The following is a 288,358-nucleotide window of genomic DNA, read 5'->3' as shown; positions in this document are numbered from 1 at the left end:
TATAGCATTTTCTTTACAATACCATGGTTCGTGAACCATGGGTGGGTCTCAAAAAAACTCTGTCACCTACCCAACTAGGGGACTAAAGACCCTTTGACATCTACTAGCTTCACGCTTTTATTTTCCACATTTAGTGGGGACTTTACATTCGTTACAAAAGGTAATATAAAATCGACTAAAAAATTAACAAAATTGACCCCAGGGACCCAATCCCAACAAAAACTATAAGTATCCAATAGAGAGAGAGAGAGAGAGACAATAAAGAGAGAACTCTAAAAATGAACTGACAAAAGGTTACCAATTGATCCTCATAAACCTTTTTATGAATGAGGCATCTATTTTCTTCATTTTCCATTATTTTACTTCATTTTCCTCCTCACATGCAACTTGTGACCTTTCACCACCCTATTCTAGTAATTTACATTATTTTCGTAAATAAATGTGCAACCTGTGACACTATCATCGATTAGATCAGAGAAAATCCCTAATATTTTCCTCTGGAAGGTAGGAGGCGCATTACAAAGACCAAATGGGAGGACCCGGTATGCGAAATTCCCCCAAGGGCATGTCAAAGTGGTTTTATCCTAATCCTCAGGAGGTATTCAGGTTTGGTTATACCCACTAAACCCATCCAAGAAGGAAAAAAACTTCTTTCGAGCTAAGACATCAAGGACTTGGTTAATGAAGGGTAAGCGAAAATGACCCTTCAAGGTTTCTTTTTTCAACTTCCTATAGTCCACACAAATCCACCACTTACCGTTCTTTTTATGAACAATAAATAGCGGAGACATCCATTGACTATCCAAGATAGGGTAAATAAATCCTACATCTAGTTACTTCTGAAGTTCATCTTTGACAATGTTTTTCAGGGCGGGGTTCATTCTTCTCTGGGGTTGTCTCACAGGCCGACAATCTTCTTTAATGTATATATGATGAGTGCATAAATCAGTAGGGATACCCTTCATATCTGTATAATCCCATGCGAATGCTTCCTTATGTTCACAAAGGACTTTCAGGAGCTGTTCATTATGGGATGATAAAAGATTCAAGTTAATATTCAATGTCTTCCCTGGCTCAATTTCTATAGGAATACTGTCATAGGGTGCAATTACAGGAATATCTTCATCTTCAATTCTTGATTCAATAGTTTCATGCATTTCACAGCTCAAAACAAATTCTAGAAATTGACAAGTTGTATTAGAAACAACATGGGGGCTACTGATAAAATTATTAATAGTATCATCTTCCATTTCATTTAAAAGAAAGGGATTGACCAATAGTAAGGACCAGTCTAGTTTCCTCACTTTCAACTTCAAGCCCTTCCAAAGGTAGGGAATTTTGTTTTAATGTTGTTTTATTTGATGAACTTGGTTCTATAAGGGGGTAAAGAATAAGGTTCTTTGTATTTTTCCCATTAGATATCACAATATTTCCTGACCAGCATCCAATATAGGCATCTACAATTGCTAGCCAAGGCCTTCCTAAAATCAAAGGGTGACCACCAGCTGAGGATTGTGTATGTAATACTAGAAGATCAATGGGATAACACCATGAGTCTACTGGAATGGTTATGTCTTCCAATTTTCCTATCGTCCTTACTGTAGATCTATCTGCTAATTCCAAGACAGTAGGAGTTGTTTTTAGATTTCAAGACCTAATGTGAGCATAGTTTCATATGTGATAACATTAATTGTAGCCCCGAAATCTACCAGTACATTCGGGATGTCAACCCCATTAATTTGCACTTTCAAAATTGGGCTCCCTATATCTCCATATTTCACAAGTACAAATTTTGCCAGCATAATGTCTGATAGCTTCCCCATAACATGAATGGTTAGTGGATACTTTGTTTTCTTTCCAGGTTTCCTGGAACATTATTCTCTAATTGTCTTAACATAAATAAGCACGTCCTTCGTAGGTTGGAGTAAGGGAATTTTTACAAACGGGTTTTGCAGTTCCCCTAAGAGGTCAAATTATGGTTACTAAAGGCTAATATCTCAAGATAAAGCGGATCAGTTGGGAAGCCCTGAGTAACACTCGAATGTGTAGGGGGTGTTTGAAAGAATTCTGATTTGACTCATTCTCGTATACTTGGGGTTCTCATTCCGGATCTTCATCACCAATATATTCAATGATAATTGGTGAAGTCTGAGCGTTAACCACCTGACCATATCACAAATTTATCTCATTACATTATGTAGTAGAAATGTTATATGAAGGAATCTTGAGAGTGTCAATCTATTGAACACTCTTATTATTAGGGTTTGGATTAGGTTGGATAGGAAACTTAGGATGAGGAGGAGTACTGGAGGGAATGTTTGAATTAGGAAGTTGTAATCACTATTGTTGCATAGGTTGAGGAAATTGACCAAGAGAAGGGGAAGCCCCTTGCCAATTCTGAGACCATGAAGGATTTGAACTAGATTGAGGGAACCAAGACTGCCAAGGTGGATATTGATAAAATTGAGGCCATGATTGTTGAAAAGGTACTGACTAAGGGCCCATATTTAAATTTGTAAAATACTGAGAAAGGTCCTGAGATATACCTTGATTTGATATTTGTGGCGATGGCTTCCATGGTTTCTTGGAACCCATAAAGCATAGTTTCTCTACTCCACTTTTTCCCTGGAATACTACAATTAGCCCAGGAAGAGACATACATGAACTAGTGGAGTGGTCATGTTCACATGTTGCAAAAGTTTCCACAATATTTAATGCACGTTTCCTTAATGGAAGTTTCTTCCTGCAGTGAGGGCAGGAGATGGCTATGGTCCTTTCTAACTCCATTTGATTTTTTTTCCTGTAATGTGTCCATATGAGAGGAAAGGGTACTCAGGATGTTTGTTTCAAATTTATCCAACAAGTTCCCAATTTTTTCCTTTGTAAAACCTCCGCTAGATGTTTTGGAATTCTGAATCCCTTGGTTATTCCTTGCAGCCCCCCGTAAACACTAAATTCATAACTCACAAATAGAGTAAAAGTCCTCCTTAGATATATCACCCTTTCCTACTATATTCGAAAGCTCCACAGATTCCTCCCTTAGGGCCTAGAGAAAAAGAATTTTAAATATATCCTTATCTAGGTCGCTATGGCTCGAACTTTGTAGGTTATATTTGAAACATTTCAACAATACTCCATATTATCATCCTCCTTCTGCATAAATTTAAAAATTTATTCGTTTATACCTCGAGATTTACAATAATCCTAGTACTTCTCCAGAAAAGCTTTCTTCATCTCCTCCCATGAGGAGATAGATTTTACACACAGACCCATAAACCATCGTAGAGCTGTCATTTTTAAAGTAGAAGGGAATATTTTCAATTTTCAAGCATCAACCATGTAGTCATATCCGCTACAAACAATATCAAATTCGAACAGAAATGTATCTGGATCTTCTAAGGAAAGCCCATGGAAGTTAGTCAAAGCAGTCAGTTGAATGGACTTCATCGGCGCATCACCTCTAACGTCTCAAATTTGAAATTAAATCGAGGAGGATGGAAACAAAGATAAAAAAAGAAAAATTAATACAGCTTGGAACATCAAGCATAGTGTGAAAACTTATCTCCCTGGGACATGAGATTGATTCAGCGACCAACATCAATTGTTATCTTGTACTTTTGATATCCTCCCCGACAACAACGCCAAAACTTTGGTGTCCAATTGTGAATAAAACTACTCAACCCTTTGCCACATTAATTATGAATCTAGCATCTATTGGTTATTTCAAGGCGAACGCGTAAAATATATGCAAGTAACAATTGTACAACCCAGAAATGAGCAAGAATTCATCAGCAAATAATAAAAACCTGTAACACAAAATTGAAATGACATCAATAATTAAGTTGTAACAACAAATAGGAATGACAATAGTAATTAACTGTCACAACAATTCGATTCGCAACATTTACATCAAACCTGATCACTACCCCAACAACACTTGATCATGATAGTGGGCCCAACTCCTTGATCAGGGCTCTGATGAACTCACAAACTCAGAGAAAGATTAGAAAACTATAAATTTCATTAATGTAAAATTCTTTGTTACAAAGCTCAACTCTCTTGTCTCCAACCCCCTGTCTCAAACTCTCTATCCTTTATTATACAAAAATAGTTCCTGAGATTAAGTTAATTTTTGCCTGCAATTTACATAAAGGATATAATAAGGCAAAAACTAAGTAGAAAAGATAGAAAGAGTAATTCTAGATCATTTATGTCATTAGAGCTGTAGTTTGATAATAGCCCTACGAACTTAATGTTTAAACTTAGCCATTTGACTTGGAAATATGCACATAAGATGAAGTTTAGCAAGCACTTTGGTCATAATCCCCTAGAATATGCTTCAATGATTAATTAATTCATAAAGGAATGATTAGAGGTATACCTACATGATTTATGATACGCATTGACTTACTTAGAAGTGCAAATGTGAAGGCAAACAAGATAAAAAGGAAAGTAAAAACATGCAAGTTTAGCTCCCAACAGTTGCTTGAAGAGGATCCTAACAATATAGTGTATTCAAAGCATAATTCTCTATTCCTTCTGAAGGGTTTTCCACTTTGCGTAGTCCCAAACATCAAGGTAATGGCATAAACAATTTTTCACACAACAACATCTTAATCCAAGCTTTCAAAGATTTTAAATACATACCTCGTGGTCCCTTCAAGAGCATGTGCTTAGCTTCGCTATAGTTGATGGTCGTATCAATCACGATCTTAGTGATGAATCCTCCTATGATACAATAAATCCGATGATCAACATGCCACACGATGTTACTTCCTGAAGCTTCCAAGCACCTTACCAGCTCTAGAGTCCACACAATATGGCTGTCAAGTCTCCATTTACCCTGACTTTCCGCTAATCTAGGCAACCACTCATGCAGTTCATAGGGGAAGAAACAAAAGAAAGGTTTGATTTCGTCTATCTATAGGTATTTATTCAACCACTATTCCTTGGACAATCGTGAGTTTCTATTCTCCTGAGCTGTGAATGCATGCACCTTCTGGTCGAGCAAATTTTCTATTTATTTCTTCGTAGGGAACCACTTATTCGACATCACACATTCCTCTGATAGATCCCATTCTTGACAATGGAACCATTTGTTGGCTTGATGGGGCATGTCCCAGGTTTAGCTTTAACTGTGCCAACCAACAAAACCCTAATTGCTAGCCATTTTGGAAACAACATGCATAGCGCAAGTTGTAGTCTCACCCAAAGCAGTATTAGGGGATGTTAGAACCAGGTTTTTTTCATCCAAAGGCATGTGTGATGGTTTCCTGAAGTTCTTATGCCTTAGATCTACCTTTGTGTAGATCTAATTCTTTTGATAGGCAACTACAACAAATGTATCTAAATGACCTTCAGATCTTTGCGAAGGTACTTAATTGTGCTTATCATGCATAAATTTTACAGAACTACTAGTTTCACACAACAAATAAGAATTAATTCAAATAAAACATATCATAGAGCGAAGATACCTAAACTTTTCAAAAGTAAATAAAAGGACACAGATGCATCAATTTCAGCCCAAACTAGTCTTTATTAGATATAAATGTTCAAATATAGACTTCCTATCCCTGCACACTCAGCCGCAGGGATTCGTCTACTCAGTATACGGACTTACGAAGGTCTCTGCACACTTAGCTACAGAATCCTTCCCCTTTCGCTAACGTATAGGAAACAAAAATTTCCTTCCTTAGCAACTTTCCTTTACAATGATTCTTCAAGTTCAGATATCTCTCTAGATTCGCTATGACTCAACTTTATATTGAGTTTTCTTTACAATACCATCATTCACAAACCATGGGCGGGTCTCAAAAAAATTCTATCACCTACCTAACTAAGTACTAAATCCCCTTTGACTTATACTAGGTTCACGCTCTTCTTTTCCACATTTTGCAGAGACTTCACATTCACTACAAAAGATAATACAAAATTGAAACAAAACTTGACAAAATTGATCCCACGGACCCCATTTGAACAAAAACTCTAAGTGTTTAAGAGTGAGAGAGAGAGAGAGACAATAATGAGAGAAATCTAAAAATGAACTGACAAGTGGTTACCAATTGATCCTCATAAGCCTTTTTATGAATGGGGCATCTATTTTCTTAATTTTCCATTATCTTCTTTCATTTTCTTCCTCACATGCAACCTGTGACCTTTCACCACCCTATTCCCCTATTTACATTATTTTCATAAATAAATTTGCTATAAATGATATTTGTCCTTTCCAAAGCCTTAGCAATTGCCTTTTCCAATTTCCCTATCCACAATAAACCAAATGAACACCCCCTAATATGTCTTGCACAAGATTGAGCTTGGAATAAGTGTCCCATCAACCATGGCTATTATTTTAACTTTTATTACATGGAATTTTTAGCAAGGCTATTATAGAACTCTCCCCATTGGGGGACACTTTCCTCGATATTCAATCACACACATACCTCAACAAACTGCTAGAAAGAAAGAATATTTCTCATGGAGCTTTATAACATAGCTCGATGCAGTATTTGTAATGATCACCCTGCTAAATGCCAACCCACATGACATCATAACAACCAGATAACATAAGAATATGATAAAATAGTGACATGGTACCCATACCACTTATTGGAGTTTTATAACATAGCTCATGGTGGTATTTATATCCATATAGATATGTACATATAGAAATATCACCAACACATACCAAGACATATACCACAACACATATCAAAACACCACATCAAAAATTCTTTGCCTCAACCAACAAACAAGGAAGGATGCATAGCTTCCATTTGATCTGCCATCTCCCATGTAGCTTTATTGGGCCTAAATTGATTTGCCTACACTTTAACTTTCTCAATTTCTCTGTTCCAGAGCATGAGCACATTAAGGCTTGGATGGAATTCTCCATATGGTTCCACCTACAATACATAGCAGTCAATCACATGATCAACATCTTTAAGATATTTCTGAAGAAATGATAGATGGAAAACATCATGGAGTTTCACTATCTAAGGCAATGCATGTTGGTAGGAAGTTGGCCCAATCCTCTCCACAATACTGAACGGTCCATAAAAATGTGGTGCCCATTTGGTACATGATCCAATCCGCAAGGTGATTTTCTTTGGTCTGATGCACAAGTACACATGTTCCCCAACATGGAACTCCTTGAACAATATATTCCAATATGCATATTTTTTCTTCCTATCCTACGCAACCTTTATATTTTTCTTGATCACCTGCATTGCCTATTCCATGTCTCCCAACATATCTGGTCCAATAAGTAGCCAATTCACTAGATCACTCTAGATAATGGTAGTATTACAACTCCGTCCATAAAATTCCTCGAAATTAATCATCCTCAATGAATCCTAATAACCATTGTTTTATGCAAACTCTACCAAGTGAAGATAATCCCCTCGCTTTTGTTGCTTATGGATCACATACATCCTCAACATGTCCTCAAATATCTTGTTGACCCTCTTTGTCTGCCCATAGGTCTATAGATGATAAGCTATACTAAAGGTCAACTCTATGCCCAAACCTACAAACGACTCCTTCCAAAACATGCAAGTGAAGTTTGCATCCATGTCCAATAATACCTTCCTTGGAACACCATGCAATCTCACCACATCTATGATGAATACATGTGCTACATTTATAGCTGAGAATGTAGACTTCTTGATAGAGGAGGAATGACCTGTTATAGAGTTTTATGAACCCAACGTTTCGAACTACCAAGTGAGTCCATCATCATGGGATGCGTCAATAGATATTCTGAAGATATTATTGATGTATCGAGGAGCTGTATTACAGAGTATATATATCGGTTATGAAAAGAATAATATAGGAAATTTATTCGGCCATTATCTAATTAGTTTGTTAATATTTAGTTGGCCATTATTGTAAATGTTAACAAACTAATTAGATAATGGCCGACTAAATTTCCTATATTATTCTTTTCATAACCCATATGTATACTCTATAATACAGCTCTTGGATACATCATTAATATCTTTAGAATATCTATTGATGCATCCCATGAAGATGGACTCACTTGGTAGTCCGAAACGTTGGGTTCATAAAACTCTATAACAGGCCATTCCTCCTCTATCAAAAATTTTTCCTCACCTATGGGGATTCATTATTTAATAATGTAGACTTCACTGGAATGAAGTGTGCAACATTTTTCAACATGTCCACAACAACCATGATGGATTCATGACGTTTCACTGTCCTCAAAAACCCTATGATGAATTCCATGGAAATGACCTCCCATTTCCACTCTAGAATCGCAATAAACCTTAGTAATCAACATGGGTTCTTACACTTTTCCTTCACACATTGACAATTAAAACACCTAGCCATAAAATGTTCTAAATCCCTCTTCATGTATTGCCAATAATAAAATATCTTCACTGGTGTTAGTGTCTTCTGATCTCCTGGGTGACCGAAATAAGGTTTAGCATGAAACTCTCTCAAGATTACCTTCTTTATCTCACTTCTGTCTGGAATGTATATCCTATCTTTGAATTTGACTGATCCATTTGCTATAAATACAATAATCCACATCATGTGCACCTGCACCTATGTCTGTACATGTACTACCACATATACATGTACCTATACTATCACCTATACATGTACTTGTACTTGCTACAACCTATGCACAATCTTCGTATAACTGACATCCTGTTGGGTGTGGAGCCTGATTATATTCTGTAGTCAAAGGTTTCAGCTGGATGTATACCCCAGGAAGACTGTACACCCCTCCACGTGGGGGGGTGCGGGGGGGACTTTCTGGGGACCAACAGTCCCCCGGCGGGGGTTCAGGGGCAGTGCCCCTGAAGCTAAAAATAGATGTAAAATTTCCTTGTAAAAGTCTAGTAATTTCTAGTCAATCTGGGCCATTCATTAGGTGGATGATTTGACAGTATAAGTTATGTTTAATTTAGGGTTTTTTTGCCCTAGAAGGCAACCCCTCACTATATATGAGGGAATTGTATTGCGTTTATGTATATCTGTATTCTGAGTGAGGAAGAGAGAGGAGATTGAGAGCGAAGAGGGTGTTAGAGCGGATCTGCTGTAGGTTGTATCTCTTCAGTTTGTTGGATAATAGAATAAAAGAAGGACTGGCTGTTTCTCCGTGGACGTAGCCCAAACTAGGTGAACCACGTATATCTGTGTCTCTCTTGTTTTATGTGTTTTCTGTGTTTATATTTCTGAAATATCTTATGTGTTCCATTTCTTTGTAATATATAATTTTCTAACAACTGGTATCAGAGTCGAAGGTCTATTTGGCTGATAAACTCATAGGAGAGAAAGGTTCCTGGTTCGAGTGGGAGCAATGGCGTAAGATGGTAGGTTTAGGGTCAAAAAATTCAATGGCCAAAACTTCTCGCCATGGAAGATCCAGATGGAAGATTATTTGTATCAGAGAGATCTGTACGTACCATTGAGCAGAAAGACAAAGAAGTCGATGGGTATGACAGATGAAGAATGGAATCTTCTCGATAGAAAGGCACTCGGAACAATACGGTTGTGCCTAGCGGCGTCGATAGCATTTAATATTTCAAAGGAAACAACAACAGAGGGTTTAATGTCGACATTGGCCAAACTATATGAAAAACCCTCGGCCTCAAATAAGGTATTTCTTATGAAGCGTTTATTTAATATGAAGATGTCAGAAGGTGGATCTGTTGCAGACCATTTAAATGATTTTAATACAGTTACAAGTCAGTTAAGTTCTGTAGGGGTAAATTTTGATGATGAAGTTAGGGCTCTGTTATTTCTGTGCTCATTGCTAGAAAGTTGGAATGGTTTAGTTATGGCCATTAGTAACTCTGTCTCTGGATCTAGTACTTTAAAGTTTGATGATGTTGTCGGTGCAATCCTTAGCGAGGAAATGCGATGGAAAAGCTCCGGTGAGACATCAGGTAATGCTTTGACTGCAGAGACTAGGGGAAGAAAAATGGAAAGAGGAAAGAGCCCAGGATATCGCAGTAAGTCAAGAAAAGGCAGATCTAAGTCTAGATCGGGGATAGTGTGCTAGAACTGCGGGAAGAAAGGAAACTTGAAGAAAGGCTACAAGTCTCGGAAGGGAAAAGAAGGAGACGCGCAACAAGAAATTAATCATGAAGTGAATGTAACAGGTGATGTGTTGCAAGATGCTTTGACTCTTTCATTAGAAAATATTATTGATGCCTAGGTGGTAGATTCAGGGGCCTCATTCCATGCCACACCTGATAGTAAACATTTTCATGATTATGTTCAAGGAGATTTTGGACAGGTTCGATTGGGTGATGATAAACCCTGTAAAATCATTGGAATGGGTACAGTTTTCATAAAACAGCAGAATGGAAATCAATGGCTATTGAAGGAGGTAAGGCATGTTCCAGATCTGAAGAAAAATCTGATTTCAACAGGGTAGTTGGGAGGTGAAGGTTGCGTAACTACTTTCACAGATAAAACCTGGAAGGTCACTAAAGGATCCCTGGTAATAGCAAAAGGAGAAAAGGTTGGTACATTGTACTTATGCAATGGTATTTCTAATTCTCTTAATGCTTTAACCTCTACAGGAGAAGATACAACATTGTTGCATCATAGGCTCAGGCACATGAGTGAGAAGGGGATGCAGATTCTTCACTCAAGAAATTTGTTGCCAGGTTTGAAGCATGTTGATTTAAAATTCTGTGAGAATTGTGTTTATGGAAAACAGAAGAGAGTCAAATTCCTTAGAGTTGGGAAAGAAAAGAAGAGCGAAAAATTAGAGCTTGTTCATATAGATGTATGGGGACCTGCTCAGGTATCATCTCTTGGTGGCTCTCATTATTATGTTACTTTTATTGATGATGCAACCAGAAAAACCTGGATTTATTGTATTCAAAATAAATCTGATGTATTTGATACTTTCAAGAAATGGAAAGCTTTAGTTGAAAATGAGACAGGAAAAAGGTTGAAGTGTCTTAGATCAGATAATGGAGGTGAATATTGTAGCAAAGAGCTTGATAGGTACTCTTCAAAGAATGGAATTTATAGAGAGAAGATAGTTCCAGGAACACCACAAGAAAATAGTGTGTTAGAAAGGATGAACAGGACAATCATGGAGCGTGCAAGGTACATGAGATTGCATGCAGAATTGCCTTTACAATTTTGGGTAGATGTTGTAGATACTGTTGTTTATCTAATAAATAGAGGGCCTTCAAGTTCCTTGGATGGTGGTATTCCAGAGGACGCATGGACAGGTAAAAAGGTAAACTACTCTTTTTTAAAGACTTTTGGTTGTGAAGTCTTTGTTCACATTAACAAAGAAAATAGAACAAAGCTTGAGGCGAAATCAAAGAAATGTACCTTTATTGGATATGGTGTTAATAATTTTGGTTATCGCTTATATGATTATGAAAATCACAAAATCATTAGGAGCAGAGATGTAATATTCAATGAAAAGGTCTTGTATAAGAATCAGCTGCAGGAAAAGAGACATGAAAAAGAAAACAGACAATACACAGTGCTTGATGATATCACAGGAAAAGTGATGGTGCCTGAAAATCATAATGATCAACAACCATAACAACAACCACAACAGCAACAAGCACCCAAAACACCTGAAAGTGGTGTTAGAAGATCTACCAGGATAAGTAGACACCCTGAATGATACTCTCCTTCATTATATTATGTATTGTTGACTGATTCTGGTGAACCAGAATGTTATGAAGAAGCAGTGCAGGTAGAAACCAGGAAGAAGTGGGAGCAAGCCATGAATGAAGAGATGGACTCCTTAGCACATAGCCAGACTTGGGACTTAGTCAGGTTACCTGCAGGTAAAACAAAATTGCAGAATAAATGGGTTTACAGGATGAAGGAAGAAGATCGAGGAAAACAAAGGTATAAAGCTAGACTTGTGGTGAAGGGGTTTGCACAGAATAAAGGTATTTATTTTGATGAAATATTTTCTCCTGTTGTGAAAATGACTTCAATCAGAACTATTCTAAGTCTAGTAGTTGCTGAAGATCTACATCTTGAGCAGTTAGATGTAAAGACAACCTTTCTCCATGGGGATTTGGAGGAAGAGATATATATGCAGCAACCACAAGGATATGAGGTAAAAGGAAAGGATAAACTAGTGTGCAGGTTGAAGAAGAGCTTGTATGGCTTAAAACAGGCTCCAAGGCAGTGGTATCTAAAATTTGACAGATTTATGTCTAAACAAGGTTATACTAGATGTCACTCTGATCATTGTGTTTATCTCAAAAGGAAAAATGATGGCAGCTATATTATATTGTTATTGTATGTAGATGACATGCTTGTTGCAGGTTCTAACATGCGGGAAATAAATGTGCTCAAAAGGAAATTGGCAAACTCATTTGCAATGAAGGATTTGGGTGCTGCAAAACAAATCCTTCGTATGAGAATAACTAGAGACAGGAAGAATCACAAATTAACATTGTCTCAAAGTGAGTACATAGAAAAGGTGTTGAAAAGGTTTAATATGCAGAATGCAAAACCAGTTAGTATACCTTTGGCTAGCCATTTCAAATTAAGTAAGGAGGCGTGTCCCAAGACTCAGGAAGAAATGGCTCATATGTCTAAAGTTCCATATGCATCAGCAGTTGGAAGCTTAATGTATGCAATGGTCTACACAAGGCTTGATATTGCACATGCAGTGGGAGTTGTAAGAAGATACATGAACAATCCAGGAAAAGAACATTGGATGGCGGTGAAGTAGATTCTCAGGTATTTGAGAGGTACCACAAATCAAACATTATGTTTTAGTGGTTCAAACATTGCTCTACAGGGTTATGTTGATGCAGATATGGAAGGTGACAGAGATAACAGGAGGAGCACTACAGGATATGTGTTTACTGTAGGTGGAACAACTGTTAGTTGGGTTTCAAAAATCCAAAGTGTTGTTGCACTTTCAACAACAGAAGCAGAGTATGTTGCTGCTACAGATAGCTAGTAAAGAAATGATTTGGTTACAAAGGTTTCTGGATGAATTGGGTAAGAAGCAGGAGTTGGGCAGGTTACACAGTGACAGCTAGAGTGCCATACATCTTGCAAAGAACTCTGCATTTCATTCTAAGACTAAACACATACAGCTCAAGTACCATTTCATACGATCAGCGTTGGAAGATGGACAGTTGAAGCTGGAAAAGATACACACTAGCCAGAATCCTACAGATATGTTAACAAAAGTTGTAACCAGGGAGAAACTGAGAATCTACTCAGCTTCAATTGGTCTTCAAGTATGATGAAGAAGATGAGAAACAACCAGGTCCAAAGTGGAGTCATTGTCGAGCAAATGAAGCAGCGGTGGAGTTGTTATGATCAGTCTCCAAGCGGGAGATTGTTGGGTGTGGAGCCTGATTATCTTCTGTATTCATAGGTTTCAGTTGGATGTATGCCCCAGGAAGACTTTACACCCCTCCACGCCGGGGGGTGCGGGGGCAGCGCCCCCAAAGCTAAAAATAGATGTAAAATTGCCTTGTAAAAGTCTAGTAATTTCTAGTCAATCTGGGCCGTTCATTAGGCGGATGATCTGACGGTAGAAGTTATGTTTAATTTACGTTTTTTTTCCCTAGAAGGCAACCCCTCACTATATATGAGGGAATTGTATTGCGTTTATGTATATCTGTATTCTGAGTGAGGAAGAGAGAGGAGATTGAGAGCGAAGAGGGTGTTACAGCGGATCAGATGTAGGTTGTATCTATTCAGTTTGCTGGATAATATAATAAAAGAAGGACTGGCTATTTCTCCGTGGACGTAGCCCAAACTGGGTGAACCACGTATATCTGTGTCTCTCTTGTTTTATGCGTTTTCTGTGTTTATATTTCTGTAATATCTTATGTGTTCCATTGCTCTGTAATATATAATTTTCTAACACATCCTACTGACCCAGATGCAAGATCCTATCTTCTATATCATTCCCATAGGAGCTTATAGTTGCTAAGTGATTTACCTATACCCACCTGCTAAGAGAATTTGCCACCTTATTCTCTATTCCCTTGATGTGCCTGATCTCCAAATCAAACTCAATGATTGTGTCCAACCAACTAGCCGACCTGGCATTCACGTTCAACTAGTCAAGCAAATTCCTCAACCAAATATGATCAATCATCAATAAAAACATCCTACCAAGAAGATAATTCCTCCACACCTTCAATGCATGTATAATCGCTGCTAACTAAAGATCATGTGCCGAGTATTTTTCTCGTGTTAATTTAGATTTCATGACTCGTAGCAGACCACCTATCAATCCTACATAAGAACCCCACCAAATCCTCTCTTATATTCATATGTGCATACTACAAACTCTTTTTTTGAATTTGTAATATGTAGCACTAGTGCATGTGTCAACAATTGCTTAAGCTACTCAAAACTAGCCTCACCATCCTTTGTCCATTCAAACTTCTTACCTTTCCTTTGCAATGATGTTAATGGATGAGAAACCTGAGAGAAGTTCTTGATGAAACTCCTGTAATATCCTGTTAACCCCATGAAAGATATCATGTCATGCACACTCTTGGGTGCCACCCACTCCATGATGGCCATTATCTTCTCTGGATCTAGTGCAACACCTTCTTGGAGACAAAATGCCCCAAGTAGTGTACCTCAGATTAAAAGAAACTACACTTGTTGAACTTAGCATACAACTAACGCTCCCTCAACAACCTGAACACCGTTTCTAAATGTTTGACATGATCTTCGTCATTTTTTAAATAGAACAATATGTCATCAAGGAACACAGTAAAAAACGTATCCAAATAGGCACAGAACACACTATTCATTAGGCACATAAATGTAGCTGAAGCACTAGTTAAGCCAAATGGAACTACAACAAACTCATAATGTGCATACCTGGTCTGGAAAGTTGTCTTCTAAATGTCCTCCTCTTTGATGTGTACATGATGGTATCTAGATATCAAGTTGATCTTAGAGAATAATGCTACTCATTTCAACTGATCGAACAAATCATAAATCCTCTGTAATGGGTACCTGTTCTTGATAGTCACCTTGTTTAACTTCCTGTAATCAATGCATAATTTGAGAGTTCCATTTTTCTTCTTGAAAAACAATACCAATGTTCCCCATGGTGATAGACTTGACCTAATGTATCCCTTGTCCAAAATTTCCTTCAACTACAGCTTTAACTCTACCAACTCAGGTGTGTTCATCCTGTCAGGTTCATTTTATGTTGGAATTGCCCCTGGAACTAACTCAATAGAAAAGTATACCTCCTTGTGAGGTGGAAACTATGTAATGTCCTCAGGAAATAAATATTGAAACTTTTGCAGAATTGGGTACCTTCTCAAAACATCCACATCCTTGGGTTCCTTACCTTATCACTAGAGATGTGCACTGCGAACAACTTATAGCATTTCCCACGACAACACTTTTCATGCATCACTGTTACCATCCTAATCGATGTGGCTTTCTTATTACCCTACAAGACTCTTGGTTCCCCGTTGTCATCATCACACTCAATGGATTTTTCATAACAATCTACCTTGGCTCTATGAAGATAAAACCAATGCATTCCCAACAACATATTGTCTCGTCCCAATGGTAATACATTAAGATTTGATGGGGTAGGCACACCATTTAAATAAAATGCACAAGCTCTTTACCAATGATGAACTCACTTCTTTATACCTGTATCCAACTTCAGTAACCAAGATCCTGGATGCAATTCCTTACTCAAACCACACTTATCCACCATGTGAGGACTAACATCATTATAATTAGATCAAAGGTCAATCAAAATAGAAATAACTTGATCACAAATCTTACCATCCATCCCAATGATAGATTCTTGGTTCTTTGCCTGTTTGTTGTCCATGGATGCATAAACACAAGGAATACTCGGCCCCAAATCCCCAAGAGTCTCTGCCTCATGTGCATTGTATAACTTAGGCCTACCACCCTGATTCTATGGACAATGTCTCCTTAGATATTCCTCACCACATGTCCAACACTCCAACTAACAAGTGCGCTCACCTATATGCTATTGCTATGACCCATGTCCCTTTATAGATGCATTAAACTAATTTTTTTGTGGCATATTTTTTTTCTCCCCTACATTTTCAAGCCTTTCTCTCTTAGGATACTATTTACCTTTACCTTTATCTTTTCCTTTCCATCCTTGCTAAGACTCATTCTTACACTTTAAATATTCATAGCAATGCTTCAATTTCCTAATGAATTCCTCAAGGGATCGAGGCTCATCATTCTCAATCCGATCTCTAAATTCTAATGGAAACCCATTGAAAAATTGCTAAAATTTAGCCTTCTCATCTTTAAGATACAATACATACCTCAGTAGCTCCAAAAAATTGGTCGCGTACTCTTCATCTATCATTTGACCCATATTTAGCTAATAGAATTCTTTTTCCTTGTTGTTGTAGTACCTTTCTGATAGGTACTTCTTCCTAAAAAGCCTCTTGAACTCACCCCAACTCAAGTCATCCATCTTGATGTCTTTGACCCACCTCACGTCTTCCTACAAAATGTATTCTTTACCTTTCAAGATGAAGATAACAATTCTGGTCTCCATGCTATCTATCTACTCATGCAAGTGAAATAATTTGTTCATCCCCAATATCCAAGCTTCTACATCTTCCGACTTCTTCACATCTCCATGAAAAGTAGGTGGCTTTTCTTTCATCTAGAAAATATCCCTGTCAATCCTCCTCTAAGGATGATAACAATGGTGATCATGTTGCTTGTAAGAACCAGAAATGGAATAGTACATGTACTCATCATCCCTCCTATCTAGAGTGTCCAACGAACTGCCATCTCTCACCATGTTAGCTCTATCTAACATGTTTTTACCAGGAGACCTACTACCATAAGATCCATTAGTCCTGTGCTCTAGTCCACGGATTATCTAAAGTGGCCCTTGTCACTGAAATTCTAAGAAACTATGAATAAGTATGGAATTATACTCCATTTTTTTCTCTTGTGCATGTATGATCCTATTGTTATCTACCTTACAACTCCTTATTTCTACCTTCAAGGTTCTCAAAGTGTCTTCCAAATCAAAAGAGTGCCCACCACACAACTCATCTGATAAATAGAGAGTCCTTGTACTCTACCATTTTGCTACTCATTTTGACATTTTTCCTACAAGGCATATTATATAAGATAAAATAAATCATAACAAAGAAATGCACCTTAGTAAAATTTTTGGAGCTTAACTCGTCTTCAATATCATCCAAGTTCGCGTGATACATGTATAAAATAATGATAACAACATATAGACATATAAAATAAGTGCATCAACACATAAACATCATTCTAGTTAGATTCTAGTCATCAATGCATGACCATATCGAATACACACCATGAACTCATGCATGACAACAAAAACTATTATGCCATTGTACACATGGTCACTTGCAACCATAAACATGCATAAGCAACCACACACATGTCTGGACACATGTAATCAAGCATAATCAAAAAATACTTGTAACAAAACATATTAGAATGATACATGTAATCAACAATACAATAACGTAACCAAACATATGAGAATGTAACCAAGAATAAAAAATGATACATGTAAGCAACATATAACATGTAACCCATCATACATTCACGATGATGCATTCCCCAATAACAACATCAACTCTACATGATGACATCACTACAACCACGATCAACATTATGAAAATGCAATAAGCACATCGAATGCAAGTGTAAGAGACACACATGAAACTGACTTGCACGCATGACCAACACACAACCCATCTAGTTCAGGGGGTGAACCATGCTCTGATACCACTCTGTAACACCCTTGTCCCACATCTACCTGAGTAACTATCCAACCAGTGTAAATATGCGATGAGAGGCTACTATTGTTTGATTGAACCTCCTATGTGACTTTAAGGAAATGGAGTCAACATCAACACAACATACAAAACTTCCACATCAGCTATAGGACCTTTGAGAAACATGCCAACAATTCAGACAACTTTTCCCTAGGTCCCATCGAATCTTTTGATCACTTTCCCTCTACACACTCTCATGATATGGGCATGCTAGCATCAAGGGACCTTTGGATGCTCTCACATGCCTACCAACCAACATCCAAGCAATATTTCGTCTTGTTCTGTGCTAGCATCCCCAGGATTTGAGGCACTTTTTTAGTCCAAGTGCAGAGGTCATTTCCCAGAACGGAATGACATCTTAAGAGCAGTAAAATAAAAGGGAAACAATGATGCAAAGGCAATTAGTTAAAAAATACCTTAACTAGACCCCTACAAGCCATGACAGGAATTTTGTCAAACATATTGCAAACATGCAATCTACAGGTGTAAACAACAAAATTAAGCATAGGAATCTCCTACTTATCTAAAAATAGTTGAGAACCATTTTTCCCTCATGTCATTTTGTACGTTATCACTATTAGATCATAGATACATTGTCCATTCATTTACAAGTAAAAAACATGGTGAGAGCCATACATAGTCACTGTCATAAAACAAATATATAACCATAATAGTAACAATAGAAATATCTGTTACAGGGAAAAGTGTCTATTTAGAACTGCTCTATCCCACTAAGGTGTGACAGCTGCATTAGAAACAAACAGAGAAAAGCTACTTTTGTTTTTCCTTTATGAATTATAGATATAGAGGAACAGAAAGACCAACCTCTGTCTTGCGCCAATCTCCTAATTTGATCCCTCTCTTCTTTGATAGTCCTCAACTACCTGCTGCCTTGCATGCCCAGCTTCACAAAGTACCTGTAAGATCACAGAAGCATAGCACTATACAAATACATGGATCTATAATCATAAACAATATAGGGTCAGATGTAAATTGACCATACAAATGTAACAAGCATCAATGACACAAAAGCATGGAGGAAAACTCAAATAGATTTTATTGATAAACAAGAAAAGAGCCAAGAGGAGTTACAACTGGTTGTTCTGACCCAGCATCAACCTCCTAGCAAAGAAGCCCCTCTTCACCTCAAACAAAGCTTAGATCACCCAACAATCTGATGTTCGTCTCAGAAAACCAACAACAATTCCTTACAATATGCAAAATTCCAGCCTCTGGATCTCTGGGATGAGGGATCCATATATAGATATCTGTAAGGGGGGTGAGTTAGCTTGTGATTTGATTAGTGTCTTCTCTCTGATAGTTCTTGCTTCCACTTGGAGACTGAGGGTCTCTTACTCATCCTTGGTCGAATTCAGTGAGGTAAGTGTCACAGGAGAAGATTCTGGAAGCTTCCATTGCCTCTCCACCTCGCGGAATGACAATGCCATTTGTCATTTCTCGCCCATCGCACCCCACAGAAGGGACTTTTGAAATGCAACGCACCCTCACAGTGTATTTGGGTGAGATGCAACGCACCTAGCGAGTGGAGCAACTGCAATGATCCTGTTTTGACCAATTCTGAGCAGTTTCTCATGGAGAACTTCTAGGAGAAGCTGTAATCTATTGACCTTGTTCCTTTAGGGGTTAGAACAACACTTTTAGGGACTTAGGAGCCCTTGGTTTATGGACATTTCATGCTTTGGGTTGTAGGGCCCAAAAATGTCTATAACAGTTGCCCCCTAAAGTATGAGGCCGTTAATCTTTTGGTGTCAGGTGAAAAGCTTTATTATGAGGATCTGAAGTTCTTTCAATGCTGGGAGGAGACCTGTAATAAGATACAATACAATACATTATCTTCATACTATTTTCATGATCTAGCTGAGGCAGGCATTCCCATGCTCAGCTTTATAAATTCATTTTCATGTACATAGGACAGACAATCGTCTGAGTGTAGACTGATGATTCTGATAGAGCCATCATCCTTTTGAGTGGATGATTATCTGTGTAGCAATGATGTACATTTAATGTCTTTATTTCCCTAAATATATATCGCAGCTCGGATGGATGAAACTATATCCGGGGTCTTCAATCTCTCCCGATCTTCACTCGAAGTACAAGTCGATCCATGTGAGAAATGTTCTGAAGCTGAACATGGAAAGGCATCGCTTGATTACCAGTCAATGATGTAAACTGTTAACAAGCGCGAGAGGAATCACCGATAATGATAATGACCCTCAAGGTAATGCAGTACAATTCACATGGTGTGAATAAAGGACTTGGCGTCGAACACCACGCAAAATCTTTCGATCGAAGGCCATTGATGTAAACCTATCGCCGGAAGTGAGAAACTTGCCATTGAGGCATGCAAGCTTCAAAGTACTAAATGGGGTGTTCCTAGATCAACTTCTTGGATAATGAGCTGATGTCGACAAGAAGTGATCCGTCACAGGAGGGCCTTAATGAATCCCACATCAATGACATGGAACGGAGCAAATGATTTTAATGGAGGTGAAAACGATCTGGTGATATAAGGTTCAGGGTGGCGGTCATGAAAGGATGGAGTATAATGTATGGTAGTGAGTGAGACATAGGTGGACTCTCTGAATAACTTCTCTTGAACATATCAGTGACACTAATGTGATGGATTGGTAGCATTAACCCCAAATGTGGATGGTATGGTGTGACCATGGTGATGTGACCGGTGAATGAAACAACCCAACCCGACTCGGACACGGAGTGGAAGTGTCATGTTCAAGAGCGACTTGCTACCAATGAAGTTTCTTTGAGTTTTCTTCCCAATTTTCCCCAGTCATTGCTGACCAGTACCTCTTTATTTTTGTCAAGCTTGAGGAGGATAACATATGATTGTTCTATAATTTGCCCTTTGGGCAAACCCATCGCTATGTTTTAACAAGCCTAGCGATAGTGAAACTCGTTCTTGTCTATAGACAAGTTTGTCGCTATTAATCTTTTTAACGAGTTTAACGACAAAGATAACTCGGTCCTTTTCAATTTTAGAGAGTCTGAAAAGGGACGTAAAGGTAACTCCAAAATTCCTTTTTCTTCATCTAATCCCTTAAGTCCAAAAAAGTATAAAACAATACAGAAGGGATGAATTTTCGATACTTTTAACGAGCCGAACAAAACAAGCGCTCGATCTTTTTGTGTAATAATCCCTCAGGTCCAAAAAGATTAAAATCTAGAGGAGGGATAGCACTTCTTGTCCCTTTAACGAGCTGGAGAGGCCAATGGCTCGGCAATCTTTTCATATTTTACGAGTCAGTTGAAAAGAGCTTAAAGGAGACTCGTCTTTTGAGGAACGAGTGATAAAATGGGTAGCAGCTGATTCCAGGTAAGGTTTGGAATTTTCCAATCACGGCAATGTCACAAGGATGGCTAGTGAAATCACTCTTCGCAGCTGTTCCTCAAAATGGGTAAACAATCAAATGGAGGTGAATGATCGGCCAATGAAAAAGTGGAGGTGACGGTGCAAACACGACCAAGGCTTTAACGGTTGAAGTACTACATTCACGATGGTTATTTACCGGGGAATAGTTCATTTTTTAACGAGCTTAAACGCGGGGGGAAACATTTGCTCATGTCTTATGTTTATTTTTTAACGAGCTTGAACTATGTGCTAAAACTGCTCGATTAAATGGTCCCTTTTTTATTTTACCATAAATAGCTTTGTTCTTTCACAGATTGTACTGTATTTTCAAATGCTTCATCAAACTAGTTAGAAATGAACAATAGATGCTTGAAAACGAGTTAGAACACTAATATTTTACTTTGAACTACGTAAAAAGTAATGAAAAAGTGTTTTTACCTCTCATTTTACCATTTCATTTGAACTTTGGTTTGTTGGAGCTTTGGAGGTGCTTTCCCCTTTTGATTTTCATCAGCTGATTTCAGGAGATTCTGTGGACGATTCTTGGCGCCGTCTGGACCAGGTAGGAGCTAAACCTGAGCTCTTCCATTTCATGGTTTCCATTTTACATTTTGAGCTTGATTCCTAGTTTTTCTGAGCCCCTGGGGTTTGAAAAACTCGTTCTGCTTTCAGCGCACCCTCTGTGTATCGAAAGGTGCGTTGAATGTTGGCATGTCTAAAGGATATCTGACATTCAACGCACCCAGAACACTGCTGTAGGTGCGTTGGGCGCAGAAAAGGAATTTAATGCACAATTTTTGATGGAAATTTTGCCTGTTTCTTACCAAAATCAGGATCTAACTCTTCTCTTGTTTGTTTTTCAGAGATCTTTGGAGTAAGATGACCATTACATGGCGAGAACGTGAGCATGAAGAAGAGGACATGCTTGCCCTACATGATCCGGTTACAGTAAATGCACTGCGGAACTGTGGCTTGCTGAAGTTCTTCCGCATTTCTAGCATGAGACAACAGATCAACTTACTGCAGTATTTGCTCGATGCTTGGGATCCTACCAACAAGGTTTTCCAGATCAGGGGAAAATCTATCCCCTTGACTGTAGTAGACATCTATTTCTTGACTCACTTGTCGAGGCGGGGTGCCCCCATCTCTTTATCAGGTTCGGCCCGAGGAGGCGACTCTGTGAGAGATTACGTTCGCCGGTACTGCAGAGAAGGATCTCAGCCGAGTAAAGATGGCAAGATCATCATCCGTGATGTTACTGACAGGTCCCTCAGGACTATTCTGTTTACTTTTGGTAGGATGGCCGGTGGTGCGGCTCTTCATGTAGCCAACCGATCTTATATGCAGTATGCCTTGGAATGCCTCCAACCGAAGGTGTTCAACTGGTGTGACGCAGTACTTCTTGTGATGAAAGAACAGTTGACCAAGATAAAGAGCGGGAGGTTGAAGAACTTTGGGTATGGTTCTATTTTGACCGCCTTTGCCTTGGACAAGATACCACTGATGCAGCCACAATATATTGCACTCGATTTACCTTCACCTACTGAACCACGTATGCAGAGATGGGTTGACCATATGTCTAGGCATGCTGGTCAGTCTCATATTTCATTTTCTGATACCTTTTTCAGGTGGTTTGATCGTCAGGAGATGGTTTATTCTGAGTATCCATATGCGGGTATGGACTTTCGGGGTGATCCAGATTTAGTACTTTCAGATGGCGAACAGTGGGGCGCCATTGGTAAAATCTTTGACCATATTGCTGTCTATCGTTTATAATGTCCTTGTGCTTTATTCTATCAAGACTCTAACCAAACTCATGTGTACATGCAGATGTTGGTCCTGTTCGTCCAGTAGTTCGCCTGAGAGTACCAGCTGCTGCCCCAGCAGGAGAGGCCGTCAGAAGGGCTATCCTTTGTGACCTTGATGTGGCCGAGACTCTCACAGCTTTACAGGAGCAGGTTGAGGGCCTCACTCTTGGTATTCCAGATGTGAGGACTGACGAGCTACCTTTGAGGTTACAGCGGCATACTACTGGTGTGCCAAGACGATGGACTCGTCTCTTACGCATGATCGCACAGGCTGTGACTTGCTATCACGAGCATCATTAGACTAGGGTGCCCCCTAGCATTTTGAGTTTTTTGGTCATTTGACCGATTTTGTCTTGGTTACAGAACATTATGTGTAAACCATAAACAGTTATATATATTTTTGATTTTCGGAGTTTTATTTTGGTTAAGTTACATGATCCACATGCAAACATTGATAGTATGTTTTCTTTTATAAATGTTGCAAATGTCTATCTAACACATAATTTGCTAATGAGTCAGTTAATGTGTTTAAGTTTCTGGAAATGTGTTGATATTGAATAAAATCAAATTGTCTTTCCAAAATCTTAACCCTTAGGAACATGCGATAAATAGCTGGGTTTCGGACGGAATATATACCCGTGAGTTGTAGTATTACGAGTTGTGAGTCTAGCCTGACAATTAGTCGGCGTATACCATGTGTGATGGCATCAGAGAGAAGTTCTATCAACGCGCTATATTCAGCAATGTTATTTGTTGATCGACCAATACACACCCCTCTGAAACTTACTAACTTGCCGCTTGGATCAAAAATAGCCCAGGCTGCGGAAGATATGTTTCGCGAACTACGACTCGCTCCGTCGGCATATCCAACACATGACTCCAATAGGTTTGACATCTGCTACAAATGTAAAAAGTGGATTACTTGACCAAAATAAACACTTTAGCGAAAACAAAAACATAACAAAAGCATACAGGTTACCATTACGCATAGTAACGCTTGAGGTACAACCCATTACGAGGTTGGGCCAGTGGAATTCCGTCATAATCCATTAACTCGTAGGCTCCTTTTTCTAACACTCGTTTAACAATATAGGGGCCTATCCATAAAGACTTAAATTTACCTGCTCCCAATTTATCGGATTCTTGGTCGTAAAGTAAGACCAAGTCACCTTCTCAGAAGACACGGGGTTTGACATTTTTGTCGAACTGCGCTTTGACTCGTTTCTTATGGGCTTTGTTAGCCAAAGCGGCATCACGACGGGTTTCATCCAATTGGATTAATTCTAAGAAACGAGCTTCTTCTTCTGAAGTTCCGGGGAGGAGATCAATTGCGAGTTTGAGAGACGAGATTTCGCACTGGATTGGTAAGACTGCTTCCAGGCCATATACCAATTGGAAAGGTGTAAACCCGGTTGCATTCCTTACCGATGTTCGGTAAGCCCACAAAGCTAAGTACAGGATTAGGTGCCATCTTCTTTTGTGAACTCCAATCATCCTTTGCAGGATGCGCGTTAAGACCTTGTTGATTGCTTCAACTTGTCCGTTGGCTTGCGGATAATATGGAGTAGAGCTGTCGTGAGACAACCCTAGTTTGGCAGCTAATTCGACCATCATGTGATTGCGAAAATGCGATCCATGATCTGTGACTATAGCCTGTGGTATGCCGAATATGGCGACTACATGATTGAAAAAGAAGAGGGCAGCTGTTTCACCAGTATTATCTAATGTAGGCATCGCCTCGGCCCATTTGGTAAAATAGTCAACTGCGACTATGATATACCCATGCCCCCCGGTCGAGGTGGGGTTACATGTCATGAAATCGATGCCCCATTTGGCGAATGGCCCAACAACCACTATTGGCTGCAGAGGTGCGGGTGGTCTTCTGGTTTTGCTATCGAAAATTTGACAAGCATGGCAACTTCTGACTGCGGTTATGCAATCTTTGAACATTGTTGGCCAGAAGTATCCTGCTCGTAAGATTTTTTGCACTGTAGCATATCCAGATTGATGCCCCCCACACGCGCTTGAATGACAATCATTCAGGACTTTTTCGGCCTCCTCATGGGTGAGGCACCTTCTCAGAACTGTATCGATACCACGACGGTAAAGCGTATCACCGACGATCATGTAGTCTTTTGCTTGGTATCGAATACGTTTTTGTTCGGAGTGGGAGGTGTTTGGCCTGTATTTTTGGGTTTGGAGATAAATTATTATATCTCCATACCACTCATTGCTTGAAGATATCAGAAACAAACTTTCGTCCACGATTGTTTCTTCGGATGTTTCATCGTTGGACGACGATGGGAGATCGCACAATAATTCTGCAAAAACTAGAGCTTTCTTCGACTTGGATTTTACAAATTCCAGATCAAACTCTTGTAGGATTGCTATCCATTTTGAATATTTTCCCCCCAGCGACTGTCGCGACAATATATAAGTCATGGGGTTGCAATCTGACAGAATGGTAGTTTTCCAAGAGAGGACATAGTGTCGAAATCTCTGTATCGCTTGAACAGCTGCAAGTGCTAGCTTTTCAACGTAAGAATATTTGCTTTCTGTATCATTTAAGTTTTTACTTAAATAATATATAGGATGTTCAATTCCATCGACTTCTTGAACTAAAACCATTGCGATGGTCGTATCCGCTGCAGCCAGATACAAGTTAAAATCTTTTTGATAATCAGGAGCGTACATTAATGATGCTTTCATTAGCGATTGTTTTAAAGCATCAAAGGAAGCTTTCGCAACCTGATCCCAGACAAAGGGCACTTCCTTTTTCAAAAGACGTGTATAACCTTTAGCAAGTTCGGCGTAATTTGGAATGAGCCTCCTCAGAAAGTTCGCTTTCCCTTGGAGTTTCTGAATCTGAAGCAAATTCGAAGGTGGAGGCAAATTTATGATTTCCTGGACCTTACATGGGTCGAGACGAATCCCGTCTTTTGAAACTACAAAGCCAAGTAAACGACCAAAACTGACGCAAAATACACATTTGTGTGGATTGAGTCGTATCTTGTAGTGTCGGCAACGTAGAAATATCACTCTTAAATGCTGCGGGTGATTAGTCCGCCTTCGCGAATGAGCCGGTAGGTCGTCGAGGTATGGTTGAATGATGTTTTTGATGTCATGGAAGGCATAATTCATTGCCCTCTGAAACATCGCCCCTGCGTTCTTCAAACCAAAGGGTAATTTTCGATATGCGAACGTGCCCCACGGACAAATAAATGCAGTCTTTGACTGGTCCTGTGGGCGGATATTTATTTGATTATACCCGGAGAATCCATCCATGAATGAAAAGATTTCGCATCCGGCGCATTCATCAATTATCTGGTCGGTGAAGGGTGTAGGGTAGTTGTCTTTTGGACAAGCTTGATTTACATCCCTATAATTGACACACACTCTAATTGTCCCTTGTTTTTTCATAACAGGGATAATATTCGATACCCAATCAGTTAGAGGAACCGGGTAGATGAAACCAGCATGGAGAAGTTTTTCAACTTCTGCCTTAATGGCAGCGGCTTTCTTGGGGTGCACCTGCCTTAGTCGTTGTCGTACTGGTTTGACATCTGGATACATCTTAATTTCGTGTTCGAGTCAATGCCTGGCATTTCACTGTATGACCAAGCAAAGACATCTCTGAATTCGCGAAAAAGAGCGTTATATATTTCCAGTTCTGAAGGAGAACAACATTTGCCAACATAAATATTCTCTACAACATTTGTTTTGGTCGATATATTTATGGCGATAGTCTCTTCAATGTTGGACAAGTTTCGCTCGGAATCCACCGTGTTTACAGTATTTGATAGGAAATCAAAGATTGAAGGATGATAAAGGTCATCTTGAGCATCTTCTCCACAATCCGGAAGAAGGGAACGATGGTGGGAATCATTCCATGGTGCCTCTTCAACTACCATTGATTAGACAATTCCTTCGTCGGTGACATGCACTCGCGACCAAGGATTTGAAGGGGTACCATATTCTTTAGACCTATCTATCCAAACGCTTGATGAGCGTTGATTTGGGTTTGCCTCCCATGCTAGGAACATTGATTGCTACAATATTTCTGTTGGGCTTGGGGGCAAAACCATTGCATGATCCATGTCGATATCGTTTTCTGAGATCTTTTTAGAAGATATCATATTGCAGGTTCCTATCGACGCTACTTCCGCCAGGTTGATTGGAGGTGGAAGGGCGAAAGTTCCCATTAGTATAGGATCTTTTAGTAGGCCTACTCCGATATTTTGAAGCGAATGGGGGCTTCCATGGATCATGGGAATGCTTCCTGTAACTTGAGAACCATTGGGGAGGAAGTTTTGTTGATCGATGATTGTAATCCCTCCTTGAAATGGAAATGCAATCTTCCTAAAATAGGTCGACACAACAGCCGCCATAGCATATATCCATGGTCTTCCTAGCAGGATGTTGTAATCAAGATTTCCATCGATGACTTCAACATCTATTTCTACCGTTTTCCCTCCTAGTTCAACTTTCAAGTTACTTAGGATACCATATGGGGTATATGTCCTTCCGTCGAATGCTTTTAATGTCGTCGAAGATCGCGACAAGGTTGGAGATCCTAAAGTTTTCCAGCAACTCATCGACATAATGCATGTAGATGCTCCCTCATCAATAATTGTTCGATGAACAGTTTTGTTGAGGGCTTTCACTTGAACAAGGAAAGCTAGTTGAGCTGGTAATTGAGGATTGTATCCTTTATGGTCGAAGGATACAAGATTGGAATCCTTTGGGTCTATCCCACCAATGGCTGATAATAAACCCTGCCTTTGGGATGGGCAATTCTGTAGTACTTCAAGAGTCGACATAGCAGATGGAGATTGGGCCAAATCTTCCACTATATTATAATGCTGTGCCGCTCTAGCGCGGGGATTAAATGTCAACTTGTGTACTACTCCCTTTGGCGGTTTTATCGTCAATTCAGGGATGGTGGGTGGTGTAACTTCTGTCGAAGTTGTTGTCGAACTACTAGGTTGATCTTTATCCTTGCTATTCGACAGCTGTGGATTCCCATAATCTTTGTTCCTTGTCGATATCAAAGCATCATTTTGCTGTTTTGAAATCGACAACATTAGCACTTGAGATGGGGAAGCATTTTCACTTTCAACTAGATTTGTTCCTGGATTTGGAAACGGATCAGTTAACACTGCGGAGGTTTTTGAATTCTTGAAGAATTTCTTAAGCTCAGCTCTGTGTGGACAATTTGCGGTCCAATGATCCTCATCACATATAAAGCATGGATTTTTTGGTTTCCTATCTCCAGGAGGGTTTGAAGAAGATCTTTCAGGTGATGATTCCTCCTGTTTCTTCTTCTTCCCTTTGCCTTTTTTCTTGCTCCTTGGTTGTTTGGTTTATTTGCCTTTATCTATTGATACAACATTTACTTCCGAAGCAAGAAGTTCATCTTTTGCATTTTGACTTGAAATCTTACGGGTCTTTTTGGATGTAGCCTTTGTCGATTTCGTGTCTGTTGTGCCAATCACGCCATCGCCGGCATGAGAGTCATTGTTCGATTTAGGAGGAGGAGGAATTGAGAATTCCGGTCTAGGGGCATCAGGTATTTTATCGTAGAGTGTGTCGGACTGAGTGTAAATCAAGTCCAGATATTGCGCATGAGCAATAACTTGCTCTTCTGTTACGACTCCCCCCTTTGCCACATCTTCCATGATGGAAGGTAGTAATGACTTGATAAACCATTCAGCTAGGAGCTGATCGGGAACATATGTTTTTACCATTCTACGATGACGTCGCCACTCATGTATATGATCAGATATGTGAGTGGCTGTTGTTTGTTTGAAATTGGTAAGAAGTTCTGTTCCCGTTTCGTACCTTATTGGTAACTGACAATGGGTTAAAAAGGTTGTGGCTAAGGTACTGAAGTTGTCGAATGAAGCTCTAGGCAATTCGATGTACCATTTCGCCGCCGGACCCGTTAACATCCTCTGAAAGAGGCGAAGTCTTATCGAGTCATCATTCAGGGTGTTTGATGAACACCATAGATGAAAGGTCATGACGTGATTCGACGGATCTTCACCCGGATTTCCATTAAATTTAGGAATATCTGATGGAAGTTTATGTGGAATCGCTGGCCACCAAGGGGCGTAAGCGATTGGATCGTTTGTTAACCTATTTAAATCAGGTAACTCTAAAGTTGCCACAAAGGGTAACTGCTGATTCAGGTTAGGAGAAGCATACCCAGGATAAGATGGGATTGCCTGAGCAGTTGGTCTTTGCATGCCGGCATAATGCATTTGATGCTGTTAACTTTGGTAAGGTTGGTGGGCATGACCATTGTAAAATGGTTGATTCTGACCGTTTTGAATGTACGGCTGTCCACTGTTAGCAAAGATTTGTTGCTCAGATCCTTGGTATACTTGTTGGAATTGCGGTTGTTGGTATTGCACTAGCCACGGTTGTGAAGCCATGTGCTGTTGCCCGATACTAACAGTTTGACCAAGATGAGGGGTAATTGTACCCGTCTGAACCTGTGTCATTCCACCAGTCGGCGATTGCGGTTGAGTCACAGGGTCAAGGGGCTGTTGCATTACAACCTGAGAAACCTGAGGTTGGCATACGACAGGCAGCGCTTGAACTTGCGACACCGTCACAATAGCTGGCGTAGTTGGTATATTTGACATAGGTAAGCATTGTTGCATCGAATATACAACTCTTGGTTGTTGAGGTAGTATAGGTACCCAACCACTTGAGGTAATTCCAGTATAACCTGAATGTTGTTGTGAACTCCCGTATGGATATCCTCCCAGAGGGGATAATGAAAGGGTGTACTACCCCCCATACGGTGGTAATCGAGAACTCAAGGGAATGGTTTGCCCTTGGGGGCCGGACTGCCCAAATTGACCTCCAAATGGATCAATTTGTTGAGACTCAACATAAGAGTTTCCGGATGTTATTCCGGATGAACAAACAGGAACAGACCATACTGTTGAAATGGCCCCTGAGTGGGCTCCTTCTAGCGGTTGAGAGCTAGTCGGGACAGATGGTATACCGACGAACATTGTCGGAGTGATAGCAGGGAGTTCTGCCGTCGCTGCGTCAGATGACACAGTCCTAGATGTCGACGGTTGTTCAGACATTTGTAGTCTATCGAAAAGATTACCTAGCGATTCTACAGGAGCTTTTGCTGGTGGTAGACTAACTTTTGATGAAGAAGGATATAGAGTGATCCCGACTCAAAATTGCGATGGAGTACTTGTTGGAGGGTCTTCTACAATTTCTTCTATGGCAATCAGACCAGGTGGAAGGGGAAGATCGTCAGGTCCGTAGAATATTTCTGGTGCCGAAGAAGGTATGGAATCGGCAGGGACAGATGTTTGAAGAGCAAGACTCTCCGAACTGGTTGTAGATAGAACTTGTTCGGTAACACAAGTGTTTACTCTTAGACTAGGATCAGTACCACTGTCCTTTTGTGGCTGCTGAACTTCTTCTGTAGAGGCAGGGATTCCAGAAATGTTTGGAGTAATCGGAGTCTCTGATGTTGTTGGAACACTTGTTCTAACTTTAACAGGAGATTTGGAACCGGTTAAACGAGTTCGCTTTGTCCGTACTGACTTCGATTCCAGAGACAAAGATGGTTGACTCGTAAGCCTCCGCGAACGACGGGGTTTCAATTGACTTTCTTCCACGATTGCGGATTACTCGATCAAATAAAATAAAGGGGAAGTATGTTTCCGAATTAAATGAATTTTAGACGCTTTGACACAACTTGTTTTTTCAATTTTTAAGAGTCGAGAAAAAACAAAATATGACTCTAGTCTCCTTTGATTTTTAATGAGCCTGAAGTGACAAGTGCTCAGATGGACCTTTTCCGTTAAGGAGTCTGAAAAGGAACGAAAGGGACTGCTCTGGAAATCTAGGTAGAGGGATTACCAAACCAATCGCAAAACTGCAGAATACTTTTTACGGTACGGCAGTCAATCTTCCCGAATGCTGTGTTCAGTGCATTGCGATCGATAGGGCGGCAGACACGACTTCCTATGGATAAAGGATTAAGCCTATTGGGGTCTCCCAAAATATACTCGATGGTACGTGGGAGCACAAGTCCGTACTGGCACTTATCATCTCAAAGTGGAGGAATCACCCAACCATCAGTGAGAACAACAGTTACCAGGTTTTACGACGCTGGAATACGTCTCTAGCCTAGACTTCTAAATGTTGTGCATTAAGTTCCAAAGCGTTGTTAGATTCATTGAATTTATTTTATGTTGATCTTGTTTATGAAGTTTTCCTTTTGGGTTCACCACGAGATGTAGATGTAATTCCTAAAATGCAATCTACGATGATAAACAAACTTTTTATCTTCTTTATGCAATGAAAACCCTAGCTACTAGGGAAAAGAAAGACAAAATCTTTTCACAAAGAGCAAAGAGCACACTCTAAATGCACTTTCCTAAATCAAGCCGATCAGACTGTCTATATGCAAATGCACATGCATGTATTTGTTTTTCGACTTTCTTAGTATATGGATGCTAAAAAGAAATTTGATGCACAAATCTGAATTTCTTTTCAAGCGACAAATATAAACAAGTTTCTTTTCGAAATAAAAAAATGGAGGCAATCACAACACCTTACGATTTTGAAATGAATACTAGTTCTCGACACTAGAAAATTACAAATTCAGACCAAAAGCAATAGTAACAGGATAATCGACCATCAACAACAATCAAACTCTTTCCTACGATTGAAATCGACACTTGCGACAGTTTCAAATCAAAGGACGATAGTACGATTACGCTACTTTTGTAAAGGAGAACTGTAAATGACTCAACAAAAACACAAAAACATCTACAATTCTTTTTTACAAAGGAGGTGGAATAACAGCAAGGAAAAGGGGTTTCAAATAGACATATACTGATCACAGGCAGCAAAATTCAGGAATAGAACTAGAAAGAATGATCCACAGAAGCCACAACTGCATAGAGCTAGTCTGATCAGCGCACCTGTAACACAGAGAATCTGAAATGCAGCGCAGGTTGTCCACTTGGGAAGTGCGCTGAAATTCAGAATCTCTGAACAATACCTGCACTGGGCCAGAAACGAGACTCTGTTCGGGTTCCGGGTCACAGTTTGCAGTTCAGTTCTTGGGTTTTGACAGAGTAAAAAGCAATCAGTAATGCAACAATCAGGGGTAGATCTAAGGAGGATCTAAGAGCTATCACAAGGGCAATCAGATAGTTTTTGAATCAGTTGTTTAAATCATAAACAGATCCAGTAGATGGATTGAAGTAGCAGTTGTCTACTTTGCATATGTTATGGCAAATGCAGTTCGAATGCTACTCGTAAGTTTACGAAACAAACAACAAAGAATGATAAACAAACAAACTAATTAGTTCCCCAGTGGAGTCGCCATTTTGTTACAGGGAAAAGTGTCTATTTAGAACTGCTCTATCCCACTAAAGTGTGACAGCTGCCTTAGAAACAAACAGAGAAAAGCTACTTTTGTTTTTCCTTTATGAATTATAGATAGAGAGGAACAGAAAGACCAACCTCTGTCTTGTGCCAATCTCCTGATTTGATCCCTCTCTTCTTTAATAGTCCTCAGCTACCTGCTCCCTTGCACGCCCAACTTCACAAAGTACCTGTAAGATCACAGAAGCATAGCACTATACAAAGACATGGATCTATAATCACAAACAATATAGGGTCAGATGTAAATTGACCATACAAATGTAACAAGCATCAATGACACAAAAGCATGGAGGAAAACTCAAATAGCTTTTATTGATAAACAAGAAAAGAGCCAAGAGGAGTTACAACCGGTTGTTTTGACCCAGCATCAACCTCCCAGCAAAGAAGCCCCTCTTCACCTCAAACAAAGCTTAGATCACCCAACAATCTGATGTTCGTCTCAGAAAACCAACAACAATTCCTTACAATATGCAAAATTCCAGCCTCTGGATCTCTGGGATGAGGGATCCATATATAGATATCTGTAAGGGGGATGAGTCAGCTTGTGATTTGATTAGTGTCTTCTCTCTGATAGTTCTTGCTTCCACTTGGATACTGAGGGTCTCTTACTCATCCTTGGTCGAATTTAGTGAGGCAAGTGTCACAGGAGAAGATTCTGGAAGCTTCAATTGCCTCTCCACCTCGCGGAATGACACTGCCATTTGTCATTTCTCACCCATCGCACCCCACAGAAGGGACTTTTGAAATGCAATGCACCCTCACAGTGTATTTGGGTGAGATGCAACGCACCTAGCCAGTGGAGCAACTGCAATGATCCTGTTTTGACCAATTCTGAGCAGTTTCTCATGGAGAACTTCTAGGAGAAGCTGTAATCTGTTGACCTTGTTCCTTTAGGGGTTAGAACAACACTTTTAGGGACTTAGGATCCCTTTGTTTATGGACATTTCATGCTTGGGGTTGTAGGGCCCAAAAATGTCTATAACAATATCGTATTTTCATCAGCCATAAAATCCACATATAAACCAATAAATTTGCACATTAAAATCAAGGGAATGAATTTCTCACTAATGAATGTTGAAACAAACCTGAGATGGGACTATCATGTTCTACCCAACTATATATTGGTTGAGCCAAGTCTCTCTTTAGCCAATCACCCCTGTGCCATATCGCATGCATGAATGTGGGACTCATAACCAACCGAAAATAAGCAAACAAGCAAGGATTCTACCTAAGTTCTCCACCTACAACATGAGGAATTTGAGTGCCTCCTAGTCTCTCAGTCTTTACTATAACCCAGAATTCGATCCAAGGATCACTAGGCCCTACAACAAGACCCACTCTAAAGGCTTTACCATACATCCCATCCTCGGACTACTATGCCCAATGGAGAGAAATCCACCTCTTGAATTTACTGTATATCCCACCATTCATCAACAAGGATTTCTAAGCCAATCGAGGAGCACAATCCTAGTTTTACCATAACCCATGGTCTGGCTTAGTGATTACTAGGCCAATGGATTTAGCATGATACACAATCCAATTCAAGGACCACTAGGCCATGTGTTTATCATTTTGAAGATCAACCCCACTCAACTCTGAATCCATACGATAGTCGAGTTGAACTGATGTATGGTAACCCATCTCATCAAGGCTATTAGGAAATGGCAAGGCTAGGCTGAAAACATTGTCACACCTAGGAAAACACATTCCATGACAAAAAAAACCACATGTGACACCTTGCATGTCAAATCTAGCAAAGGGAAATACACATGCAAATCGATACTTCCAAGGAATCTCATTTTAGATGTGTGATCCTACATTTCCCTTCTTGATCGTTACATCCTCTTGCATTCTTTGACTTTCATTCTCCAATTCCAAAGTGCTCCAAGAAAACTCTATGTGTCCAAGAGTGAGAGAGAGAGAGAATAACGAGAGACCTCCAAAACTGAACTAACAAAAGGTTCCCAGCTCATACTCAGAAGCCTTTTTATGAATGAGGCCTCTATTTTCTTCATTTTTAATTATTTTCCTTCATTTTCCTCCTCAGATGCAACCTGTGACCTTTCACCTCCTGTTTATCCTAAATTCTATTATTTTCATTAATAGGTGTGCCAAAAAATTCCATTTTGCCTTTCCAAATCCTTATCCACTGCCCTTGCTAATTTCCTTAGCCATAATAAACCAAATGAATATTTCGTAGGATTTCTTGCCCAACATTCAGCTTGGAATATGTGTGCCATCAACCATGGTTATTATTTTAACTTGTATTACATGGAATTTTCATGAGGGTTGTCACAGAAATCTGTAACACCCTCCATCGACATCTACCGAAGTAATGGACAAATGGGGTAAACATGTGATGAAAGGCTACTATTGTTGGATTTGACCTCCTATGTGACCTTAAGTAATTGCAATCAAAGGAAACACAACTTAGTAGCTATGAGATCCTATGGGAAATACTTATAGCATAGGATCTTCCAAGTAGGTTAGCAAGATGTCAGGTATATGGAGATTGTGCATAAGTTGTAGAAAAGTACAGGTACATGTATAAGTGACAGTACATGTACAGGTACAGGTAGTAGTACATGTATAAGTATAGGTGCAGGTGCATAGGATGTGGTTTACTATCTTACAATGTATGGATTGGTCATATTTAAAGATAGGATATACACGTCGAATTGTAGTGAGCTCAAGAAGGTGATCTTGAGAGAGTTTCATGGCAAAACCTTATTTAGTTCACATGGGTTATGAGAAGACACTAACAATAGTGAAGATATTTTATTATTGGCTGAAACTCAAGAGGGAGGTTTCATAGATTTTGGCTAGCTATTTTGAGGTGGACTACTATAGCCAATTGCAATTTGAGAGTCGAAATGGGAGGCCATTTCCATGGACTTCATCAGAGAGTTACCGAGGATAGTGAGACAACATTATTCTATCATCATTGTTGTGGACAAGTTGAAAAAGGTTGCGCACTTCATTGCAGTGAAGTCTACATTCTCATTTAGCAATGTAGCACAGATATTTATGAGAGATGTGGTTAGATTGCATGGTGTTCCAAGGAATATTGTGTCGAAAATGGATGCAAAGTTCATTTCCAAATTTTGGAAGGTTTCGTTTGTAGGTTTGGGCATAGATTTGGCATTCAATAGAACTTATCATTCGTAGACTGACGGACAAATAGAGAGAGTCAACATGATATTCTAGGAAATTTTGAGGATGTATGTGATGCATCAATAACAAAGGTGGGAGGATTATCTTCCCTCGGTAGAGTTTGCATAAAATAATGGTTATCAAAATTCATTGAGGATGAGTCCTTTTGAGGCATCATATTGATGGAGTTGTAATACTCCCATCAGTTGGAGCAATCCAATGAACAGGGTACATATTGGACGAGATATGTTGGTAGACATGGGACAAGAAATACCGGTGATCAAGAAAAATCTAAAGGAAACACATGATAGGAAGAAAATCTATGCAGATTGGAAAACGTTGTTTAAGGAGTTCCAGGTTAGGGAACAAGTGTACTTAGACATCAAATGAAAGAAGATATCCTTGTGAATTGGATCATGTGTCAAATTGGCTCCATTATTTGATGGACCCTCCAATACTGTTGAGAGGATTGGGGCAGTTTCCTATTGAATTTCACAACCTCTGATAGTGAAATTCCATGGTTTTTTCCATGTATCATTGCTTAAAAAGTATGTTCAAGATGTTGATCATGAGATTGAATCGTCTGGATTGCAAGTGGAACTAGATGGAGAATTCTAGATGGAGTCTTAGCATATATTACAGAAAAACATGCTCATGCTCTAGAACTAAGAAATTGAGCAAGTTAAAGTGTAGTGGAAGAACTTTGTTCTTGATTAAGCTATCTGGGAGATGGTGGATCAGATGTGGGCTATGTATCCTTCCTTATTTTTTGGTTGAGGAAAAGAAATTCTGATATGTGTTTTGGTATATGTTTTGGTGTTATTTCTATATGTACATATGTATATGGATGAAAATACCGCCATTAGCTATGTTATAAAGCTCCAATAAGCGGTATGGGTGTGATGTCAGTATGATTGTCATGTTGTTGTGTTGTCATGTCACTATGTTATCATGTTATTATGTTATCATGTTGTTATGATGTCATGTGGGTTGGCATTCTATAGGGTCATCATTATAAATATTATATCAAGCTATGTTATAAAGTTCCATGAGTAGTATGTTTTCATTCTAGTAGTTTGCTAAGGTATAAGTGTGATTGAACGCCAAGGACGGTGTCCCCCAAGGGGGAGGGTTTCGTAATAGCCCTTATGAAAATTCCATGTAATAAAAGTTAAAATAATAACCACGGTTCATGGGACACTTATACCAAGATGAATGTTTGGCAAGACATCCTAGGGGATTTTCATTTGGTTTATTATGGCTAAGGAAATTAGCAAAGGAAGTGGCTAAGGCTTTGGAAAGGAAAAATGGGATTTTTGGCACATTTATTTATCAAAATAATGGAAGTTAGGAGAAAAGGGAGGTGAAAGGTCAGAGGTTGCATGTGAGGAGGAAAATGAACGAAAATAATGGAAAATGAAGAAAACAAAGGCCTCATTCATAAAAAGTCTTACGAGGATCAGTTGGTAACCTTTTGTCAGTTCAATTTTGGATCTCTCTCATTATTCTCCCTGTCTCTCTTTCTCTCTCTCACTCTTGGGAACTTAGAGTTTTCTTAGAGAACTTTTGCCTTGGAACAAGAAAGGAAAAGAAGGGAAGATGAAGCAAAGTTCATGTAGAGAAAGGCAAGATCAAGCATCTACAACAGGATTCCTTGTAGGTATCAATTTTCATGTCTATATTCCTTGCTAATTTTGGCATGCATGGTGTTTCATGTGGTTTCTTTCTATCATGGCATGGTTTTTCTAGGTGTGACAATGTTTTAAGCCTAGCCTTACCATTTCCTAATAGCCTTGATGAGATGGGTTTTCATAATTTGATTGAGCTAGATTGTTGGATGGATTTGACGCTAAGTGGGGTGGATCTCCAAAATGATAAACACATGGCCTAGTGGTCCCTGAAATGGTTTTTATGTATCACGGTAAAGCCATTGGATTAGTAGCCCTTGAGCCAAACAGTGGGTTGCAATAAACCTAATAATTTGTGCTTATGTGGGCCTGAGAATCGTTGCAAGTGAATGGTGGGATATATAATAAAGCCAAGGGGTGGATTGATCTTTGTTGGTCCTAGTAGTCTCGAGATGGGATATATGGTAAAGCTAAAGAGTGGGTGTTGGCGTAGGGCCTATTGATCCCTAGATTGGACTATGGAATATGGTAAAACCTGAGAGACTATGAGGCACTCAAATAAAACATGGTGTAAGTGGAGAACTCCGGTAGAATCCATGCTTGTTTGGTTCTTTTCAGTTGATTATGAGTCCCACATTTATGCTTGGAATATGGTATGGGGGTGATTGGCTGAACAAAACTTTTCCTTAGCCAATATATGGTTAGGTGGAACGTGCCAGTCCCATCCCCTATTGGTTTATATATTCCTTAATGAAAAATTCATTCCCTTGGTTCTTCATGTGTAAATGTACTAGTTTATATGTGGATTCTATGGTTGTTATATTTACGGTATTTATGTCGTTACTATACTCATTACGTATGTTATCACCAGGTTAAAACAGGTTGGCTTGTGTTAACCTTCAACCCAACATAACTATTTCAAACCAACTTTTGACTGCATGTTAGCCCTTCTAATCTAAGAGGGCTCTCTCAATATCCAAAAAAATTGACTATGATAAGCTCAATAATTCAGATGGCTAACTTTGGTTTCCTTTTTTTTATGTGGTTTTACAGGTAAAAGAGAATTTGATGGCTGCCACCATTGGGAATGGAGTCAGACAAAGGAAAATAATTGACAAACAATAATTCTTAACTAAAATTGAGGCATATTTGGCTTTGAAACTGATATCAAATAAGCATTTACTATCATACACAAAAAATGAAGGAAGGTGGAGCACTTGTCGTGAATTCCAAGTAATCAGATTTCCATGAACACTGATAAAAACATAGAAACATAAATAACATGATGAGAAAACATAAAACATAAATCCAAAAAAATGCATCTCAGGTAGTAAAACATAGTTGCTGCAACACATGTATTAACTGAGGAGTTTTTTTTACAAAGAGTGGCCTCCTTCACATTGTCGACCCCCCTTCTAAAAGTGAAAAAGATATCTATTTATAGAGAAAACATATATTTACATCAACTTGTCAATTGGGCTAGATTCGATCCAATATCTAACGGACTTATTCCTATTTTTCTTCTAACTGACAAAGTCCTCGGATGGATTTTCTGTTTTACATAGTTTGAATTCAACTACGACTCTATCAGCTTTTAAGAGTTTAACCACATTTTGTTGATGAAAATAACCAAGCCCAATTGTTTGTTGAATGTGATAGAGCTGATGATGTGTCTCATGCCATGTGGATATTGACCTACTAACTTGGACCTCCACCAAGTCGAATTTCAAAATTTTTGGCTAAGAAAAATTCCGTAAAATAGGCCTTAAAGATAAGTGTATATCTTCCAAACCCTGATGTCTATGTAAAATACGAGAGAGGCTTTTGTTGATAAGCTTGTTCTGAATGAAAATTACTTCAAATTTTCAAAATTCCATTTCATTTGGTCAAAAGTGAGACCGAAGTTGACTACTAAAGCAGTCATTTCTAGAAATTTCATAGCAAAAAGAAAAATTGTAGCAAATTCAAAAGACACCTCTCTACGATCTCTTTGTAACTTTTGAAAGTTCTGAGGTCTTCCTTGATGTTTGTAAGCTAAATACATGACTTTATAACCTCCTTTGATGATTTTTAATCCTTCCTTAACCTTCATGAAAACCTACAACATTTTTTAGTAAAAAATTGGTTTTACTATGAGGAGTTGCTATGAAACTGTTAGGACTTCCATAGAAAATCCCTTATTTTTATAACTGGATTTGCTATGGAATTCTGTAAAATTATTCAAAATCCAATTATGGATGGATAAGCATGAGCCACATAAAAATTTGAAATTGAAGATTTATGACAAACTCCTTTTTAACTTATATGGACCCCACATCATGACATGATGACCAAAAACAAAATGATCATGAACCCTATGTTGAGAAACTTTGAAAACGCTAGCTAATTTTTACCAATGAATAAAATATTTTTTTTCCTAAGTCTTATGATGGATAACAATGTATATGTTTTATGAGAGCATCTATGTATGGATCTCATCATGTTTTTACTTATAAAAGAATGGAAAATGTATGTATGACCTAATAGATGATAAGGCAACAAATGACATGAGGAACAATGGTTCTTAGTAACCATTAGATAAATATGAGATCCGTATGCTTAATTCTATTATTTACACCTATATATTAGATGTTGGTGATATGTTTGACAAAATGCCTATCATGGCTTGTAGGGGTCAGGTTAAGGGCTTGTCTAATTAGCTAATTTTGCATCATTGTTTCCTTGTTAGTTTACTTCTCTTAAGATATCATTCCATTATGGGAAGTGACCTGGGATCTAGGCCGAAAAAAGTCGCTCAAATCCTGGGGACGTTAGTACATAACTGGACAAATTGGCCCTTGGATGTTGGGTGTCAGGCCTATGAGAGCGTCTAGAGGTCCCTGGATGCTAGCATGCCTATAACATGAGAGTGACGAGAAGGAAAGTGATAAAAAACTTTAGTCAGACCAAGGGACACGCTTCCTAAAGTGCTGGCATGGTTCTCATGTGTCCTGTAGGTGATGTGGCAGGTTTGTGTATTGTGTTTTTGTTGATTCCATTTCCTTAAGGTCACATAGGAGGTTGAATCCAACCATAGCAGCCTCTTATCGCATGTTTACCCCAGTTTATCAGTTACTTAAGTAGATGTGTGAGGAGGTTGTTACATTTACGCACGACAAGTTGTGGCATCCATGAACATCAACCATAGAGTTTTGTAATAGCCTTGGTAAAACTTCCATGCAATACAAGTTAAAATAATAATCACGGTTGATGGGACACTTATTCTAAGCTGAATGTTGGCCAAGACATCCTCGAGGGTGTTCATTTGATTTATTATGGCAAAGGAAATTGGAAAAGGTAATGACAGAGGCTTTGGAAAGGAAAAATGGATTTTTTGGCACATTTATTTATGAAAATAATGGAAATTAGGAGAAAAGGGAGGTGAAAGCTCATGGGTTGCATGTGAGGATGAGAATGAAGGAAAATAATGGAAAATTAATAAAATAGAGGCATCGTTCATAAAAAGGCATCCAGGGATGAGTTGGTAACCTTTTCTTAGTTCAGTTTTGGAGCTCTCTCATTATTATCCCTCTCTCTCTCTCTCACTCTTGGACACTTGGACTTTTCTTAGAGCAATTTGGCATTGGAGAAAGAAAGGAAAAGAAGGCAAGAGGAAGAAAAAATGAAGAATGGAAAGGAATGATCAAACAAATATAGTGGGATTTCTTGCAGGTATCAATTTGCATGTGTATTTTCCTTGTTAGATTTGGCATGCCTGGTGTTGTATGTGCTTGTTTTATTTCATGGCATGGGTTTTTCTAAGTGTGACAATGTTTTCAGCCTAGCCTTTCCATTTCCTGATAACCTTGATGAGATGGGTTCTCATATAGTATTTGAGCTGAACTACTGAATGGATTCGAAGATGAATGGGGTGGATCTCTGAAATGAGAAACAAATTATCGAGTGGTCCCTAACTAAGACTTTCGATTATTGCAAAGCCACTAGCCTAGTAACCCTTGAGCTAGACTGTGGGATGTAGTAAAATAAGGATTGTGCACTTTGTTGGGCCTAATAATCCTTTCCAGTGACTGGAGGGATATATTGTAAACACAAGTAGTGGATTTCTCTCAGTTGGGCCTAGTAGTCTCTGCATGATGCATGGTAAATCCTGGAGAAAGGGTCTCAGTGTAGGGCCTAGTGATCCCTAGATTAGACTGTGGATTACAGTAAATCCTGAGAGACTGGGAGGAGCTCAAATTTGTCATGGTGTAGGTGGAGAACTCAGGTAGCATCCATGCTTGTTTTGGTTCTTTTCAGTTGGTTATGAGTCCCACAATCATGCTTGGGATATGGAATCGGGGTGAGTGCCTGAAGAGAGACTTGTCTCAACCAATCTATGGTCGAGTGGAATGTGGTAGTCCAATCTCGGGTTGGTTTCTTCATTCATTAATGAGAAATTAATTCCCTTGCTTTCCATGTGTAAATGTATTGGTTTATATATGGATTTTATGGCTGATGTATTTATGGTATTTTTGTTGTTACCATGCTAGTTATATGTATGTTTTGTGGTAGCAACAATGTATGGATCTCATCTTGTTTTTTACTTGTAAATGAATGGACAATGTATATATGACCTAATAAATGATAATGCAACAAATGACATGAGGGAACAATGGTTCTTAGATATTGTCACATAAGTATAAGATCCCTATGAATAATTATATTATCTATAGCTATAGATTACATGTTTGCAATATGTTTGACGAAATTCTTGCTGTAGCTAGTAGGGGTCTGGTTAAGTTCTTGTTTAACTAATTGATTTTACATTATTGTTTCCAAATTATTTTACTTCTCTTAATATGTCATTCCATTTTGGGCAGTGAGCTCGGCTATAGGCCTGAAAACATGGATGAAATCCCAGCGATGCTAGCACATAAATAGACCAAAGAGTCCCTGGATGCTAGTTGGTAGAGATGTCAGAGCATCCAGAGGTCCCCGGGGGCTGACATGTCCATAGGATGAGAGCATCCAAAGTGAAAGTTATCAAAAGATTCAATGAAGCTGAGGGGAAAGCTACCTGTAGTGTTTTCATGGTTCTTAGGGGTCTTGTAGCTAATGTGGAAGGTTTATATGTTATGTTTACATTGATTCCATTTCCTTAAGGTCACATAGGAGGTTAAATCCAATGATAGTAGCCTCTCACCAAATCTTTACCCTGGCTGGCTAGTTACTTGGGTAGATGTGGGAAGGGGGTCTTATAGTACCTGAGAAATATGGATTTTAATTTCCAACCCAAAAACTCTATTGTTGCTTTTACTATTGGTCCTAGAAGGGGGATAATACACAAAATAAAAAATTTGAAAGGAATTAACAAGTGCTTATCGTGACAATAAGGAAAAATCAAAATACATTTATTGGATATCTTTTATGCATGGAATCCTGTATATGTAAATTAACGTTCGCAGAGAGGAAAGACACGTGGACTCTAGTTTTATAAGACATGATGACACATAAGAAAATTGAGTAAGTATAACACACGAGTAAGAATCAATGAAACTAAATTGGCTTAAGAGTAGGGCGTTAGTTTTTGCAATTGCAGCAAAATTCCACCTTGGATAGCTCAAATGACCAAGATAATTATTTTATTAGATTCCTCTTTTCGAAAGGACCAAAATAAACTAAAGATCACCCAATTTGGTTAAGCAAAAGTTGAGTTATGAATTATTTTATTCATACATGTATTATGGAATAGGTTGGCCCTAACCACATGAGTAACTACTTGGGTCAGTCTTAACCCAAGTGACCCCTCAAGAAATCCTATAAATAGAAGAGACCGCAATATTATTTGGACACATCTTCTCTTCTATTTTGTCTTGGTTCGCATAGGTTTGATAGAAGGAGTTTGCTCAAGTGTCCGAAATCATAGGAGAAAGGTTCACTCTAGGTTAGGGTCTTTTGGATCTTGGTCACTAGAATAGAACAAGGAATTCTGGTCCTTAGTCACTGGCATACAAGCCTATGACAGTGACTATAGAGCTTTAGAAACTAGCACAAATTCTTATGGGAGCGGCTCTAGGTTCATAGGAAGACCAGAAGGTTCTGGTCCTTGGTTGCTCGCACCAGGTAGCCCTGGGGACGACCCTGTCATCTCAATCTCTCACAAAACTCAACAAGGGTGAAACTTTAGTTTGCGGTCACTTGCATAGCTTGACTAGGGAATGACTTTGGGTCTTTTCATTTTAGTGCCAGAGTCACACACATAGAGAACTCCTAAGAGTGACTATGCAGTCAAAGTTTCTCACATACTGTATTCATGAAAGTGACCCAGAAGTTTCAGTCGCTCACAAACAATGTTCATGAGGGCAGCCCAGTTTAGATCTAGGGTTTTGACATCTTGGCCTCAACTGGCTTTAGTGATCAAGTAGATCTAGTTTTTCTCTCTACTGTTATACGGATCTGTAGATTTGATTTGTTAGTTTCCAATGCAGACATATGTATTGGGCTCATTGACAGTTACAATAGTACTCAATAGTGTTTGGCATACTGAAAACATTATGGAATAGTTGACGTTAGTTTGGGATATCAAATTACAACCATTAATATGAGGGTTATTATTCCTATCATGATTAGATCTATTTTATTGATATCATTATTGTTTTATTGCATAGACAAAGTTATGGATGATTGTACTCTCTTTTGGTGAATCATTTGATGACGATCTAAGAAGAAGAAGATTTGCAAGGGTTTTCCCCATAGCGGGTTTTTCCTATGTCTCAAACAAATCCCAGTGTCTCTATGTGTGTGCATGATTTCTTCTACTGTCCCTTTTATATCCAACTGCATTGATGATAATGGTGATGTTGTTTCTTCCCATGTAATTGCATATGTTGATGTATAATGGCATAGATTTGAATAATTTAATGATGAAATGGGGTGAACTTAATGTATTAACGATGAAATGAAACTATCATAGAAAATAACAATGTATTAATGATGAAATGCAACTATCATAGCATATAACAATGTATTAATGATGAAATGCAACTATCATAGAAAATGATTATGTTTATTTATTGTACTTCCTATTTGAGTATATGGATGTTTCTAACCTCCTTGATGAGATGTGGAGTATATCCTTCTTGAGGATCATTTCGAGATGCATATATGGAAATAGATGAAGAGATACATGATGAAAAGGTGACAAAGTACGTCAAGTGGCCTATGTCGAAGGAATAGGTTCTCAAGTTTTTGAATACCACATGGTATGCATAGTATGTTTTGTTTCATCTATTGGCTTGGTAAGCCCTAAGGTATGATGACAACGCCTCTTCCTTTAATAGCTCATACATGCATATGAAATTAACTTGGATCTATGTTTCCTATGATGAAAATATGCACCTAGAGTTGAACATTTTGACCTTCTTGAATTCTATGAGGCTATCTAATGTTACACTTGATGTTTGGCTAACATCTATGATCTATCTATTGGATATATTGACCTTTTAAATAAGGCTAGCACCTTGGTTCTAGAAAATGATACTCTTGATACATTTCTTGACGGACTTAACATAGAAGAATAGATCATTGACTCCTAGGAATACATGAGTATGCTGATAATGCTTGTGACAAGCATGATGACAACATATGGAAAGAGTGTTTGACACTCTTGTTGTTTTGATAAAGATTTATTAAATGACCTAATCTGATCTTATTGGTCATTAACTGCATATGAGAGGTATAAGTGTAACATTAATATTCCAGATCTCTTACAACCTGTGGTCTTGTCTTGATGGCATATGGTTAAACTAGATGTAGTAACTTGATGGAGTGACTTGATAGAAAGTTATATTGTGTTCATAATCCTTGATATCTATCTACTTCTTTGAGTCTAAGCCTTTGATGAAAGTTTGATGTCATGATGCTGATAGACATATGTTTATGATCTAATAGACATGATGTTGCATGTCTCTACTAGAGACATGTTACTTGCATGAATGAATATGAATGATGCAGATCCTCAGTTAGAGGGAGAATCACTTCTCAATATTCTTAGCCTTATTACTATTCTTCTGAAGTACAATTTATGTACATCTAATAGTATTGATATGCAGCAGAGTCTTAGTTCTGAAGCCTGCACAGAAAATAGAGTTTCTGCTTCTTCACAATCACAGATGTACGAGATCTTGTCCTTGGTCGCACTCATGCTAAGACCTAGAGGTTTGACTATTTTTTACCATCCTCTTAAGCTTTCTGAGGATGTCTGAACTCTTAATGATGATTTCCCTATCATATTCTTCCATTGTTAACTGATTTCTGAAGGTGTTGAGTTAAATTATTGATCATATAATGAAGTATCATGCATGAAATCTGATGATCACGTGGAAGATGTCAGTACCACAAATGTATTGCATATAATATCAATATCTGCTAGCAAGAAAAGTTTGAATGTTTTCCTTCACATGAACGTGTAGATTGAACTTGTTTTTGAAGGTGACTAGGACACACACACACACACACACACACACACACACAGATATATATATCACTATGTTTGTGCTACAAGAGATTGACATGATTTGGCATTATTGGTATATATGAAAAGTTTTTTTACATGATGCTAAACAATAACTCTCAATTGATGATTGAGATGTTCTTTGACTATAGATCTCTCTATGATAACAATTTTTACTAGACCTGACGTCTAGTGATTTGATTTGATGATTCTTGATTTGCCTCAATATCAATTCTATGTGGGCATGATGACTTATGTGGGTATTTGGAGATTAGCCTCCATGTTCTTAGATAAATGGTTGACGTAATCATAGTTGTGATTTGGCATGAAAAATGGAACCTTCATGACTCATCATTGATGTATGCATTTTCACCTAGTTACATGATGACTTGTATTATTATTATGAGAATGAATTAATCAAGTTTAGATTGATAATGCATGACTTGTTGGCATGACGAAACCATGATTTGATATGAGCTCCACCTATCTCCTTGTTGAAAGTATTAATACTATGATAATGATGATTTTGATAATGGTCTTGATCCTACTTCTAAACTCTGATGAGTTGACCTTGTTGTTGATGGGTATGTTGTCTTATAAAGGAATCATGCTTAGAAAATTCCTATCCAGATATGTCTAGATTTGACTGTTATCTGATGAAGTTAGGATGATGAGTTCAAAGGTATGACTTTGATATTGATTATGGTTCTCGTTTTATATCCTGATAATCTAATTGTGACAGGTGATGAACCTTTCATGATATAAATTAGAGGGAGATGACTTATGAAGCCCGAAATGATGTATCATGTCATGATGATTTAATTTATGGAACTTGGGAAAGAAGTTCCACATGGAAAAGTCGATATTGGAAAATGTTTTTGAATAATCAAAATACAAATCCTTCGATACTCTAATTTACAACTCAATATGTCGTTGAACTTGACATGGCATCCAACAATTGTTTTAAGAAGTGATGTTCCATTTTTAAAATCCATCTGTATATGTATGATATGCATAGAACCTTAAAGAATTTATGATTGAGTTTCTTCATGGAGTTTCCACTGAGCATGCTTTAAAATATATGGATGAGGTAATCTAGTTTTGAGAATCAAATATTTCCTGTGATATGTGTATGCACAAATGTATTGCTGATATTTTAGATTATTGTGGATAAGAACATTTAGATTCCACTTCAATATATGATCTGACATGATATCTTGGATGAGAGGACCATAGCATGACTGAGGTTGATCATGATATTGTTAGCACTTCTAGTTGTGAGGCAGGATATAGAAACTCCTTAGAGTTGTTTGAGCATGATCTGTATATGACATGGATAGCATGGATACATTGAAATGATATGATTGGAAGTAAGTCCAATATTTATAGTTGGGACCAAGATACTCTCATATATTGAGACAGTGTAGGTGTTCAAAATAAGCTGAGGCTTGTGGTTGCAACTGCCTTGAGAGGGAAGATAATTATGGTATGCTTTTGTGATTTATGTGATTATATATGAATATGACATGATATTTGATTTTATGTTTTGTATGGAAAGGAAACAATTGCTATTGAGACAAGTAGATTGCATATATTCTCTCAAAGGCATCTTGATTTTCAGAGAGCATCCCCTTCGAATGAGGGGTAGCGCTGATCGAGAACACTGAGCCAACTCTTTCCCCCTGTTTATGATCCCAGGGTGAGGAATTGATGGATAAGGGCTCCTGGGGTTGAGGGAACTCTAGACAATAGGGTACTCCATTATCTGTTACCCATAGGGTTGAGGGTTTTTACTCCCTTGTCTAGTCTTTGTAAAGTATACCCGAATTGACATTATACCCACAAGGAGGGTTTGTTGGGAATATTACTCCTCATATAGCCAACGAGTTGAGGCTATGCTTGGGGTGTAAAACCTAATTCAATTATGATGCATTTGTTCTGCCACATGATTATTTCAGGTCATTGATGGGAAGATCAGTAGGCAATATGATTCTCGGTTGAGGGTAAAGCTCCCTAATGAAATTTTGGGTTGAAGGTAAATCTTGCTGATGAAATTCTATGGTTTGGGGTGTACTCCCCTATGTGATATAGGGTCAAGGGCTTACTCCCCTATTTGATGAGCTATCTTACTTCTTGGTATGGGTGGAAGATATTTCTCCCTGATGTGTTTCCAGGTTGAGATATGCTCCCTGATGATATGTTATCCGATGATGATTCATGATAATATTCTAGGTAGTATCCATCGATAGAGATTACAAATAGTAGCCAGATGGATAGAGGGTGGTAGCTTGAGCTTTGCTCTGGTAACAAAATATTCTTCTTCTAGATTTGACAATGTTTAGGATATGAGCAAGAACAATCAAGAGATAAGAAGGAGTACACAAAGGATAAATCAAGATGTACAATGATGATTTGTGATGATGAGACAATTGGAATGGACATGGAATCATGACTACATTAAAGATATGATCCGTGATGATTCATGATGACACTTGAAGATCCCAGAATAACATATTCTTGGATGGATAGATATTGGCAGGTGGAATTCTCCCTAGTTGAGAGGGAGTTTTAATTTTTGAAATTGCGGTAAAATCCTCCTTTGGATAGCTCAAATGATCAATATAATGATTTCATTATATTTGACTTCTCGAGAGGACCAAAATCGACCTAAAGATCACGCAACTAGGTTAAGCAGAATTTGTGCTATGGATTATTTTATTCATACATGTATTATGGAATGGGTCGGCCCTAAGCACATGAGAATTTCTTCCTTCAGTCTTAACTCTAACTAACCCCTTAGAAAATCCTATAAATACAATATACCTCAAGATAATTTGGACACATCTTCTCTTCTCTTTTGTCTTGGCTTGCACAGGTTCAATGGTAGGAGTTCTCTAAAGGGTTTGAAATCATAGGGGAAAGGTTCGCTTTAGGTTAGGGTCATTTGGATCGCAGTCATTGGCATAGAATAGGGTATTCTGGTCCCTCGTTGCTGGCACATAAGCCTATGAGAGTGACTATACACCATTGGATGCTACCATAGAGGATTATGTGAGTGACTATGAGTTCAGAGGAAGCTTGGAAGATTCTGATCCCCAGTCTCTCAGACCATCTACCCTCGGGAGCGACCCTATCATCTTGGTCGCTCGCACAACTCAGAAAGGGTGCATATTTAGTTTTTGGTCACTCATACAACTTATTTAGAGAGACATTAGGTCTTTGCAGTTCAATACAAAATTCAGACACATAGAGACCTTCTTACAGCAACTCTGCAGTCATAGTCGTTCGCATATTGTATTAGTGAAAGTGACCCAAAAGTTTAAGTTGCTCATAAACAATGTTGATGAGGGTGACCCAGTTCAGATCTAGGGTTTTGACATCTTAACATCAACCGACTTCAGTGATCAGGTAGATCTAGTTTTTCTCTCTATTGTTATACAGATCTGTAGATATGTAGATCTGATTTGTTAGTTTACGCTACATAAATTTGTATTGGGCTCATTGACAGGGAGAAAAGTACTCAACAGTGTTTGGAACAACGACAATAGTATACAGTAATTTACATTATTTTGTGATAACACATTACAGCCATTAGTATGATGGTTCTAATTCCTGTCGTGATTAGATTTGTTTTATGGATATCATAATTGTTTAATGCATAGATAAAGTTATGGATCATTGTACTCTCTTTTGTTGCATCATTTGAAGAAAATCTAAGAAGAAGAATGTTTTCAAGGTTTTTCCCCATATTGGGTATTTCCCTAGTCTCGGACCAATCCTGATGTCTCTATGTGTGTGCATGCTTTCTTCTACTGTCCCTTTTATATTCCGTCGCATTGATGATGATGGTGATGTTGTTTCTTCCTATGTATTTGCATATGTTGATGTATAATGGTGTATATCTAAATAATGTAATGATGAAATGGGGTGAACTTAATGTATTAATGATAAAATGCAACTATCATAGCAAAGAATGATGTCGCCCTAAGAAAATTTAACATAGGGAAGGATAGAGTGGGTGCTCTGATGGTCACAAATTGGCAAGTCTTTGTTGAACTCGAATATTCAATAAGATGGAGTTTTAAACAATTAGTACCTAACTACCAGTCTCTATCAAGGAAAAATATTGCATATGTGCCGATTATCTCATGGGAACATAGAAAAAAAATATTATAAAAACACGTAATCAAGACTCGAATTAGAAATTGTATAAAGTAGAAGTTTCTTAATTTATTTATAGAAAAATAAAGAAGACTTAATATATCCATGCAAACTTATATATAGTATTTTTGGAATGCAAGTATCTAGTAAAAAGAAATCGCATGCACAATGTATTTTACATTTCCAAATGAAATTATATTCTAGCGAAAGTTAAACACATTCACTCGTGAAGCCATTGTTTCTGTTTCTAATTAAGAAGAGAAAATTTAAAAACAGTATAGAGTGGTATAGATAGTAGAGAACTAGAACATTTAGCGCACAACATACACTGTAAAATCATCAATATATTTTATTAAATAAAACACCTTTAATTTGGTGAATTTGAGATTCATCTCAGAAGTATAAATCAACAAAATGTTCCTAGTGGGAAATCCTTGCAGGCTTCACCATAGGGTAAACTGAGTATTTATAAATGAAAAATATAGTATTAATTCCATGAGAAGTATACAAATTTAACATCAAATGTTGCTGAGGGCCAAATACACAAAAAGAAATATAGATCGTAGCCATAATTTTTATGCCATTAGCATGGAAAAATTTCCCTAATCTCATTTTGCTAATAGAAGAGGTCCAAAAAATATTTTCTCTCTATACCAAGTGTTATGAAACCAGCTCACAAAAAGATAGAAAAGATAGATCAATGCCTTATAATTCAGCCTCAAGGGGGCAACCTCCTCTACATTACAGAAATGAATGATTCTTCGATGATACAAATGAAAAGACCTCCTTTCTATATATAGGAGTCTAAGGGGTCATAATATAATCAGAGCCGACGTAACAATAATAATGTAAGGGCACAATAATAACAATAGTGGGCTTCTATGGGCACAATAGTGACAATATGGGCACTAAATGGGTACATCAATATAATAAGGGGGTTGTACTAATAACAATAAGGGGTTATAATAGTAGTATAGGGGCCTAAAATGCCCCTCTCCTTCAAAAAGTGTTGTCCTCAACGCTTGAGTAGTTCTTGATGCTTCTGTATAAAATTCTTGTCCTCCCATGTGGAATCTTTTGTGGGTAAGTTCTTCCACTTGATGAGATACTTTGAAATTGATCGATTTCGTAGCTGTTGAGTTCTTGTTTTTGTGACTACTCCAGGTTCCAATATGATTTTTCCTTCCTCTTCAATTTCTGGCAATATTGTTTGAATTGGGATCTTTTGCAACTTTTGAATAAGTGGCCATACTTGTTCGTCCTTCTTCCATTCATCCCTTGCTTCGTTTATCCAATCTGGTTGGATAATAGAAATAGCACAAAACAATGCTTCCACATCCTCATACTTTCTTGAGAGTGCATCTGCAACAAAATTTTGCTTCCATTTTCTATAGATGATGTCAAAGTCATAACCCAACATATTTGTGACACATTTTTTTTGTTCTTCTAAAGATAATAGTTGTTCTAAAAAGTATTTAAGACTATAATGATCCATTTTTACCTTGAAGTGTCTTCCCATTCGGTAAGGTCACCATTTCTTAAGTGCATATAGTATTGCCAACATTTCCTTCTCATAAATAGCTTGCTTGAGATGTAGTAGTAAAAATACCCAATCACCTACATCAAAATTTTTTTCACTACGATGTTGATCTACCTGTTGTTTCATTCGATTTTGCACCAAAGTGGCGTTATCCTTTAAAAGTTGGAGAACTTGTTGTTTATGCTCGATGTGATCTTTCAATGCTTGAACCTTTTTCTTCTTGATATGTACTTCTATCTTTAGATTTTGAGGAGTGGAAATTTCTTCCAATCCTTTACAAGATATGGTCGGATTCATTACTTGATGCTCGATGTGATCTTTCACTTCTTGAACATTTTTCTTCTTGATATGTCCTTCTGTCTTGATAGTTTGAGGAGTGGTAATTCCGACTATTGAATTACAAGATATGGTTGGATTCATTTCTTCTTTCTTGATGTGATATTTCACTTCTTCCTTCTATCTTGAGAGTTTGAGGAGTGGTAATTCTTGCCAATGCTTTACAAGATATGGTCTGATTCATTTCTTCTTTCTCTGGGGTTGGGTCCTGGCATATATCCTCTTCTTTTGATATTTGTTGATCCTTTTCTTCCTCCTCTTCATACTCTATGTAAAAAAATTTCTTCTCAGCATAGTTATGACCTTTAGTGCATTTGCTATCACAATTGTAACAAAGCCCTTTTTCTCTTTTTTCTTCCAATTGTTGTGGTGTAACCCTTGTAGGTTGGGGAAGGCTAGGAGAAACAACACTTTCATCTTTATAGTTGTGATAGGTAGACTTCCTTGTTGCCATAATTTTACTTTCCACTATGTAACAAAGCCCTTTTACTCTTTCCAATTGTTGTGGTGTTGCTCTAAAGAAGGTGTTGCTCTTTGTATCCTCATAATGTGCTATCATTTCCTCCATGAAAATTGACCACGTAACAAGTTGTTTATGAGAAAAAAGCCCTTTATACCATAAAAATTGATCTGGTTCTAAATATGAAGATGCAATACATACCTTTTGTAACAGTGGTACACCATGTAGATCAAAATATTGCTCCATTTGATGTATCCAATTTACCGGATCCTTGCCATCAAACTTCCTCATATAACCTTTTCTTGATTTTAGGAGCTCGATCTTGAAATGACTATAACTCTATAATTTCAGTTCTTCAAGTTCTGAAATTGTGACCTGCAGTAGCCCTCTACATCCTATTTCCAATGCCACTAGTTTGATCAAAGTTAGATTCTCCAAGAAATAGTTATGAAAAATCTCCCAAGATGACCTGATTATATACCTTTTAAGAAGATCAAACTTGTATGAAGTGCCACGTGTCACTATGTTAACCTTAGGATCTGAAAAATATACATAGGAAACTACATTCTGTCCTCTTTCTTTAACTTCTTACGAAATTTCAATCTCATGCTGAAAACAAAATTTATGACGATTTTCCCTAGGTCATCTGTTTGGAATGTAATTCGGGAGTCTGCAAAAAGGCCAACTTCCTCAGATCATATCTCCATAAATATAGCACGAAAATCTCTGAAATTTTGAATTTGGCTTCATCGTGATTTCGTCTCAAATGGCTTTTTCTTTTCGCTTCTGAAATGATGTAGAAAAAAATTTATAGTGAAAATGCCACGATGACCTATTTGGAGTAGCGAAACCCTAGAATCCAAAGCTCTGATACCAAATATTATGAAACCAGCTCCCAAAAAGATAGAAAAGATAGATCAACACCTTCAAATTCAGCCTCTTCGAGTGTGAAACCTCCTTTACATTACACAAATGAATGATTCTTCAATGATACAAATGAAAAGACCTCCTTTCTATATATAGCATTCTAAGGGGTCATAATATAATTAGAGTCGACATAACAATAATAACGTAAGGGCACAATAATAACAATAGTAGGCTTCTATGGGGCACAATAGTAACAATATGGGCACTACATGGGTACATCAATATAATAAGGGGGTTGTACTAATAGAAATAAGGGTTTACACTAGTAGTATAGGGGCCTAACACCAAGAGTGAAATAGAGTGCAATAAATATATTCCACTGCACTTTGAGAATATTAGCAAGAAGTTGAAAGGTTGTGTAGAGGGAAACTGACCTATACCAGAGTATGAAGAAGTCAGAGGTGGAAGGAACGTCCTCTATTTTTCAGAAACCCATGAGTTAAACCTAATTTATGCATACATGTAACAATATTAGAAGCAAGTAGTGAGTGCAAGTGTACTGAGGGTAAACACGGCTAGGTTAAAAAAAAAAAACAAAATACTTCTAAATAGCGACCAATATAATTGTAGAGGTGCCGACTCCAAAAAACCCTCCCCTTGCACATTACTACATAAGTTTCATTAGTGTTGTGAGGAGAAACAAGGTTTTTTGAGTCGTGTTGAGAGGCATGTAAAGATACCATACCAAAGAAAAAAGAAAACGTATATGTAATAGGAGATTGTACATCAATGTGTGATGGATTATCTCTTGAAACTAAACCCAAAGGTGTAGACACACTCACCCAACTATAACCACCATTTCCAAAATAAAAATACTCAAATGAAGGTTCCTCCAAGGAAACATTTCTCAATAACCGATTGATTTTTTTTTGAAAAACCATAAAATAATTACTCAGTTCTATTGGATTGTGTTATATTCCTTCCATGACTAGACCACGTAGTTAACCTGTGGGTTAGAACGGGGTGAAGCCCTCCCTTCGTTGAACCGATTGTGTAGTGGGGGGGGTGTCACAGCGGGTTTGAGGGGTGCAGGTAACCGCTGTCCCGGAAAATTTTGTTTTTGGACTATATATTAGGTTGGGTGGACCTACCTATGGTTTTGTGCATGATTTTTCGCACATGGTTTTGGACGTGATGGTTTTCTTCCCATGGTATTGGATGCTTCGGCATCTATAAATATGTATTGTAAGATTGAAAGGACCATAATGAAACAATGAAGTTGGTAGTCCTGGTTTTGGGATCAAGGGGAAAATCTCTGTGTATATGTGTTTTATGTGTTATGCTCTCGCATTGCTTATTTTCTATGTTTTAGAATTCGTATGCAGGTAATTTCTGTATGAGGTTAAAACCTAAATTTGGTATCAGAGCTGTTTTGGCTTCAAGGCAGGGAAAATTTTAATTATATGTTTAATAAACGGGCGAATCCCCATGATACATAGGAAAAATGTGAGACGATTTTATCACTAATATAATATGTATATATATATATATATATATATATATATATATATATATATATATATATATATATATATATATATATATATATATATATATATATATATATATATATATATATATATATATAGATATATATATATATATATATATAGATATATATATAGATATATATATATATTGGGCGAATATGTCACCAGATTATATTATCTTGTAAAGTCATTGCGAATCTTTCACTGAATTATATAATCTTGTAAGATCTTAGAATTTTTTCACTAAATAATAAAACATATTCATTAAACTGTAATATACTAACATGCATGTTTGGAAAAAAGAAACAGACTTTTCACTTCCTTCAAACAATGTTGCAAGTTTTAGTGGCCATGTTTGTCATGGTAGGAGAGATTAATGTTTTCTCTACCACTTTTCTTAAGCTACCACTTTTGCCAAGCTATCAAATTTCTTTTTTATTCCATAGACTCCAACTACCACATAAAGAAAAACACATCAAGTTTGTTTACGCAAACACGCCAACAAATAGCAAGCCCCAACTATATAATATAATGAAGTAGTAGGTATTCCAAAGGCCTGAAGGGGATCTAATGGAAAGAAGTGACCGTTGTTAGAAGCCTTCCAATCAATATATAAATATATAAATATAGATTTGTTATTATTTTAATTTGAAATCTTAAATTAAATAATAAAATTTAATTATGTCTCTCCCAATCTAAATTTCTTATTTGCATAATTCACTACCTTCATACCATTTGTAACAATGTTGTAACATGTGGATTAATTTCCTTTTTGGTGCACAATCTCTGCCTTTTAGGACAATATGGTGTAGTGACCCAACCCTTACATATTATTACGACAAACTAAGAATAGCAGAGAAGATGAAAGGTTGTACAAACCATCATGTTTTTCAAACAACTAATCCAAGATTAGTACCTTAACTTTTTCATGAAGATATCATATTGAGAATGTTTGAAAAATGGTGGGAAATCTAGGCAGTGACTATCTCTCTTCTGCAAGAGTGATGCAAAAAGAGTTAAGATTTCATTGTTTTGAATTTTTTTTGTTATATTAAAAGAACCAATATTAATGGAGATATCTGTATTTTTTACTAAATTTTCTGAAGTGACTAAATGTAGCTTTAACCATTCACCTTAAGATTTTTTTTACAATATAATTTCCTAAGTCTATTTAATATCTTTATTATCATAAAAACCAACCTATGTCCATCTTAACTCCACATCTACCACTCTTACAGGGATGAAATCTATTTATCCCTCCCAGCACTTGGTAGACACAAAATTAAGATGGATCTAACCTAATAGAATTTCCCCTTTAAATAGTCTATGCTCAAATGAATACCATGGTACTACAATGGGTCAATACCATGGATTGTCATAAACCTGGAGCTTAAAAACTACTATTAGTAATTTATAAAAATTAATAAAATTAATAATTGATATTTATTTTATTTTTTTATTTTAAGTTAAAATGTTTAAGTGACATTAAATTACAAGATCCATTTTTACTCTTGATCTACCAAGCCCCGAGATGGATCAAATATTTTTTCACTCTATGTTAGTTTGCATATCACGACATTTGATCCGGAGTAAAGATGGATCTATGCTAGTTTAATTCCCCCCTTTAAATAGGGGGCATTCCATGTGAATAACATGGGTCAATACCATGTGCCATCTTTATTAATACTAATATTAGGGTTAATAATGTTTTTTTGCATGGTATTAATAATAATTTGGCCCATGGTATTTGGCCCATAGGCTTCACCTAAATATAACACGTTTTTTGAGTGTTCGTAAATATAAGGTGGCTTATGGAGTAAATATAAAAATGTTTTATTTATTTACCATACCTCTCGTTTATTTATATTTTTATTAATTTACCATACCTCTTTTATAAATATGGTATTTGGCCCATAGGATTCAATTAAATAAAACCTTTTTTTTGAGCCTCCTTAAATAGAAAGAGGGCTATGGACCAAATATAGAAAGAGGTTTTATTTATTTACCATACCTATAGTTTATTTATGTTTTTATTTATTTACCATACCTTTGAAGTATAAAAAGAGGTTTTATTTATTTAACATACCTCCACTTTATTTATATTTTTATTTATCTACATGCTTGCGTGTCCATAAATATAAGGTGACATATGGAGTAAATATAAAAAAATGTTTTATTTATTTACCATACCTCTCGTTTATTTATATTTTTATTAATTTACCATACCTCTTTTATAAATATGGTATTTGGTCCATAGGATTCACTTAAATGAAAGCTCATTTTTGAGCCTTCTTAAATAGAAAGAGGGTTATGGACTAAATATTAAAAGAGGTTTTATTTATTTACCATACCTCTAGTTTATTTGTATTTTTATTTATTTACCATACCTTTGGAGTAAGTATAAAAATAAATTTTATTTATTTACCATACTTCCACTGTATTTATATTTTTATTTATAACTATCATAAATACATTTTCTTGAAAATGAGGGTGAATGGAAGATTGTAACTCCTAATTTCAAGGGCTAAATTTACTTTTTTTACCCTCTCCCTTAAAATAAGGTGGGCTAACCTCCATACCCAATTTTTTTATAAAATAAATTTGAGGCGATTTGTAACAATGTACTATGATACAAAATATTCCCCCAATGAAAATATAAAACCCCTTAATTTATCCCAAGGGTGAAAATTCGCCCCTAAAATTTTCCATGCTTCAAGGGGACGCCTTTGTTGCTGAGGGGTTTCGCTCGAGCATGTGGTAGACCCTATTTAGTGGGAGATCTGCGAGATCGATTCTAGTGGTAAAAGAAGATGGCGAGCAGTGGAAAGATATAGATCGAGAAATTTAATGGTTAGAGTTTTGAGTTATGGAAACTCAATATAGAGGATCTGTTGGTTGATACAAATCAGTGGATTCTGGTACATCCAGGTACTAAACCAACGGGAGTGTCCGATGAATAATGGAAGAAGTTGGATCGAAAGGCAAAGGGCATAATACGATTGTGTGGCTCAGATTCAGTATTGCTGAATGTATCGGGGGAACCTACAGGACAAGTTGGGGACTTTGTACCAATCTAAGTCTCTGGTGAATAAACTGTTCCTATGAAAAAAGCTATATAACCTGAGGATGAAAGATGGAGACTTAGTGACAAAGCATCTGAACGCATTTAATACTGTGGTAAGTCAGTGAATATCTATTGATATTAAAATTTTAGATGAAGATAAGTGCATCAGTTTGTTGTGTTCTCTACCAGATTCGTGGGATAGTCTAGTTATTGCAATAGGTATCAATGCAACTTCCTTGTTGTTTGATGAAATAGTCTCATCCTTGCTGATGGAGAAAATGAGACGGAAAAATATGGAGAGCCAGAATGGTGATGCTTATCTATACGAGGATAGTCCCAGAACAGAAACAAAAATAAGTCATCGAGTGGGATTTCTAAATCTAGAGGGAGATCTAAATCTCTACGAAAACCTGTAAAGGTGGTTTGCTGGAAATGTGGAAAGGAAGGGCACTACAAAAGGGATTGTAATCTAAAGATACTGACAAAGGAAAAGGATCTGATGGTGCTCCTTTTGCAAAGGCGAAAACCACCTCAAATGAAGGTGGGGATGTGTACTTGGCTTCTTCAAGTACACATGTAGATCATAAGGCATGATTGACTGACTCAGGTGCATCCTTTCACTTCACTCCTCATAGAGAGTGGTTCTGCAAGTATGAGAAATGCGATGGTGGTGATGTAATCTTAGGGGATGATAGGAAGGCTAAAATCGTTGTTCATGGAAAAGTAAAGTTGAAGTTGCAAGGTGGAAGGGTTAGAACACTTCTGGGTGTTCTTCATATTCCTGCATTGGATAACTGCAAGGTGGTTCGGGGAGCACTAGTATTAATGCGCGGAGTTCGAATTGGAACTCTGTACAGGATGCAAGGTAGCACTGTTGTTTATGGGTGCAACAACTTTGTGGTTCCTGCAAGTGGAGCAGAAAAGCTAATGGTCTCTAGAGAGAAGACCATGCCGTGGCATCAAAGGCTCAGACATATTGGAGAGAAGGGCCTTCGAATACTTCATGGTAAAGGTATGAGTAATAGCTCTCTAGATTTTGATTTTTGTGAAAATTGTGTATATGGGAAGCAGAATCGGGTGAGTTTCCCGTCTGGTGGTAAGAGGGTGAAACATATATTAGAGCTTGTGCACAGTGATGTGTTTGGACCTATAAAGGTCCCATCACTGGGTAAGTCTGTGTACTATGTATCGCTTATAGATGACTTCTCAAGGAATACATGGATATATTTCCTTAAGAAGAAATCTGAAGTCTTTGACAAGTTTAAAGAATTTAAGGCTCTGACGGAAAACCATACAGAGAAGAAGATAAAGGTGTTGAGGACAGATAACGATGGAAAGTTTTGCAGTAAAGAATTTGAAGAATTCTGTAAGAAGTGTGGTATAGCATGGCAGAATACTACTCCATATACACCTCAGAAAAATGGAGTTGCCGAAAGAATGAACAAGATGTTGATGGAAAGGGCAAGAAGCATGCTCAGTGTTGCCAGGTTAGGATAGGAATTTTGGGCAGAGGCGGTGGAGACAGCATGTTACCTAGTCAACAGATCACCTTCATCAGCGTTGGAGGATAAGACTCAGGTATGGACTAGTAAGAAACCATCTCTTTCACATTTGAGGGTATTTGGATGTGATGCATATGTACATGTTCTAAAGGAAAAACGAACCAAGTTGGATAATAAATATGAAAAGTTCATCTTTATTGAGTGTAAGGATGGTTTAAAGGGTTATAAGCTTTGGAACCCAGTAACAAGGAAGGTTGTGTACAGTTGAGATGTGGTGTTTAGAGAAGTAAAATATGTTATTAAACATGAAGTCCAACCAAGTGAACCCAAGAAGATAGAGTTTGAGATTAAGGAGGAAGAATCAAACTCTAAAACAAAGGAAGAATTAGAAGATGAAGAGCCACAAACTCCGGGTGTGAAAAGATCAGTTCGAGAAAGAAGGCAACCAGAAAGGTATAGTCCATCTTCTTTCTGTTGAAATTTTTGTTTATCTATTACTAATGATGATCCCAAAACTGTGAACGAAGTAGTAGATTTAGATGATGGAAAACTCTAGAAAGAGGCTATGGTTGATGAAATGGCATCTATGCACAAAAATGAGGCTTGGGATCTGGTGGAGTTGCCAGCTAGAAGGAAACCCATTGGCAGCAAATGGGTGTTCAAGAAGAAGACAAATGTAGAAGTAAAGGTGGAGAAATACAACGCTCGGTTGGTAGCTAAAGGTTATTCCCAAGTGTCGGGAATTGGTTTTGGTGATATTTTTTCTCCTGTTGCCAAGGTAACTTCTATTAGATTACTTTTATCTATTGCTACTGCTTTTGATTTTGAGGTAGAACAGATGGATGTGAAGACAACATTTCTTCATGGGGATCTGGAAGAGGAGATCTACATGAAGCAACCTGAAGGTTTTGTGGTGAAGGGTAAGAAAGAAGTGGTATGCAAGCTAAAAAAGTCTCTGTATGGGTTAAAACAGTCACCAAGGACGTGGTATGAGAAATTTGATACATTTATATGGGGACTTGGTTTCACCAGAAGAAAAGTAGATCACTGTGTCTATTTTAAATTAATTGGTGGCCGTGTTATTTTCCTCGTCTTGTATGTGGATGATATGTTGTTGTTTGGAAATAACAAGAAATTATCTAGGATTTGAAGACCCAATTGTTCTCCAAATTCGACATGAAAGATCCTGGTGCTACAAACTATATTTTGGACATGGAAATTAAAAGGGACTGGGAAAAGAGGAAGCTTTGGTTAAACCAGAGGAAGTATGTCGAGACAATATTGCAGAAGTTTAATATGCAGGATAGTTAACCGGTGAAGGTTCTTATTCCTGTAGATGTAAAGTTATTTGGTGAACAGTGTCCCAAGGCACAAGAAGAGGAAGAGAACATGTCCCGTGTTCCATATGCAAGTGCAGTTGGTAGCCTGATGTATGCAGTGGTCTGTACTAGACCAGACATTGCACATACAGTGCGAGTATTGAGTAGGTTTATGTCAAAACTAGGGAAGGAGCACTGGACATTAGTGAAGTGGGTTTTTAGGTATTTGCATGGCACTAGTGATTATGGTTTGTGCTACCAAGGAAGACCATGATTTGATAGAGTGTTGGATATTCGTGGATTTGTTGATGCAGACTGGGTTGGAGATCTGGATCAGAGAAGATCTACAAGTGAGTATGTGATTAACCTATTTGTAGGTGCAGTCAGTTGGATGAGTAAGAAACAATCTATAGTGGCATTATCAACTACAGAGGTAGAATACATGGCAACCACTCATGCAGGCAAGGAAGCAGTTTGGTTGCAGAGATTGTGTTCAAGTATGGGGTTAGTACAGGGAGCTATAAGGATAGAATGTAAGAGCCAAAGTGCAATTTTCTTAGCAAAGATCCCTACATATCATTTAAAGACAAAGCACATTTATGTTTAGTTTCACTTTGTGAGGGATATGATAGAAGACAAAAAGGTGTTGCTGGTAAAGGTGGACCTTTGAAGAATACTGCATATGCATTAACAAAATATGTGATCTCTGAGAAGTTCTCTTGGTGTAGAGAAACAATGGGCATGGAAGGGCTAGATAAATGACTAAGCTCTCTTGTGGCACCATATGGAAAGAAAACAACAAGTGGGAGAATGTTGGATTGTGTTATATTCTTTCCACAACTAGCCCACATAGTTATCCAGGGGGTTAGAAGGGGGGCGAAGGCCCCCCTTTGTTGCACTGATTGCGTAGCGGAGGGGGTCATAGGGGGTTTGAGGGGTGCAAGTAACCCCACTCTATGGGGTTCAGGGTAGCACCCCGAAAATTTTGTTTTTGGGCTCTATATTAGGTTGGGTGGACCCACCTACGGTTTTGTGCATGATTTTTCGCACATGGTTTTGGACGTGTTGATTCTCGGTCCACGGTATTGGATGCTTTGGCATGTATAAATATGTACTGTAACATTGAAAGGAACATAATGAAAAAATCAAGCTGGTAGTCCCAGTTTTGGGATCCAGGGGAAAATATCTGTGTATATGTGTTTTATGTGTTATGCTCTTGCATTGTTTATTTTCTATGTTTTAGAATTTGTATGCAAGTAATTTCTATACAGGGTTAAAAACTATAGGTTTTATGTCCAAGTAAAGACCCTTTCAAGAAGAACCTATCCAACACTTCATAGTAATATATTGACCATTTAGAATCATGAAGAAAACAAAGAAGGGAGACAAATAACCCCACTAACAAAATTGATACTAACATGAAATCATAAGAAGAAGAATACATATAGAAGGAGAAAGTAAACAAAAATTATGTTGAGGGAGAGTTATGGAAGTATTCCATATAAATTCTAGTAGCACTAAGGAAGTGAAGACAAACTGTCATTATCACAATTGGAATGAGAGTATCGTTGACACAACATGGGAAGGAACCTAGTCAATAAAACAAACATATGGGAATTTTATCTACAAATAAAGAAGTGCTGAAAAATAACTTAAACTTACCATTGCCCTTCGGGGGTTAAACATGAGTCTTAATAGGCCATCAAACCTAGTAAGAAAACATAACTTCCAGGTTACCAACAACTCTCATAGTGGTATTGTACAATATGGACACAACTTAATGAACGAGTAACACCAAAAGAAAATGTAAATGACCTCAATGGATTAGGTTAGGGCTTAGAGAATCGATTGCCACCATTGGATGAATATGGTAAAATCCCCATAGTTGATATCAATCAAGTACTGGAATCTATGTGAAGTTCACATGGGCCTAAAGGAGGTGGCCACATGCAATTCGCTCATAAAACTCCATGATTGTCGCCTCCCTCAGCCCCCTTAAATTCCATTTAAAGTCATTGTTGAAGAAATAATATACTGTTAAGGGAATTTTGAGCAGGAAAAATTTTAGGGGCTAATATTCGCAACTGTACTAATTTTCCATGCTTTTTCCCAAAAAGGGATTTGTTAATTTCCATTTTCTCTATAAATTATTCGCCCAAATTTAATAGTACAATTTTTTTTACCTTAAAAATCACCACAATTTTATATCGAGGCTCTATGATCCGAATTGGATCCATGAAGATTATCAAAGTGCCATGAATGTATCAAATCAGGAAAGACTTCAAATTTATAAACAAAGAGTGATCAGGAAGACCTCTAGACAATGATAGTTTGCAGCCAGTGAGGAACGACGAGGACCTCGGTCAAAGCTCACTGACCGAGGCCCATGGAGACCACACAGGAGGAAAAACTCGTAGTTAGGAAACCCGGATCAGGAAACGGAGACCAACACCTCAAAAAAGGGAAGCCCCGAGAGCTCGGTCACATGGGAAGCCGGGAAACCGTGGGGAAGGCGCTAAGACGAAAGGGGGGACACACACTCCAAAACCGACGGTATATCAGGGGCATCCTTAGGCGGTAAGCAAATTTGGCTGAAAACGAGCGATTCCATTCAATGCATGATGCGTGTCTGGTGGATGAGAGAGAAAATTGCTTCTCATCGCGCGCTAATGGTCGAGCAAGTCAACCACGTGAAATGAGTGAATGTCTTAGGATCTGGGGGCTCCAAATCTGATGGTGGAGATTGGGACCAATGGAGGAACCAGATTTGACAGGGGATTAAGAAGTGGCATAGAGAAGTTTGATGTCTGATTTGACCGCTGAGTTGGTGGATGAGTCATTCCACAGTGTAACTGAACTACCGAACTGTTGAGGACGAGTTGGCGTAGTTCGTGAGAGGACAAGTGGCCACTCCCTATGAGATGTTGGCGATAACGCAAAGGCATGGAACTTTAAGCAAACAGCAGCAGGTGAACCGAAGGGGTAGTAGAGGAAGCAAACAGTCAAGGATAGATTGCCTTTAAGCCATGAACAAACATAGAACAGAATACAGAGACCGAGAGAGGAGAAGGAAGAACTAGAGAAGAAAAATAGTGAAAGAAAAGGCGAAAGAACAGTTAAGCAAGAAGGAGAGAAACAGAGAGCCGGGCTGACCTGTAGTGTAAGGCAACATCGAGCAGACAAGTAATCCCTGAGAATTTCTGTCGGGAATTGAGCAGCATATTGGGCTCCTCCCATTAAAGACTAGAGAGGTCAAGACCTAGTTAGGAAAAGATTTCGTTCACTCTAGTGGCTTGGGGAATCTAAGAACCACCCTACTAAGCATTATCTATTTCAGGAGACTCAAATTGAGCTCCTCATTGTAAATATATGCTTTAAAGACACAATAAAAGAAGGCCACCACTGAAAGCTAGACTGGAGATGTAGCCCTGGAGAATAGGGTGAACTCCTTATTAATCTGTTGTGTTCTTGTATTTGCTTACTGTGTTTCTCTTCCTGTTTTTCGTTTTCCAGTGTCTGTGTATTTTGCAATCTGATCGATCTGTTGTCTAAAGTAACATAGACACACACCAACACATGAGTCTGTAATACCTTTATTCAATAATTACTTAACTAAGGTCACTCACAAGTGATTTTCAGATCACTCTACAAAATTATTAGAAATTTGAATACCTTTACAAAAACATTGGCAAAAATTTCACAAATTTCATATTATGCACTAGCGATATTCGCCATGGTTTCTAAACTTTAAAATAAATTTCCATCCTTAAAATTTTCCTTGCTTTTGAGGTCTAAAATGGGCTTCCTAAGAAAAATGTAGAACCGAAATAAACTTTATAAAAAAAATAGGATACAATATGATGATGTCAACCATAGGGGATGATTCACGATTTTTGTAGTAAAAAAGTAAAACGTTTAAAAAAGAATAAAACTAGCTTTTAAACATGTACTTTTAGCTTATCTCCCTAATTTTTTACTCAAATTTAATGTGGGAGTACTTGTTGGATGAAAACTTTATTTCATCATCCGAAGAGTACGCCTGTTACATACTTACGATGGCCCTTGCTACAACAAAAATGATAAATACATGAAAAGAATGATTGTAATCACATTTTTCATGTATTTCTGATTTTTCATATAGCAAGGTCCAATGGAATAATGCAACATGGGTACTTCATGGATGAGGTATCAAACTTCTCCAGGAACAGATGTACTAGAAATAGTTGGAGTAACTAAAGTCTTTGTACTTACTGAAATAGATGACTCAGGTAACTCAGATGAAGAACTAGGAGTTTTTGATGTACTAGACTCAGTTAAGCGAGACCACTTTTCCTAAATTGGTGTTGCTTCGGGAGGCAAAGGTGGTTTGCTCATTTTTCTCTGTGAATGAAGGGGTATGGGTTGATGTTCCTCCATGATTGCTGATTAATTTTATTATCAAAAAGGAAATAAACAAAATGGGTTATACTAGGCAAAAGGTTTACCAAGCAACTATGAACTGTAGAATACCCTTTGGCAAACCAAGAAGTACGAGCAAGCAATCTCCCCGAATGCTGTGTTCGTTGTATCACAGTTTACAAAGCAGATGACTCGGTTACTTAAGGATGGATATCAACCTAGAGTTTTCCTCCCATATATACCCGAAGGTACATGGAGGCCTAGTCCATATAAGCGCTATGTAATGCAAAACCGCATAGTGAGAGCATTCCCATATACTTTACGTACTGTAACACCACCCTATATACCTGAAGGTACGTGGATGAGTTACGATATACTCACATACGTGGAATTAGGTATCACACTAGGGATGTATTGCAAACAATTTAGCGATATCTACTTTGTTTAATGATTCCAGAACACATCTCCAGCCTAGAACCACTAAATGTTCTCATTAATGAAAATGCTCCATTAGGTAAATTGATGTTTATTTTAAGTTGATCTTGCTTAGGAATTTGCCTTTCAAGTTCACCATGTGATGTATTTTGAAATTCCTAGGAATCAAACTATCATGATAAGTATTCTTTCCATTCAATTTAACGATGAAAATCCTAGCTACTTAGGGATAGAGCAATCAAATTTCTTTTGATCAAAGAGAAAAGAGCACAATCTAAATGCAAATTCCCTACACTATTCCTATCAACACACACAAAATTTTTTCAATGCAGTATGCATGTATTTTCTTTCAATTTCCCTTAATGTGAATGAATGAAAAGGAAAACTAATGCACAATTGATCAATAAACTCTTTTAATAAAAATGGCGATTTTGCAAAAATTTCTTTTCAAGAAAAGGAAGACTCTATGACACTTTCATTTTCAAAGAAATGAGGAATTACGACACTTTCAACAAAAATACTAATCATATGCACACATCAATCAATTCATCTTTCATGAATGAAGATTTGACGACAATTCAATTTTCGAAGGAAAAGATGATTTTACGACACTTTCTTTCACTAAAGATCAATTGATCAAAAACTAACTTTTGAGTATAGAATGAAAATGACAAAGTAAATACATAAGAAACATTTATCAATACCAGTCTAAGTAGGGCCGGGTAAGGAGATGAAGAACTATTTTTAGAGACAAGACATCATTGACATTTAGAAAATCATTCAAACAAGAGAAAATTGGCAAAAACTTTTAGTTCCTAGATGGGAAACTGACCCTCAAGGGATGAGCGCAGGAAACAGTGAGAGACAGTGCACTGAAGTGCACTGGATCTATGTGGGAAGTGCACTGTAGTGCACTATGTCCTTTATTGGACTACACTGGTGATAGTAAGGCATTCTGAAGTCAATTTGACACAGTTTCAGCTCAATTTTCAATGAAAGAAGACTGAAATTCAATCAACGACCACAAGTAGAATATGTAGAAATGTCTTAAGGGGCTGATAATCTACTAAGATGGATGATCGCTCCCCAGTGGAGTCACCAATTTGTTTTTGGAATTTTTAGTGTCTACGGATAAACGCTTAAACCCCTAGACTAGTAACTAAGTATAGAACAACAGTTCAAAGCATTATCTACTTTTTCTATGACCAATAGATTAAATAAGAGGTAAAGAAGCCTACTTGTAGCTTTCGCTTACTCCTTATCTCCCTTGACCAATTTTATCTCTCCTTTCCATACTTAATCCACTTGAAGAGTACCTGCACAAATACAGAAGACAAAAACCGATTAGAGCATATGATAATGATCTATTGATTCAACATAGCATGGAATCAAGTACATGATACACATATGAAAGCACCAATGGACAATACAAGCATATGGAAAAAAACTTGAACACTTTATTAGTGAAAGGAAGAGTTACAACCCAATTTGCTTGATTCGGCATCACTCCTCCAGTTCAATCCCATCTTATCCTCATAACAACAAAGACATTTTGACATCATTACAATACTTGAAATCAACTCAAGTCTCATACTAATAGCACCTCCCTATAATTTAATGATTTCCAGCCCCTAATCACTTAGATGAGTGGTAATTTTATAAGTGAATGAAGGAATTTATGCCATAAATGGTGATAATGAATGCCCTCCCAAACTTAGAATTTAGCTCCATGGAGGAAGGGATAAAGGGGTTGATGTTCCTTAACTCCCTTCCTTATACAAATATGAACCGAAAGGAGTGAATAGCCTTGAGAAATTTCTAGAGGAACCCAATGGATAAGGAATATTTCAAACCCTCATGGAAATTCGCTCAAATTCAACGAGCACAGGCCAAAGAGAGACCAAGTGCGATGCAATGCACACTGACAGTGTATTGGCTACACTGCAGCACACCCTAATGAAGGCCTGCCTGCGCTGATCTACTTAGAGGTAGTTTCTGGATGATTTCAGTCATGGAATTTCTTGGGAAGCTACGCATTCTAATGGTTGACTTATTTAAGGCACGTAACAACTGAATTAGGGTTTGAAGGGCCCTAATAGTATTGATCTGTAAGTTGGGGTTTATGTGCCCAAATAGATCTGTAACAGCTACCATAGTTGGATTCAAGCTCCTATGTGACCTTAAATAAATGAAATCAATGAAAACACAAAACACAAACCTCCCACATCACCTACAGTACCCATGAGAACCATGCCAACACTTTAGGCAACTTGCCCCTAGGTCCCACTTAATATTTTTATCACTTCCATCTGGACGCTCTCATGCTATGGGAGTTCCAACATCCAGTGACCTCTGGATGCTCTCATAGGCTTTCCAGCCAACATCCAGGGACCCTTTTGTCTAGTTTTGTGTCAGTTTCCCAGCTATTTGAGCTATTTTTTCAAGTGAAGAGCCTAGGATACTTCCCAGAATGAAATGCCATCTTAAGAGCAATAAAATAATAGGGAAACAATGATGCAAAAGAAATTAGCTAAACGAGACCTTAACTAGTCCCCTACTATCCATGACAAGAATTTCGTCAAACATATCACAAGCATGTAATCTATAGGTGTAAACAACAAAATTTAGCATAAGTATCTCATAGCTTTATGAGAATTGCCAAGAACCATTGTTCCCTCATATCATTGGATGCATTATCATGTATTAGGTCATCGATACATTGTCCATTCATTTACAAGTAAAAAACATGAAGAGATCAATACAAAGTTCCTACCATAAAACATACATATAACCAACATAGTAAAAATATAACTAACAAAGGTACATCAACCATAAAATCCACATATAAATGGGTACATTTACACATGAAAACCAAGGGAATGAATTTCTCATTAATTAATGTAGAAACCAAGTAGTGATGGAAATACCGCATTCCACCCAACCATAGATTGACTAAGTGAAGTCTCTCTTCAACCAATCACCCCCATGCCATATTCCAAGCATGAATGTGGGACTCATAACCAATAGAAAATAACCAGACAAGCATGGATGCTAATAAAGTTATCCATCTACAACATGAGGAATTTGAGTGCCTCCTAGTCTCTCAAGCTTTACCATAATCTCACTAGGTGGTTGCATGACATAACCACCTCCTCACACACTGACCCTTCTTGAACGGCGCTACCACTCCTAAACACACACATCAAACTATTTTAATATGAGTAACAAAGTATTGGATTAATTTTTTTTAATAATGAAACCAGATTTTGTTGAAATAGTATTATTCTTATTATTATTATTATTATTTCCAAAAAATTGCAAATGCCAAAACAAATCAAATCACATATAACCCTTTTTGTTTTGGATTTAATATAATTGGAAAGAAATGCTTCAAATATTCTAAGATTATTCTATAACATGTTTTGTGTGTTATATAACACAAGATAGTGAATAGTTGGACATCGCTTCAGAGTACATTAATATTATACAACATTATTATCGTAGCCTAGCAACTCCAAGGTTTTAAACTTTGATTAACCAAAAGACTCTACTGGCTAGAGAATTGATTCAACTGGTTTTTTACCCAATGAAGTCATTGTTTCCTATGGGTTTTCTACGTTAGTTAGTTCACTTACAATAAATATAAATACACACTTGTAAATTGGAACTAATCATTATCTTTGATGTGATTTTTATAAGTAAGTTCAATTTCTTTTCTTCTTAAAATGAAACGACTTCTATGCACTTCTAAGGAAGAAAATGAGAGAAAGAAAGGATCAGGGATTTGGAAGGTGTGAAAGTCTCACAAAAGATATATAGGTAGGAAAGTAATATTGTACCCAAGAAAGACGTATTTTAATTCCTAACCCAACAACTCTATTCCTACTATTGTTGTGGGTCCTAGAAGGGGGAAAATAAACAAAATAAAATATTTGAATGGAATGAACAAGTCACAAGAACAAAGTTAAATAAATGTGCTGGATATATCTTATGCATGGAATCTTGTCTATGTAAATTAACTTTTGCGAAGAGAAAAGACACGTAGACTGTTGTTTTACAAGACTCAATGACTAACAAGAAAATTGAGTAAATGTTACACACCAATAACAAGCAATGAAACTGGATTTGATTAAGTGAAGGGATGGATAGAGTGGGTTCTATGATGGTCATGAATTAGTGAGCCTTTACCAGAATTGAATATCCAACAAGATGAGGTTTTCAATGGTTAACACCTAACTACCAGTCGCCATCAACAACAAAAACTATAAATGTGTGAATTATATCACAGGAACATAGAAAAAAAAATATAAAAATTTGTAATCAAGACTGGAACCAGAAATTGTATAAACCAGAGGTTGCTTATGTATTTTTCAAGAATAAAGACTAATTGATATATTTATGCAAACTTAGATGTAGTAGTTTTAGAGTGAAAGTGTATAGTAAAAAGGAATGGTGTGTACACTATATTATATATTTCCAAATGAAATTATATCCTATTGAAGTGAAACATGTTTACTGGTGAAGCCATTATTTCCATTTCTAATTAAGAAGAGAAAAAATAAAAACAGTATAGAGTGGTATGGTCAACAGAGCACCAGAACATTTATCACACAACATACACTACAAAATCATCAATATAGTTTGTTAAAAAAAACGCATTTACTTTACTGAAGTTGATATTCATCTCAGAAGTATAAATCAACAAAAGATTCCCAATGGCAAATCCTTGTATGCTTCATAACAGGGTATACTAAGTATATAATATACATGAAACATATGGTCTCAATCCCATGAGAAGCATACAAATATCACATCAAATGTTGCTAAGGGCCAATTGTTGGCTTGTATGGACCTGACCCAGGTTCGGAAGAGGTATTTAGCCAAACAAATCCCACAGCTACTGGCCCTTTCGGTAAAAGCCCGTGGAACGCAGACTAAGGTCTCACCCGAGGTAGCAGGGGAGGGTGTTGGAACCAGGTTTCCACACCCTTGGGATGCCTAGATGTGGTCTGAAGGTTTCGTGCACTGTTCTATAGCCTCACGCTGCTCTACTTCACGCCGATCCGCCATAGGGCTACTTCTCAATGTTAATTACTTAATGGTTTATTATAGATCAGATCCACATAAAAGGGTCTTTAAGCAAACAATTAATCAAGACAACCAGTGCGCACATTTAATAAAGATGCAGATCTTCCTTAACCCAGAACATAAACACACACATAAAGATTCAATAGAAATACCAGTCATAAAGTAACCAGATCTACAATAGTTCAAATTAACACAGTATTTCAAAATCAACTTATCTTTATTTCCACTTTATCACCGATACATCTAGATCTACCTTGTGCACTCAGCTGCATGGGTTTGCACACACATTTGTGGACTCTTCCGGGCCTCTATGCACATAGTTGCAGAGCCTCTATCCAGTACCCAATAACCTCGACTCGGAATTACAGACGCTCCAAAACTTCTTAGCTCATGAGCCCATTACAATCCAAATCATTCAATATCCAAAAACTCACTACTCTACCCATAGAGCCTTGCTCTATTTATACATCCCCATGGACAACGATCCATGGGCAGGCCGACTCTACTTACATTTATTTATATTATTTTTGGGTGGACTACCCTTTGACTCAACTTATTACAATTCATGCTCCACGCATCCCTCGAAGTCCTTACCCTATTTTTACCCAAAATTTCGGATTTGTGCCTCATGACCATTGCATGAGCTTCTGCTACTCAACAGTCCCCCAACACAATCATCATGACTCGTCCCGAGTCACTCGTCGGCATGGCGATACGCGCTGCCTAAACTCCGCGGCTCACCTTCCTATGAGTGACGTTCTGCTTCCTCTTTGTCTCTTGCAATGCTTCTACTGGCTCCTACTTCATTATCTCGACCATTTCACGCAACTGATACTATTCATTCTGCTCCGCTCGGTTAACATAGAATGCCCCCTCATAGGATTTTAGCTCTAGCTAGGGTGTCGCCTTGGGGGCCTCTGTGAACCAATGCAACCAATTTCCAATTTCATATCTTCACTTCGCACTGTCTGCTACAGCTTGTGTTGCAATTTTGCAAGACCATTGTTGCTGTCCGTGAGATCCCAACCTTCAATGTACCTCAGAGACGACTTGTTAACTACAATTCCAACATTGGTCTCCATATTTACAGTGTTTTCCTTATCTTGTATGGTTTGCCGATGAACCCTTAGATGAGGTCCTGGCATCCAGACCAATTCTGCTTCGTGTCTACCAATTTCTGGCACATTCCTTACCGTCGATGTTGGGCTCTGCGTGGTGCCTGCAGCTTTCCCCACTGTATTGTTCAGGACGCCCTACATTTCCCTTGGCCATATTAGGATCCTCAGGCTTACTCCTTGAGCATAGATAATGAAGAATTCCATAGATGTGGGAAGACTCAACACCTTACGGTTCCCAGAAACGCAGTTCATTCAGTGGATGCCCCTTTGTGATTTACAAGTGTTTCAAATTTCAATCTGGCTGGCTCCTGCCTTTTCTGATGACTGCATGTTAACCTTGCGGTAGATTGTCTTGCATTTCGCTCATACCCTGTCTCTTAATTGCTCGCCGCCCACTCCTTTTGGCCATAACTTAGACATCTTGTCATGAATAGTGACAACAATGGTCACCTCTCTGCTTTGCAATGCAGTAGCACATCCCCTTCCTCACCACTGCGACCCCTGTGACAAACCAAATCTACATGCACCTTGGTAGTCGCGCATCTTCCCCCCAAACTGCTTTATCATCTCGTGCTCTCTTTCAACTGGGTGGAGCGGTGAGACTATCCTTCGGTCGGTTAGTCAAGTGGCCGGCCCACCCATGTAGAGCTTCGACTACCATTTACTCTTCCTGAGAAGGGGTCTCCATTGAGCTTGGCAAGTTGGACTGCGCCTCCATTTGTAACTTCTTTGACCACATAGGGTCCCAACCAAGGAATTCGGAGCATGCCAGGGAACTTCTTGAACTTGCTGTCATATAGTAACACTAGATCATTCTCCTTAAAAGTGCTCACCTTGATATGGCGATCATGCCACGGTTTCTCTCACTGTTTTTGTACTTGCTGATGGAACCCGGCCAAAAGCCATTCCTCCTCAAGTTCCTCTAGTTGCGCGAGCCATTCCTCCAAAGCCCCACGGTCTGCCAGGCCTATTATTGCCAAGATGCGTAAACTAGGGACAATATATTCCATGGGCACGATGGCCTCCTTGCCATAAACTAATTGGAAAGATGTCTGCCCCGTCAACTTCTTGCACATGCTACAGTATGCCCATAGCACAGCAGGGATGTGTAAATCCCAATTGTTTTCCTGAAAATTACAGAGCTTTGTCAATGCAGTCTACAAAATTTTGATGAACGCTTTGATGGTCCCATTCACTTATGGATGGTATGGCGTACTCTATTGATGATATATCTGAAACTCCTCAGTGAGCATGCTGATTATTTCATTAAGGAAGTGTCTTCCTTGGTCGCTCATTAGAATTTTGGGACATATAAACCGTGTCGACATGTTCTCGAACAAAAACTTCGTAGCTGTAGCAACCATGCAGTCCTTAATCAGCTGTGCTTCTGCCCACCAAGTCAAATACTCTATCGCAGTGATGATATAACGCATGACCGTCTTTCCTTGTGGTGTGGTAGGGCCTACGAAGTCGATCACCCACTTCTCAAACGATTGCAGCATCATCTGTGGCTTGAGTGACATTTCATCCCTTTGTGATGGTTTCCTTGTCTATTGACATACATCGCAGGCCCGACAATATGCTTTCGAGTCTGGATGTAGAGTTGGCCACCATAGTCCTGTGCGAAGAATCTTCTATTTTGTGGTGTGACCTGCATAATGTCCTCCGGGGACCCCCCCAAATGCTTCGGCCAGGATCTACCCTCGCTTGAATTTTGGTACATATCTATGTAATATTTCATCATTTCCCATTTTGTAGAGGTGCCCAGCAATAATATTAAAGTCTGTTGCGCATATTACTAACTCTTTCCTTTGCTGAACGGAATATCCCTGCGACGCGGTTCCTGTGGTTAAGAAATGGATTATATCCTCAAAATGGCCATCCACAATGCACACTGCATATAGCTGTGCATCCGGTAGTCCTTCCTCCAAGTTTGTGGGCTCTTCGCCAGTCTCAATTCGGGACAGGTGATCTAGGCATGCGTTCAGACGTCCCGGCTTTATGACGACTTTGAAGTCATATTCTTGAAATAGTAGCAGCCACCGACAGATGCGCTCCCCCAACACGGGCTTATTCACTAGGTATTTCATCCCAGAGTGATCAGTATACATCTTAAAGTGGCCTCTGAGCAGATAGTGGTGGAATTTTTGGAGCGCGTAGACAATCGCCAACTCCTCTCGCTTATTGGTGGAGTAATTCTTCTCAGCTTGTGACAATCGTCGACTCGCGAATGCAATCAGGTGATCAATTCCCTTCGTGCTTTCTTGAGTGAGTACCGCACCTAACGCGATACATGATGCATCAACTTGCACGCAAAATTCTACGTCCCATTTCGGAAAGGCCAAGACAGGGGCTGATTCCATCTTCTCCTTAAGCGTTTCCAGACTTTTGTTGGATTCCTCATTCCAGCAATAAGTAGCATCCTTCTTCAGCAGCTGTTCCATTTGAGCTATGATCTGTGCGTAGCTTTTTATGAATTTCCGATAGTACCCCATGTGTCCTAGTGTGACACACAGTTGTTTGACACTTCGCGGCCCTTGCAAGTTGAGTATGACAACGATCTTTGCTGGGTCTACCATCAATCCTTGCTTACACACCACTTGTCTGAGTAGGTTTCCGAAGGGAACGAGGAAAGTACACTTCTCAAGGTTCATTGCAATCTAGTGCCATCGACAAGTGTCCAGCATTAATCGTAGGCTCTCGATATGTTTCTTGACTATCCCGAATATGGTCCAATCATCCAAATACACCTCCAAGAACTTGTGTATAAATTCCTTGAATGCAGCTACCACAATGTGGGAGAATATCACCACTGCGTTCTTCAGCCCAAAGGGCATCATTGTATACTGAAAACAACCCCATTGAGTGGAAAAAGTTGTTTTACTCCTGTCCTCTAGCACGATCTTAATTTGGTGGTATCCCAAGAAACCATCTGTGAAAGAGTAGACCTCCTGTCCACCCACATTCTCCAATACCTCATCTGTAAAGGGCCTCAGAAATGGATTATTAACACATGCATCATTGAGCTTCCTCAGATCCATGCAAATACAAATTTCACCTTTCTATTTCTTCTCCTACACAACCATAGGACTTACCCAATCAAACTCCTTTACTGGTTCAATTATGTTTGTTGCAAGCATCTTGTCCAGCTCTTCGTGCACCTTCGCTTTGTATTTTGGATTCAAACGGTATGGTTGCTGCTTAACTAGCATGGCATCTAGCTTCAGGGTTATCTTCATCATTCCTAGGTCACTGAGGATCCCTTTTAACTCTGTGATTTTTGTAGAGAATAAATCTTGATACTTGCAAAGAAATTCGACGACCTTTTCCACTGTGGCATCATCCCAATAATCTCCAAGCATCGCATATTTCGGCTCTTCCTCTGTTCCGATGTTTACTTGTTTTGTTTTCAATGGTACGGTGATGTCTGGATCGTTGATTGCTGGTCCACGAACCTCGCAAATCCCCTTTGTTTTTGGGATATTAATGTTTCTAGGGCCGTCCTCGTCATCTGCTACCTACACATTGTAACATTCCAAGGCCTGGCTCAACTGTCGCGACCAGTCTGGCTACACTATTTCCTCTAGTTCTAGAGGGATTTTCAAAATTGTGGCCTTCACAACCTGCAACAGGTCATCCACTGTATCCATTCATTGATATTCAAAGAGTAATGTTGACAGAAACCCTTCTCGCAAGATATCCCACTCGCCTGTGCCATGTCGGAGCTTTGTTTCAGTGTACCAATTCCTTGGAATGACACCCAGGGTATGATAAAATAAGTGTACCCAGTCTGGCTGGGGTTCTCCTCCATAGGCTTGGGTCCGTCTGGTGAGATGCATGCGTGGGTCATCCCGTTCTTCATATTTCTCAGTTACGCATAGGTCTAGCTTCCCAGACCTTAACTGCATCATTTGTCTACAGCCGCGCCAGTCTTCAAAGGTTCCTTCATGTGTTCCCCACCACTGTGTAAGGGTTGCATGCAACACCCATTTCAATGCATCGAACTATTGGGCCTTTGGGACAACATTCTCAAATTTGATCAAGAATTCATCCACCGCAGTCAGCCCATCATACATTATCATTTTCCGATCTTGATCTTTTAGGAAATACAGCAATCTTGTCATCTTGTTACAATTTAATGTGGTGACTTCATTCAATCGATTATGTCATCGTTCCTCTTCCTCGTCTGAATCTGAAATGCAGGCCTCCGTGCATACCCATCATATTCGCCCTTCTGCAAATGAATTTTCCCAATCCTGATCTTGTGCAGGGAACTTGTAGATATAATCTGGGTCCCCATCAATTTGATTGTCATGTATGGCTTCCATGTAGCACGCTCCTTCAGCTGGGTCTAGCAGAACGATTACGTGTAGGGACTTCTTTTCAAATATCATTTTCCTAGTTTTCAAAGTAATGACACCATTCATATCCGTGGCCCAATCTAGCCCTAGCAAAGCTGGGTAGGGTTTACTGTCACCCACAATCTCTGTTACCTCAAAGTCTGTTCATGTGCTTGTGACTTCGATATCCATGGTGACTCCTTGCAGTCTTCCCATAGGCAAGATCTTTTGTTGGTTCGCCATCCATAATTGGATAGGGGACCATTGGGGTGTAGGCCTTCCCATGCGTTCCCATGATTGTTTTGGTAGCACATTTGCATCCGAACCTAAGTCCAAGATGATTTGGTCCATCTCATAGTCACCAATCTGTGCCATCAATTGCATCTCCCATCCAGTGTACAAAGCATGCTTTCCTAGCTTTCTAACCACGCAAGGTACGCCTAACCCTGTGCACCTAGCTATCAGCTCTTGCAACCCTTTAACAACCCTATTGTCACATAGAAACCTCATACATGTCTCTGAAAAGGTATTTATCATCAAAGGATCCACTGTCATCTCATTTTGATCCTTACTACCTAAGGTAGAGACCTCCACGAAGCTTTTCTTAGCTTCCATACCCATCTTCTTCGCATGTTTTGATTTGTACTCAGACGGTTTTGCAGGGGTCTTATGAACCCATAGGGTTTCTTTGGCTAGCTTTCCCTTATCCTCACTTGTGGCTGCGCCACTTCTAAGCACCATATTTATATTGGGATTTTCCTCACGTAGTTCGGATCTCATCATTTGGACATTCTGCATCGTCGTAGGCTGTGCTTCCCTTTTTTTGCAGATCTGCGCTATTAGTGTGGGGCAATCTACCATTTCATGATCGAATTGCTCACAGTAGAGGCACAATACCCTGGCTGGATTGGTACAATCCCACACGTAGTGCCCTGGTTCCCCATAATTGTGACAAATTAGCTGGTCACGGCCCCTTCCCAGCCTCATTCCTCCCCGTCCTTGTCCCCGACATTAGAACCCACTACGCGCTATCACCGCGGCTAGATTCTGACCTTGCGCCTCAGTCTTCATACTATAGGCAGGTGACTGGTCCATCAGTAATTAGTACCTATGGCAGTCTCGCTCTTCGTGGCCCACCAATCTGCAAAAGTTGGAAAATAGCTACTAGGGCATCTGGTTAACTTTTGGCAGTAGATGGCAGTTATCCTGTTGTGCTTCTCTCCCACTTGATAGATTGTGCACCAGAGCGATGGTGTCACACTGGGCCCTACCTGCACCTCTGGTCACAATGGTATTGGTCCCCCCATTGCTACATAATTTACAATGACCGGAAAGTGATCTTTATCATGACCCTGGCTTCTACACTTCACACACCACACTTATTCCCGGGCTTCTGGCCGAGGTGCCTGTTATTGTTTTAACTTCTACATCTCTAAACATAGGTTTTGTATTTGCACATGGATCTACTAAACTCCCAACCTCTGATCCTGTATCGGAGTCTCGTGCAACCTCATCGCTATCTCCAATGCTTCAGCCTGGGTTGAGATCTTTTGCTATGATAGAGCCATCCTCAGATGTGGCGTCAGTGGGGCCACAAACCACGTGTAGTGTTGTGCATCCGATAATGTTATGTTTGCCTCGCGGATGGTACTTTTCAATCTTCGATCCAAATCCCATGGCGTTTCACGTAGCATCATCACAATTTCTTTGAACCCTATAAATGACTGTGCTTCTGACTTTGGCTGACTAAATTCTTTATTCAATGCATCCTTGATTGCTGCTATTCTCGCATTCACGTGATCTCTCAAGTACTTCATATACCATGTCAGTGCACGGTATTGCAGTGCACTAACCAGAGTTGCCCTCTTTATGTTATCATCTATTACACCTTGTGCTACCCATACAGCCTCTACCACGAACCAAAATTGTTCTGGGCCTTCGCTTCCTACTCCTTTGAATACTGGTAACTGGATCACGCTCGTCATTTTTAGCTTCTAATTTGCATGTCGGTGTCCTATGGACTCGTACCACTCCTAATTCAATCAATCCTCAAACTCTTTTTCTGTACGGTTCCAGTGTTCCGACATCAGGCATCCGTTATGAAGATCTCGGTCTCGGCAATAGAACCATTTGTTGGCTTCTATGCGCCTGACCCAGGTTCGAAAGAGGTATTTAGCCAAACAAATCCTACAGCTACTAGCCCTTTCGGCAAAAGCCCGTGGAACGTGGACTAAGGTCTCACCCGAGGTAGTAGGGGAGGGTACTGGAACCAAGTTTCCGCACCCTTTGGATGCCTAGATGTGGTCTGGAGGATTCAAGCATCGTTCTGCAGCCTCGTGCTGCTCTACTTCACATCGATCCGCCACAAGGCTACTTCTCAATGTTAATTACTTAATGGTTTATTATAGATCAAATCCTCTTAAAAGGGTCTTTAAGCAAACATTTAATCAAGACAACCAGTGCACACATTTAATAAAGATGCAGATCTGCCATAACCTAGAACAAAAGCACATGCATAAAAATTCAATAGAAATACCAGCCATAAAGTAACCAGATCTACAATAGTTCATATTAACACAATATTTCAAAATCAACTTATCTTTATTTCCACTTTATCATCGATACATCCAGATCTACCCTGCGCACTCAGCTGCAGGGGTCTGCGCCCACAGTTGTAGACTCTACCAGGCCTCTGCGCACACAGTTGCAGAGCCTCTATCTAGTACCCAATAACCTCAATTCGGACTTACAGATGCTCCAAAACTTCTTAGCTCATGAACCCATTACAATCGAGATCATTCAATATCCAAAAATTCACTACTCTACCCATAGATCCTTGCTCTATTTATACATCCCCATGGACCGCGATCCATGGGCAGGCCGACTCTACTTACATTTCTTTATATTATTTTTGGGCGGACTACCCTTTGACTCAACTTATTACAATTCGTACTCCATGCATCGCGCAGAGTCCTTACCCTATTCTTACCCAAAATTTCGGCTTTGTGCCCCATGACTGTTGCGCAGTCTGCTACCCAACTCCAATTACATAGAAAAAAATATAAACGACAATCATAACTTTTATTCCACCAACATGGAAATTTTTCCCTAATCTCACTATCCTAATAAAAGAGGGCCAACACTAGTCACTCTCTATATCAATATTGAAATATAAAACTATAAATATATTTTGTTACACGTTGAGAATAACAACAAGAAGATGAAAGGTTATGTAGTGAGAAACCAACCTGTACTAATGTAGGAAGAAGTCAAAGGTGGAAGGCACATCCTCTATTGTTTAGAAACCCTGAGTTAACATTAATTCAAGTATACTTGTAACAAGTATTAGAAGTTGATAGTGAGTACTAGTGTACTGATGGTAAATACAGCTAGGTTCCAAAAAAAAAAAAATTACTAGTAAATAGTGACCAATATATTTCTAGAGGTGACAACTTCGAGCATTCCTCCCCCTACACATTATCGTCGAAGTTCCATTAGTGTTGTGATAACCAACAAGAAATTTCAAATCTTATCAAGAGACATGGAAACATACCATATGAATGAAAGAAGAAAACTAATAGGTAATAGGGAAATCTGCACGAAGGAATGAGGTATTCTCTCTTGAAGCCAAACACGAATGTGTAGGCACATTCACCTAGCTCTAACCACCATTTCAAAAACAAATATATTCAAATGAAGGTTTCTCTAAAGAAAATATTCTCAATAACCAATTGAAAAATAAATATGAAAAACCCTAAAAAAAGTACTTGGCTCTATTGCCAAGAAAAGCTGTTTTTTTAGAGGAAGATATCAAATCTTGAATAACAAAATACTAACTATTTAGACTCATGAAGAAAACAAATAAGGAAGTCCAAAAACCCCAATAATTAAATTGATACTAACATGAAATCACAAGAAAAACAATTCCCATAGAAGGAGAAAGTAAATGGTGTGGAAGTATTCCATGTAAATTGTAGTAGCACTGAGGAAAGGAAGGTTAATTTCGATAATCACAATGGGCATGAGAGTACCCTTGATGCAACATGACAAGGAACCTAGTCAATAAAACAAACAATTTTTTTTTAGTTATAAATAAAGAAGTGTAGCAAAATAACTTAAACATACCAATGCCCTTTGGGAACTAAACATGAGCCTAAAGAGGTCACAAATTCTGGTAAGAAAACACAACTGTTAGGGTACCGACACCTCTCCTGGCAACGCTCTAAGAGTTGGAAACAACTTAACCAACCAGAAACAACCAATGAAAATGGAAGTGACCTCAATGCATTAGGCTAGGGTTTACAGAACCAATTCGCACCATCGAGTACTCGCAGCCAAGTGAAGTTCATATGGGCCTTAATGAGGTGGCAACTTGAAATTCATTCATGAAACTCCATGATTGTTGCCTCCCTCAGCCTTGTTAAATTCCATTGTTGAATAAATCATATAATATAAAGTGGGCAAACAATATTTTGAAAATCAAAGTAACTTACAAACCATCATGTGAGAGCATCATTGACCTTGTCTCAATGTAGAAAAATATACATATATTTTACGATTTATTTTATGTGTGTTAGAGGTAAGAGTAATTAATTGGACCTGAGTCGATTCCACTTCTTTAGGATAAGCCCAAGTGAGGTTGTATATAGAAACAAATTTCATATAATAATAAATTAGAAGAATACAAACCATAAGGATTCAAGAGACAGTAAAGTTAGATATATTAAACAGAAGAGAGAAAGATGATACATAAATACGTATTAGAAAAAAAATTGACAAACCTAGGTATGTGACATATTTAGACAAAACACAAATAAAAATTAAAACATTTAATAAACTTGTCGTAAAAGTGGCTATACCCTATTATAAACACACAAATATCAATATATAAAAATTTAACGAATCTGTCATTCAAAATAAACATGAAAAAATTTAACAAATCAATGAATATTCATCAATTATATATCTATATAGAGAGAACACCATATCACTTTTTAATTATTAATACGTTGTAGGCTGATATTAAATTCTTAATATATTATTGAGATAAAAATATTAAGTAAAATATTTCAATATCTAACAAATAACAAATATATGTATACGAGAAACATATAACAACAATAAAATCGTATAAGAAATATTTTATTATCAAATAGTTGCAAATCAAAAATAATATTGTAAAAATTATGAGTTATATATTTCTCTTTTTCAATGAGAATTTATACCATTTTTTAATGTTTATTGGCATTCTTCCCACTAAACACCCCTAAATTTAAATACAAAACTATAACTAGAGAGAACACCATATTACTTTCTAATTCTTAATAAGTTGTAGACCTATATTTAATTTTTGATATAGTATTGATAGATAGAAATTAAAAAATATAAAGTTAAATATTTCAATGTCTAACATATAAATATATAACAAAAATGAAATAATATAGAAAATATATCAAATATATAAAAATTATTTTGTTATCAAACAATTATTAAATAAAAATTACATTTTTGAAATTATAAATTATATTTCTCTCTTTTTTAATGCTAATTTATATTATTTTTTTAACATTTTTGAAATTATAAATTATATTTCTCTTCTTTTCAATGCTAATTTATACTATTTTTTTTAATGTTACTTGACATTCTTCCCACTAAACATAGAGGTATTTAAAGATAAAAACATTAACATAAAATATTTAGAATTCACACTCCTAAATCTAAACATAAACATATAACTCCAATGAAATATTCAAAATTCACACTCATAAATCTAGACATTAAAAACATAGTTAAGATGAAATATTTAAAATTTTTGGAAAAACACACATTAAAACATTAAAACAATTAATAAACCACTAAAAAATATTAGTAAACTAATCATCAAAATACGTCTGCCTTATTATAAACACACAGTGATACAAAAAAACACACAATCAAGCATCAAAGTTGCTAATTTATGTCATAATTAAATCCTTATTGATTGAACGTCTCACTAGCTCCCAAGAAAACATGGGTCTGGATTTTTCTAAATCCATAAACAGTAAGAGAACATGGCTTTATCTAAATCCATGACTACAACATGGCATATAGCTACAATATTCCTAGTTATCTAGCAGTTCCAACAAAAAATCCCAGGGCTTGTAAGGACACATCCTTCATCTCTGACCTTTTTTGAGTGGTCCTACCTACATCCTTCATCTCTGACCTTTTTTGAGTGGTGCTACCACCCCTACACACAGACGATTTTAACTTGAGTTGTTGAGAATGCAACAAGATGATGGAACTTAGTGGAAAGGAGTCACCTTCACTAAGTGGGCCCGCAGGCAAAGTATGGCACAAATTCTTTTTTTACACTATGTCTATTTTTAGACATATGGATCATGGTCTATGAGTTGCAGTTAGCTTTTTATGGATGATTGGTCATGTTGGGAAAAATAGATGGACTTCTATTTTTGGATCACAACAGGAGTGATCAGAGCCTATTTTTAGACTGTTAGTCAAAAACAGAAAAGTCAAATATTATTGTCTCATAATAATATTTAGACTATAAACTTTATCTTATTCTCTTGGAGCTCTTCATTTTGAGCTACAGATGTGGCAAATGCAGCTGACAAAAGGAAATACACTTTTCTTATGTGTTAGTTGAGCTATTGCATGCAGGACTTCAGTTAGAACTCAAGTGGTTGAGTTTAGTGGACTGGATATGGAGTTGATGGAGTTGTGTTCAGTTGAACTACTTGTATTCAGTCTAACTGAAGAATACACTAGTGATGAGTTGTGTGAATTGATTGTTAATTAATTCACTAATTATTAACTCATTATGTAACTGAAGAATACATCAGTTAACTCAGTGCATGCACAGTTCAGTGGAGACAGGTGTTAGAGATTGAGATTGCTATTAGTTGTGACTATAGTTGTGCATGAGACTTTGCACAAGCCAAGGGTTGAGTATGCCCATGAGATTGCCTAGTGGATAGCCTATGCTCACGTGATTTCTAGTGTGAGTGACTTTCCAAGGTAAAAAGAACTTGGAACGAGTTTTGTATTCATTCATTCTCAGCAGGTATTGTGCAGTGGAGGCAGGCAAGCAGCGGGGTAGATTTGGAGATCAGATCTGAGCTATATTGTGTGTAACAGGTGGAGCTAGTACTGAGATACTTGTGAGAAGTATTGTACTATGTAATGTTACATGTTCTCAATCATTAATATACAAATAGCAGTGGGGTTTTTAGCGAGATGGTTTCCCCGAGTTACATACTGTGTTAATGTGTGCATGTTATTGATGTTTCATTGTTATTGATGCTGCTAAATTGATGATCAATGTAGAGGAGGTTATGTATTATGCATGTTCCGCTTATAAGTGTATAATCAAGATAGTCTCTGTCAATATGTGTCGTATTATTCAAGGAGTCGCCTTCACTAAGTGGGCCCGCAGGCAAAGTATGGCGCAAAGTCTATTTTTAGACTATGTCTATTTTTAGACATATGGATCATGGTCTATGAGTTACAGTTTGCTGTTTATGGATGATTGTTCATGTTGGGAAAAATAGATGAACTTCTATTTTTGGATCACAGCAAGAGTGATCAGAGTCTATTTTTAGACTGTTAGTCAAAAATAGAAAAGTCAAATATTATTGTCTCATAATAATATTTAGACTATAAACTTTATCTTATTCTCTTGGAGCACTTCAGTTTGAGCTACAGATGTGGCGCATGCAGCTGACAGAAGGAAATATGCTTTTCTTATGTGTTAGTTGAGCTATTGCATGCAGGACTTCAGTTAGAACTCAAGTGGTTGAGTTTAGTGGACTGGATGTGGACTTGATGGAGTTGTGTTCAGTTGAACTAGTTGTATTCATTCTAACTGAAGAATACACTAGTGATGAGTTGTGTGAATTGATTGTTAATTAATTCACTAATTATTAACTCATAATGTAACTGAAGAATACATCAGTTAACTCATTGCATGCACAGTTCAGTGGAGACAGGTGTTAAATTTTGATATTGCTATCAGTTGTGACTATAGTTGTGCATGAGACTTTGCACAAGCCAAGGATTGAGTATGTCCATGAGATTTCCCAGTGGATAGCCTATGCTCACGTGATTTCTAGTGTGAGTAACTTTCCAAGGTAAAATAACTTGGAACGAGTTTTGTATTCATTCATTCTCAGCAGGTATTGTGCAGTGGAGGTAGGCAAGCAGCGGGGTAGATTTGGAGATCAGATCTGAGCTGTATTGTGTGTAACAGGTGGAGCTAGTACTGAGATACTTGTGAGAAGTATTGTACTATGTAATGTTACATGTTCTCAATCATTAATATACAAATAGTGTGGGGTTTTTAGTGAGATACTTCCTCGGGTTACATACTGTGTTAATTTGTGCATGCTATTGATGTTTCATTGTTATTGATGCTACTAAATTGACGATCAACGTAGAGGAGGTTATGTATTATGCATGTTCCACTTATAAGTTATAATCAGGATAATTTCTGTGAATATGTGTCATATTATTCAAAATTTCTACATGGTATCAGAGTGGTTGATCATCTGATCTACTATTCAGGAAGTGTTTACATTCTATTTCTTCAGGCAGAGTTTGTAATCGGGCCAAGTAGCCTCTGGATTCATCCTTCCTTTGGAAGGTGAAATATCTGGTAAAAGCCCATACAGTCAATCTCTATACGAGAAATACTTTGTTCTCACGAATTTTAGATCCGAGGCGATTGAGTTTGGAGCTGGTGGAATTCGAATTTGCAGCAGTGTTTTCTTGGTGTCAAAGTTGCAATGTCTTTCAACGGATTGCGATTGGAGTATGCTCTTGAGGGTAGCTCAAACTATATTGCATGGAATGACAAGATGGAGGCAGTATTGGATGATAATGGGATGAAGGAGTTCATAGAGGCTGAAGTCCCAAAGCCTACGGATGCTACTCAAGCTGAAGCTTGGCAAAAGAAGACATCAAAGTGTTGAAGGATTCTGTTGGAGGGTGTGAAGGATCACATTGTGTCCAGCCTGCATGGAAAGGATTCTCCATATTTGATGTGGAAAGCTTTGACAGATCTATTCCAAAGCAAGAGCGATCAGAGGAAGCTGGCGCTCAAGGAAAAACTCAGAAGCATCAAATGCGAGAAGGGTGACAGTATGCCCAAGTATCTCACGAAGTTCACCCAGTGTCGGGATGAGCTGGGAAGTGTGGGGGTAACTGTCGATGATGAGGACTTTGTGAGCTTGGCTCTCCTTGGTCTTCCAAAGAGTTGGCATTCCTATGAGGACTCTGTCAATGGTCGAGAGAAATTTCCAAGATGGGAAAGACTTTGGTCAGATCTTGTGCAGGAGGAGATCAGGTGGGATACCAGGGATAGATCTTCTTCAAAGGTATTTGATGAAGAAAATTGTGCTTTGGCTGCCAAAGCAAAGAAGGGGAAGAACAAGAAAGCTTCTCAGTCTGGTGCGAAAGGCAAGAAGCAGGACATGTCCAAGGTGAAGTGTTTTCATTGTCACCAGCATGGACACTATGCCACTAATTGTCCATAGAAGAAGAAGAACAAGAAAGTTGTTGGATCTGCAGTAGGAGAGGCTCTAACCTCGCAGTTTGAGCTTGATTTTTCACTAATCACATGCTTGGTATCAAGTGTGATGGGATCGGTGTGGTTCTTGGAAAGTGGTGCATCTTTTCACATGACAGGAGATCGAGATTTGTTTACTGATCTGAATGAGAAAGATCTTGGAGTGCACATCGAGATGGGCGATGATGGTAGATACAGTGCGACCGGTATCGGTACCATTTCCTTTGAGAGGGAGTTTGGTAAACCCTTCGTGTCGAAGGAAGTGATGCATGTTCCAGGATTGAAGAAGAATCTTATCTCTGTGGCGATGTTAGAAGACAAGGGATATGATGTTGTTTTCAGCGAGGGAAAGGCTTTCCTATGCAGTAAGACAACTGGAGAAACCTGGAAGATAGGGGTTCGAGTGAGGAACCTTTATCAGTTGCAGGTAGATGGCTCTGCAGCAATGGCATGCAAGGCCGAAGGATTGGTGAGCCGGGATGATGGAGAGTTGTGGCACAGGAGATTGGGTCGCCTTCACCATGGAGCCTTGAAGATACTGTAGCAGATTTCTACTGGGCTTCCTAAAGGCACTCTTGCGCAGTCAGATCAATGCAAGGGGTGTGCTTTGGGAAAATTTATGAAAGCCACCTTTCATGAGAAGGATAGTCGCACCACGACGATCCTTGAGAGAATTCACACAGACGTGTGTGGACCTTTTTCAGTTGCTTCGACAGAAAAACACAGGTATTATATGATTTTTGTTGATGATTTCTCTAGAAAGTGCTGGATCTTCTTCATGCAGAGGAAGAACGAGACATACTCAAAGTTCTGTGAGTTCAAAGCACTGGTCGAGAAGGAATCAGGGAAGAATGTGAAGGCTCTTAGGAGCGATAATGGTGGTGAATATATCTCTGACGAGTTCAGGGATTTCTACAGTGCAGAAGCGATTCGAAGAGATCTCATAGCTCCCCATAACCCTCAGCAGAACGGGGTTTCTGAGAGGAAGAATAGAACAATCGTGGGTGCTGCACGGGTGATGTTGCATGATCAGAGCCTACCCCTTCACTTGTGGGCGGAAGCATACAATACTGCAGTATATGTGCAGAACCGTTGTCCTCACAGGATACTTGGCATGAGTACACCCGAGGAGGCTTATTCTGGTAAGAAGCTTGATCTTTCTCATTTGAGAATTTTTGGTGCTAACGTTTACATGCATGTGACGAAGGATGCCAGGAAGAAGCTAGAGCCGACCGCAGAGGTTGGGATATTTGTGGGGTACACTGATACGCCCCATAACTATCGTGTGTGTTAGAGTCGGTCTTGTCAGTCCTCCGTCAGAGATCAAAACTCTTTCTACATTTCATTTTAGGCGTCTCTCTCCATTCACTCAGTTGCATTCCGCTAGGGGCATGCCATAATTTGAGGGAAGGGTCTTGTCAGTCATTTCCTCTCAAGGTTGTACTTGTTGGGCTGGTCACAATTTCTCAAACATCATCAAAATTGATTTTAGTCATTTACAGTCATAAATGATGTTTCTGAGCAAGAAAAGATGAATTTTGGAAAAATGAGAGAATTTTTTATCCACAATAGGCCAAGGAAGAAAAACCTCCTTCACTTTTTACACAGGTGTCATGGTTTTAGAGAAATGTCAAAAATACAATTGCCTTGGGAGAATTGATGCACCTCTAAAGTGACCTTGGTAAAATCAAGTTTTCTCCTAGCTTGGTTAGTTAAATGACTTGCTTGATGAGTAAAATGATATCTAGACACAAATATATTTCCAATGAGCTATCATGAGCTCAATTTGGAGCTGAGGAACATCTTCAAAAGTTGACTGCAACAGCACTCTGCCTTGAGGCGGCCTCATTTGGCACATTTGGACCAGTCTTGGAAAATTCGATCTTTGACAGGTCAAATGAACTCCAAATTGAAAAGTTCTAGTTGGATTGGAAGTTAGACTCAAATACCTTTCCAACGAGCTATCCTGTGTCCAATTTGGACACCAGGAAGGCCTCCAAAAGTCTCCTGCAATAATCCCTATGCACAGGCTCTATGCGCCGCACCTCAAGCCCAATGAGCTGCGCCACTTCCCTATGCACCGTGCCACGTGGCGCACACTTTTGATAGGGAGCTCCAAATCACAAAAATTTTATATTTTTGGATTTGTCATGAAAAATCATGATTGCTGGTGCATGGACAAGAAAGTTGGGCAAGTTTTGAGTCCCCAGATCTCTCCATCGGTCGTTTGGGTGGAAAATGTAACGCTGCTCCTTTGGAAAATGGTTGGCTCTTTAGCTTCTGTTCATTAATGATGATTAAATGACTCCCTATCTTCATCGATTTTCTTTCCCACTTCTGAGGTTATTTATGGTATTGAAAATCATTTGTAAAGGGTTGGAGTTTCTGGGAATAGCATGGAGAAAAACTTAGCACTTTCATTGTATAGTTTTGGCTTGGAAATTAATAAAATGATGCATCTCTGATCCATGAGATCCTTGTGGTGTGAGTTTAGAAAATGCGTTTTTATTTCTATGTTTCATATGTATTCTGTTATGTTTACCATCCATTCATAATCATTTCTAGTTGAGTTCTCTAAAGTAGAAGCGGTAGAATTCAGTTTATGCTCTACCTTGTAAAGCATTCATATTTTGTGTATCTTCTTCTGTCTGAAAAGGATTCATGTGTATGCCCTTTTTAACTTTTCTCAACAGTCTTTCCTCTTCATTTTATTTAAATCTGATTCCTAAACCTCCCGTCTATCTTACCTCACGAAATATCCTATGTCTTTGATGTAATTTCCCAGATCATGCGATCCTTTGGTCCCACACAGCCCAGAAAATTCAGTCATTCAAAAATTGCCTTTTTTCATATCTATTTACTAGCCTAAAATCAATATTCAGTTTAAGTCATCTCATACCATATTTTTTATTCCTCACTGAGTGTGACCCGGAGAGAGTGATCCAGATGGATATTGGTGGCCACCTGCCAAATCAACCTGGACCCCCACCATTGTCTTTCTCAGCATTTTCAGTTTCCTTAATTGTAGCACAGTTTACTATTTTTAGCAGTTTTTCGAGTCCTGAACTTCCGGAGCCGTTTTGAGGCCCTAAACGACGTTTTTTTGGGAATCTGGGGCAACATGGGTCCATTGACCCATGTTGCCTCCCAAAGTGGTAGTACTCGGATAGATCTTTCTAACGAGCTATCGTACGCGTCAAACGGAGATCGTATGCCAAAGTTACGACCCCGGGAAATTGATGTACCAATTTACCCAAACGGGGCCCACAATTTGGCATTCCATCTTCTAGGGTTAGGTTTCGGGATGTGAAGGGTTTTCCATTATTTCTCAACAATAAATAGGCCTTCGAGCCTCATTGTAACACAGTTCGGAACAGTTCAGAGGCATGTAGCCGCCACATCTCTTCTCAGAGATAAGCTACCATCGCCCTAGCTAGTTTCTTTCCATTTCTGTTTGTAAGCATATTTCAGTATTTTCCACTAATGAAATGAAGTATTATTTCTACTGCATCTCTGTATTTATGGTTATCGCATCTCTGTGTTTATGGTTATCTCTGTAATCTATTGCGTTCCTGCTTAAATCCGGATCAGTGGTATCAGAGCGGTCTACTTTTTCTCTATTTTTCTTTGCATGTCCCCAACGAGGTCGGGATATAAGGAGTTAGGGCTTGAACTGGTTGAACCTTTGCAAGACCAGCCTCGCAAATCCTGACGGCCTCCCATGGCGGATGAGAAGAAAGACGAGGGGGCAGGAGATCCTATCAAAATCTTGCTCGAAGAAGCGCTCGAGCGGCAAAGGAACGCGATGATGGATAGCTTTGCGCAGATCCTTCAGCGGCTACCCAGAGGCGACGCATCGGCTTCCAACAGCGACTCTGGAAACGCCACACCGTTTAAGGTACAAGTTAATTTTGAAATCCCCATCTTCGAGGGTCAAATAGACGCAGATGCCGTAGATAAATGGTTAAATCTGCTAGATGGGTATTTTTCTGTTCACAAATTTTCAAGTCGGGAAAAGATTGTTTTCGCTCTTCTCAAAGCAGCCCCCCACGTCAAGGACTGGTGGGAAACCTACTGCGAGCAGAAGGATGAAAGTACAGGCTCACTATTTTCAACCGCACCCACTTGGAATGACTTCCGGGATGCCATCAAGGAGCAATACTACCCTGTCGGAAGCTATGAGGACAAATACATCAAATGGACCACACTGCGGCAGGGACGAGACCAAGATGTGCCAGAGTTCACAAACATTTTTCATACCCTTCGCACATAGTTGGGTATCAAAGATACTGAGCGGCATCTGGTACTTAAATACCGCGACTGCCTGCACAGATACATCCAAGAAGAGATGGTGCTCTTGAACATCTCCTCACTCGGCACAGCATACCAATACGCTGTCAAAATCGAGCAAAAGTTCAAACAGAAGAAGCGAGACTTTGGATCTTCAAATCCAAAGCCCAAAGGACATAGCCAAGGCGGGGTGACCCAAGACAACCTGTCGAAGCCGCAAGAAAAGAACAACACCACGAAGCCGAGGAAGGACACGGGAAAGTGGTGTGAGTTCCACAAGAGTCCCACTCATAACACAAGTGAGTGTCGGACCAAGCAGTCGTTGGTGGCCGAGTTGAAGGCTTCCGAATCAGATGCATGTTCCAACCTTGAGCCAGAACCCGACAAGGGGAAGGGCAAAGGGAAGCAGATCATTGATGCGGAGCCCAGCCCCACTGTGGCCACCGCCAAGATCCAGAAAGATGAGCCCGAAAATCCAGACGAAGGGGAGCGTCTTTTCCACTCACAGATGTGGGTGAAGGGTTCGCCGCTACAATTCATTGTCGACAGTGGCAGCCAAAAGAACCTCATTTCAGCAGAGGTCGTGAAGCGGTTGGGCCTACCAACTACACCACACCCACAACCGTATAATATCGGGTGGCTTCATGAAGGACGAGATCTCAAAGTTCGCCAGCAGTGCCGCCTTCCCTACAGCATCAAGCCCTTCACAGACGAGGTATTGTGTGATGTTACACCTCTGGATGTTTGCGATGTATTATTAGGCCAACCATACTTGTGGAGGCGACATGTTGTGTATGAGTCCAGGCCTCGTGCTGTCATTATTTATTTGAATAATTCATTATACAGGATACCGGAGGTAGCCCCACCTACCGCCACATCTTTCGTCAGTACCAAGAAAGGCAGCAAGCTCATATCACAGACCAGGAAATTCATATGTCTGGTCCACCCCCAAAGTAAGGGGAAGATTGTTGCTACATCCATGACCCCTGCAAAGGGTTCCTCTATGCAGCAGCAGCGGCAAAGGGATACGGTCATGACAAAACACAGGAACAACTTCTCCTCACCCACATGGGTACCACACAAGTTTCAGGTGGGCAACAAAGTCTGGTTGCATATGCAGAAAGAACGCCTTACCAGAACCCATTAGAAGCTCAGATCACTCCAACATGGTCCTTACAGCAGTACTAAGGCTATGGGGAGCAATGCTTTGGAGCACATCCTTCCTCCATTCCTTCGCCTGCACCAAATATTCAATGTGGACCATCGTCGACCATGCTTCCCACCATCACTGGACACATCAGAGATTGCAGGACAAGTTCAACAGATGGAGGAACTCAACGCAATGGGGACCATTGCTTCCTAAGGGGGGAGGAATGATCCAGGTGGATATTGGTGGCCACCTGGAGCCCCACCATTGTCTTTCTCAGCATTTTCAGTTTCCTTAATTGTAGCACAGTTTACTATTTTTAGCAGTTTTTCGAGTCCTGAACTTCCGGAGCCGTTTTGAGGCCCTAAACGACGTTTTTTTGGGAATCTGGGGCAACATGGGTCCATGGACCGATGTTGCCTCCCAAAGTGGTAGTACTCGGATAGGTCTTTCTAACGAGCTATCGTACGTGTCAAACGGAGATCGTATGCCAAAGTTACGACCCCAGGAAATTGATGTACCAATTTACCCAAACGGGGCCCACAATTTGGCATTCCATCTTCTAGGGTTAGGTTTCGGGATGTGAAGGGTTTTCCATTATTTCTCAACAATAAATAGGCCTTCGAGCCTCATTGTAACACAGTTCAGAACAGTTCAAAGGCATGTAGCCGCCACATCTCTTCTCAGAGATAAGCTACCATCGCCCTAGCTAGTTTCTTTCCATTTCTGTTTGTAAGCATATTTCAGTATTTTCCACTAATGAAATGAAGTATTATTTCCGTTGCATCTCTGTATTTATGGTTATCGCATCTCTGTGTTTATGGTTATCTCTGTAATCTATTGCGTTCCTGCTTAAATCCGGATCAGAGAGCCCTCTCCTGTTCTGGTAGGGCTAGCTACCAGACTGAGCATGGTTTGTGGTTACCCTGAATTTTGCCTTCTTTCAGCCTAAGGCAGATTTAGGCTCTAACATAGTGGCGACTCCACTGGGGAACGAAATTGGTTTGCTTGTAGGTTGTCTTACCCCAGAACATATCTCAAGTTCAGAGCTGATTGTTGATGGTGGACAACGATCAGACATAAGAAGGCTGAAAATCATCCACCTGGCGACTCCATTCACTGAAGAATTCAACAATCAATGCTTCATGGTGACTCCACTATAGGAAGATCAGTAGTTTGAAGAGTTTCAAGATGGAACAGGTTGCAAGAAGATACACTCCCATGAGCCGAGGTCACATCCCAGGTTTTCCAAATAAAATGCCCAAGGTGGATTGGCTTCAGAATTTGCCTATGTTCAAAAATGTGGAAGGTAATGATGTTGTTGTTCATCTGGTGAAATTTCACATTCATGTGTATAAATTAAAGATCAATTTTCCTGAAGACTGTTTGATGAAAATGTTTATGGCTACTCTGGAAGACGAAGCCTGATCTTGGTATGAAAGTTTCCCACCTGCTTCTATTTATTGTTTAAAAGAGTTTCATGCAATATTCTTTGAAAGGTATAAAGAGTCATATCCATCCTTGGCTTTAGTTCAGGACTGTTGTAGCCATGTTCATAGTTTTATTGAAGATCTTGAGAATTTTTATGGGTGTGATGACTTGATGGATGGAGAAATCATGGAAGCATTGTATGAAAATCCATTTCAGCAGCATAAAGACGATCATGAAAATTTGCACCAGGATCAAGATCTTAGTACGATGGAAGATGAAGGAATTTTGCATCTTGACAGTCAACAGAAATTACATGAAATGGATCAGATGTATGAAGAAAATTTGTATACACCTTCACTTGAAATCAATAAAGACAATCACTGTTTGAGCAAAAGAAAACAAAAGGTATTATCTCCTCTATCTGAATATGAAATAGATCAACTCTTGAATGGTCATCTTACAGCTCCAATTAACACAGATCTGCAGTGCGCACATGGTCAAGAAGGTGTTGGTGAATCTTCTTCCTCTTTCGAAAATGATGACAGTCCTGTAAGCAGCTCTATAGATCAGCAGGTTGAAGATTTCCATATGGCTGAAAGTGATGAAAGAGAAAGTGTCGTTTCAGATCTGTCCATAGAAGAGGATAGCATGCAGAGAAGTCAAGTGTCAAATTTAGAATGTGATAATGTTAAGACATCCATTTCAGATGTAGATTCAGATTGTGATGACCAAGAAAACCTTGTACTAAGTCCCATGAAAGATAATTCTGCCGTTACATTCACCTGGAATGAAGAAAACAGAGTTATGAATCCAGTTGTTCTCATGTCATCAGAACAAAGCCCTCATAAAGAGATAATCTAGTCAGCTTATGAACAACAAGATGAGAATTTTGTTCAAGTAAGTAAAAAAGTTTCTCTGAATGAATTTGTGGTAGATGATATAAATGATAGTGTTGGGTTTCAAGAATCATTTGAAGTTTCTTTTCTCATGATTGATGAATGCAAAGACAATCTGGCTGTCATATCATACGAAGATGACCTACTATATATTCAGGCTACCAAAGAGCAGAACATTCATGATTGTCTTTCAGACTCTTCCTCATATGTTTCATGTTTTGAAGTGTTCTTTGAAGAGGAAATTTGCTCATCTGCTTGTTCAAAATTTTTTGAGGACCAGGAACGTACTTTTTCTGAAGTACATTATGAAGGAAGATCAGAATCAAAAGAAAATGACATCTTGTTTCGTCAGTAGGAGGTAAATCTTCATGTTTTTCATGATCCAATGGAAAATCTGTTGCAGTCAACAGTGAAGGTGATTATTGCAGTATTCAGTGATGAAGGAGATCATGGTCAACTGTGTTTTTGGATGCCCAAGTACCAGTATTCATTGTTGACCAGAAGATCTGATCAGGAGAATCAATCAAGAAGGCATCTGCTTGATTGGTTGCATTGGCATTTTGATATAGTTTGATGGCATACTGTCTTGTAAGAAACACAGGTGGTCATGTACTACCACCAAGCTTTAAGTTTTAAGTTCAGGTCTTGGTATTTTGAGTTAGTTTGTTAGAGTCAAGTTTTTCAGTCATTTCGGTTTGCATTGAGTCAGTTTGAGTCAAGTTTGAGTTAATAAATTGAGTCATGTTGGTTTATTGGAATAATGGACTCCATAGCCCAATGGATGAAGGCACTGTCTGCTCTCCCAAAGATCTGCAGTTCTTGGCACCTCCAAAGAGCTGGTGCTACCATCCCTATTGGAGCCAATGTTAGAGTCGGTCTTGTCAGTCCTCCGTCAGAGATCAAAACTCTTTCTGCATTTCATTTTAGGCGTCTAGCTCCATTCAATTAGATAAATTCTACTAGGGCATGCCATAATATGACGGAAGGGTCTTGTCAGTCATTTCCTCTCAAGTTTGTACCTGCTGGGCTGGTCACAATTTCTCAAGGATCATTAAAATTGATTTCAGTCATTTACAGTCATAAATGATGTTGCTGAGCAAGAAAAGATGAATTTTGGAAAACTGAGAGAGGTTTTTATCCACAATAGGCCAAGGAAGAAAAACATCCTTCACTTTTTACACAGGTGTCATGGTTTTAGAGAAATGTCAAAAATACAATTGCCTCGGGAGAATTGATGCACCTCTAAAGTGACCTTGGAAAAATCAAGTTTTCTCCTAGCTTGGTTAGTTAAATGACTTGCTTGATGAGTCAATTGATATCTAGACACAAATATCTTTCCAATGAGCTATCATGAACTCAATTTTGAGCTGAGGAACACCTTCAAAAGTTGACTGCAACAGCACTCTGCCTTGAGGGAGCCTCATTTGGCACATTTTGAACAGTCTTGGGAAATTTGATTTTTGATAGGTAAAACGAATTCCAAATTGAAAAATTATAGTTGCGTTGGAAAATAGACTCAAATACCTTTCCAACGAGCTATCCTGCGCCCAATTTGGACACCAGGAAGGCCTCCAAACGTCTCCTGCAAAACGTGCTACGCACAGGCTCTATGCGCCACGCCTCAAGCCCAATGCGCCGCGCCACTTCCCTATGTGCCACGCCATGTGGCGCGTGATTTTGATAGGGAGCTCCAAATCACAAAAATTTTATATTTTTGGATTTTTCATGAAAAGTCATGATTGCTGGTGCATGGCCAAGAAAGTTGGGCAATTTTTGAGTCCCCAGACCTCTCCATCGGTCGTTTGGGTGGAAATGTAACACTGCTCCTTTGGCAAACAGTTGGCTCTTCAGCTTCAGTTCATTAATGATGATTAAACGACTCTCTATCTTCATCGATTTTCTTTCCCACTTCTGAGGTTATTTATGGTATTGAAAATCATTTGTAAAGGGTTGGAGTTTCTGGGAATAGCGTGGAGAAAAACTCACCACTTTCATTGTACAGTTTTGGCTTGAAAATTAATAAAATGATGCAGCTCTGATCCATGAGATCCCTGTGGTGTGAGTTTAGCAAATGTGTTTTTCTTTCTATGTTTCATACGTATTCTGTTATGTTTACCATCCATTCATAATCATTTCTGGTTGAATGCTCTAAAGTAGAAGAGGTAGAATTCAGTTTATGCTCTGCCTTGTAAAGCATTCATATTTTGTGTATCTTCTTCTGTCTGAAAAGGATTCATGTGTATGCCCTTTTTAGCTTTTCTCAACAGTATTTCCACTCCATTTTATTTAAATGTGATTGCTAAACCTCCCGTCTATCTTTCCTCACGAAATATCCTGTGTCTTTGATGTAATTTCCCAGCTCATGCGATCCTTTGGTCCCACACAGCCCAGAAAATTCAGTCATTCAAAAATCACCTTTTTCCATATCTGTTTACTAGCCTAAAATCAGTATTCAGTTTAAGTAATCTCAAACCATATTTTTTATTCCTCACTGAGTGTGACTCGGAGAGAGCCCTCTCCTGTTCTGGTAGGGCTAGCTACCAGACTGGGCGTGGTTTGTGGTTACCCTGAATTTTTCCTTCTTTCAACCTAAGGCAGATTTAGGCTCTAACAGTGTGTATTTTCCAGACAGTGGTAAAACTATTGTGTGACGGGATATAAAATTTCAGGAGGAGAAAGCCATGAAGTGTTCGCTTGAGAGGGAGCTACACTTGCATGCAGATGAGGAGTTATTAGTTCCTAAAGATGAGCTTCAGGATGTGGATCAGCCACAGGATGAAGTTCATGGAGTGGAAGAGACCACTCATGCAGCGCCAACCATCAGAGGGCGAAAGCGCTTGACAGAAGCTGAGCGACTAGCTCAATATGCAGAGAAAGTTGTAAGACCACCTACAGCTCAACGCAGGCAGAGACAGTCACCTGATTGGTACACTGGATACATGGCTCTTCTGAGCAAATGTGTTGTGACTGAGCCATCCTCTTTCGAGGAAGCTGTGGAGGATGCCGCATGGGTAGACGCCATGGTGGAAGAGTATGATTCGATTGTCAGAAACAGTGCATGGGAGATTGTTCCTAGACCAGAAGGGAAATCAATGGTGGGTTCGAGATGGATCTACAAAGTTAAACAGACAGCTAACGAGAGTGTGGAGAAGTACAAGGCAAGATTTGTTGCCCGAGGCTTTTCGCAGATAGAGGGGATCGATTATGAGGAGACCTTTGCACCTGTCGCAAGGTATTCTTCCATACAGACGATTTTTTGTCTCTCACCGTAGATGGGGTGGCACATTCATTAGATGGATGTGAAGACTGCGTTCCTCAACGGAGTCATTGAGGAGGCGGTGTACATTGAGCAACCCGAAGGTTTCGAGGTCTTCAGCAGTGAGTCGCATGTGTGCAGGCTCAAGAGAGCGCTGTATGGGTTGAAGCAAGCACCACGTGCTTGGTACACACGGATAGACAACTATTTCACTGGACTTGGATTCTCCAAGAGTGAGCCGGATCCTAACCTATACCAGATTGTGGTGGAGGGTAAGTTGCTTATCATTGTACTTTATGTAGATGATTTGATTCTAACGGGAGATGAGTTGTTGATACTGTCATGCAAGAAGGATCTTGCTATAGAGTTCGAGATGAAGGACTTGGGCCTCCTTCATTATTTCTTGGGATTGGAAATTTGGCAGCGCAGTGGTGGACTATTTGTTTCTCAGGGTAAGCATGCTCAGGAGATACTGGAGAAGTTCAACATGCATGGTTGCAAGCCTGTTGATACTCCTCTTCCTGGAGGTTGGAGGAAGGAGGATGCCACTTCGGAAGAAGAAGTGGATGCCACTGTTTATCGACAGTTGGTGGGGTCGCTTATGTATCTGGTCAATACACGAACCAATATATGCTATGCTGTTAACCAGCTTTCACAAGATATGGTTAAGCCAACCAAGCTCTTTTGGAAGGCAGGCAAGCATGTATTGCGTTATTTGAGAGGCACATCGGGATATGGATTGTGGTACAGATAGGAGGATGAGGTGAAGCTATGTGGCTTCACGGATGCAGATTGGGCAGGGAGTCCAACGGACAGAAAGAGCACATCAGGAGGGGTCTTCAGTATCGGGGCAATAGTAGTTTCTTGGTACAGCAGGAAGCAGAGATCTGTGGCACTCAGTTCAGTAGAGGCTGAGTATATGGCAGCAAGTTTGGCTGTATGCGAGGCTATATGGATGAGGAAGATCTTGGTCGGTTTGTTCGGTTCTCACTTGGAGCCTACTGTGATTTACTGTGATAACAAAAGTTGCATTAAACTCTCGGCTAATCCTGTATTTCATGATAGATCTAAGCACATTGACATCAGGTACCATCATATCAGAGACTGTGTGCAGCGGTGAATCATGTTACTTTTATACATTCCATTGGAGGATGAGGATGCTGATATCTTGACGAAGGTGCTCACCAGGAGAAAATTCGAATACCACTGAGGTAGGATAGGGGTTGCTGGTAATCCATATCTTGTTGAGAGGGAGTGTTGAGAATGCAACAAGATGATGGAACTTAGTGGAAAGGAGTCGCCTTCACTAAGTGGGCCTGCAGGCAAAGTATGGCGCAAAGTCTATTTCTAGACTATGTCTATTTTTAGACATATGGATCATGGTCTATGAGTTGCAGTTAGCTGTTTATGGATGATTGGTCATGTTGGGAAAAATAAATGGACTTCTATTTTTGGATCACAGCAGGAGTGATCAGAGTTTATTTTTAGACTGTTAGTCAAAAATAGAAAAGTCAAATATTATTGTCACATAATAATATTTAGACTATAAACTTTATCTTATTCTCTTGGAGCACTTCAGTTTGAGCTACAGATGTGGCACATGCAGCTAACAGAAAGAAATACGCTTTTCTTATTTGTTATTTGAGCTATTGCATGCAGGACTTCAGTTAGAACTCAAGTGGTTGAGTTTAGTGGACTGGATGTGGAGTTGATGGAGTTGTGTTCAGTTGAACTAGTTGTATTTAGTTGAACTAGTTGTATTCAGTCTAACTGAAGAATACACTAGTGATGAGTTGTGTGAATTGATTGTTAATTAATTCACTAATTATTAACTCATAATGTAACTGAAGAATACATCAGTTAACTCAGTGCATGCACAGTCCAGTGGAGACATGGGTTAGAGATTGAGATTGCTATCAGTTGTGACTATAGTTGTGCATGAGACTTTGCACAAGCCAAGGATTGAGTATGCCCATGAGATTGCCCAGCGGATAGCCTGTGCTCACGTGATTTCCAGTGTGAGTGACTTTCCAAGGTAAAAAGAACTTGGAACGAGTTTTGTATTCATTCATTCTCAGTAGGTATTGTGTAGTGGAGGCAGGCAAGCAGCGGGGTAGATTTGGAGATCAGATCTGAGTTGTATTTTATGTAACAGGTGGAGCTAGTACTGAGATACTTGTGAGAAGTATTGTAATATGTAATGTTACATGTTCTCAATCATTAATATACAAATAGTGTGGGGTTTTTAGCGAGATGCTTTCCCCGGGTTACATACTGTGTTAATGTGTGCATGCTATTGATGTTTCATTGTTATTGATGCTACTAAATTATGATCAACGTAGAGGAGGTTATGTATTATGCATGTTCCTCTTATAAGTGTATAATCAGGATAATCTCTGTGACTATGTGTCATATTATTCAAAATTTCTACATGAGTAACAAATTGTACAGTGATGTATACAGTGATATGAGGTTCAACGGTAAGTTTCCGGGGTGTAACCCGCGAGATGAGGGTTCAAATCTCATTGAGTATATATATGACCTGTTGTGTCTTGGCTAGAAGAGTAGGCGACCCCATAGCGGACGTCTCGGCTCTTGTTGAGGCATAAGTTTCCTACTATTGTGCGGCTTGCAGGCGGTTGCACGTAGCCTAGGTTTATAGTGGCAGCCAGTTAGATTTGATCTTGGGTCTGTTCAGGATAACTCTCACCAGTTACCGATTATCCTAAATCTAAAAAAAAAAAATTGTACAGTGATGTGCGGTTTGATGGTAGGTCCACTTGGGCGAAGCCCACGAGATCGAATTTTAAATATCATGGAGTACAGTGACCTGCGGTGGTGGTAGCTAAAGGAGCAGATTCCCCTTTCCCGTGAGTCTTGTTCTTGCTAAAATCATAGGATTTTAGTATATCCGACTTGCACGTAGTTGGATGTACTTCTGGTGTTATAGAGGCAACTGCGAGGATTGATTCTGGGTCTCCCATAGATTAGCACTGACAATTACCAATTCACCATGTGTTAAAAAAAAAACAAATTATTGGATTTTTTTTAATAGTGTAACTAGATTTTGTTGAAGCAAATCAAAACATTTGTAGCTCTTTTTGTTTGAGATTCAGTAATATTGCCAATCAACACTTCAAACAGTCTAAGATTCTTTTGTAATATAAAATAGTTTGACATCACTTCAGAGTACATTAACATTATACAAAACTATTGTCGTAAATAAGCAACGTCAATATTTTCAACTTTGATTAACCAAAAGACTCCACTGGCTAGATAATTGATTCAACTAGTGTTTTACTTGATGGCATTGTTTCCTGCGGGTCTTTTAAGTAGAGATGGGGCTGGAGTTGTAGCAATTAAATATGGTATAAGTGCACGACTCCAAATCTACTATAGAGATAGGGTTGTAGTTGCAGCAATTAAATATGGTATAAGTGCACAAATCCAAATTTACTACACCTAAGTAAAATACAAAAGCACATTAAATAATGTCAAAAATTGAATTCGGGAGATTAAATTTTGAAACACCACCAATTTTTAATTTTCACTTTAATTTTACTTTTCAATATTACTTGAAAGAAAGAAAAATTCACTTTTCAAAATTAGAGAAATATGTACTTCTTTCACTAACCATATCAGTGTTTGTTTTGGAATATTGTTTATAATATAATGTAATAAAATATTATAATATTATATTATATTATAAATTCACTTTTTAAAATTAGAAAAATATGTACTTCTTTGACTAATCACATATAATTGTTTGTTTTAGAATATTGTTTATAATATAATGTAATAAAATATTATAATACTATATTATATTATAAAATCAAATTTATATTTTCATTTATGAAAAGATAAATAAGAGTTATTTTAAAAATAAAAAATTGAATATTAAAATAGTATATGCAATTATGCAATTAAGAAATTATTTTATCTTTAGGTAACAAATATATTTAGTAATCAAAATAAGTGTTTATTTTGAAATATTATTTATAATATAATATTTGAATATTAAATATATTAAAACAAATTATAACATTAAAATAAAAATATATAAAATATTGTAATAATTAATTCTCATTCAATTATATCTAGGCATATAGTAGTATTTTGAATTATATATATATATATATATATATATATATATATATATATATATATATATATATAAAAGTTGGTAATATTTCGATTCATCAAAATATAAATTATAGTTATATTTGAAATATAAAATTGTGTTATTGGATAGAGATTAGGAATTATTTTATTCATGTTTCATTACAATATTTTTATGTTATTAATGTAGTTTTGTTTTAAATATTACATGTCACTTAGATATGAATGAATTATACATCATGTAATATTAATAATATTATCTTTTTGTTAGAATTTAAACTTCAGTGGTTCTCTTTTGTAGAAAGATAGTGTGGATTACCCACATTGGTATGTGAATTTGTTTACATGTCATTTCTCAACTTCATATTGAGTAGTAAACTTTTATTATTTATTATTTATTTATTATTTGAACTTTCAATTACTTTATCTTTATATAAATTTGATTTCAAATTAAGCTTGAAATTGAAGAGTTTATTTATGGCCCATTTTGATTTCTTTTGTTATCACTATTTTTAAATTGTTAATCCAAGTATTCTTTTATTATTTTTAAATATAATGATACATGAGTATACCTCCCTCATACTAATTTTTCCTAGAGGTTCTCTACAACCAAGTATGACAATACATTTAAAAATGACAAAAAAATCTTACAAAAATAAACTAAAGAATTAGTATTAACAAAATAACTCAATTTCTAGAATAGATGAAATACTTCAAATTGCACCTTAATTTTACTTTTCAATATCACTTAAAAGCAAAGAAAAAATTAATTTAATTTTCAAAATTAAAGACATATGTAGTTCCTTCACTACATTGTATGGACTCTACAGATGCCACCTGAAAAATAGTATAGTTGCTAGTACTTATAATTATTTCATTTTATGTTTGGTTGGATTGAAATAAAAATATATTAATAGTGAAAGACATTCTTATAGTTAGCCATAAATGAAGTACTTCAATGTCCATATTAAATAACAGTATTACATCAAATTTATCTCAATAAAAGTAACATGCTTCAAATATTTGTAGTTAAATAGTTTAAGTTAAATGGAGTTAAGATAGATGTAGGTTGGTCACATATATAAATATTTGTTTTGGAATATGGTTTCTGAAATAATGTAATATAATATTCTAATATTATATTATAATGTAACATAAATCATAATATACCAATGGAATTTATATTTTCATTTATAAAAGGACAAGTGAGTAAAAAAACACTTCAATTCACAACATTCAATTTCTTTTTTCTCAAATGTGGATATTTAATAAAATGACACAACATGTTCAATATAAAAAACAACATCTCATGCCTAAACATGGAAGTATGGTATATCATGGCCTACATAGAAAATGATTGTAATATACAAATAACATCTCATGCCCAAAACATGATAATTGGACATATGGTTTGTATAAACAAAATGGGTCCCTTGACCACTTCCACCTTCACCCCTATCATTTGCATCCTGAAAGTCATCCTCTCTTCTCTTACTAGAATGAGGAGCTAAGCTTTTCTTATTTAAGGGCATACTCCTCTCTCGTGGGACTGTAAAAGGAAAGAAATTTTTCATTATCTTATTCCCATAATAAATTACACATATATAAATTGACACTTATAACTAAATCCCATAAAACTCACTGAAGATGACCTAATAAATCACATGGGTTCCTTCCTCCTTTGTGGCCCTATGCTCTCTACTACACTACTCGTCAATAGTTAAAGGAGATAAAGCATATAATTTAAACAAAATATGCCTCTAACCACGTCAATTCAATATAAAGAAAATAAATCATACGTGTGTGCTCAGAAAAGTACTGGGGGGGGTGAATCAGTATTGAAAAACTCAATTAAAAATTTTAATTTATTATTCAGATGTTTGTACACTATTGTCATTAATTAAACCAGTGTATGTACATGACTATGATGAAGGAAAATAATGTATATGAAATTAACTAACTTTTCATATATTTCATCATATATTCTACTTTAGCGAGTGTATCATTACTTCATTAGCCTTTAATTAAATAAGAACCATGAACAATCATAACATAATAAACTATCACAGAAAAGGGACACATCAACAGATGAGGACACTAGGATTTTTAGGTAGAAACCCAATGTGGGAGAAAACCACTATTGTTGTCCAAGTATGAATCATGAAATTCACCCAATCCACATTTAATTGTCAACTCGCCATTCTACTAATTGTTTCAAGGATATGGTGCATTGTATGTGCAGGCCACCATTTCCCTAGCCATCATTGAACATTAACTATAAATTCATAAATGTGTAACAACAAGAAACATTGTAACATCAATAAGAGTAACAACAAGTAATAAATGTAACAAAAACTAGAGTAACATCAATAAGGACTCACAACAATACACTGCTAAACATTCACAACAATAATAAAATCACGGAAATAAACCTAACACACATCTAATCTAAGAGCACATGGTCAGGAGAGTCAGGCCAACTCTCAGGGTTGTGAAGAGATCAACGAATCACGATATGCTCAGACAATCAAATTGTCATTAATTAAGAAAATATTACAAGTATGTTGTTACAAACTCAAAGAGTATTTCTCCTATAACCTTAATGACTCTTAACAGCGATAGCTTTCAGAGCCTGCAACTCTTCTTTATACAATTTGCCAATAATACAACTCCTAAAATTACGACACTTTCTACCCTTAATTACATGGTGCTTTTCAGAATGGAATAGAATGTTAAAATATAACAGCGTGTCAATCAAAATATTGATTCACCGTTGCAACCAATATTCAAGGATAACACTGCTAGCTTTGATAGGTATCGCTTAGTGAATCACGATCCTGGTCATTCTCCCTTTAAATATATAGAAATAACTGAATTAAAAATCCACTTGGGTAATAATCCTCTACAAGTATGCTTCATTGATCAATAATCCATAAATACATGACGAGAGGTATACATGTGCATTTTAAGATATCGATTAACCACCGTTGGCATGAAACGGATAAAAAGAACACAGTAAAAGGGTGAGTAAAAGTATGCAAACCTAGCCACCAAAAACCATTGTTGGTGTTGTCTTTGTCTTCATATTTTATTATAAAAGGAAACATCTTACAACAATGTACTGGTAGAGACTCCTACCAGTATGCAAACACCCATTGGAAGAACAATACAACCTTCTCCCATTCTCCAACAACCACTGGAAGGGAGCTCCATCCCCCTGAATAGATTTACCAGCTACCATTAGAAGGAAGCTATGACTTCGTCACTTAAGGTTCCAACCCTCAGTACCTCTATGGACCACGTTTCATAATATTTCGTACTGGATCCACCTGATCCAAAACATCAAACTTCTAGGCCACATTTCATCATATTTTCATATTGGACCCACTACCATCATTGAAGGCCAAAATAAGATAACAATACTGAAACCAATAACTGTTTCTTAAGAGTAAAGTAGTTTTTTCTTTCTTCGCTCTAAAATTTATGATCTAATTTAATCTTATTTTATTATTTTCACTACTATTGTATAATTTCCTTAGGAGGCCCATTTTAGACTTCAAAATTCCCCTAATTTTAATACAAAGTGGGAAATCAAAAGTTTCAAAACAAAAGTAACTTACAAACCATCATGTGAGACCATCGTTGACCTTGTCTGAATGTAGGAAAATATACATATACCTTAGGATTTTTTTATTTGCATTGTAGGTAATAATTAATCGGACATCAATTGTTTATACTTCTCTAGGATAAGCCCTAGCGAGGTTGTATCTACGCTAAAATTTCATGTAATAATAAATTAGAACCATACAAGCCATAAGGATTCATGAGAGAGTAAAGTTAGATATATTTAATAGAAGAGAGAAATATCATACATAAATATGTATTAATTTTTTTTGACAAGCCTATGTATATCACATATTTGTAGAACGCACAACTACAAATTGAAACAATTTGTAAACTAGTCATAAACGTGGCCATGCCCTATTATAAGCACGAAAACATAAATAGGGAAACATTTAACAAATAATAATTAAAAATAAACATGGAAACAATTAACAAATCAATGATCATTTAGAAATTATATATCTATATAGAGATGCCACCATATCACTTTCTAATTCAGAATATGTTGTAGACTTATTCAATTCGTAATATAGTATTGAGATATGGCATTCAAAAAATATTAAGTAAATAATTTCAATATCTAAAACGTAATATATATGTGTGTGTGTGTGTGTGTGTGTGTGTGAGAAACATATAACAACTATCAAACATATAAGAAATATTAAATAGTTACAAATCGAAAACAACATTTCGGAAATTATGAGATATATCTCTGATTTTTAATCGAAATAGAAAATCATAACTAGAGAAAACAACATACTACTATCTAATTCTTAATATGTTGTACACTTATATTTAGTTCCTAATATCATATTGATAAATGGCATTAAAAAAATGTGAAACAAAATATTTGAATATCTAACACACACAGACACACACATATATAAAACAAAAGTCAAATAATATTGCAAATATATAAAACATGTCAAAAATATTTCATTACCAAACAATTGAAAATAAAAAATAACATCTTTGAAATGAAAAATTATTTATCTCTCCTTTTTAGGGATAATTTATACCATTTTTTAATTCAACTTGACATTCTTCCCACTAAACACCCTAAATCTAAACATAAAAACATAACCATAATGAAATATTTAGAATTCACAACCCGAATCTAAACATAAAAACATAACTAGAATGAAATTTTTATAATTATTGGAAAAACACACATATAAACATTCAAATAATTAATAAACCACTAATAAATATAAGAAAACCAATCATCAAAATAGGTCAAGCTTAATTATAAACATATTGATAAAAAATGTGCAGTCATCAAACTGGCCTAGGTATCAAAATGGCCAAGGATCAAAGTGGCAAAAGATTATTAATAATAAACAAACATTGAAACATTCAACAATTCAGGCATAAAAGTTGCCAAGACAAGTCATAATTAAACCTTTATTAAACTTGTCATTAGCTCCCAAGCAAACATGAGTCTCGATTCTTCTAAATCCATAAATAGTAAGTGATCATGGCATTATCTAGATCCATGACTACAATGTGGCATATAACTAGTGTATTCCCTATTGTCTAGCAACCCCAACAATGACCCAAGTGCTCGCAAGGACATAACAACCTGCTCAAATACTGACTCTTCTTGAGCAGCACTACAATGCCTAAACACATATACACATTAAATTATTTTAACATGAGTCACAAAATATTGGATTCATTTATTTTAATAATGAAAATAGATTTGGTTGAGATATTATTATTATTATTATTATTTCCAAAAATTGGAAATGCTGAAACAAATCAAATCACTTGTAGCTCTTTTTGTTTTGGATTTAATACTTTTGGAGGGAAATGCTTCAAAGAGTCTAAGACAATTCTATAACATGCTTTGTGTGTTATATACCAGAACATAGTAAATAGTTAGACATTGCTTCAGAGTACATTAATATTATATGACACTATTGTCGTATCCTATCAATGTCAAGGTTTTCAAGTTTGAATAACCAAAACACTCGACTGGCTAGATAATTGATTCAACTAGTGGTTTACCTGATGAGGTCATCGTTGCCAACACATTTTCTAAGTTAGTTAGTTCACTTACAATAAAGATAAATACACTTATGTAAATTGGAACTGATCCTTATCTCTGATTTGATCTTTATAAGCGAATTCAATTGCTTTTCTTCTTAAAATGAATCTGGTTCTATTCACTTCTAAGGAAGAAAATGTAAGGGTCATAGATCTAGAAGGTGTCAAAGTCTCACAAAAGATACATAACTAGGAAAGTAATATTGTACCTGAGAAAGAGGGATTTTCATTCGTAACCCAACAAATATATTCTTACAATTGCTATGGGTCCTAGAAGGGGGAAAGAAACAAAATAAAATATTTGAAAGGAATTAGCAAGTGACTCTTGTGACAATAAGGACAAATTCAAATACATGTACTCGATATATCTTCTGTATGGAATCCTATCTATGTAAATTAAAATTCGCTAAGAGAAAAGACATGTAGACTGAAGTTTTATAAGACTCAGTGAATCATAGGAAAATTGAGTAAATATTACACACCAGTAACAACCAATGACAGCACATTTGATTAAGACAAGGGAAGGATAGAGTGGGTTCTCTAATGGTCATGAATTAGCGAGCCTTTACCGGACTTGAATATCCAACAAGATGCAGTTTTCGATGGTCAACACCTAACTACCACTCTTCATCAACCATACAAACTACATATGGGTGAATTATCTCATGGGAACATAGACAAAGAAAACAAATATTAAAATTTGTAATCATGACTAGAACCTGAAATTATATAAACCACAGGTTGATTTATGAAAAATAAAGAAGAATTAATATATCTATGCATACTTAGATGTACGTGTTGATTTATGAAAAATTAAGAAGAATTACTATATCGATGCATACATAGATGTAGTAGTTTGGGAATGCAAGTATCTAGTAAAAATTAATGGCGTGTACATTATATTATATATTTCCAAATGAAATTATATCCTAATGAAATTGAAACTTGTTTACTTGTGAAGCTATTATTTTCATTTCTAATTAAGAAGAGAAAAAATAAAAACAACATAGAGTGGTAAGAAGAGAAAAAATAAAAAAAATATAGAGTGGTATGGAAAGTAGAGCAACTGAACATTTAGCACACAACATACACTATAAAATCATTAATAGAGTTTGTTAAAAAAACACCTTTACTTTGTTGAAGTTTCGATTCATCTCAAAAGTATAAATCAACAAAAATTTCCCAATGGGAAACCCTTGCAGGCTTCATAATAGGGTAAACTAAGTATACAAGATACATGAAACATATGGTCTCCATCCCATGAGAAGTATACAAATTTCACATCAAATGTTGCTAATGGCCAATTACATAGAAAAACAAATATAGACTGCACTCATAACTTTTATGCCACCAGCATGGAAAATTTCCCTAATCTCATTTTCCTAATAGAAAAGGGCTAAGACAAGTCTCTCTATACCAATATTGAAATATAAAACAATAAATATATTTCATTGCGCCTTGAGAATACCAACAAGAAGATGAAAGGTTATGCAGTGAGAAACCAACCTTTACCAATGTAGGAAGAAGGTAGAGGTGGAAGGCACGTCCTCTATTTTTTAGAAACCCCCAAGTTATCAATGATTCAAGTATACTTGTAACAAGTATTAGAAGTAGGTAGTGAGCACTAGTGTACCGAGGGTAAATACAACTAGGTTCAACAAGAAAAGAAGAAATTACTAGTAAATAGTAACCAACATACTTCTAAAGGTGACAACTTTGAGCATTCCTCGCCCTGCACATTATCGTAGAAGTTCCATTATTATTTTGAGGACCAACAAGCAATTTTTAATCCTGCCAAGAGACATGGAAACATACTATATCAAAGAAAAAAGAAAACCAATACATAATAGGGCAATGTGCGTCAAGGAATCATGTATTCTTTCTTGAAACTAAACACAAAGGCATAGGCACATTCACCTAGCTCTAACCACCATTTCAAAAGTAAAAATATTCAAATAAAAGTTTCTATAAGGAAAAGATTCTCAATAACCAATTGAAAAATAAATATGAAAAACCCGAAAAGACGTACTTGGTTCTATGTCCAAGCAAAGCCCCTTTTCTAGAGGAACATATCCAACCTTGAATAAAAAAATATTGGCTATTTAGACTCATGAAGAAAACAAATAAGAGAGGCCAACAACCCCAATAAAGAAACCAATACTAACATGAAATAATAAGCAAAACAATGCCTATAGAACGAGAAAGAAAACTGAAATTACCATGAGGGAAAGTTGTGGAAGTATTCCATGTAAATTGTAGTAGCACTAAGGAAAGGAAGGAAAACTTCGATTATCACAATGGGCATGAGGGTACCCTTATGCAACATGAGAATGAACCTAGTCAACAAAATCAACCTACAAGATTTCGATCTATAAATAAAGAAGTGTATCAAAATACCTTAAACATGTCAATGCCCTTTGGGAGCTAAACATGAGTCTAAAGAGGACGTGAAATCTAATAAGAAAAGAAAATTTTTAGGGTACCAACACCTATTATATCAATGCTTAAGAGTTGGAAACAACTTAACCAACTAGAAACACCAAACGAAAATGGAAATGACATCGATGCATTGCAGAACTGATTCACACCATTGGATGGATATAGTAAAATACCCACTATTTATATTGATCAAGTACTAGTATCCAAGTGAAGTTCACATGGGCCTAGATGGGGTGGCCACATGAAATTCACTCATGCAAATCCATGATTGTCACCTCCCTCATCCTTGTTAAATTCCATTTAAAGTCCACAGTTGAAGAAATCATATAATATAAAGTGCGTAAAAACTAGTTTCAAAATCGAAGTAACTTACAAACCATCATGTGAGACTATAATTTACCTTGTCTCAATGTAGGAGATTATACATATACCTTAGGATTTATCTTATGTATGTTAGAGGTAAGAATAATTAATCAGACCTCAATCAATTCCACTTCTCTAGGATAATCCCGAGTGAGGTTGTATATAAAAACAAATGTCATATAAAAATAAATTAGAAGCATACAAGCCATAAGGTTCATGAGATAGTAATGTTAGATATAATAAGCAAAATAGAGAAGGGCCATACATGAATATGTATTAGAAAAAAAGTTGCCAAACCTAGGTATGTGACATATTTGGAGAAAATACAAATAAAAATTAAAATATTTAATAAACTTGTCATAAAAGTGGCCATGCCCTATTATAAACAAAATAAATAAATAAATATGGAAACATTTAACAAATATGCCATTAAAAATAAATGTAGAAAATATTAACAAATCAATGAACATTCATTAATTATATATCTATATAGAGGGAACACCATATCAGTTTCTAATTCGTAATACATTGTAGGCTCATATTCAATTCTTAATATAGTATTCAGATAAAAATATTGAGTGAAATATTTCAATATCTAACACATAACAAATATATATATGAGAAACATATAACAAGAATAAAACATATACTAAATATTTTAATATCAAATAGTTGCAAATCAAAAATAACATTTTAGAAATTATGAGTTATATATATTTCCTTTTCAATGAGAATTTATACCATTTTTTAATGTGGATTGACATTCTTCCCACTAAACACCTTCGTGGCCCTAATCTCTCTACTACACCACTCGTCAATAGTTAGAGGAGATAAAGCATAAAATTTAAACAAAATATGCCTATAACCACGTCAATTGATTATAATGAAAATAAATCATAAGTGTGTGCTAGGAAAAGCACTGAGAGGGGGGTGAATCAGTATTGAAAAGCTCAGTTAAAATTTTCAATTTCTTATTCAGATGTTTGTACACTATTGTCATTAATTAAACCAGTGTATGAGCATGACTATGATGAAGGAAAATAATGTATATGCAATTAACTAACTTTTCATATATTTCATCATATATTCTACTTTAATAAGTGTATCATTACGTAATTAGCCTTTAATTAAAAAATAACCATGAGCAATCATAACATAATAAACTATCACAGAAAAGCGACACATCAAGAGATGAGGACAACAAGATTTCTACGTGGAAACCCAATGTGGGAGAAAACCACTATTGTTGTCCAAGTATGCATCATGCAATTCACCCAATCCACATTTAATTGTCAACCCGTGTTCTACCAGTTGTTTCAAGGATATCATGCATTGTATGTGTAGGCCACCATTTCCCTAGCCAATGTTGAACATTAACTATAAATTCATAAATGTGTAACAACAAGAAATACTGTAATATCAATAAGAGGAACACCAAGTAATAAATGTAACAAAAACTAGAGTAACATCAATAAGGACTCACAACAACAAATTGATAAACATTCACAACAATAATAAAATCATGGAAATAAACCTAACACACATCTAATCTAAGAGCACATGGTCAGGAGAGTGGACCCAACTCCCTGATCAGGGTTGTGGTGAGATCAACAAATCACAATATGCTCAGAAGATCAACTTGTCATTAATAAAGTAAATATAGCAAGTATGTTGTTATAGAATCAAAGAGTATTTCTCTTGTAACCTTAATGACTCTTAACAACAATAGCTTTCATAGCCTACAACTCTTCTTTATACAATTTTCGAATAATAGAACTCCTAGAATTATGGCACTTTCTACCCTTAATTACATGGTGGTTTTCAAAATGAAACAGAATGTTAAAATATAACAGTGTGTAAATCAAAATGTTAATTCACCATTGCAACCAATATTCAAGGATAACACTGCCATCTTTGATAGCATCATTCATTGAATCATGGTCCTGGTCATTCTCCCTTTAAATCTACAGAAATAACTAAATTAGAAAGCCACTTGGGTAATAATTCCCTATGACTATGATTCATTGACCAATAATCCATAAATACATGACGAAAGGTATACCTATGCATTTTAAGATATCCATTAACAACTATTGGCATGAAATGGATAAAAAGAACATGGTAAAAGGGTGAGTAAAAGTATGCAAACCTAGCCACCAAAATCCATTGTTGGTGTTGTATTTGTCTTCATCTTTTGTTATAGAAGGAAACATCTTACAACACTGTACTAGCAGAGACTCCTACCAGTATGCAAACACCCACTGGAAGAACAATACAACCTTCTTTCCTTCTTCAATGCCCACTAGAAGGGAGCTCCATCCTCCTGAAGAGATTTACCAGCTACCATTGGAAGGAAGCTATGACTCCATCACTGAAGGCTCCAACCCTCAATACCTCTATGGACCACATTTCATAATATTTCGTACTAGATCCACCTAACCCAAAACATCAAACCCATAGGCCACATTTCATCATATTTTCATACTGGACCCACTACCATCATTGAAGACCAATATCAGATAACAATACTGAAACCAATAACTATTTCTTAAGAGTAAAGTAGTTTTTTCTTTCTTTGCTCTAAAATTTGATGATGTAATCTAATCTTATTTTATTATTTTCAGTATTATTTTATAATTTCCTTAGGAGGCCCATTTTAGACTTCAAAATTCCCCTAATTTAAATAAAAAGTGGGAAATCAATAGTTTTGAAAGAAAAGTAACTTACAAACCATCACGTGAGACCATCATTGACCTTGTCTCAATGTAGGACAATATACATATACCTTAGGATTTTTTTTATTCGTATTGAAACTAATAATAATCAATCAAACATCGATCGATTATACTTCTCTAGGATAAGCCCTAGTGAGGTTTTATCTAGGAAGAAATTTGATGTAATAATAAATTAGAACAGTACAAGCCATAAGAATTCATGAGAGAGCAAAGTTAGATATATTTAACAAAAGAGACAAATATCATACATAAATATGTATTAAACAAAATTTGAGAAACCTATGTATGTCACATATTTGGAGAACGCACAAATACAAATTGAAACATTTCATAAACTAGTCATAAACGTGGCCATGCCCTATTATAAGCACGCAAACATAAATAGGGAAATAGTTAACAAATAATCATTAAAAATAAACATGGAAACAATTAACAAATCAATGATCATTCATAAATTATATATCTATATAGAGATGACACCATATCACTTTCTAATTCATAATCTTTTTTAGACATATTCAATTCTTAATATAGTATTGAGATATGGCATTCAAAAAATATTAAGTAAAATATTCAATATCTATCACATAATATGCGTGTGTGTATGTGAGAAACATATAACAACTATCAAACATATAAGAAATATTTTAATATCAAATAGTTGCAAATCAAAAACAACATTTTGGAAATTATGAGCTATATATCTGTGCTTTTTAATCAAAATAGAAAACCATAACTAGAGAGAACAACATACTACTATCTAATTCTTAATATGTTGTACACCTATATTTAGTTGCTAATATCGTATTGATAGATGGCATTAAAAAAATGTGAAATAAAATATTTCAATATCTAACACACACACACACATATATATCTAAAACAAAAGTTAAATAATATTTCAAATATATAAAACATGTCAGAAATATCTTGTTACCAAACAATTGAAAATAAAAATAACATCTTTAAAATGATAAATTATTTATCTCTCCTTTTTAGGAATAATTTATACCATTTTTTTATTTCAATTGACATTCTTCCCACTAAACACCCCTAAATATAAACATAAAAACATAACCATAATGAAATATTTATAATTCACAACCTGAATCTAAGCATAAAAGCATAACGAAAATGAAATTTTTATAATTCTTGAGAAAACACACACATAAACATTCAAATAATCAATAAACCACTAATAAATATTAAAAAACCAGCGATCAAAATAGGTCAGGCTTAAGTATAAACTTAATGATAAAAAATGTGCAGTCATCAAACTGGCCTAGGTATCAAAATGGCGAAGGATTATTAATAATAAACAAACATTGAAACATTTAACAAGTGAGGCATCAAATTTACCAAGACAAGTGATAATTAAACCCTTATTGAACGTGTCATTAGCTCCCAAGCAAACATGAGTCTCGACTTTTCTAAATACATAAACATAAGTGATCATTGCATTATCTAGATCCATGACTGCTATGTGGCATATAACTAGTGTATTCCCTATTATCTAGAAACCCCAACAATAACCCAAGTGCTCGCAAGGACCTAACAACCCGCTCAAATACTGACTCTTCTTGAGCAACACTACCATGCCTAAACACACACACACATCAAACTATTTTAACATGGGTAACAAAGTATTGGATTCATCACTTTTAATAATGAAACTTGATTTTGTTGAGATATTATTATTATTATTATTATTTTGGATTCAATACTATTGGAGGGAAATGCTTCAAAGAGTCTAAAATAATTCTATAACATGCTTTGTGTGTTATATACCACAACATAGTAAATAGTTAGATATCACATCGGAGTACATTAATATTATATAACACTATTGTTCTATCCTATCAACTCCAAGGTTTTCAAGTTTGATTAACCAAAAGACTCTACTGGCCACAGAGTTGATTCTAGTGTTTTACCTGATGAGGTCATCGTTGCCAACATGTTTTCTAAGTTACTTAGTTCACTTACGATAAAGATAAATACACTTATGTAAATTGGAACTAATCCTTATCTCTGATGTCATTTTTATAAGCGAATTCAATTGCTTTTCTTCTTAAAATGAAACTAGTTTTATGCACTTCTAAGGAAGAAAATGAGAGAATGTAAGGATCAAAGATATAGAAGGTGTCAAAGTCTAACAAAAGATATATAGCTAGGAAAGTAATATTGTACCCGAGAAAGAGGGATTTTCATTCGTAACCCAACAAATCTATTGTTACTACTGCTATGGGTCCTAGAAGGGGGGAAGAAACAAAATAAGATATTTGAAAGGAATTAGCAAGCCTCTTTTGTGACAATAAGAACAAAGCCAACTACATGTATTGGATGTATCTTATGTATGGAATCCTATCTATGTAAATTAACATTCGAGAAGAGAAAAGACACGTAGACTGTAGTTTTATAAGACTCAATGAATCATAAGAAAATTGAGTAAATATTACACACCAGTAACAACCTATGAGAGTACATTTGATTAAGAGAAGGGAAGGATAGAGTGGTTTCTCTGATGGTCATGAATTAGCGAGCCTTTACCGGACTCGAATATCCAACAAGATGCAATTTTCAATGGTCAACACCTAACTACCACTCTCCATCAACCATACAAACTGTATATGGGTGAATTATCTCATGGGAACATAGACAAAAAAAACAATATGAAAATTTGTAATCAAGACTGAACCTGAAATGGTATAAGCCATGGATTGATTTGTAAAAAATAAATAAGAATTAATATATCTATGCATACTTAGATGTAGTAATTTGGGAATGAAAGTATCTAGTAAAGAGGAATGGCGTGTACATTTTATTATATATTTCCAAATGAAATTATATAGTGAAAGTGAAACATGTTTACTCGTGAAGCCATTATTTCCATTTCTAATTAAAAAGAGAAAAAATAAAAACAATATAGAGTGGTATGGAAAGCTGAGAACCTGAACATTTAGCACATAACATACACTATAAAATTATTAATAGGGTTCATTAAGAAAGACAACTTTACTTTGTTGAAGTTTAGGTTCATCTCAGAAGTATAAATCAACAAGAAATTCCCAATGGGAAACCCGTGCAGTCTTCATAATAGGGTAAACTACGTATATAATATACATGAGACATATGGTCTCCATCCCATGAGAAGTATACAAATTTCACATCAAATGTTGCTAAGGGCCAATTACATAGAAAAAAATATAGACCGCACTCATATATTTATGCCACCAACATAGAAAATTTTCCCTAATTTCATTTTCCTAATAGAAACGGGCTAACACAAGTCTCTCTCTATATCAATATTGAAATATAAAACAATAAATATATTTCGTTGCACCTTGAGAATACCAGTAAGAAGGTGAAAGGTTATGTAATGGGAAACCAGCCTTTACCAATATAGGAAGAAGGTAGAGGTGGAAGGCACATCCTCTATTTGTTAGAAACCCCTGAGCTAACATTAATTCAAGTATACGTGTAACAAGTATTAGAAGTAGGTAGTGAGTACCAGTGTACTGAGGCTAAATACAGCTACGTTTAACTAGAAAAAAAGGAAATTACTAGTAAATAGAGATCAGTATACTTGTAAAGGTGACAACTTTGAGCATTCCTCCCCTTGCACATTATCGTATAAGTTCCATTACTGTTTTGAGGACCAACAAGCAATTTTGAATCCAGTCAAGAGACGTGGAAACATACCATATCAAAGAAAAAAGAAAACCAATACATAGTAGGGCAATGTGCATGAAGGAATCATGTATTCTTTCTTGAAACTAAACACGAAGGCATAGGCGCATTCACCTAGCTCTAACCACCATTTCAAAAGTAAAAATATTCAAATAAAGGTTTCTCTAAGGGAAAGATTCTCAATAACCAATTGAAAAATAAATATGAAAAACCCAAAAAAATGTACTTGGTTCTATGTCCAAGCAAAGCCCGTTTTCTAGAGGAACATATCCAATCTTGAATAACAAAATACTAGCTATTTAGACTCATGAAGAAAACAAATAAGGAAGGCCAACAACCCCAATAAAGAAACCAATACTAACATGAAATAATAAGCGAAACAATGCCTATAGAAGGACAAAGAAAACTAAACTTACCATGAGGGAAAGTTATGGAAGTATTCCATGTAAATTGTAGTAGCACTAAGGAAAGGAAGGAAAACTTAAATTATCACAATGGGCATGAGGGTACCCTTATGCAACATGAGAATGAACCTAGTCAACAAAATCAACATACAAGATTTCGATCTATAAATAAAGAAGTGTATCAAAATAACTTAAACATTTCAATGCCCTTTGGGAGCTAAACATGAGTCTAAAGAGGCTGTGAAATCTAATAAGAAAAGAAAATTGTTAGGGTACCAACACCTCTTATATCAATGCTTAAGAGTTGGAAACAACTTAACCAACCAGAAACACCAAACGAAAATGGAAATGACCTCGATGCATTATAGAACTGATTCACACCATTGGATGGATATAGTAAAATACCCACTATTTATATCAATCAAGTACTAGTAGCCAAGTGAAGTTCACATGGGCCTGGATGAGGTGGCCACATGAAATTCACTCATGCAACTCCATGATTGTCACCTCCCTCGTCCTTGTTAAATTCGATTTAAAGTCCACTCTTGAAGAAATCATATAATATAAAGTGGGTAAAAACTAGTTTCAAAATTGAAGTAACTTACAAACCATCATGTGAGACTATAATTTACCTTGTCTCAATGTAGGAGAATATACATATACCTTAGGATTTATCTTATGTATGTTAGAGGTCAGAATAATTAATGAGACCTCGATCGATTCCACTTCTCTAGGATAATCCCGAGTGAGGTTGTATATAAAAACAAATTTCATATAAAAATAAATTAGAAGCATATAAGTCATAAGGTTCATGAGATAGTAATGTTAGATATATTAAACAAAATAGAGAAAGGCCATACATGAATATGTATTAGAACAAAAATTGCCAAACCTAGGTATGTGACATATTTGGAGAAAATACAAATAAAAATCCAAATATTTAATAAACTTGTCATAAAAGTGGCCATGCCCTATTATAAACAAAATAAATAAATAAATATGGAAACATTTAACAAATATGTCATTAAAAATAAATGTGGAAAAAATTAACAAATCAATGAACATTCATTAATTATATATCTATATAGAGGGAACACCATATCTAACACATAAAAAATATATATCTGAGAAACATATAACAAGAATAAAACATATAAGAAATATTTTAATATCAAATAGTTGCAAATCAAAAATAACATTTTAGAAATTATGAGTTATATATATTTCCTTTTCAATGAGAATTTATATCATTTTTTAAATGTGGATTGACATTCTTCCCACTAAACACCCCTAAATCTAAATAGAAAACGATAACTAAAGAGAACACCATAATACTTTCTAATTCTTAATATGATGTAGAGTTATATTTAGTTTTTAATATAGTATTGATAGATGGCAATAAAAAAATGTAAAGTAAAATACTTCAATATCTAACACACACACATATATATATATTATATAATTAAATAATATAACAAATATATAAAACATATAAAAATTATTTCATTACCAAAAAAATTGCAAATAAAAAATAACATTTTTTATAAATTATATATCTCTTTGTTATTGCTAATTTATACTATTTTTTTTAATGTTAACATTCTTCCCACTAAACACTCCTGAATTTAATCATGAAGAAAATATTCAGAATTCGCACCCCGGAATCTAACCATAAATACATAACTAGAATGAAATATTTGAAATTCACATCCATGAATCTAAACATAAAAAAACATAAATACAATATTTAATTCTAAAAAAGCACACATTTAAACATTGAAACAAATAATAAACCACTAAGAAATATTAATAAACCAGTCAATAAAATACGTCTGGCCTTATTATAAACACACAATCCAACATTAAAGTTGTCAAGTTATGTCATAATTAAAGCCTTATTGAACGTCTCACTAGCTCCCAAGCAAACGTGAGTCTGGCTTTTTCTAAACATAAAAAACATGAATACAATATTTAACAGTCATCGTAATCGCGACACGCCCGCAAGCTCGGAGCCTTCTTGAGCGGTGCTACCACCCCTACACACATCAGAGTATTTTAACATGAGTAAAAAATTAATGGATTATTTTTTTTAATAGTGTAACTAGATTTTTTAAACAAATCAAAACATTTGTAGGTCTTTTTGTCTTAGATTCAGTAATATGGCCAAACAACGCTTCAAAAATAATCTGAGACTCTTTGAAGCGTTGTTTGGCCATATTACTGAATCTAAGACAAAAAGACCTACAAATGTTTTGATTTGTTTCAAAAAAATCTAGTTACACTATTAAAAAAAATAATCCAATAATTTGTTACTCATGTTAAAATACTCTGATGTGTGTGTAGGGGTGGCAGCACCGCCCAAGAAGGGTCAGAGCTTGCGGATGTGTCGGGATTACGAAGACTGTTAAATATTAAATAGTTAGACATCGTTTCAGAGTACATTATCATTATAGAATACTATTGTCGTAACCGAAAGGAATACTATTGAAGTATTCCATGTAAATTGTAATAGCACTAAGGAAAGGAAGGAAAACATTGATTATCACAATGGGCATGAGAGTACCCTTGATGCAACATGAGAATGAACCTAGTCAATAAAATAAACATACAAGATTTTGAACTATAAGTAAACAAGTGTATCAAAATGAACTATAAATAAAGAAGTGCATCAAAATAACTTATCAATGCTTATCGGGAGCTAAACATGAGTCTAAAGAGGCCATGAAATCTGATAAGAAAACAAAACTGTTAGGGTACCAACACCTATTATGGCAGCACTTTCGGAGTTGGAAACAACTTAACCAACCAGAAACACCAAACTAAAATTGAAATGACCTCGATGCATTACAAAACTGATTCACATCGTTTGATGGATATAGTAAAATCCCCACCATTTAAATCGATCAAGTACTAGTAGCCAAGTGAAGTTCACATGGGCCTGGATGAGGTGGCCACATGAAATTCACTCATGTAGCTCCATGGATGTCACCTCCCTCATCCTTGTTAAATTCCATTTAAAGTCCCTTGTTGAACAAATCATATAATATAAAGTGGGTAAAAAATAGTTTCAAAATCGAAGGAACTTACAAACCATCATGTGAGACCATCATTTACCTTGTCTCAATGTAGGAGAATATACATATACCTTAGGATTTCTCTTATGTATGTTAGAGGTAAGAATAATTAATTATACCTCGATCGATTCCACTTCTCTAGGATAAGCCCAAGTGAGGTTTTATATAAGAAAAATGTCATATAAAAATAAATTAGAAGCATACAAGCCATAAGGTTCATGAGATAGTATCGTTAGATATATTAAAAAAAATAGAGAAAGACTATACATAAATATGTATTAGAAAAAAAATTGCCAAACCTAGGTATGTGACATATTTTGAGAACACACAAATAAAAATTAAAACATTTAATAAACTTGTCATAAAAGTGGACATGCCCTATTATAAAAAAAAAAAAACATAAATATGGAAACATTTAACAAATATGTCATTAAAAATAAATGTGGAAAAAATTAAATCAATGAACATTTATCACTTATATATCTATATAGAGAGAACACCATATCGGTTTCTAATTCTTAATATGTTGTAGGCTCATATTCAATTCTTAATATAGTATTGAGATAAAAATATTAAGTGAAATATTTCAATATCTAACACATAACAAATATATATATATATGAGAAACATATAACAAGAATAAAACATATAAGAAATATTATAATATCAAATAGTTGCAAATGAAAAATAACATTTTAGAAATTATGAGTTATATATATATCTCATTTTCAATGAGAATTTATACCATTTTTCTAATGTGAATTGACATTCTTCCCCCTAAACACCTCTAAATTTAAATAGAAAACTATAACTAAAAAGAACACCATATTACTTTCTAATTCTTAATATGTTGTAGAGTTATATTTAGTTTTTAATATAATACTGATAGATGGCAATAAAAAAATGTGAAGTAAAATATATATATATATATATATAACAAATATATAAAACATCTAAAAATTATTTCGTTATCAAACAATTATAAATAAAAAATAACATCTTTTATAAATTATATATCTCTTTTTTATTACTGACTTAATGTTACTGGACATTCTTCCCACTAAACATTCCTGAATTTAATAAAAAAAATATTCAGAATTCACACCGCTAAATCTAAACATAAACACATAACTAGAATGAAATATTCAAAATTCACACCCATAAATCTAAACATAAAAAACATAAATAGAATGAAATATTTAGAATTCTTGAAAAACACACCTTTAAACATTGAAACAATTAATAAACCACTAATAAATATTAATAAACCAATCAATAAAATACGTCTGCCTTATTATAAATACACAATCAAACATTAAAGTTGCCAAGTTATGTCATAATTAAAGCCTTATTGAACGTCTCACTAGCTCCCAGGCAAACACGAGTCTCGCTTTTTCTAAATCCATAAACAGTAAAGGATCATGGCTTTATCTAAATTCATGAGTGAAGCATGCCATATAGCTAGAGTATTCCTAGTTATCTAGCAGCCATGACAGTAACCATAGATCGCGCAAGGACACCCCTGCAAGCTCTGACGCCTCTTGAGCGGCGCTATCACCCCTACACACACATGAGAGTATTTTAACATGAGTAACAAATTATTGGATTATTTTTTTTAATAGTGTAACTAGATTTGTTTGAAACAAAGCAAAACATTTGTAGCTCTGTTTGTTTTAGATTCAGTAATATGGCCAAACAACGCTTCAAAGAGTCTCATATTATTTTATAACATGTTTTATAATAGTTAGACATCGCTTCAGAGTACATTAACATTATAGAATACTATTGTCGTAACCGAGCAACGTCAATCTTTTGAACTTTGATTAACCAAAAGACTTTATTGGCTAGAGAATTGATTCAACTAGTGTTTTACCTGATGCCGTTGCCAGTGCCTGTGTGTTTTTTATAACCACCTTCTCAGAGGTGCGAAAATCATCTATAGTTGTGGCTGTTATAGGAGGCAGCAGGAAGAGGGCGAAAATACAAATGGCCATCACTAATACAAGCTTTGAAGAGGCCATTGATATCGACGACAAAAAAAATCCAAAAATTGCAGCGAGTGATAAATGAAGCACGAATGAACCGGTGAAGAGAAGAAGGTCAGGTGAAAGTTTAAATAGAGATAGGGCTGGAGTGGCAGTAATTAAAGATGATATAAGTCCACGAGTCCAAATATACTGCCCAGATAGGGATGGAGTTGCAACGATTGATTAAAAATATAAGTGGGAGAATCCATATCTACTACCCCTATGAAAAATACAAAAGCGCATCGAATAAAGAAAAAAATAGATTGACTTTTCAAAATGAGAATCATATGTAGTTACTTCACTAGTCATATATAAGTGTTTGTTAGTGTTTGTCTTGGAATATGGTTTATAATATAATATAATAAAATATTATAATATTATATTATTTTATATCATAAAATAAATTATAATAGAAGAATTAAACCACATATAATGTATAAGTGTTTGTTTTGGAATATGGTTTATAATATAATATAATATAGTAAAATATTATAATATTATATTATATTATATTATATCATAAAATAAATTATAATAGAAGAATTAAATCACATATAATGTATAAGTGTTTGTTAGTGTTTGTTTTGGAATATGGTTTATAATATAATATACTATAATATACTAAAATATAATAAAATATGAATAATATTATATTTTTGTTATAATTTAAACTTCGATGGTTGTCTTTGTAGAAAGAGAGTCTAGATTACCCACAGTGGTGTGTGAATTTGTTGACATGTCATTTCTCAACTTCATATTAAGTTGTGGAGGAATTACATGTTTAGTAGTACTCACAAGTAAACATTTATTTTTTATTTGAACTTTCAATTACTCTATCTTTATATAAATTTGATTTTAAAGTAGTCTTGAAATTAAATATTTTATTTATGGACCACAATAATCTCTTTAGTTATCACTATTTTAAAAATGTTAATCCAAGTATTATTTTTAAATATAATGATTCATGATTATATGTCACACTACCAAAATAATTTATAGAGAATTAAATAAATTTAAAAAAATATAATAGAAGAGTAAACCCAATTACTGTAATATGAAATAGTTGATTAAAATGGTCATTAATGAAATTATGGTTATGTATTTAAAAGTCAAGGTTTGTGCTTGATTACATATGGCTTATTTTAAGTTATGCTATCAGGGTTATCTCCACCGTACTTTGATTTTTATTACACCAGAGGAAGTGGTACAATGTTATGGATTTACATTTTAATTGATATTAAATCTACCATGGATTCGTGGCAAGAGTAGACTCTGGCTACCCTCCAACTATTCTGCCCCCTCGTTTCTCTCACTACATCTATGGTGAAAGAGCTAGGTCTAAGATCCGACGATTGATCTGGTCCTGGAATCCCTCTTTGTTATTCCCTTCGGTGAAGTGTCTCATTTCGAACCCCCACAACTCGTATTCCGCTGCTACCATTTTCGTTTGGGAGAGCTTGAATCTGCACACTGGGTTACCATTAACTCATTTTTACCGCGGGCTTGATGTATGCCATGGCCGTGTCTTTTCAGTTTTCCTTGCGAGCACAGCCGATTCCAGGTGAGGAGACAAATTTCAGGACTGCTTGATTTTGTTCCCTGATATCTTATGGTTATGCTTTCAATCTCACTTGTTGTCTGTTTTGGTTTCAGTTTAGCCGAGAATATGTCCGAGTCACTCAGCAATCCCTTAGAGGCATTTTGGTTTCTTTCTCAGCTCCACCATCATAAAATTAACTGGTAAGTCTTCATTTTTACCTACCTGAGGGTTGCTATAGTGGATGTTTTCTCACTAGTCTATTGAATGGTGCTTTAGTTTGACAGGATAATTGTCATGGTCCCTATTAGACACTGGTTAGAACATCGGTGAGGGTTTTATGTAAGAAATTATGTTTGCCAACAGGCATCCTTAGTGTCCCTTTACTTCGTTTTCTTTACATGTGTTATATTCTACAATCTTTTTCAGGGTTGCTCCGCGCTTGAATATCTGAGACTGGATCTTGGTGTGTTGCGGTCACTCTTCCAGTTGTAGCTTTGTGTATGTTTGAAAATGTGGAACGGCTAGCCCTAGAGGCAACTACCCTGTTATACTGTATTTGGTCTGATATAGAAAGTTCTAGAATTTACTTTTCCATCCATAGTGGCTTAGAACTAGTTACTTGGTAAATTATTTTGAAGGGAATGAAAACCTTCTTTGGTTCAGAACCAGAATATAGACTTCATTACAGTCTCAGTATCTACTCATCTTTCTGTATATCTATATCTGATCAACTGTATGTATCGTTGTATTATATGCTTATTCTGGTTTTTATTTGACAGTAAACTTATCGCTTTTAACACTGTTCTCGAGCAATGCTATGAATAGAACATTCGCAAGGCTTTTGTGTGAAAATTATACAGTTATTTGTAAATGTTCATTATGGCTTTTAACACTATTCTTTAGCAATGCTATGAATAGAACATTGGTGAGGGTTTTGCATAAAAATTATATAGTTATTTGTAAATGTTCCCCTTCGGAATATTATCATGTTCTCCTTTCGGTATTTGTATAGTACAGTCGTATGTAATTGTTTTCCCTTCGGAATATTTTCTAGTTCTTCTTTCGGTATTTGTACAGTTAATTTGTAAATGTTTCCTCAAGAATTTATTTGGTTCTGCTTTTGTTGTAAGGAAAATTCTTCTTCCAATTTCTCTGTTTAATCCCCTATATATATATATATATATATATATATATATATATATATATATATATATATATATATATATATATTTAATCCCTAATTTCTTATATATATATATATATATATATATTCTATGGTGTGATCAGTTTGATGGCGATTGAGTTTCCTTTTCCTATTATTTTGTATGGATTATAGACTCATCTAGCCCATTAATCTGTATCTAGGTTTGATAAGCTCCTACTTAATTATGATGTTCTTGTTAGTTTAAATACAACGAATACTGAATTGATACTATTCAATTTACTAACATAGGTCTCTAAATCATACACATTGAAGTGTATTTATGATCTACTATTGAATGTTATTGTTGAAAATATACATGGTATAAGTATAAATTACACCTAAACAATTCGAATTGTATTTAACATAATCATTACAATCTTTTTAGTTTAGCAGGAATGGTATATGTTCCTGTACATTACTATTCACAAATACTCATTTCCAGATTCTAAAGTTTGAGTGAGAAATTCAATATTGTTCCAAAATGGTACTACCTATACTGTATTAATGATTTAACTCAACTGTAGATGCTACTTGTATTACTTGCAGTATTTCATTTCCTCCCAACCTTGAGACTTGCCATTAGGTCCAAGCCTCCCACCAAGCTTTCTCACAAGATCACTGTCTTTTGCGAGTCTCTGCACTAAGTGCTATTTCTATATGATCATCCCCAAACTTAGCTTTTCACCGTATGACCCTTCTGCACGCTTTTTCCTCCCCCCCACTCCTTTTCTTTGGAGCATTCACAACTAGGGGAGGTAGTGAGGGATTTTGGAAACTGCCTTTTCTAACTTCCTTGTTATGAGAAGTTATAAGATTTGTTAATATTCAAACCAATTCCTTCTTCAATAATTAACAATATTAATCACCTCAAAGAAATAATTACAATAATATCCAGTTTCCATTTCTAATTAAGAAGAGAAAATTAAAAAACAATATAGAGTGGTATAGATAGTAGATAACTAGAACATTTAGCACACAACATACACTGTAAAATCATCAATATATTTTATTAAATAAAACATCTTTAATTTGGTGAATTTGAGATTCATCTCAGAGGTATAAATCAACAAAATGTTCCTAGTGGGAAATCCTTTCAGGCTTCACCATAGGGTAAACTGAGTATATATAAATGAAGCATATAGTATCAATTCCATGAGAAGTATATAAATTTAACATCAAATGTTGCTGAGGTCCAAATACACAGAAGAAAATATAGACTTCAAACATAATTTTTATGCCATCAGCATGCAAAATTATCCCTAATATCATTTTGCTAATAGAAGAGGGTGAAAAATATTCGCTCTCTATACGAAGAGTGAAATAGGCCTGTAGAGGTTTGGTATCGCGGCCAGTGGATGATCTGCTAAGTCGTTCGTGTCATTGTGCAGGTCACGAGTTCGAGTCTCGTCTTAATCGAGGGTTGTTCTTGCGGGTTGGGCAGTTCCTCCTAGAGGTTATAGTGGAAACCGGTGGGATTCGACCCCATGTAACACAAGTATGATACCGCCGCTATTGCTGATTCAACTAGTCAACAAAAAAAAAAGAAATAGAGTGCAATAAATATATTCCACTATGCCTTGAGAATATTAGCAAGAAGTTGAAAGTTTTTGTAGTGGAAAACTGACCTGTACCAGAGTATGTAGAAGTCAGAGGTGGAAGGAACGTGCTTTGTTTTTTAGAAACCCATGAGTTAAACCTAATTTATGCATACTTGTAACAATATTAGAAGTAGGTAGTGAGTGTGAGTGTACTGAGGGTAAACATAGCTAGGTTATAAAAAAAAAAGAAAACAAATTACTAGTAAATAGCAACCAATATAATTGTAGAGGTGTCGACTCCAAACAACCCTCCCTCTGCACATTACTACATAAGTTTCATTAGTGTTGTGAGGAGCAAGAAGGGTCTTTGAGTCATGTCAATAGGCATGGAAAGATACCATACCAAAGAAAAAAGAAAACATATACGTAATAGGACATTGTACATCAACGTGTCATGGATTATCTCTTGAAACTAAACCCAAAGGTGCAGACACACTCACCCAACTCTAACCACCATTTCCAAAATAAAAATATTCAAATGAAGGTTCCTCCAAGGAAACATTTCTCAATAACCAATTGATTTTTTTTTTGAAAAACCATAAAAAAAGTACTCGGTTCTATGTCCAAGAAAAGCCCCTTTGAAGAGGAACCTATCCAACTCTTCATAGTAAAATACTGACCATTTAGACTCATGAAGAAAACAAAGAAGGGAGGCCAATAACCCCACTAACGAAATTGATACTAACATGAAATCATAGGAATAAGAATGCATATAGAAGGAGAAATCAAACTAAAATTATGGTGGGGGAAAGCTATGGAAGTATTCCATATAAATTGTAGTAGCACTAAGGAAGGGAAGACAAACTGTTGTTATCGCAATTGGAATGAGGTACCCTTGACACAACATGGGAAGGAACCTAGTCAATAAAACAAACATATGGGAATTTGAGCTACAACTAAAGAAGTGTAGAAAAATAACTTTAACTTACCAATGCCCTTAGGGGGGTAAACATGAGTCTCAAGAGGCAATCGACCCTGGTAGGAAAACACAACTACCAGGTTACCAACAACTCTCATAGTGGCATTGTACAATATGGACACAACTCAATGAACGAGAAACACCAAAAGAAAATGTAAATGGCCTTGATGGATTAGGTTAGGGTTTATAGAATTGATTCCCACCATTGGATGAATATGGTAAAATACCCATTATTGATACCGATCGAGTATTGGAATCTATGTGAAGTTCACATGGGCCTGAAGGAGGTGGCCGCATGCAATTCGCTCATAAAAATCCATGACTATCACCTCCCTCAGCCCCCTTAAATTCCATTTAAAGTCATTGTTGAATAAATCATATACTTTTACAACACTTTTGAGCAGCGAAACTTTTAGGGGCTAATATTCGCAAGTATGCTAATTTTCCATGCTTTTTCCCAAAAAGAGATTCATTAATTTCCATTATTTCTAAAAATTATCTGCCCAAATTTTATAGTATAAAATTCTTTTACCTTAAAAATCACCACAATTATATGTCGAGGCTCTACAAAATTATTAGAAATTTGAATACCTTTACAAAAACATTGTAAAACATTTCACAAATTTCATATTATGCACTAGTAGGATTTGCCATGGTTTCTAAACCTTAAAATAAATTTCTATCCTTAAAATTTTCATTTCTTTTAAGGTCTAAAATGGGCCTCCTAAGAAAAATGTAGAACCAAAATAAGCTTCATAAAAACAAATAGGATACAATATGATGATGTCAACCATAGGGGATGATTCACGATTTTTGGAGTAAAAAAGTAAAACGTTTAAAAAATAATAAAACTAGCTTTTCAACACGTACTTTTAACTTATATCCCTAATGTTTTACTCAAATTCCCAGCGGGAGTACTCGTTGGATGCAAAATTTATTTCATCATCCAAAGAGTACCCCTGTTACATACTTACGATGGACCTTACTGCAACAAAAATGATAAATACATGAAAAGAATGATTGCAATCATGTTTTTCATATAGAAGGGTCCATTGGAATACTGCAACATGGGTACTCCATGGACGAGGAATCAAATTATACATCCAACAATTGTTCCTTCTTGAAATTTGAGTAAACCCATAGGGAGATAAGTTTTTTTTCTTTTTTTCCCTCTAAAATTTGATGATCTAACCTAATCTTATTTTATTATTTCTACTATGATTTTATAATTTCCTTAAGAGGCCGATTTTAGACTTCAAAATTCCCCTAATTTGAATATAAAGTGGGAAAACAATATTTTTGAAATAAAAGTAACTTACAAACCAACATGTGAGACCATCTTGACCTTGTCTCAATGTAGGACAATATACACATACCTTAGGATTTGTTTTATGTGCATTACAGGTAAGAATAATTAATCGAGCCTTAATCGATTCTACTTCTCTAGGATAAGCCCTCGTGAGGTTGTATATAGGAACGCATTTGACATAATAATAAATTAGAAGTATACAAGCCATAAGGATTCTGGGATAGTGTTGACATGGCAGATGTGAACAATGTCAACAAAGGGAACTAACCCGATCACAATCCCCAATTAGACCTGCTCTCATTTGGAATGGCTAGCTCCGATGGGTTTTAAGGAACCCTGTAAACTGTTTTAACATGTCGAAAGATTGCTTCTCGGAGGAAGACCTCAATTAAATCAACAAAATAAAATAGCTAACCACTATGTATTAAATCCTATCTATACTACTTCTACTACTCTAATCTAGTCCTAGTTGTCCTAATCTATCCTACAAGAGCATAATACAGAGGTTTAAACATCATGCATAGATTCAAGTCTAGATGAATCAATCATTGAATTCACAGCTAGACAAGACTGTATTAAGGCTAGATTGCAATCCAATCACTCATATAGGAATCCACATTCTCCTATGAAATTAAAACTACAACTGATGTTTAATTTTGTTTCAAATCAGAGACCATTCACAAGTTAACCATGAAACTAAATCATATTCAATTTGAAAAGACCAGTAGTGAACTGTAAGTCATCAATATGCATAAATATAAATCACATTTACATCCATGCCAGTAACAACACTCTAATCCAAAACAATACAATGAGTCTCAAACTACAGGCTCCTTCTTCCCTCAAAAACAATCCTCCTCATTCACAATAAAGCACCACTGTTCTTATCGAAAATCAAAAGCCCTTTCTCTTCTTCGGAGATAATACTTATGCAAAAATCCCTAACTCTATATCTACCCTACCTCTTCATCTTCCCACTATTTCAGATCTGCAAATAAAATACACAGAGAAGGACCACTAGTGTGACCGCTGGCACATAGAAAGCATAACGACCGGATCAATTCCTTCCCTTAGAAAGAGAATAGATGTTGGTAATGGGGGACTATATGCTGCCTTCTCATGATGAAGACTAGGACAGCTCTGCCTACAGAATGTGTAGGCAACGCATGGGATTCTGACCTGGAATGCTTGCGGCCAGACCCTTAAACGTAGCGCTTCTACATACAATGGCCCTTCAAATCCCCTCCTGTATCCTTTGCTTCTCACCGGTAAGGATAACTATCATTAGATTGATGATTGTGAACAATAGAACAAAAACTCTTAATCAAACGGAAACGCTGCCTTCGTTCATTTTATAAAACCACGGAGCAAGTGTGAAGAGGATTTTTGCGTGATACATAGTCAAAATACAATTTCCCGCTCAACCCATAGGATTGGCACAGTTCTCGAGGGCTTCCTTTCATCACAATCAGGTATCGGCCCCTTATCAGGTCACAAGACTCATTCCCTCCACCACCCTGATGCGCAATTGCACTATCGGGACTCCACAGGCCTATTTTAATATTGAAAACCCAATCCTTTGTTATATCGAAAATTTTGAAAAACATGGGAAAACATTGAAAATTCTGCCCTGATCACTTAGGCCGGACCTCAAAAGTTATATGATTGAGTCTATAAATATCCCCGAGTCTGGCATATCGCATATTGCAATAGGCACAAGCCAGGGGTTCTGTCGATCGCGATGTGCGATAGGGCTTCGGACCCGAAACTATATATATATCATATTTGATAAGTCGGTGGGTCCACTATATCGTTGCGCATAATATGTATAAGGTCTGGGGCTCCACCAATATGCGATATGTGATTGGGGCCGGACCCGACAATATATACAATGTGGTCCATAGGGCTGGCGGGTCCGGAGACCAGCGGTGGGCTATTTATGCACATGGCTTTGGGGCTGTGCCGATAGCGATCTGCGATGGGCTCCGGACCAAAAATGCATACATTTGAGTTAATAAAACCCGTTGGGTTCGAAAGCCATGAATGCCTTGTGTTATTGTGATAGGCTGCGAAAAGGGTTTATGCATGCTTTGTGAAGGATTTCTGTTATAAGGCATTGTGGTGGAATAATAATGCGATGATGGTTTTGAGGGGTTAAACAAATCCCGATAAACATAGAAATGAAGGGCTTAAGCGAGGGATTTGTCAAAGGGCTTTACCCATTTCTTAATGGAAGATTGGGCCCTCCATAGAGTTAAAATTACTGGGATGAAAGGATCATTCAAAGAGATGATAGATCAGACTTATAGGGGGGCCATTGAAAATTTGCTATCATAGCATGTTTTAATAGGGTGGTAGTTGTGGCCACAGAAAATGGTGAACCGCTGAGCGAACCAGTTATCTCTACTTCCAAATAACCTTCAAATCAATAGAAAATCAGGATGTTAAAATAAAGTTGAAATGCAAACTATATAGATGGAGAAGCATAGGTTCCACTTAAACATTATTGCTCCAGATGGGATAGAGACAAATAGCTTCGACTTGCTGATATGATTTTGACAGGAATTCTCCAATGGCAGTATTATGGGGTTTATTGACCTTCCTCTACCTATTTCCCACTTTCAAAATCCCTTTGGGCCCATCACTGGTCTGTCCATACCTGTTTAGGTGTGTACCTCAGCTATTTATTGCTCATCAAGCTTGATGTAGACATGTTTTCCTTACACTTTATTGAGAATTTCAGTGCTATATTTATTGAATGAATGAGGCGCAGTCATGGATCGTGCCATATTTTTAAACCGCTTAAGCAAGGTTGGGCTTGCTATATCAATGGTTACTCTGAGCCCAGCAACAGTCCTTACTCTAACTAGCTTCGCAAACAACCTATCCTTCCATATTGGCACAAGGACTTGACATTTCAGTTCTTTTTAGATAAGTCCTTCAAGTTTTAGGCACAAGGACTAGAGCACAATTAGATTTTCCATAGGGTATGAGACAGTGAGCTTAGCCCATGAAAGGAGGTTTACTTGTTAGTAACAGGTGTTGGACCATTTAATGTGGTGGATGGGACCAATGGAGAATGACTGTAAATCTTACAAGCAAGTATAGGATAGGTTTGAGTGGGATTTATTTAAATGCAATGTTCCTCCATGCTAGTCCAATTGTAGTTACATATTTTTTGTTTTATAAAGACGCCCCTACATGCTCCAGATGTTCAAGTTATCAACAGATCTCACACAGTTCCCAACAGATGCCAATGAGGTGTTTCGGTTTGCATTCCACTGCTGATTCTCAAGTGCTCATGGACTGATAGAAGGTTTGTTTGATTTGTGAGGAAATGATGGATTCAGGAACAACAGAATCATCAGTAAGCTAATGAGGCAGGGAAAGGCCGAGAGTAGTGAATGAGGGAAAATATGAAAGGTAGAACGAGACCAGATGACTACAATTAGCTGGATGGAAAGGAATGTAATTCAAAACAACGGGAGAACAGACTTGGCAGAAAACAAAGGAAAGGACATAAATACAACTAAGCTAACAGCAAAAAAGAAATGAACTCTAACCTACTCAGGAGGCAACCACCAATGCGGCGACTATTGGAACTATCTCCTCAAATGTTAGCCATTAACAGGGAGCTTTTCAGTCTCCCCTTGTAATGTTTTCAACTTGTAAGTCCCTTGACCAATCTTTTCAACGACTTGGAATGGGCCCAGCCATAGGTGTTGAAATTTTGTGTGTTTACCCTTTGGGTCACTCAGCTTGTCCCACTTTAGAACTAGTTCCCCCACTTGGAATTCTTTATCTCCCACTAGATGATGATCAAACCATATTTTTACAATCATTTGGTGATTTTTGAATTTAATTCTGGCTCTATCCCTTAATTCCTCCAGCTTCATCAGTTGGTTGATCCTTTCTTGAAGTGGGGCTGAAGGGGTTTCTCTTGAAGCTCGAGAGAGCTGTAAGGGTGGAAGGTCAACGTTTGGGGGCAAGATGGCTTCCTGTTCATAGAATAGGAAGTATGGAGAGTTTCCCAAGGCCACTTTAGAGGTGACCCTATCGACCCAAAGGGCATTTGTCAAGGCGTTGTGCCACTTCCTCTAGTTATCAACGACTGTCTTGTGGATTATGCGGACAAGGTTCTTATTGGAAGACTCTACAACTTCGTTTCCCTGGGGATAATACTTTGCTACATATTTTATGTGGATTGACTTATCAATGGCAAACTCAGTGAGCCTCAGAGATGAAAAATAAGAAGTGTTATCAAAGATGAGAGCGTAAGAGATGCCATACCTGTTGATAATGAATTTCTCAATGAATGATATTACCTCATCTTTGTTCACCTTCCGGAGCATGATGGCTTCGGTCCATCTAGTGAAATAATCAGTCGCTATGAGTATATACTTGTGCTGCTGTGAGGAGTTTGGAGTGATCTCGCCTATGAAGTCTATGCCCCATCGCTGGAATGGTAGGTAAATCATGACAGACCTGAGGGGAACGGCGGGCTTTCTTTATCGTCCTGCAGCAGTTTGGCACACCTTACATTTGTGAGCATAGGCATGCAAGTCTCTGAACACTGTGGGCCAATAATATCCAGCTCTCAAAATTTTGTGGGCAGTGGTCTCTCTACCATAATGACCACCTGTTGGGCCGTCGTGCATTTCTTTCAATACATGGTTGGCATCATATTTCTCTAAACACCTCAGCCAGATTTCATCATGATTTTTTCTGTATAAGATGCTGTCGGCTAAATCATACAGATTGGATTTTAATCTGAGATCGCTCCTTTGTGATACATCCATGTGTTCAAGAGACAAACCCCACACTAGATAGAAGTGTATGTTGTGGTACCATGACTCAGGGTCCAAAAAAGTTTTCGATGCTTCTCGCTCATACATCAGTGCTTTGTTACTCCATAAGAGCTCCTCCCTGAGTTCCCTTTGTGCATACTGGAAGCTCAACATTCCTGATTTTTTAGATGGCTCCTTTTGGTCCACCAATGCTTTTTCCACTAGCCTGCAAAGTCCCTACCCTCGAACTATTTATGTTGGCTTTATCTCTAGGTCAAACTCTTGAAGGGTGTTTATCCAGTTCCCTCTTTGTTCGCCCATTTCTTTCTGCAGGAAGAGGGCTCCTATAGCAGGATGGGGCATGATGACTTTGGTCTTGGCCTTAAGTAAGTAAGGGCGGAAATGTTTAACGGCCTTGAAAACTACATAGCCCTGTTTCTCCACGTCTGGGTAATTCAGTTCTGCTCCTTGGAGATTCAAACTCATGTAGGAAATGGGTACTTCATTGCCATCATCACTTTTTTGAGTGAGAATTGCGGCATATGAAAGGTCAGAAGCAAAGGTGTATAAGAAGAATGCTTTGCCGAAATCAGGGTTGACCAGCACAGGAGCTTGAGCAATGGTTTCCTTCATTTGCTGAAATGCTTCCTTGGCTTCATCACTCCATTTATACAAAACATCTTTCTTCATCATCAACTGCAAGGGGCGTACCTTTTTGGCGAAACTTGAGATGAATTTTCTAACAAAATTAATCCTCCCGAAGAAAGATTGCATGGCTTTTTTATTGGTAGGGGGTTGTATTCTCCTGATGGTTTGTATTCTTTTAGGATCAATCACAATTCCATCTTTAGAAAGGATATGACCCAGTAGTTTCTCCTCTGTGGCTGCAAAGATGCTCTTCTTGGTATTCAAAGAAATTCCATACCTTCGGCATCTTTCGAAAATTTGCCTCACGTGATAAATGTGATCCCTCCTGCGATATGAATACACAGTGATTTCATCCACGTACACCACTACTGATTTGTTCATCAACCCTCAGAAGGGTATTTCCATAGCTCTCTGGAATGTGGCATCCATGTTAATGAGCCCAAAAGGCATTTTACGGTATGCGTAGGTGCCCCATTTGGTGTTGAAAGTTGTCTTAAGCTGATCCCCATGAGATACTAGTACCTGATTATATCCTGAAAACCCATCTAATACAAACAACATTTCAGACCCAGAAACGCACTAAAGGATATGTTCCATAGAAGGGACAAGATAGTTATCCTTTTGAGACGCTCTATTCAGGTTTCTGAAATCAATACACAACTTGATATCTCCATTTCTCTTTCTCACTAGCATGAGATTAGCTACCCAATGGGTGTGTCTGATTGGGAATATAATTTTAGCATCCAACATCTTGTTTAGTTCTTTCTTCACCAATGGTTCTAGGGTTGGATGCATCTTACATAGCTTTTGTTGGTAGGGCTTGGCCTCCTTTTCCAAGGGGATCACATGCTGCATAACACTGGTATCAATGGACTTTAGGTCTTCATATGTCCATGCAAAGACATCCTTGTATTCTTTAAATAGTTTGACAAACCCCAAGCCCAGATTGACAATTTTTTTTCTCTTTTTCACTCCCAAGGTTGACCATTTCATATTTCATGGACAAGCTGTGTGTTTTGCAATTAGTACGTTTCTTGAATTTATCGTGCAAGTCATACAAATGCTCTATCCTAACAATTGATTTTGGAATCACATTGGGCTGATCCTTTTCCTCATCTTCCCTTTCACTCATAAGCTTATCATGCTCCTTTTCGTCAATGACTACACTCTTGAATGTCTTCTCGCAGTGTAGGAACTCAAGGATTTTCTCATCATCTTCAAAAACCTGCCAATTCAAGATGTTGTCAGGCACGAATGGTCTGAAAACCAATTCAATAGAACATTTATTTTTCTTCAGTCTAAAATCAGGCAAAAGTTTAGAAGCCATATTAGCCATTAGATCAGCATATTGGTTTTGGCCTCGAGGTATGTATGCAATATTAAAGGAATCAAAACTATCAATTAAATCCCATACCTCATGCTAGTACCTCACGAGGTGTGGAGAATTGCAATGTATCCCTTTCCTTACCTGATCTATGATTATCTGTGAGTTACCAGAAACTTTAAGATCTTTCACATTCATACCAATGGATTTCTTCAGGCCTTGCAGCAGGCTTTCATATTTAGTTTTGTTATTGGTGCATGCGAATTCCAACTGGCTGGCCCTTAGATGTTGGTTCCCTTTCAGGTCAATGAGAATACTTCCAACACCTGTGCCTTCAAGGTAATTAGAACCATCAAAATAGAGTGTCCAGAATATTGCATCTAATGTTACATCAATTAAACTACTATCTAAGAAATTGGTCCTATCATCTACTATAATACAGGATAGCTCATCAGTTGGATTATGGGAGGGAATTTCCAACTGTGTGTGTCAAAGTTTCTTCAATGGTTTCTTCGTGCAACTCTCCAAAACAGGGTTTTGTAGTATAAACATTGAAACTATAGTTCCCAAGGATGGAGTTGGTAAACATTACAGGTTCATTCAGACCATTTAGTTCTGTTACCACATACTTCATGTATCTTTCCCTATCGACTCTCAGCATATTACCCTTTCCCTTCTAAGGCAACAAGAGATGGGACCAATCAATTGAGAAGTATCCGTTCAATTTTGCTGACCAGTCCCTGCTAACAGGCATTCCATAGGCCTCAGGTATATAAACTACCACTATATTGATGACCTGTGTATACTGTGGTTTAGCAGCCATCTGAATCAACACATCCTTTAATTCTCCAATTACTATCACATTTGTCCTATCTAATTGCCTGATTCGAGTTCCAGTTTTTTCAGGTATGGCCTGAAGTCTTTTAGCAACAGCATAAGGCATGATAGTGGATGAGGTGCCAGAATCTACCAAGCAATTGTGGACGTTCATGTTGAAAATTTCAAATGTAATGAGGAACGGTAAAGTCATAGATTTAGATTTCCTCCCTATCATGTCTTCCCTGACATCTTGGGGTTTTCGGATCATTTTGGATAATGTGGCCTCCATAGCTTATGGTATTTGGGCTGCACTAGTGGTACTAATAGGTTTGGACATTGGCTTCTTGGCTTGGGTGCTTGAGGGGGTGGGGGTTTTGCAGTTCCGCTCATTCATAGCTTTCAGTAGCAAATCTCTTTGCTGCATTAATTTTAACAAGTCAAAATATGTGATATTGGCCCTAGAATTCTTGAGATCATCCACAATATTATAATCAATGTTATAGATAGGATAGGGTAGAGTAAACATACCTATTTTTCCATTTTTAAGTGGGAGTTTACCGTGTTGAGTAGCCTTCGTTGCAATGGGGGATGCATTTCCTTTCTATGGGTGACTTGCAAAGGGGGTATTCTTGGATTGACTGTCAGGCCCACTCTTCTCAACAGGAACTTTGGAAGTGGATGCTTTCACAGGGTGAACATGTTGCTTTTTTTGGTCTAAGGGCTTTGTCGCACCTAGAAGCAACCCTTTACTGTCCGTGTGGATTTCATTAGCGTTAATTTCTGCAGTGTCATCTCCCTCATCGACATTCTCATCATTATGGAAATCCCACAACACATTAATTTGGGTTTTCTCATCCAAGGGTTCCTCTACTTGGTATTCCTCCTCATCTCCTTGTTCTGGTTCAAGCTCCAGTATAGGTTCTTCTTTGTTGAGGAGCGATCCAATCAGAGCCAATTCTTCTGTTTGTAAAGCCCCTTCATTAGGTGGAGTAGGCAATGCGAGCTGACCATGACCACCCTCTATTTTATTCCAGTAGAAAGGTTTGAAGGGTTTTATCTTATTATAATCTCCTCCCTTAGCACTAATACTCTCTTTGTGATTCCTTCTCATATCAATGACTATGTTCGTAAGTTTCTTAATGATCCGATGCAACCCTTCCACATCCGTGTTGTCCTTGTCTTTAGTTTCAGCACCTTTGTTATCATTTCCATTATTCTTCTTGTATGTATGAGGGGCTTTCCTTTCTCCAGTTGTAGGGTGGCATGCTGTGAGGCTGATCATTTCACTTTCAACTTTCACTGCTTCATCGATAGTACCTTGTAAGGTCTACACATTACTCCTTTTAACCCACATCACTGTAGGGACAGGGAGATAAGAAACATACAACTCCATGAGCACTTGCTCATTACATCTAGTAGTGACTGAGATTCTATTGAATAAGGTGTTGAGTCGGATATTAAAATCCTTAACCTTCTCCTTGGTTTCCATTTTCAGACAGGATAATTCTAAAACTAAGGCCACTGGTGTTTTGCCATCACCAAATTTGTCTAAAAAGGCCTGCTCAAAAGCATCCGAAGAGGTGATTGACCCTATTCTCAAGCTAAAATACCATGTGGAGGCCGCACCAGTCAAAGTAAAAGAGAACAGATAGCACACCACATCTTCATCGGCAACCCCCAACCTGTGCAAGGCTAGGAAGAAAGAGAAAATATGGTTATCAATGGTATCTACCTGCTCAGGGTCGAAATTGGGTAACACTTTCTATACTTTTGGGTAAGGGATGCTGCTGCCCGGGTACCGCTATAGCATCTTGTGCAAGCTAGGGAGGGAGTGCTCCTGGAGGAGGTGGAGGTTGATTCCCACCTGAAGGAGGAGGTGGAGGCTGATTCCCACCTAGAGGAGGGTTGTTGGCCATATTGAGGACAAGGAATTTTTGGTTGGAGGCTTCTCCATTAGCATTCTCAAAATCAAGCAAGGAGTTACCTTTAGAAGGGGAATCCTCAAGAATTTCTTCCCAAGGGGTGTCAATGCTTTGTAAGGATTCTAGCACAATATCTTTGAGAGAAGTAGCTGCAGATGTATCTTCGCTCAGGGTAAAAATCCTTGGCTTTCTCTTAGTTGTCAGAGATAAAGAGTGAAAAATAGGAAGCTGAGAGAGGGAATGAGCGTATGCTTGAGTAAGTGTTCTCACTGGTTGTTCCCGAGTGACAGGATACTCCCACAATATTTCTTCCTTGGGTGACCCCAAAACAGGACATAGAGGGTCTCTGTTTCTTCAAAATGAGGCTCTTTCAAATGTGTGGCAGGATTTCTCTGACATTTACAATCCATACATTAATCCTTTTGAATCCATGTGTGGCACTTATGGATGAAATTTTGAAAAGCTAGGGATGGTGGTTCAATCCCTCCTTTTAGCGCCAATTTGTTGACATGGTAGATATGCGGAATGCTAACAAAGGGAACTAACCCAATCGCAAGCCCCAATTAGACTTGCTTTCTTTTGGAATGGCTAGCTCCGACGAGTTTTAAGGAACCCCGTAAATTGTTTGAACATGTCAAAAGATTGCTTCCAGGAGGAAGACCTCAGTTAAATCAAAAAAATAAAACAGCTAACCACTATGTATTAAATCCTATCTATACTACTTCTACTACTCTAATCTAGTCCTAGCTATCCTAATCTATCCTGCAAGAACATAATACAGAGGTTTAAACATCATATATATGTTCAGCAGGAGCATGACAAAGAAGGTTAAACATCATGCATATATTCAAGTCTAGATGAATCAATCACTGAATTCACAGCTAGACAAGTCTATATTAAAGCTAGATTGCAATCCAATCACTCATATAGGAATCCACATTCTTCTATGAAATTAAAATTGCAACTGATATTTAATTTTGTTTCAAATTAGAGACCATTCACAAGTTAAACATGAAACTGAATCATATTCAATTTAACAAGACTACTAGTGAATTGCAAGTCATCAATATGCATAAATAGAAATCAAATTTACATCCATGCCTGTAACAACACTCTGATCCAAAATAATATAATGAGTCTCAAACTACAGGCTCCTTCTTCCCTAAAAACAGTCCTCCTCATTCACAATAAAGCAACACTGTTCTTCTCGAAAATCAAAATCCCTTTCTCCTCTTTGGAGGTAATACTTATGCAAAAATCCCTGACTCTATATCTACCCTGACGCTTCATCTTCCCTCTGTTTCAGATCTGCAAATCAAATACACAGAGAAGGACCACCAGTGCAACCGCCAGCACGTAGAAAGCATAACGGACGATCGATTCCTTCCCTGAGGAAGAGAATAGATGTTGGTAAAGGGGGACTATATGTTTGCTTCTCATGATGAAGACCGAGATAGCTCTGCCTACAGAATGTGTAGGCAACGTGTGGGATTTCGACTTGGAATGCTTGCGGCCAAACTCTTAACTGCAACGCTTCTGCATACAATGGCCCTTCGAATCAAGTTCTGCATCCTTTGCTTCTCACCTGCAAGGATAACTGTCATTAGCTTGATGGTTGTGAACAATAGAACAAAAACGCTTAGTCAAACGTAAACGTTGCCTTCATTCATTTTATAAAACCACAAAACAAGTGTGAAGAGGATTTTCCCTGATACATAGTCAAAATACAATTTCCCGCTCATCCCATAGGCTTGACATAGTTCTCAAGGGCTTCCTTTCATCGCAATCGAGTATCGGCCCCTTCTGAGGTCACAGGACCCATGCCCTCCACCACCCTGATGTACAATTGTACTATTGGTACTCCACAACCCCGCTTTTACACTAAAAACCCTATCCTTTGTTTTATCACAAATTTTGAAAAACACGGGAAAACACTAAAAATTCTGCCCTGATCACTTAGGCCGGACCTCAAAAGTTATGTGATGGAGTCTATAAATATCACCAAGTCTGGCCTATCGCATATCGCAATAGGCACAAGCCTGGGGCTTCGCCGATCGCGATGTGCGATAGGGCTTCGGACCAAAACTATATATATATATATATATATATATATATATATATATATATATATATATATATATATATATATATATATATATATATATATATATATATATATATATATATATATATATCATATTTGATAGGTCGGCGGGTCCGCTATATTGCTGCGCGTAATATGTATAAGGCCCAAGGCTTCACCGACATGCGATATGCAATTGGGGCCGGACCCGACAATATATACAATGTGGTTCATAGGGCCAGCGGGTCTAGAGACCAGTGGTGCACTGTTTATACACATGGCTTTGGGGCTGGGCCGATAGCGATCTAGGATGGGCTCTGGACCTGAAATGCATACATTTGAGTTAATAAAACCTGTTGAGTCTGGAAGCCATGAATGCCTTGTTTTATTGTGATAGGCCTCGAAAAGGGTTTATGCACGCTTTGTGAAGGATTTCCGCTATAAGGCATTGTGGTGGGAATAATAATGCGATGATGGTTTTGAGGGGTTAAACAAATCTCGATAAACATAGAAATGAAGGGCTTAAGTGAGGGATTTGTTAAAGAGCTTTACCCATTTGTGAATGGAAGATTGGCCCTCCATAGAGTTAAAATTATTGGGATAAAAGGATCATTGAGAGAGATGATAGATCAGACTTATAGGGGGCCCATTTAAAATTTGCTATCATAGCATGTTTTAATAGGGTGGTAGTTGTGGCCACAACAAATAGTAAAGTTAGGTATATTAAAGAGAAGAGGGAAATATCATACATAAATATGTATAATTCTTTTTTGATAAACCTAGGTATGTGACATATTTGGAGAATGCACAAATAAAAACTGAAACATTTAATAAACTATTCGTAAAGGTGGTCATGCCCTGTTATAAACACATAAACATAAATCGGGAAACATTTAAGAAATTTATTATTAAAAATAAACATGGAAACAATTAACAAATCAACGATCATTCATAAATTATATAGCTATAGAGAGAGAACAACATATCACTTTCTAATTCATAATATGTTGTAGACATATATTCAATTCTTAATACAGTAGTGAGATATGGCATTCAAAAAATATTAAGTAAAATAACATTTTGGAAATTATGAGCTATATATCTCTCCTTTTTAATCAAAATAGAAAACCATAACTAGAGAGAATGACATACTACTTTCTAATTAATTCTTAATATGTTGTAGACCTATATTTAGTTTCTAATATCATATTGATAAATGACATTAAAAAAAATTGAAGTAAAATATTTCAATATCTAACACACACAAATATATATATATATATAATATTTCATTACCAAAGAATTGCAAATAAAAAAATCTATCTCTAAAATTATAAATTATATATCTCTCATTTTTAGGGATAATTTATACCATTTTTTAATGCCACTTGACATTATTCCCACTAAACACCCCTAAATCTAAACATTAAAACATAACCAAAATGAAATATTTAGAATTCACACCCCTAATCTAAACATAAAAACATAACTGTAATGAAATATTTATAATTCTCGGAAGAGCACACATATAAACATTCAAATAATTAATAAAGCACTAATAAATATTAGAAAACCACTCATAAAAAATAGGCGAAGCTTATTATAAATGTAATAATATAAAATAAGCAGTGATCAAAATGGCCTAGGCATCAAATTGGCCAAGGATCAAAGTGGTCAAGGCTTATTACAAACGTAATAAGAAACAAGCATTGAAACTTTTAACAAATTAGACATAAAAATTGCCAAGGCAAGTAATAATTAAAGCCTTATTGAATGTCTCATTAGCTTCCAAGCAAACATGAGTCTAGATTTTTATCATGGAAGTATCTAGATCCATGAATACAACATGGCATATAAATAGCATATTCCATATTATCTAGCAGCCCCAACAATAACCCAAGTGCTCGCAAAGACATAACCACCTCCTCACACACTGAACCTTTTTGACACACACATAAAACTATTTTAACATGAGTAACCAAGAATTGGATTAATTTTTTTTAATAATGAAACTAGATTTTATTGATATATTATTATTATTATTATTATTTCTGAAAATTGCAAATGCCAAACAAATCAAATCACTTATAACCCTTTCTGTTTTGGATTCAATATAATTGAAAAGAAATGCTTCAAAGAGTCTAAGATTATTCTATAACATGTTTTGTGTGTTATATAACACAACATAGTAAATAGTTGGACATCGCTTCAGAGAACATTAATATTTTACAACATTATTGTCGTAACCTAGCAACTCCAAGTTTTTCAACTTTGATTAACCAAAACACTCTAATGGCTAGAAAATTGATTCAACTGGTGTTTTACCGAATGAAGTCGTCGTTTTCTATGGGTTTTCTAAGTTAGTTAGTTCACTTACGGTAAAGATAAATACACTTTTGTAAATTGGAACTGATCTTTATCTCCGATGTGATTTTTATAAGCGAGTTCAATTCCTTTTCTTCTTAAAATGAAACGACTTCTATACACTTCTAAGGAAGAAAATGAGAGCATGTAAGGATCAGGGATCTGGAAGGTGTCAAAGTCTCACAAAAGATATATAGCTAGGAAAGTAATATTGTACCCAAGAAAGACGTATTTTAATTCCTAACCCAACAACTCTATTGCTACTATTGTTGTGGGTCCTAGAAGTGGGAAAAGAAACAAAATATAATATTTGAAAGGAATTAACAAGTGTCTCTCGTGACAATAAGAACAAAGTTAAATAAATGTACGCGATATATCTTATGCATGGAATCATGTCTATGTAGATTAACATTTGCGAAGAAAAAAGACACGTAGACTGTAGTTTTATAAGACTCATTGACTAATAAGAAAATTGAGTAAATATTACACACCAGTAACAAGCAATGAGACTGGATTTGATTAAGAGAAGGGAAGGATAGAGTGGGTTCTATGATGGTCATGAATTAGCGAGCCTTTACCAGACTCAAATATCCAACAAGACGCAGTTTTCAATGGGTAACACCTAACTACCAGTCGCCATCAACCACAAAAACTGCAAATGTGTGAATTATCTCGCGGGAACATAGACAAAAGAAACAGTATAAAAATTTGTAATCAAGACTGGAACCAGAAATTGTATAAACCAGAGGTTGCTTATGTATTTTTCAAAGAATAAAGAATAATAAATATATCTATGCAAACTTAGATGTACTAGTTTTGGAATGAAAGTGTCTAGTAAAAAGGAATGGGGTGTACATTATATTATATATTGCTAAATGAAATTATATCCTATTGAAAGTGAAACATGTTTACTGGTGAAGCCATTATTTCCATTTCTAATTAAGAAGAGAAAAAATAAAAACAATATAAAGTGGTATGGCCAGCAGAGCACTAGAACATTTATCACACAACATACATTACAAAATCATCAATAGAGTTTGCTAAAAAAACATTTTTACTTTACTAAAGTTGAGATTCATCTCAGAAGTATAAATCAACAAAAAATTTCAAGTGGGAAACCCTTGTAGGCTTCATCACAGGTTATACTAAGCAAGCATATAATATACATGAAACATATGATCTCAATCCCATGAGAAGTATACAAATATCACATCAAATGCTGCTAAGGGCCAATTACTTAGAAAAAAAATATAAACGGCAATTATAACTTTTATTCCACCAACATGGAAAGTTTTCCCTAATCTCATTGTCCTAATAGAAGAGGGCCAACACTACTCGCTCTCTATACCAATATTGAAATATAAAACAATAAATATATTTTGTTGTGCCTTGAGAAACCCCTCAGTTAACATTAACTCAAGTATAATTGTAACAAGTATTAGAAGTAGGTAGTGAGTACTAGTGTACCGAGGGTAAATACAGCTAGGTTCAAAAAAAAAAATTACTAGTAAATAGTGACTAATATACTTGACAAATATACTTCTAGAGGTGACAACTTCGACCATTCCTCCCCTACACATTATTGTAGAAGTTCCATTAATGTTGTGAGGACTAACCAGCAATTTCGAATCCTTTCCAGAGACATGGAAACATACCATATATATGAATGAAAAAAGAAAACTAAAAACTAATATGTAATAGGGAAATTTGCATGAAGGAATCATGTATTCTCTCTTGAAGCTAAACACGAAGGTGTAGGCACATTCACCTAGCTCTGACCACTATTTCAAAAACAAATATATTCAAATGAAGGTTTCTCTAAGGAGGATATTCTCAATAACCAATTGAAAAATAAATATGAAAAACCCTAAAAAAGAGTACTTGGTTCTATGTCCAAGAAAAGCCCCTTTTTTAAAGGAAGATATCCAATCTTGAATAAAAAAATACTGGCTATTTAGACTCATGAAGCAAACAAATAAGGGAGGCCTAAAACTCTAATAAATAAACCGATACTAACATGAAATCATAAGAGAAACAATTCCTATAGAAGGAGAAAGTAAATGGTCTGGAAGTCTTCCATGTAAATTGTAGTAGCACTGAGCAAAGGAAGGTTAAATTCGATTATCACAATGGGCATGAGAGTACCCTTGATGCAACATGAGAATGAAGCTAGTCAATAAAACAAACATACAAAATGTTTAGTTATAAATAAAGAAGTGTAGCAAAATAACCTAAACATACCAATGCCCTTTGGGAGCTAAACATGAGTCTGAAGAGGCCACAAAATCTGGTAAGAAAACACAACTGTTAGGGTACCAACACCTCTCCTCGCAGCTCTCCAAGAGTTGGAAACAACTTAACCAACCAGAAACACCAAATGAAAATGGAAATGACCTCAATGCATTAGGCTAGGGTTTACAGAACTGATTCATACCATCGAGTAGTGGCAACAAAGTGAAGTTGACATGGGCCTGGACGAGGTGACTACTTGAAAGTCATTCATGAAGCTCCATGATTGTCGCCTCCCTCAGCCTTGTTAAATTCCATTTAAAATCCACTCTTGAAGAAATCATATAATATAAAGTGGGTAAAGAATATTTTGAAAATCAAAGTAACTTACAAACCATCATGTGAGAGTGTCACTCACCTTGTCTCAATGTAGCATAATATACATATACCTTAGGATTTATTTTAAGTCTCGTAGAGGTAAGAGTAATTAATCAGACCTGCCACTTCTCTAGGATAAGCTCGAGTGAGGTTGTATATAGGAAAAAATTTCATATAATAATAAATTAGAAGAATATAGGCCATAAGGAGTCATGACATAGTAAAGTTAGATATATTAAACAAAAGAGAGAAAAACTATACATAGCTATGTATTAGAAAAAAAATCTACAAACCTAGGTATGTGATATATTTGGACAAAGCACAAATAAAAAATTAAAACATTTAATAAACTTGTCATAAAAGTGGCCATACCCTATTATAAACACACAAATATCAATATATAAACATTTAACAAACCGGTCGTTCAAAATAAACATGAAAAAGATTAACAAATCAATGAATATTCATCAATTATATATATATAGAGAGAACACCATATCACTTTCTAATTATTAATATATTGTAGGCTGATATTAAATCCTTAATATATTATTCAGATAAAAATATTAAGTAAAATATTTCAATATCTAACACATAACATATATATATATATATATATATATATATTAGAAACATATAACAACAATAAAAACTTATAAGAAATATTTTAATATCAAATAGTTGCAAATCAAAAATAATATTGTAGAAATTATGAGTTATATATCTCTCATTTTCAATGAGAATTTATACCATTTTTTCATGTTTATTGACACTAAACACCCCTAAATCTAAATACAAAACTATAACTAGAGAGAACACCATATTACTTTCTAATTCTTAATATGTTGTAGACTTATATTAAGTTCTTAATATAGTATTGATAAATGGCAATAAAAAAAATATGAAATAAAATATTTCAATGTCTAACATATAAATATATAACAAAAATGAAATAATATAGAAAATATATAAAACATATAAAAATTATTTTGTTATCAAACAATGGTTAATAAAAAATAACATCTTTGAAATTATAAATATATATATATATATATATATATATATATATATATATATCTTTTTTAATGCTAATTTATACTATTTCTTTTAATGATATTTGACATTCTTCTCTCCTTATCAGTGGAGCCTGCTTGCGCATCCTTTGTTTGCGGGAGGAGCTGAGCCCGGACGGTGAAAGAGCCAGGGGAGGCCGGGTCATTGGAAATGGAGAGGCCTTCTGATCACTAAATACAAAAGAATTTAAAGATAAAAACATTAACAGAAAATATTTAGAATTCACATCCCTTAATTTAAACATAAACACATAACTAGAATGAAATATTCAAAATTCACACCCATAAATCTAAACATAAAAAACATAATTAAAATAAAATATTTAGAATTCTTAGAAAAACACACATTTAAACATTCAAACAATTAATAAACCACTAATAAATATTAATAAACTAGCCATCAAAACGCCTCCCTTATTATAAACACCGTGATAGGAAAAACACACAGTCAAGCATCAAAGTTGCTAAGTTATGCCATAACTAAATCCTTATTGAACGTCTCACTAGCTCCCAAGAAAACATGCGTCTTGATTTTTCTAAATGCATAAACAGTAAGGGATCATGGCTTTATCTAAATCCATGACTGCAACATGGCATATAGCTAGAATATTCCTAGTTATCTAGCAGCTCCAACAAAATCACCAGGCCTTGTAAGGACACATCCGCCAGCTCCGACCCTTCTTGAGCGGTGCTACCACCCCTACACAGAGACGATTTTAACCTGAGTAACAAATTAACGATTTTAACCTGAGTAACAAATTATTGGATTTTATATAGTGATATGGGGTTTAACGGTAAGTTTTGCTGGGTGAAACTCATGAGATAAAGGTTCAAATGTCATTGAGTATATTGCTTATTGTGTCTTGGCTAGAAGAGTAGAGGACCCTAGAGTGCTCTTGTTGAGGCATAAGTTAATTGCTATTGTGTGCGGCTTGCAGGCTGTTGCACCTAGCTTAGATTTATAGTGGCAACCAGTTAAATTTGATCGTGGGTCTGTTCAAGATAACTCTCACCAGTTACCTTACCCTAGATTAACAAAAAAAAATTACAAATTATTGGATTTTTTTTTAATAGTGTAACTGGATTTTGTTGAAGCAAATCAAGACATATGTAACTCTTTTTGTTTGAGATTCAGTAATATTGCCAATCAACGCTTCAAAGAGTCTAAGATTATTTTATAACATGTTATAATATAAAATAGTTTGACATCACTTCAGAGTACATTCACATTATACAAAGCTATTGTCGTAAATCAGCAACATCAATGTCTTCAACTTTGATTAACCAAAAGACTCCACTGGCTAGATAATTGATTCAAGTAGTGTTTTACTTGATCGCGTCGTTTCCTGTGGGTTTTTTAAATAGAGATGGGGCTGGAGTTTTAGCAATTAAATATGATATAAGTGCACTATTCCAAATCTACTATAGAGACGGTTGGAGTTGCAGCAATTAAATATGGTATAAGTGCACGAGTCCAAAGCTACTACACCTATGAAAAATACAAAAGAACATTAAATGATGCCAAAAATAGAATTTGGGAGATTAAATTTTGAAACACCACCAATTTTGAATTTTCATCTTAATTTTACTTTTTAACATTACTGAAAAAAGATAATTAGCTTTTCAAAATTAGAGAAATAGGTACAATATTGAAAAAAAAAATAATTAGCTTTTCAAAATTAGAGAAATATGTACTTCCTTGAATAATCACAAATATAAGTGTTTATTTTGGAATATGGTTTATAATATAATGGGATAAAATATTATAATATTACATTATATTATAAAATAAACCATATTATAGGAATCAAATTTATATTTTCATTTATGAAAAGATAAATGAGAGTTATATTGGAAATAAAAAAAACGAATACTAAATTAACATATCACGTTATACAATTATAGAATTATTTTATCTTTAGATAACAAATATATTTGGTTATCAAAATAAGTGTTTATTTTGAAATATTATTTATAATATAATATTTGAATATTATATTATATATATATATATATATATATATATAAGTTGGTACTATTTTGATTCATCAAAATATAAATTATAATTATATTTGAAATATAAAATTATGTTATTTGATAGAGATTTGGAATTATTTTATTCATGCTTCATTACAATATTTTGTTATTAATGTATTTTTGTTTCAAGTATTACATGTCACCTAGATATGAATGAATTATACATCATGTAATATTGATAATATTATCATTTTGTTAGAATTTAAACTTTAGTGGTTCTCTTTCGTAGAAAGAGAGTCTGGATTACCCACAATGGTATGTGAATTTGTTTACATGTCATTTCTCAACTTCATATTAAGTGGTGAAGGAATTACATGTTTCCTAGTATTGGAAAGTAAAGTTTATCTTTTATTTTTTATTTGAACTTTCAATTACTTTATCTTTATATAAATTTGATTTCAAATTAAGCTTGAAATTGAAGATTTTATTTATGGCCCACATTGATTTCTTTTGTTATCACTATTTTTGGATTGTTAATCCAAGTATTCTTTTATTATTTTTAAATATAGTGATACATGAGTATACCTCCCTCATACTTATCTTTCCGAGAGGCTTTCTACAACCAACTATAACAGTACATTTAAAAATGACAAAAAAGTACTTAAAAAAATAAACTAAAAAATTAGTATTAACAAAATAACTCAATTTCTAGAATAGATGAAATACTTCAAATTGCACCTTATTTTAACTTTCAATATCACTTGAAAGCAAAGAAAAAATTAATTTACTTTTCAAAATTAAAGATACATGTAATTCCTTCACTATATTGTATGGACTCTATAGATGCCACCTCGAAAATAGTATAGTTGGTATTACTTATACTTATTTCATTTTATGTTTGATTGGATTAAAATAAAAATATATTAACAGTGAAAGACATTCTTATAGTTAGCCATAAATGGAGTACTTCAATGTCCATATTAAATAACATAGCCTTACATTGACTTTATCTCAATAAAAGTAATATTTGTAGTTAAATAGTTTAAGTTATATGGAGTTAAGGTAGGTGTAGGTTGGTCACACATATAAATATTTGTTTTGGAATATGGTCTATAAAATAATGTAATATTATATTATAATATAACATAAATCATAATATAATAATGAAATTTATATTTTCAGTTATAAAAGGACAAATGAGTAAAAAAACACTTCAATTCAATTCAAACAGACACTCAGTTTGTTTTTCTCTCAAATGTAGATATTTAATAAAATGGCACAACCTGTTCAATATACAAAACAACATCTCATGCCTAAAAACGAAAGTATGGTATATGGTGGGCTACATAGAAAATTATTGTAATCTAAAAATAACATCTCATGTCCAAACATGATAATTGGACATATGGTTTTGTATAAACATAATGGGTCCCTTGACCACTTCCACCTTCACCACTATCATTTGCATCCTGAATGTCATCCTCTCTTCTCTTACTAGAATGAGGAGCTGACCTTTTCTTGTTTAAGTGCATGCTTCCTCTCTCATGGGACTGTAAAAGGAAAGAACTTTCTCATTAGTTTCTTCCCATAATAAATTACACATATATAAATTGAAACTTATAACTAAATCCCATAAAACTCACTGAAGATGACTTAATAAATCACATGGGTTCCTTACTCCTTCGTGGCCCTAATCTCTCTACTACACCACTCATCAATAGTTAAAGGAGATAAAGCATAAAATTTAAACAAAATATGCCTATAACCACGTCAATTCATTATAAAGAAAATAAATCATAATTGTGTGCTAGGAAAAGCACTGAGAGGGGGGATGAATCAGTATTGAAAAGCTCAGTTAAAACTTTCAATTTCTTATTCAGATGTTTGTATGCTATTGTCAATAATTAAACCAGTGTATGTACGCGACTATGATGAAGGAAAATAATGTATATGCAACTAACTAACTTTTCATATATTTCATCATATATTCTACTTTAACGAGTGTATCATTACTTAATTAGCCTTTATAAAGAATAACCATGAACAATCATAACATAATAAACTATCACAGAAAAGCGACACATCAACACATGAGGACAACAAGATTTTAGGTGGCAACCCAATGTGGGAGAAAACCACTCTTGTTGTCCAAGTATGAATCATGCAATTCACCCAATCCACATTTAATTGTCAACCCGCGTTCTACCAGTTGTTTCAAGGATATCGTGCATTGTATGTGCAGGCCACCATTTCCCTAGCCAACGTTGAACATTAAACATAAATTCCTAAATGTGTAACAACAAGAAATACTGTAACATCAATAAGAGAAACACCAAGTAATAAATGTAACAAAAACTAGAGTAACATCAATAAGGACTCACAACAACACATTGATAAACATTCACAACAATAATAAAATCAGGGAAATAAACCTAACACACATCTAATCTAAGAGCACATGGTTAGGAGAGTGGACCCAACTCCCCGATCAGGGTTGTGGCAAGATCAACAAATCATGATATGCTCAGAAGATCAAATTGTCATTAATAAAGGAAATATAGCAAGTATGTTGTTATAGACTCAAAGAGTATTTCTCGTGTAACCTTAATGACTCTTAACAGTGATAGCTTTCACAGCCTGCAAATCTTCTTTATACAATTTTCCAATAATATGGCTCCTAGAATTACGACACTTCCTACCCTTAATTACATGGTGGTTTTCAAAATGAAACTGAATGTTAAAATATAACAGTGTGTCAATCAAAATATTAATTCACTGTTGCAACTAGTATTGAAGGATAGCACTGCCATCTTTGATAGCATCATTCAGTGAATCAAGATCCTAGTCATTCTCCCTTTAAATCTACAGAAATAACTAAATTAGAAAGCTACTTGTGTAATAATTCCCTACGACTATGATTCATTGACCAATAATCCATAAATATATGACGAGAGGTATATCTATGCATTTTAAGATATCCATTAACCATTATTTGCATGAAATGGATAAAAAGAACATGGTAAAAGGGTGAGTAAAAGTATGCAAACCTAGCCACCAATAACCATTGTTGGTGTTGTCATTGTCTTCATCTTCTGTTATTAAAGGAAACATCTTACAACACAGTACTAGTAGAGACTCCTACCAGTATGCAAACACCCACTCGAAGAACAATACAACCTTCTCTCCTTCTACAAAGCCCACTAGAAGGGAGCTTCATCCTGCTAAAGATACTTACTAGCTACCATTTGAAGGAAGCTATGACTCCATCACTGAAAGCTCCAACCCTCAATACCTCTATGGACCACATTTCATAATATTTCGTACTGGATCCAACTGACCCAAAACATCAAACCTGTAGGCCACATTTCATCATATTTTCATACTGGACCCACTACCATCATTGAAGGCCAATATCAGATAACAATACTGAAACCAATAACTGTTTCTTAAGAATAAAGTTGTTTTTTCTTTCTTCGTTCTAAAATTTGATGATGTAATCTAATCTTATTTTATTATTTTCACTATTATTTTATAATTTCCTTAGGAGGCCCATTTTAGGCTTCAAAATTCCCCTAATTTAAATAAAAAGTGGGAAATAAATAGTTTTGAGACAAAAGTAACTTACAAACCATCATGTGAGACCACCGTTGACCTTGTCTCAATGTAAGACAATATACATATACCTTAGGATTTTTTTTATTCGCATTGCATCTAATAATTAATCGAACATTGATTGATTATACTTCTCTAGGATAAGCCCTAGTGAGATTTTATCCAGGAAGAAAGTTGATGTAATAATAAATTAGAGCCATACAAGCCATAATGATTCATGAGAGATTAAAGTTAGATATATTTAATAGAAGAGAGAAATATCATACATAAATATGTACTAAACAAAATTTGAAAAACCTATGTATGTCACATATTTTGAGAACGCACAAATACAAATTGAAACATTTCATAAACTAGTCATAAACGTGGCCATGCCATATTATAAGCACGCAAACATAAATAGGGAAACTGTTAACAAATAATCATTAAAAATAACCTTGGAAACAATTAACAAATCAATGATCATTCATAAATTATATATTTATATAGAGATGACACCATATCACTTTCTAATTCATAATATGTTGTAGACATATTCAATTCTTAATATAGTATTGAGATATGGCATTCAAAAAATATTAATTAAAATATTCAATATCTAACACATAATATATGTATGTGTGTGCGTGTGTGTGTGTGTGAAACATATAACAACTATCAAACATATAAGAAATATTTTAATATCAAATAGTTGCAAATCAAAAACAAAATTTTGGAAATTATGAGTTATATATCTCTGCTTTTTAATCAAAATTGAAAACCATAACTAGAGAGAACAACATACTACTATCTAATTCTTAATATGTTGTACACCTATATTTAGTTGCTAATATCGTATTGAGAAATGGCATTAAAAAAATGTGAAGTAAAATATTTCAATACCTAACACACACACAATATATATATATATATATAAAACAAAAGTCAAATAATATTTCAAATATATAAAACATGTCAAAAATATCTCATTACCAAACAATTGAAAATAAAAAATAACTTCTTTAAAATGATAAATTATTTATCTCTTCTTTTTAGGAATAATTTATACCATTTTTTTATTTCACTTGAAATTTTTCCCACTAAACACCCCTAAATATAAACATAAAAACATAACCATAATGAAATATTTAGAATTCACAACCCGAATCTAAACATAAAAACATAACTAAAATGAAATTTTTATAATTCTTGAGAAAACACACATATAAACATTCAAATAATTAATAAACCACTAATAAATATTAAAAAACCAGTGATCAAAATAGGTCAGGCTTAATCATAAACTTAATGATAAAAAATGCGCAGTCATCAAACTTGCCTAGGTATCAACATGGTGAAGGATCAAAGTGGCAAAGGATTATTAATAATAAACAAACATTGAAACATTTAACAAGTCAGGCATCAAAGTTGCCAAGACAAGTCATAATTAAACCCTTATTGAACATGTCAATAGCTCCCAAGCAAACATGAGTCTCGATTTTTCTAAATCCATAAACATAAGTGATCATGGCATTATCTAGATCAATGACTGCTACGTGGCATATAACTAGTGTATTCCCTATTATCTAGAAACCCCAACAATAACCCTAGTGCTTGCAAGGACCTAACAACCCGCTCAAATACTGACTCTTCTTTAGCAACACTACCACGCCTAAACACACACACATCAAACTATTTTAACATGGGTAACAAAGTATTGGATTCATTTCTTTTAATAATGATACTCGATTTTGTTGAGATATTATTATTATTATTAATTTTATTTTTTTTTGTTTTGTTTTGGATTCAATATTATTGGAGGGAAATGCTTCAAAGAGTCTAAAACAATTCTATAACATGCTTTGTGTGTTATATACCACAATATAGTAAATAGTTAGACATCGCCTTAGAGTACATTAATATTATATAACACTATTGTCGTATCCTATCAACTCCAAGGTTTTCAAGTTTGATTAACCAAAAGACTCTACTGGCCAGAGAATTGATTCAACTAGTGTTTTACCTGATGAGTTCGTCGTTGCCAACGCGTTTTCTAAGTTACTTAGTTCACTTACGATAAAGATAAATACACTTATGTAAATTGGAACTAATCCTTATCTCTGATGTGATTTTTATAAGCGAATTCAATTTCTTTTCTTCTTAAAATGAGTTTGGTTCTATGCACTTCTAAGGAAGAAAATGAGAGAATGTAAGGATCAAAGATCTAGAAGGTGTCAAAGTCTCACAAAAGATACATAGCTACGAAAGTAATATTGTACCTGAGAAAGAGGGATTTTCATTCGTAACCCAACAAATCTATCCTTACTATTGCTATGGGTCCTAGAAGGGGGGAAACAAAAAAAATAAAATATTTGAAAGGAATTAGCAAGTGTCTCTTGTGACAATAAGAACAAATCCAAATACATGTATTGGATATATCTTATCTATGGAATCCTATCTATGTAAATTAACATTCGCGAAGAGAAAAGACACGTAGACTGTAGTTTTATAAGACTCAATGAATCATAAGAAAATTGAGTAAGTATTACACACCATTAACAACCTATGAGAGTACATTTATTAAGAGAAGGGAAGGATAGAGTGGTTTCTCTGATGGTCGTGAATTAGCGAGTCTTTACCAGACTCGAATATCCAACAAGATGCAGTTTTCAATGGTCAACACCTAACTACCACTCTATATCAACCATACAAACACCTAACTACCACTCTCCATCAACCATACAAACTGCATATGGGTGAATTATCTCACGGGAACATAGACAAAAAAAAAACAATATAAAAATTTGTGATCAAGACTGAACCTAAAATTGTATAAACCACGGGTTGATTTATCAAAAATAAATAAGAATTAATATATCTATGCATACTTAGATGTAGTAATTTGGGAATGAAAGTATCTAGTAAAAAGGAATGGCGTGTACATTTTATTATATATTTCCAAATGACATTATATAGTGAAAGTGAAACATGTTTACTCGTGAAGCCATTATTTCCATTTCTAATTAAAAAGAGAAAAAATAAAAACAATATAGAGTGGTATGGAAAGTAGAGCACTTATTAATAGGGTTTGTTAAAAAAAACACTTTTACTCTGTTGAATTTTAGGTTCATCTCAGAAGTATAAATCAACAAACAATTCCCAATGAGAAACCCATGCAGGCTTCATAGCAGGGTAAACTATGTATATAATATACATGAAACATATGGTCTCCATTCCATGAGAAGTATACAAATTTCACATCAAATGTTGTTAAGGGCCAATTACATAGAAAAAAATATAGACGGCACTCATAACTTTTATGCCACCAGCATAGAAGATTTTCCCTAATCTCATTTTCCTAATAGAAACAGGCCAACATAAGTCTCTCTCTATACCAATATTGAAATATAAAACAATAAATATATTTCGTTGTGCCTTGAGAATACCAACGAGAAGGTGAAAGGTTATTTAATGAGAAACCAACCTTTACCAATATAGGAAGAAGGTAGAGGTGGAAGGCACATCCTCTGTTTGTTAGAAACCCCCGAGTTAACATTAATTCAAGTATATGTGTAACAAGTATTAGAAGTAGGTAGTGAGTACTAGTGTACTGAGGCTAAATACAGCTAGGTTTAACTAGAAAAAAAAGAAATTACTGGTAAATAGAGACCAATATACTTCTAAAGGTGACAACTTTGAACATTCCTCTCCCTCCACATTATCGTATAAGTTCCATTAGTGTTTTGAGGACCAACAAGCAATTTTGAATCCAGTCAAGAGACGTGGAAACATACCATATCAAAGAAAAAAGAAAGCCAATATGTAATGGGGCAACATGCATGAAGGAATCATGTATTCTTTCTTGAAACTAAACACGAAGGCATAGGCACATTCACCTAGCTCTAACCACCATTTAAAAAGAAAAATATTCAAATAAAGGTTTCTCTAAGGAAATAATTCTCAGTAACCAATTGAAAAATAAATATGAAAAACCCTAAAAACATACTTGTTTTTATGTCCAAGAAAAGCCCCATTTCGAGAGGAACATATCCAATCTTGAATAACAAAATACTGCATATTTAGATTCATGAAGAAAACAAATAAGGGAAGCGAGCAACCCTAATAAAAAAACCAATACTAACATGAAATAATAAGCAAAACAATGCCTATAGAAGGAGAAAGAAAACTGAAATTACCATGACGAAAATTTGTGGAAGTATTCCATGTAAATTGTAATAGCACTAAGGAAAGGAAGGAAAACATTGATTATCACAATGGGCATGAGAGTGCCCTTGATGCAACATGAGAATGAACCTAGTCAATAAAATAAACATACAAGATTTTGAACTATAAATAAACAAGTGTATCAAAATGAACTATAAATAAAGAAGTGTATCAAAATAACTTATCAATGCCCATCGAGAGCTAAACATGAGTCTAAAGAGGCCATCAAATCTGATAAGAAAACAAAACTATTAGGGTACCAACACCTATTATGGCAGCACTTTCGGAGTTGGAAACAACTTAACCAACCAGAAACACCAAACGAAAATTTAAATGACCTCGATGCATTACAAAACTGATTCACATCGTTTGATGGATATAGTAAAATCCCCACCATTTAAATCGATCAAGTACTAGTAGCCAAGTGAAGTTCACATGGGCCTGGATGAGGTGGCCACATGAAATTCACTCATGTAGCTCCATGGATGTCACCTACCTCATCCTTGTTAAATTCCATTTGAAGTCCCTTGTTGAAGAAATCATATAATATAAAGTGGATAAAAAATAGTTTCAAAATCGAAGGAACTTACAAACCATCATGTGAGACCATCATTTACCTTGTCTCAATGTAGGAGAATATACATATACCTTAGGATTTCTCTTATGTATGTTAGAGGTAAGAATAATTAATTATACCTCGATCGATTCCACTTCTCTAGGATAAGCCCAAGCGAGGTTTTATATAAGAACAAATGTCATATAAAAATAAATTAGAAGCATACAAGCCATAAGGTTCATGAGATAGTATCGTTAGATATATTAAAAAAAAATAGAGAAAGACTATACATAAATATGTATTAGAAAAAAAATTGCCAAACCTAGGTATGTGACATATTTGGAGAACACACAAATAAAAATTAAAACATTTAATAAACTTGTCATAAAAGTGGACATGCCCTATTATAAAAAAAAAAAAAAACATAAATATGGAAACATTTAACAAATATGTCATTAAAAATAAATGTGGAAAAAATTAAATCAATGAACATTCATCACTCATATATCTATATAGAGAGAACACCATATCAGTTTCTAATTCTTAATATGTTGTAAGCTCATATTCAATTCTTAATATAGTATTGAGATAAAAATATTAAGTGAAATATTTCCATATCTAACACAACAAATATATATATGAGAAACATATAACAAGAATAAAACATATAAGAAATATTTTAACATCAAATAGTTGCAAATGAAAAATAACATTTTAGAAATTATGAGTTATATATATCTCATTTTCAATAAGAATTTATACCATTTTTCTAATATGGATTGACATTCTTCCCACTAAACACCTCTAAATCTAAATAGAAAACTATAACTAAAGAGAACACCATATTACTTTCTAATTCTTAATATGTTGTACAATTATATTTAGTTTTTAATATAGTTTTTAATATAGTATTGATAAATAACAATTAAAAAATGTGAAGTATAATATAATATATATATATATATATATATATATATATATATATATATATATATATATAAATAAATAAATATAGATATATATAATAAAATAATATAACAAATATATAAAACATATAAAAATTATTTCATTATCAAACCATTACAGATAAAAAATAACATCTTTTATAAGTTATATATCTCTTTTTTATTGCGAATTTATACTATTTTTTTTTATGTTACTAGACATTCTTCCACTAAACATTCTTGAATTTAATCACAGAAGAAAATATTCAAAATTCACACCCCTGAACACATAACTAGAATGAAATATTCAAAATTCACGCCCATGACTCTAAACATAAAAAACATAAATAGAATGAAATATTTAAAATTCTTGAAAAACACACATTTAAACATTGAAACAATTAATAAACCACTAATAAATATTAATAAACTAATCAATAAAATACGTCTGTCTTATTATAAATACACAATCAAACATTAAAGTTGCCAAGTTATGTCATAATTAAAGCCTTATTGAACGTCTCACTAGCTCCCAAGCAAACACGAGTCTCGCTTTTTCTAAATCCATAAACAGTAAAGGATCATGGCTTTATCTAAATTCATGAGTGAAACATGCCATATAGCTAGAGTATTCCTAGTTATCTAGCAGCCAACACAGGAACCATAGATCGTGCAACGACACGTCCGCAAATTCTGACCCTTCTTGAGCGGTGCTACCACACCTACACACACATCAGAATATTTTAACATGAGTAACAAATTATTGGATTATTTTTTTAATAGTGTAACTAGAATTTTTTTTGAAATCAATCAAAACATTTGTAGGTCTTTTTGTCTTAGAGTCAGTAATATGGCCAAACAACGCTTCAAAGAGTCTCAGATTATTTTATAATATTAAATAGTTAGACATCGCTTCAGAGTACATTAACATTATAGAATACTATTGTCGTAACCAAGCAACGTCAATCTTTTGAACTTTGATTAACCAAAAGACTTTATTGGCTAGAGAATTGATTCAACTAGTGTTTTACCTGATGCCGTTGCCCGTGCCTGTGTTTTTTTTATAACCACCTTCTCAGAGGTGCGAAAATCATCTATAGTTGTGGCTGTTATAGGAGCGAGCAGGAAGAGGGCGAAAATACAAATGGCCATCACTAATACAAGCTTTGAAGAGGCCATTGATATCGACGACCAAAAAAAAAATCCAAAAATTGCAGCGAGTGATAAATGAAGCACGAATGAACCGGTGAAGAGAAGAAGGTCAGGTGAAAGTTTAAATAGAGATAGGGCTGGAGTGGCATCGTAATTAAATATGATATAAGTGCACGAGTCCAAATATACTACCCAGATAGGGATGGAGTTGCAACGATTAAATATTATATAAGTGGGCGAATCTATATCTACTACCGCTATGAAAAATACAAAAGCACATCAAATAAAGAAAAAAATAGATTGACTTTTCAAAATGAGAATGATATGTAGTTTCTTCACTAGTCATATATAAGTGTTTGTTAGTGTTTGTTTTGGAATATGGTTTATAATATAATATAATAAAATATTATAATATTATATTATATTATATCATAAAATAAATTATAATATAAGAATTAAATCACATATATAAGTATATATAAGTGTTTGTTAGTGTTTGTTTTGGAATATAGTTTATCATATAATATAATATAATAAAATATTATAATATTATATTATATTATAACATAAATTATAATATAAGAATCAAATTTATGTTTTTTAGGTATGAAAATGAAAATATGAATGAGACTTATATTTAAGTAAGCAAAATATTATATTTATACAATAAATATATTTAAATATATAAATAAGTGTTTGTTTTGAATATGAATTATAATACAATATTAGAATAATATAAATTATTTATATATATATAATTAATTCTGGTTCAAATATATCTGGGGATATATATATATATATATATAAGTTGGTGATACTTTTAATTATCTAAATAGATTTATCTTTTTTAATGTGAATTAAATTAATATAATAACATATTTTTTTGTGTGAGGTAATGTGAATCTAAGATGATAGGGATTCTTAACCTGTGGCTCGTTGGAGTTTAAGTGATTATAATCACCGATAATAACACCTCACTTGGGCCACATGAATCCTTAGCATAAATTCAAGGCAGGTTCCATAACCATGAATCTTTTCATTATTTCTTTTATGCCTACTCGGAAATATAACATAATATTATTATGTTATATTATATTATATTATATTATGTTATAAATGACATTATAAAAATCAGAGATATATTTTGATTCAACAAAATATAAATGATAGCTATATTTGAAATATAATTTATTTTTTTGATATAGATTATGAAATATTTTATATATGCTTCAAATATTATAAACATATTTTTGTATTATATATTATATCTCAACTAAATATACAATGAAGTAGACATCTTGTAATTGTAATAATATTAATTTTATATGCCATTACTCAACTTCATATTAAGTAGTGAAGGAATTACATATTTGGGGAAAATAAATTTTAATTTTCGTTTTAACTTTCAATCACTTTATTTCTCTTTAGTTATTACTATTTTTTAAAGTTTTAATGTAAGTATTATTTTATTTTTCTAAATGTAATGATACATGCTTATATCTCCTTCATATTCCTTCTTTCATAGAGTTTTTATAGAAGAAGGTATGGGAGATATTTCCTCACGTAAAATTACATTTAAAAGATATAAAATTATACTTTTAACAATAAATTAAATAATTAGTAATAAAAAAAATTAAGCATAGGTCAAAAACATCAATTTGCACATTAATTTTACTTTTCAAAACTATTAAAATGCAAAGACAAAAATTAAATTACTATTCAAAATTAAGGAAATGGAGTTCCTTCACTACATGACATGGAGTTGATAGTTGGTACTACAAGATACCTAATTCATTTTATGATTGGTAATACAAAAAAATATAGTAGTACCAACTAAAAACTAATTAAAAATATAGTAGCATTTTTAATTATATATATACACACATTGGTAATATTTCTAGTTATCTAGATAGGTGTATGTTATTTTCTCTTCTATGTCTAGTGAGAAATACAATATAATATAATTATATCATATTATAAAAATTAGAGTTATATTTGGATTCATCAAAATATTAATAATAGTTATATTTCAAATATGAAATTATGTTATTTGAGAGATTCTGAATTGTTTTATTCATGCTTCATCAGAATAATTTTATGTTATTAATGTATTTTGTTTTAAATATTACATGTCACCTGGACATGTACCAATTATACATCATGAAATATGAAAAATATTATATTTTTGTTATAATTTAAACTTCAATGGTTGTCTTTGTAGAAAGAGAGTCTAGATTACCCACACTGGTGTGTGAATTTGTTGACATGTCATTTCTCAACTTCATATTAAGTTGTGATGGAATTATATGTTTAGTAGTACTCACAAGTAAACATTTATTTTTTATTTGAACTTTCAATTACTCTATCTTCATATAAATTTGATTTAAAAGTAAGCTTGAAATTAAATATTTTATTTATGGACCACAATAATTTCTTTAGTTATCACTTTTTTTAAAATGTTAATCCAAGTATTATTTTTAAATATAATGATTCATGATTATATGTCACACTACCAAAACAATTTATAGAGAACTTAATAAATTTTAAAAAAAATAATAGAACAGTAAACCCAATTACTCTAATATGAAATAATTGACTAAATCGCCATTAATGAAATTGTGGTTCTGTATTTAAAAGTCAAGGGTGGTGCTTGATTAAATATGGCTTATTTTAAGTTATGCTATAAGGGTTATCTCCACCGTACTTTGATTTTTATTACACCAGAGGGAACGGTACAATGTTATGGATTTACATTTTAATTGATATTAAATCTACCATGGATTCGTGGGAAGAGTAGACTCTCGCTACCTTCCAACTATTCTGCCCCCTTGTTTCTCCCGCCACATCTATGGTGAAAGAGCTAGGTCTAAGATCCGACGGTTGATCTAGTCCTGGAATCCCTCTTTATTATTCCCTTCGGTGAAATGTCTCATTTCGAACCCTAACAACTCGTCTTTCGCTACTACCATTTTTGTTTGGGAGAACTTGAATATGCACACTGGGTTACCATTAACTCATTTTTACCATGGGCTTTATGTATGCCATGGTTGTGACTGTTCAGTTTTCCTCGCGAGCAGAGCTGATTCCAGGTGAGGAGACAAATTTTAGGACTGCTTGATTTTGTTCTCTGATATCTTATGGTTATGCTTTCAATCTCACTTGTTGTCTGTTTTGGTTTCGGGTTAGCAGAGAATATGTCCGAGTCACTCAGCAATCCCTTAGAGGCATTTTGGTTTCTTTCTCAGCTCCACCATCATAAAATTAACTGGTAAGTCTCCCATTTTACCTGCCTGAGGGTTGCTATAGTGGATGTTTTCTCACTAGTCTATTGAATGGTGCTTTGGTTTGACAGGATAATTGTCGTGGTCCCTATTAGACACTGGTTAGAACGTCGGTGAGGGTTTTATGTAAGAAATTATGTTTGCCAACAGGCATCCTTACTGTCCCTTTACTTCGTTTGCTTTACCTGTGTTATATTCTACAATCTTTTTCAGGGTTGCTCCGCGCTTGAATATCTAAGACTGGATTTGGGTGTGTTGCGGTCACTCTTCCAGTTGTAGCTTTGTGTATCTTTGAAAATCTGGAATGGCTAGCCTTAGAGGCAACTACCCTCTTATACTGTATTTGGTCTGATATAGAAAGTTCTGGAATTTACTTTTCCATCTATAGTGGCTTAGAACTAGTTACTTGGTCAATTATTTTGAAGGGAATGAAAACCTTCTTTGGTTCAGAACCAGAATATAGACTTCATTACAGTCTCAGTATCTACTCATCTTTTTGTATATCTATATCTGATCAACTGTATGTATCGTTGTATTATATGCTTATTTTGGTTTGTATTTGACAGTAAACTTATCGCTTTTAACACTGTTCTCAAGAAATGCTATGAATAGAACATTGGCAAGGCTTTTGTGTTTAAATTATACAGTTATTTATAAATGTTCCTTATGGCTTTTAACACTATTCTTGAGCAATGCTATGAATAGAACATTGGAGAGGGTTTTGCATGAAAATTATATAGTTATTTGTAAATGTTCCCTTTCGGAATATTATCAAGTTCTACTTTTGGTATTTGTATAGTACATTCGTATGTAATTGTTTTCCCTTCAGAATGTTTTCTACTTCTTCTTTCGGTATTTGTACAGTTAATTTGTAAATGTTTCCTCAAGAATTTATCTGGTTCTACTTTTGCTGTAAGGGAAATTACTCTTCCAATTTCTCTGTTTAATCACTAATTTCTTATATATATATATATATATAGATATATAGATATATAGATATATATATATATATATATATATATATATATATATATATATATCTATGTATATATATATATATATATATATATATATATCTATGTATATATATATATATATATTCTATTGTGTGATCAGTTTGATGGCGATTGAGTTTCCTTTTCCTATTCTTTTGTATGGATTATAGACTTAGCCCATTAATCTGTATCTAGGTTTGGTAAGCTCCTACTTAATTCTGATGTTCTTTTTAGTTGAAATACAACGAATACCGAATTGATACTATTCAATTTACTAACATAGGTCTCTAAATCATACACATTGAAGTGTATTTATGATCTACTATTGAATGTTACTGTTGAAAATATACATGGTATAAGTATAAATTACACCTAAATAGTTCGAATTGTATTTAATAGAATCATTACAATCTTTTTAGTTTAGCGGGAATGGTATATGTTCCTGTACATTACTATTCACAAATACTCATTTCCAGATTCTACAGTTTGGGTGATAAATTCAAGATTGTTCCAAAATGGTACTACCTGTATCGTATTAATGATTTAACTCAACTGTAGATGCTACTTGTAATACTTGCAGTATTTCATTTACTCCCAACCTTGAGACCTGCCATCAGGTCCAAGTCTCCCCCAAGCTTGCTCACAAGACCACTGTCTTCTGCGAGTCTCTGCACTAAGTGTTATTGCTATCTGATCATTGCCAAAACTAGCCTTTCACCGTCTAACCCTTCTGCAGGCTTTTTCCTCCCCCCCACTCCTTTTCTTTGGAGCATTCACAACTAGGGGAGGTAGTGAATGATTCTGGAAACTGCCTTTTCTAACTTCCTTGTTATGAGAAGTTACAAGATCTATTAATATTCAAACCAATTCCTTCTTCAATAATTAACAATATTAATCACCTCGAAGAAATAATAACAATAATATCTAGCTTTATTTCTTATTGTGGTAAAATAAAATATTTACAGTTTTTCTAGGGACATTACATCTCCCCTCCTTGAAATCAAACATCGTCCCGATGCTTTCCGGCCACAAACAACCCTTGATATGCTTCTTTCATGAGATGTTCATCCTCTTAGGTGGCCTCATCCAGCCTAAAGTGCTTCCATTGCACTTTAACCTAGGTGAGAGCTTCTTTAGCCAGCATTAATTCTCTCTAATCGAGTATATTCAGTGGCTCAACCAAGAATTCTCCTTCCGGCTCAACCTGAAACAAACAATAACTAAATTAGTTTTCCTTAATCATAGAAATTAATTGGCCTACCTAAGATACTTTCTTACCCATATGTCTTGCCCACTGAATATGTGCTTAGGATCATAAGCGTATCTTTTTAATACCAACACATGGAAGACATTGTGGACCCAAATATGGCTTGGTAAGGCGAGCTAGTATGCCACTGGCCCAACCCTTGCTAAAATTTGAAATGGTCCACAAAACCGGGGTGCCAGCTTAACACACCTGCTCCATTGTAACATACTCTTTTTAGCTCGTATCCTCACATATACATGGTCCCCTACCCAGTATTCTCTGAAATTCTTCTTCCAATCAGTGAATTTATTTTGCATATGTTGGGCTTCCTTTAAGCTGGAACATACCTTCTTAACCATTTCTTCCACCTCTTTTAACATCTCAGGTCCTAGCATCAGCTTGTCCTCTGATCCCCCCAACTAGATGGTGTGTGGAATTTACATCTGTACAACACTTCAAATGGGCTCATTTGTAAGGAAGCATGATAGCCATTATTGTAAGAAAATTTGACCAGGTCCAGGTAGTCTTCCCATTTAGATGGTTGTTGCATTACATATGATATTAGCATATCTTCTACTACCTGATTCACCCATTCTGTTTGTTCGTCTGTCTGATGATGATAAGCGGTATTGAAATTTAATTTAGTACCTAACCCTTCAAACATGGTTCTCCAGAAGGCTGATGTAAACTTTACATTTTGGTCAGAAATTATAGTTTTTGGTAACCTATGCAGCCTAAATTTTTTTTGCATAAAAATGTTGGCAATTTGTACCACTCTAAAGGTGGACAGTACTAGTATAAATGGGCTGATTTGTTTAATTTGTCTACCACAACCATGATTGGGTCATTGTTTTTTTTGGATTTGGGTAATCTTGTGATAAAATCCATAGAAATGGTCTCCCACTTCCATTCCGGGATTGGTAGTGGATGTAATAACCCAGCAGGGTGCTGATGTTCTGTTTTAACTTGCTAACATTCGAAGAAATGTGTAAAATATTATGCTACATCTTTTTTCATGGTGGGCAAATAGTACTCTTTCAGAGTGCGGTAATTAGCTTTTGGTACCCTCGGTGCCTGCATAGGGACTTTCATGAAATTCATCTAAAATCAAACTTTTAATATTATTTTGGTTGGGTACATATAGTCTTTTCTTATAACTCAGCATACCTGCGGCATCCATCGCATATCCTTGCTAATATTCATAACTAGTTGAATTTTAAACTTGCGATCCTATTTGCTGATATTTCTAATCTTGATCTACTGCTTTTTTAATCAACTTGTCGAATGTAGTCTGCCCTTCGCTGTAAGAAATTTCATAGAGAGAATGTACCTTTTGACTTAAAGTGTTAGCTAACCAGTTCTCTTTCCCCTTCAGATGTTTAATCTCGAAATCAGATCCACTTAGGAAATCTACCCACCAAGGCTACCTAGCATTTAAAGTAGGCTGATAGAAGTAACTAGTCAAACTGTGATGGTCCATCATTAACAGAAAATTTTTACCCATCAAGTAGTGATGCCACATTTTCAAGGCGTGGATGACGGCTGCCAACTCCAAATCGTAAGCGGAATATTTCTGCTCGTGTTCTTTTAATTTCGTGGACTCATAGGTAACTACCTTTCCATCCTGCATTAGTACTCCACATATCCCTTCCTTGCTCACATCTGTGCACACCACATAGTCCTTACTTGGATCTGCTATGCTTAAAATAGGCGCGGTGGTGAGCAGATGCTTGAGCTGCTCAAAACTTTTTTAACATTCTACATTCCATTTAAAAGTTTTTCCATTTTTATATAAGGAGGTGATAGGATAGGACACTCTAGAGAATCCTTCCACAAACCATCTATATTGTCCTGCCAATCCCATGAAAGATCTTATGTCCGCTATGTCCTTTGGCACTGGCCATTCCACTATGGTCCTTATCTTCTCAGGATCTATGACAGTTCCTTCTTTAGTAATAATGCGGCCTAAGTACTAAATCTGTTCCTTAAAGAAATCACACTTGTTGTATTTAGCATATAATTGATGTTCTCGGAGAGTTTACAATACTAGTCTGAGGTGTTCCTTGCGTTCCCCAATATTACGGGAATATATCAGTATCTCATCAATACAAATTAACACAAATTTATCTAAATACTAATGAAATATACCGTTTATTAAACACATAAAGGTCATGGGGGCGTTGGTTAATCCAAAGGGTAACACTACAAACTCGTAGTGTCTGTAACGAGTCCTAAAGGTAGTCTTAGCTATATCTTCCTCTTTGATTCTGATCTGGTGGTATCCAGATCGTAAATCAATCTTTGAAAATACAGTTGCCCCTTTTACCTCATCAAATAGTTCATCTATGAGAGGCAATGGATACTTGTTTTTGATAGTCAGCTTATTCAGTTGAAAATAGTCCATGCACATAAGAAGGGGTTCGTCCTCCTTTTTGACAAACAGCATAGGGACTCCCTAGGGTGATACATTGGGGCAAATGTAATTTTTATCCAACAGTTCCTACAATTGAATTTTTAGTTCTTTCAGTTCTGGTGTGCTCATACGATAAGCAGCTTGGGACACCGAGGCTAGCCCTGGAACCAATTCAATAGTGAAATCTATGTCTCTCTTGGGTGGCAGTCCTGGTATTTCTTCAGGGAACACATCTGCAAAATTCTTAACCACTGGAATACTTTCCAAGGTAACAATCTTGTCCTTTGGATTGGCATATCCCACCTAAATAGCATAAATATGACATCTTTTCCTGATGCGCTTTGGAAGTTAAGAGGCGATTATTGGTCGTATTTGTAAACACACCACATAGTCCTTACTTGGATCTGCTATGCTTAAAATAGGCGCAGTGGTGAGCAGATGCTTGAGCTGCTCAAAACTTTTTTAACATTCTACAGTCCATTTAAAAGTTTTTCCATTTTTATATAAGGAGGTGATAGGATAGGACACTCTAGAGAATCCTTCCACAAACCATCTATATTGTCCTGCCAATCCCATGAAAGATCTTATGTCCGCTATGTCCTTTGGCACTGGCCATTCCACTATGGTCCTTATCTTTTTAGGATCTATGACAGTTCCTTCTTTAGTAATAATGCGGCCTAAGTACTGAATCTGTTCCTTAAAGAAATCACACTTGTTGTATTTAGCATATAATTGATGTTCTCAGAGAGTTTACAATACTAGTCTGAGGTGTTCCTTGCGTTCCCCAATATTACGGGAATATATCAGTATGTCATCAATAAAAATTAACACAAATTTATCTAAATACTGATGAAATATACCGTTTATTAAACACATAAAGGTCATGGGGGCGTTGGTTAATCCAAAGGGTAACACTACAAACTCGTAGTGTCTGTAACGAGTCCTAAAGGTAGTCTTAGCTATATCTTCCTCTTTGATTCTGATCTGGTGGTATCCAGATCGTAAATCAATCTTTGAAAATACAGTTGCCCCTTTTACCTCATCAAATAGTTCATCTATGAGAGGCAATGGATACTTGTTTTTGATAGTCATCTTATTCAGTTGACAATAGTCCATGCACATAAGAATGGGTTCGTCCTCCTTTTTGACAAACAGCATAGGGACTCCCTAGGGTGATACATTGGGGCAAATGTAATTTTTATCCAACAGTTCCTACAATTGAATTTTTAGTTCTATCAGTTCTGGTGTGCTCATACGATAAGCGGCTTGGGACACCGAGGCTAGCCGTGGAACCAATTCAATAGTGAAATCTATGTCTCTCTTGGGTGGCAATCCTGGTATTTCTTCAGGGAACACATCTGCAAAATTCTTAACCACTGGAATACTTTCCAAGGTAACAGTCTTGTCCTTTGGATTGGCATATCCCCCCTAAATAGCATAAATATGACATCTTTTCCTGATGCGCTTTGGAAGCTAAGAGGCGATTATTGGTCGTATTTGCAAAGGTCTCAGAATGCATTGCATCTCCTGTTTAACTCCTTGATCATTATTATAACAAATAGTTTTTGTTTTACAGTTTATAATGGGCCCGCGTTTTTCCAACCAGTCCATACCTATCAACATGTAATATGATCCAAGGGGAAGTAGATTGAGATCTGCCACCAAAGGTTGACCTGCTATTTCCAAAGGATAGTTATCGACCTTAGCCAACACATGTCTCTTTGCCCCTTTTGCTAGCTATACTAGCCAAGGGTTTTAAAACTTAACAGTCTGTAATTTACATTGCTTCACTATCTTAGGACTAACATAACTTAACGTAGCTCCAGGATCAATTAAAACAGATACAGTATGATCAAATATTTTACCTTCAAACTCCACCATAGCTTGCTGGTATTGAGCCTGATGATCTTCCAGAGCAACATTAATTTTTGGGACGCTCTGGGATGTCGCTTATCGTAGATGCTTCATGGATCTACGAAATCTGTTCAGTGCCTTTCTGGTTAGGAAAATTCTTAATGTAATGTGGCCCTCTACATCTCCAACATTGTACTAGAGGTCTTCTCATCACTTCATTTTCAACTTTCCCTAATTGCTCACTGGATCTGGGTTCATGGGAAGGTCTAAATATGAACTGGTTTCTATGTAGATTTATGTTGATTTGTCCCTTGGAAAATCCTTTGCTGACAGTGCCATGATTTCCCTTATTCCCCACAACAACCTTATTACTCATTTTGTTAGCCCATTCTTTTCCCATAATTTCTCTCTTCTGCTTGCTTTGCTGATAACATATCTGGGCCTTTTGTATAACCTCATCCATCATTTTTGGGTTGTCGAATTCAATTCGATCCCTCATAAACAAGGGCAAACTATTGACAAACAAATGTACCTTTGCCTTTTCCTCTCATATCTAAGGTACATAACGAAGTAAAGAGGTAAATCAAGTAATAAACTCATCCATTATTTGTTGTCCAAGCTGCAAGTCATGGAATTCTTTTGCCTTCTTATCATAGAATCATTCAGTCAGATATTTTTCCATGAATTATTTTTGGAACTTTTCCCGGGTTATACTTTGTTCACTTACCCCTCGTACAGTGTTGACCTCATCCCATCATAAGGTAGCCTTCCCTTGTAGCGAGAAAATGGCCAAACGAGATATTAAGTTATGATCATATTCATATAGTCGGAAGTATTTATTCATATTAATAAGCCAAGCTTCAGCTGCTTCCTCTAGCTCCCCATCAAAAAGTGCGAGTTTTATTTTCCGGAACTCCCCTTGCAGTTCTGTCCACTGCCTTTTTGGTGTTGGGTGCTTAGAGCTAACTTCTCCTCTTGATTTTCTTCACCTCCTTTCATTTCCACAAATTCCATGTGATAGTCTTGTTCTCCCAACATACGTCCTTGCTCGGGGCTAGGAATCGACTGGTGCTAATTTTGCTTATCCAACAGGTTTTTCATAATTTTTTTCCTGTTCCAGCATTAATCTTGCATTGTCTACTCGTAGTTAGGCCATCCCATCCTTTAGCTATTGGACCGTTTCCAATATCTTAAGATTGGCGTTGCGAGGTTCTTCTCTTAACTGCACCCATACTTCAGGATTGCTTTCAAGAAATGTTGCAAGTCTTCTGCCTGCCACGTTTCTGTGTGGAACACTATCGGTTCTTCTCATTTTCCACTGTTATTCTATTTCTGAACCTAAGCCTATACCAATTAGTAAGTTAAGAAAGGTTGAATTGTACTTACTAGTTTAATGCCAGAGGCCACAGCTTGGTACCCTTGGCTCTGATACCACTTGTCACACTACGAAAACAGTTTGTATAAAACTTAATAAATTTTAAAAATATATAATAAAACAGTAAACTCAATTACTGTAATATGAAATAGTTGACTAAAATGGTCATTAATGAAATTATGGTTCCGTATTTAAAAGTCAAGGGTTGCACTTGATTACATATGGCTTATTCTAAGTTATGCTGTCAAGGTTATCTCCACTATACTTTGATTTTTCTTACACCGAAGAGAGTGGTACAATGTTATGGATTACTTTTTAATTGATATTAAATCTAGCATGTATTTGTGGCAAGAGCAGACTCTGGCTACCCTCCATCTATTCTACCCCCTCGTTTCTCCCGCCACATCTATGGTGAAAGAGCTAGGTCTGAGATTTGACGGTTGATCTGGTCCTGGAATCCCTCTTTGATATTCCCTTCGGTGAAGTGTCTCATTTCAAACCCCCACAACTTGTCTTCCGCTGCTGCCATTTTCGTTTGGGAGAGCTCGACTCTGCACACTGGGTTACCATTAACTTATTTTTACTACAGGCTTGAAGTATGCCATGGTCGTGTCTATTCAGCTTTCCTTGCGAGCACAACTCATTCCACGTGAGGAGACAAATTTCAGGACTGTTTGATTTTGTTCCCTGATATCTTATGGTTATGCTTTCAATCTCAGTTACTGTCTATTTTGGTTTCAAGTCGGCCGAGAATATGTCTGAGTCACTCAGCAATCCCTCAGAGGCATCGTGGTTTCTTTCTTGGCTCCACCATCATAAAATTAACTGGTAAGTCTCCATTTTTACCTACATGAGGGTTGCTATAGTGGATTTTTTCTCGCTAGTCTATTGAATGGTGCTTTGGTCTAACAGAATAATTGTCATGGTCCCTATTAGACATTGGTTAGAACATCGGTGAGGGTTTTATGCAAGTGATTGAGTTTTCCAACAAGAATCCTTAATACCCCTTTTCTTCATTTTATTTACCCATGTTATATTCTACAATGTTTTTCAGGATTTCTCCACGCTTGAATATCTAAGACCAAATCTGGGTTTGTTGTGGTGACTCTTCGAGTTGTAGCTTTGCTTGTCTTTGAAAATCTGAAACGGCTACCCTTAGAGGCGATTACCCTGTTATACTGTATTTGGATTTGATATAGAAAGTTCTGGAATTTACTTTTCCTTCTATAGTGGCTTAGAACTAGTTACTTGGTCAATTATTTTGAAGGGAATGAAAACCCTCTTTGGTTCAGAAGTAAACTATAGACTTCATTAGAGTCTCGATATCTACTCATCTTTTTGTATATCTATATCCGATCAATTGTATGTGTCATTGTATTATATGCTTATTATGTTTTGTATTTGACAATAAACTTATGGCTTTTAACACTATTCTCGAGCAATGCTATGAATAGAACATTGGCAAGGGTTTTGCGTGAAAATTATACAGTTATTTGTAAATGTTCCTTATGGATTTTAACATTGTTCTCAAGCAATGCTATGAACAGAAAATTGGCCAGGGTTTTGCATGAAAATTATACAGTTATTTGTAAATGTTCCCCTTCAGAATATTATCAAGTTCTGCTTTGGGTATTTGTACAGTACAGACGTTTGTAATTGTTTTCCCTTCGGAATGTTTTCTAGTTCTGCTTTTGGTATCTGTATAGTTAATTTGTAAATGTTTCCTCAGGAATTTATTTGGTTCCGCTTTTGCTATAAGGGAAATTATTCTTCCAATTTCTCCGTTTAATCCCTAATTTCTTATATATACATACATATATATATATATATATATATTATATATATATATATATATATATATATATATATATATATATATATATATATATATATATATATATATATATATAGTCTATGGCATGATCAGTTTCATGGTGATTGAGTTTCCTTTTCCTATTCTTTTGTATGGATTATAGACTCAGCTAGCCCATTAACCTATATCTAGGTTTTCCAAGCTCCTACTTAATTCTCATGTTCTTGTTAGTTTAAATACAGTGAATACCGAACTGATACTATTCAATTTACTAACATAGGTCTCTAAATCATACACATTGAAGTGTATTTATGATTTACTCTTGAATTTTACTATTGAAAATATACATGGTATAAGTATAAATTACTCCTAAACAATTCGAACTATATTTAACAAAATCATTATAATCTTTTTAGTTTAGTGGGAATGTTATATGTTCCTGTACATTACTATTCGCAAATACTCATTTCCAGATTCTACAGTTTGAGTAAGCAATTAAAGATTGTTCCAAAATGGTACTACCTGTACCGTATTAATGATATAACTCAACTATAGATGCTACTTGTAATTACAGTATTTCGTTTCCTCCCAACGTTGAGACTTGTCGTCAGGTCCAAGTCTCCCCCGAAGCTTGCTCACAAGACCACTGTCTTCTCCGAGTCTCTGCACTAAGTGTTGTTACTATTTGATCATCACCAGTGTTAGATTTTCACTATCTGACCCTTTCGCATGGTTTTTCCTCCCCCCTTCCCCCCCTCCCCCCCACTTTTCTTTGGAGCATTCACAACTAGGGGAGGTAGTTAGGGTTTCTGGCAACTCCCTTTTCTAACTTCCTTGTTATGAGAAGTTACAAGATTTGTTAATATTCAAACTAATTCCTTCTTCAATAATTAACAATATTAATCACCTCAAACAAATAATAACAATAATATCCACCTTTATTTCTTACTATGGTAAACTAAAATATTTATAGTTTTTCTGGGAACATTAAATTATATTTCCCTCATATTCCTTTCGATCACAAGTGCTCTACAACCATGAATGAAAATACATTTAAAACTCAAAAAATAATACTTACAACAATAAACTAAACAATGCTTATTAACAAAATAAATCCCTTTTTAAAATAGATGAAAAAAATTAAAAGTGCACCTTAATTTTACTTTTCAATATTATTTGAAAGCAAAGAAAAAAACAACCACGAATAAGAATACATTTAAAACTCAAAAAGTAATAGTTACAACAATAAGCTAAACAATGAGTATTAACAAAATAAATCCTTTTTTAGAATAGATGAACAAATTAAAACTGCACCTTAATTTTACTTTTCAATATTATTTGAAAGCAAAGAAAAAAATAATTTACTTTTCAAAATTAAAGACATATGTAGTTCCTTCACTACATTGTATGGAGTCTACCGATACCACCTAAAAATAGTATAGTTGGTATTACTTGACACTTATTTCATTTTATGTTTGGTTAGATTAAAATAAAAATATAGTAATAGTGAAAGAGTTTGTTATAGTTAGCCAAAAATGAAATACTTGAATGTCCATATTAAATAAATTACAAAATAAATTATAATATAAGAATCAAATTTTTATTTTTATTTATGAAAATATGAATACGAATTATATTTAAGTAAGTAATATATTACATTTATGTAATAAATATATTTTAATATACAAATAAGTGTTTATTTTGAATATGAATTATAATATAATATTAGAATAATATAATTATATATATATATATTTATATATATATATATATATATATATATATATATATATATATATATATTTATATATATATATATATATATATCTATATATATATATCTATATATATATATGAGTTGTTGATACTTTTAATTATCTAAATAGGTTTATTTTTTTGAATGTGAATTAAAGCAAATATAATAACATATGTTTTTTTAGGTAATGTGAATCTAAGATGATAGGGATTCTTAACTTGTGGCTCATTGGATTTTAAGTGATTATAATCATCGAAAATAACACCTCACTTTGCCCACACCAATCCTCAGCATGAACTCAAGACACGTTCCATACTAATGAATCTTTTCATTATTTATTTTATGCCTAGTGGCAAATATAACATAATATTATTATATTATCTTATATTATATTATATTATAAATGACATTATGAAAATGAGAGATATATTTTGTTTCAACAAAACGTAAATGATAGCTATATTTGAAATATAATTTATCTTTTTTATATAGATTATGAAATATTTTATATATGCTTCAAATATTATAAACATATTTTTGTATTATATATTATATCTTAACTAAATGTACAATGAAGTAGATATCTTGTAATTGTAATAATATTAATTTTGCATGTCATTACTCAACTTCATATTAAGTAGTGAAGGAATTACATATTTGGCGAAAATAAATTTTAATTTTTGTTTTAGCTTTCGATCACTTTATTTCTCTATATAAATATGACTGAAAATTAAGCTTGAAATTGAATATTTTATTTATTGTCCACATTGATTTGTTTTGTTATTACTATTTTTAAAGTTTTAATGTAAGTATTATTTTATCTTTTTAAATATAATGATACATGATTATATCCCCTTCATATTCCTTTCTTCCATGAGTTGTTATACCACAAGGTATGGGAGATATGCCCTCATGTAAAATTAAATTTAGAAAATCTAAAATTATATTTTTAATAATAAATTCAATAATTAGTAATAAAAAAATTAAGCATAGTTCGAAAACATCAATTTGCACTTAATTTTATTTTTCAATATTATTAAAAAGCAAAGAAAAATTAATTTACTATTCAAAATTAAGGACATGGAATTCCTTCACTACATAAGATGGAGTTGATAGTTAGTACTACAGAATACCTAATTCATTTTATGATTGGTAATACACAAAAATATAGTAGTACCAACTATCAACTCATTAAAAATATAATAGTATTTTTAATTATATATATACACACATTGGTAATATTTTTAATTATCTAGATAGGTGTATGTTATTTTCTCTTCTATGTCTGGTGAGAAATATGATATAATATAATTATATCATATTATAATAATATTAGAAAAATTAGAGTTATATTTGGATTCATCAAAATATTAATAATAGTTATATTTGAAATATAAAATTATGTTATTTGAGAGATTCTGAATTGTTTTATTCATGCTTCATTAGAATAATTTTATGTTATTAATGCATTTTTGTTTTAAATATTACATGTCACTTGGACATGAATCAATTATACATCATGTAATATAAATAATATTATATTTTTGTTATAATTTAAACTTCAATGGTTCTCTTTGTAGAAAGAGAGCCTAGATTACCCACAGTGGTGTATGAATTTGTTTACATGTCATTTCTCAACTCCATATTAAGTTGGGGAGGAATTACATGTTTCGTAGTACTCAAAAGTAAACATTTATTTTTTATTTGAACTTTCAATTACTCTATCTGTATATAAATTTGATTTGAAGGTAAGCTTGAAATTAAATATTTTATTTATGGACCACAATAATTTCTTTAGTTATCACTATTTTTAAAATGTTAATCCAAGTATTATTTTTAAATATAATGATTCATGATTATATCTCCCTCATACTCCTTTTGCTAAAAGGTGCTCTACAACCACGAATGAGAATACATTTAAAACTAAAAAATTAATACTTACAACATTAAACTAAAGAATGAGTATTAACAAAATAAATCCTTTTTTAGAATAGATGAAGAAATTAGGATTGCACCTTAATTTTACTTTTCTATCTATATATATATATATATATATATATATATATATATATATATATATATATATATATATATATATATATATATATATATATATTTTCTAGATAAAGACTATTCTATTAAAAAAGATAAAAATATTTACAGAGAGGATTAAACCTCTGAGGGGGCCATAGCCTGCCCATCACCAAAGAGACTTATGCATATAGCAAACTTCAGTCCTTTTACATAATTGAGAGTTTTTGAAGCAAGAATTGAAGTAAGCTTGAGAGACAAAAAACTAGACTGTCCTATAGTTGATCTATGCTTCAGAGGTAGCTGATCACTTACAGAAATACTATCTTTTAAAGCTGCTATTACAAAAAGATCCAAAACCAGGCTTCTGCCCTGAAGACTGTAACAATTCATGCTGATATCAAAAAGAAGCCTGAGACATGCACAGATAGGACAAAAAAGAACCATGGAAGCATAACTTGAGTACCAAATATCAGAAGAGGGACTGTTGTCATGGCATTTTAAGCCAGAAGTCTTTAATCCTGCAGAGGAGAGCCTGTCGCGTCCACGTTTGCCTGGTTGGGGGAGCCAATCCAGGTCACCATTTCATTATCTTCAGCTCCCATCATACTGCCATCTGGGGGAATAACGAGATTCAGAACGCTTCCAGAAAAGCGCACTGGTTCACAAGCAAGAATTTGCTCTTGTGGAGAAGCTGGTTGGGGTTGAGGGGCTTCCTGAAGTCCATCCTCATTCTGCTTGAAATTGTCATTGAGGACTACTCCAGCCATCTCACCCTAAAATTCGCTCGTATTCTGAGACTGAGACTGAGCCCTGGAGATGTCATCCGAGCTCGTAAGCTCATCTTCTTCCTCCGAGAAAATTACAGTGATAGTGGCAGAGATTAAAGGCTTGCTGATCCTACTCCTGAACCTGAACTGGGTAGTTTGAAAGGAACTATTCAGAGAGGGACGAGAATGATCAGAAGGCGGAGAGGATGGAGAGGTAGAGGCTAAAGGAGTGATGCTCTGAGGGCAAAGCCACCACGACGCCGAGAAACGCCACGAGTACCAGAATTGCTTCCACGACGGGGTACGTCGCGACGTCGAGCCATAGTAGGGTGCGTAGGGAGCTTAGGTAAATAGGATGACTAGAACTGGAGGGAAGGCGACCAGACACAGGCGGAATAAACCAAGTTAAGAAACCAGAGGGGCTTCCATACACCCTGAAGAGAGAATGAGTGCAGAAAGCATAGCGAGCAGAGGAGGACAGGATTGCGAATGTCAGCTGCAAACACCAGAGAGCACGCCATGGTTAAATCGCTTGGCTGAAGATCTCGAACCGGATGAACAATAAATGCTATAACCAGAGCCTTAATTCCACATTCCTCTCCTTTCATATCAGCTGATGACGAAGTGTGTGGATTGTCGGATCCGTCCAAGTGTTTGGACAGCTACCGCGGTTGCATGCAATTTGATTAACAGGCAGTAATTGCACCCACATCCAGGGAATTTTACTTTTCAATATTATTTGAAAGCAAAGAAAAAAATAATTTACTTTTCAAAATTAAAGACATATGTAGTTCCTTCACTACATTGTATGGAGTCTAAGGATACCACCTAAAATAGTATAGTTAGTATTATTTGATACTTATTTCATTTTATGTTTGGTTAGATTAAAATAAAAATAGTAATAGTGAAAGAGATTCTTATAGTTAGCCAAAAATGAAATACTTGAATGTCCATATTAAATAAATTATAATATAAGAATCAAATTTATATTTGTATTTATGAAAATATGAATAAGAACTATATTTAAGTAAACAATATATTATATTTATGTAATAAATATATTTAAATGTATAAATGAGTGTGTAATAAATATATTTAAATATATAAATAAGTGTTTATTTTGAATATGAATTATAAAATAATATTAGAATTATATATATAAAACTAATTATGGTTCAAATATATATGGGGATATATATATTTATGTTTGTCTTTTTGAATGTGAGTTAAAATAAATATAATAACATATTTCTTTTGTGTGAGGTAATGTGAATCTAGGATGATAGGGATTCTTCACCTGTGGCTCATTGGATTTAAGGTGATTAAAATTACTAAGAATAACACTTCACTTGGGCCACACCAATCCTTAGTATGAATTCAAGGCAGGTTCCATAACAATGAATCTTTTCATTATTTCTTTTATGCCTAGTGGGAAATATAACATAGTATTATTATCTTATCTTATATTACATTATGTTACAAATGACATTATAAAAATGAGAGATATATTTTGACTCAAAAAAATATAAATCATAGCTATATTTGAAATATAATTTATTTTTTTATATAGATTATGTAATATTTTATATATGCTTCAAATATTATAAACATATTTTTGTATTATATACTATATCTCAACTAAATATACAGTGAAATAGACATCTTGTAATTGTAATAATATTAATTTTACATGCCATTACTCAACTTCATATTAAGTAGTGAAGGAATTACATATTTGGAGAAAATAAATTTTTATTTTTGTTTTAACTTTCAATCACTTTATTTCTCTATATAAATATGATTGAAAATTAAGGTTGAAATTGAATATTTTATTTAACGTCCACATTAATTTCTTTTGTTATTACTATTTTTCAAAGTTTTAATGTAAGTATTATTTTATTTTCTTTTTTTTTCCCCTGGAAAAATCGTAATTTTATTCATTTTGAGTAAAATTACATGTTGTAGATGCTATAATAGCATATGTTGTAACAAAACTTGTCCTGCTAAGATCAGGAGCTAATAATCAATCAACTGTCTATCTAGGCTTTCCTACCCTTCTTTTTTTCCACTTTCCGCCAACCTTCATTGTTAGGCGGGGCTGTTACAGTAATCATTTGTGCTTCATTTGTGGCAGCCATGATGTCTTTTTCAGAATCTGATCTTGTTGTAGAGTATGCTCGCTTACTGCCTCCATTTTCCTGTCAGGGGTTCTCATATTGCTACTTTGGGTTGCTTGCATTTGGATCTGTTGCATCTTCAATCAAATTTTCATTATTCTGTAAGTGGTGCGGATAACTTTCTTTGCTGATTTCTGGATTATTCCTTCTGTATTCGTCTTCTTGAAGTATACTGGTGGTTTCTGCTTTCTTTTCCTCTTCTATATCCTCTGCCAATGTAGCTATAAATTGCCATCGTTTCAGCTTTGGTGGTTGTCTCCTTTTCCTATCTTTCTTGTTTTGTGGGCATGCACTCTGAAGATGACCAGTTTGTCGACATATGCGATAGAGAAAGGCAGTGTTTTCGTAATCCAGTGGTTGTGCTCATTGCTTTCCATTATGGATTAGGAGAATGTGATCTGGTAGGCCTTGACTGAGATCTACCTCCACGTAGATCCTGGCGAAAGTGTATATATCCTTGGATAGGCGCTCATTGTCTACTTTTAAAAATGTCGCCAAGGTGTTGCCGATTCCTTCCAATACTTTGTAGTGCCAAAAGTGTATAGGTAAGTTAAATAATTTTACCAAGACTGGCATTTTGGAGACCACCATGCTGTTTGGATCGAAATCCGGAAACCAAGATTTCATGAAAAGGCCAGCGTTTCCCCAAAACCATGGTCCCTCGTTCAAAGCATATTCTTTGTCCTTTATGGTGTCGAATTAGACAATAAAGGATCCCATTGAACAGAGATGGATATCACAGTTTTCTGTCCATATGGAGTAAATCCATTGACGAAGGGCTTCTGGTTTGGGCCAAAATCCATTGAACCTGCATATCATTGCTTTAGTTAAATAATCAACATGTATTTCATTTACCTCTGGTAGGGAGATTGTTAATGCAGGATTCTGTGTTTTCTGCTCAACAGTGTAGGCCCCTGGTGTTGTAGCTTGATGTTTTGGTTTCTTTTGTGGTTCCATCTTCCCTTTCACTACATCTTTGAAGGAAGCAAGTCCTTTTGAACTTGAGCCAGAACAGCCTCCGCGCAATCTTGTGCTGAGACAGATGGTTGATTCATTTCCTATACTGTATTCCATTAGCTTGCACTCATCCTACAGTGCTTTCCCTGTGTAGAGGAGTAGTTGTTTGCATGGTGGGATTCCAGTATTTTCTTGTATCCTCTGTTTGAGGGTTTTTGTTGCCTCCCATTTCCCTATTTCGATGCATATTGTGTTCCCTCGCATGGATCTAATAAAGAGAGAACTTTTTCTATCTTCGAGCATATCCAATGAAGGTGCTATTTGGATGTTTCACTGATCCTTCATAATCAGATCTTTCTGTTGCCTGCTCCGATCTATGATCTGTGGCTGTGTTCTAGATCTGTGAGTCTTTTTATTGTGAGGCATCCAGATCTGAGGCTGGTGTAGATAGATTTGTTTATTAGGTGTTAAAACCATTTGACCAGTGATGGATCTGAGTTTTTTACCTGCATGTTTGCTAATCTGTTCTTCTTCAGCGCCATTGACCTGAAGCTCATTCCAAAGGGGTTTCTTGGCTGTTCCATGCCCCCAAATCTGTGCCGTATACCGCGATTCAAGGCTAGCCGGAGGCTATTGGTGAGCAGGCCGCGCTTCCCATGTCCTATCACGCTCGTCCTCTTTCGGCGAGATTTCTGATCTCCTGCCCTGGTGCTTGTGGTCGGCTAGTTGGTAAGCTCCACGTTCTAACAGGGTAATAGATCTATGTGCTGCTCCGCATGAGGATCGGTCTTATGCTACCTATTCATTTTTTGGGTCAGGCTGGGGCCAAGATATTGTCCTCACCTCAGATTCACCTGGCTTTGTTATCTGCGGCAACTTATCTATCCTCAAGAAGACATCGTAAACAGAGCAAACTATCCAGTGTCCGATCCGTGTGCATTTCAATAGTATAGCCGACCCATTTGAGCCGATCGGGGATTTAACAACAATTTTCGCCTCCTGTAATAGATCCGGCTGGATCCGAACCTCCGTTCTGCTTTTGAACCCTATCTGCAGCAAATATAATGAAACCCTTGCTCTCGGCGGCGCGAAGATGGCCAGTGCTGGTCGTGCAGATCCAAGTTGTTGACTTATGGGGATATCGAGGGTTTTACAGATGCGGTTAAGGCGAAGAGCCATCGCTGATGCAGAGATCGAATCCCCTTCCGCCTCGGGCCTGAGCCATTGTTTGAACGCGGACGCGGAAGCCATGGGCGATCAAGCGAATCAACATGTCCCACGATAGAATCCGCCCAATTCTGTATTATTTTATTTTCTTAAATGTAATGATACATGATTATATCTCTTTCATATTTTTTTCTGAGAGTTGTTATACCACGAGGTATGGGAGATATGTCCTCATGTAAAATTACATTTAAAAAATATAAGTTATATTTTTAACAATAAATTAAATAATTAGTAATAAGAAAAATTAAGCATACTTCGAAAACATCAATTTGCATCTTAATTTTACTTTTCAATATTACTAAAAAGCAAAGAAAAAAATTAATTTACTATTCAAAATTAAGGACATGGAGTTCCTTCACTACATGACATGGAGTTGATAGTTGGTACTACAAGATACCTAATTCATTTTATGATTGGTAATACACAAAAATATAGTAGTACCAACTATCAACTCAAAAAAAACATAGTAGTTTTTTTAATGGTATATATACACATATTGGTAATATTTTTAATTATCTAGATAGGTGTATGCTATTTTCTCTTCTATGTCTAGTGAGAAATATAATATAATATAATTATATCATATTATAACAATATTATAAAAATTAGAGTTATGTTTGGATTCATAAAGTATTAATAATAGTTATATTTGAAATATAAAATTATGTTATTTGAGAGATTCTGAATTGTTTTATTCATGCTTCATTAGAATATTTTATGTTATTAATGTATTTTTGTTTTAAATATTACATGTCACGTGGACATGAATCAATTATACATCATGTAATAGGAATAATATTATATTTTTGTTATAATTTAAACTTCAATGGTTCTCTTGGTGGAAAGAGAGTCTAGATTACCCACAGTCGCATGTGAATTTGTTTACATGTCGTTTCTCAACTTCTTATTAAGTTGTGGAGGAATTAGATGTTTCCTAGTACTCGAATGTAAGCATTTATTTTTTATTTGAACTTTCAATTACTCTATCTTTATATAAATTTGATTTAAAAATAAGCAAGAAATTAAAGATTTTATTTATGGACCACAATAATTTCTTTAGTCATCACAATTTTTAAATTGTTAATACAAGTATTATTTTTAAATATAATGATTCATGATTATATCTCCCTCATACTCCTTTTCCTCAGAGGTGATCTACAACCATGGATGAGAATATGTTTGAAACTGAAAAGAAATCATACTTACAACAATAAACTAAAGAATGAGTATTAACAAAATAAATCCTTTTGTATAATAGATGAAAAAATTAAAATTGTACCTTAATTTTACTTTTCAATATTATTTGAAAGCAAAGAAAAAAATAATTTACTTTTCAAAATTAAAGACATATGTAGTTTCTTCAGTACATTGTATGGAGTCCACGGATACCACCTAAAAATAGTATAGTTGGTATTACTTGATACTTATTTCATTTTATGTTTGGTTAGATTAAAATAAAAATATAAGAATAGCGATCCACCTAAAAATAGTACAGTTGGTGTTACTTGATATTTATTTTATTTTATGTTTGGTCAGATTAAAATAAAAATATAAGAATAGTTAAAGAGATTCTTATAGTTAGCCAAAAATGAAATACTGGAACGTTCATATTAAATAAATTATAAAATAAATCATAATATAAGAATCAAATTTATATTTTTATTTATGAAAATATGAATAAGAATTATATTTAAGAAAGCAATATATTATATTTATGTAATACATATATTTAAATATATAAATAAGTGTTTATTTTGAATATGAATTCTAATATAATATTAGAATAATATAAATTATATTTATAGATATAATTCTGGTTCAAATATATCTTGGGATATAGTTTATATTTATTTATTTATATATAAAAGTTGGTGATACTTTTAATTATCTAAACAGGTTTATCTTTTTGAATGTGAATTAAAATAAATATAATAACATATTTTTTTGTCTGAAGTTCCATAATAATGAATCTTTTTATTATTTCTTTTATGCCTAGTGGGAAATATAACATAATATTATTATATTATATTATGTTATAAATGACATTATAAAAATGAGATATATTTTGATTCAACAAAATATAAATGATAGCTATATTTTGAATATAATTTATTTTTTGATATAGATTATGAAATATTTTATATATGTTTCAAATATTATAAATATATTTTTGTATTATATATTATATCTCAACTAAGTATACAATGAAGTAGACATCTTGTAATTATAATAATATTAATTTTACATGCCATTACTCAACTTCATATTAAGTAATGAAGGAATTACATATTTGGAGAAAATAATATTTAAGTAAACAATATATTATATTTATGTAGTAAATATATTTAAATATATAAATAAGTGTTTATTTTGAATATGAATTCTAATATAATATTAGTACAATATAAATTATATATATTGATATAATTCTGGTTCAAATATATGGGGGGATGTAGTTTATATATATATATATATATATAAAGTTGGTGATACTTTTAATTATCTAAATAGATTTATCTTTTTGAATGTCAATTAAAATAAATATAATAACATATTTTTTTGTCTGAGGTTCCATAACAATGAATCTTTTTATTATTTCTTTTATGCCTAGTGGGAAATATAACATAATATTATTATATTATATTATATTATATTATGTTATGTTATGTTATGTTATAAATGACATTATAAAAATGAGAGATAGATTTTGATTCATCAAAATATAAATGATAGCTATATTTTAAATATAATTTATTTTTTCATATAGATTATGAAATATTTTATATATGCTTCAAATATTATAAACATATTTCTGTATTATATATTATATCTCAACTAAATATACAATGAAGTAGACATCTTGTAATTATAATAATATTAATTTTACATGCCATTACTCAACTTCATATTAAGTAGTGAAGGAATTACATATTTGGGGAAAATAAATTTTAATTTTAATTTTAGCTTTCAATCACTTTACTTCTCTATATAAATATGATTGAAAATTAAGCATGAAATTTAATATTTTATTTATGGTACACTGATTTCTTTCGTTAATACTATTTTTTAAAGTTTTAATGTAAGTATTATTTTATTTTTTTAAATGTAATGATACGTGATTATATCTCATTCATATTCCTTTTTTCCAAGAGTTGTTATACCACCAGGTATGGGAGAGATGTCCTGATGTAAAATTACATTTAAAAAATATAAAATTATATATTTAACAATAAATTAAATAATTAGTAATAAAAAAAATTAAGCATAATTCAAAAACATCAATTTGCATGTTAATTTTACTTTTCAATATTACTAAAAGGCAAAGAAAAAAATAAATTTACTATTCAAAATTAAGGACATGGAGTTCCTTCACTACATGACCTGGAGTTGATAGTTGGTACTATAGGATACCTAATTCATTTTATGATTGGTAATACACAAAAATATAGTAGTACCAACTATCAACTCATTAAAAATATATTAAAAATATAGTAGTATTTTTAATTATATATACACACATTGGTAATATTTTTAATTATCTAGATAGGTGTATGTTATTTTCTCTTCTATGTCTAGTGAGAAATATAATATAATATAATTATATCATATTATAATAATATTATAAAAATTAGAGTTATATTTGGATTCATCAAAATATTAATAATAGTTATATTTGAAATATAAAATTATGTTACTTGAGATATTCTGAATTGTTTTATTCATGCTTCACTAGAATAATTTTATGTTATTAATGTATTTTTGTTTTAAAGATTACATGTCACTTGGAAATGAATCAATTATACATCATGTAATACTAATAATATTATATTTTTGTTATAATTTAAATTTCAATGGTTCTCTTTGTAGAAAGAGAGTCTAGATTACCCACAGTGGTGTGTGAATTTGTTTACATGTCATTTCTCAACTTAATATTAAGTTGCGGAGGAATTACATGTTTCTGGAAAGTAAACATTTATTTTTTATTTGAACTTTCAATTACTCGATCTTTATATAAATTTAATTTAAAAGTAAACTTGAAATTAAAGATTTTATTTATGGACCACAAAAGTTTCTTTAGTCATAACTATTTTTAAATTGTTAATCCAAGTATTATCTTTAAATATAATGATTTATGATTATATGTTCCTCATACTACTTTTTCTCGGAGGTGCTCGAGAATACATTTAAAACTAAAAAAATAATACTTTCAACAATAAACTAAAGAATGAGTATTAACAAAATAAATCATTTTTAGAATAGATGAAAAAATTAAAATTGCACCTTAATTTTACTTTTCAATATTATTTGAAAGCAAAGAAAAAATAATTTACTTGTCAAAATTAAAGACACATGTAGTTCCTTCACTACATTGTATGGAGTCTACCGATACCATCTAAAAATAGTATAGTTGGTATTACTTGATAATTATTTCATTTGATGTTTGGTTAGATTAAAATAAAAATATAGTAATAGTGAAAGAGATTCTTATAGTTAGCCAAAAATGAAATACTTAGAATCCCCATATTAAATAAATTATAAAATAAACTATAATAGAAGAATCAAATTTTTATTTTTATTTATGAAAATATGAATAAGAATTATATTTAAGTAAGCAATATATTATATGTATGTAACAAATATATATAAATATATAAATAAGTGTTTATTTTTAATATGAATTATAATATAATATTAGAATAATATAAATTATATATATATATATATATATATATATATATATATATATATATATATATATATATATATTAAAATATATATATAATTAATTTTGGTTCAAATATATGTGGGGATATATATATAAAAGAAGAGTGGTTTATGGACACCTTGGTCAACGGGTGGCGTTACCCCAAGATCTTCCGGGAGAATGGTCAACGGGTGGTCAATGGGTGGTGCTACCCCAAGATCTTCAGGGAGAATGGACCCTGCACCACCCAAGATCTTGGGGGAGAATGGACCATTTCACCTCCAAATGAAGAGGCACTGATTCTGACCAACTTAGCTAATCTTTGGGACTATATATATATATATATATATATATATATATTATTAAGTTGGTGATACTTTTAATATCTAAATAGGTTATCTTTTTGAATGTGAATTGAAATAAATATAATAACATATTTTTTTGTGAGCTAATGTGAATCTAAGATGATAAGGATTCTTAATATGTGGTTCATTGGATTTTAAGTGATTATAATAACCAAGAATAACACCTCACTTGGGCCACACCTGGGCCATAACAATGAATCTTTTCATTATTTCTTTTATGCCTAGTGGGAAATATAACATAATATTATTATATTATAGTATAACATAATATTATTATATTATAGTATAGTATGTTATAAATGACATTATAAAAATGAGAGATATATTTTGATTCATGAAAATATAAATGATAGTGATATTTGAAATATAATTTATTTTTTTAATATAGATTATGAAATATTTTATATAAGCTTCAAATATTTTAAACCTATTTTTGTATTATATATTATATCTCAACTAAATATACAATGAAGTAGACATCTTGTAATTGTAATAATATTAATTTTACATGTCATTATTCAACTTCATATTAGGTAGTGAAGGAATTACATATTTAGGGAAAACAAATTTTTGTTTTTGTTTTAACTTTCAATCACTTTATTTCTCTATATAAATATGATTGAAAATCAAGCTTGAAATTGAATATTTTATTTATCGTCCACACTGATTTCTTTTGTTATTACTATTTTTTAAAGTTTTAATGTAAGTATTATTTTATTTTCGGAAATGTAATGATACATGGTTATATATCCTTCATATTCCTTTTTTCCAAGATTTGTTATACCACTAGGTATGGAGATATGTCCTCATGTAAAATTACATTTAAAAAATATAAAATTATGTTTTTAACAATAAATTAAATAATTAGTAACAAAAAAAATTAAGCATAGATCAAAAACATCAATTTTCACCTTAATTTTATTTTCAATATTTTTTTTTTTTTGGTAAGTAAGCACCCAGGGGGGTTTAAACCAGTGACCTATAGCAAGGAGTGACCTAACAGTGCACCCATTCACTGTCAATCCAAAGCCCCATGGGCACTTTTCAATATTATTAAAAAGCAAAGAAAAAAATTAATTTACTATTCAAAATTAAGGACATGGAATTCCTTCACTACATGACATGGATTTGATAGTTGGTACTTTATGATTGGTAATACACAAAAATATAGTAGTATTTTTAATTATATATACACACATTGGTAATATTTTTAATTATCTAGATAGGTGTATGTTATTTTCTCTTCTATGTGTAGTGAGAAATATAATATAATGTAATTATATCATATTATAATAATATAATAAAAATTAGAGTTATATTTGGATTCATCAAAGTATTAATAATAGTTATATTTTAAATATAAAATTATGCGATTTGAAAGATTGTGAATTGTTTTATTCATGCTTCATTAGAATAATTTTATATTGTTGATGTATTTTTGTTTTAAATATTACATGTCACCTAGACATGAATCAATTATACATCATGTAATATGAATAATATTATATTTTTGTTATAATTTAAACTTCAGTGGTTCTCTTTGTAGAAAGAGAGTCTAGATTACCCAGTGGTATGTAAATTTGTTTACATATCATTTCCCAACATCATATTAAGTTGTGGAGGAATTACATGTTCCGTAGTACTCGAAAGTAAACATTTATTTTTATTTGAACTTTCAATTACTCTATCTTTATATAAATTTGATTTAAAAGTAAGCTTGAAATTAAACATTTTATTTATGGACCACAATAACTTCTTTAGTTATCACTATTTTTAATTTTTTTTTTCTTGGCAAAGACTATTATCTATTAAACGAAAATAAAAATATTTTTGCGTATAAGCGAGACCTCAGAAGAGTCATGAGGCCTCTGTACACAGAAAGTTCACCTCAGAATGTAAGGATTCTGAGCATAGTTGCTACAAAAGACTTCATTACAAAAAAACATTTTAGATAAAGACCAGAAGATGAGAGAGGTTATGCACGAGAGCATAGAAGCGAGAAGCCATTGCAGGTTTGCCTGTAAAGCATTGCTTCTGGCTTCAAACTGAGCAAAAACTTCAAGCTGAAGGAGATAAACCATGTGTTTTGTTAAAGTTCCTGAAGACAGTCGTCTGCTTCACAGACAAAAAACAAAAAATATAGAACGGCGCCACGTGTGCTTAATCTTCCTTGCTTCTGCTAGAGGTCTTCTACTCTTCCAGAAGTTCACAAGCCACTCCCAGAACTTCATCACTAGCCTTATCATCCTCAGGGATTAAAATTGGGTGGTTGGAGTCATTCATAGCTTCAACCCCTTCAGGAGTGAGAGTATCGACATTAGGAAAAGTGATTCTCGGGCTCTCAATGTTGCCTGTTTGATCCACCAAAGCTTTCTCTGGACTGTCCAAGGTTAGAGGCTGCCCGCTACTCTAAGAGGGCTCTGGTGCTATGCAAGCCAAAGGATGGATGGGATTTTCTTCCTCAGAGATAATTAAGGTGATGTGGGCAGAGACCAAAGTTCGAAAGAGGTTACTTTGAAACTTAAAATGGGTGGTCTGAAAGGCGTTGTTAGGGAGAGGCCGACGAACAGAGCTAGTGGGCTGTACAGTAGCCTGAGGTGGATGGGGACTAGCGCGGGAATTATCAGGGTTATCGAAGCTGCTAGGAGAGAGCTGAGAGCCTTCACCAGGATTACCTCTGGGTCTTTTCCTGACCCCTCGTCGACCCATGATGAAATGCAGGAAAGAGACAACAGAAACCACAGAACCAACAAGGAGCGTAGTAAACAACAAAATGCGTGAACTAGAGCAGGATAAGTGTTTTGCTTACCCCTGATTCGTGTTTGAAACATGCAAGGCGTGCCTCTGAGGAGGAGAACTGTCTTGCTTCCAGGAGAGTTCGCAAACTAGAATTCAGAACCAGAGTAATTGGAACCCATCGTGGAAAGGAAGAGCTGGGTGATGAGGAATATAACCATCCTCGCCATGCCTTCAACCGTGTAACCCATAAATGCGCAGACACCACCGTTGCCGTCATAACACTGAACCTTCATATTACCTGAGGTGAAGATCTGGGGAGCCTCGCCGCTCTGTTGCATGCAGTACACGGTAATTACACTTGCCATCAAAGCCATTTATGACCACTCTAACACCCACATCTGGGGCACTATTTTTAAATATATAATGATTCATGACTATATCTCCCTCATACTCCTTTTGCTAAGAGGTGCTCTACAACCACGAATGAGAATACATTTAAAACTAAATAAATAATACTTACAACAATAAACTAAAGAATGTGTATTAACAAAATAAATCCTTTTTTAGAATAGATGAAAAAATTAAAATTGCACCTTAATTTTACTTTTCAATATTATTTTAAAGCAAGGAAAAAAATAATTTACTTTTCAAAATTAAAGACATATGTAGTTCCTTCACTACATTGTAGGAGTCTACGTATACCACCTAAAAATAGTATAGTTGGTATTACTTGATACTTATTTCATTTTATGTTTGGTTAGATTAAAATAAAAATATAGTAATAGTGAAAGAGATTCTTGTAGTTAGCCGAAAATGAAATACTTGAATGTCCATATTAAATAACATAGTTTTATATCAACTTTATCTCAATAAAAATAACATGTTTCAAAAATATGTAGTTAACTAGTTTAAGTTAAATGGAGTTATGATGGATGTAGGTTGCTCACATATATAAATGTTTGTTTTAGAATATGGTTTATAATATGGTTTAATATTATAATATTATATAAATGATAATATACCAACCAAATTTATATTTTCATTAATAAAAAGGAAAACCAGTAAAAAATCACTTCAATTCAGACACAAACTCAAAAATAGAAAAACAAAAAATCACAAATGTAGATATTTAACAAAATGGCACAACGTGTTCAATATACAAAACAACATCTCATGCTTAAGCATGGAAGTATGACATATGGTGGCCTACATAGAAAATGATTCTAATACACAAATAACATTTCATACCCAAACATGATCATTGGGCATATGATTTTGTACTAACAAAATGGGTCCCTTGACCACTTCCACCTTCACCACTATCATTTGCATCCTGGAAGTCATCCTCTCTTCTATTAATAGAATAAGGAGATAATCTTTTCTTGTTTAAGGGCATGTTTTCTCTCTGAGGGGATTGTAAAAGGAACGAATTTTCTCATTAGTTTTCTTTTATAATAAATTACACATATATAAATCAATACTTATAACTAAAACCCATAAAACTCACTGAACATGACATAATAAATCACATGGGTTATTTCCCCTTTCGTGGCCCTAAGCTCTCTACTACACCACTCATCAATAGTTAGAAGCGATAGAGCATATAATTTAAACAAAATATGCTTAGAACCACATCAATTCATTATAAAGAAAATAAATCATAAGTGTTTGTTGGGAAAGATACTCAGAGGGGGGCGGGGGCGAATTAGTATTACAAAAGTCAGTTAAACCTTTCGGTTTCTTTTTCATATTTTTGTATGCTATTTTCATTAAGTAAACTAGCGTATGTACACAATTATGATGAAGGAAAACAATGTATATCGAGTTTACTAGCAAGTGTGTGTTGGGAAAAATACTCAGAGGGGGGGTGAATCAGTATTACAAAACTCAGTTAAATCTTTCAGTTTCTTTTTTAGATTTTTGTATGCTATTGTCATTAAGTAAACTAGTGTATGTACGTGACTATGATGAAGTAAAACAGTGTATATACAATTAACTCACTTTTCCTATATTTCATCATCTACTCTAGTTTAGTGAGTGTATGATTACTTCATTAGCCTTTAATTAGAAAGTAACCATGAGCACTAAGATCATAATAAACTATTACACATAAGCAACACATCAACGCATTAGGACAACACGATTTTTAATTGGAAACCTAGTGTGGGAGTAAACCACTATTGTTGTCGTCCTTGACTTCATATTTTATTTTAAAGGGAAAAATATTAATAAAACAACTTACTTAAAATATATAGTTAAATACTTTAGGTTATATGGAGTTAAGATAGATGTAAGCTAGTCATTTGTTTTGGAAAATGGTTTATAATATAATGTAATATAATATTTTAATATTATATAATAATATAACATAAAACAAATTATACCAAACAAATTTATATTTTTATTTATGAAAAAAGAACCAAAAATTATGTTAGAAATAAAAAAAACTAGAATATTAAAATGAAAATCAATCAAACATTATAATAATTAATTATATTTAAGTAAGAAATATATTATGTTTAGGTAAGAAATATATTTAGCTGTCATGACTCCATTTCAATACAATTAAGTTACCCAAAATTAAAAAAAAATAATTAATAAACAGTAAGTATAACATCATCGTTACTCGACTATAGCAGCATTACAGTTTTACCATTGACAGGGTTTAATATTTATGGGATTGTTACCTAGCACGGTTCATTGAATTTCAGCTATACTAGTAGGTTGTTGTTAATTGCGTTACTAACAGTCCACTATCCATTTCAATTAATAGTCAATACCACCAAATCTGGATAACTCTGCTTGTGCTATGAGCTTATCTGCCGCCGCTCATTTGGCATTTAATACAGTGCTCTGTCTGGCATTGAGCTTATGCTTGTGCCACCGCTCATTTGGCATTTAATACAGTGCTCTGTCGATTTGGATTGGCATTGGAGCCACGTCAAGACTCCTCAATATCCTTCATCACATCAATGACGGAGGTTATGAGTCTTCAATCTAATGGTTGGGCATTATCCATAAGGCATTTCCATATTTCTTGTTGGGTTACGTGATTCATTTGCGCCCTTCTCCCTTGGCACCATGCTTTCCCTCTCCTCTTGCAAGCTGCTTGGCCTATAGGTTTGAGCACTATGCACCTGGCATGTCACAGAAGCGGCCGAGGTGGTTTCCTATCCATTGAATTCTCGAACTAGTCTAGTTACCAGGTAAGGGTTCCTCCTTGACTTCACCACTATGTTTAATTGTTTCAAGCTTGTTTAAGTTTACATCTGATACATTTCCCCTTTGCAGGTATGGAGGAAATGGAAACGCGGCCACAACTATTTCAAATGTGGCACAGCTTCCTTACATGTCTCGGGAGTTCGATGGATTCCGGGTAAGCTACTTGGCTTTCCTACCTGGGTTTTAGACCGAAGAGTGAAAGTTCCTCAGCTCATGTTTGCAGTTCTAGTTTCAGTCTTTCCAGAGGAGCCTTCTTTGGCTTCTGTTCCTGATTTAATATGGAATTTACCATGTCACGTTCTTGCAGTTCTTTTGTTACCTAGTGGGGGTCTTTTCTCTTGGTAAAGCTGAGAATATAGTTCAATCTTTGATTCTATCCAAGGATATTGAGGCTACAATCTTATTTTAAGGTTGTGCTATATATTGAACCAATTTTACTCAAGACAAATTCTAGTATGTAATTTATTTTAAGAACAGAGGACTTTTAAGTTTTTGTTTAAAGATGTCGACTCAATGGCAGATGTAATCATCTCAGATACATGTCTATGTATTCATTCTCTTTTTTTCTTTCAATGGCTAGTTAATACATGTGCTCCATTCGTTATATATTAACGGTAATACATGTGCTCCATTCTTTTTATGTTACAGTGCTATTATTACTTCAGTTTGACAGTTCAATTTTCATAGGAAATGTTTGTTCTGAGTGCTTATAAACTCTTTCCAATTAAATTAATGTTCCTAGTAGATTTATCAATACCTGTACAGTTTTACATGGAATTAATTTGTTCAGGGTGCATTTGTCCGCTATTTATATACTCGAAATAGAACTCTTGTAACTATTCTGATCCTTAAGTTCTTTTTATTTTTTCTTTAATCTTTTGTGGAGAAAATAGGATACCGGTTCCCTTCGCCATGGTCACGATTCTTGTGGTTACAAGAATCGGAGCGCGAGCATGAACACTATTATAAATGCTATTTAGGGTCTTAATTTCAGAGGGAGTGTTTTACAGGAAGACTCTACACAGTCTAGACTCCTAGTTTCATGGTCTCCGCATGAAGTATCGCTTCTCATTCCACTTTAGGGATAAGACCTGCACCATTTTTTTTGGTAGCTCGCTCCTTATCTCTGAATTGAGATTGCTGACGGCTACACATAGGTCTTTAATGCTCCTTCCATCTTGCTATGCTAACATACTACAGTAATCCTCTCGTATTAAATTTTCATGTTTCTTATTTCACACAGGATACCCTTAAATTAGGTTTATACATGCTCTTAAACTGCTCAAGATTCTTAACTTAGGTTTGTACATGTAACTTACACAGAATCCTTAGAGGTCATCTACAGGTTGATCATACCTCGCCACTAGTTGTCACCAATAAATGTCTACTTGCGCAGACTCTTTGTCATAGTTAGTGTCAAAAAGACAAAACCAATCGCTTCTGGTCAGTATGTTCTTCTCTACCATTTTGCTCGTAGTAATTAAAAAAATGTGCTATCTAGTTAACTCTAAAGTAATTCTATAGTAATGATTTCTCAAAAATAAAAGCGTTTGTTCCGTTTACAAACATAAACCTTTATAATCCTATTGACAATGAGATTTTAGATAATCTATAAATTTGAGAGTTGGCTCTTGCTACAACACTCACAATGAATCAAACACAATAGCTTTATGTTCAGTATGGTTGTCGAAAGGTATTGCTTGCCTGTATTCTTGAGCAGTAGATCCCAACATTCTTGGGCACCTTTACAACCTCTGCTTGTCATCCTCTCGTCCATGAGATTCGTCTTCTAGACCAAATCTCCTCCCAAGCCTGCTTGCAAGACTACAGTCTTGAGCAAGCTTTTGCACACAGTGCTAATGCTATCTGGTCATCACCAGAATTATCATTCTTTTCTCTTTTCACTCTGACTGCCTGTCTCTACAGCACGGTTTTCCCTCCGCCCAACCCTTTTTCCTTGGATTGTTTTCCATTAGGGGAGATAGTTAGGGCTTTGATACCAGCAACTGCCTCTTTCCAACTTCACTACATGACATGGAGTTGATAGTTGGTACTACGGGATACCTAATTCATTTTATGATTGGTAATACACAAAAATATAGCAGTACCAACTATCAACTCATTAAAAATATAGTAGTATTTTTAATTATATATACACACATTGGTAATATTTTTAATTATCTAGATAGGTGTATGTTGTTTTCTCTTCTATGTGTAGTGAGAAATATAATATAATGTAATTATATCATATTATAATAATATTATAAAAATTAGGTTATATTTGGATTCATCAAATTATTAACAATAGTTATATTTGAAATATAAAATTATGCTATTTGAAAGATTGTGAATTGTTTTATTCGTGCTTCATTAGAATAATTTTATGTTGTTGATGTATTTTTGTTTTAAATATTACATGTCACCTAGACATGAATCAATTATACATCATGTAATATGAATAATATTATATTTTTGTTATAATTTAAACTTTACTGGTTCTCTTTCTAGAAAGAGAGTCTAGATTACCCATTGGTGTGTGAATTTGTTTACATATCATTTCCCAACTTCATATTAAGTTGTGGAGGAATTACATGTTCCGTAGTACTCGAAAGTAAACATTTATTTTTATTTGAACTTTCAATTACTCTATCTTTATATAAATTTGATTTAAAAGTAAGCTTGAAATTAAACATTTTATTTATGGACCACAATAACTTCTTTAGTTATCACTATTTTTAATTTTTTTTTTTCTCAGCAAAGACTATTATCTATTAACTGAAAATAAAAATATTTTTACATATAAGCGAGACCTCAGAAGAGTCATGAGGCCTCTGTACACAGAAAGTTTGCCTCAGAATGTAAGGATTTTGAGCATAGTTGCTACAAAAGACTTCATTACAAAAAAACATTTTAGATAAAGACCAGAAGATGAGAGAGGTTGTGCACGAGAGCATAGAAGCGAGAAGCCATTGCAGGTTTTCCTATAAAGCATTGCTTCTGGCTTGAAACTGAGCAAAAACTTCAAGCTAACGGAGATAAACCATGTGTTTTGTTAGAGTTCCTGAAGACAGTCGTCTGCTTGACAGACAAAAAACAAAAAATACCAAAGGGCGCCGTGTGTGCTTAATCTTCCTTGCTTCCGCCAGAGGCCTTCTCATCTTTCGGACATTCACAAGCCACCCCCAGAACTTCATCACTAGCCTTATCGTCCTCAGGCATTAAAATTGGGCAGTTGGAGTCATTCATAGCTTCAACCCCTTCAGGAGTGAGAGTATCGACATTAGAAAAAGTGATTCTCGGGCTCTCAATGTTGCCTGTTTGATCCACCAAAGCTTTCTCCGGACTGTCCAAGTTCAGAGGCTGCCCGCTACTCTAAGAGGGCTCTGGTGCTATGCAAGCCAAAGGATGGATGGGATTTTCTTCCTCAGAGATAATTAAGGTGATGTGGGCAGAGACTAAAGTTCGAACGAGGTTACTTTGGAATTTAAAATGGGTGGTCTGAAAGGCGTTGTTAGGGAGAGGCCGACGAACAGAGCTAATGGGCTGTACAGTAGCCTGAGGTGGATGGGGACTAGCAAGGGAATTATCAGGGTTATCGAAGCTACTAGGAGAGAGCTGAGAGCCTTCACCGGGATTACCTCTGGGTCTTTTCCTGCCCCCTCATCGACCCATGATGAAATGCAGGAAAAAGGCAACAGAAACCACAGAACCAACAAGGAGCGTAGTAAACAAGCAAAATGCGTGAACCAGAGCAGGATGAGTGTTCTGCTTACCCCTGAGTCGTGTTTGAAACATGCAAGGCGTGCCTCTGAGGAGGAGAACTCTCTTGCTTCCAGGAGAGTTCGTAAACTAGAATTCAGAACCAGAGTAATTGGAACCCATCGTGGAAAGGAAGAGCTGGGTGATGAGGAATATAACCAGCCTCGCCATGCCTTGAACCGTGTAACCCATAAATGCGCAGACACCACCGTTGCCGTCATAACACTGAACCTTCATATTACCTGAGGTGAAGATCTGGGGAGCCTCGCCGCTCTGCTGCATGCAGTACGCGGTAATTACACTTGCCATCAAAGCCATTTATGACCACTCTAACACCCACATCCGGGGCACTATTTTTAAATTGTTAATCTAAGTATTATTTTTAAATATAATGATTCATGACTATATCTCCCTCATACTCCTTTTGCTAAGAGGTGCTCTACCACCACGAATGAGAATACATTTAAAACTGAATAAATAATACTTACAATAATAAACTAAAAAATGTGTATTAACAAAATAAATCCTCTTTTAGAATAGATGAAAAAATCAAAATTGCACCTTGATTTTACTTTTCAATATTATTTTAAAGCAAGGAAAAAAATAATTTACTTTTCAAAATTAAAGACATATGTAGTTCCTTCACTACATTGTAGGAGTCTACGTATACCACCTAAAAATAGTATAGTTGGTATTACTTGATACTTATTTCATTTTATGTTTGGTTAGATTAAAATAAAAATATAGTAATAGTGAAAGAGATTCTTGTAGTTAGCCGAAAATGAAATACTTGAATGTCCATATTAAATAACATAGTTTTATATCAACTTTATCTCAATAAAAATAACATGTTTCAAAAATATGTAGTTAACTAGTTTAAGTTAAATGGAGTTATGATGGATGTAGGTTGCTCACATATATAAATGTTTGTTTTAGAATATGGTTCATAATATGGTTTAATATTATAATATTATATAAATGATAATATACCAATCAAATTTATATTTTCATTAATAAAAAGGAAAACCAGTAAAAAATCACTTCAATTCAGACACAAACTCAAAAATAGAAAAACAAAAAATCACAAATGTAGATATTTAACAAAATGGCACAACGTGTTCAATATACAAAACAACATCTCATGCTTAGGCATGGAAGTATGACATATGGTGGCCTACATAGAAAATGATTCTAATACACAAATAACATTTCATACCCAAACATGATCATTGGGCATATGATTTTGTACTAACAAAATGGGTCCCTTGACCACTTCCACCTTCACCACTATCATTTGCATCCTGGAAGTCATCCTCTCTTCTATTAATAGAATAAGGAGATAATCTTTTCTTGTTTAAGGGCATGTTTTCTCTCTAAGGGGATTGTAAAAGGAATGAATTTTCTCATTAGTTTTCTTTTATAATAAATTACACATATATAAATCAATACTTATAACTAAAACCCATAAAACTCACTGAACATGACATAATAAATCACATGGGTTATTTCCCCTTTCGTGGCCCTAAGCTCTCTACTACACCACTCATCAATAGTTAGAGGCGATAGAGCATATAATTTAAACAAAATATGCTTAGAACCACATCAATTCATTATAAAGAAAATAAATCATAAGTGTTTGTTGGGAAAGATACTCAGAGGGGGGCGGGGGCGAATTAGTATTACAAAAGTCAGTTCAACCTTTTAGTTTCTTTTTCATATTTTTGTATGCTATTTTCATTAAGTAAACTAGTGTATGTACACAATTATGATGAAGGAAAACAATGTATATCGAGTTTACTAGCAAGTGTGTGTTGGGAAAAATACTCAGAGGGGGGGTGAATCAGTATTACAAAATTCAGTTAAATCTTTCAGTTTCTTTTTTAGATTTTTGTATGCTATTGTCATTAAGTAAACTAGTGTATGTACGTGACTATGATGAAGGAAAACAGTGTATATCCAATTAACTAACTTTTCCTATATTTCATCATCTACTCTAGTTTAATGAGTGTATGATTACTTCATTAGCCTTTAATTAGAAAGTAACCATGAGCACTAAGATCATAATAAACTATCACACATAAGAAACACATCAACGCATTAGGACAACACGATTTTTAAGTGGAAACCTAGTGTGGGAGTAAACCACTATTGTTGTCGTCCTTGACTTCATATTTTATTTTAAAGGGAAAAATATTAATAAAACAACTTACTTAAAATATATAGTTAAATACTTTAGGTTATATGGAGCTAAGATAGATGTAAGCTAGTCATTTGTTTTGGAAAATGGTTTATAATATAATGTAATATAATATTTTAATATTATATAATAATATAACATAAAACAAATTATACCAAACAAATTTATATTTTTATTTATGAAAAAGAACCAAAAATTATGTTAGAAAAAAGAAAAACTAGAATATTAAAATGAAAATCAATCAAACATTATAGTAATTAATTATATTTAAGTAAGAAATATATTATGTTTAGTTAAGAAATATATTTAGCTATCATGACTCCATTTCAAATACAATTAAGTTACCCAAAATTAAAAAAATAATAATTAATAAACAGTAAGTATAACATCATCGTTACTCGACTATAGCAGCATTACAGTTTTACCATTGACAGGGTTTAATATTTATGGGATTGTTACCTAGCACAGTTCATTGAATTTCAGCTATACCCGTAGGTTGTTGTTAATTGCGTTACTAACAGTCCACTATCCATTTCAATTAATAGTCAATACCACCAAATTTGGATAACTCTGCTTGTGCTCTGAGCTTATCTGCCACCGCTCATTTGGCATTTAATACAGTGCTCTGTCGATTTGGATTGGCATTGGAGCCACGTCAGGACTCCTCAATATCCTTCATCACATCAATGACGGAGGTTATGAGTCTTCAATCTAATGGTTGGGCGCTATCCCGAAGGCATTTCCATCTTTCTTGTTGGGTTACGTGATTCATTTGCGCCCTTCTCCCTTGGCACCATGCTCTGCCTCTCCTCTTGCAAGTTGCTTGGCCTATAGGTTTGAGCACTATGCACCTGGCATGTCACAGAAGCAGCCGAGGTGGTTTCCTATCCATTGAATTCTCGAACCAGTCTAGTTACCAAGTAAGGGTTGCTCCTTGACTTCACCACTATGTTTAATTGTTTCAAGCTTGTTTAAGTTTACATCTGATACATTTCCCCTTTGCAGGTATGGAGGAAATGGAAACGCGGCCACAACTATTTCAAATGTGGCACAACTTCCTTACATGTCTCGGGAGTTCGATGGATTCCGGGTAAGCTACTTGGCTTTCCTACCTGGGTTTTAGACCGAAGAGTGAAAGTTCCTCAGCTCATGTTTGCAGTTCTAGTTTAAGTCTTTCTAGAGGAGCCTTCTTTGGCTTCTGTTCCTGATTTAATATGGAATTTAGAATGTCACGTTCTTGCAGTTCTTTTGTTACCTAGTGGGGGTCTTTTCTCTTGGTAAAGCTGAGAATATAGTTCAATCTTTGATTCTATCCAAGGATATTGAGGCTACAATCTTATTTTAAGGTTGTGCTATAGATTGAACCAATTTTACTCAGGAAAAATTCTAGAATGTAATTTAATTTAAGAACAGAGGACTTTTAAGTTTTTGTTTAAAGATGTCGACTCAATGGCAGATGTAATCATCTCAGATACATGTCTATGTATTCATTCTCTTTTTTTCTTGCGATGGCTAGTTAATACATGTGCTCCATTCGTTATATATTAACAGTAATACATGTGCTCCATTCGTTTTATGTTACAGTGCTATTATTACTTCAGTTTGACAGTTCAATTTTCATAGGAAATGTTTGTTCTGAGTGCTTATAAACTCTTTCCAATTAAATTAATGTTCCTAGTAGATTTATCAATACCTGTAAAGTTTTACATGGAATTAATTTGTTCAGAGTGCATTTGTCCTCCATTTATATACTCGAAATAGAACTCTTGTAACTATTCTGATCCTTAAGTTCTTTTTAATTTTTCTTTAATCTTTTGTGGAGAAAATAGGATACCGGTTCCCTTCGCCATGGTCATGATTCTTGTGGTTACAAGAATCGGGGCGCGAGCGTGAACACTGTTATAAATGCTATTCAGGGTCTTAATTTCAGAGGGAGTGTTTTACAGGAAGACTCTACACAGTCTAGACTCCTAGTTTCATGGTCTCCGCATGAAGTATCGCTTCTCATTCCACTTTAGGGATAAGACCTGCACCATTTTTTTTGGTAGCTCGCTCCTTATCTCTGAATTGAGCTTGCTGACAGCTACACATAGGTCTTTAATGCTTCTTCCATCTTGCTATGCGAACATACTATAGTAATCCTCTCGTATTAAATTTTCATGTTTCTTAGTTCACAAAGGATACCCTTAAATTAGGTTTATACATGCTCTTAAATTGCTCAAGATTCTTAACTTAGGTTTGTACATGTAATTTACACAGAATCCTTAGAGGTCATCTACAGGTTGATCATACCTCGCCACTAGTTGTCACCAATAAATGTCTACTTGTGCAGACTCTTTGTCACAGTTAGTGTCAAATAGACAGAACCAATCGGTTCTGGTCAGTATGTTCTTCTCTACCATTTTGCTCATAGTAATTAAAAAAATGTGCTATCTAGTTAACTCTAAAGTAATTCTATAGTAATGATTTCTCAAAAATAAAAGTGTTTGTTCCGTTTCCAAACATAAACCTTTATAATCCTATTGACAATGAGATTTCAGATAATCTATAAATTTGAGAGTTGGCTCTTGCTACAACACTCACAATGAATCAAACACAATAGCTTTATGTTCAGTATGGTTGTCGAAAGGTATTGCTTGCCTGTATTCTTGAGCAGTAGATCCCAACATTCTTGGGCACCTTTACAACCTCTGCTTGTCATCCTCTCGTCCATGAGATTCGTCTTCGAGACCAAATCTCCTCCCAAGCCTGCTTGCAAGACTACAGTCTTGAGCAAGCTTTTGCACACAGTGCTAATGCTATCTAGTCATCACCAGAATTACCATTCTTTTCTCTTTTCACTCTGACTGCCTGTCTCTACAGCACGGTTTTCCCTCCGCCCACCCCTTTTTCCTTGGATTGTTTTCCATTAGGGGAGATAGTTAGGGCTTTGATACCAGCAACTCCCTCTTTCCAACTTCACTACATGACATGGAGTTGATAGTTGGTACTACGAGATACCTAATTCATTTTATGATTGGTAATACACAAAAATATAGCAGTACAAACTATCAACTCGTTAAAAATATAGTAGTATTTTTAATTATATATACACACATTGGTAATATTTTTAATTATCTAGATAGGTGTATGTTATTTTCTCTTCTATGTGTAGTGAGAAATATAATATAATGTAATTATATCATATTATAATAATATTATAAAAATTAGAGTTATATTTGGATTCATTAAATTATTAACAATAGTTATATTTGAAATATAAAATTATGCTATTTGAAAGATTGTGAATTGTTTTATTCATGCTTCATTAGAATAATTTTATGTCGTTGATGTATTTTTGTTTTAAATATTACATGTCACCTAGACATGAATCAATTATACATCATGTAATATGAATAATATTATATTTTTGTTATAATTTAAACTTTAGTGGTTCTCTTTGTAGAAAGAGAGTCTAGATTACCCATTGGTGTGTGAATTTGTTTACATATCATTTCCCAACTTCATATTAAGTTGTGGAGGAATTACATGTTCCGTAGTACTCGAAAGTAAACATTTATTTTTATTTGAACTTTCAATTACTCTATCTTTATATAAATTTGATTTAAAAGTAAGCTTGAAATTAAACATTTTATTTATGGACCACAATAACTTCTTTAGTTATCACTATTTTTATTTTTTTTCTCGGCAAAGACTATTATCTATTAACTGAAAATAAAAATATTTTTACATATAAGCGAGACCTCAGAAGAGTCATGAGGCCTCTGTACACAGAAAGTTCGCCTCAGAATGTAAGGATTCTGAGCATAGTTGCTACAAAAGACTTCATTACAAAAATACATTTTAGATAAAGACCAGAAGATGAGAGAGGTTGTGCACGAGAGCATAGAAGCGAGAAGCCATTGCAGGTTTGCCTGTAAAGCATTGCTTCTGGCTTGAAACTGAGCAAAAACTTCAAGCTGACGAAGATAAACCATGTGTTTTATCAAAGTGCCTGAAGACAGTCGTCTGCTTGACAGACAAAAAACAAAAAATACCGAACGGCGCCGCGTGTGCTTAATCTTCCTTGCTTCCGCCAGAGGTCTTCTCATCTGCCGGACGTTCACAAGCCACCCCCAGAACTTCATCACCAGCCTTATCGTCCTCAGGGATTAAAATTGGGCGGTTGGAGTCATTCATAGCTTCAACCCCTTCAGCAGTGAGAGTATCGACATTGGGCAGAGTGATTCTCGGGCTCTCAATGTTGCCTGTTTGATCCACCAAAGCTTTCTCCGGACTGTCCAAGGTCAGAGGCTGCCCGCTGCTCTGAGAGGGCTCCGGTGCTATGCAAGCCAAAGGATGGATGGGATTTTCTTCCTCAGAGATAATTAAGGTGATGTGGGCAGAGACCAGAGGTCGGACGAGGTTACTTTGGAATTTAAAATGGGTGGTCTGAAAGGCGTTGTTAGGGAGAGGCCGACGAACAGAGCTAGTGGGCTGTACAGTAGCCTGAGGTGGATGGGGACTAGCAGGGGAATTATCAGGGTTATCGGAGCTGCTAGGAGAGAGCCGAGAGCCTTCACCAGGATTACCTCTGGGTCTTTTCCTGCCCCCTCGTCGACCCATGATGAAATGCAGGAAAAAGGCAACAGAAACCACAGAACCAACAAAGAGCGTAGTAAACAAGCAAAATGCGTGAACCAGAGCAGGATAAGTGTTCTGCTTACCCCTGAGTCGCGTTTGAAACATGCAAGGTGTGCCTCTGAGGAGGAGAACTCTCTTGCTTCCAGGAGAGTTCGGAAACTAGAATTCAGAACCAGAGTAATTGGAACCCATCATGGAAAGGAAGAGCTGGGTGATGAGGAATATAACCATCCTCGCCATGCCTTCAACCGTGTAACCCATAAATGCGCAGACACCACCGTTGCCGTCATAACACTGAACCTTCATATTACTTGAGGTGAAGATCTGGGGAGCCTCGCCGCTCTGCTGCATGCAGTATGTGGTAATTACACTTGCCATCAAAGCCATTTATGACCACTCTAACACCCACATCCGGGGCACTATTTTTAAATTGTTAATCTAAGTATTATTTTTAAATATAATGATTCATGACTATATCTCCCTCATACTCCTTTTGCTAAGAGGTGCTCTACCACCACGAATGAGAATACATTTAAAACTGAATAAATAATACTTACAACAATAAACTAAAGAATGTGTATTAACAAAATAAATCCTTTTTTAGAATAGATGAAAAAATTAAAATTTCACCTTAATTTTACTTTTCAATATTATTTTAAAGCAAGGAAAAAAATAATTTACTTTTCAAAATTAAAGACATATGTAGTTCCTTCACTACATTGTAGGAGTCTACGTATACCACCTAAAAATAGTATAGTTGGTATTACTTGATACTTATTTCATTTTATGTTTGGTTAGATTAAAATAAAAATATAGTAATAGTGAAAGAGATTCTTGTAGTTAGCCGAAAATGAAATACTTGAATGTCCATATTAAATAACATAGTTTTATATCAACTTTATCTCAATAAAAATAACATGTTTCAAAAATATGTAGTTAACTAGTTTAAGTTAAATGGAGTTATGATGGATGTAGGTTGCTCACATATATAAATGTTTGTTTTAGAATATGGTTTATAATATGGTTTAATATTATAATATTATATAAATGATAATATACCAATCAAATTTATATTTTCATTAATAAAAAGGAAAACCAGTAAAAAATCACTTCAATTTAGACACAAACTCAAAAATAGAAAAACAAAAAATCACAAATGTAGATATTTATCAAAATGCACAACGTGTTCAATATACAAAACAACATCTCATGCTTAAGCATGGAAGTATGACATATGGTGGCCTACATAGAAAATGATTCTAATACAAAAATAACATTTCATACCCAAACATGATCATTGGGCATATGATTTTGTACTAACAAAATAAGTCCCTTGACCACTTCCACCTTCACCACTATCATTTGCATCCTGGAAGTCATCCTCTCTTCTATTAATAGAATAAGGAGATAATCTTTTCTTGTTTAAGGGCATGTTTTCTCTTTGAGGGGATTGTAAAAGGAACGAATTTTCTCATTAGTTTTCTTTTATAATAAATTACACATATATAAATCAATACTTATAACTAAAACCCATAAAACTCACTGAACATGACATAATAAATCACATGGGTTATTTCCCCTTTCGTGGCCCTAAGCTCTCTACTAAACCACTCATCAATAGTTAGAGGTGATAGAGCATATAATTTAAACAAAATATGCTTAGAACCACATCAATTCATTATAAAGAAAATAAATCATAAGTGTTTGTTGGGAAAGATACTCAGAGGGGGGCGGGGGCAAATTAGTATTACAAAAGTCAGTTAAACCTTTCAGTTTCTTTTTCATATTTTTGTATGCTATTTTCATTAAGTAAACTAGTGTATGTACACAATTATGATGAATGAAAACAATGTATATCGAGTTTACTAGCAAGTGTGTGTTGGGAAAAATACTCAGAGGGGGGGTGAATCAGTATTACAAAACTCAGTTAAATCTTTCAGTTTCTTTTTTAGATTTTCGTATGCTATTGTCATTAAGTAAACTAGTGTATGTATGTGACTATAATGAAGGAAAACAGTGTATATCCAATTAACTAACTTTTCCTATATTTCATCATCTACTCTAGTTTAATGAGTGTATGATTACTTCATTAGCCTTTAATTAGAAAGTAACCATGAGCACTAAGATCATAATAAACTATCACACATAAGCAACACATCAACGCATTAGGACAACACGATTTTTAAGTGGAAACCTAGTGTGGGAGTAAACCACTATTGTTGTCGTCCTTGTCTTCATATTTTATTTTAAAGGGAAAAATATTAATAAAACAACTTACTTAAAATATATAGTTAAATACTTTAGGTTATATGGAGCTAAGATAGATGTAAGCTAGTCATTTGTTTTGGAAAATGGTTTATAATATAATGTAATATAATATTTTAATATTATATAATAATATAACATAAAACAAATTATACCAAACAAATTTATATTTTTATTTATGAAAAAAGAACCAAAAATTATGTTAGAAATAAAAAAAACTAGAATATTAAAATGAAAATCAATCAAACATTATAATAATTAATTATATTTAAGTAAGAAATATATTATGTTTAGGTAAGAAATATATTTAGCTGTCATGACTCCATTTCAAATACAATTAAGTTACCCAAAATTAAAAAAAAAATAATTAATAAACAGTAAGTATAACATCATCGTTACTCGACTATAGCAGCATTACAGTTTTACCATTGACAGGGTTTAATATTTATGGGATTGTTACCTAGCACAGTTCATTGAATTTCAGCTATACCAGTAGGTTGTCGTTAATTGCGTTACTAGCAGTCCACTATCCATTTCAATTAATAGTCAATACCACCAAATCTGGATAACTCTGCTTGTGCTCTGAGCTTATCTGCCACCGCTCATTTGGCATTTAATACAGTGCTCTGTCGATTTGGATTGGCATTGGAGCCACGTCAGGACTCCTCAATATCCTTCATCACATCAATGACGGAGGTTATGAGTCTTCAATCTAATGGTTGGGCGTTATCCCGAAGGAATTTCCATCTTTCTTGTTGGGTTACGTGATTCATTTGCGCCCTTCTCCCTTGGCACCATGCTCTGCCTCTCCTCTTGCAAGCTGCTTGGCCTATAGGTTTGAGCACTATGCACCTGGCATGTCACAGAAGCGGCCGAGGTGGTTTCCTATCCATTGAATTCTTGAACCAGTCTAGTTACCAGGTAAGGGTTGCTCCTTGACTTCACCACTATGTTTAATTGTTTCAAGCTTGTTTAAGTTTACATCTGATACATTTCCCCTTTGCAGGTATGGAGGAAATGGAAACGCGGCCACAACTATTTCAAATGTGGCACAACTTCCTTACATGTCTCGGGAGTTCGAGGAACTCCGGGTAAGCTACTTGGCTTTCCTACCTAGGTTTTAGACCGAAGAGTGAAAGTTCCTCAGCTCATGTTTGTAGTTCTAGTTTCAGTCTTTCCAGAGGAGCCTTCTTTGTCTTCTGTTCCTGATTTAATATGGAATTTACCATGTCACGTTCTTGCAGTTCTTTTGTTACCTTGTGGGGGTGTTTTCTCTTGGTAAAGCTGAGAATATAGTTCAATCTTTGATTCTATCCAAGGATATTGAGGATACAATCTTATTTTAAGGTTGTGCTATAGATTGAACCAATTTTACTCAGGACAAATTCTTGTATGTAATTTATTTTAAGAACAGAGGACTTTTAAGTTTTTGTTTAAAGATGTCGACTCAATGGTAGATGTAATCATCTCAGATAATGTCTATGTATTCATTCTCTTTTTTTCTTTCAATGGATAGTTAATACATGTGCTCCATTCGTTATATATTAACAGTAATACATGTGCTACATTCGTTTTATGTTACAGTGCTATTATTACTTCAGTTTGACAGTTCAATTTTCATAGGAAATGTTTGTTCTGAGTGCTTATAAACTCTTTCCAATTAAATTAATGTTCCTAGTAGATTTATCAATACCTGTACAGTTTTACATGGAATTAATTTGTTCAAAGTGCATTTGTCCGCCATTTATATACTCGAAATAGAACTCTTGTAACTATTCTGATCCTTAAGTTCTTTTTAATTTTTCTTTAATCTTTTGTGGAGAAAATAGGATACCGGTTCCCTTCGCCATGGTCATGATTCTTGTGGTTACAAGAATCGGGGCGCGAGTGTGAACACTGTTATAAATGCTATTTAGGGTCTTAATTTCAGAGGGAGTGTTTTACAGGAAGACTCTACACAGTCTAGACTCCTAGCTTCATGGTCTCCGCATGAAGTATCGCTTCTCATTCCACTTTAGGGATAAGACCTGCACCATTTTTTTTGGTAGCTCGCTCCTTATCTCTGAATTGAGCTTACTGACGGCTACACATAGGTCTTTAATGCTTCTTCCATCTTGCTATGCTAACATACTACAGTAATCCTCTCGTATTAAATTTTCATGTTTCTTAGTTCACATAGGATACCCTTAAATTAGGTTTATACATGCTCTTAAATTGCTAAAGATTCTTAACTTAGGTTTGTACATGTAATTTACATAGAATCCTTAGAGGTCATCTACAGGTTGATCATACCTCGCCACTAGTTGTCACCAATAAATGTCTACTTGCACAGACTCTTTGTCACAATTAGTGTCAAATAGACAGAACCAATCGGTTCTGGTTAGTATGTTCTTCTCTACCATTTTGCTCGTAGTAATTAAAAAAATGTGCTATCTAGTTAACTCTAAAGTAATTCTATAGTAATGATTTCTCAAAAATAAAAGCGTTTGTTCCGTTTACAAACATAAACCTTTATAATCCTATTGACAATGAGATTTCAGATAATCTATAAATTTGAGAGTTGGCTCTTGCTACAACACTCACAATGAATCAAACACAATAGCTTTATGTTCAGTATGGTTGTCGAAAGGTATTTCTTGCCTGTATTCTTGAGCAGTAGATCCCAACATTCTTGGGCACCTTTACAACCTCTGCTTGTCATCCTCTCGTCCATGAGATTCGTCTTCAAGACCAAATCTCCTCCCAAGCCTGCTTGCAAGACTACAGTCTTGAGCAAGCTTTTGCACACAGTGCTAATGGTATCTGGTCATCACCAGAATTATCATTCTTTTCTCTTTTCACTCTGACTACCTGTCTCTACAGCACGGTTTTCCATTAGGGGAGACAGTTAGGGCTTTGATACCGGCAACTGCCTCTTTCCAACTTCTTTATGAGAAGTTACAAATTTTTTATTACTCAATCATTTTCTAACTTCAGAAATTAACAGTATTATTAAGCCAAACAGAAAAATAACAACATTATCTAGTTTTTTTTCTTACAGTGGTAAATAAAATATTTACATCTTTTCTGGAGCCATTACATCTTCCCCCCTGAAAGAAAACATCATCCCAATATTTTCCAGCCTCAAACAACTTTGGATAAGCTTCTTTCATGAGTTGTTCATCCTCCAAGGTGCCCTCATCCGGCCCAAAGTGTTGCCATTGCACTTTAACCTGGATGATGGCTCGTTTTTGCAGCATCACTTCTCTCCATTTGAGAATACTTTGTGGCTTGACCAAGAATTCTCCTTCCAGTTTGACCTGAAACAACAGAATTAAAGTCATTTTTTCCTTTTACATTGCAATTTAACCGACCTACTTAAGATTCTTGTTTACTTGTACATCTTGCCAACTAACTATGTGCTTAGGATCATAAACGTATTTTTCAATACTGATACATGGAAGACATTATGGACCCGAATATGGCTTGGTAAGGTGAGCTTGTATGCTACTAGCCCAACCCTTGCTAAGATTTGGAATGGTCCACAAAACCGAGGTGCTAGCTTGGTGCACCCACTCCATTGTAACATACTCCTCCTTACTTGAATCCTCACATACACATGATCCCCTACTTGATATTCTTTAAAATTTCTCTTCTTATCGGCAAAACACTTTTGCCTATCTTGGGTTACCTTCAAGTTGGATCATACATTTTTGACCAGCTCCTCCATCTCTTTTAACATTTCGGGCCCCAACATTAACTTGTCCTCTAGTCGCCCCCAGCTAGAGGGTGTGCGACATTTTTGTCCGTACAAAACCTCAAATGGGCTCATCTGCAAGGAAGTATGATAACCGTTGTTATATGAAAATTTGACCAAGTGCATATAGTCCTCCCACTTAGAGGCATTACATATTTCCTCAACATATCCTCAACTACTTGATCCATCCGCTCGGTTTGTCCATCTGTTTGGGGATGATCGGCAATACTAAAATTTAATTGAGTCCCTAACCCTTCAAATAGAGTTTTCCAAAAGGCTAAGGTAAATTTCACATCATGGTCAGATATTATAGTTTTTGGTAGCCCATGCAACCTAAAAATATTTTGCATAAAAATTTGGGCAATCTGCACTACTTTGTAGGTAGATTGTACTGGAATAAAATGGGTTGATTTGCTTAATTTGTCCGCCACCACCATGATGGAATTGTTGTTTCTTTTTTACTTGGGTAAACCTGTTATGAAATCCATAGAGATGGTTTCCCATTTCCACTCCGGAATTGGTAGTGGATGCAGTAACTGAGTCGGATGCTGATGTTCTGCTTTAACTTGTTGACATTCCAAGCAACATGACAAATATTCTGTTACATCTTTCTTCATGCCTGGCCAATAATACTCTCTCTGGAGTGAGTTAATTAAATTTTTATACCCCAGGTGTCCAGCATAAGGACTTCTGTGAAATTCATTTAAAATTAAGCTTCTAATTCCATTTTGGTTGGGCACATACAACCTTTTCTTATAGTTCAGCATGCCAGCAGCATCCATAGCATATCCTTGCTGATTTTCTTTTGTTGGCTGGATTCTAAACTTGATGTCCTATTTGCTGATATTTTGAATCTTGTTCTTCTACCTTTTTAATCATTTCATCGAAGGTAGTTCGCCCTTCACTGCAAGAAATTTCATAAAAGCAATGTACCTTCCAACTCAATGCATCCACTACCTGGTTCTCTTTCCCTTTCAAATGCTTAATCTCGAAGTCAAAGCCACTTAGGAAATCCACCCACCACACCTGCCTAGCATTTAGGGTAGGCTGACTGAAATAACTAGTCAAGCTGTGATGATCCGTCATCAATAGAAACCTTTTCCCCGTCAGGTAGTGGTTCCACATCTTTAAGGCATGTATAACAGCTACTAACTCTAGGTCGTAAGAGGAATATTTCTGCTCATTTTCCTTTAACTTCCTGGACTCATAGGTGATTGCCTTACCTTCTTGCATCAGCATGCCTCTTACCCCTTCCTTACTCGCATCTGTGCACACCACGCAGTCCTTCCCTAGATCTGCTATGCTTAATATAGGCCACTCTAGAGAATCCTTCCACAAACTATCGGTAATAACCTACTAATCCCATAAAAGATCTTATATCCGCTACGTCCTTCGATACAGGCCATTCCATTATGGTCTTTATCTTCTCGAGGTCCACCGCAATTCCGTCCTTAGTGGTAATATGTCCTAAGTACTGAATTTGTTCCTTAAAGAAGTCACACTTTTTGTACTTGGTGTATAATTGATGTTTTTGGAAGGTTTACATCACCGGTCTGAGATGCTCCTTGTGCTCCTCAACATTTCGAGATTAAATCAGTATACTGTCAATAAACATTAGTACAAATTTATCTAAATAATGATGAAATATGTTATTCATTAAACACATAAAGGTCATAGGAGAATTGGTTAACCCAAAGAGTAATACCACAAACTCATAATGTCCATAGTGGGTCCTAAAAGTAGTTTTGGCTATATCCTCCTCTCTAAATCTGATCTGGTGATATCCCGATCGTAAGTCAATTTTTGAAAATACAGTTGCCCCTTTTACTTGGTCAAATATTTCGTCAATCCGGGGCAATGGGCACTTGTCATTAATTGTTAACTTATTCATTTGATAGTAGCCCATGCACATTTGAAGGGTTCCATCCTTCTTTTTGACAAACAACACGAGGGCTCCCCAAGGTGACACACTAGGGCGGATGTAATTTTTATCCAATAATTCATGCAATTGCATTTTCAGTTTTGTGAGCTCTGGTGTGCTCATACGATAAGGGGATCATGACACCGGAAATTCTCCCAGCACCAATTCAGTAGTAAAATCTATGTCTCTTTTGGGTATCAGTCCTAGTATCTCTTCCGGGAATACATCTACAAATTCTTGAACAACTGGAATACTATCCAAGGTGGTTGTCTTGTCCTTTGAGTTGGCATACCCAACCTGAATAGCATAAACCTGACACCCTTTCCTGATACACTTTTCCAGTTGAGAGGCGATTATCGGTCGAACCTGCATGGGCCTCAGGATGCCTTGCATCTCCTGCCCTTCTCCCAGCTCATTCTTGTAGTAGATAGTTTTTGTTTTACAGTTTATAATGGACCAACATTTTTTCCAACCAATCCATGCCTATTAGCACATCATATGATCCAAGAGGAAGTATGTTTAGATCTGCCATCAAAGGCTGGCTTGCTATTTCCAGAGGGTAGTTATTTACCTTGGCCAATACCCGTCTGCTTGCCCCTATTGCTAGCTATACTAGCCAAGGTTTTTCAAACTTGACAAGCTGTAATTTACATTGTTCCACAACCTTAGGACTAACATAACTTAATGTAGCTCCAGGATCAATTAAAACAGATACAGTATGCTTAAAAATCTTACCTTCAAACTCCACCATAGTTGGTTGGTACTCTGCCTGATGGTATTTGAGAGAAGCATTAATTTTTGGAATTTTCTGGGCTACATTGCCTACTATTGATGCCTCGTGAATTTGTGAAACTTGTTCAGTGACTTTACGATGAAGACAATTTTTGACATAATGTGACCCCTCGCATCCCCAGCATTCTACCGGGTGTCTTATTGTTCCCTCATTGTCAAGTCTTCCAGTTTTCTTGTTGATTCTTGATTCAAATGGTGGATTAATTCTAAGCTGGTTTTTATGCAGATTTCTATTGTTTGGAGCTTTGGAAAATCCCTTGCCAGCGCTACCCTGATTTCCTTTATTGCCAAAAGCAGTCTTATTACCCTTCTTTTCGTCTCACTTCCTGCCCAAAATTTCACCCTTCTGTTTGCTTTACTGGTAACATATCATAGCCTTTCGTACAACCTCATCCATCATTTTTGGGTTATCGAACTCAATTCTCTCCCTCGTTGCCACGGGTAAGCTGCTGATGAAACGTTGTACTTTAGCCTTTTCCTCACGTATGTATGGTACATATCAGAGAAATGAGGTAAATTGGGTGTTAAACTCATCCATGGTTTACTGTCTGAGCCGCAGGTCATGAAATTGTATCACTTTCTCATCGTAAAATCGTTCTGTCGAATACCTTTCCTTGAAGTATTTTTGGAACTTCTCCCAAGTAATACTTTGCTCACTCACCCCTTGTACAATCTTAACCTCCTCACACCACAATGTGGCCTTCCCTTGTAGTTGGAAGATAGTCAACCGGGCCTTTAGATTGTGATCGTACTCATATAATTGGAAGTATTTATTCATGTTAATAAGCCAGGCTTCAGCTGCTTCTTCCAATTATCCATTGTAGTGTGGGGGTTTCATTTTCCGAAACTCCCCTTGCAATTCTACTCGTTATCCTTTTGATGATGGGTGCTCAGAGGCATTATTTGACTTCTCCTCTCCATTCTCTTCCCCACCTACTATTCCTTCATGCTCTGTGTGATAATCCTGTTCTTTAGACATCCGTTCCTGTTCATGACTGGGTATTGTCTCGCATTGATTTTGCTTGTAAGATAGGCTCTTCATAAGTTCTTCATGTTCCAAGGTTAGCCTTGCATTTTCATCCCATAAGCAAGCCATCTCCCCTTTTCATTACTGAACTGTTTCGAGTATTGCAAGATTTGTGCTACGAGCCTCATCTCCTAACTGTAGCCATATTTCAGGGTTATTTTCAAGGAATGTTGCAGGCCCTAGGCCAGCCATATTCCTGTGTGCCGCATTATCCGTTCTTCTTATAAATTGTTTTTTTCTTGTTCCTCTATACTTAACAAATTAATAGATCAACAATGGTTAGAATTCCAAAGGAAAATAGTAACTAATGTACAATTCATTTGCCAAAGGTCATAATTTTGTAACCTTGGCTCTGATACCACATGTCATGACTCCATTTCAAATACAATTAAATTACCCAAAATTAAAAAAGGAATTAACACACATTAAGTATAATGTCGTCGTTACCCAACTATAGCAACATTATAGTTTTACCTTTGTCAGGGTTTAATATTTATGGGATTGTTACCTAGCATGGTTCATTGAATTTCAGCTGTACCACTAGGTTGTCGTTAATTGTGTTACTAACAGTCCACTATCCATTTCAATTAATAGTCAATCACACCAAATCTGGATAACTTCACTCACTCTCTGAGCTTGTCTACCACTTGTCATTTGGCATTTAATACTCTGCTCAGTCGATTTGGATTGGCATTGCAACCACGTCAGGACTCCTCGGGATCCTTCATCACATCAACGATGGAGGTTATGAGTCTTCAATCTAACGGTTGGGTGCTATCCAGAAGGATTTTTTGTCTTTCTTGTTAGGTTATGCGATTCATTTTCACCCTTCTCCCTTGGCACCATGTTGTGCCTCTCCTCTCGCGGGTTGCTTCACCTATAGGTTTGAGCACTATGCACCTGGCATGTCATAGAAGTGGCCAAGGGGGTTTCCTATCCATTGAATTCATGAACCAATCTAGTTACCAGGTAAGGGTTCCTCCTTGACTTCACCACTATGTTTAATTCTTTCAAGCTTGTTTAATTTTACTTCTGATATGTTTCCCCTTTACACGTATGGAGGAAATGGAAACGCGGGTCATAGGTATTTCAAAGGTGGCACAACTTCCTTACCTATCTTGGGAGTTCGATGGATTCCAGGTAAGCTACTTGGCTTTCCTGCTTAGGTTTTAGATTGAGAAGTGAAAGTTCATCGGCTCAAGTTTGCAGTTCTAGTTTCAGTCTTTCCAGAGGAGCCTTCTCTGGCTTTTGTTCCTGATTTAATATGGAATTTACCATTTCAGGTTCTCGTAGTTCTTTTTTTACCTGGTGGGGTCTCCTCTCTTGGTAAAGCTGAGAATATAGTTCAATATTCAAGTCTATACAGGGATATTGAGGCTACGGCATTACTTTAAGGTTGTGATGTAGATTGAACCAAATTTACTCAGGACAAAGTCTAGTATGTAATGTATTTTAAGAATAGAGGACTTTTAAGTTTTTTTTTTAAAGATGTTGACACAATGGCGGATGTAATCATCTCAGATACATGTCTATGTATTCATTCTTTTTTGTTTTTCAATGGCTAGTTAATAAATGTGCTCCATTTGTTATATATTAATAGTAATACGTGTGCTCCATTCGTTTTATGTCACAGTGCTATTATTACTTCAGTTCAACAATTCAATTTTCAAAGGAAATGTTTGTTCTGAGTGCTTATAAACTCTTTCTGGTTAAATTAATGCTCCTTCTAGATTTCTCAATACCTGTACAGTTTTACATGGAATTAATTTGTTTAGAGTGAATTTGTCCGCCATTTATATACTTGAAATAGAACTGTTGTAACTATTCTGAGTCTTAAGTTCTTTTTTGCTTTTCTTTAATCTTTTGTGCAGAAAATAGGATATTGGTTCCCTCTGCCATGTTCATGATTGTTGTGGTTACAAGAATCGAGGCGCAAGCATGAACACTGTTATAAATGCTATTTAGGGTCTCGTTTTCAGAGGGAGGGTTTTGCATGAAGACTCTACAAGGTCTAGACTCCTAGTTTCATGGTCTCCGCTTGAAGCATCGCTTCTCATTCGGCTTTAGGGATAAGCCCTGCACCATTTTTTTTTGGTAGCTCACTCCTTATCTTTGAATTGAGCTTACTAACAACTACATATAGGTCTTTAATGATTCTTCCATCTTGCTATGCTAGCATACTACAATAATCCTCGGGTATTCAATTTTCATGTTTCTTAGTTCACTCAGGATAGCCTTAAGTTAGGTTTATACATGCTCTTAAATTTCTTAGCGTTCTTAACTTAGGTTTGTACATGTAATTTACATAGAATCCTTAGAGGTCATATACAGGTTGAACATACCTCGCCACTGGATCTCACCAATAAATGTATGCTTGCGAAGACTCTTTGTCACAGTTAGTGTCAGATAGACAGAACCAATCGGTTCTGGTCAATATGTTCTTCTCTACCATTTTACTCACAGTAATTAAATCAAATGTGCTATCTAGTTACCTCTAATGTACTCCTATAGTAATGATTTTAGGAAATAAAAGCCTTCATTCCATTTACAAACATAAACCCTTATAATCCCACTGACAATGACATTTTAGATAATCTATAAATTTGAGAGTTGGCTCTTGCTACAACACTCACAATAAATCAACACACAATATCTTTCTGTTCAGTATGGTTGTTGAAAGGTACTGCTTAACTGTATTCCTGAGCAGTAGATACCGACGTTCTCAGGCCCCTTTACAACCTCTTGTTGGGTGTGGAGCCTGATTATCTTCTATATTCAAAGGTTTCAGTTGGATGTATACCCCAGGAAGATTGTACAACCCTCCACGTAGGGGGGTGCGGGGGGGACTAAGCTGAAAATAGATGTAAAATTTCCTTGTAAAAGTCTAGTAATTTCTAGTCAATATGGGTTGTTCGTTAGGTGGATGATTTGAAAATAGAAGTTATGTTTAATTTAGAGGATTTTCCCCTAGAAGGCAACCCCTCACTATATATGAGGGAATTGTATTGCATGTATTTTGTATCTGTATTCTGAGTGAGGAAGAGAGAGGAGATTGAGAGCGAACAGGGTGTTATAGTGGATTTGTTGCGGGTTGTATCTCTTCAGTATGCTAGATAATATAATAAAAGAAGGATTGGTTATTTGTTCATGGACGTAGCCCAAACTAGGTGAACCACGTATATCTGTGTCTCTCTTGTTTTATGAATTTTCTATGTTTATATTTCTACAATATTTTATGTGTTCCATTGCTCTGTAATATAGAATTTTCTAACAATTGGTATCAGAGCCGAAGGTCTATTTGGCTGATAAACTTGCAAGAGAGAAGGGTTCCTGGTTCGAGTGGGAGCAATGGCGGAAGATGGTAGGTTTAGGTTTGAAAAATTCAACGGCCAAAACTGCCAACTGTTAACACCCAGGTTGTTCCCTTTGACCCCCAAGGGAATACGGCCGGGGTAGCCACGAACCAATCTTTGGATTGCAACTTCTAGCCCAACTGTAATCAGAGAGGGCTCTCTCTTTAAGGTTTGTCTCTGTTCTGTGGAGATTTTAGGCTAGTTATGGAGTGAGGGTTTTGGTTTATGTTTTGGTTGAGGGATGTCTTCCGGTAAGAAGTTTAAATCTACAGATGGTGTTAGTCCATTGGGCAATGGAGTCTGTAGCTACAGTTTCTTTCAAATCTTGAGTTGAGTAGCTGAAATTACAGGGCCATTTAAATATCTTATGGAACAAATCTGAAATTGTGATTGTGATGTGTGTTCAGCCAGTGAAAGGCAATTAAGAATCTTTCATCAAGCTGGGTGTGAGAAAGAGATATGTTGCACAGGAGCAACCTTGAATTCCTGAAACAACAATCACTGTGAAAGCATAGTGTGAAGGTGCAGCAATTAAGAATTACACCTTTATTACTATAATATGAAGAAAAAACATTAGATTGAGTCCAGGGTAATCTGTGATTAAATCCTAGAACTATTCTTTTTCCTTGCCATTAACTGTGAATTACAGAACATGAAAGAGGTGTGAAAAGATAACAAAAGACATAACGAAGAGTTTTAAAAAAAACTTATTGTGCCATGAGGTACGCAGGAATCCTGTAACATTCAGCTAGACAACACCATACATCAAGAAAACTAGAGCTTTGGAAATTCCATTAGCTTTTGTATTACTTCTCTGAGAATTTACAACAAAGGAGATCTAGAAGAAAAATCAACAACCACACTTGCAATCTTATGCGAGGGGGGATATATACAATTGGTTATACAAAATATCTGAGTGCTGAGTTATCTCATAAATGAATACGTTCACCAACTCTTTGAGATATTTAGACAAGAAAGTTATTACATCATTGAATACAAAGTAAATGCTCTTTATGCCTGTCAGAAGATATTTTGGCCTTTGGAGGCCACTGAGTCGGTTGGAACGTTCTACTTTAATGCTGGAAAATGTGCCTTTACGGCTGCCGTGCTGGAACTTCTCGGCCCTGTCACCTGTAGCTGCCCATCTTGCTCTACTGGCCGAATAGTTCTGCTGAGTTGGCTCAGCCCTTTACCTTTCCTTGCATGCTGATTCTATTAAGCTTTCCTGTGCATGATTACTTGTGAAATCGAATTAAAACTTGATTTACAGGCCCTGGTTTACAATATTAGCTGTATCATTTTGGTCCAGTATTCCTGTGTGGGAAATTGGTGTTTCAGAATTGCCTCTAATGTATCATCTGCCTCTGTGTATTTGTAGAAATTGGGAGGCACTTCAAACAGATGTTTGAGCTCATTCATGATACAAAATAAGTTTTCTACCCTGTTGTAGAGAGTTTGACCTGTTGCTGGCCCTGTTTCCTCTGAGGTGCTGGCCTTTTCTGTGATCTGATTTGTGGCAAAGGTATTGACCCTCTTGGCATACTGCTCATGGGTAAGTAGCCTTCCTGCGTTGTTCTGTAATGCCACAAATTTATCCATGAACCTATTGACCTCGGCCTGCATATCCTGGGTCCTTCTCTCTAGTGTCTGCACTAGATTTCTCAGTGTTAGGACCCTCTTTATTACCGAAATAGTCTCAGTCCTGTTAGAGATTCCCATAGTTGCCAACTGAGCACTTGTTCTATTGTTAATCACGTTGATCATTCTGTTGGCAATTTCAGGCATATTGCCTAGAGATGCCCTAGCTCTTTGGATCTCTCTGTGTGCTTTTGCAATGAGCTCCATCTGCTCATTAATTGTTTCAATATATTGCCATTGGTTAGTGATGGACTGGCCAATATTTGCCCATAAGACTGTTTTGAGCTCAGCTACTTCTTTGTCTAGTGTGAGCTCCTTTTCCAGCTCCTTTATCCTCTCCTTGAGTGCTTTGATCTCCCTCCCTTTCTCCGCAACACTCTGCTTGGATTTATCATACCTTTCATTCACCTTGGCAAGGTTTTCCTTGGCCTCATTCAGTTCTGACATTTGTGCTTCCAAGGCCTGAATCTCATTCCTCAGCTTTTGCATGTCCAGGCTTGGGGCCTGCTCTGTTGTTGGTGCTGGTGCTGAGGTTGGAGGTGCTGCCTGTTCTGTTTGTTGCATTGGAGGGGTAGTAGTTTGGGGAGCTTCCTCAAGGTTAATTATTTCAGGAGGAGGCTGAGATGTTTGACCTCCTTCCTTTTGCTGTAATGATGCTTGCAATGCTGCCTGTGCAGCCTCTGATTCTCCCAGCTTTTCTTGAGTCTGGATTAGCTGTTTATATAAAGACACCAGCAAAGATGTGGCATCTTGATCATGTCTCTGCTAGGCAACTTCATCTGTTTGAGGGTGAATTGTTGCTGGGATTTTGATTTTTCTCCTCAAAGCTGTCATGTCTGCATCCCTTAATTTCAATATTTCTTGTATGCCCTTGATGTCCTTGGGATCATGCCCAATCTCTATGATTATATCTTCTAAGGACCTGATCCTGTTGTCCTTTGCTTGAGAGGATGCTCTCTCCAACTCAAGTTGAGCAGCTGTATTATTTAGGCTATTTTCTAGCCTATAATTATCCAATGTCTTGTCTGCCAAGGAGGCATACACCATCTCACCGGTTTGCTTATGTAATTCGATTTGATCCATTGGGTGGATCTCCTTGGCAAGGACCTCAAGGTTGGTCCTGATGTAATCTGCAGGGGACTGTGGTTGTAATACAGTTGGCATAAAGTGACTCATTATCATCTTGCCCTCCCTGACATCATATGCAGACATCAACCTTTGCTGGTTAGTAGGAGCCATTTTTAATAAATGATTATAGAGCTGTATTTTTATTGGCTCATTCCTCCTCTTTATGTCAATGAACTGCTGTTTGATGCTCAGTTCACCTTCTTTCTGCTGGCTTGAGGAGCTGACTTCTCCTCCCACTATCCTCTCCTGTTCCTGCTGGAAGGAACTTGCAGATGCCTCCAAGCTTGGTGGGCCCATGCCCAATGACTGCCCAATAGGCATTTCCTCCTCAGATAGGGGATTCATTCGGTGTCTTTTCTCTCCCTGATTGGTGGATTCTGTGAGGGGAGTCTCTCTGTCCCTTTTCCTGCTTACATCCTCCTTTTGTGGAGTTTGGAGGACTGAGGCTTCAATAGTGGTTTCTTGCCTGGGAGGCACCATGTCTTGAGCCTGCTGCTCAGTGAGAATTGGGGCCTCAGCTGCCTTTTCTTGCTGTGAGGGCTACTCTTTGTCATGCTGCTACACCTGCTCATGAGGTGGCTGTTCTGATTCCATTTCCTTTTCCTTGCCTTTGCTAGAAGTTTGCTCACTAGCTTTGGCTGCTTCCTGATTTGCAGTTGAAGATGAGGCAGCTGCTCCCAGTTGCCTTTGATATGAGAAGGAAACCTGTCCACAAGTTTCCAAGTCAGCCTCTTTTTGAATATTCCTAGCCTCTCTTTCTAGCATTTTCTCTCTAGTAATTGGCTCTTCTAGAGTACCCTCTTTCCAGCTTAAAGAATTGGCATACTTTTCAACCTCAGGCAGCCTTACATGTGCATAGTTACCCAATTTGTATTTTATCCTCCTGAGGGAAATAAAATGATTAGGGTCATAAGGTGTCCATTTGAAACTGCTTTGCAATTTGAAGCCCCCTAGGATCATATCTGCTTCCTTCCATCCCTCTTCTCTTTTATTGTATAGGAAAGGGCCTAGCTGGTTCCTTACCTTCAGCTGCACCTTCTTGTTCTTACTTTGGAAATGGAAGCAGTTGGCATTTCCAAACTGCCTGAAGTATTCTAAGGCAAAAAGTCTCATAGGGACATATTTTGGCAGCCTATAAGGGTCCAATTCACAGCCATATATACTGATTACTGTGTGGTGTTGGTAAAAGTACCAATCACCAATGTTGTAGGCCTTGGAGAGATGGAGAACTCTTTGCATGTCATCGGTCAACCTTGGAGGGGGAACAGCACACAGCAATGTCATAGCTGGGTGAATGAACAGGTCTATGAATTCACAGTATGTGTATGGTGATTTAGAAGTATAATGAAAGACTGAAGTCCAAAACACAACTGACCTTGGATTCCCCTGGGCATTGAGTTTCTTGAGGGGAATGGAGAAGCTGTCTGGTTGATAAAATAAGAACAGATGGTAGATGTATGAGGTGTATCTAAACACCCTTTCCCTTTGTAGATTCATTAGTTGCTCATGAATCTTTTCTGCAATATATGTGGCATAGTCATAGTGTACAGCTGGAGGCTTTCTAGGAGAAAATATGGACAGCATTGCCATGATGGTGTCATCAACATCCTCAACTCCCCTGTACCCCAGGACGTAGCTGATCAAATCCACCAGCATTCTGCCCAAGTCATTCAGGTAATGATATCCAATAGGAGGAGTTCTTGTAGTTTCAGAGCTTGGCTGTATGAAGAACTGATTGATTTTGATGATCTGGGCACTTGACAAATTACTCCCCTTCTTTATTAAGTCCAACTTGGAGAGAGGGGTCAATGGTTTTGGAGTGTGAAAATGCAACATCTCATTTATGGTTTCTGGGGTGATATGGAACAAGACTGAGCCTGTAGGACTAAGAATAGCTCTCTGACATGGATCATAGCACTCCTGGCATCTATGGATCAAGTCTGGAAAGGCATTGACTTGAGGGAGGTTGTAAATGGGCAAATTTGAGTCCCAAATCCCTAAAATATCAGCTCCACTAAGGTGTTGGGCTTTCAATTCATTTAGCATATGAATATTAAACTTAGACTTCATTGGGAAAGAGTCTATCATCTGATAATCTACATCTCCCAGGGCTTTCCATTCTAACTCCCTTTGAGGGGCATTCAGAGGCTGAATATTCAGGGCTATTGGTGTTTCCATGGCTAATAAGGCTTCTGACTTGTATTTGAACTCGTTTGAGCGAGAAGAGCAACACAGAGGGGTTTCTTTGCAATAGAGAGGTGAGTTGCAAGGAACAGAGGGTAAATTGTGAAAACAACAATTGAAATACTGCTCAGAGGACTGATGAAGCCAGTACCAGGATTGATAAAAGTGTTTCTACAGTGAATTTATGCAGTTGAGGTTTTTAGTTTACGACTGCGCGAACTACCTGTGAATTTAGATAAATTTTGCTAAATGTAGGCTCTGCAGAAGGTTTTTTGCCTCGCCAGTGGGAAATGGATACAGGTCACTGGATGTTTGCTGGTGAATTCAGTGCCTTACACTCTCTTAAGCCAGTTTTCTTGTTCAAATATGGATAAAACCAGGTGCGGGGGAATGATTTTGAGAAATACCTTGTGAATTGCCGGTAACAGCTGCAAATGCAGGTATGACGGATGCGCCCACGGTTTCTGAGTCGAGTTGTGCAGGTTGGCGCTGGTTTGGTCGTGGAATGCATGCAAGGAGAACAATAGTCGCTTTCGCAAAAAGTGGGAAAAACGCAAATTTTTGGCTAAAATATGGATTTTGGAATATTGGCGCGTTTTTTGGATGACGTCAGCATGACATCATCAGGTGGGGTCAAGGTCGGATGACGTCAGCATGACATCACCAGGTGACGTGGTGGCATAAGAGAGGTCCACGGGGATGGTGAGGTGGCAGACAGGTGGAGCAATGGCGGATGCGGCGTACCAACGCGGCGCTGACGTAGCAGTGATGCTGGCAGTGACGTGGTGATGACGTAGGCATAGCAAGATCGGCGGTAAACCAGAGGTGGTAATGGTTTTTCTCAGACTGCCTTTGATACAGTCGTTGTTTTGTCAGAGGGCGACCCGAGAAATTGTGAGGGCGACGCGTGGCAGAGGCCTGACGTCACCCTCTGACAATTTCTCCGGTGCTATCTTACGGACGTCAGGCCCAACCCGATATGCATACAGGCCGTCCGATCAAAGGTGCCTGATCCGACGGTTGACGGATCACTAAATTGTGCGGACGATACGGCAGCGGGTGGAGTAATAAAATAGTATTTTCTTTGAAAAACGCGCCCGACGGGACTTTGGGTTTCGGCGGAGGTATATAGTTTTCATTGTATTTTTCAAATGAAAATGTACATTGCGCCCATACTTTGGATAAGTCGGAAAAGGTGGGTTTTCTGTGTATTTTTTGCGAATAGAGCGGGTTAGGGGTAAAAATGGGGTTTTTACAAGGTCTTTCAGCAAATGAAGGATTAATGGTTTGGATAACTTCTGAAGGGGGAGAAAGGGGTAAAGCTTAGGGCTCTTAAACTGACCAGATGTTAATTTAATCCCTGATAGTGAACATATGACTATAATGCCAAGGGGAGGGATATTTATACAATGCTTGGGGTTTATACACCATAGTGTTATAATAGTAGGGAAAGGGTAACATAGGGGATTTAGATAGTAGAAGTTAGGGGTTAATATGGATGAACAGGTGAATGAGGAGTGATATCACTAAGTTTATTTGAAGATCACTTAGCTTAGGGAGTAGATCAAAATGAAAAGAATTTTACACAGGAAATGTGGCTTTTAAAGGCATAAGAACCAGCATAAAGCCTTGAATTCTTTCATAACCACAACTGGGGTAGGGATGTTAGTTATGAGTGTAAAACAGGGAAACAAGGGAGTTAGACATGCTCCATTGTGTTGCTTTTCTTATCCCGACCAGCAAGATTCAGTTTGAAAGGAATGTCACTTCTGCAACCCCATCTACCTACCCATCTACTTGCCTAGCATTTTTTGTTTCTTCTTGGAGGGTGCAATTGGACTTGCAGACCCTTATGTGCCTTTTCTTTTCCATTGGCTTTTTCTTTTGATTGCCTATCTAGCACTACCCTTATCTCTTCCAAGGCCCCAGATTAAGTAGTTGGGAACCTTAATTCTCTACCTAGCTATTGGTCTGCCAAGATTAAGCAGTTTGGACAGACTTCTTTCTCTATTCTACAACAAAAATTGAAACATGGCATGATCTAGATTAGGCTGTTGGACCATCCATCAAAATTTAGTAAACATGAAACTATGTACACACCTTGTCTTCTCTTGGAATTATGGGATATTTGTATCAGCAAAGCAGAGCATATTTGGCATTTGAGTTTGCCAATCATGAAATATGAAACCTATTGGTATAGGTATCCAACAATGGCTCCACATGGGGATGGTTTTTCTTCTTGAAATACCAAGAACAGCAGGTCAGAATGCCTTGGCCCTTTGACTGTTTTATCAAAACTTGGAAATTCTCTTCTAGTACTTCAAAATTGGAGGCTTTTTCCTCTGTGGAATTTCTGGACTATTAGGCCCTTTTCTGCTTATTTATAGCAGCTTTTCTAACTGAATTGTTTACATGCTGAAAGAAAATATATACAGCTGATTATGTACAGAAGGAGAGACCCTGTTATGTGGATGGAAAATGATCAAAATAGTGCTTCAACATCCTGCCATTTACAGGACCTTCACCTAAGTCAGTGTCATCAAGATTCTTAAGGAAATAAGTGTTGTTTCCTTGTACTGCTTGGATGACAAATGGTCCTCTCCAAAGGGAATCAAATTTTCCATGTTTTCCTTTATCTTCCCTTCTTGAATCCCACTTGAGGACTTTGTCACCCATGTTGAAATCCTCAGCCTTAGTTCTCCTGTCAAAGGCTTTCTTCAGGTTCTCTTGTAGGATTTGAACTCTGTTATAAACTTGGTCTCTAGTTTGCTGTAAACATATAATTTGATTTACCCTCCTTTGCATATCATTGGGCTCAGCTTGAGTTTCTTGAAGTAGTTTCATAACAGGGATCCCTAGTGATGAAGGGAATTTGGCCTCTAATCCATAGACTAGCTCATATGGGCTGACCCCAATTGATCTCTTGGTTGTTAGTCTAGATGCCCATAAGGCATTCACAAGCTTCTTATGCCAATTCTTATTATTTTCTTCCAATACCTTCTTTATGATGTTTACAAGGCTTTTATTTGATGATTCAGCTAGGCCATTTCCTTGGGGATAGTATGCAGTAGAATGGCCCAATGTAATGTGAAATTTGTGGCATAAATTCACCATCTTCTTAGATCTGAAAGCAGCAGCATTGTCTGTTATTATCTTATCAGGACAACCGAATCTAGCAAGGATATTGGCCTCAAGGAACTGAATGATAGTGGAGTCATTTGCTTGTCTACATGGGATTGCTTCAATCCATTTAGTGAAGTAGTCTGTAGTTGTTAGAATCCATCTATGTTGGCCTGAAGATGAGGGATGAATTTCCCCAATGAAATCCAAGCCCCATTGCTGAAAAGGTCTCTCTGTTGCAATAGGCCTCAAAGGGAGTGGTAGCAACTTTCTCTTTCCCTCAAATACTTGACATTTATGACATGAAGTGGTGAATTTCTTGACATCAGAGAAAACAGTAGGCCAATAGTAACCAGCTCTCAATATCTTATCCACAGTGGACTTCCAATATAAATGTCCACCACAATTGCCTGCATGAAACTCTTCCATGATTTTGTTAGTATCATTTTCAATCAAACAGTTTAGTAAGATACCCTCATGGTTTTTCCAAAGCAAATTTCCATCCATTACACAAAATTTTGAAGCTTTCATTTTTAGGAACCTACATTTAGTTCTGGACAGCCCTGGGGGAGCACACAGGTTTTGTAACACATAACAGATATCAGAATACCAGGGGGATTGTTCAAAGCCTACATTGATCTTTGAAGTCGCCAGCTTCGGTTCACTGTCCAATTGGTTGATGTCCAAGGCTTGGAAATTTGTTTCAGACATTAATTTAGCCAAGCCCTGCCCTTTTATCAGTTTTGTAGGTTTTATTTCAATATCAAATTCTAAAATGTTGGCAATCCATTTTCCTCTTCTACCTTCTAAGTTTTCTTGAGTGAGAATGTCTTTAACAATGGGACTTGGCACATAAGCTATAACATGGGAATAAAGGATGTAAATCCTAAAGTCTTTAATAGCTTTGACCAAAGCATATGCTTGCTTTTCCATGATCTGATATTTCAGGGGTGCATCTCTAAGAGCTTTACTAAAGAAAGCAATGGGTTTCTCATTTCCTTGGTCATCTTTCTGTAATAAGACAGCAGCAATTGTGTGTTGGGAGGCAAAGGAAAATATGATAAATTCCCTATCAAATTGAGGGTTGGTTAAGACTGGGGTTTGAGTGAGGGCTAATTTGATACCTTCAAAAGCTTGATTTGCTTCTACTGTCCATTTTACTTTTGAATCCTTTTTAAGCATGTTATTGAGTAATCTGCTCAATTTGGCCAGATTTGGGATAAATCTCCTCAGGAAGTTGATTTTACCTAGAAAGGCTTGTAATTCTTTTACATTTCTTGGATGAGGCATTTGTAGGATGGCCTGGATTCTGTCTGGTTCAATCCTAATGCCATCTTTAGAAATGATGTGACCCAACAGTTTACCTTCCTCCAAACCGAACAGGGATTTCTTAGGATTTAAGGAAATTCCATATTTCCTACAAGTTATGAATATCCGCCTTAGATGTTTTAAATGTTCTTGGTCAGATTTGGAGAAAGGTGTGAGGTCATCCAAATAAATGACAAGGAAGTCATGAATCTCTTTGGCAAAAGCAATATCCATTGCTCTTTGGAATGTAGCCCCTGCATTCTTCAACCCAAAAGGAATTTTAACATATTTGAAGGTTCCCCATGGGGTTGTAAATGTTGTTTTGTCCTGATCATGAGGATGAACTAAGATCTGGTTAAAACCTGAGAACCCATCAAGTAAAGAAATTCTTGAGGCCCCCACTACTCTCTGTAAGATGTGATCCATCTTGGGTAAGGGGTAATTATCTTTCAAGGATACTTGATTCAAGTTCCTCAGGTCAACACATAGCCTTATTTCACCGGTTTTCTTTCTTGTAGGGACTAAGTTTGAAATCCAATCAGAGAATCTGATTGGTGCCATGATGCTTGCCTTAAACATTTTCTGTACCTCTTGTTCCATTGCTGGGAGAAGCATAGGATTGATTCTCCCCAATTTTTGTTTAAAGGGTTTTTGATCTGGCTTGAGAGGGATAGTGTGTTGAATTACAGAGGTGTCATAGGATTTTAAATCCTCATAACTCCATGCAAAGACATCCTGGAACTCTTTAAAAAGGTCAATGTATTTAGGCTTTTGGTCAGGAGGTAAGGAAGCAGACAATTTTATTATTTTGGGTTGTTCAGCAGTCCAAATGTTACACTCTTCTGTGGCAGTGTTGATGGGCTGGATTTTTGGTTTGTTGGGAACATCATTGGAGTCGAAAATGTCTTCTAATGGAGCTAAACCTGTTGGAAGAAATTTTTCTTTTAATTGTATGACTTCAGCTTCATCATCAGTTGTCTCCTCACAACTAGTTTGTTGAATCTCTAGTATGTTGTCTTTGTTGAAAATTGTAGGATGTAGCATTTGGTTGGCTGTTTTGGGTGATATTGCTTTGTTATTTTGTTTATTCTGTATTTGTGATTGACTTGCTCTTTCAAGTATTTGTGATTGACTTGCTCTTTCAGGTATTTGTGATTGACTTGCTCTTTCAGTGTCAATCTTTAGTCCTGAAAATTCTTGCTGTAAAGTCAAGAAATTGTTTATTTGTGTATCATCATCAAATACTTGCCAATCCTTGACATTGTTTGGGACAGATGGTCTGTGTTTTATCTCGGCTGTAAAATAGTGGTGGGGCTTAAAAGGTAGCTTGCAGGTACTTGCAAATGTGGCCAAACTATGAGCATGAAGGTTATGGGTCCTAGAGATTTTGGTGATTTGAAATTCAGTAAAGGAGTTTAGTATTTCAGCAGCAGCAGACCTGTAGGACCTCAGTCTTTTGTCATTGGTGACAAAATTACCCTTTACTTGTTGGATAACTAGGTCTGAATCTCCTAGGATTGAAACTTTTATGGCTTGTAGGGACTTTACTAGCTTTAGGCCTAGCAAGAGAGCTTCATATTCAGCCATATTGTTAGTGCAACTGAAGTTTAGCCTATATGCCCGGCCCTCTGCATGACTGTTTTGTTTGTTATGTATCCAAACCCCTGCTCCTGCCCCTAACTTGTTGACTGACCCATCGAATTCAAGGAACCATAGGATCTCTTGTTCTAGGGGAGACTTAATAACTTCTCTGTGGTCTGGGATTGTAAGTTGCAGATCTGGTTTTTCATTTGGTTTGCCTTTTAGGACAGTGTCATCACTTGATTGGATCAACTTGATTTCTAGAGCAGCATCCTTGTTTAATGATTGCTCGAGCAGTATTTCTTGAACAGCAGTTTCTTCATTTACATGCTGATCTTGTTTGAGTGCGTGGATTTCTTCATCACTTGTGGGATTTGTTTTGTCATTGAAGAGAATATATGAATCTATATCAGAATGGACAACATATATGGGGAAGTTTTGAGGTTTTTCTTCACTGCTGACCATGTATTTCATGAGTGACTCTCTATATAGTCTCTTGGGTTGACCAAAGACTGTGATTGTGGCATATGACATGTCTAATTGTAGGGAACCTTGGAGTTTAGCCCCCCATGATCTTGATAACAGCATCCCATATTTGGGTGGGATATCAGCAACTACAACATCCATTAAGATTGTTTTATTTGGATATTGGACAAGGGATACACATAAGTCTTTTATCAAGCCTAAACACTTAACTTGGCTGGAGTCAAATGAGAATAGGTCCTTGTATGGTCTTGTAATGTCTAGATTCAACCTTTCCATGACTGATTTCTGCATCAGGTTATGAGAGGCACCTGAGTCAAACATTGCATTATGTAATATCTTATCATGAACATGTAAACTGACATAGAAAGGTAAGATCCCTGTGACTGCCATTTTTCCATTAACCTCTGGACCGAACAACAATTCTGGGGTGTCATCCAACACATTGACAATATCTTTACTATGAGTGAGTTGAAGGGACTTCTTAATCTGCTGTTTGTAAATGTCATGTTTGGCTAATTCTGAAAGAGGAATGGCTACCTTTAGTTTTCCAATTTCAGCTTCCAAGTCAAAGGGTTTTTCAGATTGAACCTTAGTATTGTGGGTGACAACCTTTTCTTTGTTTAGTAAGTTTTCTTCTTGATCCTTGTCTTGATCTTGGGGCTTGTATTTTTCATTCATCTCTTGAGGAATATTACTTGGATTTGGCTGCAAAGAAGATGCAGCCAGTGGCTGCTGTGTTGAGGGAAGTTGTTCAGTAACTTCTTCAACAGTTACCTCCTTAGTAAGAGAATCATCTGTGTTAATTGGTTCTGTGACAATGGCTCTTTTAGGCTGCAGCCTGTCCTTTGTTTTTTTAGGCTGTGTTGTGTTTACGGTTCTACTTCTTAGTTTGTATTGTTTATGAACTTCATAAATAGCTATGTCATAGCCTTGTTTGAATTCAAATGATTCACCTGACCTGGTTTGAAATTGTTTAAGATCCCCATCCTCGTGATCTTCTTGACTCAGGAAAACTTTATGCTCATCATTGAGGCCCATTAGGTTAATGTGGGTGTCATCCACTTGCTCATCTGAAGTGGATGTTTCAGCATAGTTTTCCTGGAACGGAGGTCTTATCTCTGGGTCAGAATTAGCCTTGCCAACGTTTGGGTTTTGATTTCTCCTAAAATTAGGATTCTTGATAGGGTTGTTTTGCGGTGCTTCCCACAATGCCTTTCTCTCAACCGATTCCACTCTATCCCCCAATCTCTTCATACCATTAAGTATTGCATCTAGTTTTTTATCAAAGGCTGAGGGTTCTTCTTTGTATATGTTTCTCTTTTCCAATCTTGCCCTGTTTCTTTTAGCAATCAGGTTTGCTTCTACTGTGACAGCAACCTTATGGGCGTCCTCAAGGGTTTCAGGGGCTCTTTCCTTCAATTGATATGCCATATCAGGGTCAAAATCATCAGGAAATTTGTACAAGGCTAAATCAGGAGGAGGTCTTAAATTTTGTGGTATTGCATTATATACATTGTTGAATCTTGCACAATACTCCAAGACAGTCTCTTGGGGACCTCTTTTGATTGTATCATATTCACCAAGTATGTGCAAGGGGTCTTTCTTCTTCTCCCATCTGTTAGTAAAGGCTTGATAGAGCTCATCAGGAGTTGTGATGGTATTTACAGCAAGTGATCTGAACCAAGTTCTGACATCACCTGTTAGGCTCTGGACAAAAATTCTCATCCTCACACTATCATCATCTATCTCATAGTTCTCAAAATGATCTTGCATCCTCCTGGCATGTTGAATAGAAGAGTAAGGGCCAGTGGAGTCAAAATATGAGATTTTGGTTTGGTAGTCCTGAGGTAGAGCTACAGGATTAGCAGGTAATTGCAGAGGTGCATATCTGTTAGCCATATTCACAAGATTTGGGGGATTGACTAGGGCAACTGGGACAAAAGGAACGATGGGTATCACAGGGGTAACAGGTGTAGCAGTACCTGGAGTGTTGGTCAAGGGGATATGTGCAGTGGATGAAGAAGTGAGAGGAGTGCTTTGAGATGTGGATGGTGAACTAGGGGAATTGGGGGTAGACCGAAAAAGAACCTTGATTGGGGTAGAAACAGGGTTAGGATGAACTGTCTCTGGACTTAAATCAGCAAGATTTTCCTGCTCTTGCTGCTTCCTAATGATTCTAGGGATGGTATTAGGATTTTCAAAAACTGGGGGTGGATTTGGGTCAGGATTTGACCTAGTGTACCGTGGATTTTTCTTGGGAGCCAGCTTCTAACTAGTTTTTGAATATTTTTTTTTTTAGGAAAAGTTTTTATATCTGCAAGGACTGGATAAGATTTTGGAATGGCTATATATATCTCAAAGCTGGTATGAAGATTGACTGAAGCAGCTCTTCCCTAAAGCTGTTAATGTAAAACAGAAACAGTTTTGAAGGTTTCCTGACTGATATTCAGGCTTCGTTTGTAACTTTAGGAGATATATAGTAATTAGAAAATCTTAAAGAGTTCCCCAGTGGAATCGCCATTTATGTTAACACCCAGGTTGTTCCCTTTGACCCCCAAGGGAATACGGCCGGGGTAACCACTAACCAATCTTTGGATTGCAGCTTCTAGCCCAACTGTAATCAGAGAGGGCTCTCTCTTTAAGGTTTGTCTCTGTTCTGTGGGGATTTTAGGCTAGTTATGGAGTGAGGGTTTTGGTTTATGTTTTGGTTGAGGGATGTCTTCCGGTAAGAAGTGTAAATCTACAGATGGTGTTAGTCCATTGGGCAATGGAGTCTGTAGCTACAGTTTCTTTCAAATCTTGAGTTGAGTAGCTGAAATTACAGGGCCATTTAAATATCTTATGGAACAAATCTGAAATTGTGATTGTGATGTGTGTTCAGCCAGTGGAAGGCAATTAAGAATCTTTCATCAAGATGGGTGTGAGAAAGAGATATGCTGCACAAGAGCAACCTTGAATTCCTGAAACAACAATCACTGTGAAAGCATAGTGTGAAGGTGCAGTAATTAAGAATTACACCTTTATTACTATAATATGAAGAAAAAACATGCATAACAGCTTAGATTGAGTCCAGGGTAATCTGTGATTAAATCCTAGAACTATTCTTTTTCCTTTCCATTAACTGTGAATTACAGAACATGAAAGAGGTGTGAAAAGATAACGAAAGACATAACGAAGAGTTTTAAGAAAAACTTATTGTGCCATGAGGTACGCAGGAATCCTGTAACATTCAGCTAGATAGCACCATACATCAAGAAAACCAGAGCTTTCGAAATTCCATTGGCTTTTGTATTACTTCTCTGAGAATTTACAGCAAAGGAGATCTAGAAGAGAAATCAACAACCACACTTGCAATCTTATGCAAGGGGGGATATATACAATTGGTTATACAAAATATCTGAGTGCTGAGTTATCTCAAAATGAATACGTTCACCAACTCTTTGAGATATTTAGACAAGAAAGTTATTACATCATTAATACAAAGTAAATGCTCTTTATGCCTGTCAGAAGATATTTTTGCCTTTGGAGGCCACTGAGTCGGTTGGAACGTTCTACTTTAATGCTGGAAAATGTGCCTTTACGGTTGCCGTGCTGGAACTTCTCGGCCCTTTCACCTGTAGCTGCCCATCTTGCTCTGCTGGCCGAATAGTTCTGCTGAGTTGGCTCAGCCCTTTACCTTTCCTTGCATGCTGATTTTATTAAGCTTTCCTGTGCATGATTACTTGTGAAATCGAATTAAAACTTGATTTACAGGCCCTGGTTTACAATATTAGCTGTATCATTTTGGTCCAGTATTCCTGTGTGGGCAATTGGTGTTTCAGAATTGCCTCTAATGTATCATCTGCCTCTGTGTATTTGTAGAAATTGGGAGGCACTTCAAACAGATGTTTGAGCTCATTCATGATACAAAATAAGTTTTATACCCTGTTGTAGAGAGTTTGACCTGTTGCTGGCCCTGTTTCCTCTGAGGTGCTGGCCTTTTCTGTGATCTGATTTGTGGCAAAGGTATTGACCCTCTTGGCATACTGCTCATGGGTAAGTAGCCTTCCTGCGCTGTTCAGTAAGCCAGGGAGACCTCTGTTCTGTAATGCCACAAATTTATCCATGAACCTATTGACCTCGGTCTGCATATCCTGGGTCCTTCTCTCTAGTGTCTGCACTAGATTTCTCAGTGTTAGGACCCTCTTTATTACCGAAATAGTCTCAGTCCTGTTAGAGATTCCCATAGTTGCCAACTGAGCACTTGTTCTATTGTTAAGCACGTTGATCATTCTGTTGGCAATTTCAGGCATATTGCCTAGAGATGCCCTAGCTCTTTGGATCTCTCTGTGTGCTTTTGCAATGAGCTCCATCTGCTCATTAATTGTTTCAATATATTGCCATTGGTCAGTGATGGACTGGCCAATATTTGCCCATAAGACTGTTTTGAGCTCAGCTACTACTTTGTCTAGTGTGAGCTCCTTTTCCAGCTCCTTTATCCTCTCCTTGAGTGCTTTGATCTCCCTCCCTTTCTCAGCAACACTCTGCTTGGATTTATCATACCTTTCATTCACCTTGGCAAGGTTTTCCCTGGCCTCATTCAGTTCTGACATTTGTGCTTCCAAGGCCTGAATCTCATTCCTCAGCTTTTGCATGTCCAGGCTTGGGGCCTGCTCTGTTGTTGGTGCTGGTGCTGAGGTTGGAGGTGCTGCCTGTTCTGTTTGCTGCATGGGAGGGGCAGTAGTTTGGGGAGCTTCCTCAAGGTTAATTATTTCAGGAGGAAGCTGAGATGTTTGACCTCCTTCCTTTTGCTGTAATGATGCTTGCAATGCTACCTGTGCAGCCTCTGATTCTCCCAGCTTTTCTTGAGTCTGGATTAGCTGTTTATATAAAGACACCAACAAAGATGTGGCATCTTGATCATGTCTCTGCTGGGCAACTTCATCTGTTTGAGGGTGAATTGTTGCTGGGATTTTGATTTTTCTCCTCAAAGCTGCCATGTCTGCATCCCTTAATTTCAATATTTCTTGTATGCCCTTGATGTCCTTGGGATCATGCCCAATCTCTATGATTATATCTTCTAAGGACCTGATCCTGTTGTCCTTTGCTTGAGAGGATGCTCTCTCCAACTCAAGTTGAGCAGCTGTATTATTTAGGCTATTTTCTAGCCTATAATTATCCAATGTCTTGTCTGCCAAGGAGGCATACACCATCTCATCGGTTTGCTTATGTAATTCGATTTGATCCATTGGGTGGATCTCCTTGGCAAGGACCTCAAGGTTGGTCCTGATGTAATCTGCAGGGGACTGTGGCTGTAATACAGCTGGCATAAAGTGACTCATTATCATCTTGCCATCGTGGACATCATATGCAGATATCAACCTTTGCTGGTTAGTAGGGGCCATTTTCAATAAATGATTATAGAGCTGTATTTTTATTGGCTCATTCCTCCTCTTTATGTCAATGAACTGTTGTTTGATGCTCAGTTCACCTTCTTTCTGGTAGCTTGAGGAGCTGACTTCTCCTCCCACTGTCCTCTCCTGTTCCTGCTGGAAGGAACTTGCAGATGCCTCCAAGCTTGGTGGGCCCATGCCCAATGACTGCCCAATAGGCATTTCCTCCTCAGATAGGGGATTCATTCGGTGTCTTTTCTCTCCCTGATTGGTGGATTCTGTGAGGGGAGTCTCTCTGTCCCTTTTCCTGCTTACATCCTCCTTTTGTGGATTTTGGAGGACTGAGGCTTCAATAGTGGTTTCTTGCCTGGGAGGCACCATGTCTTGAGCTTGCTGCTCAGTGAGAATTGGGGCCTCAGCTGCCTTTTCTTGCTGTGAGGGCTGCTCTTTGTCATGCTGTTGCACCTGCTCATGAGGTGGCTGTTCTGATTCCATTTCCTTTTCCTTGCCTTTGCTAGAAGTTTGCTCACTAGCTTTGGCTGCTTGCTGATTTGCAGTTGAAGATGAGGCAGCTGCTCCCAGTTGCCTTTGATATGAGAAGGAAACCTATCCACAAGTTTCCAAGTCAGCCTCTTTTTGAATATTCCTAGCCTCTCTTTCTAGCATTTTCTCTCTAGTAATTGGCTCTTCTAGAGTACCCTCTTTCCAGCTCAAAGAATTGGCATACTTTTCAACCTCAGGCAACCTTACATGTGCATAGTTACCCAATTTGTATTTTATCCTCCTGAGGGAAATAAAATGACTAGGGTCATAAGGTGTCCATTTGAAACTGGTTTGCAATTTGAAGCCCCCTAGGATCATATCTGCTTCCTTCCATCCCTCTTCTCTCTTATTGTATAGGAAAGGGCCTAGCTGGTTCCTTACCTTCAGCTGCACCTTCTTGTTCTTACTTTGGAAATGGAAGCAGTTGGCATTTCCAAACTGCCTGAAGTATTCTAAGGCAAAAAGTCTCATAGGGACATATTTTGGCAGCCTATAAGGGTCCAATTCAAAGCCATATATTCTGATTACTATGTGGTGTTGGTAAAATTACCAATCACCAATGTTGTAGGCCTTGGAGAGATGGAGAACTCTTTGCATGTCATCGGTCAACCTTCGAGGGGGAACACCACATAGCAATGTCATAGCTGGGTGAATGAACAGGTCTATGAATTCACATTATGTGTATGGTGATTTAGAAGTATAATGAAAGACTGAAGTCCAAAACACAACTGACCTTGGATTCCCCTGGGCATTGAGTTTCTTGAGGGGAACGAAGAAGCTGTCTGGTTGATAAAATAAGAACAGATGGTAGATGTATGAGGTGTATCTAAACACCCTTTCCCTTTGTAGATTCATTAGCTGTTCATGAATATTTTCTGCAATATATGTGGCATAGTCATAGTGTACAGCTGGAGGCTTTCCAGGAGAAAATATGGACAGCATTGCCATGATGGTGTCATCAACATCCTCAACTCCCCTGTACCCCAGGACGTAGCTGATCAAATCCACTAGCATTCTGCCCAAGTCATTCAGGTATTGATACCCAATAGGAGGAGTTCTCGTAGTTTCAGAGCTTGGCTGTATGAATAACTGATTGATTTTGATAATCTGGGCACTTGACAAATTACTCCCCTTCTTTATTAAGTCCAACATGGAGAGAGGGGTCAATGGTTTCGGAGTGTGAAAATGCAGCATCTCATTTATGGTTTCTGGGGTGATATGGAACAAGACTGAGCCTACAGGACTAAGAATAGCTCTCTGACATGGATCATAGCACTCCTGGCATCTATGGATCAAGTCTGGAAAGGCATTGACTTGAGGGAGGTTGTAAATGCGCAAATTTGAGTCCCAAATCCCTAAAATATCAGCTCCACTAAGGTGTTGGGCTTTCAATTCATTTAGCATATGAATATTAAACTTAGACTTCATTGGGAAAGAGTCCATCATCTGATAATCTACATCTCCCAGGGCTTTCCATTCTAACTCCCTTTGAGGGGCATTCAAAGGCTGAATATTCAGGGCTATTGGTGTTTCCATGGCTAATAAGGCTTCTGACTTGTATTTGAACTGGTTTGAGTGAGCAGAGCAACACAGAGGGGTTTCTTTGCAATAGAGAGGTGAGTTGCAAGGAACAGAGGGTAAATTGTGAAAACAGCAATTGAAATACTGCTCAGAGGACTGATGAAGCAAATACCAGGATTGATAAATGTGTTTCTACGGTGAATTTATGCAGTTGAGGTTTTTAGTTTACGACTGCGCGAACTACCTGTGAATTTAGATAAATTTTGCTAAATGTAGGCTCTGCAGAAGGTTTTTTGCCTCGCCAGTGGCAAATGGATACAGGTCACTGGATGTTTGCTGGTGAATTCAGTGCCTTACACTCTCTTAAGCCAATTTTCTTGTACAAATATGGATAAAACCAGGTGCGGGGGAATGATTTTGAGAAATACCTTGTGAATTGCCGGTAACAGCTGCAAATGCAGGTATGACGGATGCGCCCACGGTTTCTAAGTCGAGTTGTGCAGGTTGGTGCTGGTTTGGTCATGGAATGCATGCAAGGAGAACAATATTAGCTTTCGCAAAAAGTGGGAAAAACGCAAATTTTTGGCTAAAATATGGATTTTGGAATATTGGCGCGTTTTTTGGATGACGTCAGCATGACGTCATCAGGTGGGGTCAAGGTCGGATGACGTCAGCATGACGTCATTGGGTGACGTGGCGGCATAAGAGAGGTCCACGGGGATGGTGAGGTGGCAGACAGGTGGAGCAATGGCAGATGGGGCATACCAACGCGGCGCTGACGTAGCAGTGATGCTGGCAGTGACGTGGTGATGACGTAGGCATAACAGGATCGGCGGTAAACCAGAGGCGGTAATGGTTTTTCTCGGACCGCCTTTGATACGGTTGCTGTTTTGTCAGAGGGCGACCCGAGAAATTGTGAGAGCGATGCGTGGCAGAGGCCTGACGTCACCCTCTGACAGTTTCTCGGGTGCTATCTTATGGACGTCGGGCCCAACCCGATATGCATACAGGCCGTCCGATCAAAGGTGCCTGATCCGACGGTTGACGGATCACTAAATTGTGCGGACGATACGGCAGCGGGTGGAGTAATAAAATAGTATTTTCTTTGAAAAATGCGCCCGGTGGGACTTTGGGTTTCGGCGGAGCTATATAGTTTTCATTGTATTTTTCAAATGAAAATGTACATTGCGCCCATACTTTGGATAAGTCGGAAAAGGTGGGTTTTCTGTGTATTTTTTGCGAATAGAGCGGGTTAGGGGTAAAAATGGGGTTTTTACAAGGTCTTTCAGCAAATGAAGGATTAATGGTTTGGATAACTTCTGAAGGGGGAGAAATGGGTAAAGCTTAGGGCTCTTAAACTGACCAGATGTCAATTTAATCCCTGATAGTGAACATATGACTATAATGCCAAGGGGAGGGATATTTATACAATGCTTGGGGTTTATACACCATAGTGTTATAATAGTAGGGAAAGGGTAACATAGGGGATTTAGATAGTAGAAGTTAGGGGTTAATATGGATGAACAGGTGAATGAGGAGTGATATCACTAAGTTTATTTGAAGATCACTTAGCTTAGGGAGTAGATCAAAATGAAAAGAATTTTACACAGGAAATGTGGCTTTTAAAGGCATAAGAACCAGCATAAAGCCTTGAATTCTTTCATAACCACAACTGGGGTAGGGATGTTAGTTATGAGTGTAAAACAGGGAAACAAGGGAGTTAGACATGCTCCATTGTGTTGCTTTTCTTATCCCGACCAACAAGATTCAGTTTGAAAGGAATGTCACTTCTGCAACCCCATCTACCTACCCATCTACTTGCCTAGCATTTTTTGTTTCTTCTTGGAGGGTGCACTTGGACTTGCAGACCCTTATGTGCCTTTTCTTTTCCATTGGCTTTTTCTTTTGATTGCCTATCTAGCACTACCCTTATCTCTTCCAAGGCCCTAGATTAAGCAGTTGGGAACCTTAATTCTCTACCTAGCTATTGGTCTGCCAAGATTAAGCAGTTTGGACAGACTTCTTTCTCTATTCTACAACAAAAATTGAAACATGGCATGATCCAGATTAGGCCGTTGGACCATCCATCAAAATTTAGTAAACATGAAACTATGTACACACCTTGTCTTCTCTTGGAAATATGGGATCTTTGTATCAGCAAAGCAGAGCATATTTGGCATTTGAGTTTGCCAATCATGAAATATGAAACCTATTGGTATAGGTATCCAACACCAACTATGGAAGATGCAGATGGAAGATTATCCGTATCAGAGAGATCTATACCTAACATTGAGCGAAAAGACAAAGAAGTCGATGATTATGACAGACACATAATGGGATATTCTCGATCGAAAGGCACTTGGAACAATACGGCTATGCCTAGCGGTGTTGGTAGCGTTTAATATTTCAAAGGAAACGAAAACATAGGGTTTAATGTCGGCATTAGCCAAACTATATGAAAAACCCTCGACGTCAGATAAGGTATTTCTTATGAAGCCCTTATTTAATATGAAGATGTCAGAAGGTGGATCTGTTGGAGACCATTTAAATGATTTTAATACAGTTACAAGTCAGTTAAGTTCTGTAGGGTAAATTTTGATGATGAAATTAGGGCACTGTTATTTCTGTGCTCATTCCTAGAAAGTTGGAACGGTTTGGTTATGGCCATTAGTAATTCTATCTTTGGATCTATCACTTTAAAGTTTGATGATGTTGTCAGTACAATCCTTAGCGAGGAATTGTGACAAAAAAGCTCCGGTGAGACATCAGGTAATGCTTTGACTGTAGAGACTAGGGGAAGAGAAAAAAGCCCAGGATATCGCAATAAGTCAAGAAAAGGAAGATCCAAGTCCAGATCGGGGATATTGTGCTGGAAATGTGGGAAGAAAGGACACCTGACGAAAGATTGCAAGTCTTGGAAGGGAAAAGAAGGAGACGCGTAGCAAGAAACTAATCATGAAGCGTATGTAACAGGTGATGTGTTGCAAGATGCTTTGATTCTTTCACTAGAAAATATTATTGATGCCTGGGTGGTAGATTTAGGGGCCTCATTCCATGCCACACCTAATAAGAAACATTTTCATGATTATGTTCAAGGAGATTTTGGACAAGTTCGATTGGGTGATGATAAACCCTATAAAATCATTGGAATGGGTACAATTTTCATAAAACAACAAAATGGAAATTAGTCGCTATTGAAGAAGGTAAGGCATGTTCTAGATCTACAAAAAAATCTGATTTCAACAGGGCAGTTGGGAGGTGAAGGTTGCATAAGTACTTTCACAGATAAAACCTGGAAGGTCACTAAAGGATCCCTCGTAATAGCGAAAGGAGAAAATGTTGGTACATTGTATTTATGCAATGGTATTTCTAATTCTATTAATACTTTAAACTCTACAGGAGAAGATATGGCATTATGGCATCATAGGCTCAAGAACATGAGTGAGAAGGGGATGCGGATTCTTCACTCAAGAAATTTGTTGCCATGTTCGAAGCATGTTGATTTAAAATTCTATGAGAATTGTGTTTATGGAAAACAGAAGAGAGTCATATTCCTTAGAGTTGGGAAAGAAAAGAAGAGTGAAAAATTAGAGCTTGTGCATGCAGATGTATGGGGACCTGCTCAGGTATCATCTCTTCGTGGCTCTCATTATTATGTTACTTTTTTTGATGATGCAACCAGAAAAACATGGATTTATTGTATTCAAAATAAATCTAATGTATTTGATGCTTTCAAGAAATGGAAAGCTTTGGTTGAAAATGCGACATGGAAAAGGTTGAAGTGTCTCAGATCAGATAATGGAGGTGAATATTGCAGCAAAGAGTTTGATAGGTACTATTCAGAGAATGGAATTCGCAGAGAGAAGACAGTTCTAGGAACACCACAATAAAATGGTGTGTCAAAAAGGATGAACATGACAATCGTGGAACATGCAAGGTGCATGAGATTGCATGCAGGATTTCCTTTACAATTTTGGGCAGATGCTGTAGATACTTTTGTTCATCTAATAAACAGAGGGCCTTCAAGTTCCTTGGATGGTGGTGTTCCAGAGGAGGCATGGATAGATAAAAAGGTAAACTACTCATTTTTAAAGACTTTTGGTTGTGAAGCCTTTGTCCACATTAATAAAGAAAATAGAACAAAGCTTGAGGAAAAATCAAAGAAATGTACCTTTATTGGATTTGGTGTTAATGATTTTGATTATCGCTTTTATGATTATGAAAAACACAAAATCATTAGGAGCAGAGATGTCATATTCAATTAAAAGGTTTTGTATAAGGATCAGCTGCAGGAAAAGAAATAGGAAAAAGAAAATAGAGAATACACAGTGCTTGATGATATCACAGGAAAAGTGATGGTGCCTGAAAATCATAATGATCAACAGCTAGAACAACAACCACAACAACAACAAGCACCTCAAACACCTGAAAGTTGTGTTAGAAGATCTATCAGGATAAGTATACCCCCTCAACGATACTCTCCTTCATTATATTATGTATTGTTGACTTATTTTGGTGAACCAGAATGTTATGAAGAAGCAGTGTAGGTAGAAACCAGGAAGAAGCGGGAGCAAGCCATGAAAGAAGAGATGGACTCCTTAGCACATAACTAGACTTGGGACTTAGTCAGGTTGCTTGCAAGTAATACAACATTGGTGAATAAATAGGTTTACAGGCTAAAGGAAGAAGATGGAGGAAAATAGAGGTACAAAGGTAAACTTGTGGTGAAGGGGTTTGCACAGAAGAAAGGTATTGATTTTGACGAAATATTTTCTCCTGTTGTTAAAATGACTTCAATCAAAACTATTTTAAGTCTAGTAGTAGTTGAAGATTTGCATCTTGAGTAGTTAGATGTAAAGACAACCTTTCTCGAGAGGGATTTGGAGGAAGAGATATATATGCAGTAGCCACAAGGATATGTGGTGAAAGGGAAGGAGAAACTAGTGTGCAGGTTGAAGAAGAGCTTGTATGGCTTAAAACAGGCTCCAAGGCAGTGGTATCTAAAAGTTGACAGGTTTATGTCTGAACAAGGTTATACTAGATGTCACTTTGATCATTGTGTTTATCTCAAAAGGAAAAGTGATGGAAGCTATATTATATTGTTATTGTATGTAGATGACATGCTTGTTGCAGCTTCTAACATGCAAGAAATAAATGTGCTCAAAAGGAATTTGGCAAACTCATTTTCAATGAAGGATTTGGGTGCTGCAAAACAAATCCTTGGTATGAGAATAACTAGAGACAGGAAGAATCACAAATTAACATTGTCTGAAAGTGAGTACATAGAAAAGGTGTTGAAAAGGTTTAATATGCAGAATGAAAACCCAGTTAGTATACCTTTGGCTAGCCATTTCAAATTAAGTAAGGAGGCATGTCCCAAGACTCAGGAAGAAATGGCTCATATGTCTAAAGTTCCATATTCATCCGCAGTTGGAAGCTTAATGTATGCAATGGTCTGCACAAGGCTTGATATTGCACATGTAGTGGGAGTTGTTAGTAGTACATGAACAATCCAGGAAAAGAACATTAGATGGCAGGAAGTGGATTCTCAGGTATTTGAGAGGGACCACAAATCAAGCATTATTATTTGGTGGTTCAAACATTTCTCTATAGGGATATGTTGATGCAGATATGGCAGGTGACAGAGATAACAGGAGGAGCACTACAGGATATGTATTTACTATAGTTGGAACAGCTATCAGTTGGGTTTCAAAAATCCAAAGTGTTGTTGCACTGTCAACAACAGAAGCAGAGTATGTTGTTGCTACAAAGTCTAATAAAGCAATGATTTGGTTACAAAGGTTTCTGGATGAATTGGGTAAGAAGCAAGAGTTGGGTAGGTTATACAGTAATAGTCGGAGTGCCATACATCTTGCAAATAACGCTGCATTTCGTTCCAAGACTAAACATATACAGCTCAAGTACCATTTCATACAGTTAGCATTGGAAGACAGATAGTTGAAGCTGGAAAAGATACACACTAGCCAGAATCCTACAGATATGTTAACAAAATTTGTAACCAGGGAGAAACTAAGAATCTGATCAGTTTCAATTGGTCTTCAAGTATGATGAAGAAAATAAGAAACAACCAGGTCCAAAGTGGAGTTATTGTCTAAAAAATGAAGTAGCGGTGTAGTTTCTATTTTTAGTCTCCAAGTGGGAGATTTTTGGGTGTGGAGGCTGATTATTTTCTGTCTTCAAAGGTTTTAGTCGGATGTATACCCCAGGAAGACTGTACACCCCTCCACACAGGTGGGTGTGGGGGGGACTAAGATAAAAATAGATGTAAAATTGCCTTATAAAAGTTTAGTAATTTCTAGTCAATCTGGGCCATTCATTAGGCGGATGATCTGACGGTAGAAGTTATGTTTAATTTAGGGTTTTTTTCCCTAAAAGGCAACCCCTCACTATATATGAGGGAATTGTATTGCGTCTATATTGTATCTATATTCTGAGTGAGGAAGAGAGAGGAGATTGAGAGTGAAGAGGTTGTTACAGCGGATCTGCTATAGGTTGTATCTCTTCAGTTTGCTGGATAATATAATAAAAGAAGGAGTGGCTGTTTCTCCGTGGATGTAGCCCAAACTGGGTGAACCACATATATCTATGTCTCTCTTGTTTTATGCATTATCTGTGTTTATATCTCTGCAATATTTTATGTGTTCAATTGCTCTGTAATATATAATCTTCTAACACCTCTTCTTGTCATCCTCCCGTCCATGAGATTCGTCTTCGAGACCAAATCTCCCCCCAAGCCTGCTTGCAAGACTACAGTCTTCAGCAAGTTTTCGCACATAGTGCTAATGCTATCTGGTCATCACCAGACTTAGCATTCTTTTCTCTTTTGCCTCTGGTTGTTTGTCTCTACAACACAGTTTTTCCTCCCCCCACCCCTTTTTCCTTGGAGTGTTTTTTGTTAGGGGAGATAGTTAGGGTTTTTCTACCAGCAACTGCCTCTTTCCAACTTCTTTATGAGAAGTTACAAATCTGTTATTACTCAATCATTTTCTAACTTCAAAAATTAACAATATTATTAATCCAAACAGAAAATAACAATATTATCCAGTTTGTTTTCTTACAGTGGTAAATAAAATATTTACAGCTTTTCTAGGGACATTACATTAGCTATGTAAATAAGTGCTTATGTCTAGGCATATATATATATATATAGGTGTATATTATTCTATCTTCTATGTTTAGTGAGAAATATAATATAATATAATTACATCATATTATAGTTATACTATAAAAATGAGAGTTGTATTTTGATTCATCAAAATATAAAATATTCTTTAGTGGTTCTCTTTTCTAGATGATTACCCAAGTGGTATGTGAATTTTTTTACATGTCATTTCTCAACTTCATATTGAGTGGTGAAGGAATTACATGTTTCATAGTACTGAAAGATAATAAATTTGATATAACATTGAGCTTAAAATTGAAGATTTTATTTATGGCCCACATTGATTTCTTTTTTTATCACTATTTTTAAATTATTAATCCAAGTATTATTTTATTATTTAAAAATATGATTATATATCCCTCATATCCCTCATACTTGTTTTGCCAAGAGGTGCTCTAAAACCAAGTATGAAAGTACATTTAAAAATGAAAAAATAATACTTACATCAATAAACTAAACAATTAGTATTAAAAAAATAAATCAATTTCTAGAATAGATGAAAAAATTCAAATTGCACCTTAATTTTACTTTTCAATATTACTCGAAAGAAAAGAAAAAAATAATTTACTTGTAAAAGTTAAAGACATATGTAGCTCCTTCACTACATTGTATGGAATCTACAGATGCCACCTAAAAGTAGTATAGTTGGTATTAGTGGATACTTATTTCATTTTATGTTTGGTTGGATTAAAAGAAAAATATATTAATAGTGAAAGAGATTCTTATAATTAACTATAAATGAAATACTTCAATGTGCATATTAAATAAGATATTTTTATATCAACCTTATCTCAATAAAAATAACATGCTTCAAATATCTGTAGTTAAATAGTTTAAGTTATATGGAGTTAATATGGATGTAGGTTGGTCACATATATAAATATTTGTTTTGGAATATGGTTTATAGTATAATTAAATATAATATTATAATATAATATAAATCATAATATACCATTGAAATTTATATTTTCATTTATAAAAAGACAAACCAGTAAAAAAGCACTTCAATTCACACTGACACACACTAAAAGAAAAAAAACTCAAATGTAGATATTTAACAAAATGACACAAAATTTTCAATTTAAAAAACAACATATCATACCTAAACATGGAAATATGGCATATGGTGGCCTACATAGAGAATGATTCTAATATAAAAATAGCATGTCATGCCCAAACCTAATCATTGGACATATGATTTTGTATAAATAGCATGGGTCCCTTAACCACTTCCGCTTTCACCACTATCATTTGCATCCTAGAATTCATCCTCATTTTTGTTACTAGAATAAGGAGCTAACCTTTTCGTCTTTAAGGGCATGCTTCCTCTCTCTTGGGTTTGTAAAAGTAAATAATGTTCTCATTAGTTTTTTTTCCATAATAAATTACACATATATAAATTGAAACTTATAACAGGCCATAAAACTCACTAAGGATGACCAAATAAATCACATGGATTTTTTCCTCCTTCGTGGCCCTAATCTCTCTCCTACTCCACTCGTCAATAGTTAGAGGAGATAGAGCATAGAGTTAAAAAAATATGCCTAGAATGACATCAATTCATTATAAAGAAAAGAAATCATAACTGTCTGTTGGGAAAAATAATCAGGGGGGTGGGGTGAATCGGTAATGTAAAAATCAGTTAAATCTTCGAATTTCTTATTCATACTTTTCTATGCTATTGATATTAAGCAAACCAGTGGATGTACATGACTATAATGAAGGAAAACAATCTATATCCCATTAACTAACTTTTCATATATTTCATCATATATTCTACATTAATGAGTGTATCATTTCTTCATTAGCCTTTAATTAAATAGTAACCAGGATCAGTAAGAAAATCAAACATAGTAAACCCATCAACACATGATGAAACAAGGATTTTTAGGTGGAAACCCAACGTGGGAGAAAACCACTGTTGTTTTCATCTTTGTCTTCATCTTTTATTATAAAGGAAAACATTTTACAATATTTTATTGCGACAGACTCTTACTAGTACAAATACACCCACTTGTAGAATGATACAACCTTCTCCCTTTCTCCAACACCCACTGGAAGGGATCTTGAACCCCCTGATCTCATTTACCGACACGAGCCGAAAGGGAGCTCTGACCGCCTAAACACATTTACCAGCTACCACTGGAAGGAAGTTATGACTTTGTCACTAAAGGCTCCAACCCTCAGTACCTCTGTGGACCATGTTTCATAATATTTCATATTGGATCCACCTGACCCAAAACATCAAACATGTAGGCCACATTTCATCATATTTTTGGACTGGACCCACTACCATCATTTAAGCCTAATATAGGATAACAATACTAAAACCAATCACTATATCAAATAGGATAACCAATGAACCAATCAATTCACTCAATATCTACCATTTCTTGCAATTGAATCAAACCAATACATAACATATATAAAACATCTGATAAAGTACACATTCATCAATATACCAAGCTAAATATTGTTACCCATCGTCGGAACCCGTTGCTTCTACTACACACCCTGATCAAGCAAACATTTGATTGAATACGCTATTATTTTGAGTAATACACACATATGTATGTGCTTCTCCTTAAGAGGACCCACATAGATATCTTGAAATACTAATAGCTAAATCTGCATCACTGTACTATTGAATTCATCAATCAACCTCAGATTGAAACCGTCGAAGATCACTAAACAAAATACAGAGCATCAAAAAGTAGCATCATCCTATTTAACGTATCATTCCATAAATAATTCAACCTAGCCAACACTATCTAAAACAAGTTATCATAAGAGATACTTCATAGGCAAACAACAAATAAAATAAAAGAACAACTCATACTACAAAAACCTAACAGATATACGCCACTCTTATCACTAACTTCCGTGTATGTACATGATTATCATTCACCACACGAGTGTAAAAATTTGTCAATACTTTAGAATATATACGCAACTACCCAGAAGAAGATCCAGGTTTGTACGTGACTTCTCGATAACAAACCAGTGTACAAATGTGTAATCACTGAGTCATACCTTCACTGCACAACGCAACATATGTCAAACCCAAATATCGGCATGAAAAATGTTATAGAAAAACACCATAATATTAACTCACATATCTATTAAACCAAAAACATATTATTCAATATGTGGTCATTTCAAATCTATTAGATCTGATCCATCTCCATGCTCCCTGATGCACACTATTTCAGATCAAGTCATTCATAAATAATCTATCACATGCAAGCTTAACACTTTAATCTCCATCTACTTATATAGTATGATCCTTAGCCAATACCTTAGGCCAATCCCTTAGTAAACTGATGATATTCTTTGATGAGATCAAATATCCATTGTCGCACTCATTACTATGGGCCAATACCCTCGTAAAGGCCCCTAATATTAATAAGACCATGGAGCATAAACTGTACGCGACATCTCTTCATCATACCTACATATGTACATGACTTTTATCACATGTCCTACATATACTTTCCTAAACTTCACCTTTATCATTCCCCTATCTCTCAACTGATATTCCTTTTTCTATCTCACCTGTAGCATCTACCTAACCATCAGGTTGACATCTTTATCAAGTAGGTTTTGATTAAGGAAAACACATTAGTCATAATGCCAACAGTCTCCACCTTTGGACCTGATAGAAACCACGTTGGCATTTGGTTACCACCACCTGTAAATACCTATAAACACATCTATAGACATACCGAGCTTCTCTCCAAGAATTCTTCTCCAAACACCAAGCTACTCTCCCCTTTTTACATTAAAGGAAAAGGCTTGATCAATTTTGAATGAATACTTCTTTCTCCCCTTCCAGAGAGGATCAACATAGGTCTGATCTGTGGGATATGAACAATGACCATGCTTCCCCTTAGCATATGCCGAATATTATGGAATATTTTAAATGACTTACATAAATCTATGAATCAACCAAGTATGACCTTTCCTATGGCCAAGGATTCATGTGTATATGAATCACCCAAATAGTGGGGTTACATATTTGAATCAACATTACATCAAATGCACAAAATTGGATTACATACATAATGGACTTGACCCTTAATAGTCCAAACATGACAGGATATTACAATTATTACATCATGGCTCTTTACATGACCTTTACATCAAGAGATAGATATGACATTTATGACCAAAACCAAAGACCTCAATAGTGAGGTAGCAAGACCATGATAGTCTTCAGTAATCATGATACACCATATATGAACCTGCAACATGAACATCTTTACCATCATCATGAATTAAGATAGGGAAACGTAGCATCAACCTTCAACATCATCAATATATGAATAAATAGGCAATGTCTCCAAGTACCACCTAGCAGTTGTAGGAGTAATACATTAATAACCATCCTCTTGTGTTCATGTAACTTTCCTTTTCTTCATATAGGCAGCAATATTATCTTGGCCCATTATCTTCATGCAAGAAGAATTATCACATCATAAACAACTTCTCCAATATGAAACTCAAGTAATCATCCATAAGTTACATGCATTATCACCATGTAACATATGTGAGAACCAATACCAGCATCATAACAACTTATCACATTTAGCTCAAGAAATATATATATATATATATATATATATATATATATATATATATATATATAGGCATCATCCATAACTAAACCATATGAAACCAATGCATCATTGAAGACACAATGACAACAAAATTTAAGTAGTGACTGAACCATAAACTCATCATCATCAACCAATGTCACTGAGGACCATAGCATGCACATGCTCTTCATCAATTATATTATGTAGGATCAACTTCACTAAGTGGAACTTAAGAAATATATCCAAAACCTCAGATATTATATGTGTCTTCAGTAGCATCACCAATGACAGATATACTTCTCATGAACACTATTATGAAATAGGAAATGCTCAAGAATTCATAATGTCAACAATGCACTATTAGAAGCATAGACAATGCTCCCCCAAAACCTGTGCCAACTATTCATTGTCAGGTCTCATCATATCCTTCATCAATTAGGAAATCCATCAAAAGAATCATATTATAACAACAACTCATAAACCATGATAAGCCAATACAACTTCTCATTAGTATCTGAGCATAAAAAAAATATAACCAACTAATGTCAAAATAAGAAATCCAAATAATAAATGACTGAAGCATATCAGAACTTCTCCATGAATATGTCCCATAGTTTCTTCATCTGAGATAAACATACATGACTGTCTAGATCAAACTCATGTATATACATGATTGTCCTTCATAATATCCACGTAAAAAAGTTAAATGCTGAATTTATTATAACCACAACCCCCCTGAGCTTGTGTTGAATGTTCATTTTCATTGTTAGTACATCAGAGGCACTATCATTAATATAAGTAGCATGAAAATGGAAACAGCGTGGGAATCACCATCAAGATATACACACGTATAACTCCCCCTATGATCATACATCACTGATCATGAGGACCTAATAATAATATCCTACTCTTTCCTGAGGGCATGTACCTCAAAGAAAAATGTACTATAGTAGTGACCATCTTCTTTTCCTCTGAATCTGAGAAGAGGAGCTATCGTCCTTATTTTTGTGACAATTTATCTCTTTAAACACATATAACTTTTCTGAATTTATATATCCTCTTGCTATCAATTTTCCAGCTTCTTCATCTATAACCATTCATTTGGTTTATGTAAACAAAATTAGATTTCCTTTATCCACCATTTGAACTACACTTACAATATGTTTCTTCATCCCTTGAACTAATAAATTGTCAACTTCTCTTCTATATTTATTAAATTTGGATCTACCTTTTCCCATAGCTTTTTTTGGAGCATGATTTCAAGAATAATGTTACCATATGTGTTTTTATTGAGAGACTCAAACTTGCTCTTATCTCAAGTCATGTGATGAGATCATCTGATGTCTATGTACCATTCATATTCATATTTAAACGAGAAGAGAGAAATACCACACCTTATCTATTATTTTCTTTCTTCTTATTATGAGAAATGTTGGTGGCTCCACCTTTTTCAAGTATTTTCACATCAATATTCTTATATTATTGCTAGTCAAGTTGTCTGTGGCGACCCATTGATTTGTTCCTGCATTATCTTCTACTTTTACAAATCTGTGATAAGCATAACATCTTATATGACCAGAAAAGTGAATAAAGGAATAATAATATTTCTGTTTCAGGATCTTGTTATTGCAATCAATAGCTCTGGTACCAAATATGTTTCAAGAAAAACAATATCCCTTAAAGGAAATTGAGTACCTTGGAGCTAGTGGTCATCCTATGAAGTGGCTATTTACTTGATATCGAAACAATCTACTTCTGGAATTGGCTGCAACATGTCCATAATTATGACATATAAAACATTCAAGATTTATTGATCAAACGAGAGAATCGATTAATGTTTCTATTATTGGGAGAAAATGCTTTCTTTTGAAAACTCATCTTCCTTGGATGTTGATCTAGTTGATTTCTTGTCAGTATCCTTCAAATCCTTGCACAAGTCTATGAACTAGATTCTCCTTTTACAGTTTCATGACAACCAAGACCAAATTTCATGGAAGGAAACCTTTCATTAATAAGAATGGTATAGAAAATATATTTACTATCTTGAAATACTTTTATGCTAGCTCACCTTCTAGAATACTTACCTCTACCTCTTTTCACCTCTTTTATTTTCCAATTGAGTTCTCAAGTCAATGATTTCCTTCTTAAGCGTGTTTTCTTGTTCTTAAAGTACTTGAAGGATCTCATAATATTTTTCGCTTGAATTTTCAAGATTGGATTTGAGACAGATGACTTATCCTTCAAGTCCTACACAATAATTGGTTCTTTCTTTAAGCTACTTGGTTGTTTCATCCTCTTCATTCGATTTATTTCTTAGTGATGTTATTTCATTCTGTAGCCTTTGACATTGATATTCCTTTTCCTTGTACTGCTTCCTTATTTCTTCATTAATTTCTCTTCCTTCTTAAAATTGATTCTTTAACCTAATAATATTTTCTTTTTAAGTATAGTCCCTTTCATCAAACAATTGAAGTAACTTTTGATGATATCTATTCTTATCTGTGAGCATTTCAATTCTTAATTCTAGTGTTGTCATTCTTGAATCTAATTTTTATGAATAATGGTTATCCTCACTTTTACCCAAGAGGGAAATATGAATCGATTCATTAGCATCATCGCTACATAAGATGAAAAATGTGAAATCATTTGTACAATGGCCATCATGTCTACAATTAAGACAAAAATCAATACCTGGTGATTCTTCATCATTAACTTCACCAGATTATTCACTCTTGATCGCAAGAAAGATGGGTGTTGTAGCGGCTACAACCACGCTAAAATTTTTTGCCTTAGCTTCACTTTGGAACCTTCCCACCAACAATCCTTACCATCATGCCTTGCACTGTAAAGTACATAGGCTTCAGCTGAGTTTCATTAGCTTGCCAGTCTGTGCATGCCAACTTGTTTGTCTCCCACTTAGAGGTTGTCATTCATGACTTAGGTAATTTTTTTCTGAGATGTTCACTCGGAAAATTGTGAAATTTTGTAGGGGAACCAACCTTCCCTCTAGAAATTGTGCATTCCTTGCTGGGCTACCTCCTGGGGTCTAGATTGCACAATCCACCCAGGCATCCCACCCTCAGAAAATTGCACAATCGAGCCTGACATTGGGCTTCAACCTAGAAATTATGCAATTCTGGGAGGAAGTTACCTGCTGGCACCAAAAATTACATGATGCCTGAGGAACACCCAACCATGCTCAACTCGAAAACTGCACAAATCCCTTTTCTAGGATTCCAAACTACTGCATGTGCCTTCAGGTTTATCGGTTCCCTTTGAGACTGAGCAATCCTTATTTGCATGAATGGGATTCTTTTTTCCGAAATAGAAAATAACAACATGAAAAAGGCATCCCTACATTTTAGGGATCTATTTTTAGCAACTAGAGGTTACATGCAAAGATCGTTTTAGAAACTTTCCTCAAAGTGTCACATTTTCCTAGATTTGTGGCATGCGCATCATAACCTCGATCTTATAAAACCTCATCTACTGGATGCTGCAAAGCTCATTCCTCACATCCATATTGTAGCTCTAACATCACACATCGCATCTAGGAGCCTTCAGCACATTCGACTCAACGTTTTTAGGGTAAGTCTACTTTTCACGTCTTGTGTTGTTTTTCTATCACTTTTTGTATTTCTCTTTGTGTAATTGATCTCTTCATCATTTCAATGAACACTTGTTGTCATTTTGATGCATGTTAGCTTGTAGAAGCATTTTTCAGTCTTTCGTTGCATCTCACTACTGTTACATGCATGACATTGTTTATGTACTCACGTTTGTCATTGCGGTGACTCGCTTCACACACATGCTTGTTTTCCCACTTTTTTAAACCTGCACTCATTGTTTGCATGCATGATGATTCACACTTATTTACACTTAGTCTCGCCATGCATTCCAACCTTCTCATGCTTTCACTCGCCCGTCGGCGGGTCTAAGTTGCCTTGGGCTAGACCTTGCCTTTCCTAGCTAGCAATGAACATTTATGAGAATGAAGGACCTACCTTCCTCCCAAAAAATTTACAAATATGGCTACCACTAGAATCTAGGCTTGCATTTCACAATTGTGGGAGGTAGTTCCCTACTGACCCAAAAAGTTGGGTAATGTAGTCCCTAAACTTGCATCTAATTGCTGACTAAAATTGTGCATTGTGCAGTTTTAGTCCTCAGCAGGCCAGACTGGACTATGCATTGCATAGTTCCAGTAGTCAGTCAACCTCCTGACATCTCTAACTATGCCTTGTGCAGTTTTGGCAATCTGTCTCCTAGCCTCCTAGTAAAAATTGCGCAATCTTCACAGCCAGTCACATAGGTATGTTGCATGATAGCCCTCCAATTTGTTTTGGTTTTCAACTGAAAAATTGCTTGCCATGAGTATTTCTATGTCTCCAGGTATCACAAGTGTTTTTTTTCCTCTCAGTATCACATATACCATGGCCTCCTAAGGAGCAAGGTCAAAGGACACCATTGAGAATGCAACTAGAGATGTAGTTAAGCAAGTGTCTATAAGATTTTTGATTTATGAAGACACCAAGTTGTTCATATACAAGAATATCAAGATGAAATGGCCACGGAATTGCAAAGAGAAAAACCATCACCAGAAGTGGAGAGTACTAGACCTGCGCATGAAAAAGGAAAGAGGAAGGTTGTTGATAGTGCAGAGGTGGAGAAAATCTACAAGTTCAAAGGAGATACACTTGTGAAGAAAGCAACTTTCAAGGTTGAGGCTAAGAGGTTATAGCACGAAAAGAGGATCGTGCAAAAGAAAATAGACAAACAAAGGATGGAGGAAATAGAGAAGGAGTTGTAGGATTTGAAGTGGAAACTGAAGGAAGAACAGAAGCCGTACAGAGCAGGGAAGGAAGTGTAGTAGGAATAGATCTAGCAAGAGTCACAACATGCACAGACTGATGAAACTGTGCCATACAAGTTATAGACCCATCCCATCAATTGGCACAGAGCACACAAGGTGAGCGATGCTTATGATCATGTGCACGGGTGTTTAGTAGCATGGATGTCATTGTGCGCACACATGCGATACCACCCATTGGTACACTCACCGAGGCGAAGACAAGAACCAAGTTTGACTGGAGCTAGACATGTACTTCAATGAGTTGATGTGCATAGCCACCAACACACAACTCGAGATCATCACACACACTATGCATCACTATGTTGTTGTTCCGGCTGCACTGAATACTATGATCCACATGTTATCAAATGAGTTGGACCGAGGTGCCAAATTAGTGTACCTGGATGCAACAGAGGAAAGAGTTCACTTTCAGAAGGATGTCACCATTGGGCATATGGACACAACCATGGACTACCAAGCTTTGCATCAGTTCCGTACCATCAATCATCGTGAGGATGTCGAAGAGTTGGTCTTTCCAGAACTGTTCGAGTCTTAGTGGTAGCTTGCATGGCTTGCTCAAGCCTATTTTGTCTCACATGGGTACATGTGCAGATTGTAATGGAACATCTTGTAAATGTGAAAGACCAAGTGTTGATGGTCAAATGAAACAGTCATGTAGTAGTTGAAGAGTCATGAGGGTAGGTTAATAGTCACAAAGGGGAATGTTGAGGGTCACCCCACCCTTTTCTATTTATAGAACCTCATAACTCATTGTAGAGGATTTTGTAAGAAAAGCTTCCTATAGGTGTAGCTTAGAGAAATCTTTGAGTGTATTGTAACGATACTTGGCTTCTCCGCAGTGGAGAGATAGTATATCTCTTTGGAGTAATAGGCAACAGTGACTATAACGTTTCGTTGTTGGGGCTAGTAGTTGGTCATGGTTGTATGGATGATTGGAACTTTCACTTTCTTAATATAACAGGGCAACATATTTCATGCAAATGTTGTTGTTGTAGTTCAGTTGTATTGGTTACTCTAATGATATATGTATTTGGTTTCCTACTCATGTCTGTATGGAATCTTTCTATATATGTATGTATGAATCTTATTTTGATGTTCAGTTGGCTTAACCATCACTTTGGATCATTGGCTAACCTGCTTTCCATATTTTCATGTATCTTTGCTTGTTTGTTCCCTTTCAAGCTGGGTGTTTCCATAGGTTTCTAAGGGGTGCACTCATTCCCCATTTCATGTGTTAGAACCCTTCATACATCTTCCTTGTCTTGTTTTGCTAGTCACACACTTGCTACCAACAAGGAAATCCTACTTACCTCTACACGTAACCACGGTCAAGGAAATACCATATAACCCACTCTTGGGACTCCTCCACCAAATGGTTTGAGGTCTAGTTGGGAATGTTTACCAAGGATATCCCCTGACATGTTTGCAGGTCCAACACCATCAACATTTCTGGTTCTAGGAGGGCCAGATTACAAGTTGTGTCGTCACATCCTGTTTTGAATCTTCTCATATATGTCATGGATACTGGTAGACTCATCCATCCATGATTTTTCTCTAATGTTGAACATCTCAACATCACGAAGGAGTTTTTTGATCTCTTGTCGGAATTCACGTATGGTGGTGAAGGTGAGGTTCCCTGACCTGAGTACTTACAAGACTTCTATGCACTTATTGATGATGCATATGACTTCCCTAATGAAGAGGCCAACTTTCTCTTTTCATGCACACTTTGCAAATCCCCATAATGATGGTGAAGCAGCCCGCCACCCCGCAACATGTACTCACTTGATAAGTTTTGTCATCTCATTGAATCTACCTTACATCATTTTAATCCAAGGCCCCTTGACAAAAAACTATTAAAACAATGGAAGACTTTGCAAGAATTGCTTATGGATTTTTGGCAGCACTTCCATGTATTGCAGTTTGAAGCTATGAAAAGATAGATCAAGTTTCAATATCTTTGGGATAGATTCAAATACTATCTTAAAAAATCATTCAATCCTAAGATAAAGTTGATGTTCAAACCCCACCCATCATACTTCAGTGATGGAGCTGTATAATCATAGACGAACATGGTCACTATCATAGGTGACTGTCGACCTTTCCTTCATCAAATAGATCCACCACCATAGAGTGATGTGGGAGAACATGCACATTCATATGTTCAACTATCACATCCTTTCAACATCACTTCTCTCAATTTTCACACAGATTTGGTTACGAAGCCCATGGGTTGTCACGTGCCTTTGTTACCTCAGCCTTCATCTTTGTGTTGTGTTCATCCTCTGGATTACATTTTCGTGTGTTCTTCCATTCCGGACTCTACACCTATTGTGAATGAGGATAAAGCCATCGATGAAGTTGGTGTTGCACATCAAACCTATGTTGTCATTTATGAAGAGTATGACTGGGAACCTGAACATCAACTCGCGGTAAAGGATGATCTCTTTTTGTCTGTGCCTCCTCTGCTTTTCCCTGACATCTTTGGTAATTTTTCCATCTTTGATTTTCTTTTTGTAAATCCGCCAATGGATGCACCCATTGTTGATCATTCATAGAACACACAAAATATCAGCCCATCATTTGACAGCGAAGAGGACAAATTATTCATTAAAATTCCACTTGATTTTTCATCTTATTTTTCCGAAAAAGAAGAGGGTGAACATTTTTGCTTCTCATCTACCCTTCTGTTTGATTTATCAGATCATGAGGATGTCGATGAAATCATTGATTTTTCTGATCATAGTTGTTGTGATCCATTTACTCTTGTATTCAATCACAATGATGATTCTATCACTGTTGATTTTTCAAAGCCACCTATTTATGATGATCTATTTGTTGACGAAGTCGAAACCTTGGAGACAGTCATAACCATCAACTCGAGCTGATGGTTACATCAGGCCCTCACTATCCTAAGGTTGGTTTCACTTTTGGTTAGGAAATTGTGGAAACACCCAAGGCTCCTCATCACTCATAAGTATGCATTGAATATCAATCCCACAAACAGATTTCACTTCCTCCAGTCGATGTACATGATCCCATCACTCAGACATTGGAGGAATATTACACAACAAGCAAACGTAAGCAACACAAGTTGTCTTTGTTTCTCTCATTTGATTAGATGTCACAGTTAAGAGAATGTGTATTCTTAACATCTGCATGTAGTGTTGCACAACACCATGGTAAGTCCATGGATTTCATGTCATGCACTTGCACTCATCTGTGTTCTATGGACACATTTAAACTCAAAGTGTGTTTGTATGCATTGTTATATTTCTTCATGTTTTCTGGGTCGTGGAACTATGTTGCTCACTAACCATACCTTCACCAACATGGATCGACCAATGTGCCAGTGGCTGCATTAGAAATATCACTTCACATGATTAGGCCCATGCAACGTTAGCTTAGGGGTAGGAGTAGCATTTCCTTCTTGTCTTGTTTACTTGCATGCTTATTTTCGTATTTCATTTTATTTTTGTTTGCTTGTTATCTTGTTATCTTACTTGCTTTTCTTTCACATTTTTCTTTTTCTTGCCACTCTTTAGCTTTTTGTTTGCTTGTTTACATGTTACTTTCATATGAACTCTGTATGACTCTTGAAACACGTGAGGGTAAAATGCAAGAGGACCTGTGTAGTTATCAATACTTATGTGTCTGTCATCTTGTCTCTATATGTAAAACTTGTTATATTCAGTCCATGATACACCAATGGAAAATATGTGATGTTCAAAGCGAATCTTGATGAAAACACAACACTTGCATGCTAACTAGTATCACCTACTCTAGTCGGCTGATTTGGGTTAACCCTTGTAAGCTCAGTCAAGTAGAGTAATGTGAGGGGGGAAACTTAACAAGTATGTTAGAGATATATACAAAATAATTCTCTAAAGGAACAACCTCATTTTCTCTTAGTAAGTCAGGACCCCTATTCCGCCTATGAAATGAATAAGTGCTATGCATAGTCTTGAAAAATGAGGAAGTGAAAAAATGAAAATGTGAAAAATTTTGGAAAATGATAAATGAATAAGGCAAAAGAAGAGAAAGGCTTCCTGCGCAGAGAGGTGATGCAAGTAACTCCATCGAGGTAGTGACCAGGCTCATTGGTAGTAGAGTGATGCTTGTGTTCTTGGGTGATTACTTCGAGGTACTGTCCAGACCTATTGGTAGGGTAGCAACACCAAAGATGAAACTTAAACTATGAATATCATATTTCGTGTGTACCGATGTGTTGTGCAGCTACAACACCCTCCAAAATTTTGGCCTGCATCTAATTTCGGAGCACCCTTTGATAGTTTTACTTAATGTTTGCATGCACTTGGGTTCGCCCCATGAGCTCGTGTTAGTCTTTGAACCCACCTTTCTTTTTCATTCAATGACCATCTTTTGTATGTTGGTATCAATGTATAGCTTGCGACCATGTTCTGGTCCTGCATAAGGTCTTCACTTTGTGTGAACGTGTTGTGTTCTCTTGGTAAAAATTTGTCGCATTCACACACGGAATCATATGCACTGTCACGCAAGCATTGCTGCGGTCATCTAATGATCGATCACAAGCATCGTGCTTGTCGCTCGCATCGTCAGTCAGTCATGTTGAGCATGTGTGTATTGATGTTTTGAGGCATATTGTCATCAAGTCATGTGAGTGTGTGTTTGCAAGGTCGCATATGCACCATTTCACTCACTCACACACTTAGTCATTTTTGCTAAAATTATGATGACCAGATCACCCTCTCACAGATGGACCATCACCTCATCATCGACTTGATTGAATATCACCAAAACAACGTAGAAGCACCCAATAAGCAATTTCTAGTTATTTTTTCCGCAAGCTCATCAATCAACCCTCTCGCTGGTCAACTAGAGAGTTTGACTGGCTGGTCAGCCCTTGACTAACTCCCCTAAAAAATTATGCAGAGGCTGCAAAACATGCTTGGTCCGCTGACTAAGAAAATTATGCAAAGAGGCTTGACAGATATCTAGTGCTTGTCCCTATCTCCCTTAGAAAATTGTGTAGTTTCCTTAGCCATTCACCAGTCATCCAGTTGGCTTCTCACCTAGAAATCTACATAGTTTTTTATGAGAAAGCCCTCTCCAATCCAACAGTCTACTCAGCTCAAAAATTTCACAAAAATGGGCAACAGGTTAACCTACCAGCAACTGCGTAGTTTTTCCTGGTAGCAGCTCCCAGTAGCCTGCATCCCCACTCGCACCACAAACTAAACATTTTTTTTTGCCAAGCTCTCACTACCCACTCACTCCATAAATTGTGTAGATCCTACCTGCCTAGTCCTCCTGCAACCTGCACTGCCTCTGCCAAAAAATCAGTAGGTTTGTCCTCTAACAAAGCTAGATCCCACAGACAGTCATTGTCAATCCAAAATGCTCATCTCCATCTCCTAGTGACTTCTGTATAAATTTCACGAGTAGTGCTCAGAGCCCACAACCCATCTCGAAATTGAATTGAGTGATTTATAACCTTGTCCTCTCTCACGATCGCCTGCATCTGAAAATGATAACGCATCATGGTATACTAGGAAGTTTATGGATTTGATGTTGTCTTGTCATGAGTGATTATAGATATAGGTATATGAATAGACATGACGTGACGACAGATGGGATGAACAAGGAGAGAACATGAAAAGGATGTGTTTTCAAATGCACAAACAAATGATCCATGTAAGGAGATGTGTTCACAAATGGATGACCATGCGAAGATGTGTTCCCAGATGGACAGATGGAAAAACATGCCAAGGTGTGTCCGCGGATGGACAGATGAAGAAACATGCAAATATGTGTTTGCGAACACATGAACGGATGAACATGTCAAGCATGCCAAAGTACAAGTAAGGAGCAACATGAGAACACAACATCAAGCAAACTCAATCACCATTAAAGACTCCGCACACCTTTCCATGCGAAGGTGAAGCTGTGACACACCATGACGAAATCCATCTCTTAGTAGCATTGTAGCTTGACATGCACACCAACAGTAGCACGAATGTACAGACACTATCATGTCGAGTCAGGTCATGATTCATGTTGGCCACATCACTACTGAGGACCATATTGTGTCAATCAATGTAATGTAATGTGGAAGTCCAAGAGACCCACTTGTAATCTGAAGAGTCATGTAAAGTTGAAAATTCATGAAAGTCAAATAGTCATGATGGAAGTTGAACAATCACAAAGGGTCAGTTTTACCCTTGGCTATAAATAGCCCTCATTTGTACATGCAAGAGACTTTTCACCTTGGCTCCTCGCACATAGCCTTGAGAGTGTGTAATCTTTTCTTTAAGGAATGAGTAGTGGATCCAATGCCCCACCTATAGGGTTAGTGACGTGTGGTGTATCAATGTGTATTGGAACTTTTGCTTAATTTAGAAGCCTGTTAACAGGCTAGCATGCTTTCACACATGTGTTGTAACTATTTGTAATATTCATCTTGAACACTTTTAATATATGTTGTTTTAACCTGTGTTTAACACTTGAATTCATTCAACTTTTATAGTACATATATTAATGAAAATGTGTTATATAAGTTATTAACGTTCTCCTGCCCGTGTTGGTTACCTCCCAGACATCATACAAAATATTTCTCGTAAACTCGCTATAACGACCGTCGCACTCGTGCGGATTGCCTGTTGATTGTTTTACGTGTTCTCTTTCCTTGTGTGTTGTGACTGTCACATCCATGTGTATTTCTCCTCCAGAAGATGTGCATGTCGTGTTGTGTTGTGTGTTCCTAACAAAGTTGGGATTCCTCCAATCCAACTTGGGACTCATTCCCACCACCTCTCTCTACAGTGAATGAACCTTGACAAAAGTAACACTATCACTCACCAGGCACGTGAGCCTCACTATTCGGAGACAAAGAAGACCACTCTCATGTTCTTACAAGCAAGAACTAAGGCATATCTTTAAGATAATGGGAACTGGGCCATCGTATTGGATGGGACTCCTACACCAAATGGTGTGAGTTCTAGTTGGGACTTCATACTAGGGAAATCCCCTGATGTTGGTGGGTCCAACACCGTCAACATTTTGGTACTAGAAGGAGGGCCAAATGACAATATGGGCCCATACATCTGGGTCGAATATCCTACCCAATGAAGCATACACAATTCATGCTCTTATGGTGCTTCTCTCATTTCACCCTTAATCAGCTATCAATCCCCGATGAGCTTCTCGATCACTTATCCTTGTTAAATTTTGACGGTGAGGTTAGAACAACCATAACCAAGCACATTTATGCTTTTATTCATTTCTACGAATATCATGAAATCGATAGTGATGAGATTGTTTACATACTCTTCTTCCTCACCCTTGAAGTTTGTGTTAATCAGTAGTGTCATACCCTACCAACTGCTTCCATCCATTCCCTTCTCACTTTCCTCAAGGAGCTTCATCAAGCCTTTGATGTGTGTGACCACCAAGATGTATATGAAAGAATCTCTCATTTAAGAATGAATCCTGGTGTCAGGCGGAAAGAGTTGATAGTGCGGACACAACCAACCTCCCTATGAGCCTAAGACTCTCTAGTGACAAACAAGACAAACAAGAGCAATCCTTCTCTAAACATGCATTTACCATACAAGAAATCAAGTGTTTAGATCCTACCTGTAGTCCAACGCTGTTGTAGTAGTCCAGCCTCGCCGATCCGGATGAGCTCCTCCTTCACTTCGAAACCTGCATTCACTAACAATCAAACGATTAAATAGCACTTGATAATATCATAAAATAAAACACATTTAACATATAGACCAAGGAGTATATGAAACAACTCATAAATAACAAGTTATTGAGAAGAATGGACTCATTTGCATTAATAGGAAACAAAAGCAACAATTACAACCTGAGCCTTAGTGTTGTGCAAGTCCCTCCCAGGGTCCATCAAGAGTTCTCCTTTACTTTGACAAAGCTCACCCACTTCCAAATGGAACAAGTAATGATGGGAATCTCTCCTCACAAGCTTCTAAATGGGAGTCCTAATTCCTGCAGCATCTACCCTTAGAAATGTTTAGCTTTCAACCTCCCCTCCTTCTGGCCCAATGCCTGTATTTATAGTGCTCAAGAGGAAGTTAATCAGGTCCACCATCAATGGGATAATCCCCTCTTTGGATGGGATAGCTCCTCTCTTGATGGGATAAGCTCCTTTTTGGTAGGGATACATGAACCATCTGGAGGCACTCAATACACGTCGAACAACCTTCTAGAATGCTCTAGAAATGACCACAAGTAACTTTTTAAAGATGAAACTTGCGCATTTTGACCTTTACAGGGGTACGCACCTGCCCCTTTACATACAGAGCGTACAAGTACGCAGTTATTGTGAACATTGGGTGCGTACCCGCAGGTAAGGTTGAGAGAACCTGCGTACCCAGAGATAAATACATTTATAAAGACTTTATCTCTCTTTTGGAGTTTGACATGGAGAGCAGAGGCATAAGACTTGCCCAGGAGGAAAGCATGACTGTTGATAGAGCCATACTAATTGTACATAGCCATGGTGACATTTTTTAGTGTAACAGATTGCCCGCTAAAGTGCGAAGCCTGTAGTAGATTAGGGTTTTGTAAATCTTGGAAGGGTGAAGCGCTTTATCATTTCAAGGATTATCTCGTGGAGAGCCTGGTCAGAACCTGCAATTTTCAACACAAAATACATGTATAAGATTATATCATCGCTGAGGTAGGCATTCCCATACTCAGATCAAAACTTTAACTAACAGACTAACTACTCTGATACAGGAATGATCTTGCAGTACATAATAATCATAGACTTGTGTAGACACAGTATGGACGCAGCCATCTGTTTATAATTGGTCTACTATATAATGAATACAAAACTCCTCGCAGCCTGGACGGTAGAAACTAGATCCAGGGTCCTCTTTTCTACTTCCCGAATTGGTACGATTCTAGCCATGCAAATAAATGAGTTGATGTCGAACATGGTAGAAACCACTTGATTACCAGTCGATGATGTAGACTGTTAACAAGTGTGAGAGAGACCACCAGTAATGTCAATGGTTCTTAAAGTACCCAGTATAATCCATGAGATGTGAATGAATGAGTTGATGTCGAACATTTCACGGAATCCTTCGATCGAAAGTCGATGATGTAAACTGACGTCAAAGGCGAGAAACCTGCCATTGATGCATGCAGACTTCAAGGTACTGACGATTTCTAAGTCATCTCTCTAGATAATGTGTTGATGTCGATATAAAGCGACCCGTTGCAGGCAAGCCCACAACACGAAATCATAGTTCAAGTTGGAGAAAATGTTGCTGTAAGGACTGACTCAGGGATGGTCAAAATGTATGACAAGTATTTTGCAGATGAAATTTTTATTTACAGACCTCTTGAACACATAACGACACAACAGATGGCTTGGTAACGGATGACTCAAAGTTAATCCCCTGAACCCGGCTGAAGACTTTCAATGTGGTTTGATCAACTGTGAGGCAAAGGATTTCCCAACCCAGGTGAATTAAAAGTGTCGTGTTCAAGAGTGGTAATAAGGTTTCTTTTGAGACAAAGGATAACAAATAGGCTCATTCTTCTCTCTTTTCCCCCACCATTTCTGGCAGGTACCTCTTTATTTTTTACAAGCTTGAGGAGGATAACATATGCTTGATTATAAGCTCATCCTTCGGATGAGTCCAACCTAGTTTTGATTCGAACCCTAGGAAGGAGTGGTTCGTTCCTGTTTGTAATTGAACAGGTCCTTTACTGTGAAATTTTAACGAGCCCAGTATAGGAGAAACTCGGCGTTTTTCAATTTTAGAGAGTCTGAAAAACTTAAGAAGACTCCAGGTTGAACTTTTTCGTAAATTTGTGTCCCCCAAGCCTGAAAAAGTATAAAATAATACCTGGGAGAACCGCTTGATCTTGCGACCAAGGAGTACTTTCATGATTAGTGTCACTGACCTGAAAAGTAAAAAGCAATCAAGGACACGTCGTTTTATTTCCAGTATCGAGTTTGAAACGACAAAAACCCGGCTATCTTTTCCTGTTTTTACGGTCAGAAAAGGGCTATAAGGGGACCGTCTTTTAATTCCGTTTTAACGAGTGTAAAAGAAACGCTCGACAATCTTTTCATGTTTTAGGAGTCAGAAAAGGGCTTAAAAGATGACTCTGATGTTTTGGTTCGTAAAAAATGATAATTTTCCCTCTAAATCCTTTTGTCCTGCACAAAAACGACACATTACTCATACCTGTTTAAGATAGGCGAAAATACATTGAAAAACATCTTTTCATGGTGAAAAATAAACAAACTTAGCATTCATTCATCCAAAAAACCTATAAAAAGACCTTTTACCATGTCATTTTTACCATTTCACTGTTGAGGTTGAGAAAAGGGCTTTTGACAAGAAACTTCCCGTGGACTTTGCGGAGAATCCGACCGTCAGAATCGAACGCCGTCTCATCAGGTATTCTACAACATCCTTCTCTTGATTTCCATCCGTTTAAAATTCATTTTTAGGTTTTTATTTGATTTTTTGGAGGTCTTGGGGTTTCAATATGCGCCCTTCGGGGTACGCAGGTCATGCACTGCTGACCTGCGTACCCCGATATTTTCTCAGTGGGGAAAATACCGGGTGTACGCACCCGGCCTTAAGGGAAGCTGTGTCTAGACGCTCTGTCCCTAAAAGCCGGGGTGCGTACCCCGCAAAACGCATTTTGAAACCTTCATTTCTCCAAAATGGACCAAAATTTTAAAATTTAATGGACTCTAATAGATGTTTTATGATGTGCAGGGTGCACACCATGCTTGATTGGCGTGAAAGAGAACACGAGGACGTTGATTTGGCCACAATAGGTCATCAACCTTCTATTGATGTGTTAAAGGCATGCGGTCTCTACAAGTACTGGGCCATACCTGGCATGAGGGCCCAGGTGCCATTCCTTGAGTGGCTGGTTGAAAGGTGGAACATTCAGGATCAGTGTTTCTATATCGGGGAGCACTAGCTCGAGATAGAGCCCTCCGACATATATTTTCTCACTAGCTTGCCTAACAGGGGCGAGCAACTCTCTCTATTCGGGACTAGGCCGGGTGGCCAATCCCTTACTAGTCTCCGGCTAGAGTGGTGCAACAATCAAAACCAGGAGAAGGGGATAGAAATCAAATGCATATCTCGACCTGAACTTATGGTGATAGCCTTTACTGTTACCAGACTTTGCGGCGCGGCCGCTTTGCACCATGCCACCGGGTCCCAAATGCGGATGGCTATAGATTGCTTCCAAGGCACCATTTTCAACTGGTGCGATGCTGTGTTGGCCAATATGAAGGGCCAACTGACTAGGGCAAAGACCGGACGATTGAAGACCTTTGGATATGGGCCTTTGGTTGTGAGCTTTTCCCTAGAGAGAGTTCCAATGCTGATCCCCCAGCATCTTACTGTTCCAGTTGGGGCTCCTCGGGAGCCTAAGTTGATGAGATGGGTTGCGGTAATGGCCCGGCATCCTGATGAGGGCGCGACAGTTGTTCGATTTCCTGATGGTTACTTTCACTGGCTAGAGGGCCAGGTCTTTGCTATTCAAGATTTTCCTTATGCCGGAATGGATTTTCGGAATGATCCGGACATGGTTCTTCCACAAGGAGAACAATGGGATGACAGAGGTACTTCATTTTTCACAAGTTTTTAAATTAGTTATTATATTTTTTGTTTTTTATATATCGTCCCAAAACTGACAGTGGAAAATTTTCAAAATGCAGATGTAGGTCCACGGCGTCCGGCCAATCTCCGGACTTTTGAGAGAAGAGTACCAGCTGTACCAGCACCAGCCCCACAGGATGCGGCCGCAGAGGCCTTAGCCGAGCTGGAACAGGATCTAGAGCGTCTGACGGCGGGTATACCAGAGACCACCATAGATGACATTCCTATTCGACTTCAGCGCTATGTGGTCGCAGTCCCAGGACCTTTCAGGGGGTTCCTGTGTAGGGTAGCGCGGGCAGTGGTCTCGTATAGAGAGCACCACCAGTGATTGGCTAGTCACTTTGTAGACACATGTGACATTTTTGGTTTTTTGTACTTATCATTTTTGTCGATCATAAGGTGTTTTTCAACCTATGATCGAAGACGATGTATATTTTTGACACACTCCTATCTATATATATATATATCATTATTATCGGCTTATCTTGTTTAACATATGTGATGAAATGTTTTTAATTTACTTGCATGATTATCGCAAATGTCTGTCCAACATTCGAGAAGCAATTGCATCTGCTAATGTATTTAAAGACCTTGGAATATGCTGATATTCAATGTAATCAAATTCACGTTCCAAGAGACGCACTCTCAAAAACAACCTTAATAACACAGGATTTCTAATGGCGTATACTCTATTAAGCTGTAATACAACGAGTTCAGAATCTAACCTCACTATCAAACGTCGAATTCCAAATGAAATAGATTCAGACAATAATTCAACCACTGCACTGTATTCTGCAATGTTGTTCGTTGTTTGACCGAGGCTCACCCCATGCATAGAAACTAACTCGTCAGAGGGCGAATAGATAACCCAAGCTGCGGAAGAGATATTCCGTGTACTACGACAAGCACCATCGGCAAATCCAATGTATGTTTGGAGAGGCGTCGACATCTGCAATATCAAGAGTAAAACCAAGATAAGCCAGAATAACGATGAAAAACACACTTTCTAAGCTAAGCACACTATCTAAACTAACAAACACACTAGCTAGAAAGAAAACCTAACCTAACTAAAAATTCTCCATACCCATCATTTAAGCATAATACCTCTTTAGGTAAAGTCCATTTCTGGGTTTACCCAAAGAGTCCCCATCAAAATATACCAGCTCATAGGCCCCTTTTGCTAGCTTTCGCTTTACAATGTAGGGTCCATGCCACATAGGAACGAATTTTCCAACACCTAGTTTATCGTTAGCTTGATCATATAATAGCACTAGGTCTCCCTCCGAAAAACTTCGAGGGGTCACATTTTTATCATACTGAGCTTTCATTCGCTTCGCATGAGTCTCGATTGCCAATGCAGCGTCACGTCGAGTCTCATCTAATTGAGCTAAGTATAATAAACATTTCTCCTCTTCGGAAGTAGCTGGGAGTAATTCGACAGCCATTTGAAGTGATGGGATTTCGCATTCAATGGGTAAAACAACTTCCAAGCCATAAACTAGCTGGAAAGGAGTGAACCCTGTTGAAGTTTTCACTGAATTTTGGTATGCCCATAGCGCTGAAAATAACATGTTGTGCCAATTCGATCGATGAATACCAATGATTCGTCGGATCATGATAACCAGAACTTTGTTGATAGACTCAACCAAACCGTTGGCTTGCGGATAATAAGGAGTAGAGCTATCGTGGCTCAAACCAAGCTGGCTTGTAAGCTCAGTCATCATGATGTTTCGAAAATGGCTCCCATGGTCAGTGATGATCGCTTGTGGGACACCAAACCTAGTTATAATGTGATTGAATACGAAAACTGCAGCTGTTTTGCCACTTGCGTCGAATGTAGGCATCGCCTCGGCCCATTTAGTAAAATAATCAACCGCGAGGATGATATACGCATGCCCCCCGGCCGAGTGAGGGTTACAAGTAATAAAATCAATACCCCATTTGGCGAAAGGACCAACGGCAATTATAGGATGGAGAGGAGCAGGTGGTGCGCGCATCTTGCGATCAAACACTTGACAGTTGTGGCATTTTCGGACCGCAATGATACAATCTTTAAACATGGACGGCCAGAAATAGCCAGCATGCAACACCTTCTGAGCTGTGGCATACCCAGACATATGACCGCCACACGCTCAAGAGTGACAATCATTCAAAACCCTCTCAGCCTCTTTGTGAGTTAAACAACGTCGAAAAACCAAGTCTGCCCCCCGGCGATAAAGTGTATCTCCAATAATTCTGTATTGCTGGGATTGAAACCGAATTTTTCGACGCTCTGACTTTGAAGCTTCAGGCCGAAAGGTTTGGCTCTGGAGATAGATTATTATATCCCCATACCATGGATCTAAAGTACTGATAAGAAACAAATATTCGTCCGCAATGGACTCCTCTACCACAGTTTCTGTGTCAGCACGCGGGAAATCTCACATCAATTCCGCAAAAACTAAGGATTTCTTAGACTTGGACTTCTCGAACTCCAAGTCGAACTCTTGCAGGATAACGATCCATTTAGAGTACTTGCCCCCTAGTAGTTGTTTAGTCAAAATATAAATCATAGGGTTATAATCCGAAATAACTGTAGTTTTACGGAGAAGAATGTAGTGACGAAAACGCTGGACAGCTTGAACGACTGCCAGGGCCAATTTCTCCACATGCGAATATTTTAGCTCAGTGGGGTTTAACGTCCTACTAAGATAATATATCACGTGTTCCATTCCGAATTCATCTTCTTGGACTAACACCATTCCAATAGTGGAATGTGAAGCTGCGAGGTATAAGAAGTAGTCCTGGTTGTAGTTGGGAGGATGCAACAATGGTGCATGGGTCAACGAGTGTTTAAGCGCATCAAAATATTGCTGAGCAATCTCATCCCAAAAGAATTGAGCGTTCTGTTTCAACAACCGTGTAAAACCCTTAGTGACCTCGGCGTAGTTTGGAATGAATCGGTGTAAAAAGTTTGCTTTCCCTTGCAAACTTTGGAGTTGGCGCAAACTCGAAGGAGGAGGCAATTTGATGATAGCTTCGACCTTCGAGGGATCGACGCGAATGCCGACTTTTGAAACAACAAATCCCAGCAATTGACCCGCTTCTATACAGAATACACACTTGTGTGGATTCAACCGAATACGATAATGCCTACACCTCATAAAGATTGCTCGTAAGTGGGCAAGGTGATCAGCTCGATGTAAAGAATGAGCAGGCAAATCATCGAGGTACGGTTGCACAATGTGCTTGATGTCATGAAATGCATAAGACATCGCCCCTTGAAAAGTGGCTCCGGCATTCTTAAGCCCAAAAGGTAATTTGCAGTAAGCAAATGTCCCCCATGGACAAATGAATGTCGTTTTTGATTGATCGGCAGGTAGAATATTGATTTGATTATAGCCCGAAAAACCATCCATAAAGGAAAACATTTCACTTCTGGCACAATCATCAATTATTTGATCGATATAGGGCGTAGGATAGTTGTCTTTTGGACAAGCTCGATTTATATCCCTATAGTCGATACATATTCTTATTGTTCCTTGTTTCTTGTTAACCGGAACAATATTCGATACCCAATCCGTTAACGGGATCGGATAAATGAAACCTGCTTTCAACAGCTTTTCGACTTCTGCTTTAATCGCAGCCACTTTTCGAGGGTGAATCTGACGCAACCGTTGCCGGATGGGTTTAGCGTCCGGGTAGGTCTTGATTTCATGAACAACAATGGCAGGATCGATTCCTGGCATTTCCTCGTAAGACCAGGCAAACACATCATGGAATTCTTGGAATAGGGCCTTGTAAATTTGAATTTCACGATCTGTACATGAGGCACCTATATGAATGTTCTCCTCAATTCCGGGCTTCACTGAAATGTCAATGGGAATAGTACGAGAAATATTCCCTAAATTCAACTCTGAATCAGGATGTTTTGTTGGACTCTGAGCGTCTTTGACATATTTAGCGGTAAAGATAGATGAAAAATCGTTTTCAAAAGCATCACCCTCAGGTAAAAACGAAGATCTATGATGGAGATCTTCCCATGGTAGATCGTCTACACTTAGGATTTCGCGAAGTTGCTCGTCAGATGACACGTCTTCGGGAAACGCCATCCGTTCTGAGGTTGATGTGAAAAGTGATTCCTCACTGACCACATTCATTTGGTCGATTTGGGTTGAACGCGAGTCGGTAAAAGACACGATGGCTTCATAAGCAATTTCATATGGACTCAAAGGCATAGTGTCACCGAATAAGTCTATCTCAGATTCAGATGGGACAATCCAAGGATCATCGTAAATAATGGTGTCCGATGTAATCATATGAACTGATGCAAACGAAGGGTCTGCATTGATTGGAGGGAAAGGAAAAGTTCCCAGTAAACCGGAATCTTTAACTAAACCTAGGCCAATGTCCCTATAAGGGATTGTCGTTTTACCGACATGCTGGATACTCTCTGAAGAGGCTGGGTCGGATGAAAAGTATGTCAGCTGATCAATTGTCACGATCTTGCCCTTATGTGGAAACTTTATTACTCTGAAGACCGATGAAACGACCGCTGTCATAGCATATGACCAACTTCGACCCAAAAGAAGGTTGTAGTCTAGAGGGGCATCAACCACCTCCACATCCAGACTAACGGTTTTACCTTCTACCCCTATAGGAAATTCTTGTAGAATACCAAATGGACGGAACCCACGGCCATCAAAGGCCTTAAGGATGGTCGGGGATTGGTTCAGCGAAGGAGAACCAAGCGATCTCCAACACTGAATCGACATAATACACGTGGAAGCTCCCTCACCAATTACAGTCCGATGAATAGGCCTGTTTTTGACAATCACTGGAATCTGGAAATCCATTTGATGGGGTAGGCGTGGTGTACTATTTTCTAGATCGAAGATTATCAGGTTCGGATCCTGAACATCAATAGCTCCGATAGCCGACAAAAGTAATTTTCGTTGTGCTGGGCATGATTGCAGCACTTCTAAAGCCGACATTACTAAGGGTGAAATAGCTAAGTCCTCAACAATGTTGTAATTCTGGGCTGCTCTCGCATGTGGGTTGAAAGCAGACCTTCGAAGTACACCCTTGGCGGGCGGTTTGATTACTAAGTCCAAGTTAGGTTTTTCGATCTACAGTGGATCGGAACCAGGAGCTGAGGTTGATGGATTAGAATGAGAAGATTCTGCTTCCTTACCATCAACAGGATTCTTACTACCATAATCTTGCGACCGAGTCGCAATCCTCACATGAGACATCATCAAAATGGGTTCTTCACTGGCAGTCGAGGAAGAACCTATCATCTTACTCTCCTACTTTGGAAATGGATCTTTCAACACAGCAGGAGTGGGAGAACCTTTGACTATTTTCACAACCTCGGCCCGATGAGGGCAATCTCTTGTAAAATGATCCTCTTCACAAATAAGACAAGGATATCGAGGTTTGCACTTTTCGTCATTGGTTTCCGACTTTTCTGTTTTCTCCTTCGGAGCCTTGTCTGCTTTAGCCTTCTTCTTTCCTTTCTTCTTTCCACCATTTTTTGATTTGGCCATAGATGACTCTAGAGCATGAATATCGGCGGAAAGTTCAGGAGAAGACTCTCCTGTCGGGGAATCAGGCAAGGTGATTATAGGAGTAGTAGAATTCTTGGAGGACTTCTTCTTGCTCTTTGTGTTCACTGTACCAATCATACCATCAGCGGCATGAGATCCCGAAAGAGCAGCAGCGATTTGATTCGATTTTGGAAGATCTGGGATCTTCTCGTGTAACGTACCCGACTGAGTATAAACTAAGTCAAGGTACTGCGCTTGAGCAATGACTTGCTTCTCAGTAACTACTCCGGCCTTAGCTACATCTTCAGTAATCTTCGGTAATAATGATTTAACAAACCATTTAGCTAAGATTTGGTCCGGAATAAAAACTTTCACTAACCTTCTTCGACGTCTCCACTCATGAATGTGATCGGAAATATACGTGGATGTCGATTGTTTTAGTGAAGTTAATAACTCCGTGCCATTATCGTATCTGACCGGCAACTGAAAGTGAGTTAAGAACGAGGTAGCTAACTGGCTAAAATTGTAAAAAGAGGCCCGTGGTAACTCAATGTACCACTTGGCCGCGAGACCAATGAGTGTACGCTGGAAAAGACGTAAGCGGATAGAATCATCCGAGATAGAATTTGAAGCACACCAGAGGTGGTAAGTCATCACATGATTCGACGGATCCTCTCCAGACTTACCCTCGAACTTAGGTATATCACTGGGCAACTTATTGGGCATTGCCGGCCAAAACGGAAGATAGTTGATTGGATCGTTCATTAGGCGCGACAAGTCTGGTAAATCCAAAGTTACGATAAACGGCAATTGCCGGTTTGGATCTCTAAAACTCTGAGTCATTACACCATCTCCAGGAGGAGGATATCCAGGATAACTTGGAATAGGCATCGGGTTCGGGATATTGTGTCCTCCTGGAAAACCAGGATTAACCGGACCGTACTGGGGTTGTTGAGGTTGTTGATAAGTGTACCCAGGATACGGTTGATACTGGTAAGCCAGCTGCTGGACAGCTTGCCCATATTGGTACTGTCCCTGGTACGGTTGATGAACAAATTGTGGTTGAGTAGTGACAACCGTACTTATACCAGGCTGACCTACAGGCATCTGAACCGTAGTTTGAATCGTAGATCCAGACAAGGGTACGGATGTCTGAGGAGTAGTTACAGAGACAGTAGAAACAGGAGCTTTCAATACTCCAGAAGTAAGTGTGGCAGATGTTGTGGTAGTTGCAGCAGCCATTTGAGATGGAGTACTAGGTGAAATTGGCGGCTGAGTAACTACCGAAGTCACAGAAGTCTGAACATTTGACTGGACAGGTTGCGGTTGCTGGGGTGAACCAGAAACTACGGGTTGTCCAGTTTGAGGTAACAACTGTATACTTGGCTGCAACACCTGTTGACCTTGTGATGGATCCCACACTATCATTCTAGGGTATTGACCCGTAACAGGTTGAGGATACTGGGATCCATAACTGGATTGAGGATAGGATTGATAACTGAAAGGTACAGTTCCCATACCTTGAACATATGACTGACCTTGAGGTGGTTGATAACCTTGACTCGAGTATTGACCTTGAGGTTGATAACCTTGGGGTGAATACTGATACTGGGGCTGACCTTGACCTTGAGGTTGATACCCTTGAGGTTGATACCCTTGAGGTAAATATTGATACTGAGGTTGACCCTGGGGTACATATTGAGGCTGGGGTTGACCTTGAGGCATGTATTGTACCATAGGTACATATTGGCCTTGAGGTTGCCCTCCAGACACAATTTGTGTACCTTGAGGTTGCCCCCAGGCGTTAATTGAGGCTTCCCCCCAGGCGGTAATTGGCCACCTTGAGGTTGAGAAATGGGAACTGAACCTGACATCATGTAAATGTCCCCTACACCCAACGGTTTATTACCATTGTTTCCAGCGAATAACCCATGATCAATGGGTTGAGGAGATGCCCCCGCAAAGGTACCAGACAATGACTGATACCCAGTGGGAACAGAAGGAACGCCGTGCAAGAAAGATTCAGGCGATTGAGTAAACATTGACGGCTGACCAGACATATTTACAGGAGTAGTAAAACCTCCGGGTGGAAAAGGAGTAAGAGGTGGAGAAAAACTTAACCCTGAGTTGTCTAAATAGTTATTTAACGAAAGGTACCAAGTAGTACTCTTAGGAGGACTGTAAAATATGGATTCACGCTCCCTTAGATCAATAGTAATTTGATCTTCAAGGTTAGAGACACCTATTTCTTCCTCTGGAGCAAGTTCTTCAATAGCAATCAAACCAGTAGGAAGATTTTCGGTGATAACTCGTTCTACTCTTGGTGAATCTGGAACACTAGAAGTTGGAGTAACAGGCTCAGATATTTCAGGTTCCTCACCTAAATCACTAGTAGATGAAAAACTACCAGCAAGCTCAGAAACTGTAACAGCTTTGGGATTATAACCTGTCTCTAGACTTTGATAATCTGCATGGACTACCAAGGAAGACCCTCCTTCTTCAGGTGAACCTACTCTACTGCCACTAGGAGGAGTTACAAGGACCTTCAATCCTTCATACTGACCCGGGACGTCTTCAGGAGGTCCACCCCGCGTTCTACGGAGTTTCCTCAACAAATCAGTTCCGGTAACAATCTCAGGTGACTTGCCCCGAAGTCTACGGGACTGTCTCGGTAATTCCGCCACAGCTAAAAACTTTTAACTACTACACATGAAAAAAAATTAAAATCTCAAATCAAACCACCTAAATTCGCTAAAGAACCAAACAAATTTGAATCACACGCCTAAAGAATCTAGGGCGTCAAACCATGCACAAACAGTAGCCTTCCGGACTGAAAACACTAGTTGGAGATGAAACCCAATATCGCCGAATTCAGTACAGAAGTGGAGGGTGGAATAGTTACCCCGACAACCTGCTTAATGAATAGACCGACACAAGTTCCTCCACTATAACCGTCTCGAGTGAAGTGAACCCCCCGGAAAATCCAAGTGAGTATAACCGACGTCTGCTCCAGGTAGAGTGGGATCTTCCCTCCACCGTCACCTTGGGTAGAATCCTAAGATGATGGCCACTAAGGTTACCAACAGCGGCAAATACACCTGGGGGAACAGTCTAAACTCCGACAGCACGCAAGGGAAGAGTATCAAGCTCAATCCCCTTACCGGCTCCTTGACAACAATCCAAGGTTTACCGATAAGTGACCCCTGGCTCCTCGACAATGGTTAATCTGAGGTTTACCGTTTGTAATACGTGCGTGTCTGGCGTCGTTCCCAACGAGGGAGGATTGATCCCCTCACTGGTTCGGACACGAGCTCGTGCTTCTCCTTTAAGAGGAGCTTTCCCAGAGTATAAATGCAACAGTTGGATTTATCCTACCACAAGATAAGCTACTTGTTTGGTTTTGCTGTCTTGGAGAGTTAATTACTCTCCTACTCCAAGACACTAGCCTAAGCTATATTGGTGCTTCAGAGCCCTAGTAAAAGAAAAGTTACTACGTTGATTTTACTTTAAGCGTTAATTTTTATGGTTTTTCTTTAAAGACAAAAGGTAGCGGAAATGAAACCAATGGTGTGTAGACTCGACTCAAACCACTACAAAGATGCACTTAGGATGATTTACACTACATTTCTGTTTCAATGAAATTCTTAGCTAAGAAAGTTTAGAGAATGCAAATTTATATAAAAACAACTCTCTTGGCAACGAAAATCAAAGAAATAAAACTCTTTATCTTTCCAAGCATACAAGCATGACCACTCATTACGTGCACGAAAAATCTTTTCTCTTTCAAAATACTCCAAAAGCTACTTGAAACAAAACTTTTCAAAGGAGATGTTTTTGTATTTTTCTATTTAATAAAACATATAAATCTATTTTAATGAAAGTCAATCTCAAAATCTATAAAATCTATGAAAAATTCACTCACAAGCAAATCAAAAAGAAATTTACTCTAAAGCAAACCTAACGAGGCAAAAGCCTACAAGGATGATTCTAGGTTGTTTTACTTGACCACAATCAAGCCAAGGACCAGCTAATGCAGAATCAAAAAACCAGTCAAAACAAAACTCAAATCTTTTTGTTCTTTTTGTAAAATGGAATTCAATACTCAATCAACAAGCACTTCGAAATTTGCCAAAGAAACAACTCAAAGGTAAGTTGCTCACACAGGTAGACTTTATGACAGGTCCGACTGCTAAGAAGGCTGACAAAACCAGAGAGATCTAAGGCTTGACAACTTCTACCGCCAAAGTCACTACAAGACCTACTCAAAAATCAAACCCTAGGGCTTAAATCTCTATGAAATCCTCTAAAACACTCAATGCTATCGAACAAGTTCAGGTGAAGATCTTTGACAGGAGACTAATGGATCTGGGCAGTTAAAACTAAGAAAAAGAAAAATCTAAGAGGAAAAAATGTAAAAAATGGAAATTTCTTAATTTTTAGCAGGGTACGCAGGCAACCTGTTAAGACATGTGCGGGCTAGCTCTGTGCACACAGCAACAGTGCGTGCAGGTACGCACTGTGTAATACTCAGAGGGTGCGTACTACTGGAAAAACGAAGAAAAACTAAATGTAATTTAACCCTAAGCTAGCCCACCCAAATAGAAAGTCACACAGCCAAAAACCAGAAAATAAATGACTTTTCTCAGATCAAAGTTGCATACAAAGGAAAAAACTTTCACATCAATGGAGTCCCCAGTGGAGTCGCCATTTTGTTAGGCGGAAAGAGTCGATAGTGCGAACACAACCAACCTCCCTAGGAGCCTAAGACTCTCTAGTGACAAACAAGACAAACAAGAGCAATCCTTCTCTAAACATGCATTTACCATACAAGAAATCAAGTGTTTAGATCCTACCTGTAGTCCAACGTTGTTGTAGTAGTCCAGCCTCGCCGATCCGGATGAGCTCCTCCTTCACTTCAAAACCTGCATTCACTAACAATCAAACAATTAAATAGCACTTGATAATCTCATAAAATAAAACACATTTAACATATAGACCAAGGAGTATATGAAACAACTCATAAATAACAGTTATTGAGAAGAATGGACTCATTTGCATTAATAGGAAACAAAAGGAACAATTACAACCTGAGCCTTGGTGTTGTGCAAGTCCCTCCCAGGGTCCATCAAGAGTTCTCCTTTACTTTGACAAAGCTCATCGACTTCCAAATGGAACAAGTAAGGATGGGAATCTCTCCTCACAAGCTTCTAAATGGGAGTCCTAATTCCTGCAGCATCTACCCTTAGAAATGTTTAGCTTTCAACCTCCCCTCCTTCTGGCCCAATGCCTATATTTATAGTGCTCAAGAGGAAGTTAATCAGGTCCACCATCAATGGGATAATCCCCTCTTTGGATGGGATAGCTCCTCTCTTGATGGGATAAGCTCCTCTTTGGTAGGGATACATGAACCATCTGGAGGCGCTCAATACACGTCGAACAACCTTCTAGAATGCTCTAGAAATGACCACAAGTAACTTTTTAAAGATGAAACTTGCGCATTTTGACCTTTACAGGGGTACGCACCTGCCCCTTTACATACAGAGCGTACAAGTACGCAGTTATTGTGAACATTGGGTGCGTACCTGCAGGTAAGGTTGAGAGAACCTGCGTACCCAGAGATAAATACATTTATAAAGACTTTCTCTCTCTTTTGGAGTTTGACATGGAGAGCAGAGGCATAAGACTTGCCCAGGAGGATAGCATGACTGTTGATAGAGCCATACTAACTGTACATAGCCATGGTGACATTTTTTAGTGTAACACCTGGAGAATCCGTTGAGGACTTTGCTACCTGCTTCCTTCACCTCTGCCACAAAATTCTTGAATGATTTGTGGACCTTGATTTCATGACCCAAGAGATGAAATGGTTGGTTCATGTCTCCTGAAATGGTGAATCTCCTAATTTCCCTTCTTCGTTGACTCTTTCGGATCATGAGACATCTCTTGTCTCGAAGAGTGTGCCCCCTTGGAGTGACCGAAAAGCTAATAAATGTACGCAACAGGTACCCCTCGTAGCAGTTGCAAAGCTGAGAATTCTGCGCAGCATGTTCCCAACCCATCTACTCAGCTATCTCCTACCCCAACGAAGGAAATTACAGAATGGTTAATAAAGCCTATGGAGAAAACCCATCACTCCATTCAACAAGAGGACATCACTCTTCATAACCCAGGTCTTGAGTATAATCTGCATCTCTACCATCCTCCATCATCTACAAGCCATAACTCCTTGCACCATGACTCACTTGAGTGATCTACTTCACGAGCTAGTTGCATAAACTTGATTCTCAAACTGCTGGCTCAAGTTGCAGTCATGTGCAAGGAAGTCTCATAATACAAGTAGAGGAGTAGGATGGTGAAGACAAAATCAATTTCTCTCAAAACGTTGAGCTTCCATTCTTGATCGATTCTCAATCTGTGAATCTTGGTGAAACATCATGCACAATCAATTCTTTCAATCAACCTCCAGTCTTGGGCTACCATCACTCCCATGCTTCCGTATGGTGTGATGAAATCCCAAGCACATCATGTGATCTACTATCATCTCATGTACATTCTAACTGAGATCGGGAATGCACATCAGTTGAAGTAGACATCCATCTTGAAGCTTCCTCTGCACCTCACTTGCTCGTATGTACTATAATTCACAGTGCATCAACATGCTTTGGAGATACTCTGAGTTCTCTTGCTTCTTCATATTATGAGTTATATCCTCGATTGACACAAGGAAATTATGTTTTCCATGATGAAAATAGTCTGAATGCGCAGGAATCTTCCCACTCGTCAGCATCTTATGTGTTCCATGAAGACACCGTGTCATGTCAACTTGCTGAAAAATTTGATGAATTTTGTGACAGAGATGGTTTTCATCCTAAGAGTAGTTTTGAAATCAGCAACAACAACCATCATCAAGCCATGCATGATTTGGTTCACATCTCAAAATGTATTTTTTCAATTTTGGAAAGTTCCGGGATGTCCCAAGGAGTCGAGGCACTTCAACATCCGTTGATGGTTATGTTAGGACCTCTCAACTCTAGTAAGCCTATCAAACCAAACCATATCTTGTTTCTCACACAAAATCCATCATTTCACTCGATGTGGATCCCCATCTAAAGAATATTGACTATTCCAGGTGTGATATTTCAAATTTTCAAATTTTCACTAATGATCGAATCCACCAGTCTGTTGTAGCATGTCCCTCTTCATGCACCTCTCTTACATCCAATTCGGGTTGGGAGTGTCTGTCCCTCATGCAGTCTGATGAGCACTAGTATTGCAGCAAGAATTTTGCAACTCCTGGGGATACAAACTTCACTCTATCAACCTGGGTTTCATACAAACTTGGAGGTGACAGTGTTGTATACACAAGTAAATTTGATGGGTCTGCTCTTTGTCACTACTAAGCTGGAGATATACCACTAAGGTTTTTCAAACCAAAATTCTATGGATTTAGAATAAGCTTGATTACTAATGAGGAAAAGAGAAATCTACACTCAAATAAATCTTGTCTACTGCAGTATGGAAAAAGACTGAAATTGAGTGCTTAAACACACCATTCTTCTAACTAACTGCTAAGAGGATTTTCTTCAAAATATTGCTATGTTAACATGTATACAATCTTACTGTCCTAGGCATGCAAATTGAAGCATCAAACATTCTACTTCTGTGTATGTAAATGAATAAAATAACTCTATTTTTCTTTTTGTCTTTTTTGTGCAAAAGTGTGAAAGCTAACTTCTTTTGGTGATGTGGCAGGTGGCTTAAGGATGATGGTGAATAGTTAGAAGGCTTGGGAGACAAATAGGGGTCATTTTATAGCTTCCTAGGGGATTTTTCCACAATTTTGCCTCAAAACAGGTCACTATAGGTCAACCTACAAGATATCCTAATGTGTTCTACAGGATGTCCTGTATTCCTACAGGATCCCCTGTGTTCCTACAGGATCCCATGTATTCCTACAGGATACAACCGAGAGAAAAAGGAGGGATATCTAAGGTGATGTAAGGCTTAGGGAAGGTGTTTGGTGATGGAATGAGGCAAGGGAGTGCCTATGACCCCTTCATAGCTCAAAACCAGAGTTGTGATATGTCTAGATCCGCTCAACAAGCTTGGAGAAGTATGCTTGTGAAATGATGAAATTGGTGAGGGTTTTAGTGAAAGAAAGGAATGATCATGGATGGATGAAGTTTGGATGAGATTTCTAATCATGAAACCTCTATGTACTACTAAAAATTCTACACTGCATGGCATCAAACATTGACATTTATCCATAAAACATATAAACAAGAAGGATTTCAATAAACTAAGGAAAACATAATTTCATGAGCTAGCTACGTATTTCATACATGGGAAAACTTGTGGAATAATATGAAACATTGATTATATCTAATGTAAGACTGAAGATAGAAGAAATGATGTCTAAATCCTATTCTTGCAAACTGATCAAATGCTGGCCTAAGTACATAAAACCCTAAATTCCATGAGAAACTAGAATTCTGTCTTTTCTGGGCTACATAGGAATTCTTTCCTCAAACCATGATCCCTAAAGGGAGGAGGGAGGCCAAATCCACCTACTGATCGCTTTTTGGTGTTTCTTTATCTCTTCTAAGCTACTATTGAGGTAAGGCACAAATGGAAGCAAACTAATCAAATCCACAACTACTTGCAATGAAATAATGCTAAAGACAACTCAACCATTAATCTATGAAAACAATCTAAGCATACAAACACAAGAATAGGAGAATTTGCTGCTAGGGTTCGGCCCTAACCCAATATTTTCAACCCTCATAGTTAACTCAGTGGTGGATCAAGGAAATGCTCATTCTCATTATCAAATTAGAAAATTACATGACAATGTATTCCACAAGTCTTGAACTCGAAAATGACTATTGTTTTTACAACAACAAAAAAATAGTATCCTAATGAGGCTCTAGGCCTCTTTATTTAAATGAATGAAGTCTCAAATGAAGTCCTTAAATATAGGGATGCTTGGTTCCCAAAATCACGATAAACTGGCTCTTTAACTATCACTTGCTCGGCTGCCTTTTGATCTCCATGACTTGGCTCCTTGTACTCAAAGCTAGTGTGATTGATGGAGGAATATTCGAATGAGTGAGGAGTAAATGAGGGGGATCTACCTCCTAAAATCTCTCCTCCTTGTCTCATTCAAGTTACAGCCCTTAATTAGCCAAAATTTCCATGATTTTCCCCTAAAAATCTGTAATTAATGCACATTAGTCCACTAGGCATAATATCTCACTTTAACTCATCTCATTAAGAAAAATACAATCAAAATATGTAATAAATTGTGAGAAGAGTTAATTTGAATAAGTTAGGAGGTGTATTAAGGTACATATAGTTACCCAATGATGAGGCTCATCACCACCCCCTACTAAAACTGTTTCTTATTCTCTTAGAAACTCAATCTATATCCATCTCTTTTATTGCTCTAGTGGCCTCCCTAACATCCCATGGTTTTGTTGTAGTTTCCTCTTCCTGTGCATAGAATCATTCCTTCCTTTCTGTATCCTCCCACTAATTTCTTTCTTCCTCTTCCTTCCTCCCTTCTAAAATTCCTAAGAGCAGTGGTGGACTAAGTCTCAAGCTAATCCAATTGACTTTGAGTCTTTGGAGAGCTTTCAGGTACATGGGTGTCTTGTTCAATGCTTCTCTCATTCTCTGATGAGAATGGTACTCTCTAATTTTCAAGTTGTAGGGCAAAGTGTTCTATCTACTTTGGCAAGCTTGCATGTCCTCATCCCCTAACAGCCTGAACATATCCTCAAAGTGTGTGATTGCTTTCTCTTGGGCAGCAAAGTACCTAGGAGCAAGTTGAGGGTAATTTGCAATCAAGTTATGGGTGTTGATGATAGCCATTTGATTTGAATGCTCATATATTATCATGGGTGGTTCAATTTCTTCCTTTTCCATTATTTTCTTCATTTCTACAGCCCTTTCTTCCTCATGGTTCATCCATGATGCCAAAGTCATCAAATGTAAGTCTCGTAGTTTTGAATTAGGGTCCCATACATTCATATCTATCAAGGCTAAGTTATGTAGGTAGAACTCAGACATATTTTCCCTATCCTCCAACGTGCTTTGATCACAGAGATCAATGAATCGTCTATAATCCTAGAAGGGCATAGTGCCTCTCTGTGCTAACATTTTGATTTGGAACTGTAGCCATTGTTCCTTCAGAAACAATACATAGGAATTTGCTGGCATGTTGCACTGGATTGCCTCTAAGGATAGATTGGCCATGGATGCCAATTGATTCTCTCTCTCTTGTAGTTGTCCCTTTAGCCATGCATTTTCTACCTCCAATTGAGATTTCATCATTACCTCTCTGTCCCTCAGGCTGCTCAGTTCTTTTCCCATCTCTTTAACTTTTTCCTCCATGTGACATATGTCCTCCACTCCTTTGGATTGGATATTTGCACCCATCTATGTGTTCTTTCCCTTTCTTTCTCAACCTCAAAGAATAAGGGGATGTCAAATTTCTATGGAATGACCAAACCCCCTTCAATGAACCTGTAGTAGGAGTCAAGGTTAGGTTGAGGACTAGGTTCCCTCAGCTCTGGATCCTCCTTCTTTGTTTCTTGCTGCATGATCCCTTCTTTGTCCAATTTTTGAGTTTCCTGTTGGTTTAGCAAATTTTCCTTGTAGGATTTCCTCTGCTTCCTGTAGATCCTTCGGTATCTCTTGTAGGAGGTCTTTTCCTTTGGATGAGGCAGATCTAGTGACATGCCTCCTAACATAAGTGAAAGGAGATTTGGGAGAGGGTTGTCCTGATGATCCTTCTCCTTGATTTTGCATGATAGGAGATATATTTTCCTATTGTTTTGGTGAGTCTTCAATGATAATAGGAACCTTGGTGGGAGTTTAAGGTTTTCCTTGCCTTATTCTTGTACTTTTTCTTGTCCTAAAGCACAATGGAGTTTTTCTTTGTCTCTTCCCTTTTTGTTTGATAGGGGTACTAAGGGTAGTGAGGGCAAGTGTTGCCTCTTTCTCAGTGGGTTCTAGAGATACACTGGGTGACTCCTCACCTTTTCCATTTCCATTTTCACTCCTGTATTTCTCCTCTTCTTCTCCCTCTAGTTCCTCACTTTGTTCTTCAATTTCCTCCTCTGCATCTTCTTTTGTCTCTTCACCACTTTCCTTCTCCTTTTCTTCCCCTTCTTCCTCATCCATTTCGTCTTCATCCCTCTCTGTTTCTTCTTTATCCTTCTCTATTCCTTCTTCATCCCTTTCCCTGGAAGTGGGGCCTTTTTCATACTCAAGCCATTTTATGTCTTCTTCTGTCTTCATGTATTTAAAAGTTTCCCATGTGATAGGGAGTCTGAGGTTTTGGAGGGAATATTCTATGATAAGTCTAATTAACCCATCATGGGCTAGTTGTTGATGGTTTCCTTTCTACAACTTAATGCTCATATCTATCACTGATTGAAGAAGGAAGTAGGGTATGTTGAGTGTGTTTTGAGGAGGTGTGTTTTCTCCAAACCTCAACTCTTGGAGAAGCCTAAAGTGGTATCCATATACCACACCATACCTACCTTCACATGAGATATACTTCATAAAGTGGTAGCTACTTTCATTCCAGGGATATGGTAGGCTTGCTCTTCTAACACCATTTTTTTCCTCCATTGCCTCCTCTCCTTCTAAAAAGAATTTCTTCATTGCAATTTGGTTATTACCCTTATCCTCCTTTCTCTAAGGCATCTCTAAAGGAAGGGTGGTGACTCTGACTATGATTCTAGAGGCAAGTTCTATAGAGAGGCCTTTCACCACAATAGTGGCGTGGGTCCTAGTCAGTGGAATGAGGGAGAGAGAAAAATATCTCGCTACTTCATCATCATATACCCTCAATTTTTCAAAGAAACCCATCCCATTGTTCCTTCTAAATATCTATAGTAGAGGAGGGTGCTGATGAATCATCACTGTGTTGATGGGTTCCCTATTATTAAATCCCGCTATCATTTTTTCTGATGGATGGACATTTGTATATGTTTGATACCAAATTTAATGGATGAGGAATTTTAAATGAAAATTCTATGTATACTATTCCCCTATACTGCAATCTTTTTCAATAAAATACAAGGATTTTCTATATTCTTTTCACTCAGAAAATGTGGGAAAGTATAGAGCCTACCTCCTTATTACTGCTTGATGAAGCCAACCTCTATTTTTCCCTTTTAAAGCTACTCACTGCCACTTTTGTAGGTGTTGTTCAGTGTCCTATAGGATCTCTTGTAGGATCCTGTAGGTGCTCCCGCAGAAGAAAAACAAATTTTGTCATTCTTGTAGACTACTTGAGGGTCGAGAGCAAATTTTCTAGTGTGTAGCCTCGAGAATGAGAATGCCTCTATGCATGGGGATCAACGTTTATTTCCTCATGTGGGTGATTTGAGTGGGGTGGTGTGCTAGCAGCTGAGGTATGAGTATCTATTTTTGGACCGTTGGTCCCCCTACCACATCATCATTCTCCTCACCTTGTAATCAACTCCCACTTTGGGCATCCGTAGCTTAACCACTTTCGACCTCATCTCTCATTTTCCTTGACTTGGCTGCTACCATGTTTGTAAGGACTAACTGTCTTCTCCTCGTTGACTAAGCGAAGGTGGTGAACTCAACTATACACCTTTTTCTTATAAACTCTCTTTCACAACTTTTACATGTTTGATCATATTATGCTAATGAGAGAGTGGAAGCAAGATACATACTTGTGGTAATGGTGCCTTGATGTTATTTGTTGAAGAGTGAAGTCCATGTTCTGTATTTGTTGCATGTGTTTCTCCTTCTTTTTTTTATTGTCCTCTGATGTTTTTCTTTGATGTGTAGGTACTTGGATGGTGATGATGATGATCTTGATGTTGTTGCTAAGCTCTAGAAGAGCTTCTTTGACCTTTGGATCTTCATGCTTCAAGCTGGCGGTAACCTATGATTTTTGTTTGTGGAATAGGCTACTACATGATTTCCTATAGGATGTCCTGTAGTTGCCTCTCCCTAAAATTTTTAATCATCTCTTCACTTCTAGAGCATGAGGATGGTTGGCATGGGTAGAGAAGGGGTCTAGGGATTTGCGAATGAGAGATATAGCCTTTAGGTGTTGTCCCCTTTTTCTCTGTCTTCATCCTCTTTCCTCTGTGTTTTTTTCTTTGAAAACCCTATTTCTCTTTTAAACTAATTTTTTTGGATGAATGCAGGGGTGATCATGGTGGAGAGAGGTATGGTGATGAGATGGTGAAGTAGAAAATTATTTTTTTGACATGGCTCGGTCATCCCCTCTCTTTAGGGTTACTTCCTTTGGGATTCCAAAGCCACTGTAGTTCCTAGAGGATCATCCTGTAGCTTTTCAGGGAATCCTGTAGGTTTAAAGGGAATCTTGTAGAAAACAAAGAACCCTTGCAAACTGAGCTAAATGAGTGGAAAAATGGAGGGAATTATGAAATGATTAAGGATAATGAATGGAGAAATAAAAACATGAACTGGATAGGTCCCTTTTGATCCTCTCTTGTTGCTTTGATCCTCCTCCTGTTGACCTGCAAACAATATTTCCAAATTTTTCTTTTCCCTTATATTATATATATATATATATATATATATATTATTTTTTTTTCTCTTTTTGAGAGCAACTAGTCTACCTCCAATAGGTTTTCATCCTAGTTGTGTCCCCTGGGCCCCTGAAAAGAGGTTTTCACCCAGAGATCCTTTTATTTCTCTTTTTTTTTTTACACCATTGGGCTGCCTCAAGAGGTTTACAACCCAAAAGTGAGACTTTGGTGCCTCATGGATGTTTTCAAATCAGTCTCCTTATTTTATTATTTTAATTATTTTATATTTTATATTTATTTATTTTTTCAGTGCCTTGATGAGGTAGAAGTCGATACTTGCTCCACCACCATCACTGTCTTGCTAATTCCATCAATGAATTCTTGCTTTGACAATGGCTTCTTATAAAACTTCAATATGTGACCATTAACAAGTAAAGGAATAGCGTTTGCATCAACGATTCTAATTTGCACTGAACCATTATCATGACATTTCTTTATGATATAAGGCCCTAACCATCTATTCCTTAACTTTCCCTTAAAATATTTGTATCTAGAATCATATAACAAATCTGAACCACCTTCTTGAAATTTTTTGTCCTTGACGTTCTTGTCATGCCAAATCTTCCTCTGAACTTGAGTCACCTCTATGTGTAGGAGGGCCTACATTCTAAACTTATCTAACCCATTCAACTGGAGAAATCTCTCTGTTCGTGCACTGATTAGATCTAGATCTAGCTGGGATGCCATCCTCAATGTATTTTACTCAAATTCAATGGACAGCGGGGTTGTCTTCCCATAGACCAACTCATAGGGAGTGAACCTAGTGGTGGTATTCCAGGTCATATTATAGGCCCAATTGGCCTCAATTAGCCTACCCTATCTGCCCAATCTTTTTTGTGAATGCTAACCACTTTGGTCAGAATTCCCTCCAGCGCTCTATTGGTCACCTCCACTTTCCCATTAGCTTGTGGGTGATAGGGGGTGGATGTTCTATGCTTGATCTTGTGATGGCTTAACAAGTCTTCAATCATGTGAGATGTAAACTAGTTGCCAAGATCAGTGACCAGTTATCTAGGGTACCCAAACTTGTAAAATAAATTATCCCTTAAGAACTCAACCAATTTCTCCTCTATTGCTACCTTCACTACCTTGGTTTCAACCGACTTGGTCAAATAGTAAGTGCACACAATGATGTACTAACTTTTCATGGATGGAGATTCAATAGGTCCAATGAAATCCATGCCCCACTTGTCAAATGGCTTGAAAGTCACTTGAGGTTGTGGAGGCATTTCGTCCCTTGGAGTAGGCTTTCCCATCCTTTCGAACCAATCACACTGACTAGTATACCTTCTCACATCTTGATGAAGAGCGGGCCAATAACAACCAGCTTGTAACACCTTGAATGTTGTCATCTTGGCTGAAAGTGACCTCCACATTGCCCATCATGACAAGTTAGAAGGATTTCAAATACTTCCCCCTCCCTGACACATCTTATTAGAATTTGATATGTGCCTAGTTTGAAGAGGTTTCCCCCAATCCAAGTGAATGGGGTTCTCTTCCTCACAATCTTGTTTTTCTCTTTGGAGGGCAAATTCAGTGGGAACTATGCAAACACCAAGTAGTTTGTTATGTCAGTAAACCATGGAGAGAGAACTGTAATGGCGAATAAGTGTTGATCCAGTAACTGATCATCAACCATTCCCTCCTCCCCTGTAGGAAAAGTTAATCTAGACAAAAGATTTGCAACAAGATTCTCCTTGCTAGGCTTATCAATAATATCTAGATCAAACTGTTGTAATAAAAGTAACCATTTAATAATCCTAGCATTCACATAAGGTTTATTCATGAAGTATTTTATTGCAGCATGGTCAGTATGTAAAAATGTTTGGTAATCTGTAATATAATTCCTAAATTTTCTCGATGAATGCATAATAGCAAGGAGCTCCTTTTCGGTCATTCTGTAGTTCAATTCAGCCTTTCACAAATTCTTATCGATAAAGTAAATGGCGTAAGCTAACTTGTCATCTATCTGGCCTAGAGCTGCTCCTATGGCTTTGTGTGAGGCATCGTCATGTATATGAAACGGAAGGGCCCAATTTGGAACTTGGAGAATAGGTCCAATAGTCAACTTGTCCTTCATTATGTCCAATGACTCTTGATAGCATTTTGACCATACAAATTCAGAGGCTTTGGCCAACAACCCAAATAAAGGAGAAGCTAACTTGCTGAAGTCTTTTATAAACCTCTAATAGTATCCATATAAACCTAGAAAACTTTTGACATCTCTTTGTATTTGCAGAGGTGAGACCCATTTGATGATGGTTATTTTGTTTGGGTTCACCTGCCGTCGTTGCTAGGATAATGAATGACCTAGAATAGTCCCTGCAGAATCAAGAATTCATATTTTTTGGGACTAAGGGATAGGTTCATTTCAATGCATTTGTTCAACACCTTACCTAAGATGGACAAAGCCTCCTAGAAATCACACCCATAGGGTGTAAAATCATCCATATAAATGTCCACTGCATCATGGACTAGCTCAGAAAAGATACTCAGGACTACTCTTTGGAAAGGGGTAGGGGCATTGCATAGGCCAAAAGGAAGGACCCTATAGGCGAAATTACCCCAAGTACAAGTGAAGGTGGTTTTTATCGTAGTCTTTCGAGCTGATCTGGATTTAATTGTAGCCACTGAACCCATTTAGGAAAGAAAAAAAAAATTTACCTACCCGCCGATCTAGCACTTGGTCAATGAAAGGTAGAGGGAAATGGTACTTCTTTTTTGCTTTGTTTAACTCTCTATAATCAACAAAAATCCTCCACTTCCCATTTTTCTTTGGAACCAACACCAAAGGAGAGACCCACTCACTATCCAAGATAGGGTAAATGAATCCTGCATCTAGAAGCTTTTGCAGTTCTTCTTTGATTATATGCTTAAGAGATGGATTCATTCTCCTTTGGGGTTGTTGGACTAGTTTGCAACCTTCTTTGATATAAATGTGGTGATTACACCAAGGGGTGCTCCCCCTTCATTTCCTTGTAACTCCAAGAAAAGGCATCTAGATGTTCCTTTAGCATGTTGCACAACTTTTCTTCTTGGTGTACAGAAAGAGATGGGCTGATTTTCAAAGTTCTGTCACGGCTAAATTCTATGGTTTTGACATGAGTAGGGTTTGAATCATCTAGGAATATATCAATATGATGGTTGTTCTGGGTTTCCTTTACTACTTCCTCTAAGGAAAATATGTTGGGAGTTGGACTTTGGAGTATCCAGTCAATCAAATCAACTTCATCTGGTTGTCCTCCTCCCATGGTTATTTCTAGGGTATAACGTTAGGCTGAGTAGACTTCATCTTCTTCCTCCCCTTTCAACCATAAAGGTATTTTATGTTCTAGAGATGGCTAAGTAGGAGGGTACAAGACTAACTACTTGGACATAAGCACATTTTTTATAGTCATAGTTCCAACCCTACAGCTAATGTAGGCATCAGTAGTGGTTAACCATGGCCTCCCAAGGATCAGAGGGTAACCAATAAGCTTGGCCTTAGGCTGGAGAACTAGGAAATATTGAAGGTACTCACAAGAGTCAATGGAGACCATCACATCCTCCACAATCTCCTCAGGAGTCACTGTGATACGGTCTGCAAGTTACAAGACTATTGTGGTCTCTCTCAATGAACCCTGGAGATTGAGATTGAGCATGCTGTCCTTACTCATAACATTAATGGAAGCCCCAAGATCAATCAAAGTGTGTTGGACAATGGTGCCGTTGATGTGCACATCTACTACAGGGCTTCCAAGGTCCAAATACTTCAGGAAAATTATCTTCCCTATCATTAAGTTGGACAAATGTCCAATGACATTAATGGTACGAGTGTCTCTTTTTCGCCTCCCTAGATGTTTGAAGCACTTCCCTTTAATTAACTTGTTGTAAATAGGTACATCCATTAGGGCTTGGAGAAGTAGAATTTCGACACATAGATTTTTCAATTCTCCCAGAAGTGCATTCTCTTCTGGGCTAGGCTGGAGTGGATGGTTCAATCTCTCAGGAAAGGGTGGAGGATTTACTTTAGGCATGCTTTCCTCTCTTTCCTCCTCACTCTCCCTAGGTAGAAGTAGAGGTTGGTTGTCTAGGAGTACTCACCCATATCTCAGGTTGATTTTCTGAATTTCCACAACATAAGTGGGATAGGATGTCTCTCCATTGTATACTTGATGTGCCTATCTTTTTTTCGGGTTTGGATTTGGCTAAGTAGGCATCTGGGGTTGTTTAGGTGGAGCAGGGTGTAGAATTTGTGGTTGAGTAGGTGGTGAAGGCAATAAAGCTAGAGAATTATAGGGTCCTGTTTTGGTCACCAACAACCCCCCCTCTTTGATTGGTATTAGCAATAACACCAAGCAAATGGGGACCCTTAACAAAAAATCCAAAAAAAAAGCATTTTATCAAAATTTTTGTATTTTGACTCCCTAAAGCTATATCGCATCGCGAGAAGAGGGTGAGACGTTTTCCTATGCGCATAATAAGTTGCGAAGAAGCGACGCGAAATTCATCGCATCGCTTATATTGTGAAGCGCTCTTAAAATGAAAAACTTAAGGAATCACCGACGGCCGATATGCGACGTCGCATATCGCAACATCGCATAAGAAGCACACAATGATTATGATTAAGTGCAATCTGCGATATTGCGATGAATGCGATCATCAATTCCTGCGATGACACATCTTAAACAACGCAATCCTCGACATTGCGATGCGAGTCGCAGAAACACTCATCGCAATATTTCCTCGACACAGTGTTCAAGGAAAGTTGTCTACAGACCAAAATTGGGCGCGCGCCTTAAAAAGAAATTAATGATTGTATGCCAAAGTATCCAAGAAGGATTGTGTTGTGTTTTTCAAAGAGTCAGTTCATTATGAGTGTCAGGATTATGCATTCATTAGAGCTAAAGCTTTCATGTCAAACTTTTCGTCATTACTCGTTTCCTTTGCGTAAACTGTAAGACAACAACTAATATAAATCAATGTGTAGGAAACATCTAAGGAAAAGGGGAAAGCGTCAATACTCGAAGAACAGAGAAGAGATGCCTTCGCAAACGGATGCCGCATGCAGCAGGACCGCGGATTCGAGAATATCACTCAACAGATACTGATGGACATAGACTATCCAAGACTCAGAGTCAAAGGCGCACAAAAGCAGCATGTTTACAAAAGATCCTGAAGCCTAGACTGGGTAAAGAAAAAAGAAAAACGCTAAAGAGGGAAAACGCACCAAAAAATCCTGGAACAAAGAACGGAAGCAGTTTTCAATACAAAAAATTGTTCAGAGAGAAAAGTCCCTAACTTGTTCAGTCATTCGCAAGGCCGGAAACCGAAATAGCAACAGCACAATCAGTTTGAGAGAAATTTGGGTTATTACCAAGTATACACACAGCGAATACACCAAGCCAGAGGAAAATATCTTCCAGTTTGTCAGAAAGTGGTGCCAACACTTGTTATTTCTATTTTCGTAACTCAAACGAAAGGAGAAGACAAACAGCCGACTCTTCCCAGGCGAATGTTGCATTGCTTACAGCACTAAGGAGCAAATACAGAAACGGTTAGAAATTAGATTCAATTTTTAGAAATAAATTTGCTTTAGTAGAAGGGCGGTCATTTGAAACCGTGTCCTAAATTTATGTAATTAAGATTAATTAGTTAGCAGTATTTAAACCCTTCTCAGGCATTTGGAGAAGGGTCCGGAAATTTGTCAAAAAACTTGTCCTTAGAACATGCACTTTTGCACCCTCGGAGGGGGTTTTTGGTGAATGGATGGATCGAGATTTATTAATGTTTGCATTTAATGTCTGCTACTGATGTTTCACTTTTGTAATCTTAGTAGATGTTAGAAAAAGTAGAGATAAATCGTTATTGCTTGAAGCTTATGAGTGGAACCAGTCATAAATGGTACTTTTATCTCTTGACTAGTTTCTGTTTATATTCTTAAAGTGATATGCAGTTTTCAGTTGTTTATATGTTGATGCATGAATGTGTGGGTTACCATTTGGCACTTCTGTACGGTGGACTCATTTATTTGTGCTTGATATATGAATAACTTATTATGCGATATGCTGTTCACAACTGTTTTGTTTAACTTCTTATGCAGAATGGTTTATATTAACTGATTTCTATTCTTATGATAGCTGAATGATCTTTATTACCAGTTATTGTTTGAAATCTCTTTAGATCGCATAATAGAAGAAATACACCCCGGGTTAGCGTAGATTAGATGTGCTATTTCTCATTAGATTACAATAGCATAGAGTTAGTTTAGAAGTTTGAATTAAATTAGATTAAAACACTCCTAGATCAACACCATCCAACTCTACACACACACACCCCTTAGATTGGGAAACTGTTCCCATTATCCCCAGTCGGACCAGCTATACCAAACAGATAAGGAGCTGCCAACCAAGGTCCGGACCAGGTGGGTATCCCCCTTGTTGTCGACCCGATTTTCGGGGCTTCAACATATTTGGCGCTAGAAAGGAGGGCCCGAACTATGAATGGCACCTAAATCAAAATCTAAATACCATTCTGAGAGTAAATCGCCCTCATCAACTCCCTCGACTTCCCCAGTACGTTTAAATCTAGAGTCAGAAGTCGCTCGAGTATCAACCGCTGCTACATACCCTAATATTTCAGACCAATTTATCATTGAACCCCTTGAAGTTCAAACTATGATTCACAAACTCTAGGATTTTCTATTTTTACTCAGAAGTTTGATAAATCTCAAAGTAGCGTGACTTCGCAGTATAATCCTTCTCATCCTCTGACCAGATTAAAGAGTGAAAAATTTGGCATCCAGCCAACTGAATTCCCTCTCCCCACCAGGAAAAGAGCAAGGAAAACACCACCAAAGTCTGACAGTGAGACTCTTTCATCTACGTCGTCCATCTCAACTCCCTCACCGCGAAGTCAGCCACCCACATCTTCATTCCAAACCACTGATCCATCTTCCACAACCCCTCCTCTTCAATCATCAAAGATCATAATATCTTCATCTTCCCAGCATCAGGGATCATCCTCTGCACTTTCATTCACTAGCAGCTCAACGATGGCCCAGTCTCCATGGAACAATCCTGGGGCAGTTTTAATGCCCCCACCCCTAAGCCCAATACTGGCCCATCCCGAGAAATGGCTACCCAAATTCAATCCAGAAGCAGGCATGCTAGCTGAAGAGCATATCAATAATTTCATGCTTTCTGTTAATCTCAACAGAGTTACCAACGAGGATGCTGTCGTCCAGCTTTTTCCCTACACAATGCAAGGAACAGCCAGGTCATGGTACTTTTCATTACCTTCCCGGTCTATCACAAGTTGGGACATTTTTCAAAGTCAATTCCTTACCAAATTTGGTGATGACAGGTCAACGACGACGTTAATCAATGACCTATCCAATCTTAAAGCCGAGGCTAGAGAACCCGTCAAATATTTTAATTTACGGTTCAATAAAATCCTCAACAAAATTCCTGCTACTTCCCAGCCCAGCGAAGAAGTGAGATGTGAATGGTTTATTACGGCCTTACCATCGAACTTGGAAATCTTCGTGGATAGGGCAAATAAGACAACCTTAGTTGAAAACTTGACAAAGGCGATAGCAGTAGAGAAACGCGTAGTAGCCCTGGAAAAAAGATCTGCGATAGAGGAACGCAAATCTAAGAAAGTCTCCTACAAGGAAGACCCCAAGAAGAAACAATCGAAAGATCCTTTCGATTTGGAAGGATTACAAAAAGTGTTAAAAACCATGTCCAATGAGATGATTGACATAAAAAAACAAGTAGAAGAAACTTCTTCGAGAAAGCCCTACAGAGC

At 36.6% G+C, this 288,358-nt stretch overlaps 2 long non-coding RNA genes across 2 annotated transcripts; one reads left to right on the top strand and one right to left on the bottom strand.

Moving 5' to 3' along the window:
• Positions 1 to 120,307: 120,307 nt before the first annotated feature.
• On the bottom strand, positions 120,308 to 121,048 carry LOC149181942 (uncharacterized). Its single transcript, XR_016257579.1, has 2 exons — positions 120,850 to 121,048; positions 120,308 to 120,536 (listed from the first exon to the last, which is right to left on the bottom strand). It is a non-coding gene; the product is annotated as an uncharacterized LOC149181942 (long non-coding RNA).
• A 69,289-nt stretch (positions 121,049 to 190,337) lies between these two features.
• On the top strand, positions 190,338 to 191,044 carry LOC149181941 (uncharacterized). Its single transcript, XR_016257578.1, has 2 exons — positions 190,338 to 190,554; positions 190,640 to 191,044. It is a non-coding gene; the product is annotated as an uncharacterized LOC149181941 (long non-coding RNA).
• The last annotated feature ends 97,314 nt before the right edge of the window (positions 191,045 to 288,358 follow it).

The sequence above is a fragment of the Pinus tabuliformis genome, chromosome 3_2 (assembly GCF_031772625.1).
Source record: "Pinus tabuliformis cultivar Carrire ecotype Pingquan chromosome 3_2, CPIR1, whole genome shotgun sequence".
Classification (NCBI taxonomy): Eukaryota; Viridiplantae; Streptophyta; class Pinopsida; order Pinales; family Pinaceae; genus Pinus; species Pinus tabuliformis.
This window is presented reverse-complemented; position numbering and strand designations above follow the sequence as displayed.